Source organism: Hyperolius riggenbachi, chromosome 5, assembly GCF_040937935.1.
Source record: "Hyperolius riggenbachi isolate aHypRig1 chromosome 5, aHypRig1.pri, whole genome shotgun sequence".
NCBI lineage: Eukaryota > Metazoa > Chordata > Amphibia > Anura > Hyperoliidae > Hyperolius > Hyperolius riggenbachi.
This window is the reverse complement of record NC_090650.1, coordinates 443998178-444286535: the sequence shown is the minus strand read 5'-3', so window position 1 is coordinate 444286535 and position 288358 is coordinate 443998178. Positions and strand designations below refer to the sequence as shown.

The following is a 288358-nucleotide window of genomic DNA, read 5'->3' as shown; positions in this document are numbered from 1 at the left end:
TATACTGTTCCTCCTCAGGCCCCCCCCCCCTCTGCTGTCCCCCCCAAAAGAAACCGCCGTGCTAGCGACACGCAGCGTGTTACTAGCTGGTTGTTTACATGTAACCTGTCACTCTCTGCCACTCCCCCGCCTCCTCTATAGTGCTGCTCCCCGCCTGTGTCCCTTCCCTCCCCTCCTCTGTAAGGTGATTGAAGGGAAGGGACGCAGGCGGCGCTGGTGGTTATATGCAGAACCAGCCTCGGTGTGCTAATAGGATTCTTGAAACCCACCTCGGGTTCTCTTTAAAGGTTGTCACAAATATGCCTTCTAGATCTTGGCATGTTGGTATCGCTCCCCCTGCGGCTCTACAGAGGTTATACGCCAATACCTCGCCTGTGTGTTGGAGATGTGATGAAGATGTGGCTTTATTTTTTGGGGGGAGGGGAGGGGTTACCAAGGGGGCACAATGGCTGGCTGGTGGGGCTCATTTGGGTGATCTAAATCGATGTTTGTGTTTAAGCTTTAGATATTTTTTTCCTAACTCCGGTGATAAAATAAATGCTTACTAGTGCAGCGATGATAGGAGCCAAATGTGAACATCACAAACGGAACTCAGGCTTTTGAGCAGAGCAGATTGTCCAAATGATGGTGCGATTATTGAAGAAAAGTGATCTACAGATGTACTCGGCTAGTTGTCTGGCATGCTTTAAGGCTGGATCTACACTAGGCACGGTTTCAGGACGGTCCATGATCCTGGCAAAGATGTACACAAACGGATCTATGCTGCCCTTTTGCAGCATACGTTTTTGATCTGTTTGCGTTTTTTTGGGGCCAAAAAAAACGGATGGAGGGCGTAGCAGGACGGGAGTGGCAGCGGGGAGGGGGGTCGTTCCCCTCCCTCACCTGGGTCCCCCACCCCCGCTCCCCATCAAGCTAGTTTCAAAAATGTAAATCATTTAAAATGACTGTAATCAAATGTAGCGAGCGGCGGCGAGCGGGAAACTTACTTCCTTGCATCCCACCGCTGCTGCGTCACTTCCGGTAATGCCGTCCTCTGTTGTTTATTGGACGGCATTACAGGAAGTGATGCAGCAGTGGTTGGACGCCGCCGCTTACTACATTTGTTTACATTCATTTTAAATTACTTACATTTTTGAAACTAGCTGGAGGGGGAGCGGGGGACCCAGATGAGGGAGGAGAGGGGGACATCCCCGCTGCCCGCTGCCACCCCCGTCCTGGCTGCTATCACCCACCAGCATGATGGCAGCCCCCTCTCTCCCCTATAGGCTGGGACACAGAAAACTGATCCGTTTCTGTGTACAAATCTGCCTGTGTAGAGGGGGATCCGTTTTCCCATTGCTGGCTGGCACTACCCCTGCGTGTATCCGGATCCAGATGCGTTGCGGGAAAATGCAGCAGATCCGGACCCTCCGTTCAGGTTTTGAAAATGGGTCCCCGCAAACGCAGACGGATCCGTTTTTTGTTTGGGTGAAGACGGCTGCTATTTTAACATTGCTATCCGCGGCTCCGGTTCAGATCCGGTTTTAAAAATCGAGCCGCGGATACGGTTCCGGACCTAGTGTGAACTAGCCCTTATCCTTACTCACTAACAAGCTGCTCCTGTGTGGACAGATCACAGACAAATCATTTCAGCCCCCAGCTTGTGTCTGATGACTCTACAAGCAAGGGGAGGGGACGGAGGGAGAAAGGAGAGAAAGGATCAGGACGAGGGCTCCAGAGGCTCTGCACCTCACTGGTGGGGGGGCGTGGCTTGACATCAGTTGCAGGGGAAGGGGGCGGGGCCAGTGTCATCTCGCAACAACACATCTGGGAAGGTTTGGGTCCTCTGTATGCACAATAAGTTCTCCGCATAGGTAGTCTTTACCCTGTAAAATAGAACTAAGCAGAAAAGTCACACTGTGCATTACGAGTGCAATGCAGTGAAGCATACGGTATGTGAAAAGCATGCTTCACTGCAACTGTAAACGTTTTCAGCATGCCTCGCGTTATACCAGCAGATGCACAATAGCCTTAAAGGGCCCATGCACTGTTCGATTTCAGCCATTGATCGATCGATTCGAGAGAATCGTTTGATCAAACGGAAATCGATTCTATCTAAACAGCCCATTGATCGATTTGCGGCCAATTTCCATGGATTTCGATCTATTTTATCTATCTGATGGAAGATCTAGGTGGATCAGCTGCTGGTAGCAGATCCATGGCCCATAGAGTTGCATTGGATCTAATGGTGCAATAATGCATTTAGATAGATTTTCTAATAGATTTCTTTCTGAAGTCTATTGGAAATCTCTTCCTAGTGTGTGGCACACATCAGATTCCTGTCACATTCGACTTGACCGGCATCTGACAGAAATCTATCTGAGGGTCGAATCTGCTGCAAATCTATAAGTGTATGGCCACCTTTACTGTGAGAAAAGAGGAGCACAGACTAGTTGTAGGTGGGATTGGGACTGCATAGGCATTTATCTGTCACTTCAGGTAACCTTTAATATCAAAGTCAAACAGAACATGTGAAATCCACAAGGCTTTAATGCTGAGCATAGTAGATGTCAGAATTGACTCCGGGATGGGCGTGGCTGGAGGCGGAGCTCACCTGTGTTGGATCCCAGTACGACGGTCTTGCAGCCAGTGATGTCCGGGCTGCAGGTCTTCACCTCGTTGCAGTTTAGCACCTCGGTGGGCTCATAGCAGAAGAAACACTGCATGGGCAGGCTGGCGGTGGTATCTGCACAGGGAGACAGGGTGTGGTCATTAATGTGAGAAAAATAACAATATTCCATTCTTCTTCTGGCTGGTTCTGATCCCCACCACCAGGCGGCTACACGATGTCATCTTGTACTTACACTTTACCATGCTTAAAGGGACACTTAAGTCAAACAAAAAAAATGAGTTTTACTCACCTGGGGCTTCCAATAGCCCCCTGCAGCTGTCCAGTGCCCTCGCCGTCTCCCTCCGATCCTCCTGGCCCCGCCGGCAGCCACTTCCTGTTTCGGTGACAGGAGCTGACAGGCTAGGGACGCGAGTGATTCTTCGCGTTCCTGGCCACAATAGCGCCATCTATGCTGCTATAGCATATATCATATACCATATAGCAGCATAGAGGGTGCTAATGTGTCTGGGAACGCGAAGAATCACTCGCGTCCCCAGCCTGTCAGCTCCTGTCACCGAAACAGGAAGTGGTTGCCAGCGGGGCCAGGAGGATCGGAGGGAGACGGCGAGGGTACCGGACAGCTGCAGGGGGCTATTGGAAGCCCTAGGTGAGTAAAACTCATTTTTTTTGTTTGACTTAAGTGTCCCTTTAAAGGACAACTGAAGTGAAAAGAATATGGTGGCTGCCATATTTATTCCCTTTTAAACAATACCAGTTGCCTGGCAGTCCTGCTGATCTATTTGTCTGCAGCAGCATCTGAATCACACCAGAAACAAGCATGCAGCTAATCTCAGATCTGACAATAATGTCAGAAACACCTGATCTGCTGCATGCTTGTTCAGGGCTATGGCTAAAGGTATTAGAGGCAGAGGATCAACAGGACTGCCAGGCAACTAGTATTGCTTAAAAGGAAATAAATATGTCAGCCTCCATGTCCCTCTGACTTCAGGTGTGCTTTTAGGCCTCTCTTACACCTAGGCTGAAATGCAGTTGGGGTGGCTGCACCGGCTAGTGTGGGCATCCATTACCTGAGCAGTATCAGCCCATGTTTTGCATGACTTGACAGGGAGTTCTACAAGAGGAGGAGGGGCAGAAGTCTTGCAAAGCCCTTTCCCCCCAAATCAATGACTAGAGGCTCATCCCCACCTTGTGCTAGGTGAGCTAGTGGTGACTACCCCACACCGGGGGGAGATAGACCCAGAGGGGTTGTTTCTGGTGGAATCAGGAGTCTCCCTTTTATCAGGGGCCATCCAGATATCTGCTGCAACCCCTCCAAGCGTCTGAGGAGACTATAGGGGTACATCAGCACTTGCTACCCCACTATGCTACACCCACAAGGAGTTAAATGTAACAAAAAGATCTGACACCATTAACAAAACAATTTATTAACAAAAAGAAAAAAATTCCATCAGAGCTGCTAATTGGTCCAAAAATCTGACCAGTGAGAATTGTCTTTGGGAAGGATCCTTATTGGTCCAGTTGTCTCAATAGACCAATGATGAGTGTGTGGGGTGCAACTAGGCTTTTCCCAGAGCTCTTTGGTAGTATTGTGGAGGTAAGGTGGGGGTCTTCAAGTTTTTGTGGGGTCCTTATATACCTATATACTCATTTCAAGCCCCTGGAAAAGGCAGTGGATATCTGGAAATCCCTTATTACCATCACCTACCCCAGGTTAACTTATGGTACGTACACACCTGCGATAACGATCGTTCGTTAGGAACGATAGTTCCGCGATGAACGATAGTTGGACGAGCAGAGCAGTAAATGCAAATTAGGCATCTGAGAACGTAGCGCAGCGATTGTTATTGCAGAAACGAACGATCAGTGAAGAATGGTTGCGTGCGCACACGGATATGACGTGGTAGCGATGATCGCACGACAAACGTACACACAGTGACGATCTTTTACCGTTAAAGAACGATCGTTACCAAACACAATACACCGGAAATACGTAGGTTCCAGCTATATGCGCAGTTGCGCACTACATTCTGTAACGATCGTTCTCGCACGATTACTGTACACACCTTTCTTCAACAGCGATGATCGCGCGATAGGATCCAACTTGTTGGAAAATTCGCTTGTGCAATGATTGCACTTTCCTCGCTCTCCTTAAAGATCGCTTCTGATTGCGACGGAAAGAACTTGCAATTGTCGGACGAGCGATCGTTAATTGGTGTTTACGAACGATCGTTATCGCAAGTGTGTACGCAGCATAAGGAATGCTCATTTGGATTCCACCAAATTGAAATTTAGACATTTCCGATCGGAAATGTGGGAGTGACATAGAAAATCGGAATTTCCACGGGAATCTGATCACCGCAATTCAGAATTTTTCTGCAACAATTGGATCACGGCAGTAATTGTAGACCAATCACGACTGATTTGCCGTTTTCCGATTTTACAGGGGGAGGAGCGCAGCTGCTGAAGTCCAGTATGACAGCAAGGGATTGAAAGACTGCGTGGGCTGAAACAAGGCCAAGGTGAGCCAAATAAGTGGATGAAATAAAAGCACATTCACTAGTACAATAAGTTGCTTTAAGCACACTTATTACAGCTGGTATAGAAAACAACTCTCCTTTATAAAATCACTAGTAGACCCAAGCCCGTTTAAAAACGGGCTCTTGGTCTTTTTTTAACGCCGCCGCCAGTCACTCAGGATGCGCGCGCTCCCGCTGCGCACCCGCCGCTCGCACGCAACTGCCCGTCCACCAGCCTCCCTCCCTGGTCCCTCCAGCTGTACGTTACTGCGCACATGCATTACCAGGGACACAGGGACGCTGCTAAACTACTGGACGCAGTGACACAGGGCCTTTATTAGCTAGGATTACATTTTGCAGCCTGAAATCAAGACACAGACAAAAATATTTTTCCCTCTCTATTTACACAATGTACAAACTTGTAGCTGTCAAGCGAAAGCTATAATAGCAACAGTTCATAAAATAAATAGAAATCTGAATTTCTGATGTGGATAAAGGTTCCCTTCTCTGTACTTTGTGGAACCAGTGTTTGCTTTAATATTCTGTTGAGATTCGGTACTTCTCTACCAACTGTACATATGCAGCCTGTGTGTATTCACCCGATCAGCTACAATCTGCAAGCCATTCCACAGAGTTTTGGTAGGGTTTAGGTTTGGGCTCTGGCTAGGCTACGCAAGGACATACTGTACAAGGATATCTCCCTTCTTCTCCTTCCGGCAGTGGGGTCAGGATTGCAGAGTACTCCTGGCTGTTGTCATTATTAGAGGATGAACCTTCTTCTCATTGACAGCTTTCTGGCAGAGACAGCACATTTTCCTCCAGAATTTCATCGTATATTGCCCCATCCATCCTTCTCTTCTGATAGGTGCCCTAATCCCTCCTGCAGATAATCAACCCCACAACAGGATGCCACCACCATACTTCACTGTAGGTATGGTATTCTATATATGGTAGTTGTATTTCTCTCTCTTCTTTCTAGTTTGGAGGGATAACCAAATTGTGGAAGGGTCCTACTAGTAGCAAACATTTTCACTTCCTAATGATGGACTTTTTCTGCGCTCTCCTCCGCTCTGTTTCCTGAGTAGGGCCTGCCCACATCTGTATCCCTGAGATCCTTTATCAGTGTCTTGTCACCTATAATTAATTGTTTGTTGTTAGTCACACTACCAAGCTCTGGAATGCTCCAGGAACAGCTGCCATTTATGCTGAACTAATTAAAGTGATTATTGTTGATTACTGTTGATAAGGTGGAAGCCAAAAAAGCTTGGCATGCAATGGAGGAGGCAATTAGTTACACCTATCTGAGTTTACAAGTAGGGTATGTTAGAGGAGGAGTGATCCTGTTTTCTTCTGAAGATTGTCTGTGACATCACTTGCCTGTGATAACCTGCACTGCAGCTAAATCAATATTTATTGTGTGTGTATCACCATTTCAGACTGCAAAGGAACAAACTGTGAATATTCTGAAGGGTAAAATTTAAAGCTAAATTTGCGTAAAATTTAAAGCTATAGGCTTGCTATACACCAGCGGTTCTGGATGCTAACCTGCCTAAAGAGATAATTTGCATATTCAGTAGTGGTGCATTGTGGGTAACCACAAACACTGGCATAAGTAACAGGCCCTGCAGCCCCTGCCCTCGCTGAGGGGGGGGGGGGGGACCCTTTGAAGATATTACCTAAAACGTTTCACCGAGTGGGGCACTCAAGGTGAACTATTTGTACATTTAGGTAAGGCTAGGTTCAAACTTGTCTGTAGCAAATCGGATCCATTTCAAATGGATCCGTTTTTGTAAACAATTTTTTTTCTCCCCAATTTTCTTCAAAACTGCTTTTTTTGCAGCCTACGTTTTCAGTCTGTGGAAATATATCCCCAGCCCTGGCCGTGGGTGGGGGGGCGCCATGCTGGAGGTGGTAGCGGGCAGGAAGGGGGTCAGCGGTGGGGTGGGGGGCAGCGGGTACAGCGACGGGGAGGGGGGTCGCCCCCCCCCTCACCGGGGTCCCCCCTTCCCCACTCCCCCTCCAGCTAGTTTCATGAATTAAATAATTTAAAATCAATGTATACATGCATAAAGGCATTCCCGCGGCTGTAATCTAAATCCCCCCTAAACCCCGGGGGGCGATCTGGGCAGCGCTTCCGTGTGAGGCGGGGCTATGAGCTGCAGCTCTGCCTCTCAGTGCGTCTGTCAGCCCGGATCCCCGCCTCTCCCCCGCCCCTCTGTCTTCCTTCACTGGGAGGGGCGGGGGAGAGGCGGAGATCCGCCGCTGACAGACGCGTGTGAGGCAGGGCTGCGGCTCTTAGCTCTGCCTCACACGGAAGCGCACAGGGGCAGCGAAATCCACAACCAAGAAAGTTGTGGATTTTGCAGGGGAGAGGGAGGGCGAGTTAGGGGGGTTTTAGATAGCTTACAGGCGCGGGGATGCGGCGGTTTAGGTAGGATTAAGGTATTAAACAGGATGGTTTAATAAAAAAAAATAATTTTTAAGAGGCTTCAGAGTCTCTTTAAGGAAGCAAGTCCCCCGTTCACTGCTCGCCTTTATGCATGTATACATTGATTTTAAATTATTTAATTCATGAAACTAGCTGGAGGGGGAGTGGGGAACCCAGGTGAGGGGGGGGGGCACCCCCTCCCCACCGCTGCCCTCTTTTCTGCCTGCTACCCCCTCCAGCATGGCGGCCCCCTCCCCACACAGACACAGAAAATGGATCTGTTTCTGTGTCAAAAGCTGCTTGTGTAGAGGGGGATCCTTGAAAATCCTGCAACTCTCCGTTCAGGTTTTCAAAACGGATCCCACTGAACGCAGACGGATCTGTTTTTTTAGTGACGGCGGCCGCTATGTTTAACATTGGTATCCGTGGCTCCGGTTTTGATCCGGGCCAAAATCCGGAGCCACGGATACGTTTTTAGAACAAGTGTGAACCTGATCTAAGTGTGACATGTAAGACTGCCCCCCCCCCCCCTCTCTATTTGTTCCTTACCTAAAATAAATGACAGGTTGCACATTTCTTGCACTGAACCACTACTTACAAAGATATAAAAGAGAACACTTACTTTCTGTGGCGTCGGCGTCGGCACCTGTGGCGAGATAAAAGATGACTCATGAGTTAGAGCAAAAACTATGACAGAAAAAGCCAAAGAAAGTGTTTCGCCAAACATCAGAGCTCCAGTCATTGAAAAGACAGATTAAGTAAGGGCCCTTTCACACTGCGTCCAGTATGTTCCATCCCAACACACAGTATACTATCGCATTGCATCGCAATTATAACCCTATGGTGCTTTCACATTGGGTGCGGTGGGTTCTTATGGAGTGACGCACAGCAAGCGCTGCCATTCCTCCCAACATTTTTGAGATAGAGTGACAGAAAGATGGACACTTAAACCACGCCCCTGCCACACACCTAATCACGCCCCCACCACACCCCTTTGCAATGCCGCAATTTGCATTTCCGCAAACTCCCAGCGCATTGTAAAAGCCACGTTTTGCTGTAAAAACGGTATGGTGGCCATGTGCCCAAATTTCCGTTATTTATGGCTAATTGTGTCTTTTATAATAGGTGCTTATGGCGGAACCATTTTTTCCATAAGGGCTCGTGCGCCCTTTTTACCTGATTCGCTGGCTACACTGTGAGGTTATACAGTAACGTGTCTGCGCCACAAGTATTAAAGGGAACCTAAACTGAGAAGGATGTGGATTTTTTCTGTTAAAATAATACCAGTTGCCTGGCAGTCCTGCTGATCCTGTGTCTCTAATATGTTTAGCCACAGCCCCTCAACAAGCATGCAGCAGATCAGGTGTTCTGACTGAAGTCAGACTGGATTAGCTGCCTGCTTGTTTCAGATGTGTGATTCAGTGAGTACGAGAGGAATCGGCACGGTAGACTTGGACGCAGGAGAGGAATCGGTGCGGGAGACTTGGACGCAGGAGAGGAATCAGCGCCGGTAGACTTGGATGCAGGAGAGGAATCGGTGCGGGAGACTTGGACGCAGGAGAGGAATCAGCGCCGGTAGACTTGGATGCAGGAGAGGAATCGGTGCGGGAGACTTGGACGCAGGAGAGGAATCGGTGCGGGAGACTTGGACGCAGGAGAGGAATCGGTGCGGGAGACTTGGACGCAGGAGAGGAATCGGTGCGGGAGACTTGGACGCATGAGAGGAATCAGCGCCGGTAGACTTGGACGCAGGAGAGGAATCGGCGCCGGTAGACTTGGATGCAGGAGAGGAATCGGTGCGGGAGACTTGGACGCAGGAGAGGAATCGGCGCCGGTAGACTTGGACGCAGGAGAGGAATCGGCGCCGGTAGACTTGAATGCAGGAGAGGAATCGGTGCGGGAGACTTGGACGCAGGAGAGGAATCGGTGCGGGAGACTTGGACGCAGGAGAGGAATCAGCGCCGGTAGACTTGGACGCAGGAGAGGAATCGGCGCCGGTAGACTTGGATGCAGGAGAGGAATCGGTGCGGGAGACTTGGACGCAGGAGAGGAATCAGCGCCGGTAGACTTGGATGCAGGAGAGGAATCGGTGCGGGAGACTTGGACGCAGGAGAGGAATCTGTGCGGGAGACTTGGACGCAGGAGAGGAATCGGTGCGGGAGACTTGGACGCAGGAGAGGAATCGGTGCGGGAGACTTGGACGCAGGAGAGGAATCGGTGCGGGAGACTTGGACGCAGGAGAGGAATCAGCGCCGGTAGACTTGGATGCAGGAGAGGAATCGGCGCCGGTAGACTTGGGCGCGGGATAGAGCCGCTATATGGCTGATCCTGCTGCTGCACAAGTTCCCGGCCGCGTTAAATACTATTCCCCCTCAAGGGCCGCCATGGATGGTAGGGAATGAAATAATTTGCCTTACAGCGATTGCTGGAGGCTGAATTATTGTGTTTTATAAGTAACTTCAGCTCCACCTTCTGACAGCGCCGACTTTACTCACTGTGCGCTGCTATAGATGTAATTCCCATTACGGCCTATGGTGGCGCCAGCTGCTCCCAATTCTCCTGCGCTGGAATGGAAGTGTTCGTGATTCAGCCACTACTACAGCCAAAGAGATCAGCAGGACTGCCAAACAACTGGTACTGTTTAACCACTTCAGCCTAACTGGACGAAAAATTTCATCCAGTTAGGCTGCACGCACTCCCGCGGCCCCCCCCCCCCCGTGCACGCTCCCGCTGGGGGCCGTTAGCCCAGCGATCAATGAAAGGGATTATAAATCCCTTTCACTGATCGGACCCCCCCCCCGGAGAAAAGCTGACAGCGTCTCTTCAGACGCTGCGGCTTTTGTGAGATCAAAAAGTTCCCCTGCTTCTATCTTCTTCCTGGGAGCGAGATTGATCGCTCTCAGGACTTTTTGACTGTGGCCATCTTGTGGCCAAATAGCAAACTACACCAAAAAACACTTTACATTGAATAAATACATTTTTACACATGTAAAATCCCCTGTTTACCTCCCACACCAAAAAATACCCACATACAAGTTTTAATAAAAAATAAAATAAAAAATTACAATAATAAAAAAAAACCATAAATAGTTACCTAAGGGTCTAAACTTTTTAAATATTCATGTCAAAGAAGTATATCAATATGATTTATTAAATTATGGGCTTCTAAATAGTGATGGACGCAAATTGAAAAAATGCACCTTTATTTCCAAATTAAATATCGGCGCCATACATTGTGATAGGGACATAATTTAAATGGTGTAATAAGCGGGAGAAATTGGTAAATAAAGTACATAGGTTTTAACTATGGTAGCATTGATTAATTTCAAACTATAATGGCCAAAAGTTGAGCATTAATGCTTTTTTTCCCATTTCTCTCTTAATATTCCTGTTAAAATGAGTTTAGAATAAATTAATTCTCAGCAAAATGTATCACCCACAGAAAGCCTAATTGGTGGCGGAAAAAACAAGATATAGATCAATTATTTGTGATGAGTAGTGATAAAGTTATTGGCAAATGAATGGGAGGTGAAAATTGCTCAGATGTAAAAAAAAATCTCAACCCTGTGGGCTGAAGTGGTTAAAGAGACACTGAAACAAAAAAAAAATTATGATATGATGAATTGGTTGTGTAGTACAGATAATAACTAGAACATTAGTAGCAAAGAAAATATTCTCATAGGGCTGGTGCACACCAAAACCCGCTAGCAGATCCGCAAAACGCTAGCAGATTTTTAAACGCTTTTTTTTATTTTTATGAGGCGTTTTGCTAGCGTTTTGCGGATTGCTGCTGCGGTTTTCAGTATAGTAGATTTCATATATTGTTACAGTAAAGCTGTTACTGGACAGCTTCTGTAACAAAAACGCCTGCAAAACCGCTCTGAAGTGCCGTTTTTCAGAGCGGTTTGCGTTTTTCCTATACTTAACATTGAGGCAGAAACGCATCCGCAATCCAAAAAATGCCTCACCCAGGCATTTTTCGTTTCTGCAAAACGCCTGCCGCTCTGGTGTGCACCACCCCATTGAGATACATTGACCAAGCAGATCCGCAGCCGCAAGCGGATCTGAAAACGCCCAAAAAGCCGCTCGGTGTGCACCAGCCCATATTTTTATTTTCAGTTATATAGTGTTTTTTTATAACATTGTATCATTCTCAAATATTTGCAGTTTACACATTTCTCAGTGTTCTAAATGATTTTACAGAGCAGGCCAGTGAACTATTGACCTGTCTTGCAGAGAAAAAGAAGATACACAATGACTGACAGTTGAGATAAGTTTCAGAAGACGCATCTCTCTGTGACTTTTAAAGTCATGGAGCTCAATGGCTCTTTTGCATAGAGATAACAACTGAGTTTCTTAACTCTTCCTGTACTGGAAACAATATTAGACTTATGTCTCTGCTCCTAATGTTTTATTTCTTAGCTGTACTACACATACAAATTATTATATCATAATTTTTTTTTTGCTTCAGTGTCTCTTTAAAAGGAAACATCCAGATCCCTCTCAGTTAAGGTTCCCTTTAATCGTCACTATCCGAGCCGCTGGTGACAGATCTTTATTTGTGAACATACTCTGGGATTTCACATGAAAAGGTGTGTCTTGTTTTTCTGCATTTTAATACCTGGCCCGTATTTAATCAGCGTGTTACTTAAACAGATCCATAACATCGTAATAACCGGATGTAATCTGACCCTGAGCTCCTGATCTGATCACAGGACGTTCTGCAGGTGGGCGGGGCCATTTCACGCTGTCACAACTACTGCAAACATCTCCCCCGAGGGCTGAAGGATCACACCTCATTTCCCAACAATCAGAAAACATCTCTTACAAAACACAGCGCTTCTCAGAGACGAACCAACAAACTCGAAGGGCTCGTTACACTATGAGCGTTTGCAGATTTTTTTAAAGAGACTCTGAAGCCTCCTAAAAAACCTGTTTTTACTTTAGAGACCTCTGTAGCATTAATGCCCTAGCTGAAACGCCACATTCCTGTGGCTGAACACTCAATTAATCACCCCAAAACTCCTGGGGCAAAAATCCACAACTTTCCAGGTTATGTATTTTGCTGCCCCGGGGGAGGCAGAGCTTTGGGCTGTAGTTCTGCCTCCATTCGCGTCAATCTGCGCTGATAGCCGCCTCTCCCTGCCCCTCTCAGTGAAAGAAAACTGAGAGGGGCGGGATGAGGCGGAGACTGTCCAGACTGACGCAAGTAGAGGCAGAGCTACTGCACAAAGGTCTGCCTCCACATGGAAGGACCCCCAAAATCTGCCAAGGGGAGTTTGGGGTGATTAACTGAGTGTTCAGCCGCGGGGATGTGGCATTTCAGCTAGGGCATTCATGCTAAAGAGGTCTCTAAAGTAAAAACATGTTTTCCCTGGTATTTTCCATGTCAGCATACCACTTTGACCCAATTTTTACATTTTGTTTCTGCTATTAATCGATCATTTGACGTTTTGAAGCCACCCTTTCCCCCACAGTGACTACGCTTCACTTTCGGTGACAGCCAGTCGCCTGCCACTGCACCTGCGCAGGATGCGCATGTCCTCGATCACGCAGAGGTTTTCTCCAACTGAGCATGCGCAGGACGCTCCCGGTGTCAGGGCTGAAATAGAGGATGCGCGCGTCCGAGGCCACGCAGGCGCAGTGGCCGGTGACTGACTCTGTCACCAAAAGCGAAACTTAGTCACTGTGGGGGACCATAGGATAGTGGCATGACGGCGCGGGCACAGGGCGGCTGCAGGGGGCTGGTACATGCCCCAGGTAAGTGAATTTTTTTTTTTTTTACTTTGATTTTAGGTTCTCGTTAAAGGGCAACTGAAGTGAGAGGTATATGGAGGCTGCCATATTTATTTTCTTTTAAGCAATACCAGTTGCCTGGCTGTCCTGCTGATCCTCTGCCTCTAATATGTTTAGCCATAGCCCCTGAACAAGCATGCAGCAGATCAGGTGTTTCTGGAATTATCGTCAGATCTGACAAGATTAGCTGCATGCTTGTTTCTGGTGTGATTCAGACACTACTGCAGCCAAATGGACCAGCAGGGCTGCCAGGCAACTGGTATTGTTTAAAAGAAATAAATATGGCAACCATTTCCTTTTCACTTCAGTTGTCCTTTAAGCACATAGAATGCCTCAGGTAAACAGTTTATCCGTTTTGCCATAGCAGAAGGAGTGAAAAAGTCTATACATCTCATTCTATGATCCACAGGCTCAGATTATATCATAAGCACTCTCTATTTTGATTGGCCAATCTCTGACCAATTTTACTACCGCTGTGTAGTATGAGAGTTACCTACACAATCTGCTCATAGTATAAAAAATCTTCATACTACATGGAGGAGGTAACATTAATCAGTGATTGGCCAATCAAAATTGAAGGTGTGTACCAGGCTGAAAGCCATGCACACATTTTAAACTATAGTAATTTGAAACAGCTACAAAACGATCGTCCATTAGATAATTGTGGGCAAAAAATTCCCAAACTATTATTTAACCACTTGGCCTCTGAGGGGTTTTTCCCCTTTAGGACAAGAGCGATTTTCACCTGTCAGCGCTCCTCCCATTCTTTTGTCAATACCGTAACTTACTCACTACTGAGCACAACTAAATTATCTATATCTTGTTTTTTTCACCACCAATTAGACTTTCTTTAGGTGGTACATAATGCAAAGAATTATTTCATTCTAAATGCATTTTAATGGGGATAATAAAAAAAAATCATTATTTTTTTAGTTTTCGTCCATTATAGTTTTTTCTTTAAATAAAATGCTCTACTGTGGATAAAACCCACACATTTTATTTGCCCATTTGTCTCGGTTATTGCAACATTTAAAATATCTCCAAAGTACAATGTATGTGTAACGATTGTGAAATTCTCTCCGTGATCAGCGCACAAGCCGTGCGCTGACACCGCGGAAATCCTCCACAAGCGTGTAATTTGCAGGAACCCAGCAGTAGGTGCAATGCACCTGCAGAGGGAAATTCCTGTCGGCAGGTGGAGCTGTGGAGTGCAGAGGAACAACTCCTCTGCCCTCCCACACACGCCAGACAGGAATTGCACGAAGGGAAGAAACGCAATCGCAAGAGAAGCGATTGAGAGTGAGCACAGAGACAGATTGTGTGTGTGTGCATCAAACTAGTCGCCAACCCGCGACTGTGCACACACCACAGCAGATATGAAGCAGGAACGCGATCGCGAGAGGTGCGATCGCCAGACGTGACACAAGGCTACAGCAAGGCGGAGCACGAGAGTAGCAAAGGCACAGCAAATCATACAATGAGGAGATACGGAAAATAACAAATGCTAGCTAACCGCAAACACCGCACTCATTCGCAACAGTGCACGCGGTTATGCGCGGTCCCCGCGTGATAAGCACAATAGAGACAAGCACGCCTAACTAACCGACACAAGACAGACACCATACAAACGCGCTTGCTACACGGTTGACTTACCGCAGGCACCAGCAAGCGCACGCAAACAGACAGACAACGAGAATCGATCAAACAGGAACCACTGCTCTTACCGTCAGAGCCAGTGCGAACCAGGTATCAGAAAGATCCACTGCTCTTGCTGCCAGAGCAGTGTGATCCAAGCATACGACAAACAGAAGGAGTAACCGCGACCGCAGCCGAGGTTAGGTCCAAGATCCAGACCAGAGGAATCCACTGCCACTAACGCTAGGGCAAGTGCGATTCAGACAGACAGAACAGAAGGATTCACAGCACTAGCGAAAGTGGCTAGCGCGATCCAGAGAGACAGAACAGAAGGATCCACAGCGCTAGCGAAAAGTGGCTAGCGCGAGCCAATGAGACAGAACAGAAGAGATAGCTGGTAGCAACCGCTGCACCAGCTATACTCCAAGAACAGAGATCAGAACCATTTCCTGTCGACCACCGTTGGGACAGGACAATGGCAACAGAACAAACAAACAGATAAGCAATCCTAACTGCACTAAGGAAACCTGCCTAGTGCAGTTTTCCAGGAATTACTCTAAGATGATCTTCAAACAAAGAGCATGGCTGACACTCTCCAGAGTGTTTCACAGGAAGACTCCTTATGGCCAGCAAAGCATTGTGGGAAACACATAGTACTTATAGTACACGCCTCCAATGAATGTGGCCAGGCAATTTGCATGACAACGTATGCAAATTCCTCTGCAAGCACAGGCTGCAAAACTGACAGAAGCTCTTCTTTCCAGAGTCCTGCAGCATGCAAACCTAAACAATGGTCAAAAAGCTGCCTGCCTGCACAGGCAGCTGAGCAAATCATCACAGTATGGCGCCAATATTTTATTGGGAAATAAAAGTGCAATTTTTTCAGTTTTGCATCAATCACTATTTACAAGCCCATAATTAAAAAAAAAAATAATGGTAATATACCCTCTTGACATACATTTTAAAAAAAAAGTTCAGTCCCTAAGGTAACTATTTATGTATTTTTTTTAATTGTCATTTTTTTTTTTTTTTATACTGAAATTTTATTTGGGTACTATGGGAGAATGGGAGAGTGTGGGAGGTAAGGAGTTAATTTTAAATGTAAGAGTAGGTCTTTTATAAAAAAAAATGTATGTAGGTGTAATTTTACTATTTGGCCACAAGATACTAAGTACGCGAACAGGAAGTAATGCGTGGACATGTTACTTCCTTAGTTACAATGACGCCAGCGATCATTGGCATGGGGACTTAGATCACCCGCGCGGGCGTGCATGGCGGCCATCCATTGCAGTAGACGAGGATCTACATCCCTGGCACATCAGATGAAGTTTCACAGGGCATAGATGTACTACACAAGGTGCAGTAAGTGATTGAACTAACGACCAATAACTGACATCGGTGGCAAATGCCGATCTGTCTTGTCGGGTTTGATTGAGGATCATTTATTTCCAACAGTGTGTATGGGTATTGGTAGGTAACTATTGGTGCGCATGTGCGCAGAATCCAACGCCTGATAAACATTGACGTCACTTCTGTATGTGCGTGCGCAGTATTCAGAACTGTTCGCTTCACCATAAATCCAGTTGTTATTTGTTATATGAAGTTTAAGATCTCGGTATTCCATGGCGATCTCTCATTAATCTGTTATTCCTAATGATAATTATCGCAAGTGTATAACTTTAGTCCTGCGCCCTTCTCTGGCCCTGGAGAACATCAACTTATTTCCAGATACCATCCTATTAATCCTCTCCTGGCGGGGGCGCGGCTGTTCTACACTTGTGTGAACCTGGCCCGCCTGCGCAGTACACACAGCTGCTCATGCACACCCTTGTCAGTGAGTTTTGGGGGTCTGCGCTCAACAACAGGGGGACTGGAGGACGGCACGGGGAGCCTCCACAGGATCCAGAGGTGTGTGCGTTTTCCCACAAATAAACACACATGGGCCTCAATTCACTAAGGGCAGGTCGGTAAAATAATTCAGGTCAGTAAAATACCACATTGGGCCTGATTCACAAAGCGGTGCTAACAGTTAGCACGCTGGTGAAAAGCCCTTTATCACGCCTAAACTCAGTTTAGGCATGATAAGTTTATGCGTGATAAGTTTAGGCATGTTAAGTTTAGGTGTGATAAGTTTAGGCATGATAAGTTTAGGTGTGATAAGTTTAGGCATGATAAGTTTAGGCGTGATAAGTTTAAGCACCAACTGGGTTAGCACCGCAGTGCACAGATGATCAAAAGTTTTGCGCTAGCAAAGTCTGGTGCACTTCGCATAGAGTTTAATGGCGCTGCTTTGCGTGCGGGACTTTGCGTGCGATCTAAACTTATCTAAACTTAGCATGCCTAAACTTATCATGCCTAAACTTAGCATGCCTAAACTTATCACACCTAAACTTATCACGCCTAAACTGGCTTTTCACCAGCGTGGTGCAATGGTTATCACGCCTAAAGTCTCTAACTGGGTTAGCACCGCTTTGTGAATCGAGCCCATTCTGTATCTTATACTTTTTTTCCCCAAATTCACTAATATTTCTGCATGTGATAGAAGTTCGATAACATACCATGCTTCAATTCACTAAGCCCTGCTCGGTAATCTCAGCAGCTGGGGAGCAGGTCAGCAGGAAGCTATCAGTCTACTCATGGGCCCAGTGCACAGCAAAAACCACTAGCAGATCCGCAAAACGCTACAGGTTTTTGAAGCAGATTTCAGAGCGATTTTAGGCATGTTAGAGAGGTTTTCTAAACATGCCTAGCGTTTTTTAGGAGCGTTTTTGTGTAGCAGATTACATATATTGTTACAGTAAGGGCTGGTGCAAACCAGAGCGGTGGTTCTGAAGCATTTTTTAAAACGCTTGCAGGGCAAAAAAGGGTTGGCTAATGAAAGTGAATGGGCTGCTGCACACCAGAGCGGCTCGTTTTTCCACCAAACGCAAACTCCTGGGCTGCAACATTTTTTAGATTTTTGAGGCATTTCTGCCTCGATCTTAAAGGAATACTTAAGTCTCTAAAAAAAAATGACATTTAATCACCTGGGGCATCCCTCAGCCCCCCGAAGCTGGATGGTGCCCTCGCAGCCCCGCTCCGATCGTCCTGTCCCCGCCGGCGGCTACTTCCGGTTCGGCGACAGCCGCCGACAGGCTGGGAACGCGGCTGATTTTCCGCGTTCCCAGCCGCTGCTATCGCTCTCTATGCTGCTATAGCGTATGATTTTCCGCGTTCCCAGCCGCTGCTATCGCTCTCTATGCTGCTATAGCGTATACGCTATAGCAGCATAGAGAGCGATAGCAGCGGCTGGGAACGCAGAAAATCAGCCGCGTTCCCAGCCTGTCGGCGGCTGTCGCCGAACCGGAAGTAGCCGCCGGCGGGGACAGGACGATCGGAGCGGGGCTGCGAGGGCACCATCCAGCTTCGGGGGGCTGAGGGATGCCCCAGGTGAGTAAATGTCATTTTTTTTTAGAGACTTAAGTATTCCTTTAAAGTATAGGAAAGTGGAAAACCGCTCTGAAAAACGCTAGATCAGGGCGGTTTTCCAGGCGTTTTTGTGAGAGAATCTGTTCAGGGTTGCTAGTGTGTGTATATTAACCCTTTCGATTGTAAGCTCGCAAGGGCAGGGCTCTCACCCTTTTGTGTCATGGAATGTTATTAATGTAATTGCTTGCACTCTGTTAGACATTTATACATTTTAGTCATCATGTTACATCAGTCAGTGTAATCAGCAGTGCTGTATCTTGTATCAGTGTTCATATTTGATGTATATCATTGTCTGTATCATTCTGTATCCCTTGTTTGTTTTCTTACATTGTACAGAGCCACGGAATATGGTGTGTGTGTGTGTACAGTATGTGTGTGTGTACAGTGTGTGTGTGTGTGTGTGTGTGTGTGTGTACAGTGTGTGTGTGTGTTGTGTGTGCCGCGATGACGCGAAAACGCCTTGACCAATTTGAACGAAACTTGGTATACAGATCCCTTACTACCTGGGATGATATGTTCTGGGGGTCTCGCGGCCCCCTGCACACATGGGCGGAGCTACAAACAGCCAATCAGATTTCACCCATTCAAGTCAATGGGACTGAACTTTTTTAATAGGTATGTGAAGAGGGTATATAACTGATTTTTTAATTGGTGGGCTTATAATTAGGAATGGAAGCAAAACTGAAAAAATTCACCTTTATTTCCAAATAAAATATTGGCGCCATACATTGTACTAGGGAAATATTTTACATGTTGCAATAACTGGGACAAATGAGCAAATAATGTGTGGGTTTTAGCCAGAGTAGAACGTTTTATTTTAACACTATTAGTGGCTAAAAAATTGAGAAATAATGATCTTTTTCCATTTTTTTCTTATTATTTCAATTCAAATGTGTTTTAGAATAAAATAATTCTTAGCATAATGTACCTCCCAAAGAAAGCCTAATTGGTGGCGAATAAAAAAGATATAGATCAAGTCGTTTTGATTAGTTGTGATTAAGTTATTGGGGAAAGAATGGGAGGAGCGCTGAAAATCGCTCTGGTCCTTAAGGGGTAAAAAACCTCAGTGGTCAAGTGGTTAATATACACACCCTAGCAATTTTCTCAAAGTTTCCAATCATTTTTATCGTAATTGGGGAAAAATGTAACATAGGTGTGTGGTATTTGGTCATATTTTTGAAATGTTACAATCAGTCAGAAAAATTTATTGCAATTCTTGAATTGAACAGATATTTAAAAAATTGTATGGTGTGTGGCCACCTTTAACTAGAGGGAGCTCTTCTGTGTATCCAGGGCTGGTTCTAGACTATTTGCTGCCTGAGGCAAACTTGTGAGAATGTGCCCCCCAGATTTGGAATGATCGCACAGCACTTGGCAATTTACTCTGCTTCATTTAATGTTCTCACATGACATGCTGCAGCTCAACACAACAGCACACTGGCTGTGAGTCTGTGACAAACAAACTGCTCACCCTCAGCCACTCCATTCCTCCTCAGTCAGGACAGCAGTGCCACCTCCTCCCTTCTGCTGTGCAAGTCAAATGACACACTGCTGCTCTCCTGCCTCCCCCCTCCTCACTCACTGTCAGACTCCTCACACAGCACAACAAGCTGCTTTTCCCCAATGCTGCTCTCCTGCCACCCCTCTCCTCACTCACTGTCAGACTCCTCACACAGCACAACAAGCTGCTTTTCCCCAATGATGCCCTCCTGCCTCCCCCCTCCTCCCTCACTGTCAGACTCCCCACACAGCACAACAAGCTGCTTTTCCCCAATGATGCTCTCCTGCCTCCCCACTCCTCACTCACTGTCAGACTCCTCATACAGCACAACAAGCTGCTTTTCCCCAATGCTGCTCTCCTGCCTCCCCCCTCCTCACTCACTGTCAGACTCCTCACACAGCACAACAAGCTGCTTTCCCCCAATGCTGCTCCCCTGCCTCCCCCTCCTCACTCACTGTCAGACTCATCACACAGCACAACAAGCTGCTTTTCCCCAATGCTGCTCTCCTGCCTCCCCCTCCTCATTCACTGTCAGACTCCTCACACAGCACAACAAGCTGCTTTTCCCCAATGCTGCTCTCCTGCCTCCCCTCTCCTCACTCACTGTCAGACTCCTCACACAGCACAACAAGCTGCTTTTCCCCAATGATGCCCTCCTGCCTCCCCCTCCTCATTCACTGTCAGACTCCTCACACAGCACAACAAGCTGCTTTTCCCCAATGCTGCTCTCCTGCCTCCCCCCTCCTCACTCACTGTCAGGCTCCTCACACAGCACAACAAGCTGCTGTTCCCCAATGCTGCTCTCCTGCCTCCCCACTCCTCACTCACTGTCAGACTCCTCACACAGCACAACAAGCTGCTTTTCCCCAATGCTGCTCTCCTGCCTCCCCTCTCCTCAATCACTGTCAGACTCCTCACACAGCACAACAAGCTGCTTTTCCCCAATGATGCCCTCCTGCCTCCCCCCTCCTCCCTCACTGTCAGACTCCCCACACAGCACAACAAGCTGCTTTTCCCCAATGATGCTCTCCTGCCTCCCCACTCCTCACTCACTGTCAGACTCATCACACAGCACAACAAGCTGCTTTTCCCCAATGCTGCTCTCCTGCCTCCCCCTCCTCATTCACTGTCAGACTCCTCACACAGCACAACAAGCTGCTTTTCCCCAATGATGCTTTCCTGCCTCCCCCCTCCTCATTCACTGTCAGACTCCTCACACAGCACAACAAGCTGCTTTTCCCCAATGCTGCTCTCCTGCCTCCCCCCTCCTCACTCACTGTCAGGCTCCTCACACAGCACAACAAGCTGCTGTTCCCCAATGCTGCTCTCCTGCCTCCCCTCTCCTCACTCACTGTCAGACTCCTCACACAGCACAACAAGCTGCTTTTCCCCAATGATGCCCTCCTGCCTCCCCCCTCCTCCCTCACTGTCAGACTCCCCACACAGCACAACAAGCTGCTTTTCCCCAATGATGCTCTCCTGCCTCCCCCCTCCTCACTCACTGTCAGACTCATCACACAGCACAACAAGCTGCTTTTCCCCAATGATGCTTTCCTGCCTCCCCCCTCCTCATTCACTGTCAGACTCCTCACACAGCACAACAAGCTGCTTTTCCCCAATGCTGCTCTCCTGCCTCCCCCCTCCTCACTCACTGTCAGGCTCCTCACACAGCACAACAAGCTGCTGTTCCCCAATGCTGCTCTCCTGCCTCCCCTCTCCTCACTCACTGTCAGACTCCTCACACAGCACAACAAGCTGCTTTTCCCCAATGATGCCCTCCTGCCTCCCCCCTCCTCCCTCACTGTCAGACTCCCCACACAGCACAACAAGCTGCTTTTCCCCAATGATGCTCTCCTGCCTCCCCACTCCTCACTCACTGTCAGACTCATCACACAGCACAACAAGCTGCTTTTCCCCAATGATGGACCTCTTCCCCTCACTCTCCTCTCACTTCTCCTCCTACTCTGACTGCATGCTGTTAGTGTAAACAGAGTACAAACATGCTGCCCCTGTAATCTCTGCGCCTGATGTAAATGTTTCACCTTGCTCCATGAGAGAACCGGCCCTGTGTGTATCAGTATACAGATATCGCCTTCCTCTGGATCAGCAGGGATATGTGAGGGAGTAGGTTGGTGTTGTGCCTTCCTCTGGATCAGCAGGGATATGTGAGGGAGCAGGCTGGTGTTTTACCTTCCTCTGGATCAGCAGGGATATGTGAGGGTGCAGGCTGGTGTTGTGCCTTCCTCTGGATCAGCAGGGATATGTGATGTTGTGCCTTCCTCTGGTCCTTCCTCTGGATCAGCAGGGATATGTGAGGGTGCAGGCTGGTGTTGTGCCTTCCTCTGGATCAGCAGGGATATGTGAGGGAGCAGGCTGGTGTTGTGCCTTCCTCTGGATCAGCAGGGATATGTGAGGGAGCAGGCTGGTGTTGTGCCTTCCTCTGGATCAGCAGGGATATATGAGGGTGCAGGCTGGTGTTGTGCCTTCCTCTGGATCAGCAGGGATATGTGAGGGTGCAGGCTGGTGTTGTGCCTTCCTCTGGATCAGCAGGGATATGTGAGGGTGCAGGCTGGTGTTGTGCCTTCCTCTGGATCAGCAGGGATATGTGAGGGAGCAGGCTGGTGTTGTGCCTTCCTCTAGATCAGCAGGGATATGTGAGGGAGCAGGCTGGTGTTGTGCCTTCCTCTGGATCAGCAGGGATATGTGAGGGAGCAGGCTGGTGTTGTGCCTTCCTCTGGATCAGCAGGGATATCTGAGGGTGCAGGCTGGTGTTGTACCTTCCTCTGGATCAGCAGGGATATGTGAGGGAGGAGGCTGGTGTTGTGCCTTCCTCTGGATCAGCAGGGATATGTGAGGGAGCAGGCTGGTGTTGTGCCTTCCTCTGGATCAGCAGGGATATGTGAGGGAGCAGGCTGGTGTTGTGCCTTCCTCTGGATCAGCAGGGATATGTGAGGGAGCAGGCTGGTGTTGTGCCTTCCTCTGGATCAGCAGGGATATGTGAGGGAGCAGGCTGGTGTTGTGCCTTCCTCTGGATCAGCAGGGATGTGTGAGGGAGCAGGCTGGTGTTGTGCCTTCCTCTGGATCAGCAGGGATATATGAGGGTGCAGGCTGGAGTTGTACCTTCCTCTGGATCAGCAGGGATATGTGAGGGAGCAGGCTGGTGTTGTACCTTCCTCTGGATCAGCAGGGATATGTGAGGGAGCAGGCTGGTGTTGTGCCTTCCTCTGGATCAGCAGGGATATGTGAGGGAGCAGGCTGGTGTTGTGCCTTCCTCTGGATCAGCAGGGATATGTGAGGGTGCAGGCTGGTGCTGCGCCTTCCTCTGGATCAGCAGGGATATGTGAGGGTGCAGGCTGGTGCTGCGCCTTCCTCTGGATCAGCAGGGATATGTGAGGGTGCAGGCTGGTGTTGTGCCTTCCTCTGGATCAGCAGGGATATGTGATGTTGTGCCTTCCTCTGGTCCTTCCTCTGGATCAGCAGGGATATGTGAGGGTGCAGGCTGGTGTTGTGCCTTCCTCTGGATCAGCAGGGATATGTGAGGGAGCAGGCTGGTGTTGTGCCTTCCTCTGGATCAGCAGGGATATGTGAGGGAGCAGGCTGGTGTTGTGCCTTCCTCTGGATCAGCAGGGATATATGAGGGTGCAGGCTGGTGTTGTGCCTTCCTCTGGATCAGCAGGGATATGTGAGGGTGCAGGCTGGTGTTGTGCCTTCCTCTGGATCAGCAGGGATATGTGAGGGTGCAGGCTGGTGTTGTGCCTTCCTCTGGATCAGCAGGGATATGTGAGGGAGCAGGCTGGTGTTGTGCCTTCCTCTAGATCAGCAGGGATATGTGAGGGAGCAGGCTGGTGTTGTGCCTTCCTCTGGATCAGCAGGGATATGTGAGGGAGCAGGCTGGTGTTGTGCCTTCCTCTGGATCAGCAGGGATATCTGAGGGTGCAGGCTGGTGTTGTACCTTCCTCTGGATCAGCAGGGATATGTGAGGGAGGAGGCTGGTGTTGTGCCTTCCTCTGGATCAGCAGGGATATGTGAGGGAGCAGGCTGGTGTTGTGCCTTCCTCTGGATCAGCAGGGATATGTGAGGGAGCAGGCTGGTGTTGTGCCTTCCTCTGGATCAGCAGGGATATGTGAGGGAGCAGGCTGGTGTTGTGCCTTCCTCTGGATCAGCAGGGATATGTGAGGGAGCAGGCTGGTGTTGTGCCTTCCTCTGGATCAGCAGGGATGTGTGAGGGAGCAGGCTGGTGTTGTGCCTTCCTCTGGATCAGCAGGGATATATGAGGGTGCAGGCTGGAGTTGTACCTTCCTCTGGATCAGCAGGGATATGTGAGGGAGCAGGCTGGTGTTGTACCTTCCTCTGGATCAGCAGGGATATGTGAGGGAGCAGGCTGGTGTTGTGCCTTCCTCTGGATCAGCAGGGATATGTGAGGGAGCAGGCTGGTGTTGTGCCTTCCTCTGGATCAGCAGGGATATGTGAGGGTGCAGGCTGGTGCTGCGCCTTCCTCTGGATCAGCAGGGATATGTGAGGGTGCAGGCTGGTGCTGCGCCTTCCTCTGGATCAGCAGGGATATGTGAGGGAGCAGGCTGGTGTTGCGCCTTCCTCTAGATCAGCAGGGATATGTGAGGGAGCAGGCTGGTGTTGTGCCTGCCTCTGGATCAGCAGGGATATGTGAGGGAGCAGGCTGGTGTTGTGCCTTCCTCTGGATCAGCAGGGATATGTGAGGGAGTAGGCTGGTGTTGTGCCTTCCTCTGGATCAGCAGGGATATGTGAGGGTGCAGGCTGGTGTTGTACCTTCCTCTGGATCAGCAGGGATATGTGAGGGTACAGGCTGGTGTTGTGCCTTCCTCTGGATCAGCAGGGATATGTGAGGGAGCAGGCTGGTGTTGTGCCTTCCTCTGGATCAGCAGGGATATGTGAGGGAGCAGGCTGGTGTTGTGCCTTCCTCTGGATCAGCAGGGATATATGAGGGTGCAGGCTGGTGTTGTGCCTTCCTCTGGATCAGCAGGGATATGTGAGGGTGCAGGCTGGTGTTGTGCCTTCCTCTGGATCAGCAGGGATATGTGAGGGTGCAGGCTGGTGTTGTGCCTTCCTCTGGATCAGCAGGGATATGTGAGGGAGCAGGCTGGTGTTGTGCCTTCCTCTAGATCAGCAGGGATATGTGAGGGAGCAGGCTGGTGTTGTGCCTTCCTCTGGATCAGCAGGGATATGTGAGGGAGCAGGCTGGTGTTGTGCCTTCCTCTGGATCAGCAGGGATATCTGAGGGTGCAGGCTGGTGTTGTACCTTCCTCTGGATCAGCAGGGATATGTGAGGGAGGAGGCTGGTGTTGTGCCTTCCTCTGGATCAGCAGGGATATGTGAGGGAGCAGGCTGGTGTTGTGCCTTCCTCTGGATCAGCAGGGATATGTGAGGGAGCAGGCTGGTGTTGTGCCTTCCTCTGGATCAGCAGGGATATGTGAGGGAGCAGGCTGGTGTTGTACTTTGTTCTCTGGTTGAACTCGATGGACGTATGTCTTTTTTCAACCCAAATAACTATGTAACTATGTAAGATATGCACCTCTGAAGGGATACAGAAAAGACTTCTTCAATGTCTCCTTCTCCTGCTCTGCTATTCTGAAGAAGCAGGGCTCTGTGGCTCCCCCTATTGGCTGTCCCGCTACATCTGTCAACTTTTACCACATGGAGATTGTGTGAGTTACCGGCTGGCTGTTTCAGTGCGGTAATAAATTTAGCAAATTGGCTTTTGGCAAGGTGATTGGTAAAATCATCTGTTTTCTGCATTGCTGAATGCGGTAATGCTTAGTGAATTGAGGTCATGGTGTGCAGAAAAACTCACACAGCAAACTGACAGACAACAGTGCTCTCCGCCTTAAAGTAAACCAGAGACGTCAAATTGTAAAGCTTTGATACTTACCCCGGGCTTCCTCCAGCCCCATAAACACGTCTGAGTCCCACGTCGTCCTCACGCGGTCTGCTGTTCAGCAGCAATCAACCCCAGTAACCAGTTGCGTCAGTCGGGGTCTACTGCGGGAGGTCCGCACATGCGCAGAAGACCCAGACTGGACCCCCTGAGCTGTTACCGGGATTGATTGTGGCTGAACAGCAGACCGGGGGAGGACGACGAGGGAATCAGACGAGCTTATAAGGGTGGAGGAAGCCCCGGGTAAGTATCACAGCTTTACAATTTGATGTCTCTGGTACACTTTAAAGGGCAACTGAAGTGAGAAGACTACGAAGGCTGCCATGTTTATTTCCTTTTAAACAATACCAGTTGCCTGGCAGCCCTGCTGATCTATTTGGCTGCAGAAGTGTCTGAATAACACCAGAAACAAGTATTATGCAGCTAATCTGTCAGATCTGACAATAATGTCAGAAACACCTGATCTGCTGCATGCTTGTTCAGGGGCTATGGCTAAAAATATTAGAGGCAAAGGATCAGCAGGATAGCCAGGCAACTGGTATTGCTTAAAAGGAAATAAACATGTTGCCCTGCTGATCTATTTGACTGCAGTAGTGGCTGAATCACACACCTGAAACAAGCATGCAGCTAACCCAGTCCCACTTCAGTCAGAGCACCTGATCTGCTGCATGCTTGTTCAGGGGCTGTGGCTATAAGGTATTAGAGGCAGAGGATCAGCAGGAGAGTCAGGCAATCTGCATTGTTTATAAGGAAATAAATATGGCAGCCTCCTTATCCCTCTTACTTTAAGTTCCCACAAATTGCCCAAATTCTACACTTTGCGCAAGATAGCTATAAGCTGTTCTGCAGAAAGCTATGAATGATATAGTAAGAGGTGATTACCGAGCTGCAGCAGGAGAGCTGAGACCAGCAGGCAGGTGACGGTCGCCTCCATCTTTCTTCTGGTGTCAGGAATAACTTCTACTCACTTCCAGCAGACAGAAAGTTTTATAGGTCCCGCCCCCCCAAGGCCTCATTAGCATACGGCTTAAGACGGAGGGAAAAAAAAATGACAAAAATCTTGCAGTGGTGAGATAAGGAGAGGACTTTCGTCACGTGTAATTCTTGTATTACATATCCTAGGAGCGCCTGAACTATAATTATCCAATTTATCGTACCGTGAAATACCCGCCACCCTGCCTCGTAAATCTGGTTTCGGCAAGAAGATGAAGCTGATTTGTGTGAAAGAAATGCGGCTTATGTAATGCTTGTTTGTTGTACAGCAAAATCATGTGCTATTGGGACATCGATAGGGGCCGGGTGACAGCCTTATATAGAATGGGGTGTGTGGGGGTGGGGACAGGATGTGTGGACTCTGCAGCATAACCTCTGAACTCCGCCCCTAACACTAACCCATTACTGACCCCTAACCTCTCCCCCTAACTAGTGTTGGGCGAACACCTGGATGTTCGGGTTCGGGCCGAACAGGCCGAACATGGGCCAGATGTTCGGCATGTTCGGCCCGAACGCCGAACTCAATGGGAGTCAATGGGACCCCCGAACATGCCCATTTTGGGGGCCCTATGGGGTCGCAGGCATAAGGGGGGAGCATGCCCCGGTCGCGGGGGGGGTCGGAAATTCCCCCCACCCCCTCCGCTAGCGCTCCCCCCTCTGCCCGCTTCTCCATACAAAAAGTTTGAAACAAGTTCAATAGTACCTGGCTGGTGGCACTGGCTGGCAGTGGAGTGAGGAGGAGGAGGAGTCCGAGTAGCAGAGTGACGTTGAGGCCGGGCAGCGGGCGGTTCAGCGCTAGTACCCTTGTGGTACTTCCGCCCTTTCTCTGACCTCACGTCCTCTGCGTGATGACGCATACGAGGGTACGCGTGATGCGTACCCTCGTATGCAGAGGACGTGAGGTCAGAGAAAGGGCGGAAGTACCACAAGGGTACTAGCGCTGAACCGCCCGCTGCCCGGCCTCAACGTCACTCTGCTACTCGGACTCCTCCTCACTCCACTGCCAGCCAGTGCCACCAGCCAGGTACTATTGAACTTGTTTCAAACTTTTTGTATGGGGAAGCGGGCAGAGGGGGGAGCGCTAGCGGAGGGGGTGGGGGGAATTTCCGACCCCCCCCGCGATCGGGGCATGCTCCCCCCTTATGCCTGCGACCCCATAGGGGGCATAGGGGGGCAGTATTCGGCCGAACAGGGCCCTGTTCGGCCGAACAGGGGCCCTGTTCGGCCATGTTCGGCCATGCATTCTGCAGTTCGGGCGAACCCCGAACAGTTTGGCCGAACACCACCAGGTGTTCGGCCGAACTCGAACATCACCCGAACAGGGTGATGTTCTGCAGAACCCGAACAGTGGCGAACACTGTTCGCCCAACACTACCCCTAACATTAACCCATTCCTGACCCCTAACCTCTCCCCCTAACATTAACCCATTCCTGACCCCTAATCTCTCCCCCTAACACTATTCCATTCCTGACCCCTAACCCTAACAATAACCCATCCCTAACCTCTCCCCCTAACATTAACCCATTCCTAACCTCTCCCCTAACACTATTCCATTCCTAACCCCTATCCCTAACCTCTCCCCAGAGGCTGCTGGGAGGAAGGGCAGACCTGACACAGTGCTGGAGCAGGTAACTATTACTATAATCCTTGTGATTATTCTGCAAGGTGTGAAGGACAAGGAACAAGCCCCCGTAGCCCTTGGGCCCCCCAGCGATGGCAGGGGTCATGGGGTCAAGTTGTTACACTAATGCCCCTAACCCTAACCTTTCCTGCTAATGTCAACCCATTTCTGATACTTTCAGGAAATCTGATACCTGCGGCTTCCTCCAACCCCCTCCACATCGATCACTCCCACACCGTTCTCCTCCGCCTCCCTGTTGGCCCAATAGAAGCCCAGTTAGCTTGGCCAGTTGGGCTGTACAAGGCATGCACGGCCCCGCTGCGTGTATGCGCCCTGCTGTGCTCCTATGGCCAGGAGCGCTCTGCACCTGTATAGTGCAGAACGTTTCCAGTCGTGGGAGCGATACAGGGGTGCACACACGGGCGGACTGCGTTTGCGCCGACTGGCCAAGGAAACGGGGCTTCTACGGGCCAACGAGGTGGCGGAGGAGGATGACGTGGAAGTGATCAGTGTAGAGGGGGCTGGAGGAAGCCCCAGGTATGTATAAACCTTTTATATTACGTCTCAGGTACACTTTGAACCTAACCTCATAACACAACCCTAACCTGTTCCCCTAGTAAAAGCATTTGAATAGGGCATTAAAAGGAAATACTGTTTTGCAATTTATTTACCATTGTACTGCCAAATAACTATTATCCGAATGTATTAATTGTAATATTCTTTACACAAACTTTCCAGATAAAGACCTGCACCACCTGCAGTTAATGTAGAATGTCTGCAGTTAATATAGAACGTCTGCAGTGAGTTAATATACTGTAGAGTGCCTGCAGTTAATGTAGAGCGCTGCAGTTAATACAGAACGCCACTGCCAGGGTGTTAACAACATAATTTCTTTACAAACGTTTCCATCCAACCATAAAAAGTGAAAAATCTTTTTCAGGATTGGACAATAACATAAGGTGGCCACTAACAGACCAATTTCTAGCGAAAAATCGTCCGAGCAATCAGAAATTCTGATCGGATTGGTTGTAAATAATCTCCATTGATGGGCACAATCAATTACAAATGATTATAAAAATATTCGTCTGATTGGATTTTTGTCAAACCAAAATTTGTATTTTCTTGTTGGTTGTGATAGAAAGAAAGCAAAGATTGGATTGTTGATAGTGTAGTGAACGATTTTTCTTCCAGTGAGAATTATCCGATCAATCGAACAATTTTTGTTAGAAAATGGATCGTTAGCGGCCACCTTTACACAATTTAGGGCCTGGCCATCTGAAGGATTTGTTGCATCTACTCCACCCCTCCCTCAACCTCTGATCAAAAGGCTCTAATAATAACCTGGTCATCTCCAAAGCCAACCTCATAACCACTGGACCATGTATTTGTCATGCTGCCCCTAGCCTTTGGAACACTTTATCATACTCAGTCAGGACAGCTTCATCCCTGGAGGGGTTTCAAGGATGAAAGGCCATCTGAAAGGTTAGATAAACTGGGTTTATTTAGTCTAGAGAAAAGACGACTTAGAGGAGATCTAATTAACATGTATAAATACATCAGAGGGCAATATAATAGCTTGGCGGATGAGCTTTTTGTCCCTGGGCCTTCTCAAAGGACTAGAGGACATGATCTGCGCATGGAGGAAAAACGTTTTAGCCATTTATTTAGGAAAAGGTTCTTTACAGTAAGAGTGATTAAGATGTGGAATGCATTGCCACAGGAAGTCGTTATGGCAAACTCTATACCTGCATTTAAAGGGGACTTAGATGCTTTCCTTGCGTTGAAAGACATCCATGGCTACAATTACTAGGTAATGCCTAATGATGTTGATCCAGGGATTTTATCTGATTGCCATCTGGAGTCGGGAAGGAATTTTTCCCTTTTGGGGCTAATTGGACCATGCCTTGTAAGGGTTTTTTTCGCCTTCCTCTGGATCAACAGGGATATGTGGGGGATGGGCTGGAGTTGTACTTTGCACTGGTTGAACTCGATGGACGTATGTCTTTTTTCAACCAAAATAACTATGTAACTATGTAACTATGTCTCTTGCCGTTACAGACACCTGTTCCCTTCTGTGACATGTTCCCCCATCACTAATCACTAAGCTCAAATATGTCATACGTTTTGTGTCCTACAGGAGAAAAGCAGTTAAATGTTATTACACCAGAGACTGATAATCACACAGAAAACAATGTATGTATTTGGGGTTTTTGGGGGGTAGTTTATTAGGTAAGAATACAGGAGAGTGTGCATAGCATAAAAGTATAAAATAAATATGCAGGCCATGTAAATTAGATAAAATGTAAAGTATAATTTATTGGGTACAATTAGGAGTGGCTTTTTATGAATTTTCTGTTATTGCATGTGTTTTTTCTTTATTTGTAGGTTTTCATACTCTTTATTTTTGGCATATGTAGACAGTTCTTTACTTACTAATGACTCAAATGACAACATTATCGGAGATCCAAGCAAACGTTTCTCCATGTAAAAAATATACAATACTGTTTTTATTACATTTTTTGTGGTTAAATGTTACAGTGTAGTATAAACTGTTATATGTAGTTAAAAACATGTTAAAACAAGCACATGGAAAACAACTACAAAAAAAATGTACATTGTAAGTCCAAATTCAGAGTTGGGTGAAAGTAAATAATTTATCTATGTCACCATGCTTAACCACTTCAGCCCTCAGTCGTTTTCGCTTTATGCATCCGAGCAATGTTCACCTCCCATTCATTAGCCTATAACTTTATCACTACTTATCACAATGAACTGATCTATATCTTGTTTTTTCCCCCACCAATTGGGCTTTCTTTGGGGGGTACATTTTGCTAAGAGCCCCTTTACTGTAAATGCATTTTAACAGGAAGAATAAGAAAAAAAAACGTGAAAAAAAAATCATTATTTCTCAGTTTTCAGCCATTATAGTTTTAAAATAATACATGCCTCCATACTTAAAACTCACGTATTGTATTTGCCCATTTGTCCCGGTTATTCCACCATTTAAATTATGTCCCTATCACAATGTATGGTGACAATATTTTATTTGGAAATAAAGGTGCATTTTTTCCTTTTTGCATCCATCACTATTTACAAGTTTAAAATTTAAAAAAAAAATAGAAATATTTAATCTTTACATTGATATTTAAAAAGTTTAGACCATTAGGTAAATATTTACATTTTTTTTATTGTAATGTTTTTTTTTTTATATTAAACATTTTATTTGGGTATTTTTTGGGAGGGTGGGATGTAAACAGTAATTTTTTTTCAGTAAATATGTGTTGATTTTTATTTTTTTTTACATTTGGTTGTAGTTTTACTTTTTGGCCACAAGATGGCAGCCATGAGCTTGTTTACATGATGTCACTCTAAGCGTAACACGTATGCTTAGAGGGACGCATGGGGACACTAGAGTCAGAAAAAGCGAAGCTTCCGAGAGAAGCTGTCACTTTTTCTGCAGGAGAGAGAAATCAGTGATCGGCACCATAGCCCGATTCACTGATTGCCTGGCTAACGAACCACGGGTCGGGAGCACGCGTGCACATGCGCGATCGCACATGGCCTCCTGGACGTAGCTTGTACGTCCAGGAGGCGAAAATAGTTAACCACTATGCAACCACCTAACGCAGGCTGGCGGACGCAGAGTGGCTTCCTTAAGGTCCATACTCACGGGGGACGGCCGTCGCCGCAACCGCGTGGCACGCGCGTGTTGCGGCGACAGTTCGCCCGTGTGTATGACGCGCGCGCCCCGAACCGTCGCCCGTCGGAGCTGTCGCCAGGCGATTGACATGTTCAATTGGCCGGCTACAGCCGTCGCCGCAACCTCGCCGGAACTGTCGCTAGTCCCGCATGTGTATGCGGGCTAGCGACAGCTACCCACACACAGCACACGGAGCTTCCGGCGGGGGGGAGGAACCTCGGCGACAGCTTCCGCCGCATCGCTAATCTCTCTGCTGCCGTGTGGATGCAGAGGGACTTGGCGACGAGCTGTCGCCGAACTGTCGCGCACACGCTCCCGTGTGCTAGCGACAGCTACAATTGTCCCCCCGTGAGTACTTAGCTTTAGTCCTCGATCACGCACTGGTGCATGATCTCGCAATGAGCGAGATTTGACGGGAGCTCATGGTCACTTTAGCGCGAGCTTCCATAAATCAACAGAGCGGAGCTCCGTAATCAGCCTGCCAGCCGCGATCAGGCTGGCAGGCTGTTAGAAAAAAAACCCAAAACAGTATTTTTATTTGTACAGTGCTGTGCTGCAATCTAATGCAGAGCTGTACAGGGGGACAGCTCTGTCACTGAGCTGTCCCCAGGAGAGACCCACAATCAGGTGCCTCTCATAGGTTGATGCCTATGAGAGGTGATGATGCTAGTAGTGGTGGATCGGGGGCGGGGTTTGAATAAAAAATAGCAGCATTTATTAAAAAAAATGAAATTAATAAAGAGAAAAAAAAGACAGCAGCAATCAGCTCCCACCAACAGAAAGCTCTGTTGGTGGGAAAAAAAGGAGGCAAAATTCATTTTGGTGGTAACTTGTATGGCTGAGCAATAAACCGTCAAAGCTGCACAGTGCTGGATTGTAAAAAATGGCCTGGTCACTAGGGGGGTGTATACACCTATGACCCGGAGCATCTCATTTGTAACTCACTAGGGGGGTGTATACACCTATGACCCGGAACATCTCATTTGTAGCTCACTAGGGGGGTGTATACATCTATGACCAGGGGCATCTCATTTGTAACTCACTAGGGGGGTGTATACACCTATGACCTGGAGCATCTCATTTGTAACTCACTAGGGGGTGTATACACCTATGACCTGGAGCATCTCATTTGTAGCTCACTAGGGGTGTGTATACACCTATGACCCGGAGCATCTCATTTGTAGCTCACTAGGGGGGTGTATACACCTATGACCTGGAGCATCTCATTTGTAGCTCACTAGGGGGGTGTGTACATCTATGACCCGGAGCATCTCATTTTTAGCTCACTAGGGGTGTGTATACATCCATGACCCGGAGCCGGAGCATTTCATTTGTAACTCACTAGGGGAGTGTATACACCTATGACCCGGAGCATCTCATTTGTAGCTCACTAGGGGGGTGTATACACCTATGACCTGGAGCATCTCATTTGTAGCTCACTAGGGGGGTGTTTACATCTATGACCCGGAGCATCTCATTTTTAGCTCACTAGGGGTGTGTATACATCCATGACCCGGAGCCGGAGCATTTCATTTGTAACTCACTAGGGGAGTGTATACACCTATGACCCGGAGCATCTCATTTGTAGCTCACTAGGGGGGTGTATACACCTATGACCCGGAGCATCTCATTTGTAACTCACTAGGGGGGTGTATACATCTATGACCTGGAGCATCTCATTTCTAACTCACTAGGGGGGTGTATACACCTATGACCCGGAGCATTTCATTTGTAACTCACTAGGGGAGTGTATACACCTATGACCCGGAGCATCTCATTTGTAGCTCACTAGGGGGGTGTATACACCTATGACCCGGAGCATCTCATTTTTAGCTCCCTAGGGGGGGGGGGGGGGTGTATACACCTATGACCTGGAGCATCTCATTTCTAACTCACTAGGGGGGTGTATATACCTATGACCTGGAGCATCTCATTTCTAACTCACTAGGGGGGTGTATATACCTATGACCCGGAGCATCTCATTTGTAGCTCACTAGGGGGGTGTATACACCTATGACCTGGAGCATCTCATTTTTAGCTCACTAGGGGGGTGTATATACCTATGACCCGGAGCATCTCATTTGTAGCTCACTAGGGGGGGTGTATACACCTATGACCTGGAGCATCTCATTTGTAGCTCACTAGGGGGGTGTATACACCTATGACCCGGAGCATCTCATTTGTAGCTCACTAGGGGGGTGTATACACCTATGACCTGGAGCATCTCATTTCTAACTCACTAGGGGGGGTGTATACACCTATGACCTGGAGCATCTCATTTTTAGCTCACTAGGGGGGTGTATACACCTATGACCTGCAGCATCTCATTTGTAGCTCACTAGGGGGGTGTATACACCTATGACCCGGAGCATCTCATTTGTAGCTCACTAGGGGGGTGTATACACCTATGACCAGGAGCATCTCATTTTTAGCTCACTAGGGGGGTGTATACATCTATGACCCGGAGCATCTCATTTGTAGCTCACTAGGGGGGGTGTATACACCTATGACCCGGAGCATCTCATTTGTAGCTCACTAGGGGGGTGTATACACCTATGACCAGGAGCATCTCATTTGTAACTCACTAGGGGGGTGTATACACCTATGACCTGGAGCATCTCATTTGTAACTCACTAGGGGGGTGTATACACCTATGACCAGGAGCATCTCATTTGTAGCTCACTAGGGGGGTGTATACACCTATGACCCGGAGCATCTCATTTGTAGCTCACTAGGGGGGTGTATACACCTATGACCCGGAGCATCTCATTTGTAGCTCACTAGGGGGGGTGTATACACCTATGACCCGGAGCATCTCATTTGTAACTCACTAGGGGGGTGTATACACCTATGACCCGGAGCATCTCATTTGTAGCTCACTAGGGGGGTGTATACACCTATGACCCGGAGCATCTCATTTGTAGCTCACTAGGGGGGTGTATACACCTATGACCCGGAGCATCTCATTTGTAGCTCACTAGGGGGGTGTATACACCTATGACCCGGAGCATCTCATTTCTAACTCACTAGGGGGGTGTATACACCTATGACCCGGAGCATCTCATTTGTAGCTCACTAGGGGGGTGTATACACCTATGACCCGGAGCATCTCATTTGTAGCTCACTAGGGGGGTGTATACACCTATGACCCGGAGCATCTCATTTGTAACTCACTAGGGGGGTGTATACACCTATGACCCGGAGCATCTCATTTGTAGCTCACTAGGGGGGTGTATACACCTATGACCCGGAGCATCTCATTTTTAGCTCACTAGGGGGGTGTATACACCTATGACCCGGAGCATCTCATTTTTAGCTCACTAGGGGGGTGTATACACCTATGACCCGGAGCATCTCATTTCTAACTCACTAGGGGGGTGTATACACCTATGACCCGGAGCACCTCATTTGTAGCTCACTAGGGGGGTGTATACACCTATGACCCGGAGCATCTCATTTTTAGCTCACTAGGGGGGTGTATACACCTATGACCCGGAGCATCTCATTTTTAGCTCACTAGGGGGGGTGTATACACCTATGACCCGGAGCATCTCATTTTTAGCTCACTAGGGGGGTGTATACACCTATGACCCGGAGCATCTCATTTTTATCTCACTAGGGGGGTGTATACACCTATGACCCGGAGCATCTCATTTGTAGCTCACTAGGGGGGTGTATACACCTATGACCCGGAGCATCTCATTTTTAGCTCACTAGGGGGGTGTATACACCTATGAACCGGAGCATCTTATTTGTAGCTCACTAGGGGGGTGTATACACCTATGACCCGGAGCATCTCATTTGTAGCTCACTAGGGGGGTGTATATACCTATGACCAGGAGCATCTCATTTTTAGCTCACTAGGGGGGTGTATACACCTATGACCCGGAGCATCTCATTTGTAACTCACTAGGGGGGTGTATACACCTATGACCCGGAGCATCTCATTTGTAGCTCACTAGGGGGGTGTATACACCTATGACCCGGAACATCTCATTTGTAGCTCACTAGGGGGGTGTATACACCTATGACCCGGAGCATCTCATTTGTAACTCACTAGGGGGGGTGTATACACCTATGACCCGGAGCATCTCATTTTTAGCTCATTAGGGGGGTGTATACACCTATGACCCGGAGCATCTCATTTTTAGCTCACTAGGGGGGTGTATACACCTATGACCCGGAGCATCTCATTTTTAGCTCACTAGGGGGGTGTATACACCTATGACCTGGAGCATCTCATTTGTAGCTCACTAAGGGGGTGTATACACCTATGACCCGGAGCATCTCATTTTTAGCTCACTAGGGGGGGTGTATACACCTATGACCCGGAGCATCTCATTTTTAGCTCACTAGGGGGGGTGTAAGCCTGCGGTCCTCAAGAGGCTAACACAGGATTCAACGTATAAACAAATTCAACTTACATTCTCCCACAACAGAACCTGTTTGTAAATAGGGGCCTATATATATTTTTTTTGCTTTATTTATCTGATTGGTTTGCTTTTAAGGTTGGTGTTGTATACTTTATGCTTTTTGTTGTAAGTTTTTTTTTTTCTTTTGATTTATTTATTTGCTTTTTGTTTTGTCATTGCTTTTCATGACAAAACATTGAATGAAGCCCCACTATTAGGAAGCTGGAGAGGCCCCCTAGTGTTAGCCAGAGAGCCCAGGCAGATAGTGCCCTGCCCCTGGCTGGGATTGATAAGGATACCCCAATAGTGTGCCCCAGGTTTGTATTGCCCACACGGCATTTTACAATTTAGCAAAGCCACAGTAGTACGTGGCAGTCACCCCACAGGCCCTGAAGTGTGTACATTTTACATACACTTAGAAGGTTATTGTTATTTCTTTCTTATTTATATCTTTGGCATCCATAATCTGGATATAAGCCCTCAGAAATCCCTTGATGCATGTACTAAATGTTGTTTTGTTGTGAAAGCAATTAAATAAAAGTCATTGCATTGTTTTCCCTGCCCTGCAGGCACCTGACGCAGTGATCGGCTCTGACAACATGTAAAACATTCTTTATCACAAATCCTATTACATGTGATGTCTGAACTTTCTTCACTGGCTCATCCCTTTCATTGTTCTCGATAATTCTCCCAATTTTCTGCTTCGTGTTCAGACAGCTATGCAGAGGGGAGGAGTCTCCTGTGTGTGAGTGTAATCTTCATGTGCTGACCTAGATAACTGGATGGAGCTACTAGGAACCCTCTCCAATCTCCTGATCTCACCTCCTGTAACTTTCTCCTGATCTCACCCCTTGCTGACCTCGCCAATCTCACCTCCTGATCTCACCTCCTCCTATCTTCTCCTGATCTCACCCCTTGCTGACCTCGCCAATCTCACCTCCTGATCTCGCCTCCTCTTATCTTCTCCTGTTCTCACCTCCTGTAACTTTCTCCTGATCTCACCCCTTGCTGACCTCGCCAATCTCACCTCCTGATCTCGCCTTCTCTTACCCTCTCCTGATCTCACCTCCTGCTGATCTCACCAATCTCACTTCCTGATCTCACCTCCTCTTACCTTCCCCTGATCTCACCCCCTGCTGACTCGGCCAATCTCACCTCCTGATCTCACCTCCTATCTTCTCCTGATCTCACCCCCTGCTGACCCGGCCAATCTCACTTCCTGATCTCACCCCCTGCTGACCTCGCCAATCTCACCTCTCGTCTCCTCTTACCTTCTCCTGATCTCAACCTTGCTGACCTGGCCAATCTCACCTCCGGATCTCACCTCCTCTTATCTTCTCCTGATCTCACCCCCTGCTGACCTTGCCAATCTCACCTCCTGATCTCACCTCCTCTTATCTTCTGATTTCACCCCCTGCTGACCTTGCCAATCTCACCTCCTGATATCTTCTCCTGATCTCACCCCCTGCTGACCTCGCTAATCTCACCTCCAGATCTCACCTCCTCTTATCTTCTCCTGATCTCACTCCCTGCTGACCTCACTCCCCTGCTGACCTTGCCAATCTCACCTTCTGATCTCACCTCCTCTTATCTTCTCCTGATCTCACCCCCTGCTGACCTTGCAAATCTCACTTCCTGATCTCACCTCCTATCTTCTCCTGATCTCACCCCCTGCTGACCTGGCCAATCTCACCTCCTGATCTCACCCCCTGCTGACCTCGCCAATCTCACCTCCTGATCTCGTCTCCTCTTACCTTCTCCTGATCTCAGCCTTGCTGACCTGGCCAATCTCACCTCCTGATCTCACCTCCTCTTATCTTCTCCTGATCTCACCCCCTGCTGACCTTGCCAATCTCACCTCCCGATCTCACCTCCTCTTATCTTCTCCTGATCTCACCCCCTGCTGACCTTGCCAATCTCACCTCCTGATCTCACCTCCTCTTATCTTCTGATCTCACCCCCTGCTGACCTTGCCAATCTCATCTCCTGATATCTTCTCCTGATCTCACCCCCTGCTGACCTTGCCAATCTCACCTCCTGATATCTTCTCCTGATCTCACCCCCTGCTGACCTTGCCAATCTCACCTCCTGATCTCACCTCCTGATATCTTCTCCTGATCTCACCCCCTGCTGACCTTGCCAATCTCACCTCCTGATCTTACCTCCTCTTATCTTCTCCTGATCTCACCCCCTGCTGACCTTGCCAATCTCACCTCCTGATCTTACCTCCTCTTATCTTCTCCTGATCTCACCCTCTGCTGACCTTGCCAATCTCACCTCCTGATCTCACCTCCTCTTATCTTCTCCTGATCTCACCCCCTGCTGACCTCGCCAATCTCGCCTCCTGATTAGTGTTGGGCGAACATCCAGATGTTCGGGTTCGTGAACGTTTGGCCGAACGGTGTCCCGATGTTCGGAACGTTCGTGCCGAACCCCGAACATAATGGAAGTCAATGGGGACCTGAACTTTTCTGCTTTGCAAAGCCTCCTTACATGTAAAATACACCAAATTTTCAGGTTATGTGGACAGGGGGGGTGGGTATAAGAGGAAACTATTTTTTTCCGAAAGGACCTTATAGTTTTTGAGAAAAACGATTTTTAAGTTTCAAAGGAAAAATGTCTTTTAAATGCGGAAAATGTTTTTTGGGGCACAGGTAACAACAATCTTGTATTATTTTCAAAGCAAAGCAATGAGTTTTGTCGCCATGCAGTGATTAATAAATAGAAATGGGATATTATGGAAAGTGGCAACGCTAAACCATCACAGATGTTCATGGTCCTTGGTCGGGGTCGGACTCGGGGAGTGTTGCGTAGTCGTTTCCAATCCACGATTGATTCATTTTAATTTGTGTCAGACGGTCTGCATTTGCTGTGGAGAGGCGGATACGCCGATCTGTAACGATGCCTCCGGCAGCACTGAAACAGCGTTCGGACATAATGCTGGCTGCAGGACAAGCCAGCACCTCTATTGCGTACATTGCCAGTTCGTGCCAGATGTGTAGCTTAGAGACCCAATAATTGAAGGGTGCAGATGGATTGTTCAACACGGCTACGCCATCTGACATGTAGTCCTTGACCATCTTCTGCAGGCGAGCGGTGTTGGAGGTGGAACTGGGCGATTGCTGTTCTGTGGGCTGCTGCATGGGTGTCAGAAAATTTTCCCACTCCAAGGACACTGCCGATACCATTCCCTTGTGGGCACTAGCTGCAGCTTGCGTTCTTTGTTCCCCTCCTCGTCCTGGGTTTGCGGAAGTCAGTCTGTCGGCGTGGAACTGGCTAGAGGATGAGGATGTCAATCTCCTCTCTAATGTCTCCACAAGGGCCTGCTGGTATTCTTCCATTTTGACCTGTCTGACAGTTTCTCCAATGAGTTTGGGAACATTGTCTTTGTACCGTGGTTTCAGAAGGGTATAAACCCAGTAATCCACGTCGTCCAGAATTCGAACAACGCGCGGGTCGCGTTCGATGCAGTCTAGCATGAATTGAGCCATGTCTGCCACAGTCCTAACAGAATCCTCATCATGTTCTTCTGAGCTTGACAAACCCTCATCATCATCACCAGCATCACGCCGTCGCCCACCTTCTTCCTCGTCTTCTTCTGCTGTCCATTCCCGCTGAATCGTGGAAGTCCAACGTGCACCGCTCTGTCCCTCGGCAGTGGGGGCGTCCAAGTCCTGCTCCAACTCCAGCTGTTCCTCGTCCTGTTCTTTGTCATAGCTGGGACCAGCGTTTCCTGAGGCAGATTGCCTGATGTTGGTATCATCATCACGCTGATCGTTGTCCTCTTGAGATTCCCCCACTTATATCCTGACTGCGGCTTCCTTGATCTGCAACATTGATTTTTTTCAGCAAACACAGCAGTGGTATCGTAATGCTGACTGAAGAGTTGTCACCGCTCACAAGCAACGTGGATTGCTCAAAATTTTGGAGGACTTGGCAGAGGTCCAACATGGTGGCCCAATCAGATCCACAGAAGCTTGGTAGCTGTCCGGATGCGCCTCGGTACTGCGCCGTCATGTACTGGACCACTGCACTCTTCTGCTCGCAAAAGCGTGCTAGCATGTGCAGCGTCGAATTCCAGCACGTGGGTACGTCACAAACCAAGCGATGGTTCGGTAGATTGAACCGCTCCTGCATCTTGGTGAGTCCCTCCGAAGCGGTACTGGACTTTTGGAAATATTTGGTCACTCGTCGCACCTTCAGCAGAAGATCTGCCACGCCTCGGTATGTCCTCAGGAACCGCTGAACAACTAGGTTCATAACGTGTGCCAGGCAAGGGATGTGTCTCAGCTTAGCCAACTTTAAAGCGCGAATGAGATTGCTCCCATTGTCACACACAACCATGCCTGGTTTCAGGTCCAGCGGTGCCAGCCACAAATCGGTCTGTTCCTTGATTCCCTTCCAAATTTCTTCACCTGTGTGCTGCTTATCTCCAAGGCAGATCAGCTTCAGTAAGGCTTGCTGACGCATGGCAACAGCTGTGCTGCACTGCTTCCACGACCCTATTGCTGGGTTACCGATGCCGGATGAGGTACCGCTTTGAGAGGCGTTGGAGGAGAAGGAGTCAGAGTCGAGGTAGGTGCTGCTGTTATCTCTGAGGGATGCCAGTCCAGCAGTTTGCGGCGTGGGCAACACCCGCGCCGTAGCCGGTGAGGAGTCGCTGCCAGGCTCCACAAGGTTCACCCAGTGCGCCGTCAGGGAGATGTATCGACCCTGGCCAAAGGCACTCGTCCAGGTGTCTGTGGTGAGGTGAACCTTGCAGGCAACGGCATTTTTCAAGCTTCTGGTTATTTTGCTAACCACGTGCTCATGTAACGCTGGCACTGCAGACCGCGCAAAATAGTATCGCCTGGGAACCACGTACCGTGGGATGGCCAGCGCCATCATGCGCTTGAAGCTGTTTGTCTCCACCACGCGATATGGCAGCATTTCGCAGGCCACAAACTTGGCTATGCTGGCTGTTAGTGCCACGGCCCGGGGGTGATTTGCTGGCAATTTTCTCTTGCGCTCAAACATCTCCAGGACAGACAACTGAACCGTAGGATCGCACACTGAAGGACAGTTGGTTGTTGTTGTAGTGGTCGTTGAAGACTGGGAAACGTCAAGAGGACTGTTGCGTAAACTGACATTGTCGTCTACTACGGCTGCTGAGGAGGGTCTGGTGACAACGGAGGCAGTGTTGCTGGGGGCTGGAAGCGAGCCGCTACCCTGGCCTTGCGTGTTTGACCACAGAGTGCTATGTTTGGCTACCATGTGGCGGCGCATGCTGGTGGTGGAGAGGTTGTTGATATTTTTCCCCCTGCTCAGTCGGGTCCTGCACACCTTGCAAATCACCATGGTAACATCCTCCCTGCAGTCGTCGAAGAAAGCCCATACTTTTGAGCTCCTGCTTTGCTGGCGAGTTTGTTTCTTGCCTCTTTGGCATCTCACTTCTACGGCTATGCCTGTTGTGTCCGAAATACCCCGCCCCCGCCTACTTTGTGGCACACGGCGAACTCTTGCAGCAGTGGGTTCTGCAGCAGACTCATCTGTACTGCTGCTATCCCGACAGCGAGGTTGTACTCGATAATCCGGGTCTGTGTCCACATTGTCCAAAACCTCCTCTTCCATCTCCTCATCTGTGACTGTGTGTGTGTGCAGTGGACTAGAGCTCCCCAGAACACCCTCTGCGCACCTCACTCCCATGTCTTCAAGATGTTCTTGGTGGACCTCCTGCAATTCCAATTCCTGCGCACATTGCTCAGGGATTTGGGTGTCTTCGTCCTCGCCTTGTATTTCAGTGCGTGGTGCATTTACCTCACACAATGGTTGTGAATCCGGGCACAACATTTCTGGCTGTTCCATTGTTTGTGGGGGTAGGAGTGGGAATAGCTCCTCCGAAGAGTCCATTGTGTCCGGAAATAATTGTTCGGACTGGATATTCGGCCATTGTGTGCATGGTGTAGCTGCTGGTTGTGTCACCGTTGTGCCCACTGGCTCCTTGTAACTGGCAGAGGACCTCGTGCGTGACAATAGGATGTGCTGGTGCTGCTGCTGCTTAACCCGCTGCTGGACGCTTGAGAGGTCATCCAATTCATTATCCGGTCCTGCTCTTGTGGATCAGTGAGGGTTGTTTGTCTGGCACACATGGGTGGTATTGAGTGGGTTTTCTTAGGTGCTCCACTGCGGCCTCTACGTGAACCGTCAGGGGAAACACCTCTTCCCTTGCCCCTCCCTCTTTCACTGGATTTCTTCATTATGGTTGTACTGATCCCAGCAGTACACGCACACTGACTGGCAGTACAGTGGCAATAAGACAATGCTATATAGTATGTTATACACTGGTGATGGACGGAAGTACTACTGATCCCAGCAGTACAGTGGCAATAGAAGACAATGCTATATACTATGTTATACACTAGTGATGGACGGAAGTACTACTGATCCCAGCAGTACAGTGGCAATAGAAGACAATGCTATATACTATATTATACACTGGTGATGGACGGAAGTACTACTGATCCCAGCAGTACAAGCTGACTGGCAGTACAGTGGCAATAGAAGACAATGCTATATACTATGTTATACACTGGTGATGGACGGAAGTACTACTGATCCCAGCAGTACAGTGGCAATAGAAGACAGTGCTATATACTATGTTATACACTAGTGATGGACGGAAGTACTACTGATCCCAGCAGTACAGTGGCAATAGAAGACAATGCTATATACTATATTATACACTGGTGATGGACGGAAGTACTACTGATCCCAGCAGTACAAGCTGACTGGCAGTACAGTGGCAATAGAAGACAATGCTATATACTATGTTATACACTGGTGATGGACGGAAGTACTACTGATCCCAGCAGTACAGTGGCAATAGAAGACAGTGCTATATACTATGTTATACACTGGTGATGGACGGAAGTACTACTGATCCCAGCAGTACACGCTGACTGGCAGTACAGTGGCAATAGAAGACAATGCTATATACTATGTTATACACTGGTGATGGACGGAAGTACTACTGATTCCAGTAGTACAGTGGCAATAGAAGACAGTGCTATATACTATGTTATACACTGGTGATGGACGGAAGTACTACTGATCCCAGCAGTACACGCTGACTGGCAGTACAGTGGCAATAGAAGACAATGCTATATACTATGTTATACACTGGTGATGGACGGAAGTACTACTGATCCCAGCAGTAAACGCACGCTGACTGGCACTACAGTGCAGTGGCAAATATAGTATAGGAGGCTGGGGGGCCCTGGCTAGCCTAGCTGGTGAGAGAGAGTCTAACCTGTCTGCCTACCCAAAGCTAAACCCAAACGCAAGTGACCCGCTCGGCCAATCGCAGCGCAAGCCGCGTGTTCGTGCCCGAACCACGTGACCCGCTCGGCCAATCACAGCGCGAACCGAACGTTCGGGGAACGTTCGGCCATGCGCTGTCAGGCCGAACATACGTTCGACCGCATGGCCGAACACATGGCCGAACACCACGAGGTGTCCGGCGAAGCCCGAATCGAACTCGAACAGCCCGAAATCCGGGCGAACCCGAACAGTGGCGAACACTGTTCGCCCAACACTACTCCTGATCTCACCTCCTCTTACCTTCTCCTGATCTCACTCCCTGCTGATCTCACCAATCTCACTTCCTGATCTCACCTCCTCTTATCTTCTCCTGAAAAGCTAGTATAGTTGCCCCCAGTATAGCTAGTTTAGTTGCCCCCAGTATAGCTAGTTTAGTTGCCCCCAGTATAGCTAGTTTAGTTGCCCCCAGTATAGCTAGAATAGTTGCCCCCAGTATAGCTAGTATAGTTGCCCCCAGTATAGATGCCCCAGGAGGGGGGAAGCAGCGCTAGGAGGGGCAGTGGGGGCAGCGGTGGTGAGGGGGGACATATCCCCCCCTCCCTCACCTGGGACCCCTCCTTCTGCCTCTCTCTCCCTCCACAGATTACCGGCGGCAAGTGCAGGGGCGGCGAGGAGGCATGCAGAGAACTACTCACCACTTCCGCGTTCCAAGCGCTGGCAGCGTCATGTCGTCACAGATCTCCGCCTTCAATGCCGCCCACTGTGCTTCCGCTAATCAGGAAGCACAGTGGGTGGCATTGAAGGCGGAGATCTGTGACGACATGACGCTGCCAGCGCTTGGAACGCGGAAGTGGTGAGTAGTTCTCTGCATGCCTCCTCGCCGCCCCTGCACTTGCCGCCGGTAATCTGTGGAGGGAGAGAGAGGCAGAAGGAGGGGTCCCAGGTGAGGGAGGGGGGGATATATCCCCCCTCCCCACCGCTGCCCCCACTGCCCCTCCTTCTAGCGCTGCTTCCCCCTCCTGCTCTGCTGCTGTGGGGAGTCGTGGCGACCCCCCCTAGCTGTCCGTCCCCCGGTGCGCCACGCCCCCTGCACCCTACAGTAGCAACGCCACTGACCCCTCCCACAGTGTGATGTCATGACCATGGTGCTGACATCACACTATGGGAGCCTTGTTGCATTGTGGGAAATAACAACTGTTTCCAACTGCCAAAAAAGCAAACAACATCTCCTTCCACTGACATCACCTGCCAGCAGTAAAGATATCACCATGTGATAAATGTCAGAATGTAAATCGGGGAGAGGAAAGATTTTACAATGAGCAAACACTGACTAAATCATTTATACATAATTATTGTAAAAATTAAGCACTTTTGTTCATTACGTTATTTTCACTCGAGTTCCTATTTAACCAGCCTGGCGGTATGGACGAGCTCAGCTCGTCCATCACCGCCGGAGGCTGCCGCTCAGGCCCTGCTGGGCCGATTTGCATGAAATAAAGTGCAGCACACGCAGCCGGCACTTTGCCAGCCGCGTGTGCTGCCCGATCGCCGCCGCTCTGCGGCGATTCGCCGCGAGCAGCGGCGAAAGAGGGTCCCCCCAGCCGCCCGAGCCCTGCGCAGCCGGAACAAATAGTTCCGGCCAGCGCTAAGGGCTGGATCGGAGGCGGCAGACGTCAGGACGTCGGCTGACGTCGATGACGTCACTCCGCTCGTCGCTATGGCGACGATCTAAGCAAAACAAGGAAGGCCGCTCATTGCGGCCTTCCTTGTTTATTCTGGGCGCCGGAGGCGATCGGAAGAACGCCTCCGGAGCGCCATCTAGTGGGCATTCATGCAGCCAACTTTCAGTTGGCTGCATGAAATAGTTTTTTTTTTATTAAAAAAAAACCCTCCCGCAGCCTCCCTGGCGATCTTATCAGAACGCCAGGGTGGTTAAAGGGGAACTAAAGTGAGAGTGATATGGTAGCTGCCATATTTATCTCCTTTTAAACAATACCAGTTGCCTGGCAGCCCTGCTGATCTATTTGGCTGCAGTAGTGTCTGAATCACACCAGAAACCAGCATTCAGCTAATCTTGTGAGATCTGCCAATAATGTCAGAAACACCTGATCTGCTGCATGCTTGTTCAGGGGCTATAGCTAAAAGTATTAGAGGCAGAGGATCAGCAGCAGTGAATTTTTAGGTAATTTTATAGGTAATTACGATTTGCAAACTAAATTGATTTCGTAGTCATTCGTAATTTTGCATAAAAATGTGCGTAATTTTCACGAAATTTTGCATAATTTTGGAATTTAATAGCAAAGTCCCCCATGCTATTGACACCAAAATTGCTAGCTATGTTACAGGGAATAGTGGGTGCAAGGGAAAAAAAACAAAATTTCAAATAGACTATATCGTTTTTGAGAAAATCGATTTAAAAAATGCAAAGAAAAAATGTTTTTTAAACTTGGAAAAATGACAATCTAAAAACCATTTTTCTTTGCATTTTTAAAATCAATTTTCTCAAAAACTACAATGTCTTTTAGAAAAATGTTGACTTGTACCCAGTATTCTCCTTAACATATCTACCAATTTTGGTAGCAATAGCATGTATGGGGGCTATTTACTGCCAAAGTCGGCACAAAATTCCGCGTAATTGCGTGAAAAAATTGCGAAATTATGAAATACTACTATTACATATAAAACCAATTACGGTTTTCCCTGAAATTTCGCATTACGAGTACGATGCGAAAATGCGAATTTCGCTGCGAAATTTCACACGTGCGAAATATCGGCCCATCACTGATCAGCAGGACTGCCAGGCAACTGGTATTGCTTAAAAGAAAGTAAATATGGCAGCCTCCATATCCCTCTCACTTCAGTTGCCCTTTAAGTGGTCAGACCCCTTGCCAGTTATAATGGTGAACTGCACATGGAAGGCAGAAGACTTGTCGGCTGTATGACTATGTCTTACGTGTGTCATTTTTTTATAGCTATTGTGTAATAAAAGTTTGCAATAATATTATTTACGTTGTCACATTATAGGCGTACACTCATATTTGTCAAGGAGACCTGTATGAGAATTTAATTAACATTTTTGGCTGGGCTCTTTGCCTCAAGCTTCAGCTGCTGCTGTATGGCAGTATACAGTATTTATCTCATTCATAATATAAATCCAGTGACAAGCTGTAATCAGCATATTCCGGCGATGGGCACGTAGTGATAGGTGGATGCTATGAGGGTCATCCACAAAGTAACAGCTGTTTGCCTTTATCTGTCACTAGAGATGTCGCGAACGGTTCCCGAACTGTTCGCCGGCAAACATCTCAGCATCTCTGGGCCTTGTACTACTTCTGGGTCGCACTGACCTGGAGTAGTACGCCTGCGCTGGCCCGGCAGTGCACGTCCTAGATCGCGCTCCTGTTGCCGGGCACTCTCTGTGCATGTGCGTGACGTCATGAGTGATGGGCCAGCGCAGGCGTACTACTCCCGGTCATAGCGACCTGGAAGTAGTACAGGACACATAGAGATTCGCTGGCGGACGGTTCGGGCCATCTCTAGCTGCCACACGAGAGATTATTCCTCTGTAATATAAAGGTGGCCATACATCTGGTGATGATGGGCAGATTCGACCTAGAGAAAAATCAGTCTCTCATTAAATCTGATCACCACAGGCCGATTCCCGATCGATTTTAGCATGAAATCTTTTGGGAACCAGCCACATGATGCCACCTCGCAGGCGCCACCCAGGGTGCACACCTCTAAATGTTTTATGTGTCCCCCGGTGTATTTACACTTTACCTGTCATGCCGTCCCTGAGTATCTGCGCTGGATTTTCACATTGGCGGCCCAAGTGGCTGCCAGCATTATATCACATGGGGCACGTGTGTAACATCATATAACCTGGTAGTCAGGTGGGGTCTGAATGCAGGGGTACAGCACAGACACTCGGGGGATAGCGTGACAGGTAAAGTATATGCTTGGGCACCGGGGCACATAAAAAATTTGGGGGGACAACAGCAGGGAGTTTTCTTTGCGTTCATCGTTCCCAATTATCGCATGTTGTTATCGTAGCACACCCGACTGACAACAGTGACCTGAGATTTCCCAGCATGTCTGATAGATACCTTTGACCAATTTTGGCCAACTTTAGCACTTTCCTCTTTCACCCTCATCAAGAGTTGTGGTGGGACCGTGTGGGTGTCTGAGCACCATCTAGGAGAAAGACACAGGAGACAAAAGTGGGAGCCCAATATAGTGCAATATGTTGAGAACAATCGTAACAGTGAAAAGTAAAACACTACTCACAAAGGCGGGTTGCAGGGGGGCAACCGACCACAGGAAGTAGGTGGAGACAATGAACCCGACTCCACTTGGGGTGGTCACTGCGGACCTGGATGTGGTCGCTCTCCTTGAAAAAGAAAGGAGACAGACTGCCACTGAGGTAAAACCACGTGTGTCCTGTCTCCGCCCCTCAGACTGGAAAATATGGGGGTATGGGATGCACAATTAAGGTGAAAGAGGCACCCTGGTGGTTGCTAAAAGCGTTTAAAACCAGTTTAAAAATGAATAAAAAATGGAGGTAGCTTACCTCAGTGACGAAAGTCCTTGTAGTATTTACAAAAGATTGTATTAGTAGCACAGGCAACGCATTTCGCGGGTCTGAGCCCGCTTCCTCGGGCCAATAACAGAACAATTCAGCAAAGGGAAACTCTAGCCTGTGCTACTAATACAATCTTTTTGTAAATACTACAAGGACTTTCGTCACTGAGGTAAGCTACCTCAATTTCTTTTAGTTTTTAAACTGGTTTTAAATGCTTTTATTAACCACCAGGGCACCTCTTTCACCTTAATTGCTCATCAAGAGTTGTATCACCTGCCTATCTGAGATTATTGAAATTTCTTCCAGCAAAATCCAGCTTTTGCATTAACTAGTCCAGTATTTCACATGCATACTCTGCATATAAGGTAAATAAACAGGTTGAAAATATACAGCCTTGTTGTTTACCTTTTCCAATTTTGAACCAATCAGTTGTTCCATGTTCAGTTATCACAGTTGCCTCTTGACCTGCACTCAAGTTCCTCAGGAGACATGTTAGGTGGTCCAGTACTCACCGGCGTACCTACCGGGGATGCGACCCCATCAGCCGCAGGGGGGCCCGGGGCCGCTCTAGGACCCGCTCACTGTGCGCGGGGGAGCGCCGCCGCCGCCGCTCGCCAGATTCTGGACCCCACACAAGGTGATTAACTGGCCGCAGCGTCTAATAGACGCTGCGCCAGTTCATTCCACGCAGCCCCGCTCCAGCAGCCTGCATATTCCTCCGGCAGGCAGAGCAGGGCTACGGCAAGATGGTTGCCACCAAAGCCCTGTACTGGAGACTATTTGTGTCTCCAGTACAGGGCTTCGGCAGCCATCTTGCCGTAGCCCTGCACTCTGCCAGCGCGGGAGATGTGCTGCAGTGCACAGGAGGATCATCGGGGAGCTGCGAGCCAGAGGCCGGGAGAGACTCCTGACAGGTAAGTGAATTGTTTTTCTTTTTACAGGGGCATTTTTTTTTCTGGTAACTGCTGCCCACATTGCGATTTTCTGGTGTCTGCTGCCCACATTGCGATTTTCTGGTGACTGCTGCCCACATTGCGATTTTCTGGTGTCTGCTGCCCACATTGCGATTTTCTGGTGACTGCTGCCCACATTGCGATTTTCTGGTGTCTGCTGCCCACATTGCGATTTTCTGGTGTCTGCTGCCCACATTACGATTTTCTGGTGTCTGCTGCCCACATTACGATTTTCTGGTGACTGCTGCCCACATTACGATTTTCTGGTCACTGCTGCCCACATTGCGATTTTCAGGTGTCTGCTGCCCACATTACGATTTTCTGGTGACTGCTGCCCACATTACGATTTTCTGGTGACTGCTGCCCACATTACGATTTTCATGTGTCTGCTGCCCACATTACGATTTTCTGGTGACTGCTGCCCACATTACGATTTTCTGGTGACTGCTGCCCACATTACGATTTTCAGGTGTCTGCTGCCCACATTGCGATTTTCAGGTGTCTGCTGCCCACATTACGATTTTCTGGTGACTGCTGCCCACATTATGATTTTCAGGTGTCTGCTGCCCACATTGCGATTTTCAGGTGTCTGCTGCCCACATTGCGATTTTCTGGTGTCTGCTGCCCACATTGCGATTTTCTGGTGACTGCTGCCCACATTACGATTTTCTGGTGTCTGCTGCCCACATTGCGATTTTCTGGTGACTGCTGCCCACATTACGATTTTCTGGTGTCTGCTGCCCACATTGCGATTTTCTGGTGACTGCTGCCCACATTACGATTTTCTGGTGTCTGCTGCCCACATTGCGATTTTCTGGTGACTGCTGCCCACATTACGATTTTCTGGTGTCTGCTGCCCACATTGTGATTTTCTGGTGACTGCTGCCCACATTACGATTTTCTGGTGTCTGCTGCCCACAGTGCGATTTTCTGGTGTCTGCTGCCCACATTACGATTTTCTGGTGTCTGCTGCCCACATTACGATTTTCTGGTGACTGCTGCCCACATTGCGATTTTCTGGTGTCTGATGCCCACATTAGGATTTTCTGGTAACTGGCCACATTGCGATTTTCTGGTGTCTGCTGCCCACATTGCGATTTTCTGGTGACTGCTGCCCACATTGCGATTTTCTGGTGACTGCTGCCCACATTGCGATTTTCTGGTGACTGCTGCCCACATTAGGATTTTCTGGTAACTGCTGCCCACATTGCGATTTTCTGGTGACTGCTGCCCACATTAGGATTTTCTGATGACTGCTGCCCACATTGCGATTTTCTGGTGACTGCTGCCCACATTAGGATTTTCTGATGACTGCTGCCCACATTGCGATTTTCTGGTGTCTGTTGCCCACATTAAGATTTTCTGGTGACTGCTGCCCACATTGCGATTTTCTGGTGACTGCTGCCCACATTAGGATTTTCTGGTAACTGCTGCCCACATTGCGATTTTCTGGTGACTGCTGCCCACATTAGGATTTTCTGGTGACTGCTGCCCACATTGCGATTTTCTGGTGTCTGCTGCCCACATTAAGATTTTCTGGTGACAGCTGCCCACATTGCGATTTTCTGGTGACTGCTGCCCACATTGCGATTTTCTAGTGCCTGCTGCCCACATTACGATTTTCTGATGACTGCTTCCCATATTAGTATTTTCTGGTGTCTGCTGCCCACATTGCGATTTTCTGGTGACTGCTGCCCACATTGCGATTTTCTGGTGACTGCTGCCCACATTGCGATTTTCTGGTGTCTGCTGTCCACATTACGATTTTCTGGTGACTGCTGCCCACATTGCGATTTTCTGGTGAACTCTGCCCACATTACGATTTTCTGGCCCACATTACGATTGTCTGGTGAATGCTGCCCACGTTACAATTTTCTGGTGACTGCTGCCCACGTTACAATTTCTTTGGTGACTGCTGCCCACGTTACAATTTTCTGGTGACTGCTGCCCACATTACGATTTTCTGGGGAACTCTGCCCACATTATGATTGTCTGGTGAAATGCTGCCCACTTTACAATTAATTTACAGTGAAACGCTGCCCCATTACGATTATTTGGCACCTATTGGGGGGGGGGGCCCAATTCAAATATTCGCAGGGGGGCCCAGTGATTTCTAGTTACGCCCCTGCCGGTACTCTCATCTCTTTAAGAACTTGCTGTAATTCAGGGGTATTGCTAGCCCCAAAGATCAGTGGCACGTGCCCCAGATGTCCTCCAGGCAGAGTAGAGGCACCACAGTATCCAGCATGCCCCACAGAAGCACTACAGTACCCAGCATGGCACTAAACAGCAACTAATATGGCACCACAGCACCCAGCATGGCATTACAGCACCCAGCTTGCCCCATAGAGGCACCATAGCACACAACAATGGGGAGGGGGGGGGGGGGGTATGCTGGGTGCTATGGTGCCTCTATGTGGACACATTGGGTGCTGTGATGCATTTCTGGGGCATGCAGGGAGCTGTAGTTCTTTTATGGGGGCATGCTGGGAGTTGTGGTGAGCATGGGAGGGGATCCACTAGAAGGTCAGGGAATGCTATGGGAAAACTGTCAGATAACCTGGCGGCAGGCTAGCCCACCCAGCAGAAAGCCAGAGCAGCCAGCACAGAAGCCAGGTAACTCTGCCTAGTTACAGTGGAGGAAATAATTATTTGACCCCTCACTGATTTTGTAAGTTTGTCCAATGACAAAGAAATGAAAAGTCTCAGAACAGTATCATTTCAATGGTAGGTCTATTTTAACAGTGGCAGATAGCACATCAAAAGGAAAATCGAAAAAATAACCTTAAATAAAAGATAGCAACTGATTTGCATTTCATTGGGTGAAATAAGTTTTTGAACCCTCTAACAATAAAAGACTTAATACTTAGTGGAAAAACCCTTGTTTGCAAGCACAGAGGTCAAACGTTTCTTGTAATTGATGACCAAGTTTGCACACATTTTAGGAGGAATGTTGGTCCACTCCTCTTTGCAGATCATCTCTAAATCCCTAAGGTTTCGAGGCTGTCTCTGTGCAACTCTGAGCTTGAGCTCCCGCCATAGGTTTTCTATTGGATTAAGGTCCGGAGACTGACTAGGCCACTCCATGATCTTAATGTGCTTCTTCTTGAGACACTCCTTTGTTGCCTTTGCTGTATGTTTTGGGTCATTGTCGTGCTGGAACACCCATCCACGACCCATTTTCAGTTTCCTGGCAGAGGGAAGGAGGTTGTCGTTCAGGATTTCACGATACATGGCTCCGTCCATTTTCCCGTTATTGCGATTAAGTTGTCCTGTGCCCTTAGCAGAAAAACACTCCCAAAGCACAATGTTTCCACCCCCATGCTTGACGGTGGGGACGGTGTTTTGGGGGTCATAGGCAGCATTTTTCTTCCTCCAAACACAGCGAGTTGAGTTAATGCCAAAGAGCTCTATTTTGGTCTCATCAGACCACAGCACCTTCTCCCAGTCACTCACAGAATCATTCAGGTGTTCATTGGCAAACTTCAGACGGGCCTGCACATGTGCCTTCTTGAGCAGGGGGACCTTGCGAGCCCTGCAGGATTTTAATCCATTACGGTGTAATGTGTTTCCAATGGTTTTCTTGGTGACTGTGGTCCCTGCTAATTTGAGGTCATTCACTAACTCCTCCCGTGTAGTTCTAGGATGCTTTTTCACCTTTCTCAGAACCATTGACACCCCACGAGGTGAGATCTTGCGTGGAGCCCCAGAGCGAGGTCGATTGATGGTCATTTTGTGCTCCTTCCATTTTCGAACAATCGCACCAACAGTTGTCACCTTCTCTCCCAGCTTCTTGCTAATGGTTTTGTAGCCCATTCCAGCCTTGTGCAGGTCTACAATTTTGTCTCTGACATCCTTGGACAGCTCTTTGGTCTTTCCCATGTTGGAGAGTTTGGAGTCTGCTTGATTGATTCTGTGGACAGGTGTCTTTTATACATGTGACTAGTTAAGACAGGTGTCCTTAATGAGGGTGACTAATTGAGTAGAAGTGTCTAACCACTCTGTGGGAGCCAGAACTCTTAATGGTTGGTAGGGGTTCAAAAACTTATTTCACTCAATGAAATGCAAATCAGTTGCTATCTTTTATTTAAGGTTATTTTTTCGATTTTCCTTTTGATGTGCTATCTGCCACTGTTAAAATAAACCTACCATTGAAATGATACTGTTCTGAGACTTTTCATTTCTTTGTCATTGGACAAACTTACAAAATCAGTGAGGGGTCAAATAATTATTTCCTCCACTGTATGTTTAAGTGGCACTGCCTATTTGTTCATTCCTATATTTTTTGACGCCTATTTATGTGATATGCTGCATTTTGTTTTTAATTAATGTAGAGGGGAGCTTCATCTAACATTTTGCTTGGCAGGCCTACTTAGACCGCTGTTAAAGAGGAACTCCAGTGAAAATAATGTAGTAAAAAAAAGTGCTTCATTTTTACAATAATTATGTATAAATGATTTAGTCAGTGTTTGCCCATTGTACAATCTTTTAAATCCCTGATTTACATTCTGACATTTATTACATGGTGACATTTTTACTGATGGCAGGTGATGTAGCTGCTGCATGGTTTTACTGCTGGCAGGTGATGTTGCTGCTGCTTGCTGTTATGGAAGTTGGAAACAGCTGTAAACAGCTATTTCCCACAATGCAACAAGGTTCACAGACAGGAAACTGCCAGGAGTACCACAGTCCTCAGAGTTTCTTGTGGGAGGGGTTTTACCACAATATCAGTCATACAGCGCCCCCTGATGGTCTGTTTGTGAAAAGGAATAGATTTCCCATGTAAAAGGGGGTATCAGCTACTGATTGGGATAAAGTTCAATTCTTAAATTGGAGTTTCTCTTTAAAGAGAACCAGAGATGAAGCACCCTCTTGTATTTTACCTTATAAATCAGTGGGAACATGACAGTAAACACCTAATCTGCCCTTTGTTTCATTGTTCTCTGTGTAATCTGACTGTTATCACGTCTGATAAGAATCCCCGACTGAGAAGTCAGGCTGCTCCGTCTAGCTTTGCTACAGAAAGATTATAGCTAAGTCTGTATTCTGTGGTGTTATTTCAAGCCCAAGCCTGCCCCCTTGTGGCTTTGCTATAATGACTCAGCTATAATCATTCCCAGCAAAGCCAGATTTAATTGCTCAGTCTGGGATTCTTGTGACTGCTGTTAACAGACACTTTTAGCAGTGAGGAGGAAACAGAGAGCATGGTAAGTGTTTTCTCTAATGTTCTTACTGATATACATGGTAAAATACACAAGGGTGCTTCCTCTCTGGTTCCCTTTAAGTTCATGTAAATTTGGCTCTGCCCATAACCACACCCACATTATGCTGTGTGGCCACACCCATTTTCCATCTAGAGTGCCCAAAGTGCCCTGGATCTCTTAGGATCCTAGCCACGCCCTTGCCATAATTTATTGTGATCCGCACAGTCCAAGGCTTTGGTCTAGCCAATGAAGCAGAAGTAGATGTGTTTCTGAAACTCCCCTGCTGCCTCCATCTTCCAGCGAAGGGTAACAATTCGATCTCTATCATGCAATAAAAAATGTGAGGTACATACCATTGCAGGCGGTGGATGGTGGGCACAGGGAGATGAAAGCCTTCTAGCTCCCTTCTCCCACCATCCACCAGGTGGCGCCTCACATTTTTATCACATGATCTTGGATATGCCACTATGACTTCTTGTCTGTGTCTGACCTGTTTGATTAGAATAATATCATCTAATATTTAGACTCCTAATATGGAATTCCTCACCATATATAGGATTCTTAACGGTTTCGCGCGATCGCGAATTTTCGCGCGAAACCGTTATCGTTTCGCGCGAAAATTCGTGATCGCGCGCAATGCGAAAATTCACGCGAAAACAGCCATGCTAACAGTTAGCACTCTTTTGTGAATCAAGCCCAATGTGTCTGTCCTTTTCCAAATACCATCAGCCTTTTTGGCTTCATTAAACTATCTTCTATCCAAAAATGCAAAAAGTACATTTAATACAGAGGTAAATATATAACTTTAATTAAATACGATAAGTGCATATAATAAATGAAATCATATAAAATCCTTCTATTTATTTGTCTTTTATAGTTACATAGGGCTTGATTCACAAAAGAGTGCTAACTGTTAGCACAGCCGTTTTCGCGCGAATTTTCGCATTGCGCGCGATCGCGAATTTTCGCGCAAATCGATAAAGTTTTTGCACGAAAACGCGAATTTTTGCGCGAAAACGATAGTGATTTCGCGCGAAAATTCGCGTTTGCACGCTAAACCATTATCGTTTCACGCGAAGATTCGCGATCGCGTGCAATGCAAAAATTCACGCGAAAAATGGCCGTGCTAACAGTTAGCACTCTTCTGTGAATCAAGCCCATAGTAATTTGGGTTGAAAAAAGACATACGTCCATTAAAGAGGAACTGTAACGACAAAACGGCCCCTGGGGGGTACTCACCTCGGGTGGGGGAAGCCTCCGGATCCTAATGAGGCTTCCCACGCCGTCCTCCATCCGTCAGGGGTCTCGCTGTAGCCCTCCGTGCAGCAGTGACGTAATATTTACCTTCCTGGCTCCTGCGCAGGCGCTCTGACGGCTGTCGGCGCCGAAGTAGGCGGAAATACCCGATCTCCGTCGGGTCTGCTCTACTGCGCAGGCGCAAGTTTCCGGCGCCTGCGCAGTAGAGCGGACCCGACGGAGATCGGGTATTTCCGTCTATTTCCGTGCCGAAAGTCGCCACAGCGCCCCCGCTGGAGCCAGCAAAGGTAAATATTGAACTGACAGTCGGCACAGTCGCCGGCTGTTCGGAGGGCTGCGGCGAGACCCCCGTGGGACAGAGGACGGCGTGGGAAGCCTCATTAGGATCCGGAGGCTTCCCCTCCCGAGGTGAGTACCCCCCAGGGGATCTTTTTGATGTTACAGTGTCTCTTTAAGTTCAACCAGAAAACAAAGTACAACACCAGCCTGCTCCCTCACATATCCCTGTTGATCCAGAGGAAGGCGAAAAACCCTTACAAGGCATGGTCCAATTAGCCCCAAAGGGGAAAAAATTCCTTCCTGACTCCAGATGGCAATCAGATAAAATCCCTGGATCAACATCATTAGGCATTCCTAGTAATTGTAGCCATGGATGTCTTTCAACGCAAGGAAAATATCTAAGCCCCCTTTAAATGCAGGTATAGAGTTTGCCATAACGACTTCCTGTGGCAATGCATTCCACATCTTAATCACTCTTACTGTAAGGAACCCTTTCCTAAATAAATGGCTAAAACGTTTTTCCTCCATGCGCAGATCATGTCCTCTAGTCCTTTGAGAAGGCCTAGGGACAAAAAGCTCATCCGCCAAGCTATTATATTGCCCTCTGATGTATTTATACATGTTAATTAGATCCCCTCTAAGGCGTCTTTTCTCTAGACTAAATAAACCCAGTTTATCTAACCTTTCTTGATAAGTGAGACCTTCCACCCCACGTATCAATTTTGTAGCTCGTCTCTGCACCTGCTCTAAAACTGCAATATCTTTCCTGTAATGTGGTGCCCAGAACTGAATTCCATATTCCAGATGTGGCCTTACTAGAGAGTTAAGTCAAAAGAGGCGCCCAGGAATGATAAAATACATTAAAAACAATAATAAAATGGGAATAAAATGAGGTGTCTTACCTCAATGACGACAACTCAATATAAAATGAATTCTTTATTGGTGTAAAGCACAGGCTATGCCTCTGACAGGTGCCTGGCCCTTCTACTGACCACATATGCTATTGCTCCGTTGTTCTTCCTTGATGAAGCGGGATCACACCTGCGAAATGCGTTGCATTGTCCCCCGGATTATGTAAATAAACTTGTTGTATTTGACAAACACATTGGCAATTTTTGTGTCTGCTCGGAGGAGGTAAATCCACCACTGCCTCCTCGTGTTTTACACTTTTTAGATACTTTTATCCTTTTGGCGTCTCTGTATCCATACTACGCATTAAGTCCACCTTTTGTGGAGAAGTGTTACCCCCTTTTTTCTTCATCTCCGGAAAGCGACTTTTTATTCCAGAGTGGGGTCAGGTCTGATCTCCCCACCTGCCTACACAGTGGTTGCCTTGGAGGTGACCCTGCTTTGTGAGTATAGCTTATTACTCTATCATACTTCATTACAGCTACCAGTACATACTACACTATACTTGGCTCTTGGTGTCCCTACTCTGTGCTTTACCATACTAAGCTTCCTTTTTATTCTCTTAGCCTATCTTGTTTTGACCTTCTGGCTGGGAAGTTATAACTTCTTCTTCTGCTGTAACTATGAATGTTCTACTGTCTCAGATACACATTTTCATTAGTTAAAAAGTCACAGAGTAATATTTAACCACTTAAAGCTAATGTAACCCCAGGAAAAAAAGTCAGATACTCACCTAAGGAGAGGGAAGGCTCTGAGTCCTAATGATCCTTCCCTCTCCTCTCCCGGTGCCCAGTGGATCCTCCGTGAAAATTCGCCGCCGTGGGGACTTCGGAAGTCTTCGGGAACATTCGGGCTCCCGAAGGCCAGTGGCTCCATACTGCGCACGCGTGAGCACGTCATAGACACGCGTGAGCACGTCATAGAGGGCGATCGCGCATGCGCAGTCTTTGGGAGCACTTGGGAGACTTCCGAGACCTCCCTTCGGCGGTGGAAGTGACAGTATTTGACCGAAACGGTCGAATACTGCCACAGGGGACTGAGCGGGACCGGGCACCGGGAGAGGAGAGGGAAGGCTCATTAGGACCAAGCCTTCCCTCTCCTTAGGTGAGTATCTGACTTTTTATTTTTTTTACCCCGGTTCCCATTAGCTTTAAGCTCTCGGTCATTTTCACTTTATGCATCCGAGCAATGTTCACCTCCCATTCATTAGCCTATAACTTTATCACTAATTATCACAATGAACTGATCTATATCTTTTTTTTTTCCATCACCAATTAGGCTTTCTTTGGGTGGTACATTTTGCTAAGAGCTACCTTACTGTAAATACATTTTAACAGTAAGAATAAGAAAAAAACTGAAAAAATTCATTATTTCTCAGTTTTCGGCCATTATAGTTTTAAAATAATACATGCCTCCATAATTAAAACCCACCTATTATATTTGCCCATTTGTCACGGTTATTACACCATTTAAATTATGTCCCTATCACAATGTATGGCGACAATATTTTATTTGGAAATAAAAGAGCATTTTTTCCGTTTTGCATCCATCACTATGTACAAGCTTATAAAAAAAAAAAAATAGAAATATTTCATCTTTAGATAGATATTTAAAAAGTTTAGACTCTTAGGTAAATATTTGTGTGTTTTTTTTAATTGTAATTTTTTATTTATTTATTATTAAACATTTTATGTGGGTATTTTTGGGAGGGTGGGATGTAAATAGTATTTGTTTGGGGTAAATATATGTGTATTTTTATTTTTTTTTACATTTAATTGTAGTTTTACTTTTTGGCCACAAGATGGCAACCTTGAGTTTGTCTACATGACGTCACTCTACGCGTACAATGTACGCTTAGAGGGACATAGGAGTCAGAAAAAGCGAAGCTTCCAAGAGAAGCTGTCGCTTTTTCTGCGGGGGAGAGGAATCAGTGATCGGGCACCATGGCCCGATTCATTGATTCCTGGGCTAACGAACCGCAGGCCGGGAGCGCGCGTGCACACGCGCGATCGGCCGCGGGAGCGCACATAGCCTCCTTGATGTTTTTCTACGTCAAAGAGGACAAAGTGGTTAAAGAAGAACCCTAACATCACAATTTTATGCTGACGTTTGAAAATGTATGTTTTGTATAACACATTTAACGTGTAACTAACTAAAATGAATACATAGCCAGCATGTCCTGTATAAACAACCAGAATTCTGACAAGAGGGCATGTCTATGAGGCCTGCAGTGGGCGCGTCTATGAGGCCTGCAATGGGCGTGTCTATGAGGCCTGCTGCAGGCGTGTCTCTATGAGGCCTGCAGTGGGCATGTCTATGAGGCCTGCAGTGGGCATGTCTATGCGGTCTGCAATGGGCGTGTCTATGAGGCCTGCTGCGGGCGCGTCTCTATGAGGCCTGCAGTGGGTGAAGCAGCTGTTTTTGGTGTCGCAATTACAGGCTATTCCATAGAGACATATTGTAACATCCTTACCTTCCAGCAGCAGGTCCCGCGCATCTCCAGCATGGTCTGGGTGAGCGGCGGGATTTCGCAGCCGACGTCCTCTGGTGGCGTCCCCAGCATCCCTCTGGCGGAGAGTTTGCTGTGCGTGCGACCAAACGCGTGTGCGCAGCCGCCAATAAGCCTTATAGGCTTAGGAAGAGGATCTAGCTGAGGTCAGTGACATCACTAAGGGAGTGGTTTCTGGGGAATTGGGGATAGTACTTAAAGAGAACCCGAGGTGGGGTTCTAACGATACAATCCACATACAGAGGCTGGGTCTGCCTATAGAGACCAGCCTCTGTTGCTATTTCAATCCCACCTAACTTCCCCCTGCACTCTGTAATCAGCCATAAATAACAGCCGCGCTGTCGACACACAGCATGTCGCAGTGGGCTGTGTTTACATCTGTAATGTCAGTCTGCCGCTCCCCCCGCCTCCTGCAGAGCTCCGGTCCCCGCCCGCGTCCCTTCCCTCGCCGCTGATTGGAAGGAAGGGACGCGGGCGGGGACCGGAGCGATGCAGGAGGCGGGGGAGAGCGGAGACTGACATTACAAAGGTAAACACAGCCCGCACAGCGCGGCTGTGATTTATGTGGGATTACAGACCCAGGGGGGATTGAAATAGTAACAGAGGCTGGGCTCTATAGGCAGACCCAGCCTCTGTATGTGGATTGCATTGTTAGAACACCGCCTCTGGTTCTCTTTAAGGCCAGAGATTGCATTCACTCACTGGCCTTGATACTAATCAGTTCACTGGTTCTTGGCCTATTCTTGAGTTACATTCATATATTGTGTAGACACACAATATATATGTACTCCAGTTAGTCAGTCGTTTGTTATTTTCATATTTGATTATTATTATTATTGTAATTCATTCGTAATATCCTCCTGATATTATTGAAGTACCATCCTACTGTTTATTATTCTGTGTACCGACCTCTCGCTTGCATTTTGACCTTGCTCCTGTCTAGTCCTTCTGTACCACTGCCATCTGATTTACGTTACCGACTCGGCCTGTCCCTGACTCTGCTACCGCTTGATCCTTGCAATACGACTGACATCTGATGTGTATGACCCTGCTTGAATTTGACTACGATTTTGTTTAAACGACTCTGTACTTTGACATATACTTGTGCACAAGTTTTGACTGATCTAGACGGTACCTTGTACTATTGTTGTGTATTATCTGTATGTTACCTCGTCACGCACCAGCGAGATACATAGACTGTAAAGTTGGATTGTGGTTTTGAGGTGCAAATTAGGTAGTTTTTGGCACTGGATTGTTGGCAACTTTCACAGGTTTTTTTTTTTTGGGCGTCGGGTTAACGGTAAGGATTTCCAGTTGTTGGGTTAGTATTAAGCATTTTGGTTACAGGTTATTTTTATGAGGATCAGTATTCAGGATAGTGATGGGAGTATCAGTTAATTTTAGGATGATTGGCATGAAGGTTTTCCAGCCGATAGGTTAGAGTTAGGTGTTTCGGTTACAGGCTATTTTTAGGAGGATGGGTTTTCGGAATAGTGATGAGAATATCAGTAAGTGTTTGGTCTATCGTTTCAGAAGTCTAGGTTACAGGGTTAGTGTGAGGCATATTGAACAGAGGGTTAGTGTGAAAGCTGCTGTGGGCCCATTTTCACCGGACAGAGCTCCTAGATCCCTCTCATGCCCGGAATTGAGAAGAATTTATTCTGCGAAAGGATGTTATTGCTTCTGTTTGTTCCGTCGTCTACAAATCTCCATAAAATGTATGGAATCCTAAGCATTTTATTTTCAATGACAGCCAGCTGGAGGCAGGATTTTATTAATTTACTTTTAATTTAATTTATTTATTGTAACAAGCGATGCTGTTATTTGTTTTGCCAATTAAAACTGCACACAATATAACTGCATGAGATTACATTAACCTGCATGGCATAGTGCTGACATCTAGTGGCCAAGATAAGGTAAGGTACTAGTGAATACTCTGGGATTTTGGGATAATTTATAGGGTGTGAAGCTGACATCTAGTGGCCATCATAGTCTAAATACTCTCAAATGGTCCTGAAAAGCAGGGATGATCTCTGACCTTAAAGAGTAACTGTTAGGCATGAAAAACGAAATCAATTCTCTATTTCTATCTGTTGATCATATAAAGGGAATGCTAAAAAGGCAATGCATAACTTTAAAATCAATCTTACTTTTCTATTACAGAGATTACTCCTCATGTCCCCAGCTCCTTAGTACGCAGCCAGTAATCAGCCGCAATAGAGAAGTTGCAGTGCAGGCTGGGGCAGGGGGAGGAGTTTCTGCACAGACACAGCTAGTTCAGCCGGATTGGCTGCAGCCTGTGTCACTCTCACTCCTTTTCCTCTCATTGGCTGCCTCCCATGACTGTCCGTGTCTGCCCCTCCCTACACTGCAGCCCGACAGGCATCTCTGCTGATTCATGTTGGCAGTGGCTGCCACCACCGCATCACATCCATGGGGACCCCCGTCCCTGCTACCATTTCCTTAGGGATTCCCTGCATTTACAATCAACCCTGTACCATCCCCGAGGAGGGGGGAGTAAGGGAGGAAATGACCTCACCATTGGCTTCAGCTGGAGGGAGTAAAGATGGCCCCTGCCAGCAAACAGAATTCTCTCCATTTACCTTTTTTTATTTTAAAAAGTTCACTGAAATCAACACTTGGACCATGCAATACACATGTTATGTAAGTAGAGTTAGCATTTATCTACTTATATACGTCGTTTTTTTATCTGGCATAGTATGGATGACAGCTCCAGTAGGATTAGCCATACTATGCCAGGAAAACAAAACACATACAGGTCCTTTTAAAAAAAATTAGCATATTGTGATAAAGTTCATTATTTTCTGTAATGTACTGATAAACATTAGACTTTCATATTGTAAGGATTAGCGGAGACACGGCCGCCACGGCTAGCAGCATGGCGGCGGTCTCCGCATCTCAGCCAGCGGCTTTCGCCGCACATTCACTATCCGACACAATGCCGGTTACACAGGCTGGCGGGGACACTGCCGCCGCTGCAGGCGGCATGGCGGCGGTCTCCGCCACTCAGCCAGCGGCCTTCGCCGCACATTACAATTCTGACAGTTTGCCTGGTCCCTCAATGGCACACAGAATGAGGGGGCTACGCGTGCGCGCACTAGGCGACAGGACCTTTATGCAAGCAGAAGGGCAGTCAGCTGATCGGTCGGTCAGCTGACTCCAACTGTCCTTCTGATTGGCTGAGTGACTGGGGCGGAGCTAAAGAGCGCTCCCAGTATATATAGGACCTGCATGTCAGTTGATCTTTGTCTGCTGTTGCAAATGCTACGTGTTAGCACTCAGACCAGAGTCAGATCCCAAAGTGTGCTAGAACCAGCAGGAGCTGGGGATCCACACTTAGTCAGATCTGTTGATAGCTTAACCCTCCTGGCGGTTCATTTCTGTCTGGAATTATGAGTCAAAAGCGGTACATTTTTTTCAAAAATTTTAGGCATCCAATTATTAAGTCTTAACTCACCAAAATATATCAGAATAAAGGCCTGTAAGATATCCTGCATATAAATAAGACTGTAACACAAATTTGCTGAAAAAATTAAATTTATCAATAAACTGAAATAATAGCAAAACTGTACAAAGAAGCAGCAGATTATATATACAGTATGTACATGCAGTACAGTGTATAACTAATACACCTCCCGTGTGTCGTAGATTTTAAAACATGGAACAGCACACAGGGCGACATTACAGTCCGGGCAGTAGAAGCGGGTTTCTTTGCGGACTTTCTTACCCTTGCTATCCGTCTTGCTGCAGCAAACAACACACATCCTAGTTGGAGCAGCTTTTTTTGGAGTGGGTGGAATATAGTCTGAAAAGTGGCGGCCAGTGAGGCGCTCAGGGTTGACAACATATGATGCACGGCGCCCAATTCGCACATCTGCTGATGAAGTCTGGTACTTCAGACATATGCTTTTGCACATTTTCCATATAAAGTCAGAATGTGTTCCTGGCCTGTCACTGCGTTGCTTATACAAAATGAACGCATTCCACAGAGATTGTTCCAGCAGATGACGAAAAAAATGTTTGTAATATTTTTGTTGTTGTTTGCAGACTGCGGGGTAGTACGTCATCGCCTGGTCAGCTCGGTCCACCCCACCCATTGTATGGTTGTAGTCCAGGATGACTTGCGGCTTGTCCAGGACTTTCCCTCCTCGCGTTGTGGTGGTGGCAGATGAAGCATCATGGACAGTGCTGAGCGTAAACACGTCCCTCTTGTCACGCCAGCGGAGTGCCAACATTTTTCCCTTCTGCCAAGCCACAATGTCCCCAGATTTTAGCTTTTGCTTGGCGAAGGCAGTAGGCATTTCTCGCCGGTTAGGACGAACGGTGCCGTAGGCATCAGTTTTGTTCCTGATGAGTATTTCAAAAAGTTCAGGTGAACTGTAAAAATTATCTGTGATCACACAGTACCCCTTATTCAACAAGGGCTCCACCAAAGACAGCACGGATGAAGTCGCCAGCCCGTAGCTGCTGAAAGCAGGGTTAAATTGTGTCCCTTTCCCGGTGTACAGTATGCTGTTTTAGATGTAGCCCGTTGATGCCTCGCATAACATGTAGGACTTCACTCCAAACCGGGCCCTCTTAGACGCGATGTATTGTATCCAGGACAGTCGGCCTTTGTACGCCATCAAGCTTTCATCCACACTTATGTCCCTCTGGGGCTCATAAGTGTTGCGGAAGTTTTCCATGACCAGCTGAAAAACTTCCCAGATCTTTTTCAACTTTGGCGCTGGGTGGGTTGACTCATCGAAGGCGGAGTTGTCTGCGAAGTGTAGAAACTTCATGATGAGTCCAAAACGCTACTCCGACATTACCGTGCCAAAGAAGGGGGTAGCGATTATTTTGTTCGTCGACCAGTACCATTTCTGCAGGGGCTTCCCCACCACCCCCTGAAGAATAATTAGTCCAAGGAACAGCCACAAGTCCTCCTTGGTGATAGGCTCCCACATCCTGCTCCTGGAAAAGGGACCTCGTGGAGCAGCAATTTCTTGCGCGGCGTAGCTGTTCGTCTCCACCACGATTTTATCAATAACAGCGTCACTGAAGAACAGCTGCAGGTAGGCCAGGGGGCGTGTGATCACATTCAACCTTCAGGCCGGGCTCTCCAGTAAAAGGGAAACGGGGGGGCGGTGGTGGGGCCTGAGTGGTGTTGACTGGGCACCAAACACGTGCGTCACTAACCTCCTCAATGTCGCTGGTGATGGAGTCGCTGTCAGAATCAGACGACAGGTTGCCAGGCGCATCACTGTCACTGGAGTCCTCCAGTGACTGCAAATCCGGATCGCTGTCCTCGAACTGCATCAGCGCTTCCGCTGTGAGACGCTTCGAGGATGACGCCATAGCAGGTGACAGGAAAAGAGCGTAGTGAAAATCCAGGCAGAGGTCGGTACACAGAAATCCAATAACAGGCAGAATCAGCAGGCAAAAAAACGTAGCTCAAAATCCAGGCAGAGGTCGCTACACAAATCGGTAGGAAGATCAGTGTATACAGCACAGATCACAGCACAGATCACAGCACAGATCACAGCACAGCTCACAGCACAGCTCACAACCAAATGGCAACAGTGTATTGGATACACATGAATTTGATTCATGTGTATCCAATACAATGCACTTTGCAGCCAATGAATACAATTTTTCAAATTTCCCGCCCCACCCCCATGACGTCACGCCGCCCTGCGTAAGCCCGCACCTCCGCTCCTCTGATTGGCCGCCGGGTCCCCAAGAGAATAACGCGGATATGGGGTCCCGGCGGCTGGACAAACATCGCTGCTGCTGGGGGAGAGAGGCAGGAGTCCCTGGAGAGCGCCGATCGCACAGGGACTCCTGCTTCAAAGGTATATGTGCCGCCACCACCGCCGCTGCTGCTCCGATCACATGGCCGCCGGGTCCCCGCAAGATTACCGGGGATATGGGGATCCCGGCGGCCAGATAATTGTAGCAAACTTTGGGGGACAGGTGTAGGAGTCCCGCTGAGCAGCGCCGATCGGCGCGCGGGACTCCAGTACGCAGGCACAGCAGTTTTTCACTGCCCCGACCTGAGCTCGGGCTTACCTATAACAGCTGATTTTTCCTACCCCGAGCTCAGGTCGGGGTTACCGCCAGGAGGGTTAAACTACTAATTGAATTGTATTATTTGTTATGACCTTCTGCTAGCCTTGACTACTCTTCTGTCTTCTGATTCTGTGCCTTCGCCTATCTGATATCGTTGCCGACCTTAGCCTGAAAATCACTCTGATCTAGTCTCTTGTCTTTGTACTGCCTCTGTCTGTCTGTTCCCGAACTAGCTAGTCTGACTACTCTACAGTCAGCAGTGGGCTTAGCCTCTGGTGAGGGGTTCTCACATTTATACTCCCGCTCCTCTGGTGTGTATCTCCTGCAGTAGGGTCTGAATCACCCACGCACTGGGGTGATCAGTTACCGCTGAACTGCTGTGGTCACCCGCTCCATAGGTGACCACTGATTCAGCTTTAGCAGCTCCTTCTGCTCTATTGTTTATTGTAGTTGCATTAGTGTCTTAATCACCTGTCTCTTCCCGGTGTTTAAGTAGCTACCACTCAGCCGTGTGGCATACTCTGAAGTGATCTCCGGCTGCAGTACTGTCTTAATCACCTCCCACTCCCTGGTGATTAATTACCATTGTCTGCCGTGATCTCCTGCCCCTCAGATGATCATAGGCTGCAGTACTGTCTTAATCACCTCTCACCCTTCTGGTGATTAATTGTCGTTGTTTGCCGAGGCCTCCTGCCCTCAGGTGGTCCCCAGCTACAGCACTATCCTATACACTCTTAGAGTGATCTGTGCTATCTGTCTCATTGTATGTAACCCGCTCTTCGGGTTTACGGTCAGGTCTACACCCTCAGCTTGCTGGAGTGTAGAGACTTGTGTCCAGACTCGATAACCTATTCTACCAGCTCCTCTGGAGAAGTGGGTATCGCTGTCTTGTTACTGTTGCACCAAACACGCTACACACATCTGCTTCCTTGGTGTCGCTATATCAGTATTATTGGTGATTCTGCAGATCACCACATAATCGGATATAGCATCTGTATTGTTGGTGATACTTCAGATCACCAATAATCAGAATATCTGTTCTCGCTGACACTGATCGTTACAGAACAGCAGACCAAACATAATGGATGCACTGCACAATCAGATGGAAGTCCTGACCACCGCGGTAAATATCTCAGGGCATAGATCTGACTTTCAGAACTTTAAACACCGTGTGCTTTCCTATTTTGAAATGAGGCCCAATTTGTCAGGATCTGAACACCAGAGGGTAACCCTTATAAAAACCCTCTTGTCAGGTGATTCACAAACCTGGGCGTACAGTCTGCCCGCTGGGCACGAGGCATTAACCTTGGTCCAGGAGTTTTTTAAGGCTATGGCCGTTATATATGACGATCCGGATATTGCTAGTACTGCTGAGAGGAAACTTAAAAGCCTCAGTCAGGGACGTAACCCAGTGGAGGTATATGCCGCAGAATTTAGGAAGTGGGCTGTTTCAGCTAGATGGGGAACCTTTGCGTTGTTAGACCGTTTTCTGTCAGGTCTATCCGATCCAGTCTCTGATTTACTGTTAGGACATCCTGATCCTAAAACTCTAGATGAAGCAATTTCATTGGCTATAAGAGTGGATCGTCTCTTACGTTATCAGAGGCAGACACGTGGGAGGAAAACTGTAAAATTTGTCTCTTACGCATCCTCTCCATCTGGGTCACCTCCGGACGAACCGATGCAGGTCGGTCGTTTCAGATTGACACAGGTTGAAAAGAATCGCAGGAGGTCAGAAACACTATGTTTGTATTGCGCTGAGGAGGGTCATGTGGTCCAGAATTGCCCTAAAAAGTCGGGAAACGCTGCCGCCTAGGTGTAGTCAGAGGTAATACCCTAGGCGAGCCACAATTACCTCTAAATAAAAACCGAGTAACAGGGGCGTAACTAGAAATCACTGGGCCCCCCTGCGAATATTTGGATTGGGCCCCCCCCCCCATAGGTGCCAAATAATCGTAATGGGGCAGCGTTTCACTGTAAATTAATTGTAAAGGGGGCAGCATTTCACCAGACAATCATAATGTGGGCAGAGTTCCCCAGAAAATCATAATGTGGGCAGCAGTCACCAGAAAATTGTAACGTGGGCAGCAGTCACCAAAGACATTCTAACGTGGGCAGCAGTCACCAGAAAATTGTAACGTGGGGAGCAGTCACCAGAAAACTGTAACATGGGCAGCAGTCACCAGAAAATTGTAACGTGGACAGCATTCACCAGACAATCGTAACGTGGGCAGTGTTAACCAGAAAATCGTAATGTGGGCCAGAAAATCGTAATGTGGGCAGAGTTCACCAGAAAATCGCAATGTGGGCAGCAGTCACCAGAAAATCCTAATGTGGGCAGCAGTCACCAGAAAATCCTAATGTGGGCAGCAGTCACCAGAAAATCCTAATGTGGGCAGCAGTTACCAGAAAATCCTAATGTGGGCATCAGTCACCAGAAAATCGCAATGTGGGCAGCAGTCACCAGAAAATCCTAATGTGGGCAGCAGTTACCAGAAAATCCTAATGTGGGCAGCAGTCACCAGAAAATGTTAATGTGGGCAGCAGGCACTAGAAAATCGCAATGTGGGCAGCAGTCACCAGAAAATCGCAATGTGGGCAGCAGTCACCAGAAAATCGCAATGTGGGCAGCAGTCACCAGAAAATCCTAATGTGGGCAGCAGTTACCAGAAAATCCTAATGTGGGCAGCAGTCACCAGAAAATCGCAATGTGGGCAGCAGTCACCAGAAAATCGCAATGTGGGCAGCAGTCACCAGAAAATCGCAATGTGGCAGCAGACACCAGAAAATCGCAACGTGGGCAGCAGTTACCAGAAAATCCTAATGTGGGCAGCAGTCACCAGAAAATCCTAATGTGGGCAGCAGTCACCAGAAAATCGTAATGTGGGCAGCAGACACCAGAAAATCGTAATGTGGGCAGCAGACACCAGAAAATCGTAATGTGGGCAGCAGACACCAGAAAATCGCACTGTGGGCAGCAGACACCAGAAAATCGTAATGTGGGCAGCAGTCACCAGAAAATCGCAATGTGGGCAGCAGTCACCAGAAAATCGCAATGTGGGCAGCAGACACCAGAAAATCGTAATGTGGACAGCAGTCACCAGAAAATCGCAATGTGGGCAGCAGACACCAGAAAATCGCAATGTGGGCAGCAGTCACCAGAAAATCGTAATGTGGTCAGCAGACACATGAAAATCGTAATGTGGGCAGCAGTCACCAGAAAATCGTAATGTGGGCAGCAGTCACCAGAAAATCGTAATGTGGTCAGCAGACACCAGAATATCGTAATGTGGGCAGCAGACACCAGAAAATCGCAATGTGGGCAGCAGTCACCAGAAAATCACAATGTGGGCAGCAGACACCAGAAAATCGCAATGTGGGCAGCAGACACCAGAAAATCACAATGTGGGCAGCAGACACCAGAAAATCGTAATGTGGGCAGCAGTCACCAGAAAATCGCAATGTGGGCAGCAGTTACCAGAAAATCCTAATGTGGGCAGCAGTCACCAGAAAATCCTAATGTGGGCAGCAGACACCAGAAAATCGTAATGTGGGCAGCGTTCACCAGAAAATCGTAACGTGGACAGCATTCACCAGAGAATCGTAACGTGGGCAGTGTTAACCAGAAAATCGTAATGTGGGCCAGAAAATCATAATGTGGGCAGAGTTCACCAGAAAATCGCAATGTGGGCAGCAGTCACCAGAAAATCACAATGTGGGCAGCAGACACCAGAAAATCGCAATGTGGGCAGCAGACACCAGAAAATCACAATGTGGGCAGCAGACACCAGAAAATCGTAATGTGGGCAGCAGTCACCAGAAAATCGTAATGTGGGCAGCAGCCACCAGAAAATCGCAATGTGGGCAGCAGACACCAGAAAATCGTAATGTGGGCAGCAGTCACTATAAAATCGCAATGTGGGCAGCAGACACCAGAAAATCGTAATGTGGGCAGCAGTCACCAGAAAATCGCAATGTGGGCAGCAGACACCAGAAAATCGTAATGTGGGCAGCAGTCACCAGAAAATCGCAATGTGGCCAGCAGACACCAGAAAATCGCACTGTGGGCAGCAGACACCAGAAAATCGTAATGAGGGCAGCAGACACCTGAAAATCGTAATGTGGGCAGCAGTGACCAGAAAATCGCAATGTGGGCAGCAGACACCAGAAAATCGCAATGTGGGCAGCAGACACCAGAAAATCGTAATGTGGGCAGCAGACACCAGAAAATCGTAATGTGGGCAGCAGTCACCAGAAAATCACAATGTGGGCAGCAGTCACCAGAAAATCGCAATGTGGCCAGCAGACACCAGAAAATCGCACTGTGGGCAGCAGACACCAGAAAATCGTAATGAGGGCAGCAGACACCTGAAAATCGTAATGTGGGCAGCAGTCACCAGAAAATCGCAATGTGGCCAGCAGACACCAGAAAATCGCACTGTGGGCAGCAGACACCAGAAAATCGTAATGAGGGCAGCAGACACCTGAAAATCGTAATGTGGGCAGCAGTGACCAGAAAATCGCAATGTGGGCAGCAGACACCAGAAAATCGCAATGTGGGCAGCAGTCACCAGAAAATCGTAATGTGGGCAGCAGACACCAGAAAATCGTAATGTGGGCAGCAGTCACCAGAAAATCGCAATGTGGGCAGCAGACACCAGAAAATCGTAATGTGGGCAGCAGTCACCAGAAAATCGCAATGTGGGCAGCAGACACCAGAAAATCGTAATGTGGGCAGCAGTCACCAGAAAATCACAATGTGGGCAGCAGACACCAGAAAATCGTAATGTGGGCAGCAGTCACCAGAAAATCGCAATGTGGGCAGCAGACACCAGAAAATCGCAATGTGGGCAGCAGTCACCAGAAAATTGTAATGTGGGCAGCAGACACCTGAAAATCGTAATGTGGGCAGCAGTCACCAGAAAATCGTAATGTGGGCAGCAGACACCTGAAAATCGTAATGTGGGCAGCAGTCACCAGAAAATCGTAATGTGGGCAGCAGACACATGAAAATCGTAATGTGGGCAGCAGTCACCAGAAAATCGTAATGTGGGCAGCAGTCACCAGAAAATCGTAATGTGGGCAGCAGACACCAGAACAGACACCAGAAAATCGTAATGTGGGCAGCAGACACCAGAAAATCGCAATGTGGGCAGCAGTCACCAGAAAATCGCAATGTGGGCAGCAGACACCAGAAAATCGCAATGTGGGCAGCAGTCACCAGAAAATCGCAATGTGGGCAGCAGACACCAGAAAATCGCAATGTGGGCAGCAGACACCAGAAAATCGCAATGTGGGCAGCAGTTACCAGAAAAAAAAAATGCCCCTGTAAAAAGAAAAACAATTCACTTACCTGTCAGCAGGGGAGGACTGGCCCAGGGGGACGGGGGGCAATTGCCCCCCGGGCCGCCCGAATCTTAAGTAATTAGGGCCGGCCGCTGCTATACGCAGCGGCCGCAGACATACCACAGGTGACAGGTTCGCAGTGGGGATCGCAACCTCACGCGATATTTCCCGGCAAGTTGAAGTATCCAATCAAAGAAGGGGCTGAGGCGGCCGGGTGAGGTGTGCCATTGTGCGTGGCTGCGCCTGCGGTGGATGTGAGCGGCACAAGGACACAAATAGCTTAGGTCCTCTCCGGCCCGGTGGGTTGACCCTGCTTGACTCCGCCCCCCGCCTGGAGCCATTGCCACCAGCAACGTGCTGCTGTGCCTGCGGTGTCATCGGAGTGAGCTGTCTCACTCTTCAGCTTTCTGTGCTGGGGGGGGGGGGGGGCTGGAGCTGTGGCTACGAGTGGCTGGCTGGAGGAGTCGGACACAGTCCTCCCCTGTGATGCTGTGCCTGAGGTGTCGTTGGAGTGAGCTGTCTCACTCTTCAGCTTTCTGTGCTGGGGGGGCTGGGGGCCTGGAGCTGCGGCTACGAGTGGCTGGCTGGCTGTCCTGGCTGGAGGAGTCGGACACTCTGGGGGCTGGGAGTCGGAGATGCCACCTATAGCTGCTTGCTGCTGTGGAGGAGGAGGAGGAGGTGTAGGACTGAGGAGACAGGAGGATAGAGGAAGTCGGGTCCAGGTTGCCAGAGGAGAAGGTGGTTTTTATAAATTTTGTTTCTGTACTTCTTCTCCCTTCTTGTCACTGAGTTACTCACACTTTGCTGCCTGCCTGCTACTGCTGTCAAATTCAATTCTCTGCCCAGGCCAGTGGCACCAGTCCAACCTGGATGTCGGCCTGTACTGCGCCTGTGCGAGCAGCACTGTCAATCACCGCCACGTGGACCGGAGTGTACTGCGCAGGCGCAGTAGTTCTGCGTCTGCACAGTGCGCTCTGGTCCATGTGGCGGTGATTGACAGCGCTGCTCGCACAGGCGCAGTCGGCCTGACGTCATCGCCGGGGGCTGGGAGGCAGCGGCAGCGAACAGCTGACTGCAGAGCTGTGGCAAGGGACATGCTGGGAGCGTGGGGCTGGACGAGCCCTGGGTAAGTAGCACTTATTTTCATAAAAAAAAAAAAAGCCTGATAACTCCTTTAAGGTTAGGCATCAGACACAGACAGGTAGATTGTGCAGAGAAATGGGGTTAGGCATCAGGTACAGTGTGTGTGTGTGCGTGTGTGCGCGTGTGCGTGTGTGTCTGGGGCTGTTAGTGATCACAATTTGAAGATTTGCACACAAGAAAGATATGGCTTTGGGCTGGGGATGCCGTGAAACGGGCCTCTAGTTTGTGTTGTCCCCCCAGGCCAAAAGGTCCCAGTCCTCCCCTGCCTGTCAGGAGTCTCTCCCGGCCTCTGGCTCGCAGCTCCCCGATGATCCTCCTGTGCACTGCAGCACATCTCCCGCGCTGGCAGAGTGCAGGGCTACGGCAAGATGGCTGCCGAAGCCCTGTACTGGAGACACAAATAGTCTCCAGTACAGGGCTTTGGTGGCGGCCATCTTGCCGTAGCCCTGCTCTGCCTGCCGGAGGAATATGCAGGCTGCTGGAGCGGGGCTGCGTGGAATGAACTGGCGCAGCGTCTTTTAGACGCTGCGGCCAGTTAATCACCTTGTGTGGGGTCCAGAATCTGGCGGGCGTCGGCGGCGCTCCCCCGCGCACAGTGAGCGGGCCCTAGAGCGGCCCCGGGCCCCCCTGCGGCTGATGGGGTCGCATCCCCGGTAGGTACGCCGGTGCCGAGTAATACTCCCCTGTTCCATTACTTGGGAGGGTCAGGTATTTCCCACGGAGGCATTCGCAGACTCAGGCTCCGAAGCTAATTTTATAGATTATGATTTTGTAAAGGAATTGGGGATTCCCGTACTCCCCTTAAACCGACAGATATTGATTACTGCCGTAGATGATTCCCCTTTGCAATGCAAACAACCTCTTTCCCAGACTCCATCACTTGTGTGTAACATAGGGGTTTTGCATACGGAGAAAATTCAGTTTTTTGTGTTACAAATGAAAACCTCCACCATAATTCTCAGTATGCCTTGGTTGCAACAGCACTCTCCCCAGATTGACTGGACTTCAGGTCAACTTCAAAGCTGGTCAGCCCATTGTCACCGTCATTGTTTGGAGAAAGTTGCTGTCGGCGCCACCAAGGTTCGGGTGAAGGGGGTGCCAGAACAGTATCTGGAATACACTGATGTGTTTTGTCCCAAATCAGCCGATAAGCTTCCGCCTCATCGAAGCTTCGACTGCCCTATTGAATTAAGATCTGGTTGCATGCCCCCTAGAGGCCATTTGTATAATCTTTCAGGGCCTGAGAAGCTTGCTATGCAGGAGTATATTAAAGAAAACTTGGCTAAGGGGTTTATCTGTCCTTCTCGGTCTCCAGCTGGGGCCGGGTTCTTTTTTGTACAAAAGAAAGACGGTGGTCTCCGACCCTGTATTGACTATCGTGGGTTGAATAAGATCACAGTAAAAAATCGTTACCCCCTTCCTCTGATTGACGACTTGTTTGCTCAAATAACCAATGCTAGCATCTTCTCCAAGCTAGATTTGCGGGGTGCTTACAACCTGGTACGCATTAGAGATGGTGACGAATGGAAGACGGCATTCAACACGCCCGACGGCCATTACGAGTATTTGGTCATGCACTTTGGGTTGTGTAATGCTCCGGCCGTCTTCCAGGAATTCTTTAACGAGGTTTTCAGGGAGGTTCTGGGAAAGTTTGTATTGGTATATTTGGATGATATACAGATTTTTTCACCCAACCTGACAGAACACAGGAAACACGTGAAATATGTGTTAAGGAAGCTAAGGCAGAACTCGCTCTATGCTAAGTTGGAGACGTGCCTCTTCGAGGTCACCGAAGTCCCATTTTTGGGCTACATTATTTCCACTTCAGGTCTCTCTATGGACCCTCAGAAGGTTTCGGCCGTACTGGAATGGCCGCAACCTGTGGGTTTAAAGTCACTCCAAAGGTTTCTTGGCTTCGCAAATTACTACAGAAAATTCATCAAAGGGTTTTCCTCGGTAGTGTCACCCCTCACTCGCATGACAAAGAAGGGTGCTGACACTTACCATTGGTCCGCAGAGGCTCAAGCGGCCTTTGCTCAGTTAAAGAAGTTGTTCTGTTCAACACCTATTCTAAGACATGTGGACGTCACTTTCCCCTTCATTGTTGAGGTGGATGCCTCGGAAATTGGGGTAGGGGCTGTGCTGTCTCAGCGCTCTGGCCTTCAAGGCAAATTGCACCCATGTGCCTTCTTCTCTCACAGGTTTTCCCCAGCTGAGAGAAACTACGATATTGGCAATAGGGAACTTCTGGCCATCAAGTTAGCCATTGAGGAATGGCGTCATTGGCTTGAAGGGGCAGAACATACAATTACTGTATTTACTGACCATAAAAACTTGGAGTATATCGAGGGGGCCAAAAGACTTAGCCCTCGACAGGCTCGTTGGTCCTTATTCTTCTCTCGGTTCAGATTTGTTATCACTTACACTCCAGGTAGTAAGAATGTCAAGGCAGATGCTCTCTCCAGGTGCTTTGAGCCTGAAACAGCTCAGACGGTAACCCCCGAGAGTATTCTACCTCAAAGGGTAGTGATAGCAGCCACAGAAACCTGGGAGGATTGGACAGCCACTCTAGCATCATACCAGCAAGACATTCCGGAAGGGAAGCCTGAAGGTGTACTCTTTGTTCCACTTCCCTTCCGTTTACAAATCTTGCAATTATTCCACGCCCATAAGAATGCAGGACATCCCGGCGTGGCCCGTACCCAGGACCTACTTACCAGATGTGTTTGGTGGCCTTCGATGGCATCAGATTGTAAGGAATTTGTGAGAGAGTGCATTGTGTGTGCCAGAAGCAAGCCCTCTCGTCAGGATCCTGTGGGTACATTACAAACCTTGCCAGTACCAAACGAACCATGGACGCATCTGTCCATGGATTTTGTGGGAGAGCTCCCCAGGTCCGAAGGTATGTTGGTCATTTGGGTAGTAGTGGACAGGTTTAGTAAAATGGCCCACTTCATTCCTCTGAAGGGACTCCCCTCAGCCCAAGAGTTGTCTGATCTCTTCGTCCAACACATCTTTCGGTTACATGGCATTCCGGAGGATGTGGTGTCAGATAGGGGAGTCCAATTCGTATCGAAGTTTTGGTTCGTATCGAAGTTTTGGAGGGCTTTTTGCCGTTATCTTGGAATGAACCTGTCGTTTTCATCAGTTTACCACCCACAGACCAATGGGCAGACCAAAAGGGTTAACCAGTCTTTAGAGCAATTCCTCAGGTGCTATGTGGCAGATGTGCAAACAGAGTGGGTAAAATTTTTACCCTTCGCAGAGTTTGCACATAACAACTTGAAAAGCTCTTCGACGGGCTTGTCTCCTTTTCAGGTTGTCTCAGAGAGGTCTCCTAAATTCTCCCCAATACCAGTGGTTTCTTCCCCTTTTCCAGCTCTGGAAGATTGGCAAAGAGCATTGAAGGAGATCTGGGGGCTTGTTAAGAAGAATTTAGGAGTAGCCTTCCAAACTCAGAAAAAGCAGGCTGATAAAAGACGGTCTGTTGAATGGAAGTTTTCTCCAGGAGACATGGTTTGGGTATCTACTCGGCATTTGGCTCTGAGGCAACCATCGACCAAGTTGGGGCCCAAATTTGTAGGTCCGTATCCTGTCTCCAAAAAGATTAATGAGGTGACGTATGTGATTGATCTCCCAGCCAGCATGAGATGTGGGAGATCATTTCACGTGTCCTTGTTGAAACCGGCGGTGCATGTGGATTCCTCTCCTTCCCCCCTGTGGTAGTTGATGGGCAAACCGAGTATGAGGTCGAGAAGATTCTGAATTCTCGATTGGTACAGAATTCTGTACAGTATCTGGTCCATTGGAAGGGGTATGGTGTGGAAGAGAGATCTTGGGTACCGGAGAACTAGAGGTACTGCTTGTGACGAATCAACATTTATTCGTCCTAAAAAAGTAGTTAGAGCCTTATAAAATATTCCCTGTCGCCACTATTAAAAGTGACAGCAGAGGGAAAGGCTTGGTTTATAAGAAGATCAGGTGAGCCAGGGGTTAATACAGTTTTTGGTTTAAATACACTTTTTTTTTCTCTTCACCAAAGGGCTGGAGAAATCTTTTCATGGTCAGCTAATTAGCCTCCTGTTGAAAAGATTTTCTGCCAGCACAGGGACCCCCAACCAGGCAGAAAGAGGGAAATCTCACACCTCCACTGCCTAACCCCGACTTGGTGGCTCCTCAGCTCCGTACATGAAAAGAGCAGCCACAGGAGGTCCTGCTAACATCCTGCAGAAGCCACTTAGAGACTACAGCTGGCTTTCTCAATGACCTTAGGAAAACCTGCTGTGACCTCAGGAATCCCAATATTCATATGTTCTCCATATTTCCTTCATAATTCCTGACATAGCAGATCTCCCTGCCCATGAAATCTGCACAGGTTATGGGATTCCACAGGGCGCTGGTTCTGACAGGTTTACGGACCAATCGGACTGCCAGATCTAGCGTAAGATTGTTTTAAAATAACCCTCTAATACTCCAGGGGTCTGATTCCCCAAGTTTGGTATCAACGTTCTTGATAAATTCTGACAAACCTAAAAATGTTATTAGATTTAACCTAACTTGTACGGTTTGCAGATGAGCACCCTTATCATGATTCAGGTAAATTTTTGTCTCTATGAGAGGGGCAGAGATCTCCTATTCCCAAAGAGGTGTGTGATCCACGCCCCCTAACCCCTCCTTGCTGGAGTGGGGGCTATAACCAGACAGAGCCCAGAAAGCTCTGAGTCCTTTACCTTCAATCTGATGCCTAGTAACATCCTGGCAGCCCGCAAGGACGCGGGCAAACCCTCCCTTTTGGAACTTCCTAACAAAGGCCTGTTGGCCGCATGGCAACCGCCATTTTGGGACTTTCGCCAAAGACTTGCGATTGCCGCATGGACTACCAATAACGGTATTTGAACTGTATATTAAGACATTCTGTTCTCTTTTCCTCTCTTCTCTCTGTCAATCAATCTGTTCTAAAATAAGCTGTGTGTATGTAGTTTAGAAATAAACTAACGATTTTATCGTTCAGTCTTGTGCCTGTTCTGGTCATCTGATTGCTGCTATAACGAATCTGCCCTCTGAAGAGTCAGTCATACTACCGCATTGTTTTATGATTTGCTTATAAATTGTTGATTTGCTAGCTAGGTTGTAAATAACCGTTTCTTCCTTCTAGGATTAGCTAGTACCAGATTTCCTGTACGAAATCGATAACTTCATTTCTCGATTATAAATACAATTCGAGATTGCATCATATAGGGACCCAGTAACCTTTCTTTAACGTCACATTGCTCACAGTCTTTAAGCCGTCGGAAGTGACTATTCCCTGAACGGTGACTGGAGCGTGTTGAACACGATTGGGCTAGCTACCGTCTTATGATAGCGTTGGGGTCTCTTCGCCCTAGTTGGAGACTGTCTGCTCCATTCATCCAATCAGACAGTGGTGGCAGTGTATTTATCCGATTTCCAGCGCGAAATCGATATTTTTAGTTTACAGATTGTATATACAATCAAAATTGTACATGTATGGGCACCTCCAACCAATCTTAACCGTTTACTACGCACACAGTGAATTTGCCTCCAGCAGCCTCTAGTGCATGAGACCTGCATGGCAACAGTGGCCTAGTAATACGGGATTGGGGATGTTTGTCCCATTACATATTGTCGGCAGCTGCGCGACCAATCTTTATTGTCAGTCTGTTCACCGTACTTCCTGCGTATGCTAACGGGAGCAGATTAGACGGGATTGGCACGCTCTGTCGCCCTTTTCTTCTTACCTCTGACGATCCAGCAACCGGTCTCGTTGTCCGTCTGCGCCCGTACTTCCTGCGTACGCTAACGGGAGCAGATCTCGACGGGATCGCGGGGGCTGGATTGTCACACTGCTGAGAAATTAAAAAAGAGGTTCCATAAGTTGCATCCTGAGAAACCGTGTAAGAAGTGTCCGGAGTCCACTCCTCAGGAGGGGGGGTACTGTAAGGATTAGCGGAGACACAGCCGTCGCGGCTAGCAGCATGGCGGCGGTCTCCGCATCTCAGCCAGCGGCTTTCGCCACACATTCTAATTCTGACAGTTTGCCTGGTCTCTCAGTGGCACACAGAATGAGGGCTACGCGTGTGCGCTAGACGACAGGACCTTTATGCAAGCAGAAGGGCAGTCAGCTGATCGGCCGGTCAGCTGACTCCAACTGCAATTCTGATTGGCTGAGTGACTGGGGCAGAGCTAAAGAGCGCTCCCAGTATATATAGGACCTGCATGTCAGTTGATCGTTGTCTGCTGTTGCAAATGCTAAGTTTTAGCACTCAGACCAGAGTCATAGTTACATAGTTACATAGTCAGATCCCAAAGTGTGCTAGAACCAGCAGGAGCTGGGGATCCACGCTTAGTCAGATTCTGTTTATAGCTTAAAGTACTAATTGCATTGTATTATTTGTTATGACCTTCTGCTAGCCTTGACTACTCTTCTGTCTTCTGATTCTGTGCCTTCGCCTATCTGATATCGTTGCTGACCTTTGCCTGAAAATCACTCTGATCTAATCTCTTGTCTTTGTACTGCCTCTGTCTGTCTGTTGCCGAACTTGGTATTTTGACTACTCTACCCTCATCAGCGGGCTTAGCCTCTGGTGAGGGGTTCTCACATTTATACTCCCGCTCCTCTGGTGTGTATCTCCTGCAGTAGGGTCTGAATCACCCACGCACTGGGGTGATCAGTTACCGCTGAACTGCTGTGGTCACCCGCTCCATAGGTGACCACTGATTCAGCTTTAGCAGCTCCTTCTGCTCTATTGTTTATTGTAGTTGCAGTAGTGTCTTAATCACCTGTCTCTTCCCGGTGTTTAAGTAGCTACCACTCAGCCGTGATCGCATACTCTGAAGTGATCTCCGGCTGCAGTACTGTCTTAATCACCTCCCACTCCCTGGTGATTAATTACCATTGTCTGCCGTGATCTCCTGCCCCTCAGATGATCATAGGCTGCAGTACTGTCTTAATCACCTCTCACCTTCTGGTGATTAATTATTGTTGTTTGCCGAGGCCTCCTGCCCTCAGGTGGTCCTCGGCTACAGCACTATCCTATACACTCTTAGAGTGATCTGTGCTATCTGTCCCATTGTATGTAACCCGCTCTTCGGGTTACGGTCAGGTCTACACCCTCAGCTTGCTGGAGTGTAGAGACTTGTGTCCAGACTCGATAACCTATTCTACCAGCTCCTCTGGAGAAGTGGGTATCGCTGTCTTTTTACTGTTGCACCAAACACGCTACACACATCTGCTTCCTTGGTGTCGCTATATCAGTATTATTGGTGATTCTGCAGATTACCACATAATCGGATATAGCATCTGTATTGTTGGTGATACTGCAGATCACCAATAATTAGAATATCTGTTCTCGCTGACACTGATCGTTACACATATATTTTGGATTCATTACACACAACTGAAGTAGTTCAAGCCTTTTATAGTTTTAATATTGATGATTTTGGCATACAGCTCATGAAAACCCCAAATTCCTATCTCAAAAAATTAGCATATTTTATCCGACCAATTAAAAAAAAGTGTTTTTAAAACAAAAACAAAAATCAACCTTCAAATAATTATGTTCAGTTATGCACTCAATACTTGGTCGGGAATCCTTTTGCAGAAATGACTGCTTCAATGCGGTGTGGCATGGAGGCAATCAGCCTGTGGCACTGCTCAGGTGTTATGGAGGCCCAGGATGCTTCGATAGCTGCCTTAAGCTCATCCAGAGTGTTGGGTCTTGCGTCTCTCAACTTTCTCTTCACAATATCCCACAGATTCTCTATGGGGTTCAGGTAGTGTTGGGTGAACACCTAGATATTCGGGTTCGCGAACGTTCGCCGAACATCGCCGCGATGTTCGGGTGTTCGCGCCGAACTCCGAACATAATGGAAGTCAATGGGGACCCGAACTTTCGTGCTTTGTAAAGCTTCCTTACATGCTACATACCCCAAATTAGCAGGGTATGTGCACCTTGGGAGTGGGTACAAGGGGAAAAAAAATATTTGAAAAAGAGCTTATAGTTTTTGAGAAAATTGATTGTAAAGTTTCAAAGGAAAAACTGTCTTTTAAATGTGGAGAATGTCATGTTTCTTTGCACAGGTAACATGCTTTTTGTCGCCATGCAGTCATAAGTGTAATACAGAGAAGAGGTTCCAGGAAAAGGGACCGGTAACGCTAACCCAGCACCAGCAGCAGCACACGTGATGGAACAGGAGGAGGCGCAGGAGGAGAAGGCCACGCTTTGTGAGACACAACAACCCAGGCCTTGCATGAGGACAAGAAGCGTGCGGATAGCATGCTTTGTACCGCCATGCATGCAGTCATAAATGTAATAAAGATAAGAGGTTCAATAAACAGAGACAGGGCGGCAACGCTAACCCAGCAGCAGCAGCAGCAGCACACGTGATGGAACAGGAGGAGGCGCAGGAGGAGAAGGCCACGCTTTGTGAGACACAACAACCCAGGCCTTGCATGAGGACAAAAAGCATGCGGATAGCATGCTTTGTACCGCCATGCATGCAGTCATAAATGTAATAAAGATAAGAGGTTCAATAAACAGGGACAGGGCGGCAACGCTAACCCAGCAGCAGCAGCAGCAGCAGCACACGTGATGGAACAGGAGCAGGCGCAGGAGGAGAAGGCCATGCTTTGTGAGACACAACACAGGCTTTGCATGAGGACAAAAAGCGTGCGGATAGCATGCTTTGTACCGCCATGCAGTCATAAATGTAATAAAGATAAGAGGTTCCATAAACAGGGACCGGTAACGCTAACCCAGCACCAGCAGCAGCACACGTGATGGAACAGGAGCAGGCGCAGGAGGAGAAGAAGGCCATGCTTTTTGAGACACAACAACCCAGGCCTTGCATGAGGACAAAAAGCATGCGGATAGCATGCTTTGTACCGCCATGCATGCAGTCATAAATGTAATAAAGATAAGAGGTTCAATAAACAGGGACAGGGCGGCAACGCTAACCCAGCAGCAGCAGCAGCAGCAGCACACGTGATGGAACAGGAGCAGGCGCAGGAGGAGAAGGCCACGCTTTGTGAGACACAACAACCCAGGCTTTGCATGAGGACAAAAAGCGTGCGGATAGCATGCTTTGTACCGCCATGCAGTCATAAATGTAATAAAGATAAGAGGTTCCATAAACAGGGACCGGTAACGCTAACCCAGCACCAGCAGCAGCACACGTGATGGAACAGGAGCAGGCGCAGGAGGAGAAGAAGGCCATGCTTTTTGAGACACAACAACCCAGGCCTTGCATGAGGACAAAAAGCGTGCGGATATAGCAGCAATGCTTTTTGCCGCCATGCAGTCATAAATGTAATACAGATGAGAGGTTCAATAAACAGGGACCGGAAACGCTAAACCATCCCAGATGTTCATTGGTCATGTTACTTGGTTGGGGTCCTGGAGTGTTGCGTAGTCGTTTCCAATCCAGGATTGATTCATTTTAATTTGAGTAAGACGGTCTGCATTTTCTGTGGAGAGGCGGATACGCCGATCTGTGACGATGCTTCCGGCAGCACTGAAACAGCGTTCCGACATAACGCTGGCTGCCGGGCAAGCCAGCACCTCTATTGCGTACATTGCCAGTTCGTGCCAGGTGTCTAGCTTCATGCCCGGTTTCAGGTCCAGCGGTGCCAGCCACAAATCCGTCTGTTCCTTTATTCCCCTCCAAATTTCCTCCCCTGTGTGCTGCTTATCCCCAAGGCAGATCAGCTTCAGCAACGCTTGCTGACGCATGCCAACAGCTGTGCTGCACTGCTTCCACGATCCTACTGCTGCTGGGTTAGCGTTTCCGGATGAGGTACAGCTTTGCAGTGGCGTCCCTACCATGGGGCGGCCAGGAGCGCTCCGCTCCGGGTGTCAGCTCCAGGGGGGGTGTCATCAAGGCCTCCCCAGAAGCCTTGATGACACAGGAGGGGAAGCAGCGCTGAAGGAGGGGTGGCAGCGTCGGCGGGGAGGGGGGAAATACCCCCCCACATCTCCCTCACCTGGGTCCCCTCCTTCGGCGCTTCCCCTCCAAGGGCAGAACGGGCACTGACAGGGCGGCTGATAGCCGCCCTCAGTTTACCCGAGCAGGGCTACGGGAAGATGGCCGCCGAAGCCCGCACTGGAGACAAAAATAGACGGCAAGATGGCCGCCGACGCCATCTTGCCGTCTATTTTTGTCTCCAGTGCGGGCTTTGGCGGCCATCTTCCCGTAGCCCTGCACTGATGACGCAGCAGGAGACGGCGCGGGACATTCAAGAGGAGCTGCGGAGGCTGCCTGGGATTCGGAAGAGAGGTTTCATCTGCAGGTAAGTGAATGGGGTTTTTTTCTTTTACAGGTGCACCGGCCCGGCCACCCACCGCTGCTGCCCACCTACCCACCGCTGCTGCCCACCACCTACCCACCACTGCTGCCCACCACCTACCCACCAGGCTACCCACCGCTGCTGCCCACCTACCCACCGCTGCTGCCCACCTACCCACCACTGCTGCCCACCTACCCACCAGGCTACCCACCGCTGCTGCCCACCTACCCACCAGGCTACCCAGCAGGCTACCCACCGCTGCTGCCCACCTACCCACCACTGCTGCCCACCTACCCACCACTGCTGCCCACCTACCCACCAGGCTACCCAGCAGGCTACCCACCACTGCTGCCCACCTACCCACCACTGCTGCCCACCTACCCACCACTGCTGCCCACCTACCCACCAGGCTACCCAGCAGGCTGCCCATCTACCCACCACTGCTGCCTACCTACCCAGCAGGCTACCCAGCAGGCTACCCACCACTGCTGCCCACCTACCCACCACTGCTGCCCACCTACCCACCACTGCTGCCCACCTATCCACCACTGCTGCCCACCTACCCACCACTGCTGCCCACCTACCCACCAGGCTACCCACCACTGCTGCCCACCTACCCACCACTGCTGCCCACCTACCCACCAGGCTACCCAGCAGGCTGCCCACCTACCCACCAGGCTACCCACCACTGCTGCCCACCTACCCACCGCTGCTGCCCACCTACCCACCACTGCTGCCCACCTACCCACCAGGCTACCCACCACTGCTGCCCACCTACCCACCACTGCTGCCCACCTACCCACCAGGCTACCCAGCAGGCTGCCCACCTACCCACCAGGCTACCCACCACTGCTGCCCACCTACCCACCGCTGCTGCCCACCTACCCACCACTGCTGCCCACCTACCCACCAGGCTACCCACCACTGCTGCCCACCTACCCACCACTGCTGCCCACCTACCCACCAGGCTACCCAGCAGGCTGCCCACCTACCCACCAGGCTACCCACCGCTGCTGCCCACCTACCCACCGCTGCTGCCCACCTACCCACCGCTGCTGCCCACCTACCCACCGCTGCAGCCCACCTACCCACCACTGCTGCCCTCCTACCCACCAGGCTACCCAGCAGGCTGCCCATCTACCCACCAGGCTACCCACCACTGCTGCCCACCTACCCACCACTGCTACCCACCTACCCACCACTGCTGCCCACCTACCCACCAGGCTACCCAGCAGGCTGCCCACCTACCCACCACTGCTGCCCACCTACCCACCACTGCTACCCAGCAGGCTGCCCACCTACCCACCAGGCTACCCAGCAGGCTGCCCACCTACCCACCACTGCTGCCCACCTACCCACCACTGCTACCCAGCAGGCTGCCCACCTACCCACCACTGCTACCCAGCAGGCTGCCCACCTACCCACCACTGCTGCCCCCCTACCCACCAGGCTACCCACCATGCTACCCACCTACCCACCACTGCTGCCCACCTACCCACCAGGCTACTCAGCAGGCTGCCCACCTACCCACCACTGCTGCCCCCCTACCCACCACTGCTACCCAGCAGGCTGCCCACCTACCCACTAGGCAATCAGGCTGCTCACCCTTAACCACCTACCCACCAGGCTATCAGCTTGCCAACACTCAAATCTGCTACCGATATTGTGTATTTTGTGGTCAGATCTGCTACCGACATTGTGTATTTTGTGGTCAGATTAACTGCCGACATTGTGTATTTTGTGGTCAGTTTAACTACCGTCATTGTGTATTTTGTTGTCAGTTTAACTACCGTCATTGTGTATTTTGTGGTCAGTTTAACTACCGTCGTGTATTTTGTGGTCAGTTTAACTACCGTCATTGTGTATTTTGTGGTCAGTTTAACTACCGATATTGTGTATTTTGTGGTGAAATCTGGTGCTGACATTGTGTATGTTCTGGTCAAATCTACCGCAAGATTGAATGATTTTTTTCTGGTCAAATCTGCCGACATGATTGAATGTATTTTCTTGTGAAATCTGCTCACATAACGTGTAATGTCTGGTGAAATGTTCTCGCATTACGTGTATTTTATGTTGAAAGCTTCTGACATTTTGTGTATTTTCTGGAGAAAAGCTGCGCAATGATGTGAATTTTCTGGAGAAAGGTTGACTAAAACTTGGGTGCACTTTTAAATTAGCTCCGCCCCATCCGGTCATAGCCACGCCCATTTTTTCGCCGCGGCGCGCTTCGCGCGTCGCAGGTGGTGGACCGTGGGTGGGGGGGTGTCTTTCAATACCTAGCACCGGGTGTCAAATGCCCTAGGTACGCCACTGCAGCTTTGAGATGCGTTGGAGGAGAAGGAGTCAGAGAGGTAGGTGCTGCTGTTGTTATCCAGTGGGAGGGACGGCGGTGCAGCTGTTTGCGGCGTGGGCAACACCCGCGCCGTAGCAGGTGAGGAATCGCTGCCAGGCTCCACAAGGTTCACCCAGTGCGCGGTAAGGGAGATGTATCGACCCTGGCCGAACGCACTCGTCCAGGTGTCAGTGGTGAGGTGAACCTTGCAGGCAACGGCATTCTTCAAGCTTCGGGTTATTTAGCTGACCACGTGCTCATGCAACTCAGGCACTGCAGAGCGCGCAAAGTGGTAGCGGCTGGGAACCACGTAACGTGGGATGGCCACTGACATCATGCCCTTGAAGCTGTTTGTCTCCACCACTCGATATGGCAGCATTTCGCAGGCCAGAAGCTTGGCTATGCTGGCTGGCTGTTACTGCCACGGCCCGGGGGTCATTTGCTGGCAATTTCCTCTTGCGCTCAAACATCTCCGAGACAGACAACTCAACCGTAGGGCTGCACACCGAAGGGCTGTTGGTTGTTGTGTTTGATGAACACTGGGAGACCTCAAGAGCACTAGTCCGGAAAGTGACAGTGTCAGCGTCGTCTGATGTTTGTGAATGTTGTGAACCACGCAATGGCTGGGCTACTGCTGCTGCTGAGGCGGGTCTGGTGGTGAGTCTGGTGAACCCAAGGGAGGCAGTGTTGCTGGTGGTACCCTGTCCTGCCGCGTTTGCCCACAGAGTGGGATGTTCGGAAAGGATGTGGCGGCTCATGCTGGTGGTGGAGTTTGTTAATACTTTTCCCCCTGCTCAGGCGGGTCTTGCACACCTTGCAAATCGCCATGGTAACATCCTCAGTGCAGTCTTCAAATAAAGCCCAGACTTTGGAGCACCTGCCTTGCTGGCGATTTCTGTTTGCGCCTCTTTTGCCTCTCACTTGAACTTCCACGCTTGCGGTGCCTGAAATTGCGCGCCGCCTACCTTGTGGCACAAGGCGAACTCGTGCAGCAGTGGGTTCCTCAACAGACTCATCTGTGCTGCTGCTACGACGGCGATGTTCTCGTTCACAAACAAAATCTGGGTCTATGTCCACATTGTCCATACCCTCCTCTTCCATCTCCTCAAACTCGTCATATGTCATTGTGGGGGGCCGCCGCCGTGGAGTAGAGCTCCCCAGAACAACCTCTGCGCAGCTCACTCCAACGTCGTCTGGTTATCTGGCAGTTGTGTGCGTGGTGTCGCTGCCGGTTGTGTCAGCTTTGTGCCCACTGGCTCCTTGTAACTGGCTGAGGACTCGGACCTCGTGCGTGATGATGTGCTGGTGCTGCTTAACCCACTGCTGGACGCTTGAGAGGTCATCCAAGTAATTATCTGGTCCTGTTCTTTTGGATCTGTGAGAGTGGTTGTCCTGGACAACATGGGCGGTATTGAGTGGGTTTTCTTGGGTGCTCCCCTGTGGCCTGTACGTGAACCGTCAGGGGAAACACCTCTTCCCTTGCCCCTCCCTCTTTCACCGGATTTCTCCCTCATTTCACTTATCCTTAAAGTACACGCTGACTGGCAGCAGTACAGTGGCAGTACAGAAATGCTATACAGTGGTGGGTAAGCGGTGTACCACTATTGCCAGCAGCGACACAGAGCACAATGCTATACAGTGGCGGGTGAGCGGTGTACTACTGTTCCCAGCAGACACAGAGTGGCAGTAAACACAATGCTATATAGTGTGGCTGAGCCGTGTACACAGAGTGGCATTAAACACAATGCTATATAGTCTGCTATATAGTCACCCCGAACGGGGTGATGTTCTGCAGAACCCGAACAGTGGCAAACACTGTTCGCCCAACACTACTGGGAACGCAGATTTTAGTACCTAAACACACGATACAACATGTTTTCCGGGGTCGGACTCTGAGGCACATACAGATGGTCCCGATCATCATCCTCATCATACAACTCTTCTCCTGAGTCTGACCTAGTGTTGGGCGAACAGTGTTCGCCACTGTTCGGGTTCTGCAGAACATCACCCTGTTCGGGTGATGTTCGAGTTCGGCCGAACACCTGACGGTGCTCGGCCAAACCGTTCGGCCACATGGCCGAACTAAGAGCGCATGGCCGAACGTTCCCCGAACGTTCGGCTAGCGCTGTGATTGGCCGAACGGGTCACGTGGTTCGGGCCCGAACGCGCTCTGATTGGCCGAACGGTCACGTGGTTCGGGTAAATAAATACCCGAACCACGTCATATCTCCGCCATTTCTCTGTGGGTTTAGCTTTGGGTAGGCAGGCAGGGTAGTTCGCTCTCCAGCCACGCTAGCCAGGGTCCCCCCCAGTCATTGTGTGTCGCTGCTGGGAAAAGTAGTACACCGCTCGCTCAGCCACACTATATATAGCATTGTTTACTGCCACTGTGTACCTCGCTCAGCCACGCTATATATAGCATTGTGTTTTCTGACACTCTGTGTACACGGCTTAGCCTGACTAATATAGCATTGTGTGTACTGCCACTGTGCACCTCGCTCAGCCACGCTATATATAGCATTGTGTTTTCTGACTCTCTGTGTACACGGCTTAGCCTGACTAATATAGCATTGTGTGTACTGCCACTGTGCACCTCGCTCAGCCACGCTATATATAGCATTCAAGCATTGTGTTTACTGCCACTCTGTGTACACGGCTTAGCCTGACTAATATAGCATTGTGTGTACTGCCACTGTGCACCTCGCTCAGCCACGCTATATATAGCATTGTGTTTTCTGACACTCTGTGTACACGGCTTAGCCTGACTAATATAGCATTGTGTGTACTGCCACTGTGTACCTCACTCAGCCACGCTATATATAGCATTGTGTTTTCTGACACTCTGTGTACACGGCTTAGCCTGACTAATATAGCATTGTGTGTACTGCCACTGTGCACCTCGCTCAGCCACGCTATATATAGCATTGTGTTTTCTGACACTCTGTGTACACGGCTTAGCCTGGCTATATAGCATTGTGTGTACTGCCACTGTGCACCTCGCTCAGCCACGCTATATATAGCATTGTGTTTTCTGACACTCTGTGTACATGGCTTAGCCTGGCTATATAGCATTGTGTGTACTGCCACTGTGCACCTCGCTCAGCCACGCTATATATAGCATTGTGTTTTCTGACACTCTGTGTACACGGCTTAGCCTGACTAATATAGCATTGTGTGTACTGCCACTGTGCACCTCGCTCAGCCACGCTATATATAGCATTGTGTTTTCTGACACTCTGTGTACACGGCTTAGCCTGACTAATATAGCATTGTGTGTACTGCCACTGTGCACCTCGCTCAGCCACGCTATATATAGCATTGTGTTTTCTGACACTCTGTGTACACGGCTTAGCCTGACTAATATAGCATTGTGTGTACTGCCACTGTGCACCTCGCTCAGCCACGCTATATATAGCATTGTGTTTTCTGACACTCTGTGTACACGGCTTAGCCTGACTAATATAGCATTGTGTGTACTGCCACTGTGCACCTCTCTCAGCCACGCTATATATAGCATTGTGTTTTCTGACACTCTGTGTACACGGCTTAGCCTGGCTATATAGCATTGTGTGTACTGCCACTGTGCACCTCGCTCAGCCACGCTATATATAGCATTGTGTTTACTGCCACTCTGTGTACACCGCTCAGCCAGACTATATACCGTTGTTTACTGACACTCTGTGTACACCGCTCAGGCAGACTATATACCATTGTTTACTGACACTCTGTGTACACGGCTCAGCCTGACTATATAGCATTGTGTGTACTGCCACTGTGCACCTCGCTCAGCCACGCTATATATAGCATTGTGTTTTCTGACACTCTGTGTACACGGCTTAGCCTGACTATATAGCATTGTGTGTACTGCCACTGTGCACCTCGCTCAGCCACGCTATATATAGCATTGTGTTTACTGCCACTCTGTGTACACCGCTCAGCCAGACTATATACCGTTGTTTACTGACACTCTGTGTACACCGCTCAGCCAGACTATATACCATTGTTTACTGACACTCTGTGTACACGGCTCAGCCTGACTATATAGCATTGTGTGTACTGCCACTGTGCACCTCGCTCAGCCACGCTATATATAGCATTGTGTTTTCTGACACTCTGTGTACACGGCTTAGCCTGACTATATAGCATTGTGTGTACTGCCACTGTGCACCTCGCTCAGCCACGCTATATATAGCATTGTGTTTACTGCCACTCTGTGTTCACCGCTCAGCCAGACTATATACCATTGTTTACTGACACTCTGTGTACACGGCTCAGCCTGACTATATAGCATTGTGTGTACTGCCACTCTGTGTACACGGCTCAGCAGCCAGACTATATATCATTGTGTGTACTGCCACTCTGTGTACACCGCTCAGCCAGACTATATAGCATTGTGTGTACTGCCACTCTGTGTACACCGCTCAGCCAGACTATATAGCATTGTGTGTACTGCCACTCTGTGTACACCGCTCAGCCAGACTATATAGCATTGTGTGTACTGCCACTCTGTGTACACCGCTCAGCCAGACTATATAGCATTGTGTGTACTGCCACTCTGTGTACACCGCTCAGCCAGACTATATACCATTGTTTACTGACACTCTGTGTACACGGCTCAGCCTGACTATATAGCATTGTGTGTACTGCCACTGTGCACCTCGCTCAGCCACGCTATATATAGCATTGTGTTTTCTGACACTCTGTGTACATGGCTTAGCCAGACTATATAGCATTGTGTGTACTGCCACTGTGTACCTCGCTCAGCCACGCTATATATAGCATTGTTTACTGACACTCTGTGTACACGGCTCAGCCAGACTATATAGCATTGTGTGTACTGCCACTCTGTGTACACCGCTCAGCCAGACTTTATAGCATTGTGTGTACTGCCACTCTGTGTACACCGCTCAGCCAGACTATATAGCATTGTGTTTACTTCCACTCTGTGTCTGCTGGGCCTGGGAACAGTAGTACACCGCTCACCTGCCACTGTATAGCATTGTGCTCTGTGTCGCTGCTGGGAATAGTGGTACACCGCTCACCCGCCACTGTATAGCATTGTGCTCTGTGTCGCTGCTGGGAATAGTGGTACTGTATAGCATTTCTGTACTGCCACTGTACTGCTGCCAGTCAGCGTGTACTGTAAGGATAAGTGAAATGAGGAAGAAATCCGGTGAAAGAGGAAGGGGCAAGGGAAGAGGTGTTTCCCCTGACGGTTTACGTACAGGCCACAGGGGAGCACCCAAGAAAACCCACTCAATACCGCCCATGTTGTCCAGGACAACAACCCTCACAGATCCAAAAGAACAGGACCAGATAATTACTTGGATGACCTCTCAAGCGTCCAGCAGTGGGTTAAGCAGCACCAGCACATCACGCACGAGGTCCGAGTCCTCAGCCAGTTACAAGGAGCCAGTGGGCACAAAGCTGACACAACCGGCAGCGACACCACGCACACAACTGCCAGATAACCAGTCCGATGAATTACCTCAGGACACAATGGGGTATTCGCAGGAGCTATTCCCAGCCCAACAAACTTCCACCTTTCAAAGGTCAATGGAGGAACAGCCAGAAATGTTGTGCCCGGATTCACAACCATTAACTGTGGGAAATGCACCGCGCACTGAAATACAAGGCGAGTCCGAGGAGGACTCGGAAACCCAAATCCCAGAGCAAGTTGGGCAGGAGGGGTTGCAATTGCAGGAGGTCGGCCGAGATCTGGAAGACGACGTTGGAGTGAGCTGCGCAGAGGTTGTTCTGGGGAGCTCTACTCCACGGCGGCGGCCCACAATGACATATGACGAGTTTGAGGAGATGGAAGAGGAGGGTATGGACAATGTGGACAGAGACCCAGATTTTGTTTGTGAACGAGAACATCGCCGTCGTAGCAGCAGCACAGATGAGTCTGTTGAAGAACCCACTGCTGCACGAGTTCGCCTTGTGCCACAAGGTAGGCGGCGCGCAATTTCAGGCACCACAAGCGTGGAAGTTCAAGTGAGAGGCAAAAGAGGAGCAAACAGAAATCGCCAGCAAGGAGGCAGGTGCTCCAAAGTCTGGGCTTTCTTTGAAGACTGCACTGAGGATGTTACCATGGCGATTTGCAAGGTGTGCAAGACCCGCCTGAGCAGGGGGAAAAGTATTAACAACCTCTCCACCACCAGCATGAGCCGCCACATGCTATCCAAACATCCCACTCTGTGGGCAAACGCGGCAGGACAGGGTACCAGCAACACTGCCTCCCTTGGGTTCACCAGACTCACCACCAGACCCGCCTCAGCAGCAGCAGTAGCCCAGCCATTGCGTGGTTCACAACATTCACAAACATCAGACAACGCTGACACTGTCACTTTCCGGAGTAGTGCTCTTGAGGTCTCCCAGTGTTCATCAAACACAACAACCAACAGCCCTTCCGTGTGCAGCGCTACGGTTCAGTTGTCTGTGTCGGAGATGTTTGAGCGCAAGAGGAAATTGCCAGCAAATGACCCCCGGGCCGTGGCAGTAACAGCCAGCATAGCCAAGCTTCTGGCCTGCGAAATGCTGCCATATCGAGTGGTGGAGACAAACAGCTTCAAGGGCATGATGTCAGTGGCCATCCCACGTTACGTGGTTCCCAGCCGCTACCACTTTGCGCGCTCTGCAGTGCCTGAGTTGCATGAGCACGTGGTCAGCAAAATAACCCAAAGCTTGAAGAATGCCGTTGCCTGCAAGGTTCACCTCACCACTGACACTTGGACGAGTGCGTTCGGACAGGGTCGATACATCTCCCTTACCGCGCACTGGGTGAACCTTGTGGAACCTGGCAGCGATTCCTCACCTGCTACGGCGCGGGTGTTGCCCACGCCGCAAACAGCTGCACCGCCGTCCCTCCCACTGGATAACAACAGCAGCACCTACCTCTCTGACTCCTTCTCCTCCAACGCATCTCAAAGCTGTACCTCATCCGGAAACGCTAACCCAGCAGCAGTAGGATCGTGGAAGCAGTGCAGCACAGCTGTTGGCATGCGTCAGCAAGCGTTGCTGAAGCTGATCTGCCTTGGGGATAAGCAGCACACAGGGGAGGAAATTTGGAAGGGAATAAAGGAACAGACGGATTTGTGGCTGGCACCGCTGGACTTGAAACCGGGCATGGTTGTGTGTGATAATGGGAGTAATCTCATTCGCGCTTTAAGGTTCGCTAAGCTGACACACATCCCTTGCCTGGCGCACGTGATGAACCTAGTAGTTCAGCGGTTCCTGAGGACATACCCAGGCGTGGCCGATCTTCTGTTGAAGGTGCGTCGAGTGGCCAAACATTGTAGAAATTCCAGTACTGCTTCGGGGGCACTCGCCAAGATGCAGGAGCGCTTCAATCTCCCCCACCATCGCTTGCTGTGTGATGTCCCTACGCGCTGGAATTCTACGCTGCACATGCTAGCCCGCTTTTGTGAGCAGAAGAGTGCAGTGGTCCAGTACATGACGGCGCAGTACCGAGGCGCATCCGGCCAACTGCCAAGCTTCTGTGGATCCGATTGGGCCAACATGTTGGACCTCTGCCAAGTCCTCCAAAATTTTGAGCAATCCACGTTGCTTGTGAGCAGTGACAACTCTTCAGTCAGCATTACCATACCACTGCTGTGTTTACTGAAGAGGTCAATGTTGAAAATCAAGGAAACAGCTGTCATGATGCAACTGGGGGAATCTGAAGGAGAAAACGATCAGCGTGATGGTACCAACATCAGGCCATCCGCCTCAGGGAACGCTGGCCCCAGCAGCTATGACGAAGAAGAGGAGGAGGAACAGCTGGAGTTGGAGCAGGAATTTCATGCCACCACTGACGAGGGCCAGAGCGGTGCACGTTGGACTTCCACAATTCAGCGCGAATGGTCAGCAGAAGCAGACCAGGAGGAAGGTGACGACTATGATGCATCACAACAACTATCACAACGCTCACAAGAGGATGATGAGGATTCTGGTAGGACTCTTGCACACATGGCTCAATTCATGCTAGACTGCATTGAACGCGACCCACGCATTGTGCGCATTCTGGACAACACCAATTACTGGGTTTATACCCTTCTGGATCCACGGTACAAACACAATGTTCCAAAACTGCTTGAAGAAAGAGTCAGACAGGTCAAAATGAAAGAATACCAGCAGGCCCTTGTGGAGACTTTAGAGAGGAGATTGACATCCTCCCCCTCCTCTAGCCAGTTGTACGCCGACAGACTGACTTCCGCAAACCCAGGACGACCAGGAGGGCAGCAAACAACGCAAGCCGCAGCTAGTGCCCAAAAGGGAATGGTATCGGCAGTGTCCTTGGAGTGGGAAAATTTTCTGACACCCATGCAGCAGCAGCCCACTGAACAGGAAGCGTGCAGATCCACCTCCAACACCAATCGCTTGGAGAAGATGGTCAAGGACTACATGTCAGATGACGTAGCTGTGTCGAACAATCCATCTGCACCCTTCAACTATTGGGTATCGAAGCTAGACACCTGGCACGAACTGGCAATGTACGCAATAGAGGTGCTGGCTTGCCCGGCAGCCAGCGTTATGTCGGAACGCTGTTTCAGTGCTGCCGGAGGCATCGTCACAGATCGGCGTATCCGCCTCTCCACAGAAAATGCAGACCGTCTGACTCAAATTAAAATGAATCAATCCTGGATTGGAAACGACTACGCAACACTCCAGGACCCCAACCAAGTAACATGACCAATGAACATCTGGGATGGTGTAGCATTTCCGGTCCCTGTTTATTGAACCTCTTATCTTTATTACATTTATGACTGCATGGCGGTACAAAGCATGCTATCCGCACGCTTCTTGTCCTCATGCAAGGCCTGGGTTGTTGTGTCTCACAAAGCGTGGCCTTCTCCTCCTGCGCCTCCTCCTGTTCCATCACGTCTGCTGCTGCTGGGTTAGCGTTGCCGCGTGGTCCCTGTTTATTGAACCACTTATCTTTATTACATTTATGACTGCATGGCGGTACAAAGCATGCTATCCGCACGCTTCTTGTCCTCATGCAAGGCCTGGGTTGTTGTGTCTCACAAAGCGTGGCCTTCTCCTCCTGAGCCTCCTCCTGTTCCATCACGTCTGCTGCTGCTGGGTTAGCGTTGCCGCGTGGTCCCTGTTTATTGAACCACTTATCTTTATTACATTTATGACTGCATGGCGGTACAAAGCATGCTATCCGCACGCTTCTTGTCCTCATGCAAGGCCTGGGTTGTTGTGTCTCACAAAGCGTGGCCTTCTCCTCCTGCGCCTCCTCCTGTTCCATCACGTCTGCTGCTGCTGGGTTAGCGTTGCCGCGTAGTCCCTGTTTATTGAACCACTTATCTTTATTACATTTATGACTGCATGGCGGTACCTCATGCAAGGCCTGGGTTGTTGTGTCTCACAAAGCGTGGCCTTCTCCTCCTGCGCCTCCGTTCCATCACGTCTGCTGCTGCTGGGTTAGGGTTGCCGCGTGGTCCCTGTTTATTGAACCACTTATCTTTATTACATTTATGACTGCATGGCGGTACCTCATGCAAGGCCTGGGTTGTTGTGTCTCACAAAGCGTGGCCTTCTCCTCCTGCGCCTCCTCCTGTTCCATCACGTCTGCTGCTGCTGGGTTAGCGTTGCCGCGTGGTCCCTGTTTATTGAACCACTTATCTTTATTACATTTATGACTGCATGGCGGTACAAAGCATGCTATCCGCACGCTTCTTGTCCTCATGCAAGGCCTGGGTTGTTGTGTCTCACAAAGCGTGGCCTTCTCCTCCTGCGCCTCCTCCTGTTCCATCACGTCTGCTGCTGCTGGGTTAGCGTTGCCGCGTGGTCCCTGTTTATTGAACCACTTATCTTTATTACATTTATGACTGCATGGCGGTACAAAGCATGCTATCCGCACGCTTCTTGTCCTCATGCAAGGCCTGGGTTGTTGTGTCTCACAAAGCGTGGCCTTCTCCTCCTGCGCCTCCTCCTGTTCCATCACGTCTGCTGCTGCTGGGTTAGCGTTGCCGCGTGGTCCCTGTTTATTGAACCACTTATCTTTATTACATTTATGACTGCATGGCGGTACCTCATGCAAGGCCTGGGTTGTTGTGTCTCACAAAGCGTGGCCTTCTCCTCCTGCGCCTCCTCCTGTTCCATCACGTCTGCTGCTGCTGGGTTAGCGTTGCCGCGTGGTCCCTGTTTATTGAACCACTTATCTTTATTACATTTATGAGTGCATGGCGGTACAAAGCATGCTATCCACACGCTTCTTGTCCTCATGCAAGGCCTGGGTTGTTGTGTCTCACAAAGCGTGTCCTTCTCCTCCTGCGCCTCCTCCTGTTCCATCACGTCTGCTGCTGCTGGGTTAGCGTTGCCGCGTGGTCCCTGTTTATTGAACCACTTATCTTTATTACATTTATGACTGCATGGTGGTACAAAGCATGCTATCCGCACGCTTCTTGTCCTCATGCAAGGCCTGGGTTGTTGTGTCTCACAAAGCGTGGCCTTCTCCTCCTGCGCCTCCTCCTGTTCCATCACGTCTGCTGCTGCTGGGTTAGCGTTGCCGCGTGGTCCCTGTTTATTAAACCACTTATCTTTATTACATTTATGACTGCATGGCGGTACAAAGCATGCTATCCGCACGCTTCTTGTCCTCATGCAAGGCCTGGGTTGTTGTGTCTCACAAAGCGTGGCCTTCTCCTCCTGCGCCACCCTCCTCCTGTTCCATCACGTGTGCTGCTGCTGGGTTAGCGTTACCGGTCCCTTTTCCTGGAACCTCTTATATGTATTACATTTATGACTGCATGCCGACAAAAAGCATGTTACCTGTGCAAAGAAAACAGACATTTCCCGCATTTAAAAGACAGTTTTCCCTTTGAAACTTTAAAATCGATTTTCTCAAAAACTATAACCTCTTTTTGCTAAATTTTTTTTCCTCTTGTACCCACTCCCAAGGTGCACATACCCTGTAAATTTGGGGTATGTAGCATGTAAGGAGGCTTTACAAAGCACAAAAGTTCGGGTCCCCATTGACTTCCATTATGTTCGGAGTTCGGGCCGAACACCCGAACATCGCGGCCATGTTCGGCCTGTTCGGCCCGAACCCGAACATCTAGATGTTCGCCCAACACTAGTCTGACCCACCCACCACCTCTGCCACCCCAACATCCCCAGACACAGACCCCTCATCGTCCTCAACATTAACTTGGGATGCTGGCCTGAGCCAGACCTCCTCCTCCACATCAGGCCCCATCATCTCCTCAATGGCAGCCCTCATTAATCGCTCTGGCGACGGACCGATGGACACAACGTTCTCCTCCGGGGAGGGCTGCTGCTGACCACTGGCTGCTGGGGTGGATGTTATAGCTTGCGTGGGGCGTTGGCTGTTGCTGTTGTTGGGAGTGCTGCTCACAGCGGAGGTCTCTGGGGAACTCATGTTGAGCTCATATAGTGGTTGACGGTGAGTGGAGTATTACTGATCCCAGCAATATACACACTGACTGGCAGAGTACGCAATGCTATATAGTGTGGCTGAGCGGTGTACACAGAGTGGCAGTAAACACAATGCTATATAGTCTGGCTGAGCGAGCGGTGTACTACTGTTCCCAGCAGAATCAGAGTGGCAGTAAACAATGGTATATAGTCTGGCTGAGCAGTGTACACAGAGTGTCAGTAAACAATGCTATATAGTCTGGCTGAGCCGTGTACACAGAGTGTCAGTAAACAATGCAATATAGTCTGGCTGAGCGGTGTACACAGAGTGTCAGTAAACAATGCTATATAGTCTGGCTGAGCAGTGTACACAGAGTGTCAGTAAACAATGGTATATAGTCTGGCTGAGCGGTGTACACAGAGTGTCAGTAAACAATGGTATATAGTCTGGCTGAGCGGTGTACACAGAGTGTCAGTAAACAATGGTATATAGTCTGGCTGAGCGGTGTACACAGAGTGTCAGTAAACAATGGTATATAGTCTGGCTGAGCGGTGTACACAGAGTGTCAGTAAACAATGGTATATAGTCTGGCTGAGCGGTGTACACAGAGTGGCAGTAAACACAATGCTATATATAGCGTGGCTGAGCGAGGTGCACAGTGGCAGTACACACAATGCTATATAGCCAGGCTAAGCCGTGTACACAGAGTGTCAGAAAACACAATGCTATATATACCGTGGCTGAGCGAGGTGCACAGTGGCAGTACACACAATGCTATATATAGCGTGGCTGAGCGAGGTACACAGTGGCAGTAAACAATGCTATATATAGTGTGGCTGAGCGAGCGGTGTACTACTGTTCCCAGCAGCGACACACAATGTCTGGGGGGGACCCTGGCTAGCGTGGCTGGAGAGCGAACTACCCTGTCTGCCTACCCAAAGCTAAACCCACAGAAAAATGGCGGAGATATGACGTGGTTCGGGTATTTATTTACCCGAACCACGTGACCGTTCGGCCAATCAGAGCGCGTTCGGGCCCGAACCACGTGACCCGTTTGGCCAATCACAGCGCTAGCCGAACGTTCGGGGAACGTTCGGCCATGCGCTCTTAGTTCGGCCATGTGGCCGAATGGTTTGGCCGAGCACCGTCAGGTGTTCGGCCGAACTCGTACATCACCCGAACAGGGTGATGTTCTGCAGAACCCGAACAGTGGCGAACACTGTTCGCCCAACACTAGGTTCAGGTCAGGAGAGTTGGCAGGCCAATTGAGCACAGTAATACCATGGTCAGTAAACCATTTACCAGTGGTTTTGGTACTGTGAGCAGGTGCCAGGTAGTGATGGGCCGAACCTCTGATTTTAGGTTCGCGAACTTCCGCGGAAGGTTCGGTTCGCGGAAAAGTTCGCGAACCGCAATAGACTTCAATGGGGAGGCGAACTTTGAAAAATAGAAAAAATTATGCTGGCCCCAAAAGTGATGGAAAAGATGTTTCAAGGGGTCTAACACCTGGAGGGGGGGCATGGCGGAGTGGGATACATGCCAAAAGTCCCGGGGAAAAATCTGGATGTGAAGCAAAACAGCGTTTTAAGGGCAGAAATCACATTGAATGCTAAATTGCAGGCCTAACGTGCTTTAAAACATCTTGCATGTGTATGCATCAATCAGGTAGTGTAATTAGAGTACTGCTTCACACTGACGCACCAAACTAACTGTAACGCACCGCAAGTTACCAGCTGTTTGTGTAGTGACGGCCATGCTGGACTACTGCGCAACATGGCGAGGATTGCTCTTCCTCACTCAGTGATGTCAGGTAATGTGTGACTTCCTTCTCAACTTTCCATGGCATTGTTAAAAAGCTTACGTTTTGTTTTTAAATTACATTTTCTACTTGCTGTGTACTTGTTCAGTACCGGGGTCTACATGAAAAGGGCGCCGGTAAAAAAGGGCGCCTGGTGGAGCCCATATATACCAACTTCGGCTACAAAAAAGGCGCCTGGTATAGCCCATATAAACTTCGGCTACAAAAAAGACGCTTGGTATAGCCCATATAAAAACTTCGGCTAGAAAAAAAACTCCGGGATGTGTTAATTACTATTCCCCCTCCAGGCCGCCATGGATAGTGGGGGAATGAAATAATTCGGCTTCCAGCACTTGTAGCCCATATAAAAACTTAGGCTAGAAAAAAAGGCAATAATATGGGCTAAAAAGGGGCACCTTACTGTAGCCGAAAACCTTGTAGCCGGAAAAAATACGGGCTACAAAGGGGAGCCCGCTTGTAGCCGAAAACCTTGTAGCCGAAAAAATATGGGCTACAAAGGGGAGCCCGCTTGTAGCCTATATCAAAACTCAGGCGCCCTTTTCTACACCTTGTAGCCCATATTTCCAGAAATAACATTGATGTCTATGGCGGCGCCCTTTTCATACAGGCAGCTCGGGCGCCCTTTTCAACCGATCCCCAGTACGGCTACAATGAGAATCCTATGGAGGCAGGCAAGTCTGGCATTGTGACCCCAGGTAATGGCCGAGGAATGAGGGATGGAATCCGGTGTGGAGCCTGAGCAATGGCTACCACTACACATCCAAGGAGGGCAGCAGTCAGGCATGCACGCCCGCCCCGAGGTAGTGACCAAAAATAACAATACAGGAGGACTATCGAGGGCTTGCTGTATTTGAAATGAATGTACTTTAAATCCTTTAACGAGAACCAGTTATGGCGGGCAAAGATGACACCACATTCCTTTCACGAGAATCATATGGAGGTGGGCAAGTCTGCCATTTGTGACCCCAGGTAATGGCCGAGGAATGAGGGATGGAATCTGGTGTGGAGCCTGAGCAACGGCTACCACTACACAGGCAAGGAGGGCAGCAGGCAGGCATGCACGCCCGCCCCGAGGTAGTGACCAAAAATAACAATACAGGACTCAGGAGGACTTTTGAGGCCCTAATTGTAATGAATCAACTTTAAATCCTTTAACGGGAATCCATTATGGAGGGCAAGTCTGCCATTGTTTGTCACCACGGGTAATGGGCGGGAAATGAAGGTTGGATTCCGGCCCGAAGTGGGAGCCTGCTGAGACCCATGCTGTAGCTGCCCAGACCGTGCTTTGCAGACTAGGCATCTGTGATCAGATGGACCCTTGACCCAGCAGAAGACAAACCAAGTCGAAAGCATTTGCCAAGAATGTTTTACGGAGGGCAAGTTTTCTGCCTTTTTTTTCAATTGTTTGAAACTGTAGATGGTTGTATTTTTAATTTGTTTGAAAATGTAGATGGTTGTATTTTTAAATTGTTTGAAAATGTAGATGGTTGTATTTTTAAATTGTTTGAAAATGTAGATGGTTGTATTGCGTTCCGGAGTTGGAGCCTGAGAAACGGCTACCACCACACATCCAGGCAAGGAGGGCAGCAGGCAGGCATGCACGCCCGCCCCGAGGTAGTGACCAAAAATAACAATACAGGACTCAGGAGGACCTTTTGAGGCCCTAATTGTAATGAATCAACTTTAAATCCTTTAACGGGAATCCGTTATGGAGGGCAAGTCTGATGGTGCCTTCACTGCAATTCACCAGGTTGGTCTCCGGCAAGAATCTGTTATGGAGGTCAAGTCTGCCATCGTGACCACTGACCATGGCTAATGGCGGGGGAACCCTTCCTGGTGTGATTCCGGTCCGGAGTTGTAGCCTAACAACCACACATCCAGGCAAGGAGGGCAGCAGGCAGGCATGCACGCCCCGAGGTAGTGACCAAAAATAACAATACAGGAGGATTATCGAGGGCTTGCTGTATTTGAAATAAATGTACTTTAAATCCTTTAACGAGAACCAGTTATGGTGGGCAAAGATGACACCACATTCCTTTCACGAGAATCATATGGAGGCGGGCAAGTCTGACATTGTCACCACGGGTAATGGGCGGGGAATGAAGGTTGGATTCCGGCCCGAAGTGGGAGCCTGCTGAGACCCATGCTGTAGCTGCCCTGACCGTGCTTTGCAGACCAGGCATCTGTGATCAGATGGACCCTTGACCCAGCGGAAGACAAACCAAGTCGAAAGCATTTGCCAAGAATGTTTTACGGAGGGCAAGTTTTTTGCCTTTTTTTTCAATTGTTTGAAACTGTAGATGGTTGTATTTTTAAATTGTTTAAAAATGTAGATGGTTGTATTTTTAAATTGTTTGAAAATTTAGATGGTTGTATGTTTCAATTGTTTGAAAATGTAGATGGTTGTATTTTTAAATTGTTTGAAACTGTAGATGGTTGTATTTTTCAATTGTTTAAAACTGTATCCATTCAAGTGCAAGTTATGCACTGACTGCCAGGTATAATGTGCAGTCACAGATGCAGTGAAAGGTATGCAGTGACTGCAAACAGCCGTTTGTGTAGTGACGGGCGTGCTGGACTTGTGCGCACCATGACGAGAGTGCAGGTGATGGTGGCTTTTCAGCCCATATGGTCGCCCGGCTGATGTAGCTGAATGACAGAACAGTGACTATCCAGCTGATCAAATTTGGTCTGACCACAATGAAACAACGACCTTATTATCTTTGGTGTGCCACCTCCACCCGAGACACTCATATAGCCGGCGGTCATTGCTTCATTGTGATACGCAAGCCCCTTCACCGCGGCAAGGTAATAATCACGAAGGGGGATGGGCACATGTACATGCCTTTTGTTTTTTTGTTGCAGCCGCCTGCAGTTCAGCCAGAAAAATTAGGCAGGCATGTGCTGGAATCCGCCTAGAGTCCTGGACCCTGGTGGTGGTGGCGGAAAAGGCAGTCAAGCGGCCTACAGGCAGAGATGCTGTGTGTGGGGACTGACTTAGTCTTCGGTCGTGCAATAGCTCTCAGGGATCCATGCCTCGTTCATTTTGATAAAGGTCAGGTACTGAACACTGTTATGACTTAGGCGACTTCTCTTCTCAGTGACAATGCCTCCAGCTGCACTGAAGGTCCTTTCTGACAGGACGCTTGCGGCAGGGCAAGAGAGAAGTTGGATGGCAAATTGGGACAGCTCTGGCCACAGGTCAAGCATGCGCAACCAGTAGAGCAAGGGTTCATCGTCGCTAGTCGCAGTGTGTACATCCACACTTAAGGCCTGGTAGTCGGCTACCTGCCGGTCCAGGCGTTGGTGGAGGGTGGATCCCGAAGGGCTACTGCGAGGCGTTGGACTAAAGAATGTCCGCATGTCCGACATCACCCCGAGATCGCTGGAGCATCCTGTCCTTGCCTGCGTGGACTGGTGAGGAGGAGGAGGAATACTGCCAGTGGTACCTTTATTGCGTTGTACTGTCACATCACCCTTAAATGCATTGTAAAGCATCATTGACAGCTTGTTTTGCTAGTGCTGCATCCTTTCCGCCTTGTGTTGAGTTGGTAACAGGTCTGCCACTCTGTGCCTGTGCCGAGGGTCTAGTAGCGTGGCCACCCAGTACAGGTCATTCCCCTTGAGTTTTTTGATAAGGGGGTCCCTCAACAGGCTGGACAACATGAAAGAGGCCATCTGCACAAAGTCGGATCCAGACGTACTCTCCATCTCCTCTTGCTCTTCCACAGTGAGCACGGCACACAACTCCTCTTCCTCCCCCCAGCCACGAACAATACCACGGGAACGTGGAGCAGCAGAAGCCCCCTGTGACGGCTGCTGCGGTCGTTCTTCTGCCGCTGCCGCCTCTTCTTCCTCCACTGAAACACCTTTCTCATAGTCATCCGAGTCTGACTCCTCTCCTTCCCCACACGACTCCTCTTCTTCCTCCTCCTCCCCCCTCTGTGGTGCCGCAGGTGTGAGGAAACCTGTGGTTCGGCTGAAAATTGGTCCCACGACTCCTCCTGCCGTAGCTGTTCCTGTTCCTGCTCCTCCACAGCTTCATCCACCACTCTACGCACGGTACACTCCAGGAAGTAAGCGTAGGGGATCAAGTCGCTGATGGTGCCTTCAGCGCGACTCACCAGATTGGTCACCTCCTCAAACAGCCGCATGGTCCTGCCTGCATTTCGCATCAGTGTCCAGCTGTTGGGCCACAACATCCCCATCTTCCCAGATTGTGTCCTTCTACTGTAGTTGTACAGGTACTGGGTGACGGCTTTCTCCTGGTCTAGCAGGTGAGAGAACATGAGCAGGGTGGAATTCCAGCGAGTCGGGCTATCGCATATCAAGCGTCTCACCGGCAAGTTGTTTTTCCGCTGAATGTCCGCAAAGCGTGCCATGGCCGTATAAGACAGCCTGAAATGCCCACACAACTTCCTGGTCTGCTTCAGTACGTCCTCTAAGCCTGGGTACTTTGAGACAAATCTTTGCACGACCAGATTCAGCACATGTGCCATGCAGGGTACATGTGTCAGCTTTCCCAAATTCAAAGCGGAAAGGAGATTGCTGCCGTTGTCACACACCACGTTGCCGATCTCCAGCTGGTGCGGGGTCAGCCATTGCTCCACCTGTTTGTTAAGAGCAGCCAGGAGAGCTGCTCCAGTGTGACTCTCCACTTTGAGGCAAGACATGTCTAAAATTGCGTGACACCGTCGTACCTGGCATGCAGCGTAGGCTCTGGGGAGATGGGGCTGTGTAGCTGGAGAGGAAGAGGAGATGGCAGCACCGCTAGAGTTCAACTGACACTCAGCTGAGGAGGAGGAGGTTGACAGCGAAGAGGATGTAGCTGGAGGAGAAGGAGAGGAGGTGGCAGGAGGTGTGACAAGTCGGTCCGCTGAACAGCTACGTACTCCCTGCTTGCTGCCATCGGTCACCAGGTTGACCCAATGGGCTGTGTACGTAATGTAGCGGCCCTGCCCGTGCTTGGCAGACCAGGCATCCGTGGTCAGGTGGACCCTTGACCCAACACTCTTCGCAATAGATGACACCACTTGCCTCTGAACTGCACGGTACAGTTTGGGTATGGCCTTTCGTGAAAAATAAGTGCGGCCTGGTATCTTCCACTGCGGTTTCCCAATGGCCACAAATTTACGGAAAGCCTCTGACTCCACCAGCTTGTATGGTAATAGCTGGCGAGCTAATAGTTCCGCCACACCTGCTGTCAGACGCCGGGCAAGAGGGTGACTGGCCGAAATTGGCTTCTTCCGCTCAAAGACTTCCTTCACGGACACCTGGCTACTGCTGTGGGCAGAGGAGCAGGAACCGCTCAAGGGCAGAGGTGGTGTGAAGGAGGGTGGCTGTGAAGGTTCAAGGGAGAAAGCGGATGAAGACGATGCACCTGAAGGAGGAAGAGGAGAAGGAGAGTGGCTTGTCTTTTGAGAGGTGCTGCTTTTCCTCAGGTGTTCTTCCCATAGCTGTTTGTGCCTTCTCTCCAGGTACCTTCGTAGGGCACTTGTCCCTACGTGAGAGTTGGCCTTTCCACGGCTCAATTTTTGCTGGCAGAGACAACAGATGGCTTTGCTCCGATCTGAGACACACACGTTAAAAAAATTCCAAACCGCTGAGCCCCCCTGGGGTGATGGCGCTATGGTGGCATCAGCAGCTGACGTTGAAGGGCATGTTGGCTGGCTGGCCATAGCTGGCGATACATGGCGCCGGACACTGCCCCCAGCTGTTTCTGAGGACGAGCTCCCTCTGCTTCTATCATGGAGTTGTCTCCTCCTACTCCTCTCTGGCTCCCCCTCTGAACTGTCCCCCTAGTCATCTCCTCTACCGGGAACATATGTGGTATCCGTATAATCGTCATCATAATCCTCCTGCCCAGCTTCGCTTTCCTCAGACAACTCCACAACTGCACCAACTTCAGGTGGTTCATCATGCCCCTCCTCACACATTACGTCCATACTATCGCCACCTAACTCAGACGTTTGAGGTGGTGTACCTGCGCCCTCTTTTTGTTGTTGCAGTAGTGGCTGTGAATCAGTGATTTCACCACCACCAAATAACTCCTGTGAAGTGTCAAATGCAGCGGATGTGGTGCTTGTACTAGCGCTGGTAGCACTGGCTGCGGGAGATGAGGTCTTCTGTGTTAAATACTCAAGCACGTCCTCACAATTTTGGGAAGTGATGGCACGTGCCTTCTTCTGAGCACTGTACTTTGGTCCAGGTCCGCACGAAATCCCAGCAACACCACCTCGCACAGACCTGCCAGTGCCAGGTGGCCTTCCTCTGGGTCTTCCTCTACCTCTTCCTCTACCTGGTTTGTCCATTTTGTCCATCTCGGGGGGAAGCTAGGTATATGCAGTGAGGTGAGTTCACTCAACAGAAAAGGTAGATATGCAGTGAGGTGAGTTCACTCAACAGAAAAGGTAGATATGTGCAGTGAGGTGAGTTCACTCAACCCAAAGGTAGTTATATATGCAGTGAGGTGAGTTCACTCAACCCAAAGGTAGTTATATATGCAGTGAGGTGAGTTCACTCAACCCAAAGGTAGTTATATATGCAGTGAGGTGAGTTCACTGAACACAACAGGTAGTTAGATGCAGTCAGCTGAGTTCACTCAACACAAAGGTAGTTATATGCAGTGAGGTGAGTTCACTCAACAGAAAAGGTAGATATGCAGTGAGGTGAGTTCACTCAACCCAAAGGTAGTTATATATGCAGTGAGGTGAGTTCACTCAACCCAAAGGTAGTTATATATGCAGTGAGGTGAGTTCACTCAACCCAAAGGTAGTTATATATGCAGTGAGGTGAGTTCACTGAACACAACAGGTAGCTATGTGCAGTGAGGTGAGTTCACTCAACCCAAAGGTAGTTATATATGCAGTGAGGTGAGTTCACTGAACACAAAAGGTAGCTATGTGCAGTGAGGTGAGTTCACTCAACCCAAAGGTAGTTATATATGCAGTGAGGTGAGTTCACTGAACACAACAGGTAGTTAGATGCAGTCAGCTGAGTTCACTCAACACAAACGTAGTTATATGCAGTGAGGTGAGTTCACTCAACAGAAAAGGTAGATATGCAGTGCGGTGAGTTCTCAACCCAAAGGTAGTTATATATGCAGTGAGGTGAGTTCACTGAACACAACAGGTAGTTAGATGCAGTCAGCTGAGTTCACTCAACACAAACGTAGTTATATATGCAGTGAGGTGAGTTCACTGAACACAACAGGTACTAGTAGTAGGTAAATGCAGTACTGGGTAGGTAGTACAATGTGCAGCTCCCTGTCACACACACAGGTAGTCACTGAATGTGCTGCTGAATGCTGGTGGGCTGCTGGCAGTGGGACACACAGTATGAATTAGCAATGCTGTCTAAGCAACACAAGTGTATCACACACACAGGTAGTCACTGAATGTGCTGGGCTGCTAGCAGTGGGACACACAGTATGAATTAGCAATGCTATCTAAAAAACACAAGTGTCAGTTTCAAACACAGAAAAAAAAAAATTGATCACACTAGCAGGATGAGAGAAAGCAGAGCTTTTCTGGGGCGCTATTATAGCAATAAGATTCAGCTAAGCAAGCTAAGAAGGCAAGAGCCTGACTAATCTGTCCCTAGGAGAACAAGTCTGCAGCAGCTGTCCCTATTCTGTCTCTAGCAGGCACACGAGTGAGGCTAATGGCCGCCGGAGCCTGCCTTATATAAGGGGGGGTGGGGTTCCAGGGCTTAGCGTAGCCTGATTGGCTACAATGCGCCTGCTGACTGTGATGCAGAGGGTCAAAGTTGACCCTCATAGTGCATTATGGGGCAAATCGAACTTCCGGGAAAGTTTGCCTTCGCCGGCGAACCACCCGATGTTCGCCTGGAACCATTCGCCGACGAACCGTTCGGCCCATCTCTAGTCCCAGGTCGTGCTGAAAAATGAAATATTCATCTCCATAAAGCTTTTCAGCAGATGGAAGCATGAAGCGCTCCAAAATCTCCTGATAGCTAGCTGCATTGACCCTGCCCTTGATAAAACACAGTGGACCAACACCAGCAGCTGCCATGGCACACCAGACCATCACTGACTGTGGGTACTTGACACTGGTCTTCAGGCATTTTGGCATTTCCCTCTCCCAAGTCTTCCTCCAGACTCTGGCACCTTGATTTCCGAATGACAAGCAAAAGTTGAGCAACAGTCCAGTGCTGCTTCTCTGTAGCCCAGGTCAGGCGCTTCTGCGGCTGTTTCTGGTTCAAAAGTGGCTTGGCCTGGAGAATGCGTCACCTGTAGCCCATTTCCTGCACACGCCTGTACACGGTGGCTCTGGATGTTTCTACTCCAGACTCAGTCCACTGCTTCCGCAGGTCCCCCAAGGTCTGGAATCAGTCCTCCACAATCTTCCTCAGGGTCCGGTCACCTCTTCTCGTTGTGCAGCGTTTTCTGCCACACTTTTTCCTTCCCACAGACTACCCACTGAGGTGCCTTGATACAGCACTCTGGGAACAGCCTATTCGTTCAGAAATGTCTTTCTGTGTCTTACCCTCTTGCTTGAGGGTGTCAATGATGGCCTTCTGGACAGCAGTCAGGTCGGCAGTCTTACCCATGATTGCGGTTTTGAGTAATGAACCAGGCTGGGAGTTTTTAAAAGCCTCAGGAATCTTTTGCAGGTGTTTAGAGTTAATTAGTTGATTCAGATCATTAGGTTAATAGCTCGTTTAGAGAACCTTTTCATGATATGCTAATTTTTTGTGATAGGAATTTTAGGTTTTCATGAGCTGTATGCCAAAATCATCAATATTACAACAATAAAAGGCTTGGAAGTACTTAAGTTGTGTGTAATGAATCTAAAATATATGCAAGTCTAATGTTTATCAGAACATTACAGAAAATAATGTACTTTAGCACAATATGCTAATTTTTTTAAAAGGACCTGCATATAAGTAGAGAAATACTTGATCTACTTACATAACACATGTATTGTACTGTCCATGGTTTGATTTCAGTAAATGTTATATAGTAAATGAAGAGAATTATGTTCCTGGTGGGGGCCATGTCTTTTGCCCACAGTTTGAGGCTAAATCCTGATATCATTTCTGCCCTTTACTTTTTTCCTTTCTCTTCCAGTCGCTGAGTCACCTCAGCCTTGCTTGTAAACACAAGTGAGCAGAGGATTATGTTTCAGATAAGCAACTAGGCAGGGAAACAAATGGAAGAGGAGGAATATATCTATATATATATAATCGGATGTATGTGTGTGTGTGTGTGTGTGTGTATAGTGTGTGTGTGTGTATAGTATGTGTGTGTGTGTGTGTGTACTGTGTGTGTGTGTGTGTACAGTGTGTGTGTGTGCAGTGTGTGTGTGTGTGTATAGTGTGTGTGTGTGTGTGTATAGTGTGTGTGTGTGTGTGTGTGTGTGTGTGTGTGTGTGTGTGTGTGTGTATAGTGTGTGTGTGTATAGTGTGTGTGTGTGTGTGTACAGTGTGTGTGTGTGTGTGTGTGTGTGTGTACAGTGTGTGTGTGTACAGTGTGTGTGTACAGTGTGTGTGTGTGTGTGTACAGTGTGTGTGTGTGTATAGTGTGTGTGTGTGTATAGTGTGTGTGTACAGTGTGTGTGTGTGTGTACAGTGTGTGTGTGTGTGTGTACAGTGTGTGTGTGTGTGTGTGTGTGTACAGTGTGTGTGTGTGTGTGTGTGTGTGTGTACAGTGTGTGTACAGTGTGTGTGTGTGTGTACAGTGTGTGTGTGTGTGTGTGTGTGTGTGTGTGTACAGTGTGTGTGTGTGTTTACAGTGTGTGTGTGTGTGTGCGTGCGTGCGTGCGTGCGTGCTTGCGTGTGTGTGTGTGTATGCATGTATGTGCGGCGATCACTCGAAAACGGCTTGACCGATTTGAACGAAACTTGGTACACAGATCCCTTACTACCTGGGATGATATGTTCTGGGGGTCTCGCGGCCCCCCTGCACACCTGGGCGGAGCTACAAACAGCAAATCAGATTTTACCCATTCAAGTCAATGGAAAAAATGTAAAAGGCTGCCATTCTCACAGTAATCAAGCCAGAGTCCCCACACTTGGCATAGTTGGTCACTTGGTGACCGAGGTTACGAATCTGGGAAAAATGGGAGGAGCATAACACAGCCAATCAAATTTCAGCCATTCATTTTAAATGGGAAAATGTAAACTGCAGCCATTCTTAGACTGTTAATCGCAGGGTTCTCAAACTTGCCACAGTTGGTCACTGGGTGAATGCGATTAGGATTCAGGAAAATGGGTGGAGCCTACAACAGCCAATCAAAATTCACCTATTGATTTTCAAGGGGAATATTTAAACTGCTGCCATTCTTACACTGTTAATGGAAGAGGCTTCAAACTTGCTACAGTTGGTCATTGGGTGACTGGGGTCCAAATTCACTAAAGGGGCGGGGCCACCTACAGCCAATCAGATTTCCTTGGTGGATAAACTGCTTCCATTCACACATTTTTGATGCCAGGAACCTGAAAGCTCACAAACTTGGTCACTGAGTGACTGTGTGTCAATGTTAAAAAAAGTGGGCGGAGCTAAAAACAACTTTTACTGGAAAATATAAACTGCAGCCATTCTTACACCGTTAATGGCAGGGCTCTCAAACTTTGCACAGTTGGTCACTGGGTGAATGAGATTAAGATTTTGGAAGGTGGGTGGAGCCTACAACAGCCAATAAAAATTCACCTTTTGATTTTCAAAGGGAATACTATACTGTTAATAGCAAATGCCTCAAACCTGATACAGTCAGCCATTGGGTGATTAGGGTCCAAATTCAGAAAGGGGGCGGAGCCACAAACAGCCATATTTGTTTATTTTTCAATGGGAATATACAAATTATCGATACCAAGGACCCCAAAGCTGATAAACTTGATAACTGAGTGACTGTATGTCAAGGTTAGAAAAAGTGGCCGGTGCCAACAAGTACATTTTTAACATGGCAGGGTTCCCAAACTTTACACAATTAGCCACTGGGTGACTGGGATGAATATTCAGAAATGTGGGTGGAGCCTACAACAGCCAATCAAAATTGAACTATTGATTTTCAAGGGGAATATTTACATTGCTGCCATTCTTACACTGTTAATGGCAGAGGCCTCAAACCTGATACAGTCAGTCATTGGGTGACTGGGGTCCAAATTCACTAAAGGGGGTGGAGCCACAAACAGCCAATCAGATTTGTTAGATTGATTTCAGCTGTTCTCTTATTGGCAGGGTTCTCAATCGTGACACAGTTGGCCACTGGGTGACTGGGACTAATATTCAGGAAAGTGGGTGGAGCCTACAGCAGCCAATCAAAATTCACCTTTTGATTTTCAAGGGGAATATTTACATACACCCTTAATGGCAGAGGCCTCAAATCTGGTACAGTCAGTCACTGGGAGACTGGGGTTTAAATTCTGAAGGGAGCGGGCCAAAAACAGCCAATCAGATTTGTTTAATTTCAATGGTAAAATGCAACTTATTTATGCCAAGGACCCACTGGCGTAACAATAGGGGATGCCCCCCCTAGGGCCCACTCAGGGACTTTTGGGGTGCAGGAGGGGTCGCAGCATAAGAGGAGTGTGGCAGATCCTGTGTGGAGTCAAAAACAGATTTTTCTGGGAAATTGTAGACTACAGCCTTTCTTCACTGTTAATGGCAGGGTTCTCAAACTTTGCACAGCTGGTTACTGGGTGACTGGGATTAATATTCAGAAAAGTGGGTGGAGCCTAAAAAATGCCAATCAAAAATCACATATCGCTTTTCAAGGAGAATATTAAAATTGCTGCCATTCTTGCACTGTTAATGGCACAAGCCTCAAACCTGGTACAGTTGGTCATTGGGTCACTGGGGTTCAAATTCAGAAAAGGGGACAGAGCCACAAACAATCAATCAGATTTGTTTCATTTCACGGGAAAGTACAAATTATCGATGCCAAGGACCCCAAAGCTCACAAAATTGGTCATTGGGTGACTTTGTGTTTAGGTTACAAAAAGTGGGCGGAACCAAAACCAAATTTCACTGGGAAAATATAAACTGCAGCCATTCTTACACTGTTAATGGCAGGGTTCTCAAACTTTGCCCAGATGGTCACTGGGTGACTGAGATTAATATTTAGGGAAGTGGGTGGAGCCTATAATAGCCAATCAAAATTCACCTGTTGATTTTCAAGGGGAATATTTAAATTGCTGCCATTTTTACACTGCTAATATCAGATGCTTCAAACCTGCTACAGTTGATCATTTGGTGACTGGGGTTCAAATGCTGGAGAGGGGGTGAAGCCAAAAACAGCCAATCTGATTTGTTTAATTTCATGGGAATATACAAATTATTGATGCCAAGGACCCCAAAGCTCACATACTTGGTCATTGAGTGTTTGTGCGTTAGGGTTAGAAAGTGGGCGGAGCCAACACCAGTCAAATACATACACAGGCAATGCCGAGTCATCAGTGGGTAGAGACAAATACAAATTTCCCTGGGAAAATGTAAACTGCAGCCATTCTTACACTGTTAATGGCAGGGTTCTCAAACTTTGCACAGTTGGTCACTGGGTGACTGAGATTAATATTCAGAAAAGTGGGTGGAGCCAACAAAAGTTTCAAGTGGAATATTTAATTGCTGCCATTCTTGCACTGTTAATGGCACAGGCCTCAAACCTGGTACAGTTGGTCATTGGGTGATTGGGGTTCAAATTCAGAAAAGGGTGTGGAGCCACAAACAGCCAATCAGATTTTTTCATTTCAATGCAAATTATTGATACCAAAGACTGCAAAGCTCACAAATTTGGTCAGTGAGTAATTGTGTGTTAGGGCTAGAAAAAATGGGCGGAGCCAACATTCAGCCAAATACATACCCGGGCAACGCAGGGCAATCAGCTAGTAGATATATAAAATGCGTCTGTTTATAGATCAGTCTAAAGATGGCCACACACGATACAATAAAAGTATCCAATTTTATGGCAATTCAATAAAAACGATCGGATTGCCCCCAAAAAATCAAAACCTTTTTTTTAATTCAAGCAAGAAATCTGAATTTTATTCGATAAAAGTCTATCAGAAGTGGTGGATTTTAATGATCAATTTTTATGAAAATTGAATGGTGTAGGGTAGATTGTCAGTTTCCTAATATACACTTCCATGCAATTTTCTGAGAGTTTTCAACCATCTGTTTCATAATTGGGTAAAAATTGAACACAGGTGTGTGGTACATTGGTCAGATTTTTTAAATGTTTAAGTTGCAATTCTTAAATTGAAAAGATATTTTAAAAATTGTATGTTGTGTGGCCACCTTTAAAGGGCAACTGAAGTGAGAAGACTGTGGATTCTGCCATGTTTGTTTCCTTTTAAACAATACCAGTTGCCTGGCAGCCTTGCTGGTCTGTTTGGCTGCAGAAGTGTCTGAATCACACTCCTTATACAAGCATGCAGCTAATCTGTCAGATCTGACAACATTTGTTAGAAACGCCTGATCTGCCGCATGCTTGTTCAGGGGCTATGGCTGAAAGTATTAGAGTCAGAGGTTCAGCAGGACTGCCAAGCAACTGGTATTGCTTAAAAGGAAATAAACATGGCAACCTCCATATACCTCTCTCTTCAGTTCCCCTTTAAACTTCAACTATAGGAGGCTGGGTCCTGCACTGGGATGGTAAAGAGGTTGTGTCCTCCTGTGTAAGGCCCAGTGCACACCGGGCGGATCCGCCGGCCGAATTCGCCTGAAAATCCGCGTGGCTAATGTATCTCTATGGGCTGGTGCACACCGGCGGTTTGAGGTTTTTAGCAAGCCGTAAACGTGCCTCTTGCTGCATAGCCACGCGGATGCTGATGCAGATGCGGCCGGTGAACACCCGGCGGATTGCATCAAGTTCCGCCCGGTGTGCACTGGGACTAAACTCACTCATCCGCACCCAAAACCGCTAGCGTTTTGTGGATCTGCTAGCGGTTTTGGTGTGCACTGGGCCTAAGTCAGTCTGCAGTGCAGTGTGATCTCATCGCATTTCTACACATGATAAACAAGGCTGTACAAACCTAATGAAAGGGCTGAAGCTCCCCCTGCTGGACACAGTCAGTAAATATAACATAATGATGAGTAATGCTTGCTGTTTACCTAATTCATCATAATTTTTAATAAAATGAAGAAAGAACAAAAAAATAAAAAAAATGTTTTCAGTTCAGTTTTTTATTTTCCTCGCTGCTCATCAACAGAAGAAAGAAATAAAATTGGGATATTGATCAGTTATTCCCCTTTCCCACTGAGAATCACTATCAGCTGGGATCTCTTTATACTGAGTGTGCTCCAGAAGTGGTCATTGTGTGTTTTGCAGTTTAGGGGAAAGTTTTTGTATTTTAGTTACAGAGTTAGTTTGGTTGTAATAAAGACTCCGCCCACCAAGCTCAGCCAGGAATTGTTGGATGACAATCTCCATGCGACTTTCTTGTGTTCCCAGAGATTTCACCAAATCACAAATACAGTAATAATGCTGCATGCCGGGTGTGTCTGGCCAAATATCTAATGACACCGGAGGGAAAAGGGTGCGGCGGTTACCATGTGACTCCAGCCGCCATTGTGATCGGCAAATCTCCGGCAATCCGAAAATTGTACCAAAACACAGAGAGGGGAAAAGGGGCCTTATTATATACAAATACAATTATTATAATGTGACAGTAACTGAGGATTTCAGGATAGTAATCAGGGATTGTTCCCGGGGCATGAGTACAAATCAGGGGCCCCGCACCAGTACTAGGATGGGGCCCCAAAATGTCCACAAACCTTCCCCCACCTCCCCTGGGCAACCCACCTGCCAGGGGCCAAGAGTGCCCAACAACCCCTAATATGGAGGGGGGACCCCTGTATTATGCTGAGTGTCCATGTATCTGGGGTGATAATTCCCATTAGAGCAGTCAGTGACCGGCAATGGGCTGTCTCCAGGCAATGTGAGTTTCCTGCTGCATAAATTGGATAGTTTCCTGCATGTTTCACATTATACATGTCTTTGCATACATGTCACATAGGAAACAATGGAGGAGGAATTCCCCAATATACAAGCTGTATAGGAATATTAAGGCTGGTTTCACAGTGGGACGTTAAAGTCCCACGTTACAGCAGCCAGTAGCGCAGCCTAACTCACAGCACTGTAAAATCAATGTGCTGTTCACAGTGCCCACGTTGCCTTACATAGTAACGCAGCACGTTTATACAAAGTGCTGCATGCTGTACGTTATACTGGGCTAAGCAGCATTAGACTGTTTGCACATGCTCAGTAATGTTGGAGGAGGAGGTCTCCCCTCCTCCTCCTCAGCGGCCAGTCACATGGCTAATTAATATTCACTGCACTGTGGTGACTCGTGGTGGAACTCGTAGTGTTGTCCGGATCATGAACGAATCGTTCATTTGATCCGGATCTTTTTGTGATTCGAATCATCACAATGAAAGATTCGGTTCACAGTGGATGCCTGTCTGGAAGAAACAGCAACATACAGAATGTACAGCGCTGGGAAAGTGCTGTCCTGCTAGTCATTTCACCCAGTCTGCTTCCCTAGTAAAATGATTCAAATGATTTGGTTCAAAGATCTGGATCTCTTCAATGATCCGATTCAAATGATCCAAATCCTTAAAAAGATCCGGACTTCCTATCACTAACCTGAAGGCTGCTTTGAGAGCTGCATAACGCGGCTCAATCTGACGTCCAACTTCAACACCACCATGGCGTTGCGTTAGGGGCACGTTATGCGACCATAATGTCCCCTAAAACACAACGTCTTGGTGGGAAAGTAGCCCAAAATAAGATTTGCACATTTCTCTTTCCTTCTGTGTGAAAATTTACATACAAACATGTAACATGCACGTGTGTAGTGGAAACTCAGCCCTACAGGGAGGTTAAGTAGTTGCCCCTCCCCCCAGCTCTGGGCCCCCTGGGGTAGCAGGATCTGCTCCCTATTAGTTACACCCCTGATTGTCCCTGGGAATCACACACAGCTGGTAAGTAGTAAGTAGGGTTGAGGATACGGAATGCTTCAGAACAGAACATAAATGTAAGCAGATGTGAACCTCGTGGGGGTAACACATCCCTGATTGCCGCCACTGTGCGCTGTCCTCCACATTGTGTTTCCACTCTCCAGCTGCTTCCCCCTTCCGGTTGTGATGGAAGAAGTAGCTGGAGAGTAGTGTTGTCCGGATCATGAACGATTCGGATCTTTGATCCGAATCTCTTTTGTGAGTCGAATCATCTGGATCACCAAAATGAACGATTCGGACCACAAAGGGGGTGGAGCCAGGAGAGACACGCCCCCTCTCAGCGGGCAGCAGGGTCCTGGAAGCAGAGCAGAGATGGATCGCTCTGTTGAGGGGAGGCAGCCTTGCACAACCACAGGTAGATGAGAGAGGGGACATGGGTGCCACTGCCAGATATGTGTAGAGCACACATACTGGCTATAATGTGCTGCTCATTATAGGTTGTCTGTTCCGTAGTTGTGCAGTGAACACATGGGAAAGTTTTGGCTCAGAAGCACAGCTCAGTAACTTTGCAGACAGCGTGCTGGGCTAGAAGGGCAGGCACTGTGATTGCAGTGCAATATGATCCTCCTGCACTGCTCTAAACAGCTGCACTTCACTTCTCCCTACATTTATGATGAGTGTTGGAGGTGAGAAAAGGACACATTGGGGAATGCTTTCTTTCACTGTGAGACGTCTGCATTCAAAGTATACAGATGCACATATAGGTGAAATATATTTAAAGCATATGATTGCAACATGTGGGCAATGTGTGCAAAAAGACATTTCTGTTCTCTGCTCACCCCTCTTTGTCCACCTCCTCCCTGCTCTGACCATCTTCTCCCCTTCTCTGTCTGTCCACCCCCCTCCCCTTATCTGTCCACTGCAGGGAAAGTCCTGTCCTGCTAGTAATTTTACCCCCTAATGTTTCCCTAGTAAAATGATTCGAGATTCGGATCAAAGATCCGGATCTTTTCAATGATTCGATTCAAATCATTTGAATCATTGAAAAGATCCAAACTTCCCATCTCTACTTAAGAGTCAGAATGCAATGTGGAGGGCAGCACACAGAGGCGATGACAAGGGTGAGTTACCACTCCCCCTCCCCGCCCCCAACCCCATGGTGCACATCAGTTTAAACTGAGCTACTTACTATTCTCTCCCTGTGATGTTACCAGTGGGCAGATCTTTCACTTCCCCTGATTCCCTCCCCCCAGATATCTTTATACAACCACTATCCATTACGTATAACCCAGCATGGAGGGGCTCAGTGAAGGTGGCAGTGAAGGTGTGGAGGTGTCTGATGGGGTCACAAAGGGCATAAAAGGAGATCTGCCTGGCCTCATAATCCAGATATATCCTGACCCTGTCACTGGGGATCCCATTGGGTAACCGAATCACTTTCCTGTCATGTATCACTGAATACTGATTACCCCACCTGCACAAACCCCAGGACTTGTTATTACTTCCAATCAGTGACTGATCTCCTCCCCTGTCTATACTGGGGTAACACATTCCAACTCTCCACCACTCTGACCCCCCAACATCCACTTCCCAGTAATGTCGCCCTGAGGAGAAACTCCGGCTGCTCAACACCTGATTATACAGAAATCTCTCTGGTGGTTCTGGGCGGTTATAACATGTATATAACCTAGACACAGTTTTCCTGTCATCTGATATATGTAGCATATTATTAGCTGTGTTTACATCCAGTAATATGTCTGCAGGCTGTACAGAGATCCCCCCAGTTACCCCAAACATGATATCAGATAGAGCTGTGTGTAATGTGTGTGAGATGCCGGCCACATCCAGATCCCACCCATCATGGAGCTGCTTATCATGTCTATCCTCTGTGTCACACAAGTCACCTGTGTGTGATTCCTGTAAGACAGTCAGTGGATCAGTCATGTGACACAGCTCCTCAATGCGACGCATCTTCCTGGACAGCTCCTCCTTCTTTATCTCCAGCTGTCTGATGATGTCATCATAGGATTGTACCCGCCTCATGATGTCACTCAGGATTCTCTTCTCCAGCTTCTTCAGCCGTCTCCTGAGGTCTCTAAACAGGGCAGTGACTCTCTCTGCTTCACCAGCTGCTTTTTCTTGTGCTTTTCTCCTGCCTTCCTCCAGACTCTGGACTCTTTTCTCAGCCTCCTCTTTCTCTGTCATCACTTTCTGCAGATCATTCCTCAGCTTCTTCTTCTTCTCCACAGAGGCCTCACCCAGTGACATCATCTTATGTCCTACATGTCCCCCGATCACAGAGCAGGACGCACAGACACAGGCAGCATCCTCAGTGCAGTAATACTCCAGGATCCTCTTATGGACCGAGCATTTCCTCTTCCCCAGGTCAGTGGTGGGAGGCAGTAAAGTGTGTCCCCCTGACCTGTCATGTTTCCTCAGGTGATGATCACACAAGGGGGTCTCACACTGCAGACAGGATTTAGTAGCAGGAACAGAAAAGTCACAGTAATTACAGAAGACCCCGGTCTGCTCCTGCTCTGTCTCTGTATGAAAAGCCTCACAGATATTATGTAATGTTGTGTTCCTCACCAGCTTAGGCCTATTCAGGTATATCTTCTGACATTCAGAACATTTATATTCCTTTAGAAGTTTCTGATGGTCCCAGGCTTGTGTGATGCAGCCCCGGCAGAAGTTGTGGCCACACGACAAGGTCACAGGATCTCTATAGATCTCCATACAGATGGAGCAGCGGAGCTCAGCAGTCACATCAGCAGATGTCATTGTCACACCTGAAATGACAAGAGCAGGTTAGGTATATCTCTGTCACATGACAAGTAAGGTGCAGCCGGTTACACAGTTATCAATGGTTACCTCTGACACTGTTTGTAAAGCACTTAGAGATGTATAGATCATATAGCAGTGAAGCAAGTTCAGGGGTGCTGGGTCGGTAATGATAATATCATACCCCACAACCACCCCAATTTCAGTCCCGCTGTAGCAGGCTTAATCTTGCCTCCTACGACAGCCTGCCTGTGTCCCGGGTTGAGAAGTCTGGATGGAGAGCGGCAGAGCGATTACAGAGAACAGAGCAGTCACCACGGGACTTGCTTCCTATACAGAGTAATCATACCCCCAACCGTCCCATTTTCGTCGGGAGTCTCCCGATTTGGGGGGGCCCTCCTGCTATCCCGGGCCCCCCCTCTTGAATCCCGACGGCTGGGCAGAGAATGGAGGCGGAAAAACTGATCGAGGCTCCAGCCGCGGTACTGAGGGATGCAGGAGCCCGGCTTCATTACTTCCTCCTCCCTCCCTCTCTGAATGCCCCCTGATGTATGCCCGTGTGCCCACCCCCCCCCCCCCGTATGCCGAGTGAGCGCAGCGGAGCGGGCAGTCAAGTCCTCTTACCGCTGATGCACGCGTACTGTCTGTCTGGCATCGGACGTCCATGTGCTTCCTGTTTACTATGACGTCACAGGAAGCACATGGAAGTCCGATGCCAGAGACAGTGTACGCGTGCATCAGCGGTAAGAGGACTCGACTGCCCGCTCCGCTGCGCTCACTCTGCTTACAGGGAGGGGGGCACACGGCATACATCAGGGGGCATTCAGAGAGGGAGGGAGGAGGAAGTAATGAAGCCGGGCTACCGCATCCCTCAGTACCGCGGCTGGAGCCTCGATCAGTTTTTCCGCCTCCATTCTCTGCCCAGGGGCCCCCACACACACACCTTAAAGTGGCACCCTCCTCCCCACCACCCACGGACATTCTCCCCACCCCCTCCACTGACAACCCCCCTACCCACCAAGTGTCAGTGCACCCTGGCCCCTGCACCCTTCCCCAGGCACCCTGCCCCTCACCAGGCACCCTGCACCCTTCCCCAGGCACCCTGGCCCCTGCACCCTTCCCCAGGCACCCTGCTTCCCCAGGCACCCTGCACCCTCCTTCCCCAGGCACTCTGCACCCTCCTTCCCCAGGCACTCTGCACCCTCCTTCCCCAGGCACTCTGCACCCTCCTTCCCCAGGCACCCTGCACCCTTCCCCAGTGTCAGTGTACTATGGCCCCTGCACCCTTCCCCAGGCACCCTGCACCCTTTCCCAGGCACCCTGCTCTTGGCTCCTGTCCCAGGCACCCAGTGCCTGGCTCCTGTCCCAGGCACCCAGTGCCTGGCCCCTGTCCCAGGCACCCAGTGCCTGGCCCTGTCCCAGGCACCCAGTGCCTGCACCCTGCTCCAGGCACCCAGTCCCTGCACTCTGCTCCAGGCACCCAGTCCCTGCATCCTGCCCCAGACACCCTGGCCCCTGCCCCAGGCACCCTGTCCCTGCCCCAGGCACCCAGTCCCTACACCCTGCTCCAGGCACCCAGTCCCTGCATCCTGCCCCAGACACCCTGGCCCCTGCCCCAGGCACCCTGTCCCTGCCACAGGCACCCAGTCCCTGCACCAGGCAGCTTGTCCCTGCACCCTGCTCCAGGCACCCAGTCCCTGCACTCTGCTCCAGGCACCCAGTCCCTGCTCCAGGCACCCAGTCCCTGCACTCTGCTCCAGGCACCCAGTCCCTGCTCCCTGCTCCAGGCACCCAGTCCCTGCACCCTGTCCCTGCCCCAAGCACCCTGCTCCAGGCACCCTGTCCTTGCACCCTGCTCCAGGCACCCTGGCCCCTGTACCCTGGCCCTGCTCCAGGCACCCAGTCCCTGCACCCTGCCCCAAGCACCCTGCTCCAGACACCCTGTCCTTGCACCCTGCTCCAGGCACCCAGTCCCTGCCCCATGCACCCTGTCCCTGCACCCTGCTCCAGGCACCCAGTCCCTGCACCCTGTCCCTGCCCCAAGCACCCTGCTCCAGGCACCCAGTCCCTGCACCCAGTCCCTGCCCCAGGCACCCTGTCCCTGCACCCAGTCCCAGCACCCTGCCCCAGGCACCCTGTCGACACCCTCCTCCTTCCCACTGACACCCTCCTCCTACCCACTGGCACCTTCCTCCCCCACCCACTAGCACCCTCATTTCCACCCAGTGTCACCCTCTCCCACCCACTGGCACCCTCCCCCGCACACTCCCTCCCATTGTCACCCTCTTGCAAAAGCAGGGGTGTGGCTTAAGTGTCCCTCTTTAACATCTTCAAAAGTTGGGAGGTATGAGAGTAATGATGTCATTAATAAAGCCCGGTGTAATGTCTGATTGCGCTGCCTCAAAGCTGCCCTCCATGGCAGACATGCACAGACATAGCACTTCCATGCTGTGGAGTTCATTGTAATGCGCTGAAGGTGGCTGATTGTATGAGAAGATTACTGACAGGACGGGACATTAAGCTTCTTACACACGCTTGATTTACTGGAACAACGGGTCAGTCACACCCTCCCACTGGGCGGACGTTCCAGCGACAGTAGCGCGTGTGTACAGTCTGTCAGGCAGACTGATAAGGCTGTTTCTTAACGATCCGCGAGGCGGATCATTCAGAAACAGCCTTATCAGTCTGCCGACAGCGCGTACACACGCAGTACTGCCGCTGGAATGCCCGCTCGGTGGGAGGGTCTGACGGACCCGTCGTTCCAGTAAATCAAGCGTGTGTACGAAGCTTTAGGTTATTTTGCAGGGCAGGCAGCCGTCAGAAGTCCTTGATTAGAATACTGAGAGAGTATTCCAATCAGCCTTCTACCTGCTGTTCAGTTTCCACAGTAATACAGTCACTGCACTTTTTTTTTTTGTTACAGGACAGATCTATTTTATTTGACACAACTACCAGGATCAATAAGTTTTAGTTGGGTTTTAATATTATTTAGTATTTATATAGCGCTGACAGTGCTGTACATATTGTCTTGTCACCAACTGTCCTGATGACCTGTTACCATGGAGTGAAAGTATGTGTGCATTCACAGATATAGTAAATTATTGTTTTCTGTGCAGTCAGGGTGAATTCCAATAACAAATTACCTTAAAGGATACCAGAGCTGACTCGCTTATGAGAAACGGGGGGCAGGCATTTACAATGAGCTGTCCTGATAGCCACCGCTCCCCCCATTCTCCTCCATTTCCCACCATTGCCTGCTAAGTTCCCTGGCCATAGCGGGCAGCACTGCGCCTGCCCTGGCCCGCCTGCGCACATCCTACAGAATGGAATTGCAGCCAGGTGTGCTCTGCACATGACGTAGTCTTGATGTCATGCACAGAGCGCTTCCAGTTGGGTTCAAGTGCTGTGGGACGTACGCAGCCAGGCCGGCGCAGGCGTGGTGCTGCCCGACTCCGGCGACCTGGAAAGAAGTTGCCGGGGGGAACTTATCAGGCAAAGGAGGAGAACGGGGGAGTGGTGGGCATCTGGACAGATCATCATACATGCCAGCTCATCATCTTTTTGGCTCTGGTATCCTTTAAACAGATGCCAACCTCACCAGGTGTCGCCATCGCACTCACGTGGTCTACAGCATTCCAGATCACATGAGCACAATTGTGAGTGCCACGGCTGCATGCTCGCACAGACACAGAAGATGACGACCTGGCGAGAGATAGGCATCTGCAACGGAGGGGATCCCGGGACACTGAGGCTGCGGCGAGGGACAAATAGGCTGCCAAAGCTACAGGAAAGCCCCAGGTAAGTAGATCTTATTTTTCTTTTTCTCCTCTCACCTGTCCTTTTAGGGTGACACTAAGTGCATGCCTGATAGACGATGCGACCCATTTCAATCTGAAATTGTTGCATTAATTGGTCAGACATGCTGCTAGATGTCAGGCTGACTTGCATGATCAGGTGCACATTGCTTGTTCAAAACGATATATCGGTACCAGCGACAAAACCCCTGGCACTGTTTGCGCAATGTATAATGTGCTGTAATCTGCATTTATACATTCCATGTCCTGTATGGCGGTGGGGTTTTTACAGACCTGGATCTATGGTGAGTGACTTATATACTCAGACCACAGTGCCATGTTGCATGGGGGCTATTCCTAAGTATTCTTATGGAACTAATTCATTTTCTGGTACATATGTTACTCCAGCCTTTCAATCTCTGGTTCCATCACATATTATTGCTTCCACTGTTGCTGCCACAACACATACTTTTTCACAGTCTCCAGCTCCTAATCAGGATTCATTGACTTATGTGGGTATACAGCCCTCCTATGCGGATTTTCAGAGACTGAACTTTCCTTCTATTATACCTTCTAATGTGCCATCTTTTGTGAATAGGCCTACCCACATGCCATTTCCCCATCATTTATTGGGACATTCGACTGGCATATCACAGAGACCCATTTTTTCAGGCCAGCATCAAGGTTACCCGCCAGCATTCTTGCAAAGTGGCGTCTTACCTACGCAGTCGAACTTGAAAATTAGTTATCCTTCATATCCTACTGTCAGAATTCTAGCGGTTTTATTTATGCAGGAAAAAGCTGTCATAGGTATATGGTTTAAGCTTTAATGTTCTATGCAAAATTTCAATGTGAACTGTAAAGTTATAGTACTTCTTTAATATTGCTATCATGTGACTGAGCATATTCCAGGCTGTAAAGCTTAGAAGATTTTAACTTGCAAGCTGGAAGATTGTTGATGTACTGGTTACAAGAAGCCAAAACATTCTTTGTTAATGTCAAGGTTAGACTGCACAGTATGTGTAAGACAGAATGCTGGTTTAAAACTCACATTACTGCAGCAATTATAAATGCACATAATTATTACACACAGATATTATTAATCTAAATATTAATGATTAATACAGTCCTTCTAAAGAAAGGAATAGTTATTGTTAAACCCTATATAATAGAATCTATTACTCTGAAAAATATTTGTAAGCTGTATTCTACCCGTGAAAGATGAGACAGTAAGACATTCTCGTGAGATTGTTTTGGTTCTGGAAGAATTGTTGACGTGCTCTAGTCTCAGAAAGCTGATAACACATGATGTTTTGGGAACAAGTTATATAAATATTAAACAAAGAAGATGTTTTCCCAATTAGTTAAAGATGACAATGATGCCACCTGATGGTCTCATATTCTTATGAAATCAACATTATTAATAGATTGTTATTTGTTATAAAAGGCTGACCTCTGCCGGTTGAAATTAGATATTTATTTCTTCATCAGAAAGACAAATATATGGAAAAGGATTTTATATTATCAAGATTTAATATGCAATTATTTCTTATATGATTAATTGTTTTAAGAAGAATTATATAATAAGCTTTATATTTAAATAAGTATATTAGAAGCCCTGTATGTTTCAATAAGCCTTAAATTGCTGAAGGCTCTCACAGGTCTGGTTACAGGTTCAACCTGACCAATCTCATGTCTGGGGAAGTACCAAGACATTCCAACATAATTAACAGGGAACACTTTATCAGAAATGCGTCATGAATGACATTGTTTAGTCTCCATGTCTGGGTCAGCCAACAGACAAGATGGCTGTTGACGTCCATTTTTAATTACGTGCGTCAGAAATGACCTAAACAAAATGTCAAGCACTCCAAATGACGTTAATTCCCACAAGATAAGGTAATTAAGAATTTATAAACAATAATATTGTGATTTAGGTATTCAAAACATAGATAGCGTTTGTCGCACGAAAGCTTTAGCCAATTAGAACCTGGGATTCAGGGAAAGTCCAGATTAGGCAGCCATATTGCATCCAATCACTATAAAAGGAGGAGCTGAAAGCTCATAGTTTGCAGAAGCCCAACAATCTCCTGAGAAGACACATGAGGCAGAAGCTACCTTCCCACACGTGGTTCTAGATGCTGAAGAGATGACAGAGAAGGGGTAATATGCTTAATATTCTGGTGATTTACTTTATTAATTTTTCAGCATTAAGTTTTATTAAGATGTTAGCAAGAAGTTTTTTAGAAGCTATTTTTTATGCTATTTCTTTAAGAAGATTACTACAAGTTTTACACAGCTACTAGATACACAGCTATTGACACAGATGAGACTACTTTTGATCTTATTCTACATAACACAACTGTTATATTCTTTTTTGAATGTACTTAGAAGATTGATGATCGCTTGGCTATAAAGCCTTGATAAGATGGAATACTGATAGAAGGAAACACTACTTGGAACTGTTCATATTTTGTATATATGCTGTATGATAAGCAAATACAATTTTTTATATAAAATCATATACTGAGTGCTCTGATTCATTTCAAGGTATACCGTCAATCTATAATTACTGTTATAGAGGGTTCAGACCCCACTATGCCGGATTTATATGATAGCAACGCTTTAAGGGCTGGTCCTTTACTGAGCTAGCAATCATGAAAAAGGCAAGAACTGCCAAGGTTTTTGACACTACTGAGTCCTTGTCATCTACTCAGCCTGTTGACACTATACAGTTATCTGAACAACCTGTGAATGCAGATGTTGATTTGTCTTCTAATGATACTACATATAATGATATAGCCGTCAGTTTTTCTGATATGTTTTGTAAACAGACCGACAATGCTAACGCATCTAGTTACAACTTTGATCCTAATACTAACCTTAACACATATGGTAATTTGCTGCAGGACTCTGAGCGCAAAAATAAGTTCATGTCTGTGTTTTCGGGTGATTGTGGTGCAACTAGTTTGCAACCGGAACTTACTTTACATTCTTTATATACTGCATTGGAATGTTTAATGGACAAGGAGGTACGTCTTTGGTGGGATGTTACAAGTTTGAAACACTATATTAGTAAGGGTATTATACCCAGAGGTCTACGTATCAAGAAGGTTCCCACCACCATTTATTCTGACAAATTTGTCATCGAGTGGAATCAGATGCTGACTGACTGTTCTCTGCAGCTAATGAGACTCAGTCTCATATGAGGAGCAGAAGCTGATAGATCTCAAGCTGCAGATAGATAAAACCAATCAGGATCTAAAAAGGTTTGATTCGTTGAGTCTCTATGATGATTTAAACTCTAAACTAAAAAATAACATTAATAAACTTGAAACTATCATCATGGAAACAAAACGTGTCAAATTTCTTAGGGACACAAATGACTACAGTCGCAATGTAGTATACGCATGGGGGAGGTGGGAGTCCTATTATAGGTCCCCCTAATCTAAGTTTTAGTTCCTTAGACACTGCAGGTTCTATGTCAGATGTTTCTGAGGCCTCAGAGTCAAACCATAGAGATCTACAATCCACTATTTTTCCCAATATCCCTCACCAGACACAGGACCCTCCTTTACTCCAAACGTCAGGGGTTCCCATCTCCCAGCCATCCTATTACAAAACACAAAGAAAATCAAACAAAACCAAGAAACGGAAACAAAAAAGAAACGTGTTAGACGAGCCGGGTGTAAACATAGAAAACCGAAAAACCAGGTAGTTCCTGGTTCGGAGCCCACTTTTTGTAATGTGGTTAATCTTTCTAGTTACACCCTCTCCTCGGATCAGGTCAAACTACTGTCTAGAGGCTTATCCTTTGCTCCCTCCAATCATTTTGACCTGTTCAGGACTATCTTGGATTTAAATAGATTTGTGAGAAACCTGGTAGTCAAAAAACATTTTTTTGAGGATCCTTCTGAAATGGTTGAACCCCCTGTACCAGTATCCTTGCCACGGAATCAAACTGAGGACATTTCCTCTTTCCGTGACATTAGGAATCTTCTGGCGTTGCAAGCGTTGGATGACAGGGGCACAACAGGGGTGGATTCGAGACAGGTTATGCCTACCAGGGTCTCTAATCCTTCCTTTTATCCAGTTAATGCCAGGTCCCCGGAGGTAGATACCTTCCAGGACCTTATAGAGAGGGAGCTTACCGGTTTGTCGAAGTTGTCCAGGGCACCGTCTGACCTCTCTGTCTCCGAGCGGCAGGCTTTGAATTCTCTCCGAGATAATGCTGATATTGTCATCCGCTCGGCAGACAAGGGGGGTGCCGTCGTTGTCCTGGACACCGTTGACTATCGGTCAGAGGCATTAAGACAGTTGGGTGATGCTGATGTGTATCGGCCCTTACTCCGAGATCCTACTTTGGACTTTCTTGCTGATCTTCGGGGGCTGTTGGAGCTGGGACACAATATGGGTGTTATTACTAAGAGTATGTCTGAATTTTTATGCCCTTTACATCCCATTGTTCCGGTTTTCCACCACCTCCCGAAGATACACAAGCCCGGCGCCCCCCCGCGGGGCCGCCCCATTGTGGCTGGCATTGGCTCCATGGGTGAGTGCCTGGGTGAGTGGGTCGATTCACATCTGCAGCCCCTTGTTTTGAGGCTACCGGGTTATCTACAGGACACTCGACATGTCTTGTCCAGCTTTGCAGATTTTGTGTGGGAGGAGCAGTTTCATTGGGTGACCTTGGACGTCGCCCCTTTATACTCCTCCATCCCTCACAGTCTTGCTTTGGAAGCCCTAAATTTTCACCTTGAGAAATATTCCACCTTTGACACCTCTTTGCAATCTTTCCTCGGGGGGGCCGTGGAGTACCTCCTCACGCATAATTATTTTATGTTTGATTCGGGGTCCTACCTCCAGAGATGCGGAGCTTCTATGGGGGCAAAATTTTCCCCTTCCCTAGCCAACCTTTATATGGGCTGGTGGGAGGAGCTCCGCATCTTTGGAGATGAGAACCCCTTTGCTTCCCATATCATTTGGTATGGTAGGTTCATAGACGATTTGCTTTTGGTGTGGGGGGGGGGTCCTCCCGGCCTCCTTGAGGATTTTCTGGCATATGTCAACTGCAACGAACTGAATCTCAGTTTTACGATTAGCCACCATGATACACACATTGATTACTTAGATTTGACTCTTACTGGAGACACCATGCTCTATCGAGTCTCTACTAGGACTTTTCGTAAACCTACAGCGGGTAACTCTATACTCCTTGCCAGTGCTTGTCATCCAAGACACACCATCAATGCCATTCCTACAGGGGAATTTACTCGGGCAGCTCGCAACTGCTCCAGCCCTGTGGAATTGGAACAGGAGTGTAATTTGGTTGAGGACAGATTAAGACAAAGAGGGTATACTAAGAAACAGTTAGCCTGGGGACGTTCCAAAGGTACAGGGAAACCACGTAGTGAACTTTTCACAATAAGGAGCCTGGGTGGGCATCGTGATGACAGGGTGACTTTTGTCACGGAATACAGCCTTGAATTTAACAAAATCACAAATATTGTGAGGAAATATCTTCCAGTGCTGAATTCCGATTCCAAATTTAGAGCTATTTTAAAACAGGGCTGTCGTTTCTCTGCCAGACGGGCACGCACCTTGAGGTCCATTCTTTCCCCTAGTTGTTTTCAATCTACCCTCCCGTCCCGTATCCCCACCTGGCTTGCCACGGTAGGATCGTACCCGTGTGGGTTTTCGACGTGCAATTACTGCCATTGTCACAAGAAAGGTTCCTTTATACTTTCTTTTGCGACTGGTAATAGTCTCCCCATTAAACAATATGTTAATTGCGACACGAGGTGCGTCATTTATGTTATTTCTTGCACCTCTTGTCGTTTACAATACGTGGGGTGCACCACTCGCAATTTGAGAGCCTGCATTGCGGAACATTACTGTGGCACTAATTGGAAAACTTTTAAAAAGTCGGCAGTTTCTAAACACTTTGAGAACGTACACGGGCGAAATCTCTCTTCCATTACTTTTCAAGGGGTAGAACGTATAGTGAGTCCTAAAAGGGGTGGGGACATACATAAATTACTCCTAAGGCGAGAGGCTTATTGGATTCATACTTTGGACACTCGCACTCCTAAGGGTCTTAACACACGCTGGGATTTAAACCTAGTTGATGACTGCTGACTTAGTGTGTTTGCCCTTTCCTCTGTGCCCTCTCCCCTCCCCCCCCTCCCCCTTTCTTCATACAGGTCCATCCTCTCTTCCTTCCCTTCCCCCCCTCCTTTCCTTTCTCTCCTATGCAGAATTGACCATTATATATGATCTTAAGGTTCCAGTGTTCTTTCTAGTGGTAACTTTTTACATTACTTTTTAGTTTTTAGTCTTCTTCAGTGTTTGCTATTAACTACAGTCGACTACATTCATGTATTACATTTTGTATTGGCAATGTTATTGTTTTTAAATTGGCACATTTTTACTATGTATACATTTGTAATGTTCCCTTTAAGGCGAGGGCTGGTTGAGGTATAGGGTGGAGTCTTTTCTCCTCCCACCTACATAAAGCCCTCCCCTTGCAGGTTCACCTCTAACTATGACTAAGGGCAGATTGTAAGCCCGACACGCGTCAGTTGAACCCTGTGATTTTACTACATTTTTGCTATGTGGAATTTCTGAATAAAGAATACCAGCATTTTTTCTACCACTGCTTGGTTTGCGGATCCTTCTGTACACCTGTATGGCGGTGCCCGCCTGCCGTCCTCCGCTCTTCTATTAGCCACATGCCGGCGCATGACGTCACACGTGCCACTCCAGCAGCGTGTATGTGGCTAATTGAAGAGCAGGTGAAGACGCACGGGCAACGCGACACAAGATAGGTAATGTATTAACATCCATTTCATCACATTTATGCATTACATACACTAACAGCCGCGGACACGGTGGGCTCGGCGATTCCTGAGAGAACGTGTGCTGAAATTGATTGGCAATTGCAGCGCTCTCTCTAAACAGATGTGTCTCTTGGTCGAATCTGCCCATCATCGCCAAATGTATGGCTACCTTACCACAGCTCATTTCCACCAGCCATGTTATGCTAGCAAAGTGTTCTCCCCAGAATTTGTTTCCAGCCGGGTGGCATGAAAAAGTAGCCGGGTGGGGCGAGATGAAAATGCAGGGCAACTCTGCTTACAGCATAGGAGGTGGTGAGGAGGTGAGCCGATGACAGCCGGGTGGTCACCAAATCTAGCCGGGTGGAGCACCCGGCTAAAAGAGCCTGGGGAGAACACTGTAGCAGATATGTGACTGATGGAACTGCCATGAGACTTGGCACTTATTTCATAAAGCAATGCAGATTAACCTAACCCTTGTATAATGGAAAGACAGGAGCAAGAGGATGGAGCAGAAATTAACATTTCCTTTAAAATTTACAAACAAAATGTTTGTAAGACGCTTAATGTAAGACCCAAAACATAAGCTTTCCTCAGGTCAGTACATAGTTGTGCTTTGTGAATTGTGTCACACGGAAAAAAAAAAGTTGTAAGATCATCAAAAGGGGGCCTTTCAGTTTTTATTTAAATGCCTCCAGGGTTAGAGATTAGAGATGGCCTGAACGCTTTGCGGCGAGCACTATTCGGCAAAGATTGACAAGATCTTCGCCGCGAGCACATGGCGATATTCGACCCGCCCCCATACATCATCATTGGGCTAAACTTTGACCTCTTACATCACAGTCAGCAGGCACATGGCAGCCAATCAGCCTGCACTCCCTCATGGACCCCCCGCCCGCACTCGCGCACGCCATGTTCCAGTCTGTCTATGGCTGGAATAGTGAAAGGAAGGGACAGAGCTTGCTGAAGATAGAGAAAGCATTAGCTAGGCCTTTTTATTTTGATCCTTGTCGACTGACTTGCTTTTAAAGAGAGTCTGAAGCGAGAATGAATCTCGCTTCAGACCTCATAGATAGCAGGGGCATGCGTGCCCTTGCTAAACCGCCGCTATCGCGCCGCTAAACGGGGGTCCCTTCACCTCCAAATCCCCTCGGTGCAGCCCATCCCCTCTTCTGCATAGAGGCAGGGCTAACCGCCGCAGCCCTGCCTCACAGCGCGTCTGTCAGTGCGTATCTCCGCGCCTCCCCCCCGCCGCTCTCAGTCTTCCTTCACTGAGAGGGGCGGGGGAGAGGCGGCGATGCGCCGCTGATTGACGGCGCTGTGAGGCAGGGCTGCAGCCGTTAGCCCTGCCTGAAGAGCAGCAAAATCTACGACCAAATTGGTCGTTGATTTTGCAGGGGTGGGTTTGGGGTGAAGGGACCCCCGTTTAGCCGCGGGATAGCTGCGTTTTAGCAGGGGCACACATGCCCCTGCTATATATAAGCTCTGAAGCGAGATTTATTCTCTCTTCAGAGTCTCTTTAAAGCAACCCAAACAGTACTTTTGAAGGCTACTTCATCCTTCTGCTGTTTTTGTTGTGTGCGCGGTACTCCACAGTCCACAGGCACCCACCAAGAGCTGTGCCCACTACTATAATGGTCTGTCACATTAGACACAAGCACAATAGTACTCCAGGGCCTCTCCTATTATACCTATACTAGCTGATTGCCCGGCGTTGCCCGTGTAGCGTAGTGGAGCACGGTGGCGTAGTGGTTAGCTCTCTCGCCTTGCAGCGCTGGGTCCCCGGTTCGAATCCCAGCCAGGGCACTATCTGCAAAGAGTTTGTATGTTCTCTTCGTGTCTGCGTGGGTTTCCTCCGGGCACTCAGGTTTCCTCCCACATTCCAAAAACATACGGATAAGTTAATTGGCTCCCCCTAAAAATTGGCCCTAGACTACAGTACTTACACTACATAATATAGACATATGGCAATGGTAGGGATTAGATTGTGAGCTCCTTTGAGGGACAGTTAGTGACAAGAGATATATATATACACTGTACAGCGCTGCGTAATATGTCGGCGCTATATAAATACTAAATAATAATATTTGGCTGGTGTTGGCTCCGCCTACTTTTTCTAACCCTAACACACAATTACTCACTGACCAAGTTTGCGAGCTTTGCGGTCTTTGGTATCAATAATCTGCATTGAAATGAAACAAATCTGATTGAGTGTGTGTGGCTCCACCCCCTTTTCTGAATTTGAACCCCAGTCACCCAATAACCAACTGTATCAGGTTTGAGGCCTGTGCCATTAACAGTGCAAGAATGGTAGCAATTAAATATTCCCCTTGAAAAGCAACAGGTGAAGTTTGATTCACTTTTGTAGGCTCCACCCACTTTTCCTAATATTAATTTCAGTCACCCAGTGACCAACTGTGCAAAGTTTAAAAACCCTGCCATTAACAGAATGGCTGCAGTGTACATTTTCCCAGTGAAATTTGTATTTTTGGCTCCGCCCACTTTTTGTAACCTGGACACACAGTCACCTAATGCCCAAGTTTGTGAGTTTTAGGGTCCTTGGCATCAATAATTTGTATTTTCCCATGAAATGAAACAAATCTGATTCACTGTTTGTGGCTCTGTCCCCTTTTCTGAATTTGAACCCCAGTGACCCAATGACCAACTATACCAGGTTTGAGGCTTGTGCCATTAACAGTGTAAGAATGGCAGCAATTTTAATATTCTCCTTGAAAAGCGACATGTGATTTTTGATTGGCATTTTTAGGCTCCACCCACTTTTCTGATTATTAATCCCAGTCACCCAGTAACCAGCTATGCTAAGTTTGAGAACCCTGCCATTAACAGTGAAGAAGGGCTGCAGTTTACAATTTCCCAGAAAAATCTGTTTTTAACTCCACCCACTTTTTGTCACCTTGACACACAGTCACTACCCAATGTCCAAGTTTGTGAGCTTTTGGGTTCCTGGCATCAAACTTGTGCTAATGGAAGCAGTTTATCCAGCAAAGAAATCTGGCTGTTTTTGGCTCCGCCCCTTTACTGAATTTGAACCCCAAACACTTAACGACCGACTGTAGCAAGTTTGAGGCCTCTGCTATTAACAGTGTGAGAATGGCTGCAGTTTCAATATTCCCCTTGAAAATCAATAGGTGAATTTTGATTGGCTCTTGTAGGCTACACCCACTTTTCCGAATATTAATCCTAGTCTCCCAGTGGCCAACTGTGTGAAGTTTGAGAACCCTGCCATTAACAGTGTAAGAAAAGCTGCAGTTTACATTTCCCCATGTAAAAAGTTAGTTGTTTTTGGCTCCGCCCACTATTTCTAATTTTGACATACAGTCACTTAATGACCAAGTTTATGAGCTTTGGGGTCTTTGGCATCAATAAGTTGCATTTTACCATTGAAACTAAACAAATGTGATTGGCAGGCCCGGCCCTAGACTTTTTGCCGCCTGAGGCAATCTTTAAAGAAATCCCCCCCCCAGGCCGTGGGTGTGGGGGGCCGCCCGAGCTGGAGGGGATAGCGGGCAGGAAGGGGGTATTGGGCCTAGCGGCGGGGAGGGGGGTCGGACCCCCCCCCTCCCTCGCCTGGGTCCCCCGTCCTCCGCTCCCCTCCAGCTTTAAAAAGTTCTGTGCTGGCTGCAGCTATGTGTAAGAGGCGGGGATCACTCACCTCTTCCTCGTTCTAGCATGCGCTCCACTGACGTCACTTCCTGCGGCGTAGCAGGAAGTGACGTCAGTGGAGCGCAGGCTGGCCTGGAACGAGGAAGAGGTGAGTGATCCCCGCCCGTTGCCTCTTACACATAGCTGCAGCCAGCACGGAACTTTTTAAAGCTGGAGGGGAGCGGAGGACGGGGGACCCAGGCGAGGGAGGGGGGGGGGTCCGACCCCCCTCCCCGCCGCTAGGCCCAATACCTCCTTCCTGCCCGCTATCCCCTCCAGCTCGGGCGGCCCCCCACACCCACGGACGGGTGGGTGCGGCCCCCCCAGAAGTGCCGCCTGAGGCAAAAGTTTCACCCCGCCTCATGGGCGGGCCGCAGGGCCGGGCCGAGGCATAGGCTGGAGAGGCTCCAGCCTCAGGGCGCAGTGTAGGAGGGGGCGCACAATTCATTCATCTGTCATTCCTAATTGTGTATGAAGCAGAAAGAAATAAGAAAAGGGGATACATAGCAGTGACTGTAAGCCAGATAACTAGATATTAAGGTGTTGGGGGGGGCGGGGGGTTGTGGGCCCTGTGGCTCTCTTAGTCTAATAGCAATCAGTGTGTGACAGCTGGGGTGGGAGGGATGGAGGGGCGCACTTTGATGTCTCAGCCTTGGGTGCTGGAGGAGCTTGTCCCTGCTCTGGCGGGCCGGCCCTGCTGATTGGCTGTTTTTGGCCCGCTTCCTTCAGAATTTAAACCCCAGTCTCCCAGTGACTGACTGTACCAGATTTGAGGCCTCTGCCATTAAGAGTGTATGAATGGCAGCAATGTAAATATTCCCCTTGAAAATCAAAAGGTGAATTTTGATTGGCTGCTGTAGGCTCCACCCACTTTTCTGAATATTAGTCCCAGTTACCCAGTGGCCAACTGTGTCACGTTTGAGAACCCTGCCAATAACAGAATGGCTGAAATCAATCTAACAAATCTGATTGGCTGTTTGTGGCTCCACCCCGTTAGTGAATTTGGACCCCAGTCACCCAATGACTGACTGTATCAGGTTAAAGGCCTCTGCCACTAACAGTGTAAGAATGGTAGCAATGTGAATATTCCCCTTGAAAATTAATAGGTACATTTTGATTGGCTGTTGTAGGCTCCACCCACATTTCTGAATATTCATCCCACTCACCCAGTGGTCAATTGTGTAAAGTTTGGGAACCCTGCCATGTTAAAAATGTAGTTGTTGGCACCGGCCACTTTTTCTAACCTTGACATACAGTCACTCAATTATCAAGTTTATCAGCTTTGGGATCCTTGGTATCAATACTTTGTATATTCCCATTGAAAAATAAACAAATCTGGCTGTTTGTGGCTCTGCCCCCTTCCTGAATTTGGACCCTAGTCACCCAGTGACCAACTGTACCAGGTTTGAGGCATCTGCTATTAACAGTATAAGAGAATGGTAGCAGATGAAATATTCCCTTTGAAAATCAAAAGGGGAATTTTTATTGGCTGTTGTAGGCTCCACCCACCTTCCAAAATCTTAATCTGTGACCCAATGACCAACTGTGCAAAGTTTGAGAACTCTGCCATTAACGGTGTAAGAATGGCTGCAGTTTATATTTTCCCAGTAAAAGTTGTTTTGGCTCCGCCCACTTTTTGTAACCTGGACACACAGTCACTCAATGACCAAGTTTGTGAGCTGTCAGGTTCCTGGCATCAAAAATGTGTGAATGGAAGCAGTTTATCCACCAAGGAAATCTGATTGGCTGTATGTGGCCCCGCCCCTTTAGTGAATTTGGACCCCAGTCACCCAATGACCGACTGTAGCAAGTTTGAAGCCTCTGCCATTAAAAGTGTAAGAATAGCAGCAGTTTAAATATTCCCCTTGAAAATCAATAGGTGAATTTTGATTGGCTGTTGTAGGCTCCACCCACTTTCTTGAATCTTAATCTCATTCACCCAGTGACCAAGTGTGAGATCCCTGCCATTAACAGTCTAAGAATGGCTGCAGTTTACATTTTCCCATTTAAAATGAACGGCTGAAATTTGATTGGCTGTGTTATGCTCCTCCCACTTTTCCTGGATTTGTAACCTCGGTCACCAAGTGACCAACTGTGCTAAGTGTGGGGACTCTGGCTTGATTACTGTGAGAATGACACACACACACACACCCCCACACACCCACACACACACACGATTTTATATATATAGATTGTGTTTGAACTGTTGCATATCTCAGTGTCTGTGTGATACTCTACAGACAGAGCCCACCGGCACTGAGCCACACCTGTGGCCACTTCTAGTGATATCTAATTGTGTGCCACATAACACACAGTACTATCACTACTGCTCCAGGGCCTCTGTTATTATCACTGTATTGTGTTTGACGTCACCTGTTGCATATCTCTGTGTCTGTCAGATACTCCACTCACAGAGCTATTATATCTGCCACTTTTTTCTAGGGGAGCATGGGTACAGTCTGACTGGTGATGGGTGGAAGTGAGCAGGCATCTGTTGGTTGATAAGGAGTGGATACGGTATCCAGAAAGTATTTCTCTACAAAAATGTGGGGTTTTTTTTTACAAAATTTTACAAAATTCAGAAAAGTTTTTGCACATAACTACTTCAAATTAAGGACTTATTAAAAGCAACCTGAACCGAATAAATTATTAAAAACATATGGTGTAACAACAAATGAATATTACATACTTACCTCCCCATCAGTTTCTCTCAGAAGCTTACTATTTTCTTCTATTGTCCCTTCCAGTTCTGACAAAATTTTGTCAGAACTGAAACATAGTTGCTGCCAGTTATTTATCAGATGTTGTCAGTTATAACTAAAAGGACAATTGATAAGCAAGGTAATGTCCATGTTTCCCTATGCATTAAAGAAAAAATGTAAGCAAGAATTGAACTTCATCCCAATCAGTAGCTGATACCCCATTTTACATGAGAAATCTATTCCTTTTCACAAACAGACCATCGGGGGCGCTGTATGACTGATATTGTGGTGAAGCCCCTCCCACAGGAAACTGTGACGACTACAAAAACAAGTGACACATGGGAGTCTAGAGAGCGCCAGAAGTGTCACTGGTTCCTGCATCTCTGTGTTTCCCCAATTCCCAACCACCTTCAGGAATAATGTATTTTCAGCTTTGTAAAACTCTCTGGAATATAAGAAGCAACCAGGTTTAGAGGGCGAATAATATATATATTTATTTATTACAGACCAAAAGTTTGGACACACCCTCTCATTCAAAGAGTTTTCTTTATTTTCATGACTATGAACATTGTAGATTCACACTGAAGGCATCCAAACTATGAATTAGCACATGTGGAAGTATAGTACATAACCACAAAGTGTGAAACAACTGAAAATATGTCATATTCTAGGTTCTGCAAAGTAGCCACCTTTTGCATTGATTACTGCTTTGCACACTCTTGGCATTCTCTTGATGAGCTTCAAGAGGTGGTCACCTGAAATTGTTTTCACTTCACAGGTGTGCCCTGTCAGTAGGATTTCTTGCCTTATAAATAGGGTTTGGACCATCAGTTGCGTTGTGGAGAAGTAAGGTGGATACACAGCTGATAGTCCTACTCAGGGATGCTCATTCGGATCTCGGGTACCCGAATTAATCTGGATATCCGACCTTTTTCTATTATCCGGGTCGGATCCGGATTCCAGATAGTTCTGCAGATATTCGGATAGCTATCTGCAGATAGTTCCACCACCGATCCGGATACCCGCGGATATCCAAATTACCCGGACTACCCGAGTCACAAATTTAAAAAAATCTCCCTCCATCCATCCTCTTATATCATCCTGTGGGAAATTGCAGTTTTTCAAAACAGCTTACATACCATAGCTGGGATTTGAACCCAGGACACAGTGTGTAGTAGGTATCTGTCTTACCCTCTAGACCATGAACCACACTACATGCTAAAGCTGGCCTAGCATCATTGTACCATACTACCATTATGATCTGCTGGCCTAGCATTTATCAGATGGTAGGAGAGAGGTCACACCTATGTATTTTCTAAATGTATTTCCAATAAAAACTTCAATAAAAAGATTCTAATACAGTACTGTATTTCAGCCAGGTCACAAAAATCTTCAAAGTCTGTGACTGGAGGCAACGTTTGGTGAACCCTTTCCCTTTTGAGAGAAGTCTGTTTTGTTGTGTTCTCATTGTAGTGGCTAAAACACTGGTTAAAAAGTGACTGGCCTTCAAAAAATCATTAACCAGCTTTAGCATGTAGTGTGGCTGATGGTCTAGTGGGTAAAACAGATACCTACTACACACTGAGTCCTGGGTTCTAATCCCAGCTATGGTATGTAAGCTGTTTTGAAAAACTGCAATTTCCTACAGGATGATATAAGAGAATGGATGGAGGAGGAGGGAGATTGTTTTAGGCTTTGGATTTTTCAGTTCGGGTATCCGAATCCAGCCGTATAGTATAGATAATAGAGTCGGATATCCGAATTCTGTTCGGGTAGAAAAAAATTTCAAATTCGGATATCCGAATCGGATTCGGATAACTGGGTACCCGGATCCGGATGGGTAGTAAAAGTACTACCCGAGCATCCCTGGTCCTACTGAATAGACTGTTAGAATTTGTATTATGGCAAGAAAAAAAGCAGCTAAGTAAAAAAAAATTAGTGGCCATCAGAACTTTAAAAAATGAAGGTCAGTCAGTCCGAAAAATTGGGAAAACTTTGAAAGTGTCCCCAAGTGCAGTCTCAAAAACCATCAAACGCTACAAAGAAACTGGCTCACATGCGGACCACCCCAGGAAAGGAAGACCAAGAGTCACCTCTGCTGCGGAGGATAAGTTCATCCGAGTCACCAGCCTCAGAAATCGCAGGTTAACAGCAGCTCAGATTAGAGACCAGGTCAACGCCACACAGAGTTCTAGCGGCAGACACATCTCTAGAACAACTGTTCAGAGGAGACTGTGTGAATCAGGCCTTCATGGTAGAATATCTGCTAGGAAACCACTGCTAAGGACAGGCGACAAGCAGAAGAGACTTGTTTGGGCTAAAGAACACAAGGAATGGACATTAGACCAGTGGAAATCTGTGCTTTGGTCTGATGAGTCCAAATTTGAGATTTTTGTTTCCAACCATTATGTCTTTGTGGGACGCAGAAAAGGTGAACGGATGGTCTCTACCAGGGGTGCTCGGATACCAATTTTTAAAATCTGAATAGATTCGGATCCAGATACCCAGATGTCCGGATTTGGATACATACTAAACCTGGAGTGGCCATGTTCCAGGCGCATCTAGCACAAGTTCTCTCCCCTACTTTGTGCCCCATGTCTCCGCCTGTATCTCCTTCTATCTGTTCCCCTTTTACCCGCATGCCTCCTGAGCCCCCCTGTGTTGCGGTGTGCTGTGGCAGGCTGCTTACCTAACCCATGCGCCCGCGAGGACTGCAGACCTCCGTCTCCTCTGCACTTCTCCCTCTAGTGAGCAGCTTGTATTGATGACGCGGTCGTTACAAGTCATTCACTAAAGGAAGATGCAGTACCGAGATGGAGGTCTGCAATACTCACGGGGGCTAGGTAAGCTGCCGCTACACAGAGCAACACACGGGAAAAAAGGGGAATGGAAGACACGGGGAGGAGGGGAGTGGAGGCAGGCCTGAGGAGCCCACAGGTCTGCCATCGTCAGAGGCACATAGATGAGGCAAGCTGCTGCTACATCCCGGGGGCCAGGAGATACAGGGGGAGCAAACACAGACAGGGAATCCCGACATGCCTGCAGATCATAACGGCGGGTGTTTGTAACTCAGGGATTCCCTGCCTTTGGAGCATAAGATGCAGCGACTTTCTGGCCATTTTTTAGGGAGAAAAAGTGTGTCATACGGCGGACAATATGGTAATGACAGAACTTCAAATTTACTAAACTTAAATGGAAAGTGGAATTTCTCCATGGTGGCCCTGCTGCTGCCCACTGGCCCCTGTGGACAGGCCTCGCTCTCGATGCTGCATAGCACCAGCAGACTCTCAGATTTCTCCTTCGCGTGCAGGAAGACGATGCTGAAGATAGAGATGTCCCGAACGGTTCGCCGGCGTACGGTTCCAGGCGAACTTCGGGTGGTTCGCCTTCGCCGGCGAAGGTGAACTTTCCCGGAAGTTCGATTCGCCCCATAATGCTCTATGAGGGTCAACTTTGACCCTCTACATCACAGTCAGCAGGCACATTGTAGCCAATTCGGCTAAACTTAGCCCTGGAGCCCCACCCCCCTTATATAATGCAGGCTCCGGCGGCCATTACACTCACTCGTGTGCCTACTGCTAGTCAGAATCGGGCGAGCTGCTGCAGACTTGTTCTCGTAGGGACAGATTAGTCAGGCTCTTGGCTTGTGAACTTGCTCCTGGCTGAATCTTATTGCTTAAATAGCACCCCTCATTCAACAGCTCTTTTCAGAGCTAATCCTGTTTTGTTTTGTTTTTCTGTGTGTCAAACTGACACTTGTGTTGTTGCATAGACAGCATTGCTAATTCATACAGTGTGTGCCACTGACAACAGCCCATTCAGTGACTACCTGTGTGTGTGACAGGGAGCTGCACATTGTACTACACAGTACTGCATATACCTACTAGTACCTGTTGTGTTTAGTTAACCCACCTCATCACTGCATATACCTACCTTTGTGTTCAGTGAACCCACCTCACTGCATATAACTACTTTTGGGTTGGGTGAACTCACCTCACTGCATATAACTACCTTTGGGTGGAGTGAACTCACCACTGCATATAACTACCTTTTGTGTTCAGCGAACTCACCTCACTGCATATAACTACCTTTGTGTTGAGTGAACCCACCTCACTGCATATAACTAGCATCCCCCCGAGATGGACAAAATGGACAAACCAGGTAAAGGAAGAGGTAGAGGCAGACCCAGAGGAAGGCCACCTGGCACCGGCAGGTCTGTGCGAGGTGGTGTTGCTGTGATTTCGTGCGGACCTGGCCCAAAGTACAGTGCTCAGAAGAAGGCACGTGCCATCACTTCCCAAAATTGTTAGGACGTGCTTGAGTATTTAACACAGAACACCTCATCTCCCGCAGCCACCAGCGCAACAACAAGCACCACATCCGCTGCATTTGACACTTCGCAGGAGTTATTTGGTGTGGAAAGCACTGATTCACAGCCAATACTGCTATAACAAGATGAAGGCGCTAAGCAAGTTACCCCACCTCATACGTCTGAGTTAGGTGGCGATAGTATGGACGTAACGTGTGAGGAGGGGGATGATGAAGCACCTGATGTTCTTGCAGTTGTGGAGGTGTCTGAGGAAAGCGAAGCTGGGCAGGAGGATTATGATGACGATTATACGGATGCCACGTATGTTCCCAATAGAGGAGATGACCAGGGGGACAGTTCAGAGGGGGAGCCAGAGAGTAGTAGGAGGAAACAACTCCATGATAGAAGCAGAGGGAGCTCGTCCTCAGAAACAGCTGGGGGCAGTGTCCGGCGCCATATATCGCCAGCTATGGCCAGCCAGCCAACATGCCCTTCAAGGTCAGCTGTTGATGCCACCGTAGTGCCATCACCCCAGGGGGGGCTCAGTGGTTTGGAAATGTTTTAACGTGTGTACCTCAGATTGGAGCAAAGCCATCTGTTCTCTCTGCCTCCAAAAATTGAGCCGTGGAAAGGCCAACACTCACGTAGGGACAAGTGCCTTGCGAAGGCACCTGGAGAAAAGGCACAAACAGCTATGGGAAGAACACCTGAGGAAAAGCAGCACCCAAAAGACAAGCCACCCTCCTTCTCCTCTTCTTCCTTCAGGTGCAGCATCTTCAGCCGCTTTCTCCCTTGCACCTTCACAGCCACCCTCCTCCACACCGCCTCTGCCCTTGAGCGGTTCCTGCTCCTCTGCCCACAGCAGTAGCCAGGTGTCCGTGAAGGAAGTCTGAGCGGAAGAAGCCCATTTCTGCCAGTCACCCTCTTGCCCGGCGTCTGACAGCTGGCGTGGCGGAACTATTAGCTCGCCAGCTATTATCATACAAGCTGGTGGAGTCAGACAGAGGCGCTCACTTCTGCATCTAGACACATTCAGTTATACTCCTGTTTGCCTGATGAAGCAGGACCACACCTGCGACACGCGTTGCACTAAGTGGAGTTAAATAAAACGTTTTTTTGCATTGATATATTGTGACTCATTTGAGTTCTATATTTGAGGAAGGTAAGTCCACCTGAACATCCCCCTCTTTTAGACGGCTTTTAAACATTTTTATTCTACTCTGGCGCCTCTGTACACCAAGCCTTGCTGAAATGGTGGAGTCAGAGGCTTTCCGTAAATTTGTGGCCATTGGGACACCGCAGTGGAAGATACCAGGCCGCAATTATTTTTCACAAAAGGCCATACCCAAACCATACTGTGCAGTTGAGAGGCAAGTGGTGTCATCTCTGGCACACAGCGTTGGGTCAAGGCTCCATCTGACCATGGATGCCTGGTCAGCCAAGCACCGGCAGGGCCACTACATTACGTACACAGCCCATTGGGTCAACCTGGTGACCGATGGCAAGCAGGGAGTACGTGGCTGCGCAGCGGACCAACTTGTGACACCTCCACGGCTTGCAGGCAGGCCTCCTGCCACCTCCTCTTCTTCTCCTCCTGCTACATACTCTTCGCTGTCATCCTCCTTCTCCTCCTTGGCTGAGTGGCAGTTCAACTCTAGCGGTGCTGCCATCTCCTCTTCCTTACCAGCTACACAGCCCCATTTCCCCAGGGCCTATGCTGCATGCAAGGTACAACGGTGTCACGCCATTTTAGACATGTCTTGCCTCAAAGCGGAGAGTCACACTGGAGCAGCTCTCCTGGCTGCTCTTAACAAACAGGTGGAGCAATGGCTGACCCCGCACCAGCTGGAGATCGGCAATGTGGTGTGTGAAAACGGCAGCAATCTCCTTTCCGCGTTGAATTTGGGAAAGCTGACACATGTACCCTGCATGGCACATGTGCTGAATCTGGTCGTACAAAGATTTGTCTCAAAGTACCCAGGCTTAGAGGACATCCTGAAGCAGGCCAGGAAGTTGTGTGGGCATTTCAGGCGGTCTTACACGGCCATGGCACGCTTTGCAGACATTCAGCGGAGAAACAACTTACCGGTGAGACGCCTCATTTGCGATAGCCCGACTCGCTGGAATTCCACCCTGCTCATGTTCTCTCCCCTGCTACACCAGGAGAAAGCCGTCACCCAGTACGTGTATAATTACAGTACAAGGACACAATCTGGGAGGATGGGGATGTTGTGGCCCAACAACTGGACACTGATGTGAAATGCATGCATGGTCATGGAGCCCTTTGAGGAGGTGACCAAACTGGTGAGTCACGCTGAGGGCACCATCAGCCACTTGATCCCCTACGCTTACTTCCTGGAGCGTGCTGTGCGTAGAGTGGTGGATGAAGCTGTGGAGGAGCGTGAACAGGAACAGTTACGGAAGGAGGAGTCGCGGGAGCGATTTTCATCCGAACCAGATGTTTCCTCGACACCTGCGGCAGCAAAGAGGGGGAGGAGGAGGAAGAGGAGGAGTCGTGTGAGGAAGGAGAGGAGTCAGACTCAGATGAGGGAGGTGTTTCTGTGGAGGAGGAAGAGGCGACGGAAGAAGAACAACCGCAGCAGCCGTCACAGGGGGCTTGTGCTGCTCCACGTTCCTGTGATATTGTTCGTGGCTGGGGGGAGGAAGAGGACTTGCGTTACGTCACTCAGGAAGAGCAAGAGGAGATGGAGAGTACATCTGGATCCAACTTTGTGCAGATGGCCTCTTTCATGTTGTCCAGCCTGTTGAGGGACCACCGTATCAAAAAAATCAAGGGGAATAACCTGTACTGGGTGGCCACGCTACTAGACCCTCGGTACAGGCACAAAGTGGCGGACCTGTTACCAACTCAACACAAGGCGGAAAGGATGCAGCACTTGCAGAACAAGCTGGCAATGATGCTGTACAATGCTTTTAAGGGTGATGTGACAGTACAACACAATAAAAAAGGTACCACTGGCAGTAATCCTCCTCCTCCCAAGTCCACGCAGGCAAGGACAGGATGCTCCAGCGATCTCGGGGTGATGTCGAACATGCGGACATTCTTTAGTCCAACGCCTCGCCGTAGCCCTTCCGGATCCACCCTCCACCAACGCCTGGACCGGCAGGTAGCCAACTACCTAGCCCTAACTGTGGATGTAGACACTGCGAGCAGTGACGATGAACCCTTGGTCTACTGGGTGCGCAGGCTTGACCTGTGGCCAGAGCTGTCCCAATTTGCCATCCAACTTCTCTCTTGCCCTGCCGCAAGCATCCTGTCAGAAAGGACCTTCAGTGCAGCTGGAGGCATTGTCACTGAGAAGAGAAGTCGCTTAAGTCACAACAGTGTTCAGTCCCTCACCTTTATCAAAATGAATGAGGCATGGATCCCGGAGGGCTACTGCATGACCGAAGACTAAGTCAGTCCCAACACACAGCATCTCTGCCTGCAGGCCGCTTGACTGCTTTCTCCGCCACCACCAACAGGGTCCAGAACTCTAGGCGGATTCCTGAATTTTTAAGGCCGCTGCTAGCAGCGGCTGCTATACTAATTTTTCTGGTGCGTGTACATGCCTGCCTAATTTTTCTGGCTGCACTGCGGACGGCTGCAAAAAAAATAAAAAAAATAAAAAATACAAAAAAGGCAAGTACATGCGCCCATCCCCCTTCATGATCATTACCTTGCCGCAGTGAAGGGGCTTGCGTATCACAATGAAGCAATGACCGCCGGCTATATGAGTGTCTCGGGTGGGAGTGGCACACCAAAGATAATAAGGTTGTTGTTTCATTGTGGTCAGACCAAATTTGATCAGCTGGACAGTCACTGTTCTGTCATTCAGCTACATCAGCCGGGCGACCATATGGGCTGTAAAGCCACCATCACCTGCACTCTCGTCATGGTGCGCACCAGTCCAGCACGGCTGTCACTACACAAACGGCTGTTGGCAGTTACTGCATACCTTTCACTGCATCTGTGACTGCACATTGTATTATACCTGGCAGTCAGTGCATACCTTTCACTTGAATGGATGGCAGACTTGCCCTCCATAACTGATTCTCGTGAAAGGAAAGTGGTGTCATCTTTGTCCGCCATAACAGATTCTTGTTAAAGGAGTTAAAGTCAATTCATTTCAAAAACAGCAGGTCCTCCCGAGTCCCGTATAGTTATTTTTGGTCACTACCTCGGGGCGGGCATGCCATGCCTGCTGCCCTCCTTGCCTGGATGTGTGGTGGTAGCCGTTTCTTAGGCTCCAACTCCGGAACGGAATAGAAACCGGATTCCCCGGGCATTACCCATGGTCTGTCACCATGGTACTGAGACTATAATACCATCTACAGTTTCATACAATTGAAAAAATGGCATACTTGCCCTCCATAACACATTCTTGGCAAATGCTTTCGACTTGGTTTGTCTTCCGCTGGGTCAGGGGTCCATCTGACCACAGATGCCTGGTCTGCAAAGCGCGGTCAGGGCAGCTACAGCATGGGTCTCAGTCAGCAGGCTCCCACTTCGGGCCGGAATCCAACCTTCATTCCCCGCCCATTACCCATGGTGACAATGGCAGACTTTCCCTCCATAACTGATTCTCGTTAAAGGATTTAAAGTTAATTCATTTCAAAAACAGCAGGGCCTCCCGAGTCCCGTATTGTTATTTTTGGTCACTACCTCGGAGCGGGCATGCCTGCTGCCCTCCTTGCCTGAATGTGTGGTGGTAGCCGACCGTTTGTTAGGCTACAACTCCGGACTGGAATCACACCCCGCCATTACCCTTGGTCACAATGTCAGACTTGCCCTCCATAATAGATTCTCGTTGCAGGTACTGAACAGCGAGTAGAAAATGTAATGTAAAGAAAAAAATAGATGTAAGCTTTAACAATGGTAGAGAAAAAACCATCGAAAGTTGATAAGGCAGACAGACATTACCTAACCAGACATCACTGAGTGAGGAAGAGCAATCCTCGCCATGGTGCACAGTAGTCCAGCATGGCCGTCACTACACAAACAGCTGTTTGCGGTGTGTTACACAGTGAGTTTGGTGTGTCAGTGTGAAGCAGTACACTAATTACACTCCCTGATTGATGTATACACATGCAAGATGTTTTAAAGCACTTTAGGCCTGCAATTTAGCATTCAATGTGATTTCTGCCCTTAAAACGCTGCTTTGCGTCAAATCCAGATTTTTCCCCGGGACTTTTGGTGTCTATCCCACTCCGCCACCTGGGGGTCCAGGTGTTATACCCCTTGAAACATGTTTTCCATCACTTTTGTGGCCAGCATAAGTGTTTCTAGTTTTCCAAGTTCGCCTCCCCATTGAAGTCTATTGCGGTTCGCGAACTTTTTCAGAGGTTCGCGACATCTCTAGCTGAAGATGAAGAGGCCGAACGTCATGGAGAAGGCGCTGGCATAATATGGGAAGGCTGAGGGGGATTAAGCACTCGTATTGGGTGTGCTGGAGGGGACATCCTAACACTTACAAAGACAAACATACGCAACAGTGTCTCACACATGGGGGGTTAAAGGACTTACGGGGCGAAAAATGTAAAAATGGTTAAATGCCTATTGTGTTTTATCATCCTTAGGGGACGCCATCCGTTCCCCCATTTAATCCTCGCATGCTTTTACGTCCACGAGACAGCCGGGTATGAGGACAGGACTGGAGGAGGACTCAGAGCTGTGCGTCGCACTCGTGGCTATGAAAACTGTGCAGCCGCGGCAGGACCTGGCGGCCATCTTAAATGGGGGAAACTGAAGACGACCCAAGGGATCAGGTCCCCCTCGGAGCCTGGAAGTTTGAAAAAAAAAAAAAAGACAAAGCGATATTAAACGAGGGGTGAAAATGGCGTCCTGAAAGGATGATAAAACACAATAGACATTTAACTTTTTTATGTTTTTCGCCTCGTAAGTCCTTTAAAGAGGAACTGAACCAAAAAAGTCACTAAATTGAGCCTCCTTATCCCTTTGAAATTAATGATTAGACACAAAACCCTTATGAAGGGCAATATAAAAGTAGATATATTTGTGCAATACAACTATGAATAAAAGAGAATGGCAGGCTCCATCTTGCAGCTCTATCGCTCCATTTTGCAGCTCTCAGTCCATGGGAGGTGCAGAGCGATTCTGTGGGCGGTGTTACAGTTGGAGTTAGACATGCCCATTCACGCCCACAGAATCAGATTTACAGCCCAGTGTCATGAGGTCATCATCAGTCGCCCTGTTACAGGAAACTGACAGCTGTGGCTTCTGCTGCTGCCCTGCACTGGCACATGCCTTGATAAAGTATTATTATTTTTTCTCTAACTATGCCTCCTGCAGTGTGAGATCTTGTGCTTGTCATCCTGTAGCTCTCCCCATTCGTTTTGTGCCAGATCTCGTATAATGTCCTGTAGTCATGCAGCTCTCCCCATTCCTGCTATGCCAGATCCCATATCATGTCCTGTAGTCACGTAGCTCTCCCCATTCGTATTGTGCCAGATCTCGTATCATGTCCTGTAGTAGAGTGACTAAATTTTTGTGGGTCCAACCTGGGACGGGGAGGGTGTGTGTGTGTGGGGGGGGGGCACGCGCAGCTCGTCGCAGCGAAAAGTGGGGAAGACTGAGGAGCGCGCAGCAACGAAGACTGTGTGTGTGTGTGTGGGGGGGGGCTGGGCGTGGCCATGACATTGTATGGGCGGTGCTAACGTAATGATGTAACAGCGGGGCATAAGACAAACGAGATAATCCAAAACCTTGCGCTCCTATCCTGAAGGGTGACAGGCTATCACACTTTCTTGTTCTCCTCTGTCTTAATGCACGGTGCTGCTCCAATTAAAATTAGCAAGGGAAGGCAAATCTAAAAAAGATGAAGCGCTCCATTGTGCATTACCAAAGGTGATTTAATCGCAACTTAACCACTTAAGGACCAAGGTGATAGAGATCTACGCCCTGTTTTGATGGGCTCCTGGCTGGCAGGGCGTAGATCTCTATCACCGGCGCCGCCGCTCCCCGCCGCGATCGCGCGCACCGAACCGGCTGCACTTAGCTGTCTTATGACAGCTAAGGCTTCCGGGTATCGGCAGGAGCCGTCACTGATTGGCTCCCTGCCGTGTGATCGCTGTGAGCCAATCACAGCGATCACCCTCTGAAAGGCAACATAGTTGCCGTTCCGCCTCCCTCTCCGCCTCCCTCTCCCTGTCACTGTGGATCTTGTGTGACAGGGAGAGACGCACAGCCTGCAGCCGTGACAGGCTGTGCGATTTTAGTGTAAAAAAATCCAGATCTCCCCCCCATGTATCCCTTGATCCCCTCCCAACCAACTATATATAGATATATATATATCTATATATAGATCTATATATATATATATAGATCTATATATATATATAGATCTATATATATATATATAGATCTATATATATATATATAGATCTATATATATATATATATATATATATATATATATATATATATATATATATATATATATATATATATATATATATATATATATATATATATATATATATATATATATATATATATAGATAGATCTATATATATATATATATATATATATATATATATATATATATATATATATATATATAGATCTATATATAGATCTATATATATATATATATATATATAGATCTATATATATATATATATAGATCTATATATATTTTACTGGATTGTGATTTTAACCACTTGCCGACCGCCCCTACCTAGGGGCGGCGGCAAAGTGGAGCCCGCAATGACCGCAATACGCCGATCGGCGGCGGCTCGTTGCGGACTAGCTGGCCGGGGATTGCACGCTGGATGTGTCCACCCGCGACGTCAACCCTCCAGCCAAGCGGGATCTTAACCCCCGATCTGCCGCATGTAAAGCGGATAATACGCTTTGTAATGTATACAAAGCGTATTATACAGGCTGCCTCCTGCCCTGGTGGTCCCAGTGATTGAGGGACCACCAGGGCAGGTTGCAGCCCTCCTAGTAAGTACCCAAGCACACTGATCCTGCCCCCTGATCGCCCACTGCACCCATCAGACCCCCCCTGCCCACCCCTCAGACACCTGTTTGCACCCAATCACCCCCCTAATCACCCATTAATCACTCCCTGTCACTATCTCAACACTATTTTTTAGATTAGGTCCTAAACTGCCCCCTGGGGGCTCCTGAACACCCCCCCCCCACACCCTCAGATCCTCCCTAGACCCTCCCCCCTGTGTACTGTATACATCTATTCTTCCCTATAATCACCCACTGATCACCTGTCAATCACCCATCAATCACCCCCTGTCACCACCTGTCACTGCCACCCATCAGATCAGACCCTAACCTGCCTTTTGTGGGCACCTGATCACCCACCTACACCCTCAGATTGCGTGCAGACCCACCCTCAGATCACCTCCGAAAGTGCATTGTTTACATCTGTTCTCCCCTCTAATCATCCACTGATCACCCATCAAGCACCCCGTCACCAACTGTCACTGCTACCCATCAGATCAGACACTAATCTGCCCCTTTGCGGGCACCCAATCACCCGCCCACACCCTCAATTAGCCCCCCAGACCCCCTCTGATCAACTCGCCAGTGCATTGCTTGCATATATTCTCCTCTGTAATCACCTACTGATCACCTATCAACCACCCCGTCACCCCCTGTCACTGCTACCCATCAGATCAGGCCCTAATATGCCCCCTGCGGGCTTCTGATCACCCGGCCAAACCCTCACCCGCCCCACCACAGTGACAGAAATTTTTTTTCTGATCACTGCTGGTACGACTTAATTGCCATGTCCAGGTCACGATTTGAGAACATTCCTGCACTTCAGTGCCAATACAACCTGTCATCTAAGAAGCCACCCTGCTTATGACCGGTTCCACAAAATTCGGCCCCTCATAGACCACCTGTCATCAAAATTTGCAGATGCTTATACCCCTGAACAGTCATTTTGAGGCATTAGGTTTCCAGACTACTCCTCGTGGTTTTGGGCCCCTAAAATGCCAGGGCAGTATAGGAACCCCACAAGTGACCCCATTTTAGAAAGAAGACACCCCAAGGTATTCCGTTAGGTGTATGACGAGTTCATAGAAGATTTTATTTTTTGTCAAAAGTTAGCGGAAATTGATTTGTATTGTTTTTTTTCACAAAGTGTCATTTTCCACTAACTTGTGACAAAAAATAAAATCTTCTATGAACTCACCATACACCTAACGGAATACCTTGGGGTGTCTTCTTTCTAAAATGGGGTCACTTGTGGGGTTTCTATACTGCCCTGGCATTTTAGGGGCCCTAAACCGTAAGGAGTAGTCTAGAAACTAAATGCCTCAAAATGACCTGTGAATAGGACGTTGGGCCCCTTAGCGCACCTAGGCTGCAAAAAAGTGTCACACATGTGATATCGCCGTACTCAGGCGAAGTAGTATAATGTGTTTTGGGGTGTATTTTTACACATACCCATGCTGGGTGGGAGAAATATCTCTGTAAAGGGACAATTGTGTGTAAAAAAAATCAAAACATTTTAATTTACAGAGATATTTCTCCCACCCAGCATGTGTATGTGTAAAAATACACCCCAAAACACATTATACTACTTCTCCTGAGTACGGTGATACCACATGTGTGACACTTTTTTGCAACCTAGGTGCGCTAAGAGGCCCAACGTCCTATGAGTACCTTTAGAATTTCACAGGTCATTTTGAGGCATTTGGTTTCTAGACTACTCCTCACGGTTTAGGGCCCCTAAAATGCCAGGGCATTATAGGAACCCCACAAGTGACCCCATTTTAGAAAGAAGACACCCCAAGGTATTCAATTAGGTGTATGGGGAATTCATAGAAGATTTTATTTTTTGTCACAAGTTAGTGGAAAATGACACTTTGTGAAAAAAACAATAAAAATCAATTTCCGCTAACTTGTGAAAAAAAATGAAATCTTCTATGAACTCCCCATACTACTAACGGAATACCTTGGGGTGTCTTCTTTCTAAAATGGGGTCATTTGTAGGGTTCCTATACTGTCCTGGCATTTTAGGGGCCCTAAACCGTGAGGAGTAGTCTAGAAAATAAATGCCTTAAAATGGCCTGTGAAAATCCTAAAGGTACTCATAGGATTTTGAGCCCCTTAGCGCAGTTAGGGTGCAAAGAAGTGTCACACATGTGGTATCGCCGTACTCAGGAGAAGTAGTATAATGTGTTTTGGGGTGTATTTTTACACATACCCATGCTGGGTGGGAGAAATATCTCTGTAAATGGACAATTGTGTGTAAAAAAATCAAAAGAAATCTCATTTACAGAGATATTTCTCCCACCCATCATGGGTATGTGTAAAAATACACCCCAAAACACATTATACTATTTCTCCTGAGTAAGGCGATACCACATGTGTGACATTTCTTTTGCAGCCTAGGTGCGCTAAGGGGCCCAAAGTCCTATGAGCACCTTTAGGCTTTACAGGGGTGCTTACAATTTAGCACCCCCCAAAATGCCAGGACAGTAAACACACCCCACAAATGACCCCATTTTGGAAACTAGACACTTCAAGGTATTCAGAGAGGGGCATGGTGAGTCCGTGGCAGATTTCATTTTTTTTTGTCACCAGTTAGCAGAAATGGAAACTTTTTTTAATTTATTTTTTTTGTCACAAAGTGTCATTTTCCGCTAACTTGTGACAAAAGATAAAATCTTCTATGAACTCACCATGCCTCTTAGTGAATACTTTGGGGTGTCTTCTTTCCAAAATGGGGTCATTTGGGGGGTATTTATACTATCCTGGAATTCTAGCACCTCATGAAACCTGACAGGTGCTCAGAAATGAGAGAGATGCTTCAAAATGGGAAAATTCAATTTTTGCACCATAGTTTGTAAACGCTATAACTTTTACCCAAACCAATAAATATACACTGAATGGGTTTTTTTTAATCAAAAACATGTTTGTCCACATTTTTCGCGCTGCATGTATACAGAAATTTTACTTTATTTGAAAAATGTCAGCACAGAAAGTTTAAAAAATCTTTTTTTTGCCAAAATTCATGTCTTTTTTGATGAATATAATAAAAAGTAAAAATCGCTGCAGCAATCAAATAGCACCAAAAGAAAGCTGTATTAGTGACAAGAAAAGGAGGTAAAATTCATTTAGATGGTAGCTTGTATGACTGAGCAATAAACCATTAAAGCTGCAGTGGTCTGAATGGAAAAAAGGCTCTGGTCCTTAAGGGGTGAAAAGACTGCGGTCCTTAAGTGGTTAAAAAGATCTACTTACAAGATCCAATGAGACAATTCGTCAGATCTGACGAAGGCGCAGAGCGCCGAAACGCGTAATGACGCCATACGCACGCTAACCTACAGCCACGCCCACACCCATTGCGAGACGGCTTTCCCGGACATCGGAGAACGCGCTGCCGGCCACAGCACGTTGTTTCCATTCTGCATGCGGAGGTAGCGGTGGACTGTACCGCTGATAAGCGAATTGTCTCATTGGATCTTGTAAGTAGATCTTTTTAAGTTGCAATTAAATCACCTTTGGTAATGCACAATGGAGCGCTTCATCTTTTTTAGATAAGACAAACGAGACTTTGCATCAATGGTGTGCAGAAACTGTGTGATGCTAATAGTATACCGTAACCACAAAGCAGCAAACATAGCCATCTATGACCATTAAATAATAAATGCAGTAACAGCTACCCCGGACACCAGAAAATAAACGCAATGGGCAACATGTCAGCACAAAATAAACACAATGCGGGCAACATGTCAGTATAAAATAAATGCAATGCGGGCAACATGTCAGTACAAAATAAATGCAATGCGGGCAAACATTTCACCAGAAAATAAACGCAATGCGGGCAAACATTTCACCAGAAAATAAATGCAATGCGGCCAACATGTCAGTACAAAATAAACGCAATGCGGCCAACATGTCAGTACAAAATAAACGCAATGCGGGCAAACATTTCACCAGAAAATTAACGCAATGCAAGCAAACATCTCACCAGAAAATTAACGCAATGCGGGCAAACATTTCACCTGAAAAAAAAAACGCAATGCGGGCAAACATTTCACCTGGAAAAGAAACGCAATGCGGGCAAACATTTCACCAGAAAAGAAACGCAATGCGGGCAAACATTTCACCTGGAAAAAAAACGCAATGCGGGCAAACATTTCACCTGGAAAAGAAAGCATTTACTTACCTGGCAGAAGTCTCCGGCCTCTGGCGCGCTGCTCCCGGGACCATCTTGCTGCTGATCTTCTCTCCCGTGCTGACAGGGCTACGGCAAGATGGCGCCCGAAGCCCTGTACTGGAGACACAAATAGTCTCCAGTACAGGGCTCCGGCAGCCATCTTGCCGTAGCCCTGCTCGCCTGCCGGTGTCGGAACACCGGAAGACAGCTAGGCTGGAGCGGGGTTGCGGGCAATGAACTGGCACGGCGTCGATAGATGCCGCTGCCAGTTTATGAGTATAGAGTGGCCAGAGTCCCGAGGCAGGACGTCCCGCTGCTGAAAGCGGGACGTTTCCCGGGACTTCATGCTGCCTGGGACAGCGGACCCCGAATTCGGGACGCGTCCCGGATCTGGTCACTCTACCTGTAGGCATGTAGCTCTCTTCATTTTGTGCCAGATCTCGTATCATGTCCTGTAGTCATGCAGCTCTCCCCTTTCGTATCCTGTCCGGCAGAGGTGGGGGTAACACTGCAGAGGGAATCTGCTCTTATGTTAAACACCCCCACCCACCCTTCTCCTCCTCTAGTTGTCACGCAGGGGGAATCCCCTCTTACATCATCCAGCCGCCCTTGTCTTCCCCTGTAGGTAGCTTGACAGAGGGAATCCCCTCTTATGTCACCACCCCCTGCAAGCCCCTTCTCCTCCCAGTACATAGTGCATGGGCTAATTAAGCCTCATTTGAATCACTCATAATTACTCGTGATTCAGGTCGGTGATCATTCCAGCTCTCATACACACTAAGGCCTGGTGCACACCAGAGGAGTTTTTCTGAGCGTTTTGAGTTTTTAAATCTGCTGCTAATGTTATCCTATGTGTCTGTGCACACTGGAGCAATGAGGTTTTGTAAAAAAACCCATAGCATTACATTGGGAAGAGCTTTTGAAATCTCTAAAAGCTCTTCCCAATATAATGCTATGGTTTTTTTTTACAAAACTTCATTGCTCCAGTGTGCACAGACACATAGGATAACATTAGCAGCAGATTTAAAAACTCAAAACGCTCAGAAAAACTCCTCTGGTGTGCATCAGGCGCTTCACAGTGTAAAAAAGACTGAACAGGGTTTTCCCAAAAAATCATAAATATATATATGCTTCACTGTTAATGCTTCACTCTTTATAAAACTGACCAAATGTCCATTAAAAAAAAATGACAGGCACGCATATGCTTCACTGATATTACTTCACTCTTGCTAATTTCAGGAAAACAATTTTTTTGCCAAAAAACAACCCTTTTAGATACACAACGAGATAAAAACAAGGAACACCAAGAGCCCCAATAGTGTAATATGTACTGGTAAATAGTTACTAGACAGAGTAAATATTAATACTCACAAACCAGGGTTACCATTAGGCAACCACTGTAAAGGCAGGTGGGGAGATTTCCCACTCAGGAATAAGAAGTCGCTCTCTGTAGATGAGAAAAAGGGGGTTCAACCCTCCACCCAGGGTGGGATCCATATTATGCAGGAGAACAGAGGCGCCAAGAGGATAAAAGGAAGCTAAATGAGCTTGGCTCTTCTACTGACCACATATGCTATTGCTCCGTTGTTATTGCCTGATGAAGCGGGATCAAACCTGCGTAACGTGTTGCATATTTGGAGTTCATAAATAAAATATATTGACTGTGTTTACTACAGTCGTTGTGTGTCTACTTGGAGGAGGTAAGTCCACCACTACCTCCTCTATTTACCAAGAATTCGGTTTTTAAGCCCTTTTAGATACACGATCGCCCCCTCTCGTTATCAATTCACATACACACTAAGATAGGTTTGGCGCTTCACAGTGCAAAAAAGACTGAACAGATTCCCCCCCCCCCCCCCCCTCCAAAAAAAAAAAAAAAATCAAAAATATATATGCTTCACTTTATAAAACTGTCAAAATGTCCACTAAACAAAAAAAAAGACAGGCACGCATATGCTTCACTGATATTACTTCACTCACACAGTGTAAAAAGGACTGTTATGTTTTTAGTGGACATTTGTTTAGTTTTATATAGAGTGAAGCATTAACAGTGAAGCATATATATGTATTCATGTTTTTTTCTGGGAAAAACTTGTTCAGTCCTTTTTACACTGTGAAGCGCCAAACCTCTCAGTGTGTATGTGAACTGATTGTGTATCTAAAAGGGTTGCTTTTGGCAAAACGTTTTCCCTGAAATTAGCAAGAGTGAAGTAATATCAGTGAAGCATATATACGAGCCTGACATATTTTTTTTTGTGGACATTTGGTCAGTTTTATAAAGAGTGAATCATTAACAGTGAAGCATATATGATTTTTTTGGAGAAAAAAAAACCTGTTCAGTCTTTTTTACACTGTGAAGCGCCAAACCTATCTTAGTGTGTATGAGGATCCTTCCAGCTCTGCACCCATTACCAGAGGCTCCTCCCCCTGATGGATTCTTATATCTCTCAGGGGATCTGGTGGTGAGATCTATGTGTACCTGAGTTCCCAGCTCTGCACACCTGCTGCACCCATTACCCGAGGCTCCCCCCCCTGCTGGATTCTTCCATCTCTCAGGGGCTCTGGGGGTGAGATCTCTGTGCACCTGGGTTCCCAGCTCTGCTGACCTGCTGCACCCATTACCAGAGGCTCCTCCCCCTGCTGGATTCTTCCATCTCTCAGGGGCTGTGGTGGCAAGATCTCTGTGCACCTGAGTTCCCAGCTCTGCACACCTGCTGCACCCATTACCAGAGGCTCCTTCCCCTGCTGGATTCTTCTATCTCTCAGGGATCTGGTGGTGAGATCTCTGTGCACCTGAGTTCCCAGCTCTGCCCACCTGCTGCACCCATTACCCGAGGCTCCCCCCCCCCTGCTGGATTCTTCCATCTCTCAGGGGCTGTGGTGGCGAGATCTCTGTGCACCTGAGTTCCCAGCTCTGCACCCCTGCTGCACCCATTACCAGAGGCTCCCCTCCCCCTGCTGGATTCTTCTATCTCTCAGGGGCTCTGGTGGTGAGATCTCTGTGCACCTGTGTTCCCAGCTCTGCACACCTGCTGCACCCATTACCAGAGGCTCCTCCCCCTGCTGGATTCTTCTATCTCTCAGGGGCTCTGGTGGTGAGATCTTTGTGCACCTGAGTTCCCAGCTCTGCACACCTGCTGCACCCATCACCAGAGGCTCCTCCTCCTGCTGGATTCTCCTATCTCTCAGGGATCTGGTGGTGAGATCTCTGTGCACCTGAGTTCCCAGCTCTGCCCACCTGCTACACCCATTACCAGAGGCTCCTCCCCTGCTGGATTCTCCTATCTCTCAGGGGCTCTGGTGGTGAGATCTCTGTGCACCTGAGTTCCCAGCTCTGCACAGCTGCTGCACCCATTACCAGTGGCTCCTCCCCCTGCTGGATTCTTCTATCTCTCAGGGACTTTTAGTTACATAGTTACATAGTTATTTTAGTTGAAAAAAGACATACGCCCATCGAGTTCAACCAGTTTAAAGTACAACACCAGCCTGCTCCCTCACATATCCCTGCTGATCCAGAGGAAGGCGAAAAAACCCTTACAAGGCATGGTCCAATTAGCCCCAAAAGGGAAAAATTCCTTCCCGACTCCAGATGGCAATCAGATAAAATCCCTGGATCAACATCATTAGGCATTACCTAGTAATTGTAGCCATGGATGTCTTTCAACGCAAGGAAAGCATCTAAGCCCCCTTTAAATGCAGGTATAGAGTTTGCCATAACGACTTCCTGTGGCAATGCATTCCACATCTTAATCACTCTTACTGTAAAGAACCCTTTCCTAAATAAATGGCTAAAACGTTTTTCCTCCATGCGCAGATCATGTCCTCTAGTCCTTAGAGAAGGCCTAGGGACAAAAAGCTCATCCGCCAAGCTATTATATTGCCCTCTGATGTATTTATACATGTTAATTAGATCCCCTCTAAGGCGTCTTTTCTCTAGACTAAATAAACCCAGTTTATCTAACCTTTCTTGATAAGTGAGACCCTCCATCCCACGTATCAATTTTGTTGCTCGTCTCTGCACCTGCTCTAAAACTGCAATATCTTTTTTGTAATGTGGTGCCCAGAACTGAATTCCATATTCCAGATGTGGCCTTACTAGAGAGTTAAACAGGGGCAATATTATGCTAGCATCTCGAGTTTTTATTTCCCTTTTAATGCATCCCAAAATTTTGTTAGCTTTAGCTGCAGCTGCTTGGCATTGAGTACGATTATTTAACTTGTTGTCAATGAGTACTCCTAAGTCCTTCTCCAAGTTTGATGTCCCCAACTGTATCCCATTTATTTTGTATGGTGCTAGACCATTGGTACATCCAAAATGCATGACTTTACATTTGTCAACATTGAATTTCATCTGCCATGTATGTGCCCATATAGCCATCCTATCCAGATCCTGTTGCAATATGACACTATCTTCCTGAGAGTTGATGATTCTGCACAATTTTGTATCATCTGCAAAAACAGCAACATTGCTCACTACTGCATCTACTAGGTCATTAATAAATATATTGAAGAGCACTGGACCCAGAACAGACCCCTGTGGGACCCCACTGCTAACAGTCTTCCATTTTGAGTACGATCCATTGACCACAACTCTTTGTTTTCTGTCCATTAGCCAGTTCCCTATCCATGCACACAGACTCTTCCCCAGTCCTTGCATCCTCAACTTTTGCACCAGACTTTTGTGGGGAACAGTGTCGAAGGCCTTTGCAAAGTTCAAGTATATCACATCTACAGCATTCCTAATATCCATATTAGCATTCACTACCTCATAAAAGCTGAGCATGTTAGTCAAACAGGACCTGTCTTTAGTAAACCCATGTTGATGCTGAGAAATAAGATTATTTTCTACTATGAAGTCATGCAGGGCCGGGCCGAGGCATAGGCTGGAGAGGCTCTAGCCTCAGGGCGCAGTGTAAGAGGGGGCGCAGAATTCATTCAGCTGTCATTCCTAATTGTGTTTGAAGCAGAAAGAAATAAGAAAAGGGGATACATGGCAGTGACTGCAAGCCAGATAACTAGAGATTAAGGTGTTGGGGAGGTTGTGGGCCCTTTGGCGCCTCTTAGTCTAATAGCAATCAGTGTGTGACGGATGGGGTGGCAGGGATGGAGGGGCGCACTTTGGTGTCTCAGCCTTGGGTGCTGGAGGACCTTGTCCCGGCTCTGAAGTCATGTATAGTATCTCTGGTGGTGAGATCTCTGTGCACCTGAGTTCCCAGCTCTGCACACCTGCTGCATTCATTACCAGAGGCTCCCCTCCCCTGCTGGATTGGTGGAGGGGGGTCCATACTTATATACTAGCAGCCACCCAAAAGGTAGCCATACATCGAGTGATGACTGGCAGATTGAACCAACAGACAAATCTCTCTCTAATGAAATCGGATTACAGAAATTTCAGTATGCGGTCCATACACTGCAGGGCGATTCCCGATTGAGTTCAGCCTAAAATCTTCTCGGGTATTGGCCGAGGCTGCCGCATCCGATGCCTTGTGTGTATGTTTGTAATGTGTACATGTGCTGTTATGTGTGTTTATACATAACCTGTCCAGTGCTGCGGTGCCTGTCCATCTTCCATCTCTCTTCTATTACCTGCATACACGCTGCCAACGCATACCTCACTGGTGGCTGATGTCACACACGCCCCAGGCTGGCAGCATGTCTGTGGCTCATAGAAGACAGACAAACCAATGCTGCACAGCCAGGACAGGTAATGCTCATTACATACATACACATTGTGTCTAACACACGACACCTAGCAACTGACAGTGGATTAGATATTCTTCAAATCCTGGCTACCACATATCTCTGCTGGTCTATGTACAGTGCAGGGAAAGCAGAGGCGTAGCTAAGGCTTTCAGCGCCCGGGGACAAAGACAGTTTATGCGCCCCCCCATGGTGGCAAAAAGCAAAAAGGGGCGTGGCCCGCATCAGAATGTGAGCGTGGTCATCAGTGCAGCTATGCAAATACAAAATAATATGGTAGAAAATTAGACTATGACTATGGTAGTATTAGAGTTTGAGCTCCTCTGAGGACAGTCAGTGACATGACTATGTACTCTGTAATGTGCTGCAGAAGATGCCAGTGCTATATAAATACATAATAATAATATGGTAGGACATTAGACTATGACTATGGTAGGATTAGAGTATGAGCTCCTCTGAGGACAGTCAGTGACATGACTATGTACTCTGTAATGTGCAGCAGAAGATGTCAGTGCTATATAAATACATAATAATAATATGGTAGGACATTATACTATGACGATGGTAGTATTAGAGTTTGAGCTCCTCTGAGGACAGTCAGTGACATGACTATGTACTCTGTAAAGTGCAGCAGGAGATGTCAGTGCTATATAATACATAATAATAATATGGTAGGACATTAGACTATGACTATGGTAGGATTAGATTGTGAGCTACTATGAGGACAGTCAGTGACATGACTATGTACTGTGTAATGTGCTGCAGAAGATGTCACTGCTATATAAATACATAATAATAATATGGGAGGACATTAGACTATGACTATGGTAGGATTAGAGTGTCAGCTCCCCTGAGGACAGTCAGTGACATAACTATGTACTCTGTAATGTGCTGCAGAAGATGTCAGTGCTATATAATTACATAATAATAATATGGTAGGGCATTAGACTATGACTATGGTAGGATTAGAGTGTGAGCTCCTCTGAGGACAGTCAGTGACATGACTATGTACTCTGTAATGTGCTGCAGAAGATGTCAGTGCTATATAATTACATAATAATAATATGGTAGGGCATTAGACTATGACTATGGTAGGATTAGAGTGTGAGCTCCTCTGAGGACAGTCAGTGACATGACTATGTACTCTAATGTGCTGCAGAAGATGTCAGTGCTATATAAATACATAATAATAATAATATGGTAGGACATTACACTATGACTATGGTAGTATTAGAGTTTGAGCTCCTCTGAGGACAGTCAGTGACATGACTATGTACTCTGTAATGTGCTGCAGTGGATGTCAGTGCTATATAAATACATAATAATAATATGGTAGGACATTAGGCTATGACTATGGTAGGATTAGATTGTGAGCTCCTCTGGGACAGTCAGTGACATGACTATGTACTCTGTAATGTGCTGCAGGAGATGTCAGTGCTATATAAATACATAAAAATATCACAGGAGCCTATAGGCACAGATGTCCAAGCACTCTAGACTTCGCCCTCTGTGAACCTACAAACCCCCGTCGAACCGCACCACAATGTGCTGGCTGGCCCAGCTGTCACTTTTACCGTACTACCCTTGCCCATCATAGGTAGCTACAGTTGCCCTTTAGTATTAGGTAGCCAGAGGAACCTCAATCAGGACTCTGAATAGGGAAGGAGAGAGGAAGCTGCCTCTCCAACATCAGGTGCCTGTAGTGCCTTATGGTAAATCCAGCCCTGGGTGCAGGCTTACTGAACAGGTCGAGCAAAGATTTATTTAAACCCAGGTCTCATATGTTAGAAGCTGAGTCCTTTAACCAGTAATCAAGCCACTGGATAGAGCTTCCTCCCTTCCCCCTCCCCAGATACTGGGATAATGACTTGCTGAATGTGTGATAAAATGCTAAAAGCTTTAAGCCTGAAGGATCAGAGACAGGGTCAGTAAGCGAAAGGGAATGTATGTACAGTATGTGTATATGACATACATACATTCTGTGATTCCATCCCTGACTGTCTGACCCCTGTCCCCGCAGGCTTCTTCCAGCATTTAGCATTTTATCACACAAGTACAGGTACAGTATGTTATGGACCATGAGACCCTCTCAGCTACAGTCCCCCCCCCCCCCCCCCCCCAGTAATCTCCTCCACCCCCTCCCCCAATAACAGTAACCCTCCCAGTAGCAGTAATCCCCTAACTTCCCCCTCCCCAGTACCACTCCTGCCCCCACCATAAACACAAAGTAAGTCAGTGCAAATACCTTAACTCCTTACCAGCAGTGAAGGAGTTAATGAAGAAAGCTGAGCTAAGGGGTGAATGAATCTCCTGAGTCATAAGAGGAGGAAACAACACAACAGAGAGGCTCACACAAAGGAATGTCTGGCATGTGAGCAGAGTAGAGATGGGAAGTTCGGATCTTTTCAATGATCTGGATGATTCGAATCGGATCATTGAAGAGATCCGGAACTTTGATCCGAATCTCAGATCATTTTACTACCGGCACATTGGGGGGTGAAATGAATAGCGGGACAGGTCTTTCCCTGCTGTGGACAGGAGAAGGGGAGGGGGGTGGACACACAGAGAAGGGGAGAAGATGGACAGAGGGCAGGGAGTGGACAGAGAAAGGAGGAGGGACGAGCAGAGAGCAGAAATGTTTGCACACAATACCCACATGCTGCAATCATATGCTTTACATATATTTCACCTCTATGCTCATCTGTATACTCTGAATGCAAACGTCGCACAGTGAAAGAAAGCATTCCCAGAAGTAAAGTGCAGCTGTTTAGAGCAGTGCAGGAGGATCATATTGCGCTGCAATCACAGTGCCTGCAAAGTTACTGAGCTGTGCTGAGCTGAGCCAAAAGCTTCCAATGTGTTCACTGTGCACAACTAGCAACAGACAGCCTATAATGGGCAGCACGTTATAGCCAGTATGTGTGCTCTACACATATCTGGCAGAGGCACCCATGTCCCCTCTCTCTCATCTACCTGTGGCTGCAAGGCTGGTTCCCTTCCAACAGCGATCCATCTCAGCTCTGCTTCCAGGACCCCGCTGCCCGCTGAGAGGGGGCGTGTTGCTCCTGGCCCTGCCCCTTTTTTGATCCAAATCACTCATTTTGATGATTCGGATGATTCGGCTCACAAAATAGATTCGGATCAAAGATCCGAATCGTTCATGATCCGGACAACACTAGAGCAGAGAGTCCCGTTCTGGCTGGCTGCTTCATATGCTGTGTTCAAGCCACTTGCGCTAGGCAGCATGTGACAGCTACTCCATGCTGCTGCAAAGAGAGGAGTGGCAGCATCTGTATAGGGGGCGGAAGAGGAAAGAGAGAGACACTCGGGGAGACATGGGAGTCGGCTCTCCACCAATCAGGCACCCAGGGCCGGCCCGCTCATGAGGCGGGGTGAAACATTTGCCTCAGGCGGCAAACTTCAAAGGGCGGCACCCGCACGGGGGGGCCGGCCGCCGGGCCGGAGGGGTAGCGGGCAGGTCGGGGGTATTGTGCCTAGCGGTGGGGAGGGGGGTCGGACCCCCCCTCCCTCGCCTGGGTCCCCCGATCTGCGGTCCCCTCCAGCCTGTAATTAGTAAGCTGCTTCCAGATGGTAAGAGGCACGGGCGGGGAGGACTCACCTTTTCCGCGTTCCAGCGAGCGCTCCACTGACGTAACTTCCTGCATCGCCGCCCACTGTATTGTAAGTGGACGGCGATGCAGGAAGTGACGTTAGTGGATCGCACGATGGAACGCGGAAAAGGTGAGTCCTCCCCCGCCCACTGCCTCTTATGATCTGACAGCAGCTTACTAATTACAGGCTGGAGGGGAGCGCAGATCGGGGGGACCCAGGCGAGGGAGGGGGGGGGTCCGACCCCCCTCCCCACCGCTAGGCACAATACCCCCGACCTGCCCGCTACCCCTCCGGCTCGGCGGCCCCCCCCCCCGGACAGGGGGGGGTGGCGGCAGCAGCTCTGCCACATTTGCCTCAGGCGGCAAAAAGTGACGGGCCGGCCCTGCAGGCACCTGTATGCTTGTGCCAGTCCGATCATCAGCACTCCAAGCCCCAGCGTGATCTATTCCAGCCAGGCCTGACTCAAACTTCCCGGGGCTCCTGTGACCTCATCCCTGCACATGTAAGCTGCGTGCAGCACGTAATGACGTGAGCTGGCACCGCACTCTCGGCAGACTCTCAGGCAGAGAGAGGAGATTTAAAAGAACAAAACAATGCGGCAGGGCGCCCTTAGGGAGTCAGCGCCCGGGGGCACATGTCCTACCCCGCCCCCACCAAGCTACGCCCCTGAGGGAAAGACAAATTTCTACTCTGTGCTCCCAGACCTGCAAGTCTGTCACCAGCACGTTTAGCACTGTCCCTTCTCCACACTCTTCTCACCTGTCTCTGCAAACATCTGCTCTGCTCTGTCCTGTCTGCATGCCTCTCCCCTCCTGTTCCCACCAGGACAACTCCTCTCTCTCAGTCCTATCCACTCCTGGCTTATCCATCATCACCAGCTGTCAGTTCCCCTTTCAATCTCCACTGTGCCTCTCTCCTTTGCTCTTGATGTCCCTTCCCTCCTCTCCACTACACTCCTGGCTTATCTGTCCGTTTGCCTTTCAATATACTCTCTCACTTCCCACTTGCTGTTCCCGCTGTAGCTGTCCTGTCAGAATTTGTCTCTTCCCTGTGCGCCTCTTGATGACACACAGTGTAAACAACTAGGGTTGCCACCAGTGTTGCCAACTCATCCCTTTAATTACTGACACATCTAAGTTATACAGGTTCTGGGGCTATTTGCACTTAATCACTGCCTTAACTGCATCTACCTAGCCACAAAACCTGTATAATTCATATGTGTCAGTAATTAAAGGGATGAGTTGGCAACACTGGTTGCCACTAGTATTGTCCGGATCATGAACGATTCGGATCTTTGATCCGAATCTATTTTGTGAGTCGAATCATCCGAATCATCAAAATGAGTGATTCGGATCGCAAAGGGGGCTGGGCCAGAAGCGGTACGCCCCCCCCCCTCTCAGCGGGCGGCGGGGTCTTGGAAGCAGAGCAGAGATGGATCGCTCTGTTGGAGGGGAGCCAGCCTTGCAGGGGGACAGGTAGATGAGAGAGAGGGGACATGGCTGCCACTGCCAGATATGTGTAGAGCACACATACTGGCTGCAATGTGCTGCTCATTACAGGCTGTCTGTTCCGTAGTTGTGCACAGTGAACACATTGGAAACTTTTGGCACAGCTCAGTAACGTTACAGGCAGCATGCTGGGCTAGGACAGGGCAGGCAATGTGATTGCTGTGCAATATGATCCTCATGCACTGCTCTAAACAGCTGCACTTCACTTCTGGGAATGCTTTGGGGAATGGGAGTTGCGAGTATACAGATGAACATATAGGTGAAATATATGTAAAGCATATGATTGCAGCATGTGGGTATTGTGTGCAAACATTTCTGCTCTCTGCTCGTCCCTCCTTCCTTCTCTGTCCACTCCTTGCCCTCTGTCCATCTTCTCCCCTTCTCGGTCTGTCCACCCCCCTCCCCTTCTCCTGTCCTGCTAGTCATTTCACCCCCCAAATGCTTCCCCTGTAAAATGATCTGAGATTCGGATCAAAGATCCGGATCTTTTCAATGATCCGATTCGAATCATCCGGATCATTAAAAAGATCCGAACTTCGCATCTCTAGTTGCCACCTTTTGCCTGAAAAAATACCGGCTTTAGGGTGTGGCCTGGAGGTGTGGCCTAAAAGTGGGAGGGGTTTGTTACGACCTTTTTTCAAACATAGCACAAGAAAGTTGAATATTTACAGAAATAGAAACAACTGTTAAAGGGATCCTAAAGGCAAGGATCCCTGGGGCTTCCACCAGCCCCCTGCAGCTGTCCTGTGCCTGCCCAGCCACTCACTGATGCTCCGGTTTCCCACCGTGGGTCAGTTTCGTGTTTGCCAATTCAGAGTCGGTGGGCCACTGTGCCTGCACAGCTCTGTCCAAGCATGTCCTTTGCATTCCTGTCTGCTATAGCATCCTGCGCAGGACGCCATTGTGAATGGGAATGTGAAGAAGGATACGCGTGGACAGAGCTGTGCAGGTAGGGTTGCCAGGTCGGCTGATGGAGAAAACCGGACAGGGGGTGGAGTTAGGGGCGGAGTCAAAAGCGCACTTTTATGTAGAGTGGGGGTAAGCAATGGGCTTTTTTTAAAAAAAATTTATAGTATTTATATCGCACTGACATCTTCTGCAGCACATTACAGAGTACATAGCCATGTCACTAACTGTCCTCACCAGTAGTACTGGTCCAGTGCACATAAGAAACAGCTTTTCACCAGTAAATGCACATTATAAGAGACACCTTTTCGCCAGTAAATGCACATAATAAGAGACAGCTTTTCCCCAGTAAATGCACAAGAGACAGCTTTTCACCAGTAAATGCACATAATAAGACACAGCTTTTCACCAGTAAATGCACATAATAAGAGACAGCTTTTCACCAGTAAATGCACAAAAGAGACAGCTTTTCACCACTAAATGCACATAATGACAAACAGCCAGTGTTCCCAGTATATGTAGCCAGGGATATATGTGCCCAGTATATGTAGCCAGGGGGTATATATGTCCCAGTATATGTAGGCAGGGGTGTAAATGTCCCAGTATACGTAGGCAGGGGTATATATGTCCCAGTATATGTAGCCAGGGGGTATATGTGCCCAGAATAGGTAGCCAGGGGGTATATGTGCCCAGAATAGGTAGCCAGGGGCTATATGTGCCCGGAATAGGTAGCCAGGGGCTATATGTGCCCGGAATAGGTAGCCAGGGGGTATATGTGCCCAGAATAGGTAGCCAGGGGCTATATGTGCCCAGAATAGGTAGCCATGGGGTATATGTGCCCGGAATAGGTAGCCAGGGGCTATATGTGCCCAGAATAGGTTAGGTAGCCAGGTGCCCCCCGCCCCCCCCCCCCCCCCCGCAGGAGGAGAACAGTGCAGCAGAGAGAGAGCTGAGAGCAGCGGTGGAGAAGGGGGGCAATCTCCCCCCCCCCTTCCCTCACCTTAGGGTGCTCTCTCTCCCCCGCTGTCTCCTCCAATATGATGTGCTGGCTGGCGGGTGGCTGCGGGCGGAACTTACCTCTGTGTCGCAGGCGCCGGAAGTTCGGGTCCCGCAGCCGCTGAGATTCGACTCAAAAAAGATCCGGATCAAAGATTCGAATCATTCATGAGCCGGACAACACTATTCAGACTGATTAGTGTTGTCCGGCTCATGAATGATTCGAATCTTTGATCCGGATCTTTTTTGAGTCGAATCTCAGTGGCTGCGGGACCCGAACTTCCGGCGCTGGAGCGACACAGAGGTAAGTTCCGCCTGCAGCCACTCGCCAGCCTGCACATCATCCTGGAGGAGACAGCGGGGGAGAGAGAGCACCCTAAGGTGAGGGAAGGGGGGGGAGATTGCCCCCCTTCTCCACCGCTGCTCCCAGCTCTCTCTCTGCTGCACTGTTCTCCTCCTGCGCTGCGGGGGGGGGGGGGGGCTCTAAACCGGACAACTTAATTGTCCGGTTTAGCATGCCTTTTTGCACCGGACACAGCGCACAAAAACCGGACTGTCCGGTGTAAAACCGGACACCTGGCAACCCTATGTGCAGGCGCAGTGGCCCGCTGACCCCGAGCAGGCAAAAACGAAACTAACCCCTGGGGTGGAATGGAGGATAGTTGAGGACCGGCAAAGGCACAGGATGGCTGCAGGGGGTAGGTAGAAATCCCAGATAAATGAAACTTAATTTTTTTTTCTTGCCTTTATGATCCCTTTAAATAGTTTAAAGAACACCTGTAAAAAAAAGTGGCCATGGGTGGTACTTGCCTTTGGAAGGGAAGGCCTCTGAATCCTAAGGCTTCCTCCAGCCTCCTCGGGCAGCCTGATCCTGCGCTGGGACCCCCGGACAAAAGAAAACAAAAACAATCCACGTTGCCATTGTGCACAGGAGCAGTAGCAGCTTCCCACTTGGGCTCTGGCGAAAATAGCTAAGCCTGATCAGGTCTGCTCTACTGCGTGAGCCGAGCGGGAAACTGCTAGTGCGCATGCACACGTGCCAACAAGCGATTAACCAGGAGATCTTGGGGGGAGGTCCTAGCGCTGGATCGCACCTGCTAAGGACAGGGGAACCCTCATTAGGATCCAGAGGTTTCCCTTTACGAAGTAGATACCCCCAGGGGCACTTTTTTCCCTACAGGCACACTTTAAAAGTGCCCATTAATTATACTATTCCATAGCTGATCAATCATTTCCAATGATAATCAATCGGAAACAATCGGTTGTATCCTTTTAACAGCCGAATTACCGGTAGCCAAGTCGATCAGATTAATAGCATCGACCCATTTTTCGGATTGATCCCAATGTAATTGGCTAGCAGGAATTTGGCCATTAATGGGCATGACCAATTGTTTCTGACTGATTACTGTGGAAATGATCGATCAGCCACAGAATTGTATCATTAATTGGTACATGTACCTGAGATCTCGGAAGAAGAAGATTTTATACTCACCCGGGGCTTCCTCCAGCCCCATGAGCACCGAATCGTCCCTCAACCTCCTCCCAAGTGCCTCTGTTTGGCCACAATCAGCCCCGGTAATCTGGCTCAGTCGCATCAGTCGGCTCTTCTGCGCACACACAAGGAGGGGCTGCACATGCGCAGAAGACCCCGACTGACGTGACTGAGCCAGTTACCAGGGCTGATTGCAGCTGAACGGAGGTACCCAGAAGGACAGCGAGTGTTATGGGGCTGGAGGAAGCCCCGGTAATCTGGCTCAGTCGCATCAGTCGGCAGTTCTGCGCACACACACGGAGGGGCTGCACATGCGCAGAAGACCCCGACTGACGTGACTGAGCCAGTTACCAGGGCTGATTGCAGCTAAACGGAGGCACCCAGGAGGACAGCGAGTGTTATGAGGCTGGAGGAAGCCCCGGTAATCTGGCTCAGTCGCATCAGTCGGCTCTTCTGCGCACACACACGGAGGGGCTGCACATGCTCAGAAGACCCCGACTGACGTGACTGAGCCAGTTACCGGGGCTGATTGCAGCTGAACGGAGGTACCCAGAAGGACAGCGAGGGACGCATCAGTGCTTATGGGGCTGGAGGAAGCCCCGGGTGAGTATAAAATCTTCCTATTCTGAGATCTCAGGTACACTTTAAAAAGTACCTAAACCGTTGGAACTAAAATGAGACTCTCTCACCTTCTCCCACCAGCCGCCTGCAGACTCAATGATCCTCTATTACCCCGTTGTGGGTTAGTTTAGTTTTTACCGACTTGGAGTCAGTGGGCCAATGCGCCTGCGCAGCCCTGGCCTGCGTATCCTTCGCGTTCTCCTCCACAATTTAAGAGGAACGCGAAGAAGGATAAGCGTGGCCAGGGCTGCGGAGGCGCAGTGGCCTGCTGACTCTCAGTCAGGAAATACTAAAATAACCCGCGGTGGGGGAACAGAGGATGGTTGAGGACCAGCGTGGGACAGGACGGATGCAGGGGGCTGAGAGAGGCCCCAGGTAAGTGAATATAATTTTAATTCAAACGGATTAGTTTCCCTTTAAATAGAGTGACCATATTTTTGTGGGTCCAACCTGGGACGGGGAGGGGGGCGTGGGGGGGGGGGGCGGCGCGCGCAGCGCGCCGCGGCGAAAAGTGGGAAGGAGTGAGAAGCGTGCAGCGGCGAAGACTGGGGGAGGGGGGCTGCGCGCCGAGCCGAAAAAATGGGCGTGGTCATGACATTGTATGGGCGGAGCTAACGTAATGATGTAACAGCGAGGCATAAGAAAGCAGTGTTTACGCCATGATGTGGACAAATGAGACTTTGTATCATGGGTGTGCAGAAACTGTGTGATGCTAATAGTATACCGTAACCACAAAGCAGCAAACATAGCCATCTATGACCATTAAATAATAAATGCAGTAACAGTTACCCCGGACACCAGAAAATAAACGCAATAGGCAACATGTCAGTATAAAATAAATGCAATGCGGGCAAACATGTCAGTACAAAATAAACGCAATGCGGGCAAACATTTCACCAGAAAAGAAACGCAATGCGGGCAAACATTTCACCAGAAAAGAAACGCAATGCGGGCAAACATTTCACCAGAAAAGAAACGCACTGCAGGCAAACATTTCACCAGAAAAGAAACGCACTGCGGCCAAACATTTCACCAGAAAAGAAACGCACTGCGGCCAAACATTTCACCAGAAAAGAAACGCAATGCGGGCAAACATTTCACCAGAAAAGAAACGCACTGCGGGCAAACATTTCACCAGAAAAGAAACGCACTGCGGGCAAACATTTCACCAGAAAAGAAACGCACTGCGGGCAAACATTTCGCCAGAAAAGAAACGCACTGCGGGCAAACATTTCGCCAGAAAAGAAACGCAATGCGGGTAAACATTTCGCCAGAAAAGAAACGCACTGCGGGCAAACATTTCACCAGAAAAGAAACGCACTGCGGCCAAACATTTCACCAGAAAAGAAACGCAATGCGGGCAAACATTTCGCCAGAAAAGAAACGCACTGCGGGCAAACATTTCGCCAGAAAAGAAACGCACTGCAGGCAAACATTTCGCCAGAAAAGAAACAATGCGGGCAAACAATAACATTTCACTAGAAAAGAAACAATGCAGGCAAACATTTCACCAGAAAAGAAACAATGCGGGTAAACATTTCACCAGAAAAGAAACAATGCGGGCAAACATTTCACCGGAAAAGAAACAATGCGGGCAAACATTTCACCTGGAAAAGAAACAATGCGGGCAAACATTTCACCTGGAAAAGAAACAATGCGGGCAAACATTTCACCTGGAAAAGAAACAATGCGGGCAAACATTTCACCTGGAAAAGAAACAATGCGGGCAAACATTTCACCTGGAAAAGAAACAATGCGGGCAAACATTTCACCAGAAAAGAAACAATGCGGGCAAACATTTCACCTGGAAAAGAAAGCATTTACTCACCTGGCAGAAGTGTCCGGCCTCTGGCGCGCTGCTCCGTCCCGGGACCGTCTTGTTCCTCCTGCTCTGGTCTCCCGCGCTGACAGGGCTACGGCAAGATGGCGCTCGAAGCCCTGTACTAGTGACACAAATAGGTCTCCAGTACAGGGCTCCGGCAGCCATCTTGCCGTAGCCCTGCTCGCCTGCTGGTGTCGGAAACAGACACCGGAAGAGGAGGCTGGAGCGGGGCTGCGGGCAATGAACTGGCACGGCGTCTATAGACGCCGCTGCCAGTTCATTGAGGAGAGAGTGGCCAGAGTCCCGAGGCCGGGACGTCCCGCTGCTCAAAGCGGGACGTTTCCCGGGACCTCATTAAGCCTGGGACAGCGGACCCCGAATCCGGGACGTGTCCCGGGCAATCCGGGACGTCTGGTCACTCTACTTTAAAAGTCTGAAAGGGAGGATAGGGGCTGATGGAGGCTTGGGGGGGGGGGGGGGGGGGGAGAGAGACTGTGTGTGTCCACTCTACCTGCTGGACAGAGTCAGGTCATTTGGATGCTCCTCTCTCCTTGCTGTCACACAGCATAAGCTGTGACAAGTCTTCTGGACCCCTCTCCTCTCCACACTTCTAACTGCTGCCTGGGGGGCTGGGACAGTGTCTCTTGCAGTTTGGCTGGCTGTGTCTCCTATCTCTCTTCTCCTGGTGTCCTGGCTCTCCACGAGTTGTCTGGGGGTTGAGCTCTGCAGAAATTTCCAGCCTCTCTCTCCTCTATCTGTCTGTTGTCCTCTGCTGCTCTGACTCTCTCTCTCTCCTAAGTCTGTGACTCAGGCTCAGCTGGCAAGTGACTCCTCCATACACTCCCCAGTGACTGTGACTCAGCTGAACAATCTGGCTGCTTGTGTGAGGCAAGGCAAGCTGAGACCAGCGGCAATTATTCAAGCCATGTGCTGCTCTGCTGGCTGCCGAGGCAGCTCTCTCTCACTCTCAGTGTTGCCAACTCCTCAGTAAGGAAAGTAGCTATTGGCTGTCCTAGAAGTCGCTGGATGACGTCATCACGTAATTTGCATAACAGCTTCGCCCCTGACCCCGCCCTAGATGACGTCATCACATAATTTACATAAAGGCTCCACCCCCGTCTCTCTCTGACTCAAGCAGCAGAGCCGATCAGCACCTTATACGGCTCCACCCCCACACATCACTCACCGCCCCGCTCACACCAGCAACTTGCAAGAGCGCCTGCAAAGGAAGCAGGAAGGGGCTACTGTGAGTGATGTCCCTGGCAACAGAGTCTCCCAAGTCTCCAATAACAGGAGACAAAAAGTCGGCAGATTTGTAGCTAGTAGCTTTTTTAAAAAACTGTCGCTAGAGAGGTGTCAAAAGTCGCTAAATATAGCGACAAAGTAGCTAAGTTGGCAACACTGCTCACTCTCACCCAGTCCTGGCTCCTCCTTCTCCTCCCACAGTCCTCAGCAGCGTGGGGAAAATACAGCCACTCCTGTGATTGGCTGGCAGTACCTGACCAGCCAATCCGAGAGAAGAGAGGAGGGAATTGTGTGAGGGTGATTAGCCTGGGGCTATTTTTTTCCGGCAAATGACGTGCCGGAAATAATTAAAGGGGCACTATGGCGGAAAATTGTAAAATTTACAATGTGTGCAAACATTGACAAATAAGAAGTACATTTTTCCAGAGTAAAATGAGCCATAAATTACTTTTCTCCTATGTTGCTGTCACTTACAGTAGGTAGTAGAAATCTCACAGAAGCGACAGGTTTTGGACTAGTCCATCTCTTCATAGGGGATTCTCAGCAAGGCTTTTATTCTTTATAAAGATATTCCCTTAAAAGGATTTAAACAATGATGCTGGCCAGTTTCCCCTGCTCGCTGCACAGTTTTTTGGCAGTTGGACAGAGCAACTGTAATTCACTAAGTGCTTTTGAAAATAAATAAATCCCTGAAAATCCCCTATAAAGAGATGGACTAGTCCAAAACCTGTCGCTTCTGTCAGATTTCTACTACCGACTGTAAGTGACAGCAACATAGGAGAAAAGAAACGTATGGCTCATTTTACTCTGGAAAAAAACGTACTTCTTATTTGTGTGTTTGCACATATTTGAAATTTTACAATGTTTCGCCATAGTGCCCCTTTAAATTCCGGTCCCAGCTTTTTAGCTGTTTTTCCGGCTGGGCCGGCCAGATTCTGGCCGGGTGGCAACCCTATAAACAACAAAAGCAGCAGGAACTCTCGTGAGGTAATGACTTCGTAGGGGGAATTTGCATGAAGCAGGAGAAGGTCTCCCAATGCTCTTTGGGAGTTTGCCGGGCATTGCCGACAGGCTAAGTCACAGGGGGGTGGGGCTTATCCATTAATTCTATATTATTGAGTGTATTTACATATTTTTGTACATTTATTGTGCTTTTTTTGCCTACATTTTTTAATAAGGATTGCAATGTTCTATTTTGATATTCTGAGGTCAGTTCCTCCTTAAAGAGATGAGGTCTAATAATGGACGAGGGGTATGACAAAAAAGTGCAGTGGATAGGTGGCCTGATAAGATTTTAGGAAAAGATTGGTTTGCTCAATTTCTGTCCAAAATTGCAAATTATGATTCAACTCACAATTTTTGATACACAATGATCGATCAGCACACTGATTGTGAGTAGGAGTGCCCCCAGTATAGGTAGCCAAGCATAGGTGCCAACAGTATAGTTTACTCTGTTTTAGGTGACCCAGTAAAGGTAAGCCAGCTATAGGTGCCGCAGTACAGGTTAGCCAGTATAGTTGCCGCAGTACAGGTTAGCCAGTATAGTTGCCACAGTACAGGTTAGCCAGTATAGTTGCCACAGTACAGGTGCCGCAGTACAGGTTAGCCAGTATAGTTGCCGCAGTACAGGTTAGCCAGTATAGTTGCCGCAGTACAGGTTAGCCAGTATAGTTGCCGCAGTACAGGTGTCGCAGTACAGGTTAGCCAGTATAGTTGCCGCAGTACAGGTTAGCCAGTATAGGTGCCGCAGTACAGGTTAGCCAGTATAGTTGCCGCAGTACAGGTGTCGCAGTACAGGTTAGCCAGTATAGGTGCCGCAGTACAGGTTAGCCAGTATAGTTGCCGCAGTACAGGTTAGCCAGTATAGTTGCCGCAGTACAGGTGTCGCAGTACAGGTTAGCCAGTATAGTTGCCGCAGTACAGGTGTCGCAGTACAGGTTAGCCAGTATAGTTGCCGCAGTACAGGTGTCGCAGTACAGGTTAGCCAGTATAGTTGCCGCAGTACAGGTGTCGCAGTACAGGTTAGCCAGTAAAGTTGCCGTAGTACAGGTGCCGCAGTACAGGTTAGCCAGTATAGTTGCCGCAGTACAGGTTAACCAGTATAGTTGCCACAGTACAGGTTAGCCAGTATAGGTGTCGCAGAACAGGTTAGCCAGATAGAGAGAGACATAGAGGTATTCTCCTCCTTGCGGCCGCTGGTATCTGCTCTGTTCCGGCTCCCGTCCCCTCCTCTAGAAAGTCCGGATCTGCCTTGAGGCATTGCCATGCAGTGAGCTGCTTCGAAGAAGTGTTCACAAACTGTGGGGCCTGTAACAGGAAGTGACATCATGTCACATCCTGGCGGCCATCATTACTATACAATGCTAGCTGCCACTTCACTGCGGCTTACCACACAGCAATACAGCGAGGTGGAGGGGGACTTACTGGAGGAGGGGTGCGGGAGCACAGCAGGTACCCGCGGCAGCCCGGAAAACCACAGCTTAGAGGATCTCGAGATCATCTTTCCCCAAATAACCATTTTAGGTTTAAAAAACGAAAATCGCTCAGCCGTAGTGGATAGCGCGAGAGAGAGAGAGAGAGAGAGAGAGAGAGAGAGAGAGAGAGAGGGGAGAGAGAGAGAGAGAGAGGGGGAGAGAGAGAGAGAGAGAGAGGGGGAGAGAGAGAGAGAGAGAGAGAGAGAGAGGGGGAGAGAGAGAGAGAGAGAGAGAGAGAGACATTATTAAAGTAAAAGAGGACCTAAGTTAAAGATGACGGGGCCTAGCACGACAGATTCTGACTTAATGATGTTGGATTGGGGAGGGTATCGCAGGTTTACATACTTACCTGTTCTAGCATCATCCCCCAGGCAGGTGATCGCTCCACCCCCCCCCTTGCCGGGGCTCTGACCACACCCACTCACCTTGCCATGGTTTGCCACCAGTAGGGCGAAGGACACTTCTAGGGGCTGGAAGAAACCCCAAGTAAATAAACCTGAATAGAGGTTTGTTACCTTGCAACTCCTTTAAAGGGAACCCGAGGTGAGAGTGATATGGAGGCTGCCATCATTATTTCCTTGTAAACAATGCCAGTTGCCTGCCTATTCTGTTGATCTTCTGGCCTACGTAGTGTTTGAGTCAAAACCCAGGAACAATCATATGGCTAATCCAGTAAAAACGGAGTCAGAGTACCTGATCTGATGCATTCTTGGTCAGGGTCTATGCTTTAAAGTATTGGAGACACATGATCAGGAGGACAGCCAGGTAACTGGGATTGTTTAAAAGGAAATTAACATGGCAGCCCCCATAGGTCTCACACCTCGGGTTTCCTTCAAAAATCATATCCAAGGTGCAGGCATATGTTATTGCATAAGATTTACAAAAAACATACAAACAACACGTTACATACAAAACATAGGACTATTTTTTAACTACATTTCACTTCAGCACTAGAGTGGAAGACCCAAATAGTGAGGCAAGAGGGGGAAAATGGATGCTGACAGAAAGAGAGGGAGAGAGTAAATAGGAATAAGGTAAAGAGTGTATAATATATATATTGTGTCATGCTAGAAATATCCTGCAGCATGACCATTGCATACACACATTTTCTCACATAAAATTATGCATAGTACTTCCAGAGAATATGCACAGTGCAATCAGGCTGTCAGCCTCAAAAACACTCTGACAACCCCATACCGCCCAACTTTTTGAGATAAGAAAGAGGGACACTTAAGCCACGTCCCCTGCCACGCCCCTGATCATGCCCCCGTCACACCCCTAGTCATGCATACCATAAAGATTTCATAAGAAAAATATGTTGTTTGTTTTATAATTCAAACCGCACTGGTCCTTTCTATCCTGGTTCATTTTCCTTCATATTAACATTTTAAAATTAGTAATATATCAATTTAAAGGATGGGAATAAAGTTTAGAGTCAAACACATTTTTTTAGTAGAGAAATATATATATTTACATAGGAAGGAGGGACAGAGGGACAAAGTCCTGAAATAGGGACAAATGAGGAGGAAACAGGGACAGGAACAGAGGGACAGGGCTCCCAAAGAGGTACAGTTGGGAGCTAGGCAACCTGAGCCCCTGTATACACTATCACCTGAGGAATGCCTTGTCAGTCAGCTCCAATGGTGCAGCCTGCACACAGCAGGTCAGGGAAGGTGATGGCAGAATCACTGTCCAGCTGTTTTTGAATCCAATCAGAGATAGCCGAAATTCCAGCAAAGCAGGCAGCAGACTTTTACATCTGCAGACATTACAGGCAGCACTATAACCTCAGCATTCCCTGGCTGACTCCCTTCTCTGTACAGCCCATGTGTGAGGGAAGAAGAGGGGAATGTTTTCTCATAAATCAGCTGACTGCTGCGGAAAGCATCCTCTATTCCTGGCAGAGAGCGACAGGGGCATTTCTCCTGCTTCCTGGCCTTCCCGGAGGCCGCCCACCATTCCAAAAGCAGCGGCACTACAAAAACTTTATCCTTCCGCGGTGCCGAACTCTAGCAGGCTGAAAGTAATGCACGGCAATAGTCCCTTGTCTCCAGGCTTGCTAAATGGGACTATTTTATATGGTGGAAGTATACCGTATATACTTTAATATAAGCCGACCCACATATAAGCGAGGTACCCACTTCTCCCTCAGAAATCAGGAAAAAGTGGTTGACCATCAGATAAGCCCCCTCCCCAGTATCACCCCCTCCCCAGTATCACTCCCCTCCCCAGTGCCCCCCCCTCCCCAGTGTCCCCCCCTCTCCCCAGTATCCCCCCCTCCCCAGTATCCCCCCCCCCCTCCCCAGTATCACCCACTCCCCAGTATCACTCCCCTCCCCAGTATAAATAGCCAGGTGGGCCCCCAGTGTGAGACAGCCCCACTTCCCATAGCCAGGTGGGCCCCTCACGTCTGCTTAGCTCCCAGTGGCCAGCCTCTTCTTGATACAAATCTTACTGGAAACCAGGGACATTGCCAAAGACAGATCTTCCACACCCTGGAATTTGGACTGTCAACTGACTGTAGCTGACTGTCTACAGTGAATTCTGCTATAAGGGAATATACTCCAAAGTAAGATAGTGAAGCTGGACTCACCAGGGCACTGCGTACTTCCCCAGGAACTGCAAAGCTGCAGGCAGGAAATATAACTGCCTAGCCTGGAGACTCACAGCCCACTTCACATGCTGCTTTCATGACGGTCATCTTCCATTGTACTGAACATGTGCATGGACAGCAAAGCATGCAGGGAAAAGTAGTCTCTAGATCGTCATAGTGTTTCACCCAAATAAGGTACAGACTAACCAGCAAACTCATGGTGACCCAGAACTCATTGGAGTGTGTAAGGGGCTACAATGGTCCTAAAAGCCCCCTTACTAAGATGTTAAGAAAAACAAATGTTTGCTTTCCGAAAACAGAAAGAATTTGCGATAATTCAGGTTGGAGTGAGCTTGAGATCTCTCCCAGTGCATCACTGCTGAATATATGCAAATGAACCATTGTTACCCTTAGAAGCTAAACACACCTCCAGAACCGCTGGAATGCAATGATGTGTCAGCTTGTTAATTTGTACAGAGCCATAATAATCCAACATGCATGCAGACTGTTTCGGATTGTTTGATCCTCATCAGTGCATGGCATGGATTAATTTGGCTCTATGCAGTAGGGCTTGTGACACCCAAATAAGGTAGTGATGGAAAGCCCGGCTCTTTTCAGTGAATCGATTTATTCAATTCAATTCATTAAAAAAAAAAAAACGGATCATGAACCAATTCATTTGATTCATTTCACTGGGGAGGGTGTAACTAGCAATAACTGGTTGCTGGTCACTCCCCTCCCCTGATAATTGCCCCTGACATGTATTATTCCTCCTCCTGGCTCCTCCTCCTTCAGCTGTGTGTCCAACACACACAGCTGAAGGAGGAGGAGCCCTTTTCCACTAGATGCGTTTTTCTCAAGAACGCAAAACGCATGCGTTTGCTCATTCCTAAGGGGTCTTTCACTCTACAGCCCTTTTTCTGCGTTTCTCAATGCAAAGTTGATACCTTGCATTAACCAAGGTAAAATGAAAGTCTATAGACTTTTTACTTATTTATTTATATAACACTGACACATTACACAGCGCTGTACAGAGTATATTGTCCTGTCACTAACTGTCCCTCAGAGGGGCTCACTATCTAATCCCTGCCATAGTCCTATGTCTATGTATGTATTGTGTAGTATTGAAGTCTAGGGCCAATTTAGGAGGAAGCCAATAAACTTATCTGCATGTTTTTGGGATGTGGGAGGAAACCGAAGAGCATGGAGGAAACCCACGCAGACACGGGGAGAACATACAAACTCCGTGCAGATGTTGACCTTTCACACTCGACGCTGCGTTTCGATGCATTGCGGTACAACGCACCCAGGAGCTTTTTATCGTCTTTTAGCGTTTTCCCGTCGGGTTAATTAATTACTACCGCCACTGATTGCATTGCACCGCTGATTCACGACGACACGCCGCAGGCTATTCAGCGCGTGCAGGAGAACGGCTCCTAATCCCATTGTTAGATGTGAGTGCAGCGTGGTTAAAATAATAATCCTGAGTGGCCTTTTCCACCGCTGCACTCTGATTTAAAAAAAAACACAAACGCATGTCTGTCTGTGCGATTATGATGCATTTTGCGTTTCAATGTAAAGTATAGGAACGCATGAAATCCGCTTTGCGTTTTGCATGGATTTAACTACTAGTATCTATTTTCAAATATCAAGACAACACTTGCCAATCAGGAAAACGCACAAAAAACGCACATCAAAATTGGTCAAGTTTTGCATTTTGCAGTGGAAAAGGACCCTGAGCAGCTGCAGTTCCTGAATCATCCACTGAACTGATTCGGTTCAGTGTGATGAGTCGGATCACTCGACTCACAGGAAAGAACCGGCTCAAATGAACCAATCACTCATGAACTACACCTAACTCCCTCCCCCCCTGCTGGGAAATGTTCATGCAGCCCCTGCTTGCCATAAATGCCTTTGAAGTTCCCTAAATTTCACTCCCTCTACTTCCAAAAATCCAAAAAAGCTTTATTGGCAGGACCAAATACATTTAGCATTGCCAAAGCAAAACAAAACATTAACATGGGGGGGGGGGGGGGGGGGTTGTGGGAATAAGGGAAGGGTATAGGGGGTTTTGGTATATAGTCCATAGGTGTGTGGATGATGTAAGGGACAGCATGGGGGACTGGGATATACAGTCCATAGGGGGGTATTGGGGGGGAATACAGTCCATGTGGTATCATGTTCCTCTCAGTTGGTGGCAGGCTGTGACATATCGGGCAGCTATTTGCACGGTTGTTTCCTCCTCCCCCAGTAGGATGTAGAGTTTCCTCTCCTCATCTGTGGAGGTAAAATCCTGGATGTGGGCGGAGAGTCTCTGGAAGTGGGCGGTCCTCACAGGTGCGTATTTGCTGCAGTGTAGCAGGAAGTGGGCCTCATCCTCCAGCACCCCCTGGTCACATTGTCTGCACAGTCTCTCCTCCCGGGGCTTCCATGTCTGTCTGTGTCTCTATCTCCAGGCTGTGGGCACTCAGACGGTACAGGCTCAAGACCTGTCTGTCTTTGTGGTGATGTAGCCTCCCCAGATATGGAGCCATTGTATACTCCCTCTGTAGTGATTGATAGACAGCGAGTTTCTTGGAATTCTTTATGTCACTTCTCCATTCCTCTATGTATCGTTCCTTGCAGCTTTCTATGGTCCGTTTTATTTGGGCTTTTGTCAGCCTGTGTTGGTGGTCTTGGCTGGGCTGGCTGCTGATGCTTTGCTTGAGAGCGCGTGGTATGGCCTCGCCCCCCTGGCTCAGTGAGGCTTTATGGTGGTAAGTGCTGGGGCTGCTGCTCTGTATATGCGCCCAGTATGAGAGCGCCCTCTGCTGGATAGTCAGCCATAGTGGTATGACCTCACCCCCTGGCTCAGTGAGGCTTTATGGTGGTAAGTGCTGGGGTTGCTGCTCTGTATATGCGCCCAGTATGAGAGTGCCCTCTGCTGGATAGTCAGCCATAGTGGTATGACCTCACCCCCTGGCTCAGTGAGGCTCTATGGTGGTAAGTGCTGGGGCTTCTGCTCTGTATATGCGCCCAGTATGAGAGCGCCCTCTGCTGGATAGTCAGCCATAGTGGTATGGCCTCGGCTCCCCCTGGCTCAATGAGGCTTTATGGTGGTAAGTGCTGCGGTTGCTGCTCTGTATATGCGCCCAGTATGAGAGTGCCCTCTGCTGGATAGTAAGCCATAGTGGGAACCTGCCTAGCTCTGCCCGGCAAGCTGAGTTTGAAGTGCTTCGATGGACTTGGAGGAGATACTTGCAGAACTCTAGATGGAAGATTTTTTGTTGGGCTGGAGTCCCATTTTGATTGGTCAGGGTAGGTGACCGGGCCCGATACCTCACTGCTATAGAGCAGGATTGGGGTGATGATGCTGTCGAATATCTTTGCCCAGAAAAATATATAGTCAGACCCTGCTTCACATTCAATAGAAAAACTTTATTCAAAAAAGTAAACAACACTGTATTGACACTGGGTGCCACTTTAAAACCATAAAATCACTCACTGCAGATGTTAAACACGCAGCCGGCTGGGCTCACACGTTCAGCAAACTTGACACACCAATCACACCCGGGATCCCATCACACTCCTGTTGAGCTATAGATACTGACTGTTTAATGAAGCAAATTGAGCACAAGCATAGTCCCAATATTGGTTCTCCGCAAAAGCACAGGAACAAAACAGAGGGCAGAGAGCTGTTCCCCAGGAACGCAGCTCTAAACGCATATACACATGCAGTTAATGTAATCCAGCTGCCTCACTGAGGCTCTCACCACTCAGTCGACCAGTTCATAATCATCACTTTTCCAGTTATTGTAGGATAAAGAGTTGCTTGGTAGATAGCTTCCCCTGCTACAGACAGTTCATATGTCCAGGATGATGGACTGGATCCCTCAGATGTCTAATGGAGGACGTGTGCACACGTGTGTAGCCTGCCAATGATGTTACCAGCCACTGAGCCCTTCATGGATAATGCCTCCCGCATAGGTCAGCCGGCACCAGGCTCCTTCGTAGGCTTAGAGCAGGGTCAGTGGCCGTGCTGCGCTTGGTAGACAGTGAGGACGCCTTCACCACGCGTATCGGCCGCTTCCGGCCTTAGTCATGTGATCTGGAGGCTGGGTTCTGATCCTGACGTTTTTATAGCGTCATCGTCCATGCGGCCAAAAATCCGCATCTCTATTGCCATCTTGCGGATGTTTCCACTTTGATTATACGTGTGGACGCGGACATTTTCCCGCATTGACTTTAGGCGCCATCTTGTGGAGGTTTCACTAATTTCATCTCCAGAGGTTAATACAACATCACTTATCAAGGGCAGGCAGCTAGACATGTGCCATCTAGTGGATCTTTTTATCAGTGCAGCCGTGTACATTTATTCCATACACTTAGTACAGATTATCATACAATACAATAATAATACAATACAATAACATTTCTATAGCGCTTTTCTCCCATAGGACTCAAAGCGCTTAGGCTCTCTCAGATTCAGTAATTAGTAGGATGAAGTATTCACACAACAAAAGTTATATTTCTGCAAATGCCAGACTGAACAGGTGGGTTTTCAGTCTGGATTTAAACACGTCCAGGGATGGGGCTGTCCTGATCTGTTGAGGTAAGGAGTTCCAAAACGTAGGGGCAGCATGACAGAAGGCTCTGGGACCAAAAGTTTCTAAGTGGACTCTGGGTATGACTAGATTATTAGAACCTGTGGATCTGAGAATGCGGGGATTGCTTCGCAGCTGTAACATATCTTTCATGTATCCAGGGCCCAGATTATTCAGGGATTTAAATGTCAGTAGGCCGATCTTGAATAGGACCCTCCATTCTATAGGTAGCCAGTGAAGGGAATGCAGGACTGGCGTTATGTGGCAGTGACGGGGTTGGTTGGTTAGCAGTCTGGCAGCAGTATTCTGTATCAGCTGTAGGCGGTACAAGGCCTTTTTTGGAAGGCCAGTGTAGAGAGCATTGCAGTAGTCCAGTCGGGATGTGATGAAGGCGTGGACTAAGGTTGGCAGATCTTCTGGGGGTATGAGGTGCTTGATTTTTGCAATGTTCTTCAGGTGAAAATAGGATGATTTCACCACAGCAGAGATTTGAGTTCTGAAGTTTAAATCCCCATCAATTAGAACTCCCAGGGTACGCACATGATCAGAGCTGCGCAGATCCGTGCCTCCTATTCCCAGTGGTGAAGACTGCAAGTTAAGTTGTTTTGTTATCATGCTCTGCCCTCCAATCAGAAGGACTTCAGTTTTGTCTGCATTTAGTTTCAGCCAGTTGTCATTCATCCATTTCTGTAGTTCACGTAAGCAGGCGTTTATAGTTAGAGTTGGGTCTGTCACACCAGGCTTGAAGGAAAGATATAGTTGGGTGTCGTCTGCATAGCAGTGGTATGTCAGGCCATGTTTTTGGATTAGTTTTCCCAACGGTAGCATGTAAATCGTGAAAAGCAGGGGAGAGAGGATTGAGCCCTGGGGCACCCCATACTTAAGTGTTACAGGGGTGGACAGGAAGGGCCCCATAGACACTTTGTGGGTTCTGTCACTGTCCATGTCTTCTCTCTAACTAACATGGAACCGTGTTGTTTCATCCATAGTTGCATTATTCCAACAATCCCCTATTATTGGCACATAAAGCCAACTACTTAGCGTAAGGTAGATCTTTCATTTCTTATTCTCAAATTATGGAGTGTTAAATTACTATCAGTAATTTCTGCTCAACACCTCAACATTCATCCAAGGTTTTGGACACGGCTGATCGTTATACAGTATGTTATAGTGACAACAAAGAGGGGGGTTCATATTTATGAAGCTCTCAATTTTTGGATTGTCTCCCAGAGATAATAGTACGCATAGATATTGGGTGTCCCTATAGGAACGATGCAAAGCTGAACTCTGTGTTGAGGCCATTTGGTGTCAATGTACCTAGCTGATAAATCCAGCATGTTTCAATCTGCCTCAACCTTCGATCAAGATCACCGCCTCTAGTTGGCGGCTCCATTTTGTAAATACCCTTGAATTTTAGCAACTCAGGATTTGCATCATGGAATAGATGGAAATGTACCCCCACAGGTGATTTATCGAACTCATCCTTACTCCTAATGACCGACATATGTTTCTGAATACGCTTTTTTAATTCGTTATCAGTTTTTCCCACATACAATAGACGACATGGGCATGCAAGTACATATATTACATATTTTGTATCACAATTCATGAACTTTTTGATTTCATAATTACGGCTATTCTGGGCATTTCTAAACGTAGTTGTGGGGTCAACCAAGCTGCATACACTACATCTACCACATGTGTGCATGCCTCTGGGCTGGATGTGCGAACCCAACCACGTAGTCTTTGCTTTTATCTTGGTCGGGTTATATTCAGATTTTACCAGCATATCCTTCAAGTTCGGGGCTCTTTTAGCCGTTAGTAACGGGCGTTCCCCAACCACCTCCCACAACTTGGGGTCTTGTTGTAAAATATGCCAATTTTTGGCTAGGGTCCGTCTTAATTGTGCCCAATGTGAGCCATAGCGTGTCACCATTCTAACCGGTCCCTGCTTGTCATTGTCACGTCGATTACTGGTCAAGAGCTCCATGCGTTCCATCCCTTCTACTCTGGCTACCGCTGTTTTAATAGTTTCTGTGTCATATTTCCTTTCTAGGAACCGTTTTTCCGTCATTTTCAACTCCACTCTGAAATCCGAGTCGCGGGTGCAATTTCGACGTGCCCTCAGCACCTGCCCCACCGGTATACCCTTGATCAATGACGGTGGGTGAAAGCTACCCGCATGCAATAGTGTATTGCCAGCGGTAGGCTTTCGATAAGTCCTTGTAATAAGAGCATTCTTACATTTCTCAATTGTCAAGTCCAAGAAAGTGATTCTATTCTCATCAATATCAAAAGTTAATTTAATGTTTCTATCGTTTTGATTCAGTTGATCCAGAAAAGAGGCAAGTGACCCTCTGGGGCCCCTCCAGACCAGGAGCACGTCATCAATATAGCGAATACATAGGGCGGCGTGCGCCATTAAAGTCAGCACGCCCATAGACCTTACTGCGCTCCCATAGACCAAGGTGCAGGCAGGCATAGGCCGGGGCGCAAGCCGCCCTCATCGACGTGCCCCTGATCTGTCGGTAGTAGCCTCTGGCAAAGCGAAAGCAATTGTAACTCAAAATAAATTCAAGCAATTCTGCAATAAATTGCGTTCTCAGTAGGGGAACCCCCCCACTTCCCGCAAAAAGAACTGTGTAGCCGCTATTCCAACATCATGTGGTATAGAGGTATATAACCCCTCAACATCTATTCCGACCAAGAGGTCAGTTTCCTGTATCTCAAACCCATCAATGAGCTTCATGACGTCCCCTGTGTCCTTTGCATATGATGGAAGTTCGGCCACCAATCTTTGCCCACACTCTCACTGGTGGTTTTAGGTGGTAAAGCTGTCTTCTGATGGCATAAAATGTTCTGCAGGCTTTGTCTTTCAGGGCCTGTACTGCTGGTTTAAAGCTTCCTGATTGGTTGATCTCCAGCCCCAGGTAGGTGTAGCTGTTAGTGCACACCAGTGGGGAGCCATTTAATATAAATGAGGAGGTGGGGGTTTTATTTCCATTCTTCCTCTGGAACACCATCACTTTTGTCTTCTTTGCATTGATGGGCAGTGCCCATGTGGTACAGAAAGTCTCCAATACTGACAGGCTGTCCTGTAGTCCTTTCTCTGTTGGGGAGAGCAGCACAAGGTCATCTGCATACAGCAGGAACTTCACCTCACGGTCATGCAGGAGGAGGCCTGGAGCTGGGGAGGATTCCAGGGCTACAGCCAGTTGGTTAATGTATATGTTAAAGAGTGTTGGGCTCAAACTGCAGCCCTGCCTGACTCCTCGACCCTGCTTGAAGAACGCGCTTCTCCTCCCGTCCACTTTCACACTGCATTGGTTCCCAGTATATGAACTCTTGATGACATCATAGATTCTACCTCCTATTCCGCTCTCTAGGAGTTTTAGGAAAAGGCCTGGGTGCCACACCGAGTCAACGCCTTCTTAAAATCAACAAAGCAGGCGTGTATTTTGCCACGTGAGCTGTGGACATGGGTCTTGATGAGGCTGTGCAGTGTGTAGATGTGGTCGGTTGTGCGGTGGTTTGGTATGAACCCGGCTTGGCTTTTGCTGAGTACGTCCTGCTGTGTGAGGAAAGAGAGGATCCTCTTATTGATGTTGCTGTTAAACAGTTTCCCCAGTGTGCTGCTGACACAGATTCCTCTGTAGTTTGCTGGATCGTATCTGTCCCCATTCTTGTAGATGGGTGTTATGAGGCCTTCACTCCAGGCCTGAGGAAAGGAGCCCGCCCTCAGGATAAGGTTGAATAGTCTTGCAAGTGCCTCATATATTTCCTGGGGGCTGTATTTGATCATCTCTGGCAGGATGCCATCGGTACCGCTAGCCTTCTTACATTTTATCAGCTTTGTTCTTTCTCTTATTTCCTGCACCGTGATTGGTGTATCCAGAGGGTTTTGAAAGTCCTTGATTGTCTCCTCCATGTCCTTCAGTTTTGCAGCTATTTATTTCTGCTCCAGGGTTTGGGCATTTTCTGGGATGTCTTTGTAGAGGTTCCTGAAGTAGTGGAGCCAGATGTGGCCATTTTGGATATGAAGAGGGCTTTTTTTAGGCTTTGCACCGATATGGTTCCAGGTCTCCCAGAATGAGTTGTCTTGGAGGGAGTCCTCCAGCTGTTGGAGTTTGTGGGAGATGTGGCTCTGTTTTTTCCGCCTGAGGGTGTCTTTGTATTGTCTCTGTAGGTGGTCATGGGCTTCCCTTAGGTCCCGGTTGTTGGGGTTTCTGTGTTTTTGGTTAGAGGCTGCTCTTAGTGAATTACGTAGAGCCTTGCATTCACTGTCAAACCATTTTTGGGACTGTTTATTTGTGGATCTCTTGAAGTTGGTCTGCTTGAGGCCTGCTAGTACTGCCATGGTATGTAGGATGTTACTGAAGTCCTTCACTGCATGGCTGACACCTTGTTGGTTTGGTTGATATGGGTTGTTATAAAAGTTTGTCAGCAGTTCTTGGATTTTGGCCGTTTTGGTCATGTTGGTGTATTCGGTGGCATACTGTTTGGGCCATTTGAAGGGCGGTGTCAGCTTGTAGAGACCGGTCTGGTGAGGCTGCTGTGTGGTTGGTTTGTCGGTGGATTTCAGGTACAGCAGGATTTGGCTGTGGTCTGACAGGTGTGTTTCAGGGGTGACTATGAGGGCATTGATGTTTATGGGGTCTGTGTCTGTGACAGCATAATCTACCACACTGCTGCCTACGTGTGAGTGTAACCGACCAATCGATTACTATCACAAGGAGAGAGTTCCCTTATTACTCTTAAAGCGGAAGGACAGCGACTGACCAGGAGGATAAATTGGTGAAAAATAACAATTGATTTTATTTGGCAAACAAAGAAATTATGTCCACTAACATGCAGAACAAGAATACAAACCCCCAATTGAAATCCTCAATATCAAGACCACCCTTGAAATACACTAAATTAATGAGGTAAAATAAGCAACAAATTCAGAGTTAACACTTCTTGCTTGAAGATCTAGCACCTGAAAAGAAAAAGGTTACTTCCTGAAATATCATTAGAGGCTACTGCACTTGGACCTTGCTTGAAGTTCCTGCACCTGTAGGAAAAACAAAGAACAAAACACAGCAAATACACATTTCACAAATCTTCATCAGACCTTTTTCTTCATCTCACTCTCAATACGTCTATAGCGATACAGTTTTCTCTTTCCTATCTAAAAATATGTATGCATACATGTATGTGAACAAATACACCTGAGAGAAACCAAATAGGAAATGGACTAATGCTTCTGGTTGGGTAGATAAGTAGTGACTGACTCGAAGTAGTCCTTACTGTATGGTAATGACCATAACAGTCTTCAGTTCCTTGCAAAAGTCTTATCTAACCATACAGTGGCTATGAATTCATATTCACACTTAAACCTGTATATGATCATGGAGTAGGGGTACCCCTTTAAAAGAACTGATGATAAGTTGCTGATGAAAGATCTTTTCCTGAAGCAGATGATAGCTTATGATAACCTTACTTTACTTTACATGCAGCACACTCCAAGATGCCAGTTCAATAATTCTGAAGTAAGTTTCTTCCCTTTATTGTTATCAAAGTTTTTCTTTTTCCTGTATGTCACATATGTAAGTATCAATTCTCTCCTTTTATTACTTCTCACTGCAGGTTGGTTTAAGCTCTAAATGCAATCACTTCACTTGCAGAACACACAGAACACAGCAACAGATCTGTTCACGGGTAAGTTCCTATTTTTCTCCCATGAATTGATAAATTTCTTTACTAATGTGTTATTCTCTTTTCTCCACACAGAGAGATTAACACTCCAAAAATATCGTCAGGTAAGTGTCTTTTCCACTCATATCAGGCAGAGCCACACTGGGGATTATTCTTGAGGCATATGCACAGTCAATGTACAGAGCAAATGCATTCAAACACAGGCTGACTGGCTTTACTGTGGAGAGACAGATGAATAATCAGTACCAGTGAGTGCACACACAGATTCTCTCACTGATCAGCTCTGTGGTGACAGGTAGGGAAGCACAGTCATTGATTCACATCATACAGTACTCTGGTGTTGCTATGACAACATTTCTTCTCCTCACACACACTGTATATATATTATCTAACTGTAGAGAATCAGACGAAGAAGATTTAGCTGATTTGATTTGACAGTCTGATTTTTGTGTCATTACTATTAGGAAAACTCCTGTCATTTTCTTTCTGTGTTTCTGTGTGGTGAAATTTCACTTATCTGTCAATTTTTCCTGAAGTGGTCTCCTTGGCCTTGCTGAGCTATCTCTCACTCCTCTGTGGATGAGGTGTCTCCCTGAAGTGGTCTCCTTGGCCTTGCTGAGCTATCTCTCACTCCTCTGTGGATGAGGTGTCTCCCTGAAGTGGTCTCCTTGGCCTTGCTGAGCTATCTCTCACTCCTCTGTGGATGAGGTGTCTCCCTGAAGCGGTCTCCTTGGCCTTGCTGAGCTATCTCTCACTCCTCTGTGGATGAGGTGTCTCCCTGAAGTGGTCTCCTTGGCCTTGCTGAGCTATCTCTCACTCCTCTGTGGATGAGGTGTCTCCCTGAAGTGGTCTCCTTGGCCTTGCTGAGCTATCTCTCACTCCTCTGTGGATGAGGTGTCTCCCTGAAGTGGTCTCCTTGGCCTTGCTGAGCTATCTCTCACTCCTCTGTGTATGAGGTGTCTCCCTGTTGTGACTCAGGGAGCTGTCTCTCATGGTCCCCTTTCTGTGTGTCATCAGTGAGCTAAATTCCTCTGCTACTGAATGCCATTTCTCTCTCTGTCAGCTCAGTTTCTCCCCCTCTGGTCTCTGTCATCTCTCCTCACGCTGCCTGTGTCACCTTCTGAGGTAAAAATCAGAGAGGGCTTGCCTCTTCAGCTGGAGGGGCGTTCCCAACCTGTGTAACTGACACCCGCCCCCTGACTGAGAGCAGAACAGCCATCTTGAGTGCTGGCTGCTTGCTCTGTGTAAATACAGCCTGTGCCAGCACTAATTCTCATAGCTGATGCTGGCCAGAAATAAAAATATATGTTTTTTTTTTTTGTTTTTTGTTTTTTTTTTTAATTAAAGAAGCTGCACTATTTGTAGCAGGGCTACATTTGTTCATAGTGAATCTCCCAAGAGAGTCACCCCTGGTTCGCCAATTCATTATGTATAGGCAGAGGCTCCGACACAGGTTCAACAGGGCTTTCCCGCTTTTGTTTACTGTCTTGTCATAGCTGTTTCTTGCTGTCTGCATTGGTTCCTGGTAATAGCTCTCTTCTCCAAGTATGTATGTGTTTCCCTCAGAGGTCAGATAGTCCTTCTCTGTGCCTGTTCTAGCGTTGAGGTCTCCATAGATGAGTACTCTGCCCTGAGACTGGAAGTGGCTGGCTTCTCTTTGTAGGACCTCATAAATATCAGGTTTGTAGTAAGGGGACTCTGTTGGGGGGATATATGCTGCACACAGGTACATGTCAGACTGAGAGGTGAGGATGGAGCTGTTTATTTTGATCCAGATGTGGCTGTCTCCTCGTTTGATAGCTTTAATATGCTCTGTAAGCTCCTCCTTGTACCAGATTAGTATGCCTCCTGAACGACGACCCTGTTTAACGTTCTTGTTTTTCTGTGAAGATACAGAGAATTCCCTGTATCCCATGGGTGCAAGAGATTCATCCTCTGCCCGGGTCCATGTCTCCAGGAGGATTTGAATATCAATGTTTTCAAGTCTCTTTTTAAAGTCTGGATCATTTGTTTTGGATCCAAAAGCTGAGGCGTTCAGCCCTTGAATGTTCCAGCTACTGATAATGAGTGATGTCATTTTGGGTCTGTATACCTTGTAATGAGCAGGGATTGTCATAGGACTCAATATTTTCAGGGTGTCGCATCAGTATACTATATAAAGTGCTACACAAAGTCCTGATTTCCGCCGTGTTTCTGTCCTCCCTTGTTCCGTGTTGCCATTGTGGGTCAGGCGGTTTCCTCCGCATTTGTTGTATTTGTGGGGGCTCTCTTTGGTAACGCTTTATTGGAGTTTGCCATCTGTGTGTTAGATTATGTCTTTCTTGGGGTGTCTAAGGTCTATTAAGTACCATGTTCTTAAACTCCTTTGCAAGGAGGCTGACTCCTTGTTTGCTAAGGTTAGGGATGGGACGAATCCACAATTTCTTCGAATCCGAATCCGGATCCGAATCTAAAAAGGTTCTCGAATATCTCGAACCTTTCGAATCCCGAATCTAACGAATCCTGCACATAAAAATTGTGCGATCCGTGGTATAGTTGCCTGCAGTATAGGTACCCAGGCATAGGTAGCGAGGTAAAGGTGCCTTCAGTATAGCTAGCTAGGTATGGGTGCATTCAATATTGGTAGCTTTCAGTATAGGTAGCAAGGTATAGGGGCCTTCAGTATAGGTAGCAGGGTTTATGGGCCTTCAGTATAGGTAGCAGGGTATATGGGCCTTCAGTATAGGTAGCAGGGTATATGGGCCTTCAGTATAGGTAGCAGGGTATATGGGCCTTCAGTATAGGTAGCAGGGTATATGGGCCTTCAGTATAGGTAGCAGGGTATATAGGCCTTCAGTATAGGTAGCAGGGTATATGGGCCTTCAGTATAGGTAGCAGGGTATATGGGCCTTCAGTATAGATAGCAAGGTATAGGGGCCTTCAGTATAGATAGCACAGTACATGTGCTTTCAGTATTGGTAGGTAACTAGGTATAGGGGCCTTCAGTATAGGTAGCAGGGTATATGTGCCTTCAGTATAGGTAGCAGGGTATATGTGCCTTCAGTATAGGTAGCAGGGTATATGTGCCTTCAGTATAGGTAGGTAGCTAGGTATAGGGGCCTTCAGTATAGGTAGTAAGGTACATGTGCCTTCAGTGTAGGTAGGTAGGTAAAGGGACCTTCAGTATAGGTAGCAGGGTATAGGGCCTTAAGTATAGGTAGGTAGGTATGTAGGTAGGTAGGTATAGGGGCCTTTAGGTAGGTAGGTAAAGGGACCTTCAGTATAGGTAGCAGGGTATAGGGCCTTAAGTATAGGTAAGTATGTAGGTAGGCAGGTATAGGTGCCTTTAGGTAGGTAGGTACGTATAGGGGGCCTGTAGGTAGGTAGGTAGGTAGGTATTGAGGCCTGTAGGTAGGTATAGTGGCCTGTAGGTAGGTAGGTAGGTATTGAGGCCTGTAGGTAGGTATAGTGGCCTGTAGGTAGGTATAGGGGCCTTTAGGTAGGTAGGTAGGTAGGTATAGGGGCCTTTAGGTAGGTAGGTAGGTACGTATAGGGGGCCTTTAGGTAGGTATAGGGGGCCTTTAGGTAGGTGAGTATAGCGGCCTGTAGGTAGGTAGGTAGGTAGGTATAGCAGCCTGTAGGTAGGTAAGGATAGTGGCCGGTAGGTAGGTAGGTAGGTATAGTGGCCTGTAGGTAGGTAGGTAGGTATAGCAGCCTGTAGGTAGGTAGGTAGGTAGGTAGGTATAGCAGCCTGTAGGTAGGTAAGGATAGTGGCCAGTAGGTAGGTAGGTATAGTGGCCTGTAGGTAGGTATAGTTGCCTGTAGGTAGGTATAGTGTCCGGTAGGTAGGTAGGTATAGGTGCCTTTAGGTAGGTAGGTATGTATAGGGGGCCTGTAGGTAGGTGGGTAGGTAGGTAGGTAGGTATTGAGGCCTGTAGGTAGGTATAGTGGCCTGTAGGTAGGTAGGTATAGGGGCCATTAGGTAGGTAGGTAGGTATAGGGGCCTTTAGGTAGGTAGGTATAGGGGCCTTTAGGTAGGTATAGGGGCCTTTAGGTAGGCAGGTAGGTGCGTATAGGGGGCCTTTAGGTAGGTATAGGGGCCTGTAGGTAGGTAGGTATAGCGGCCTGTAGGTAGGTAGGGATAGTGGTAGGTAGGTAGGTAGGTAGATAGAACCCCCCTCCCCCGCCAACCCCCCCACGGCCCCCTCCGTCCCCCATGCCTCCTCCGCTCACCCCTGCATAATCTACTCACCTTTCCCGTGGAGCGCAGAGCGGCAGACCTCTTCGTTACTTCCCTGTTCCCTCTAGTGGCCGGACCGGCTCTTACTAATGACGTCATTGTAAGAGCCGGTCACTAGGGGGAACCAGGAAGTCGGCGAGAGGTCTGCCGCTCTGCGCTCCGCTATGGATAGGTGAGTGGATGTGGGCAGGGGGGGCGAGCAGAGGAGGCGCGGGGGGGGGGTCGGAGGAGGTCAGAGGAGGACGAGTGCGAGCGGCGGATGCGCGGCGATGCAGCGTCGGGATACGGCGGATTCGTATAGTGGAAAATGGCGTCGGGATTCGAATCCACGAATCTCGAATATTTCCTAATATTCGAGGGATTCGTGGATTCGCCGGATTCGTCGTCCCACCCCTAGCTAAGGTGCTTGTTGTTGTACAGGTGGTGAGCTGAGATTGTAGGGTGCTGTGCCAGTTGTATGCCTGGTGAGGATCTGAGATTGGAGGTCAGCTTTGCATTGATTTGTTGGATTGTCTGGTGAGAGATATCTTTTCTTGGGAGCAGGGAAGAGAGGATAATCTTTGTATTGGGGAATTTTAGCTGTGCCCTTTTTGCAATTTGTGACAGTTTGTCTGTGATGGTTTCTTGGTCTATGGTGTTTTGTGTAATGTCATTGGTCCCGGTGTGCAGGATGAGATGTTTTGGGTCAGTGAAATGAGGCTCATTAATGACCCCTGCTACTTGTTCAATAGTTGAGCAGGTGATTTTAATGACATTCTTCCCTGGAAAGAGTCTCTTTGTGTCCAGGTATGTCCCATTAGAGTCTATAATCAGCACAATGTCAGGACTGCGAGGTCTATAGGAGCCATTTGTTTGGTGTTTAGGCTTGGGCTCTGGAGTGTTGGGTGGGGCAGTCTTGGCAGCATTTGGGGAGGGGCCTGGCTGGCAGTGGCTGGGCTCTGGGGAGTTGAGTGAGGCTGTGTTGGTAGCATTTGGGGAGGGGTCTGGCTGGCAGTGGCTGGGCTCTGGGGTGTTGGGTGGGGCAGTCTTGGCAGCATTTGGGGAGGGGCCTGGCTGGCTGTGGCTGGGCTCTGGGGGTGTTGAGTGAGGCTGTGTTGGTAGCATTTGGGGAGGGGCCTGGCTGGCAGTGGCTGGGCTCTGAAGTGTTGGGTGGGGCAGTCTTGGCAGCATTTGGGGAGGGGTCTGGCTGGCAGTGGCTGGGCTCTGGGGAGTTGAGTGAGGCTGTGTTGTGAGCATTTGGGGGAGGGGTCCAGCTGGCTGTGGTGGTCTTTGGTGTTTACTGTATCTTGTGTGTGGTGTACAGTGCAGTCCTCAATCAGTGCAAGAGTTGTGGGAACCTTTGTACATTTTGTTGTCACCTCTTCTTTTGGCTGATTTAATATTTGTATTTTCTGGATCTCCTCCTTAAGCTGTGAATTCTCCTCCTGCAGTTGTTGAACAGAGTAACCAAGCAGCTCAGGGTGACCCAAACTACTAGGAATGTGTAGGGGGATAAAAGGGACCAAAAAGCCCTCTTACTAAAAAAGCAAAGCTTGGTGTAATTGCCTTCTTAAAACAGAAGGAAATTTGCAATAATTCAGTTATAAATGAACATTTGTGGTTACCCACAATGCAGTTGTTGAAGAGATGCTTTGATATCACACAGGGTTTCAGTGTGCTCAGACTTCAGCCTGGCTAGTTCTTCTCTCAGTTGGTCATTTGCATTTTTCACGCGTACGTCAAATAAGGGCGTTGGGAAAAAAGGGCGCGTGGTGTAAACCTTATGAGGAAATAACGTTTATCCAAAAATAAAACCTATTTTGACGATTACTATTAAGTTTATTCAAATAAAATGGTGAATTAATTTTTATCTGTTCTCATATTGTTGAAACGCTATTTATCGATTGTTGTACTGTTAAAAAGCTATTTTATAATTAAAGTATATTAAAAAGGGCGACGGGAAAAAAGGGCGCGTGGATTAAACTTTATAATGAATTTTTTTTTGAAAAAATTAAATGTTAAAATCATATTTACTTCAATTTAATCATAAAATTAAAAGTAGAAATGATGGATAGTTAAATTACTATTTACTGTTCTTATGCACTGGTGAACACTTACATTAACGTTTAATCGTTCATATTAATAAATCAAATTATAACGATTAGTGAAAACTCACATAAACGCTGTTTAATGCTTTTTGAGAAAACATACATTAAGGCCTAACAGTTCAAAACTAAAATTAACTTTTAGATGATCTTGTTAATAAATCACATTATAAGAATTCAGGATAACTCACATAAACGTTGTTTGATATGTAACGTTTGTAGTAAATCTGAGATAAAGATTTACAGAATAGATATCTTAAAATGTTTATTACTTTTAAACTCAATCTAATATTACCGATCGAACAAGTGTATTAATATTCATTGTAAATGTACTGATAAAAATATATTTTAATTTTTGTACTACTGTAAAGTTGCAAAGTAAGGAAAGTTATCTTAACGCAATCACTTGTGAGTGTATTGTCCATACGCTGGTTGTCATAACATCTCTATTCGAACGGTTAATAATATAAATAATTAATACCGAATTCGAATAGAAATGTAGTCCTTAGAGTGGCCACTAATTATCCAATCTTTTTCATCCAATCTTACCAAATCTATGTAGTGTAAGGGGAAATTCAGTGAATTAACTGAATAGATACTTCAGGCAGTTACCTTATATTACATAGAAATGGCAAGATTGGATGAAAAAGATTGGATCATTAGTGGCCAGCTTTAGTTGTACTATTTCATACCTGGCACGGTTTATATTATCTCCCATGACTGCTGTTGTGCCTTTTTCACTAGTGGATTCCTTCTTCTGGTTCTTCATCTTGACGCCTCATTGCAGCTGACTTGGTCTTAAAAGGGGGTAGGGTGGTCAGGGGAAAATGAGTTGAACTTACCCGGGGCTTTTCTTGGTACCATGCAGACGTCCTGTACTCGCGCACCCACTCCAGCCCCGCCTCCGGTTCACTTCTGTAATTTCAGACTTTAAAGTCTGTAAAGCACTGCGCCTGCGTAGCCGGGTCCTCACTCCCGTTGATATCACCAGGAGTGGACTGCGCATACACAGACCAAGCTGGACTTGTGCCGTACGCTCCTGGTGACATTAGCAGGAGCGAGGACACGGCAACGCAAGCGTATTGGTTTTACCACTTTAAATTCTGAAATTCCATAAGTGGTCAAGAGGCGTGGCCGGAGCATCTGTGAGTGGCTCCGTGGGCACAGGACGTCTGAGGGGGACCATGGCAACACCCGGGTAAGTTCAACTCATTTTCCCCTGACCCCCGACAGTGTCCCTTTAACGTACGCATAGTTTGTTACCTTCATGGACTGTTTTTCAGCCAACGGACGAAGAATTTGCTCATCTTGTATAACAGTTGTTTATGTCATGAGGTGCTAATGGTGTGGTCTACTTTTCTGTTGTTTTCTTAATGCTACTTGCTTATGTATTACTTCTGAGTTAATAGTAACAGTGGTCTGTGTTCTGTAAGGAAAACAGCAACAAGGATTGGAAAACATGCCACTGACTACATTAGCTGATGACCCTTTTCATCTGAGTAAGGTATTCATTTTCTGTAATGGAGCATCAGTGGGCTTTTGAATGCTGTTACAATTATTGTGGAATTCTTAGCATACACAAGGTACTCGGTGTAGAAGCGCACTTTAATATAAATGCATGTACATAGTATACTTAGTACATTTTTAGGTAGTTGTGCTGGTCCTCTACCACCAGCCCCTGCCATAAGTTTGTTGAACTATACCGGGCTATCCTTCTCCATGGTCTAGTTTGTTTTTGAAGTAGTTTACAAGCATTGTCATGGTATTTTGTGGCCTACCTGTGCTTATGCAACCACGGCCATGTGTGCACTTCTTTGCGTACTCAACTGCATTAGCATACTGCAGTACCACAGTATGCTAATGAACATGTTATAGAGAAGAAGGAAACACGTGTACCTGTCATTAAAGTAAAATGTTAAAATATTAGTTACTGGAGAGTCAGAGCCGCTACAAAATTATTTCAGTGTACAAAAGTGATGCAGGTGCTGGTACAAGCTTAAAGAGAACCAGAGATGAAGCACCCTCTTGTATTTTACCTTATAAATCAGTGGGAACATGACAGTAAACACCTAATCTGCCCTTTGTTTCATTGTTCTCTGTGTAATCTGACTGTTATCACGTCTGATAAGAATCCCCGACTGAGAAGTCAGGCTGCTCCGTCTAGCTTTGCTACAGAAAGATTATAGCTAAGTCTGTATTCTGTGGTGTTATTTCAAGCCCAAGCCTGCCCCCTTGTGGCTTTGCTATAATGACTCAGCTATAATCATTCCCAGCAAAGCCAGATTTAATTGCTCAGTCTGGGATTCTTGTGACTGCTGATAACAGACACTTTTAGCAGTGAGGAGGAAACAGAGAGCATGGTAAGTGTTTTCTCTAATGTTCTTACTGATATACATGGTAAAATACACAAGGGTGCTTCCTCTCTGGTTCCCTTTAAGATATTTTTAATGTAGGCCCTGTGGGTATCTATAATGTTAAAGGGGAACTGAAGTAAGAGGTATACTTGGCCTGCCATAATAACTTCCTTTTCATCAAGACCATTTTCTTGGCTGGCCTTCTGATCCTCTGGCTCTAATACTATTAGCCATAGCCCCTGAACAAGCATGCATCAGATCAGGTGTTTCCGACCTTATTGTAAGATCTGACAAGACTAGCTGCATGCTTTTTTCAGGTGTTATTCATCTAATACTGCAGAGATGTAGAGCAGCAGGGCTGCCAGGCAACTGGCATTGATTATAATGAAATAAATATGGCAGCCTCCGTATAATTCTTACTTCAGTTACCCTTTAACATGTATTGTTAAAGGAGTACACGTCTCAATTTGAAGATGTACTTTTTTAACAATAGTTATTTATTAACGATTACTTATGTTTTCTGTAACTCCAACAAGAAAATGTCCACAAATTTTTCTTTTCAAATAAAACTTTTATTGAACTGTAATATGAAGCATTTTTTTATTCAAAGATACATCATACATAAACATTAAAACAGATGTAATAAAACCTTTTTTTTGCTTATTACATACTTACAACATTAGCATTTGCAAGGAGTGATCAGAAGTTAAACAAAGTACTAAAATTCTGCTTTCTCCATTCCCTTGTTGCCAAAGATATACATGTATATCTTAGTTTGCTGTCCGCAAGCATGTTGTGCTCCATGCAAGTTGAGCTGCATTACTCATTAAAGTGAACCTTAAAGAGTACCGCAACATAAATGTGACATTATGAGATAAACATGTGTATGTACAGTGCCTAGCACACATATAACTTTGCTGTGTTCCTCTTATTTCTTTCCCTCCCTGCCTGAAAGAGTAAAATATCAGGTATGTAGGTGGCTGACTCAGTCTTGACTCAGACAGAACGTGACTACAGTGTGAGCCTCATTCATACTAAGTTTCAACTATAAAACACTTTACTAGAATAAAATGGCTTCTGAGAGCAAGACTGATGTGAAAAAAGGGGAATTTCTTATCAGTGAGGGTCACACTGTAGTCATTTCCTGTCTGAGTCAGGACTGAGTCAGCCACTTACATACCTGATATTTTACTCTTTCAGGCAGGGAGGGAAAGAGATAAGAGGAACACAGCATAGTTATATGTGTGCTAGGCACTGTACATACAGATGTTTATTTCATTATGTCACATTTCTGTTGAGGTATCCTTGAAGGCTGAAAAGAAATGAGTTAAACTCACTTGGGGCCTTTAAGAGCCCCGAGCATCTGAAGGGTGCTCTTGAAGTCACTCCGTGTCCCCCCCTTTGTCCTGCGGCAGACACTTCTGGTCCTGTGTGTGAGATTTTGGCACCAAGGTTCTGCAGGCAGCGCTTTGTGAATTTTACATTATTGTTTGTGATTGATAATTCCTTTACAGCATCAGTATCTTTAACAATAATTAAAATAACACTTTGTGCAAACAAACAGAGAGAAACAACAACAATGTAAAATTAGGCGTACATTACTTTTCTCCTATGTTGATGTCACTTTCAGTCATAAACAGGCATGGTCGGAATTGCTGATTTCCGTTTCCACGGTAATTCCGCGTACCGTCGATCCGGAATTCCGTTACCGGGTCATTCCGGCGGTATACGGAGCTGTTCCGCGGAATTCCGACGGTATAGGGACTTTAGAAATGTATATTATGCGGACTTCCGTAATTTACATAAGCGTAAACTCAATCTGTTTTTTTTCTCATGTACTGATTGTTTTTGGTTTCTTCTGCCTTTTATGATGATATGGAGATTGTGTTTAAGAGTGTATAGTCAATAAAATTGTTGTATATAGTCTCAAATGTGTTAACAGCGTACTTCCATAAAAAAATTCCGGAATTCCGCCCACGTGCGCGGGGGGGCGGAGGTACCGTTGCGGAAGTTCGTCATTCTTTACTTCCAGCCCATGCTGTGTTTGGAGTGGCCCAGTGAGAGTGACCTGGCTGAGAGTGAGAGACTGTCTGCACTGCAAACTGTTATTGTGGTAAGTGAGTAGTATACTTTTACATATATGTTTATGATGTGATGAATGCAATTAGTCCATTTTGTTTTAGTTAGAGAAATGTTACCATTTTTGTTTTTGACCCTCCCTGACCTGTACATCATTTGTATATGGCCCTGTTTCCACCATAGCGAATTTGCATGCGACGTCGACATGCAGATTTGCTTAGTGTATTGAAGTGGCTGGGGCTGTTTGCACGCGTGCGTTGTGCGTGCGCGATTTGGCGGCGGGCCAAATCTGCACGACGGTATTGCAGATTTTGCGTGCGTCGGGAATCCGTGCGAATCGCCGCTAATGTATTTAATAGGAAAAACGCATGCGTTTTTTGCATGAGTTTTCCCCCGCGATTTTGCGTGCGATTTCGCACCTTTTCTAATCTTAAACTACCCTGGCAGTGTCATGGTTAATTTGGCAGTGTCATGGTTAAAATCGCACGCGAAATTGCGGATAAAACGCATGCAAAATCGCATCCGCATGCGCTTTTATCTGCGGGGGAATGCCGGCAAAATTGTGACGCAACAGTGGAAACTTAGCCGATAGGATATTATCATGTTGCATTTGATGGCGATTTGTGGCATGCACTTTCACGGCATGAAGTTCCCTTCGCGGGCAAGCTGGGCATGTTGGGCCTTTTTTATTTTTCCAGAGCCCATGGTGGAGGAGGGCTGGCAGACCGACACAACAACCCCCACAGAGTACAACCAGATTGGCAGCAGATTTGCCCACAAGTGCACTCAGATTGGTCGCAGATGTGTCCCAAAAAATGCAGTCAGATTGATTGAAACCTGTGCCCACAAGTGCATTCAGATTGGTTGAAAAACATGTGCCCAAAGAGCAGTAAGATTGATCCTTGATGTTCCCACAAAGTGCAGTCAGATTGGTGGTAACGTGCGCACAAGTGCAGTCCGATTGGTTGAAACATGTGCCCACAAAATGCAGTAAGATTGTTCGCTGATCTTCCCACAAAGTGCAGTGCTATTTTTGTATGTGCAGATAGGCCGGTTTCCTCCCGGGTTCAGTGGTGCACTAGGATCTGAGTAGATCATAAAATAACAAACAATACTAGCTAAGCTATGTGCAGATAGGCCGTTTTTTCTCCCGTTTTTACTCCACTGCACTATGATCTGACTACTAGGTCTGAGTGCTATGTGTGCATTCGCAACAGTAGACAATTGGCAACTGTGAGCGGCGGCCTTATATGTCAGAGGATATTTACAATCCCCAACCATGATCTCCCAGCCAATCTCCTTTATCAGACAGGCATGTCCCGAAGTCAGCTGACCGTCTTGTCAGCTGATATTCCTTCTCAACGCATAAAGAAGACAGCTGCGTTGATCGCACGCGTGTGCATGCCGAGTCCTCCTATGCAGTGTGGACAAGGCAGAACACCGCACGTCGCCAGCTCCAGATGACACCAACTCTCCCTCCGCGTTCCCAGAAGAGAAAGCAGCGGCAGTGCTGTATTCCGCCACAACGGTAATTTTCTTATTCATTACAGATCCCTAGCCACGTCCGTAATTTCTAGCACTGTAGAAGCATATGAAAGTAGTAGATAATAGATATCCACTTCCGTAGTAGTGATTTGTAACTATATAAGTAGAGATGTCGCGAACCGCCGATTTTCGGTCCGCGAACTTCCGCGTAAGGTTCGATTAGCGCAAACCTCCACAAACCACAATACACTTCAATGGGGAGGCGAATTGCAAAATGTAAAAAACATTACTATGGCCATAAAAGTGATGCTAAACATCTTTTAAAGGGTCTAACACCTACAACCCCAGGTGGAGGAGCGGGATACATGCCAAAAGTCCCCGGGAAAAATCTGGAATTGACGCAAAGCAGCTTTGTAAGGGCAGAAATCACCTTGAGTGCTAAATGACAGGCCTAAAGTGTTTTAAAACATATTGCATGTGTATACATCAATCAGGTAGTATAATTAATTAGTGTACTGCTTCACACTGACACACCAAACTCACTGTATAACACACTGCAAACAGCTGTTTGTGTATGCAGTATGAATTGCAACGGCTGTCGCATCAACACAAGTGCAGTAATAATGGGTATTACACTACTGATACAGTTAGTAACTGGATGTGGTTGGCCTGGCAGTGGCAGCCAGTATGATTTGCAGCGGCTGTCAGCGGTAGACAAGTGCACTGATAAGGTTGTTACACTGCTAATAGTCACTGGGATGTGTGTGGTGGGCCTAACAGTGGTGGCAGCAGGCAGTATAAATTGCAACAGCTTTGGCAGCCAGCAGTAACACAAGTGCAGTAATATATACAGTTGAATTCAAATCAACATAAAAAAAAAAGAGGATTAGTTTGCAAAAGAACTGTTGTGGGGGGCTGTTATAGCGACATCAATTAGCCAGGAGCAACTTAACAAGCAAGGAGCATAACTAATATTTTCCTATGAGAGACAGTCTGCAGCAGCTCGCCCTACACTCACTAAAGCAGGCACACGAGTCAGCGTAATGGCCGCCGCTGCCTGCTTTTTATTAGGGGGGCATTGTCTCCAGGGGATAGCGTAGCCTGATTGGCTAGTTTGGGCCTGCTGACTGTGATGTAGAGGGTCAAAGTTGACCGTAATGGAGCATTATAGGGTGAATCGAACTTCCTGGATAGTTCGCGTTTCGCCGCAATGCCGAACACCCGGAAGTTCGGCTTGAACCGTTCGCCGGCGAACCGTTCGGGACATCTCTATAGATAAGCATTTATACAATAGTCATTGTACAGACTATATTATATAATGCTATGTTGCTGTCTTTGTCTCTAAACAGAAAACTCATAGCAATTAAACATGTTTTGATCAGAAAAATGTTTTCGTATGTGCAAAAACATATTATATTTTTCAATGTTATTTTTCATTGACTTCTAGATGGCTGCTGCTGCTGAAGCCGTTGATGGAGGGAGGAGCAGGGCGTCTGCTGCTGCTGCTGAAGACGCCGCTGATGATGGGAGGAGCAGGGCGTCTGCAGCTGAAGCCGCTGACGGTGGGAGGAGCAGGTCGTCCAACACTCGGCGACTAAGAAAGAAGGAGAAAACCTTCATCATTAAAGTAATTTTTTTTATATTTTTCCTTACTGTATTAATCCATGAACCCAAAAACTCATTAATATCAAAGCTGAATATTTTTGGAAGTAGTTTTTATTCTGTTTTTAATTTTTGCGATTTTAGGGGGATATCAATCTGTGTGTGCAGATGACTTTTACTGTGCACAATTATTAGGCAACTTAACAAAAACAAATATATACCCATTTCAATTATTTAATTTTACCTGTGAAACCAATATAACATCTCTCTCCAGTGATAAATACCAGCCCAAACCAGTACTCCACCTCCACTCTGCTGGCATCTGAGTCGGACTGGAGCTCTCTGGCCTTTACCAATCCAGCCACGGGCCCATCCATCTGTCCCTGTGGCCCATGAAGAAGACTCACTCTGATTTCATCAGTCTATAAAACCTTAGGACAATGAGTCTTGATATATTTCTTGGCCCAGCCTTTATTTTTCCAGGCGCTTCTTGCGACCCTGTTGACTATTTTGAATGAAACGCTTGATTGTTCGATGATCACGCTTCAGAAGCTTTGTAATTGTACGAGTGCTGCATCCCTCAGCAAAATATCTCATCGATTTTGGACATTTCTGAGCCTGTCAAGTACTTCTTTTGACCGATTTTGACAAAGGAAAGGCAGTTACCTAATAATTATGCACACCTGATACAGGGTTTTGATATCATTACACCACACCCCTTCTAATTACAGACAGAGATGCACATCACCTAATATGCTTAATTGGTAGTAGGCTTTCGAACCTATACAGTTTGGAGTAAGACAACATGCATGAGGCCTCTTTTCCACGAACTGTTGATAGGCAGTGAAATGCCTTTCAAACTCTCACAACCGCTCGCTGACGCTTGGTAAGTGCTCCCTGCTGGCTGCTGCCTGGCAACTGCTCACTGCTGCCTGGTAACTGCTTGCTGAGCACACAGCTCAACAGTTCGTGGTAAAGAGGTCTAAGGATGATGTGGTCAGAATACTCATTTGCCTAATAATTCTGCACTCCCTGTAGTACCCCGAAGATTTGCAATGGAAGGGCTTAATGTTCAGACTACACAACTACGCCCCACACACACTCAAGTCAACTCAACATCGTTCTTTTAGGCTCTCATAACTTTGATTTAAAATTCACTTACAGATAATCTCCTTGTATTGTTCACACAGTTGATAATACTGATAATAAGTCAATTCAACATTTAATTTACTTTCAGCAGTGTTGTTAGTACCATAGCAAGAGATGTATGTATTGTAAAGGTTATTTTTTTGTTGATCATTAATTTTTTATTTTTTTTTATGTTGCAGACTATGTTACGGGGGGGGGGGGGGGGGGGGGGGGTATGACACTGCGAAGAGGGCGGCGAAGAGGGAGGTGATGGACCGGCTGCTGCAAGTCCTTCAGACTACTTACCACCGCACGTGGTCGGTTAAAAAAATTCAGACAATGTGGTCTGACTTTAAGTCCAAGACCCCACGTGCGGTGGAGAAAATAAAGTCTGACCTTGAGTGTAAGTAACAAATGTTTTTTTCATATATGTAGCGGGATGTGTAATTTTTTTTCAACCTTGTTAATCCTCACGATTTTCCAATGTATCAGTGGCTTTATACTCTTATTGTTATGCAATGCACTGTTTAACCTTAGGTAATATCTTCTTCTATCTGTATTTTTAAAACAATCTCACATTTTTTTTTAGTGGATGGGTCTCAGCGACGCAGGCGGTCCCGTCGTGCCTCTGCTCCTCCCTCTTCCAGACAGGGATTGGATCCTGCTGCTGTCCCCTCCCCTGAAGATAATGATGAGGAGGCTGGACCCAGCACCAGCCACAGATCGAGAAGTCTTCAGCGCCGTGGGCAAAGGCGTGCCCGTGGCCGGAGCCTGTCTGTGGCATGTAAGTATTTTATAACAAAGTTTTAACATTAATCAAATGAAAGTGGTACGTCTGTAAGGAAGGAGATTAGTACATAATTTAATTTTGCACAGAACTATGTTTTTTTTTTCTCTCCAAGAAAAAAAAAAAAAAGTTGCATGATACCATGTTTTCTTTTTATCGTAGCATCTATCTCTGCGCGACTTCGCAGCCGCAGGCGCGGAAGACGACAGAAGTCTTCCGGCAGGCCAGAATCTGGTCAAAGTGGCACAACTGTGTGTAAGTAAAATGTACTGTTGTACAAAGAAGTACACACAAGACGGAATGTATCCACATATTTATAACAGTACTAACTTAACTCTTTTTTTGTGTGTGGGGGGGGAAATAAAAGTTGTACCGAGTGTTTAATGTGAAAAAAATTCCACTTTCAAATCATCTGCTGGCCAGTGACCACTGACCAGTTTGTTTTCTGTACACGGTTTTTGTTAAAAGTCAATATTTATTACAAATATTGATTGCCACTACAAGGCCCAGGGAACTAACATGCGATGTAGTAAATTTGATAGTTACAATGATATAGTAGAGTTTCTTTGAGAAGTGTTTTTATCGTTATTGCTAATTTTCATTATGTATATAGCGCCAACATCTTCCTCTTCGATGCACAGAGTATATTGTGTTGTCAGTTATCTGACAAAGACTGTACGTGCACACAATGTACATCATACCAAAGTCCTATGTCTGTATTGCCCTCTATTCAACTACCTTTATCAAACAGTGTACAAAGTTTCTCATAATTTACCACATCAAATTTTGCTGTTGAGAAAGTCTTATCGATGTGTATAACGTTGCATCTAGAAAACATTCAATAAATATGTAACACCTTACTTAATGCAAAATTAGATTTTGCTTGTGCGTTACATTATTAAACCTTTTACATGGTATTTGATGCAGTGTATTGATTTGCGGACGTTGTAGTGCATGTATCGTATGGTAGTCTAGAAGAATGAGTTATAGGAGGAAAACAATACAGACAGAAGGAAGAAATTAAAGGAACACTATCTAGAAAAAACTCGGCAGTTAACATGTTACAGATGACAGGTTTTGGGCCAGTCTACCTGTTTTTAGGGGTGATTCCCAAGGCTTTATTTGTTTTCAACAGCATTTACTGAACAACAGTTTACAAATATAACTGACAACATAGTGTGCAAGTGAGTAGGGAGACCGGCTGTTATCTTGCCATTTTGGCAGTTCAACTGCTGTTCATGAAATGCTTTTGAAAACAAAGAAATCCATGAGAATCACCCCATGACGGTGATGGATTGTGCCAAAAGCCGTCGGTTCTGTCAGATGTTTACTGCCTACTTATTTCAAGATAGTTGTCCTTGAAGAACTCCAGCCCGAAGTTGAATGAATTGGAATCGTAGAAAAGTAAGAGCACTGACCCACCACCACATCACCCTGCTTCCAGATTACAATACCTCATCCAGCCAGTGATTATGTCCATCCATAGTGAAACTAGTGTATCATCCCTAAATATTATGTAAGCCGGGAAGCCCATGGTTTAATTTCACAACTTGAAATGAAACTTTATCCCTAAGTGGCCATAAATAAATCGTACATACTGGGCCAACATATCAATTTAAGAAATGTTGACAAGCTTCAGTACTATGGCAGTATGCACGTGTGTAATGGTAGTTTAAAGGTATTCCTTATCCACTAGCCACAACAATTTCTTCCACATTTATGTGTCTTTTTTGGATTGTGATTTTGCGATACACTAATTTTGGCAGTCATATTTCATTAGTCATACTTTTTGAAAAACAATGAGTATGTATTTTGATTCTGGATGAGATCATTCATTGGCAAACTTAGACATGAGTAAACAGTGACTTTTCGGCTTATAAAAAGCATTCATCGGAGTGGTTCCTGACTAACAATGAAAAACACACTTTCTGTACACTGACATAAAGTTTAACAATTTTTCTGCAAACATAAATGTAATTATACATGACTTAAATGTTACTCAGTCAGAGAACACTTTTCCTGCTATCCAAGCTGAGTTGATAAGATCAACATTGCCCTGAATGAAACGTAACGTACACTCTGGTGACTGGCTAGCCATTGTAAATTCCAAGTTCAAATTGAAACTGGGCTAGTCACATCACATCACATGCACCATTAATTCTAAGCTAAAGAGAATTGTGGCATTTCAAACCAACGTATGCATGGGGGAAAAAAAGAATAGTGCCAGTAAACAGTAAACACCATCTTACAAAGCATATGACACAAACAATAAATGAAATAATTTAAATAAATCAATCATTTTGCGCATTGATAAACCCATTGTACAAGCATGAGAGGTTCTTAACAAGAGTCCTAGTTTAAACCAGGTTGTACAGATTTCATGAAATGTGTACATTTTGAATCTTGTGTACATCTCATTTTTTCCTTTAGAAGCCACCCATGAATACAGTGAATGTCAATGTATAAGTTGTGTTTTCAATGTGTTTGTCATGAAAAAGTACAACGAAAGTATTATAATGTGAAAAATCACTGTTTACTTTTCTCGAATCTAGCCTAACCAATCAATGCTATCACTGGGTTTCATAATGCCTTGCTTTTACTGATGGCTGATACGGTACCACACTCTACTGTTTATTCTTTTATTATCAGTTTTTGTTCATGCGTAGTGTAATATTTTATTTTTCTCCATCTTTTTCTTTACAGCTTCTTCTCATTTCGAGATTCTGGCCGGCCAAGTCTCAACCCTGCAGCAGGAAGTGGTGGTTCTGACTTCCACTGTTCAACAATTAGAACAGTGGAAGTCAGAACAACAAACGACTCTTCAGCAGCAGCAGGCGGACTTTGAGGAGCGACTTCGGCAGCAAGAGGCAGCTTTCCGCCACCAACTGCTGCAACAAAGGCAGGAGATGGAGGGCCAAATTGAGGAGCAAAGGCAACGCATCCTCGCTTTCAGGGAGGAGGCAGGACAGCTCCATGACTATTTTGGACAACTGGCAGGTACAAGGAGGATGTAATGTTGGTCCTGACTCCTCCTGGGTTCCGAATTATATCCAGTGGCTTGCAAAAGTATTCTGCCCCCTTGAAGTCTTCCACATTATATCATATTACTGCCACAAACATGAATCCATTGTATTAGAATTCCACGTGAAAGACCAATACAAAGTGGTAGACATAAATAGTATTTCTTGAAATGGGCTACAAGGTGTAGAAAAGGCCGCCCGAGTTTTGATATAGCCTACAAGCGCTGGAAGCCGAAATATTTCATTCGCCACTATCCATGGCGGCCTGGAGGGGGAATAGTAATTAACACGGCCCTGGGCTTTTTTTGTAGCCAAAGTTTTTGTATGGGTACACGTGAGAAAAAGTGGACTGAAAATCATACATGATTACAAACATTTTTAAAAAATAAATAACTAAGTGGGGTGTACTTAATTATTCGGTCACCTGAGTCAATACTTTGTAGAACCACCATTTTTTTGCAATTACAGCTGCCAGTCTTTTAGGGTATGTCTCTACCAGCTTTGCACATCTAGAGACTGAAATCCTTGCCCATTCTTCTTTGCAAAACAGCTCCAGCTCAGTCTGATTAAATGGACAGCGTTTGTGAACACCAGTTTTCAGATCTTGCCACAGATTGTCGATTGGATTTAGATCTGGACTTTGACTGGCCCTTTCTAACACATATATATGTTTTGTTTTAAACCATTCCATTGTTGCCCTGGCTTTATGTTTAGGGTCATTGTCCTGCTGGAAGGTGAACCTCCACCCCATTCTCAAGTCTTTTGCAGTCTCCAAGAGGTTTTCTTACAAATTTGCCCTGTATTTGGCTCCATACATCTTCCCATCAACTCTGACCAGCTTCCCTGTCCCTGCTGAAGAGATGCACACCCCCAGCATGATGCTGCCACCACCATATTTGACAGCGGGGATGGTGTGTTCAGAGTGACGTGCAGTGTTAGTTTTCCGCCACAGAGAGCGTTTTTCATTTTGTCCAAAAAATACCATTTTGGTCTCATCTGACCAGAGCAACTTCTTCCACATGGTTGCTGTGTCCCCCACATGGCTTGTGGCAAAATGCAAATGGGACTTCTTATGCTTTCTGTTAACAATGCCTTTCTTCTTGCCACTCTTCCATAAAGGCCAACTTTGTACAGTGCATGACTAATAGTTGTCCTATGGACAGATTCCCCCACCTGAGCTGTAGATCTCTGCAGCTCGTCCAGAGTCACCATGGGCCTCTTGACTGCATTTCTGATCAGCGCTCTCCTTGTTCGGCCTGTGAGTTTAGGTGGATGGCCTTGTCTTGGGAGGTTCACAGTTGTGCCATACTCCTTCCATTTCTGAATGGTCGCTTGAACAGTGCTCCGTGGGATGTTCAAGGCATAGGAAATCTTTTTGTAGCCTAAGCCTCCTTTAAATTTGTCAATTACTTGATCCCTGACCAGTCTGGTGTGTTCTTTGGACTTTACGGTCTCGTTGCTCCCAATATTCTCTTAGACAACCTCTGAGGCCCTCAAAGAGCAGCTGTATTTGTACTGACATTAAATTACACACAGGTGCACTCTATTTAGTCAATAGCACTCATCAGGCACTGTCTATAGGCAACTGAATGCACTCTGATCAAAGGGTGCCGAATAATTATGCACACACCACTTAGCAGTTATTTATTAGTAAAAAAAATGTGGACTCATGTATGATTTTTGTTGCACTTCTCATGTGTACACCACTTTGTGTTGGTCTTTCATGTTGAATTCCAATACAATTGATTCATGTTTGTGGCAGTAATATGACAAAATGTGGAAAACTTCAAGGGGGCCGAATACTTTTGCAAACCACTGTATATATGTTTTGTTTTAAACCATTCCATTGTTGCCCTGGCTTTATGTTTAGGGTTGTTGTCCTGCTGGAAGGTAAACCTCCACCCCAGTCTCAAGTCTTTCGCAGATTCCAAGAGGTTTTCTTCCAAGTTTGCTCTGTATTTGGCTCCATCCATCTTCCCATCAACTCTGACCAGCTTCCCTGTCCCTGCTGAAGAGATGCATCCCCCGAGCATGATGCTGCCACCACCATATTTGACAGTGGGGATGGTGTGTTCAGAGTGATGTGCAGTGTTCATTTTCCGCCACACAGAGCGTAGAGTGTTGCATTTTGTCCAAAAAGTTCAATTTTGGTCTCATCTGACCAGAGCACCTTCTTCAACATAGTTGCTGTGTCCCCCACATGGCTTGTGGCAAACTGCAAATGGAACTTCTTATGCTTTCTGTTAAAGAGAGACACTGAAGCGAAAAAAATATATATGATATAATGAATTGGTTGTGTACTATGAATAATTACTAGAAGATTAGCAGCAAAGAAAATATTCTCATATTTTTATTTTCAGGTATATAGTGTTTTTTCGCAGATTGCATTATCCTATAATAATGTGCAGATTACACAACACTCAGCATTCAAAATGAGTCTTTCAGAGCAGTCTGTGAAGTAATGAACTCTCATCTAGCAGAGGAAAAGTAAACAGTTCAATTACAGTTCAGATAATAAAAGTCAGATAACAGCCGTTTCCACAACTAAGTTAGTGGGAGAGCTTAATAGCTTTTTGGCATAGAGATAACAACTGGAGTTTCTAAATTCTTCCTGTACTGGAAACAATTAGACTGATGTATCTGATCTTAATGTTTTTTTTCTTAGCTGTACTACACATACAAATCAGAATATCATCTTTTTTTTAAGCTTCAGTGTCTCTTTAACAATGTCTTTCTTCTTGCCACTCTTCCATAAATGCAAACTTTGTACAGTGCATGACTAATAGTTGTCCTATGGACAGAGTCTCCCACCTGAGCTGTAGATCTCTGCAGCTCGTCCAGAGTCACCATGGGCCTGTTGACTGCATTTCTGATCAGCGCTCTCCTTGTTCGGCCTGTGAGTTTAGGTGGATGGCCTTGTCTTGGTAGGTTTACAGTTGTGCCATACTCCTTCCATTTCTGAATGATCGCTTGAACAGTGCTCCGTGGTATGTTCCAGGCATAGGAATTGTTTTTGTAGCCTAAGCCTGCTTTAAATTTCTCAATAACTTTATCCCTGAACTGTCTGGTGTGTTCTTTGGACTTCATGGTGTTGTTGCTCCCAATATTCTCTTAGACAATCTCTGAGGCCCTCACAGAGCAGCTGTATTTGTACTGACATTAGATTACACACAGGTGCACTCTATTTAGTCATTAGCACTCAGACATCAAGTAATGTCTATGGGCAAATAACTTCCCTCAGATTATTTTTTTTTCTGTTTTAAGAAACAAAAGTTTAAATTTTGTTTTATGTGTTTTATATTTGTTCACTTTTTAAAAAAAAGTTTAACAAAGTTGTTGCAAATTGCAATAAAATATTTATTATAACATGTTCCCTGTTGGATTCTATGTATTGAACAATGTATGTATAACTACTAGCTGGTGATGATTGATAACCATCAGGCTCTTGCTTGCCTGGCATATTTTTATGTCGGTTGTATGCACCACAAAATATATTTACTGTAACACACAAATGTTCATTTGTCAAGGTTTAGAGATTTGCAATATTTTTCAAGCATAATTTGTTTCTTGCCTTACATCAAATTTGATGATATGGGGGTCAAACACCTCTCCTAGTTATTAACAAAGAATTCACTGTATCGGTTGAAAAGGGCACCTGGCCTACATCTATGAAAAGTGCGCCGCCATAGAGATCAAAGTTATTTCTGGAAATATGGGCTACTACAAGGTGTATAAAAGGGCGTCTGAGTTTTGATATAGGCTACAAGCCCAAATTATTTCAATCCCCGCTATCCATGGCCAGACCCGAAGTTGTTATATGGGCTACACCTGGTGCATTATTTGTCGCCGAAGTTGGTATATATGTGCTCTACCAGGCGTCCTATCCTTTTTAAGGATATCCAAATTCACCCTTGGATACAATATTAAGTAGCCAAGATGTAAAGTCTTTGTTCAGATTTTTAAACAAAATCTTTCATGCCATATTATATGATTTTGTTTAAAGCGGATCCGATATGAAACCGTAAATAGAATAACAAGTCACTTGTCTATGTATCTTGTCTAAAGTTTAGATGGTTTACTCAGCAAATCTAGCTGCAAACACCTTCAACAGTGTATTTTTCAACAGTACTATTTTTTCCTGTGATACAATGGGATCAACCATGTATTCTGCTTGTCAGTCAATATTACACAATTACACTCAAGGCAAGCTTATCTGTATCTAGGCATGCTATTCTGCATATCTGCATATTCTTTGAATATTCCACTCCTATCTCCTCTATTACACAGAACACTGATCTGTATTCTGTATCTGCACTGCAACTCTCAGATTGTGATTACTCTGCCCCTGAAATCTATAGCTAGCAACACCCTTTTTAAACAACCCAGACTGAAATCACACAATCCCTTGCAAACGCCAAGGCGTTTTCGAGAAGCTGTGGGCATGGCTTGCTTAGTTTATAGGAAATTAGGGTATTAAAAAACACAATTATTTTCCTTAAGGAATGCCCTATAAACTATATGTAATGAAAACAATTATGCAATGAGTAAAAGTTCATCTCGGATCCACTTTAATAAATCTCTGACATCACTCGTTGTTCGAGGCACAGGGTATAACTTCCATAAGATGGCTTGGCAGTAGCGTAAGTCAATATTGGTTTTGAGGCAGCAGGTAACGGCTGCAGGGTAGACATGCCCTTCCAGAAGTCCAGAAGTTGAAGTTGATAAAAGCAGAAGTAGGTATCATAAGGTTTGACGCAGCAGGTAATAATGTCAGCAGCGGTACAGGCCCTCGGCCCCTAGAGAGACCAGGATTGAAGGTTATAAAGTCCAGCAGTTGAAGTTGTCACAGCAGCAGAGGTAGGTATCGCAAGGTTTGACACAGCAGCAGGTAATAATGTCAGCAGCGGTACAGGCCCTCGGCCCCTAGAGAGACCTGGATTGAAGGTTATAAAGTCCAGCAGTTGAAGTTGTCACAGCAGCAGAGGTAGGTATCGCAAGGTTTGACACAGCAGCAGGTAATAATGTCAGCAGCGGTACAGGTCCTCGGACCCAAGAGAGACCAGGATTGAAGGATATAATGTCCAGCAGTTGAAGTTGTCACAGCAGCAGAGGTAGGTATCGCAAGGTTTGACACAGCAGCAGGTAATAATGTCAGCAGCGGTACAGGTCCTCGGCCCCTAGAGAGACCAGGATTGAAGGATATAATGTCCAGCAGTTGAAGTTGTCCCAGCAGCAGAGGTAGGTATCATAAGGTTTGACACAGCAGCAGGTAATAATGTCAGCAGCGGTACAGGCCCTCGGCCCCTAGAGAGACCTGGATTGAAGGTTATAAAGTCCAGCAGTTGAAGTTGTCACAGCAGCAGAGGTAGGTATCGCAAGGTTTGACACAGCAGCAGGTAATAATGTCAGCAGCGGTACAGGTCCTCGGACCCAAGAGAGACCAGGATTGAAGGATATAATGTCCAGCAGTTGAAGTTGTCCCAGCAGCAGAAGTAGGTATCATAAGGTTTGACACAGCAGCAGGTAATAATGTCAGCAGCGGTACAGGTCCTCGGCCCCTAGAGAGACCTGGATTGAAGGTTATAAAGTCCAGCAGTTGAAGTTGTCACAGCAGCAGAGGTAGGTATCATAAGGTTTGACACAGCAGCAGGTAATAATGTCAGCAGCGGTACAGGCCCTCGGCCCCTAGAGAGACCTGGATTGAAGGTTATAAAGTCCAGCAGTTGAAGTTGTCACAGCAGCAGAGGTAGGTATCATAAGGTTTGACACAGCAGCAGGTAATAATGTCAGCAGCGGTACAGGCCCTCGGCCCCTAGAGAGACCTGGATTGAAGGTTATAAAGTCCAGCAGTTGAAGTTGTCACAGCAGCAGAGGTAGGTATCGCAAGGTTTGACACAGCAGCAGGTAATAATGTCAGCAGCGGTACAGGTCCTCGGACCCAAGAGAGACCAGGATTGAAGGATATAATGTCCAGCAGTTGAAGTTGTCCCAGCAGCAGAGGTAGGTATCATAAGGTTTGACACAGCAGCAGGTAATAATGTCAGCAGCGGTACAGGCCCTCGGCCCCTAGAGAGACCTGGATTGAAGGTTATAAAGTCCAGCAGTTGATGTTGTCACAGCAGCAGAGGTAGGTATCGCAAGGTTTGACACAGCAGCAGGTAATAATGTCAGCAGCGGTACAGGTCCTCGGACCCAAGAGAGACCAGGATTGAAGGATATAATGTCCAGCAGTTGAAGTTGTCCCAGCAGCAGAGGTAGGTATCATAAGGTTTGACACAGCAGCAGGTAATAATGTCAGCAGCGGTACAGGCCCTCGGCCCCTAGAGAGACCTGGATTGAAGGTTATAAAGTCCAGCAGTTGAAGTTGTCACAGCAGCAGAGGTAGGTATCATAAGGTTTGACACAGCAGCAGGTAATAATGTCAGCAGCGGTACAGGCCCTCGGCCCCTAGAGAGACCTGGATTGAAGGTTATAAAGTCCAGCAGTTGAAGTTGTCACAGCAGCAGAGGTAGGTATCATAAGGTTTGACACAGCAGCAGGTAATAATGTCAGCAGCGGTACAGGCCCTCGGCCCCTAGAGAGACCTGGATTGAAGGTTATAAAGTCCAGCAGTTGAAGTTGTCACAGCAGCAGAGGTAGGTATCGTAAGGTTTGACACAGCAGCAGGTAATAATGTCAGCAGCGGTACAGGCCCTCGGCCCCTAGAGAGACCTGGATTGAAGGTTATAAAGTCCAGCAGTTGAAGTTGTCACAGCAGCAGAGGTAGGTATCGCAAGGTTTGACACAGCAGCAGGTAATAATGTCAGCAGCGGTACAGGTCCTCGGACCCAAGAGAGACCAGGATTGAAGGATATAATGTCCAGCAGTTGAAGTTGTCCCAGCAGCAGAGGTAGGTATCATAAGGTTTGACACAGCAGCAGGTAATAATGTCAGCAGCGGTACAGGTCCTCGGACCCAAGAGAGACCAGGATTGAAGGATATAATGTCCAGCAGTTGAAGTTGTCCCAGCAGCAGAGGTAGGTATCATAAGGTTTGACACAGCAGCAGGTAATAATGTCAGCAGCGGTACAGGCCCTCGGCCCCTAGAGAGACCTGGATTGAAGGTTATAAAGTCCAGCAGTTGAAGTTGTCCCAGCAGCAGAGGTAGGTATCGTAAGGTTTGACACAGCAGCAGGTAATAATGTCAGCAGCGGTACAGGCCCTCGGCCCCTAGAGAGACCTGGATTGAAGGTTATAAAGTCCAGCAGTTGAAGTTGTCACAGCAGCAGAGGTAGGTATCGCAAGGTTTGACACAGCAGCAGGTAATAATGTCAGCAGCGGTACAGGTCCTCGGACCCAAGAGAGACCAGGATTGAAGGATATAATGTCCAGCAGTTGAAGTTGTCACAGCAGCAGAGGTAGGTATCATAAGGTTTGACACAGCAGCAGGTAATAATGTCAGCAGCGGTACAGGCCCTCGGCCCCTAGAGAGACCTGGATTGAAGGTTATAAAGTCCAGCAGTTGAAGTTGTCCCAGCAGCAGAGGTAGGTATCATAAGGTTTGACACAGCAGCAGGTAATAATGTCAGCAGCGGTACAGGCCCTCGGCCCCTAGAGAGACCTGGATTGAAGGTTATAAAGTCCAGCAGTTGAAGTTGTCACAGCAGCAGAGGTAGGTATCGCAAGGTTTGACACAGCAGCAGGTAATAATGTCAGCAGCGGTACAGGCCCTCGGCCCCTAGAGAGACCTGGATTGAAGGTTATAAAGTCCAGCAGTTGAAGTTGTCACAGCAGCAGAGGTAGGTATCGCAAGGTTTGACACAGCAGCAGGTAATAATGTCAGCAGCGGTACAGGTCCTCGGACCCAAGAGAGACCAGGATTGAAGGATATAATGTCCAGCAGTTGAAGTTGTCCCAGCAGCAGAGGTAGGTATCGCAAGGTTTGACACAGCAGCAGGTAATAATGTCAGCAGCGGTACAGGTCCTCGGCCCCTAGAGAGACCAGGATTGAAGGATATAATGTCCAGCAGTTGAAGTTGTCCCAGCAGCAGAGGTAGGTATCATAAGGTTTGACACAGCAGCAGGTAATAATGTCAGCAGCGGTACAGGCCCTCGGCCCCTAGAGAGACCTGGATTGAAGGTTATAAAGTCCAGCAGTTGAAGTTGTCACAGCAGCAGAGGTAGGTATCGCAAGGTTTGACACAGCAGCAGGTAATAATGTCAGCAGCGGTACAGGTCCTCGGACCCAAGAGAGACCAGGATTGAAGGATATAATGTCCAGCAGTTGAAGTTGTCCCAGCAGCAGAGGTAGGTATCATAAGGTTTGACACAGCAGCAGGTAATAATGTCAGCAGCGGTACAGGCCCTCGGCCCCTAGAGAGACCTGGATTGAAGGTTATAAAGTCCAGCAGTTGAAGTTGTCACAGCAGCAGAGGTAGGTATCGTAAGGTTTGACACAGCAGCAGGTAATAATGTCAGCAGCGGTACAGGCCCTCGGCCCCTAGAGAGACCTGGATTGAAGGTTATAAAGTCCAGCAGTTGAAGTTGTCCCAGCAGCAGAGGTAGGTATCATAAGGTTTGACACAGCAGCAGGTAATAATGTCAGCAGCGGTACAGGCCCTCGGCCCCAAGAGAGACCAGGATTGAAGGATATAATGTCCAGCAGTTGAAGTTGTCCCAGCAGCAGAAGTAGGTATCATAAGGTTTGACACAGCAGCAGGTACTAATGTCAGCAGCGGTACAGGTCCTCGGCCCCTAGAGAGACCTGGAATGAAGGTTATAAAGTCCAGCAGTTGAAGTTGTCACAGCAGCAGAGGTAGGTATCATAAGGTTTGACACAGCAGCAGGTAATAATGTCAGCAGCGGTGCAGGCCCTCGGCCCCTAGAGAGACCTGGATTGAAGGTTATAAAGTCCAGCAGTTGAAGTTGTCACAGCAGCAGAGGTAGGTATCGCAAGGTTTGACACAGCAGCAGGTAATAATGTCAGCAGCGGTACAGGTCCTCGGACCCAAGAGAGACCAGGATTGAAGGATATAATGTCCAGCAGTTGAAGTTATCCCAGCAGCAGAGGTAGGTATCATAAGGTTTGACACAGCAGCAGGTAATAATGTCAGCAGCGGTACAGGCCCTCGGCCCCTAGAGAGACCTGGATTGAAGGTTATAAAGTCCAGCAGTTGAAGTTGTCACAGCAGCAGAGGTAGGTATCGCAAGGTTTGACACAGCAGCAGGTAATAATGTCAGCAGCGGTACAGGTCCTCGGACCCAAGAGAGACCAGGATTGAAGGATATAATGTCCAGCAGTTGGAGTTGTCCCAGCAGCAGAGGTAGGTATCATAAGGTTTGACACAGCAGCAGGTAATAATGTCAGCAGCGGTACAGGCCCTCGGCCCCTAGAGAGACCTGGATTGAAGGTTATAAAGTCCAGCAGTTGAAGTTGTCACAGCAGCAGAGGTAGGTATCGCAAGGTTTGACACAGCAGCAGGTAATAATGTCAGCAGCGGTACAGGTCCTCGGACCCAAGAGAGACCAGGATTGAAGGATATAATGTCCAGCAGTTGAAGTTGTCCCAGCAGCAGAGGTAGGTATCATAAGGTTTGACACAGCAGCAGGTAATAATGTCAGCAGCGGTACAGGCCCTCGGCCCCTAGAGAGACCTGGATTGAAGGTTATAAAGTCCAGCAGTTGAAGTTGTCCCAGCAGCAGAGGTAGGTATCATAAGGTTTGACACAGCAGCAGGTAATAATGTCAGCAGCGGTACAGGCCCTCGGCCCCTAGAGAGACCTGGATTGAAGGTTATAAAGTCCAGCAGTTGAAGTTGTCACAGCAGCAGAGGTAGGTATCGCAAGGTTTGACACAGCAGCAGGTAATAATGTCAGCAGCGGTACAGGTCCTCGGACCCAAGAGAGACCAGGATTGAAGGATATAATGTCCAGCAGTTGAAGTTGTCCCAGCAGCAGAGGTAGGTATCATAAGGTTTGACACAGCAGCAGGTAATAATGTCAGCAGCGGTACAGGCCCTCGGCCCCTAGAGAGACCTGGATTGAAGGTTATAAAGTCCAGCAGTTGAAGTTGTCACAGCAGCAGAGGTAGGTATCATAAGGTTTGACACAGCAGCAGGTAATAATGTCAGCAGCGGTACAGGCCCTCGGCCCCTAGAGAGACCTGGATTGAAGGTTATAAAGTCCAGCAGTTGAAGTTGTCACAGCAGCAGAGGTAGGTATCGCAAGGTTTGACACAGCAGCAGGTAATAATGTCAGCAGCGGTACAGGTCCTCGGACCCAAGAGAGACCAGGATTAAAGGATATAATGTCCAGCAGTTGAAGTTGTCCCAGCAGCAGAGGTAGGTATCATAAGGTTTGACACAGCAGCAGGTAATAATGTCAGGAGCGGTACAGGCCCTCGGCCCCTAGAGAGACCTGGATTGAAGGTTATAAAGTCCAGCAGTTGAAGTTGTCACAGCAGCAGAGGTAGGTATCGCAAGGTTTGACACAGCAGCAGGTAATAATGTCAGCAGCGGTACAGGCCCTCGGCCCCTAGAGAGACCTGGATTGAAGGTTATAAAGTCCAGCAGTTGAAGTTGTCACAGCAGCAGAGGTAGGTATCGCAAGGTTTGACACAGCAGCAGGTAATAATGTCAGCAGCGGTACAGGTCCTCGGACCCAAGAGAGACCAGGATTGAAGGTTATAATGTCCAGCAGTTGAAGTTGTCACAGCAGCAGAGGTAGGTATCGCAAGGTTTGACACAGCAGCAGGTAATAATGTCAGCAGCGGTACAGGTCCTCGGACCCAAGAGAGACCAGGATTGAAGGCTATAATGTCCAGAAGTTGAAGTTGTCACAGCAGCAGTTGTAGGTATCATGAGGTTTGACACAGCAGGTAATGGCAGCAGTACAGGCCCTCAAACACTAGAGACCTGGGCAGAAAAGTATAACGTCAGGTAGCTGAGTTGGCGGCCGCAGAAGTAATTTTGTTTTGGTTAGAGGCAGCAGAAATTATTTTTAAATAAAATACATTAGTTCCAGCCAGGCAGGCAGCGGTTGCGAAGCCGCAGTTCGACCCTCGCCACAGCTCGGACATCACTATTTTTCAACCCGGACAACACACAGAGTTTTTTTTTTTAAAAATGCAGCAGCAGTCAGCAGACAGTGTTGGAGTAGTATCAGCAGGCCGTGAACCCTCACTGTGGTACCACGGCACTTATTTTTATAACAAAATAATTGGGTTCAGCAGGAGTAATTTTTTTGGACAGCCGAGTATGTATTGTAGCACCCAAGCCTTTTTTTTTTCTTTTTTTTTTTTTTTACTTTTAATTTGTTACACCAGTTGTGCCCTTGCCACAGGTGGGACATCACTATTTTTCTACCTGGACACCGCATAGAGTTATGAATTTTTTTTAAATAAATGCTGCAATAGATGTTTTTTGGATAAAAGTGGATCCGAGATGAACTTTTTCTCATTGCATAATTGTGTTTGTTACATATAGTTTAAAGGGCATTCCTTAAAGAGAACCAGAGATGAAGTACCCTCATGTATTTTACCTTATAAATCAGTGGGAACATGACAGTAAACACCTAATCTGCTCTTTGTTTCATTGTTCTCTGTTTAATCTGACTGTTATCACCTCTGATAAGAATCCCCGACTGAGCTCAGTCTAGCTTTGCTACGGAAAGATTATAGCCGAGTCTGTCTTCTCTGGTGTCTTTTCAAGCCCAAGCCTGCCCCCTTGTGGCTCTGCTATAATGACTGAGCTATAATTATTCCCTGCAAAGACAGAGTGAATGCTCAGTCCGGGATTCTTATCACATCAGATAACAGACACTTTTAGCAGTGATGATGAAACAGAGAGCATGGTAAGTGTTTTCTCTCATGTTCTTACTGATATATATGGTAAAATACACAAGGGTGCTTCGTCTCTGGTTCCCTTTAAGGCAAATATACTTGTTTTGTTTAAATACCCTAATTTCCTATAAACTAAACAAGGCACACACACAACTTCTTAATAGAACCTTGGCGCTTGCAAGGGATTGTGGAATTTCAGTCTGGGCAGGTGAAAAAGGTGTTAATATCTATAGCTTTCAGAGGCATAGTTTCACAATCTGAGAGATGAAGTGCAGATACAGATCAATTGCCTTTGTAATGGAGGAAATAGGAGTGCAGTTTTCTCACAAAATTCAGATATGCAGATTTGCATGCCTAGACACAGATAAGCGTGCCTGCCTGTGTGTGTAATTGTGTAATAGTGACAAGCAGAAAACATTTCTGCTCACATTGTATCACAGGAAAAAATAATATTGATGAAAAATATACCGTTGAAGCTGTTTACAGCTAGATTTGCTGTGTAAACCATCTAAACTTTAGACAAGATAGAGTATATAGACAAGTGACTTATTATATTTAGTTTTTCATCTCGGATCCGCTTTACATTAAAAAAAATTTGGGAGATTGTATCCAATTAATATATAATTTTGCGGGAGAGCGTGCGAGGGATTATGACCGGACCCTTTTACTCACTCTCTGGAATCAGTGACAGGGCCTTTGAACTGGTCATTGATCCAGGACTCATTCATTTTAATAAATGTGAGTCTGTCCACATTTTCTGCGGACAGACGGGTCCGGTAGTCGGTGACCACCCCACCTGCGGCACTGAATACCCGCTCAGAAAGCACACTGGAGGCGGGGCATGACAGAACCTGCAGTGCGTACTGAGCAAGCTCAGGCCAGGTGTCCAGCTTCTTCACCCAATACTCCATGGGGTCATCTGTATCCATATTGTCTGTTGCACTGGATGACCCCAAGTAGTCATTCACCATGCGAACCAGCCGTTGGTGGTGATGACTACTGCTGCCGATAGTGCTGCTGCTGGTGGGAGTATTGGGTGATTGGGGCGTATAAAATCCCCTCATCACAGCCAGCAGATTAACAGGTCGGGTGGGGTTGGTGCTCGTATTACCGCCACCACACCTCTGCTGGCTGTGACTAGCTGGCTGTCGCTGAGTAGTATGGGAAAGCGGAGGTTCAGGTGGTGGTGGAAAGGCCTGCTCCACTCGCCTGATTAAATCCTGCCGGATCGCTGACATTCGGGAGCTAAATTGTTGGGTACATCCCATTAACTCCCCCACTTTCCCCTTGCAGCGTGGGTCCAATATGGTGGCCACCCACAGATCATCCCTCGCTTTCAGTCGGATTATCCGGGGGTCCTTCCTGAGGCAGAGGAGCATGTGAGCAGCCATGTGGGAGAGATGACCGCTTTCCACCTCTTCCTGGCTGTCAGAAAGGGCATTTTCTGCTTCATGCTCCTGCTGCTCATTAAGGTCGTCCCACCCCCGGACGATTAGCTCTCCCGCATGTTCAGGCCCTGACTCTGTCACCACCACCTCCTCCTCCTCCTCCTCCTCCTGGGCCTGAGCATCCTGGGGCTCTCCACCACTTGCCCCAGCATGGACTTCCTCCGCCAATTCTATCAGGTGGCCCAGTGTCCTGTCCAGCATTAGCACAAGGGGGGGCACTTCTGAAATGTTGCAGTGCTCCATGCTGACCACCTTAGTAGCCTCATCAAAAGGCGCCAAAACATTGCAGACCTCCCTGATCTGCCGCCACTGGTCCCCAGTCAGATTCTCCGGAGGTGGTCTTGACGAATGGGAGGAGGAGGCTGAAGACAGGTAATGGATGACCGCCATTTTTTGCTCCAACAACCTTCTCAACATGTACAGTGTGGAGTTCCACCGCGTCTGGCAGTCAACCATCAGCTTGTGCTGCGGCAAGCTGTGGATGCGCTGCAGTTTGGCCAAGGACGCGGTGGCGGTTGCGGAGCGTCTAATGTGGCCACACACTTTACGTGCCAAAAGCACAACATCACTCAAACCCTCATAGGTTCGCAGAAACCGTTGCACGATGAGGTTGAGGACATGTGCGAGGCAAGGCAGGTGTGTGTAGCCACCAGTACGAATGGCGGCCAGAATGTTGGTGCCATTGTCTGACACCACATTACCTGTCAACAGATCTCGGGGGGTCAGCCAATGCTGGATCTGCTCCTGTAGGACAGACAGGATCACATCTCCCGTCAGACTCCTGTGTTGCACTGGCTCCATCCTCAGCACAGCTTGACAGCGCTTGTGCTGTAGATTAGCGTAACAGCGTGGCCGCTTGCTGGGAGGCTCAGCAGCGGCCTGACCTGCTACAGAAGAAGTGGCAGAAGGGAGGGAGACGGGCCTCCCCTTGACCCCCCGGGGCGGCACCACCAGAGCCCCACAGCTCATACCCTCCCCAGCGCCATGAAGGGTGACCCAGTGAGCTGTCACAGTCAAATAGCGTCCCTGCCCATGCCTGCTGGTCCAGGCATCGGTAGTGAGGTGCACCCTTCCACAAACCGCGTAGTCCAACGAAAGGGATACACGCCCAGCTACATCCAGGTGTAGGGCAGGGATAGCAACTCGGGAAAAGTAATGGCGGCTGGGGACCCGCCATTGTGGAGCCAAACAGCTCATCAGTTGGCGGAAGGGGGCACTTTCCACAAACTGATAGGGCAAGAGCTGTTGGGCCAACAGCTTTGCCACGAGCCCATTGTTGCGTAGCGCTATGGGATCATTAGGGGGGAGAGGCCTCTTCCGTGCAACCATCTCAGTGAGAGAGGCCTGGCGCTGGGCGGCAACATTTTGTGGGGAGGATACAGCTGGTGATGAGCACACCGTCAAGGTCTGGTTGCCGCCACCAGCCTGGCGTGCAGAGGGAACAGCCATGCAGTGGGACTGCGCAGGTTGCACAGGACGCACAGAGGAACGGCTGAGAGGAACTGCTGCATCTCCTCCTGCCGCACTCTGTGCACTGCTGCCTTTACCTTGGCTGGTATTTTTTTTTATTAAGTCCCACTGCACAATATGACTTGTTTTAAGGTGGGAACACAAACCTGATGTCCCAAACCCAGATGCTGCTTTCCCTCTGCTCACCGTCACACTGCACAGGTTACACACTGCACGGGAAGGATCCTGTGAGTGATCAGTGAAATAGTCCCATGCTTGGGAGGTCCGGCCCTTTCTCTTGGTGTTGACCGGTCGCTGACCAGCATGGGACTGGGTGCTCACAGATGGTGCTGCAGGCTGCTGGACAAGCTGCTGCTGCTGCTGTGTTTGGCCCTGCTGATTAAGCATGCTGCTGCTGCCTATCACACCACCAGCGGAGTCCATGCCCCCCCTAGACTCCACCTGATGCACCCTCCTGACCGATGGACGCCTAACAGGTTCACTTTCACTGCTGCTGTTCGGTGAATTAGTTGGCGTCCAATTTTTGTCGGCCACCTCATCATCACCCACACAAGACAAATCGTCCTCCAAATGGGGACTTGACAATTCCCGACGACGAGTGACTGGGGCATTTCTTGGTGGAGTGGATGGAGAAAAAACTGGACCCACTTCATTCACCACATCCTCCACCAAACTTTGTGAATTGGGTCCCATAGTCTCATGCAGGGCTTCTCCCCACAATTGTCCAATATTACCCTCGTCAGCATTACCTTCAAAAAGATTGGGGGAGAAGCCAGACTCTGCAACATGACCAGCTGCCACAGAGTCTTCCCTGCTATTTGCACTGCTGCCACTGCACATCAGCTCTTCAGATTGGGTGGAGGGCTCCGCACCGATCCAGTCAACCAATGAGGCCGCATCCTGCTTGCCAATGATGCGGCGCCTAGTGGTTGGGAACATAGAAGTGATCCGGGGAGTTCCCCTGCTGCGCCCAGGAAGAACCTCAACCTGATCTGTTTCTGCTACATTGCTGGGCCCTGCCTGCTGCTGGCGTCCTGATGAGGAGGAGCCACCTCGTCCACCAACACTCTTGATGTGCCTCATTTTTAAAAAAAAATTTTTGGGGTCGGGGACAGTAATGAAATTAAAGAAGAAGGGAGGGGACTTACAGGCAATCAATGAAGAAAATCAATGAAATAAATGAAGAAAAAAAGTATAAATGAAAAACTGACACTATGAAAAAGAAATAAAATACACTACACTATCTAGCTTTATCTAACCACTCTCACTGACTTACTAATTTCAAACTAGTCTCAGTCACTTGTCACTCAATACTATATCTATCACACTAAATCTGTCTCTCACTCACACTACTAATACAGGCCTGATCTAACTTCAAACTGCTCTCACACTGTCTACAATCACACTACAATCTAATCTATCTCTCACTACTACTAGTATCTATCTAATATATATAGCAATAATAGCAATCACAGTGAAAAAAAATGTCTTAACAGCACACAATATAATAATGCAGCTCTGAGCTCTCTCTTTCACAATTCTCCTCTAACTAAAACCCACACATGACATCAGCATAAGCCTGTCTTATATACTAGAGGGGTGGGATAGACTCTGATAGGTTGCTAGGATGTGGTTGCTAGGGCCTGTGATTGGTGTAAATTTATGAGGACAGTTATTGGACAGTACTTTTCCGTTTAAATCAAATTTCCGTATATTTATACGGATTTCCGCATTACATACACGGAATTACGCTTTTTTTTCCGCGCTAAATTTCCTCTGATCATGATTGGTCAACTCATTCCGCATCTCCTCATTGGTCAATTCATTCCGGTTCCGTTTGGTCGGATTTCCGCGGAATACCGCATTCCGGATTGTAAATTCCGGATTCCGCAGAACGATCCGGAAACCCAAATTCCGACGGAATTCGGAATTTTAGATTCCGCGGAATTCCGGAAGCCCATGCCTGACCTCCATGTGTCCTGTAAGCTTCCCCAATTGTATCCTGATAGCAGAATAAGGCTGGCCATGATGTTAAAAGCCTGAGACCAATTCCCAAAAGTCCTAGGTATAAGCCTGTAACGCCGATGGTCCTCATCTTCCTCCTTCCGGTGCTCCTTGCCTTTGACCCATCTGTCAATGTTGAAGCATTCCAAAGGCAACAGCGTAAATATGTCCACGTATTCGCGTTTCCATATTTTTTCCCGTACCTCCTTTTTGACGTGCGCTCCCAGTGGCCCTTCAAAGCATGTGTAGGCATGCCCTTTGGCCAGATCCGAGATAGGGTGCGGTTTATCCGCTTTGTCCCCTTTTTCTGCCCTGTCACCTTCCGCCCCACGATCCTCCATAACCACTTCTAAAGCCGCGTTCCCGTGCACCCCTTCCTCCCCAGCTACTTCTACGGCCGCTCCTCCTAAAGCCGTGCCACTAACCGAGACCACTTCCCCCTGTGGCTGCCAAACTGCCTCCAGGCCCCCACTGCCCCTTGCCGCAGTGTCACCACTACCCCCTAAACGTTCGAGTAAGGACTTAACCCCCAGCAACAAGCCCTGAATCGATTCCCCACCTGCATGTACCCTATCGCCTCTGTGACCCTGTGTAATGTGCGACAACGAAAGTGGCAATAACTCACCAGCAGAGCGTGCAGGGGTATCAATCCTGCCGCTCGAAGAAGATTCATCGCCAGCTCCCCTCGAAGTCCCCTCATTCCTGGTCGGGATCTGGGCCGGTGCCGGGGAAGGCGTGCTGCTCCTCCCACTGACCGAGCCCGCCGCACCATCCTGTGAAGAAGCAGAAGAGAAAAGACCAGGCCGTAGGGAAGCACTGTCCGAAGCAACCGTCCCTCCTGCCGAACGACCCCCCATGTCCCCTTGAAGCGGGCCGACTGGCCAGGCCACGCTTCCACCTGCACCCACTAATAAGCTGCCGTTGCCTGCACTAACCTGGCCTGGCCCTGCCCCCACTGGCTGTAGCACTATCCCCCCTGGGCCCTGCACCAGCATAAATGGGCCCCCCAACGGCATCCACGCAGGCCCACCTACCCCCTGCGGCCCCATCTGCCCTGCTGCCTGACCCCTCATTGCAATCCCCTGTATCACTCCACCTCCCACTCCCGCTCCTCCGCTCACCATACCAGTCAGCAATGGCTGACCACGCTGATCTCCCGCCCCCCCCCCCTCCCACAGCGCTGTCCTGTCTGGCTTGGTCAGCGGAACGTGCTGTTCCAGCTCGACCCCCCACTGACTCTGCCTGCGCCCCCCTTTTTCCTCCAGTACCCCCAGTGCGCAGCCCACTACCAGAAGGCCCAGCACCGCTGCCTCCCGCCGAGCGGCCGCCATCTTGCGACCCCCGGCCGCCCTTACGTGCGCCGCCATTGCCGCGCGTACCTCCCTTGCTCTTCCCTTTCTTTTTCCTCCCCACCCCCTAATCACTTACTGCTGCTGCTGCCGGCCCCGCTGATCCTCCGCCGCTGCCACCTGCTCCTTCTTGTCCCGGCCTGCCGCGGGATTCCGGCGGGGACGGGGAGAGCCGATCCACAAGCCTCTTGGCTCGCTTGGGGCGTGCGCCCGCGTCCGCCGGAGCTGCCTCCCGGGCCGCCGTCACCATAAGTCCCTGCAGCCAATCTACTCCCCGGGTAGCAGCCTCCTCCTGGAGGCGCCGAGCCATAGCTGCCATCTCTTCCTCTGCCATCCTAACTAGGCCTAAACCTGATTCCCTAGCAGCAGAGAAAGCACGATTTCTCTGGCTGCCAGCTAAGGAGGTAAGTGGGCTTTACAAAGGGAAGGCAGGCTTCAGACGGAACCAGACGTATGCTGGATATAGTCAAATTCATAGAACTCTGTCGAATGCCTTCGGCGATGCTCACTCTAGATGCGGAGAAGGCATTCGACAGAGTTCACTGGAGGTTTCTTAATGCCACACTACATAAGTTTGGTCTTACAGTGGAGCGCAACTGCAATTATGGCACTATACTCATCCCCCTCAGCCAGAGTTAATGCCGCAGGCTTTATGTCAAAACCCTTCTCCATATCAAACGGCACCCGACAGGGATGTCCTCTATCCCCGATAATCTTTGTCCTCTTAATGGAGACAGTTGCCCAAAAAATCCGCACAAACTCGAACATCTCTGGCATTAAAATAGGTGACTCCCACCATACGATTAGTATGTTTGCAGATGACGTAATGAGCATAGCATTAGGGGCCCCTATACCCCTCTCCCCATACCCTTCCATTCAAGCAACACTAAAGGCGTGGGAATATTTTCTCAAACATCCGCCGGACCCAAAGACCTCACATACACCCTTAATACAAATCGATACCTTGAAACAATTTACTCCTAATCTAGACCTATCCATGTGGCAATCAGCTAACATTAAGTTCATAAACTATATATACGAAAATCGGAATATTAAATCCTTCAAATTACTGCACACCAATTACAAACTCCCTCAATCACAATTATACACGTACCATAGAATCTATAACCTACTGAAAACCCGCCAAATTATCATTCCGCAAATCCCCAGTAAGATTTTAACAATGCTTAATTACAAAGGGAATTTCTCAGGTGGTATCTCACTCTGGTATGAAGAGCTGATGAACAATCTGACCTCTCCACTCCAGAAATATGCTCTAATTTGGGCATATGATCTCAACACTAGAGTTGGGCCGAACAGTTCGCCTGGCGAACCTCTCTGGGCCTCTTACTACTTCCGGGTCGCAATGACCCGGAGTAGTACGCCTGCGCTGCCCGGCGGAGCGCGTCCTAGATCGCGCTCCTGTTGCCGGGCGCTCTCTGCGCATGAGCGTGACGTCACGTCACGCACATGCGCAGAGAGTGCCCGGCAACGGGAGCGCGATCTAGGACGCGCTCCGCCGGGCAGCGCAGGCGTACTACTCCGGGTCATTGCGACCCGGAAGTAGTAAGAGGCCCATGAATTTAGAGATGTTCGCCGGCGAACGGTTCGGGAACCGTTCGCCACATCTCTACTCAACACCTGTATCACTCCTGAGCTCTTAGTCAAAACCACTTTGCTTATAAATAAATATTCAAAATGCAACTCACATTGGGAGATGTCCCGCAAGCTTTTATTTAAATGGCACTATACACCACGGAGAATAGCGTCATTTTCACCTGAGATCTCCCCTTTATGCTGGCATTGCTCTGCCAATGTGGGCACTCTAATACATATGTTGTGGGAATGTCCAATAATTGGGGAATTCTGGCTTAAGGTGGAGAATTTGATTAAAAAATTATTCCTTGGGAATTTCCAAATTCCCCCCCCCTTTCACTAGCACTACTTTTGATAGGACTAGAGAAACTCCCTAAGCAAACCCAACCTCAAATCTGTCATACCATATTAACAGCCCTATCACTCATTTTTTCCAACTGGAAATCGGCAGATCAATTATGTATATCAGCGCTTATGACACTAATCAACAGAAACCTGTCTATGGAGGAAAGAATTAGGAGTAGGGGCCCAGGCTCTCAACTTAAATTCTCCTTGCCAGAAAACTGGGTGCACATGACCACATAAGTTACCAGAAACAGACACGGATGGTTACTATCTACTATACAAGCAGAAAAGTGGATTGTAATGTTATGTTGTTCTTTCCTTCTTGTTTTCTTTTTTTTTCTCTTTTCGCTTATTGTGTTCATTGTCCTTTCTCGCTTATCTCCTGTGTTATTGATTTTATAATATGTTTCCGGTCACCTGAACATATAGGATAGACTGATTATCTGGATATAGGCTTGAACAGTCGGTCACTGGAGATATCTGTTATTATTTTCATGTTATCATAAGCAACAGTTTCTTGGTACAGCTTTCTCACATAGTGGAACTCACTCATGCTATTGGTAGGCCTACGGTCCTCTGTTACTGATAGCCTCATTGAACAACCGGGTATGCATGGTGTCAGCCTAGTCGGTTTAGCTAATGATACTATGTTCGGTCACGAATAATTTAGTACCAATAACAGTGATGTATACTATAAACGAAATAATACTATATATGATGATTAGTAAGGATAAAACCTAAGTAATGCATAAGCTTCAGAATGCTGTTTAAAATGTTTGACAAAGCACAATCTTTATATTTGTATGTTTTAATCCTCAATAAAAATGATTTTGATGGGGAAAAAAAAAAAGAATCCCCGACTGAGCACTCAGTCTAGCTTTTCTACGGAAAGATTATAGCCGAGTCTGTCTTCTCTGGTGTCTTTTCAAGCCCAAGCCTGCCCCCTTGTGGCTCTGCTCAGGAATCATTACAGCTGAGTCATTATAGCAAAGCCAGACTGAATGCTCAGTCCATGATTCTTATCACAGCTGATAACAGACACTTCTAGCAGTGAGGATGAAACAGAGAGCAGGGTAAGTGTTTTCTCTCATGTTCTTACTGATATATATGGTAAAATACACAAGGGTGCTTTGTCTCTGGTTCCCTTTAAGCCCCCTACACACGCTCAACAGCGGTCATTTATGCAGCACAATTGTCAAACAGCTTTCGTTGTGAAACAAGTTGAAACAAAAACAAAAAAAAGTATTTTGCTATTGTTCAAAAGCTGATTAGACTGATAAGAAGTCAATGCAACTGTTGCATTGACTTCTTATCAGTCTTATCAGCTGTTTGAACAATAGCAAAATACTTTTTTTTAGTTGTTTCAACTTGTTTTACAGCAAAAGTTGTATGTGGCTTAACAGACAAGTTTGGCAGATAGTTGGTAGGAGTGTATGAACCTTATGTCAGTCTGCAGTGCAGTGTGATCTCATTGCATTTCTATACGTGATAAACAAGGCTGTACAAACCTAATGAAAGGGCTGAAGCTCCCCCTGCTGGACACAGTCAGTAAATATAACATAATGATGAGTAATGCTAGTCACTTACCTAATTCGTCATTGTTTTTAATAAAATGAAGACAGAACAAAAAGAAATAAAAATGTTTTCAGTTCAGTTTTTCATTTTCCATGCTGCTCATCAATAAAAGAAAGAAACAAAATCTGGATATTGATCAGTTATTCCCCTTTCCCTCTGAGAATCACTATCAGCTGGGATCTCTTTATACTGAGTGTGCTCCAGAAGTGGTCAGTGTGTGTTTTGCAGTTTAGGGGAAAGTTTTTGTATTTTAGTTACAGAGTTAGTTTGGTTGTAATAAAGACTCCGCCCAGCAAGCTCAGCCAGGAATTGTTGGATGACAATCTCCATGCGATTTTCTTGTGTTCCCAGAGACGTCACCAAATCACAGATACAGAAATAATGCTGCATGCCGGGTGTGTCTGGCCAAATATCTAATGACACCGGAGGGAAAAGGGCGCGGCGGTTACCATGTGACTCCAGCCGCCATTGTGATCGGCAAATCTCCTGCAAGATGGAAATTGAACCAAATCACAGAGAGGGGAAAAGGGGCCTTATTATATACAAATACAACTATTATAATGTAACAGTGACTGAGGATTTAAGGATAGAAATCAGGGATTGTTCCCGGGGCATGACAACAAATCAGGGGCCCCATGCCAGCACTAGGATGGGCCCCAAAATGTCCACAACCCTTCCCCCGCCTCCCCTGGGCAACCCACCTGCCAGGGACCAAGAGTGCCCAACACCCCCTAATATGGAGGAGGGACCCTGTATTTGGCTGAGTTTATCCGGGATGATAATCCCCATTAGAGCAGTCAGTGAGCGGCAATGGGCTGTCTTCCAGGCAATGGAAATTTTCCTGCTGCATAAATTGGATAGTTTGCTGCATGTTTCACACTATACTGTACATGTGTTTGCATCCAAATCCCGCCTGTCTGCATACATTTTACATAGGAAACAATGGAGAATGGATTGCCCAATATGCAATCCGTATAGGAAAATAGAAAAAAATTTACTCAACTTTCTTTCTTTCCATGTTAAAATCTGCATGCAAATTCTAACTTGTAAAATGTAAAGGTGTAGTGAAGACTCAGCCTTACAGTGAGGTTACGTAGTTGCCCCCCCCCCCCCCCCCATAGCTCTGGGCCCTCCGGGGTAGCAGGGTCTGCTGCATAATAGTTACACCCCTGATTGGCCCTGGAAATCACACACAGCTGGTAAGTAGGAATGAGCATCCGGATTCTGTACAGAACTTAAATCTTACCTGATGCGCACTGCAGTGGGGGAAGGAGATACTCACCCTAGTTGCCACCTCTGTGCACTGTCCTCCACGTTGTGTTTCTGCTCTTCAGGCACTTCCTCCTTCCGGCTGTGAAGGAAGAAGTAGTTGAAGAGCTGGAATACAATGTGGAGGGCAGCGCACAGAGGCGGCAACAAGGTGTGCATCAGTTTAAATTGAGCCAATCACAATCCTCTCCCTGTGATGTCACCAGTGGGTGGTGCTTTCACAATCTCTGATTCCCCCAGATATCTTAATACAACCATCCACTACACATAACCCAGCATGGAGGGGCTCGGTGAAGGGGGCAGTGAAGGTGTGGAGGTGTCTGATGGGGTCACACAGGGCATAAAGGGAGATCTGCCCGGCCTCATAATCCAGATATATCCTGACTCTATCACTGCGGATCCCATCAGGTAACTGGATCTCTTTATTGTCATGTCTCACTAAGTACTTGTTATCCCTCCTGCACAAACCCCAGGACTTGTTATTATATCCAATCACTGACTGACCTCTCCTGGTTATACTGGAGTAACACATCCCGACTATCCACCAAACTGATCCCCCAACATCCACTTCCCAGTAATGTCGCCCTGAGGAGAAACTCTGTCTGCTCAACACCTGAGGAGAACAACCCTTAAATCTCTCTGGTGTTTCTGGGTGGGTCTGGTGTGGTGAGTTGGTTGCAGTTTTCCTGTCATCTGATATACGTAGCCCATTACCAGCTGTGGTTATATCCAGTAATATGTCTGCAGGCTGTATAGAGATATAGATCCTCCCGGTTACCACAAACATGATATTAGCTAGTGCTGTGTGTAATGTGTGTGAGATGCCGGCCACATCCAGATACCCTCCATCACGGAGCTGCTTATCATGTCTGTCCTCCGTGTCACACAAGTCACCTGTGTCTGGTTCCTGTAAGACAGTCAGTGGATCAGTCATGTTACACAGCTCCTCAATGTGGCGCATCTTCCTGGACAGCTCCTCCTCCTTTATCTCCAGCCGTCTGATGATGTCATCATAGCATTGTACCTGGCTCATGATGTCACTCAGGACTCTCTTCTCCAGCTCCTCCAGCCGTCTCCTGAGGTCTCTAAACAGGGCAGTGACTCTCTCTGCTTCACCATCTGCTTTTTCTTGTGCTTCTCTCCTGTGTTCCTCCAGACGCTGGGCTCTTTTCTCAGCCTCCTCTGTCTCTGCCATCAGTTTCTGCAGATCAATACTCAGTTTTTTCTTCTTCTCCTCAGAGGCCTCACCCAGTGACATCATCTTATGTCCCACATGTTCCCCGATCACATAGCAGGACACACAGACACAGGCAGCATCCTCAGTGCAGTAATACTTCAGTATTTCCTTATGGACGGAGCATTTCCTCTTCCCCAGGTCAGTGGTGGGAGGCAGTAAAGTATGTCCCCCTGACCTGTCATGTTTCCTCAGGTGATGATCACACAAGGGGGTCTCACACTGCAGACAGGATTTAGTAGCAGGAACAGGAAAGTCACAGTAATTACAGAAGACCCCGGTCTGCTCCTGATCTGTCTCTGTAGCATGAAAAGCCTCACAGATATTATGTAATGTTGTGTTCCTCACCAGCTGAGGCCTCCTCAGATATATCTTCTGACATTCAGGACATTTATATTCCTGTAGATCCTCCTGATGGTCCCAGGCTTGTGTAATGCAGCCCCGGCAGAAGTTGTGGCCACATGGCAAAGTCACAGGATCTCTATAGATCTCCATACAGATGGAGCAGCGGAGCTCAGCAGTCACACCAGCAGACGCCATTGTCACACCTGGACCCAGATGAGCAGGTTAGGTTAGTTATTTCTCTGTCACATGACAAGTAAGGTGCAGCCAGCTTTCAAAGTTTACCTTGACACTGAATGTAAAGCACGTAGAGGTGTATAGATTACTAGCCGACCCGTGTCGTAGCATACGCCGCATAATTATGAATGCGTGAAGACTTCCTGAAAGACACAGTTGTGCAGATGGAGTGGGTTTGAGCAGGGCCGGCCCGCTCATGAGGCGGGGTGAAACTTTTGCCTCAGGCAGCACATTTCTAGGGGCGGCATCCACCCGTCGGTGGGTGCGGGGGGCCGCCCGCCGAGCTGGAGGGGTAGCGGGCAGGACGGGGGTATTGGGCCTAGCGGCGGGGAGGGGGGTCGGACCCCCCCCCTCCCTCGCCTGGGTCCCCTGTCCTCTGCTCCCCTCCAGCCTTAAATAGATCAGAAGCGCTACTCGTAAGAGGCAGTGGGCGGGGAGGACTCACCTCTTCCTCGATCCGGCGTGCGCTCCACTGACGTCACTTCCTGCAACGCCACCCACTGTATTGTAAGTGGACGGCGTTGCAGGAAGTGACGTCAGTGGAGCGCACGCTGGATCGAGCGAGGAAGAGGTGAGTCCTCCCCGCCCACTGCCTCTTACGAGTAGCGCTTCTGATCTATTTAAGGCTGGAGGGGAGCGGAGGACGGGGGACCCAGGCGAGAGAGGGGGGGTCCGACCCCCTCCCCGCCGCTAGGCCCAATACCTGGTCCTGCCCGCTACCCCTCCAGCTCGGCAGCGGCGCCCCCCCCCCCCCCCCACCACGGGGGCGGGGGGGGCGGGGGCGGCAGCAATCATTTTTTCAAAATTTGCCTCAGGCGGCAAAAAGTCTAGGGCCGGCCCTGGGTTTGAGGTTATCACTGTTAGGGATAGTTAGATGGAACTGTGGACAGAGCAACATACGGTTGTCCGTGACTGAATACTGGTTTTGGTAGGTACAGGCATATCTTGTTGTAAGTTATTAATTGTGCCTTATTAATTGTCATAGCAAAAGATAATCTAACAGGAAATTGTCTGCGTGTAAAAGTAAAAGGCAAATTAGAATCTGATGGGGTGAGGGAAATGCGGGGAATAAGGGCAGTTTGTGGGGTAGCAGCTGCGATAGTTTTACACTCCAGTACATTGCGGTGAATGTTCGTGACAGTCAGTCTAGTGCCATTGCACAGACCTCTTGCTGGCATGAGGTTTCTGAGAAGCATAATGACTGCACCAATTTTAATTTTCAGTTTATGCGGAGGCATGCCAGAGGCTGTTAAGAAATTCTTCTGGGAATGAAAGTTGATCTGCGGGATCATCTGTGACAATGGAGTCAACACTGGTGAAAGTTACTTCGTGGGTAGGGATACGTTTCAGTACTTGTTCATTAAGGTGTAGTGAGTCGTCGTTGGTGACGCTTCATAGAGCTCGGGTACTCAGTATTTCGGGAGTGATAGTTGAGAAGTCGATGTCACCATATAGTTCTTGAACGGCATCAGAAGTCAGAGGAAAACAATGTGTAGGCAATGTTACAGCTGTTCCGGTTTTTCCGTCTCCCAACATCGAGGAGCCATTTTGCAAAATCTTTTTCGTGAGGGAGCGCTCTCATTTTTGTCGTCAGTGTAAGTACATGTATGTGATGCCACAAAGGTTGTTTGTTAATGCAACTGGCAACAGTAAGTGCTCGGGAGCCACGCATAATGACGGGGAGTATTTGTCTGAAATCTCCCCCGAGTAGTATCGTTTTCCCTCCAAATGGTTGCATCTCACCCGTGAGGTCACGTAATAACCTGTCAACAGCCTGGAATGCGTATGCATGTGTCATTGGCGCCTCGTCCCATATTATCAATTTGGATTGCAGCAGATGTTGAGCGTGTGGTGAGGTAGGTTTGATGTTGCATGTGGAAGCATTAGTCAGCTTCAAAGGTATTTTAAAAACAGAATGTGCAGTACGTCCACCCGGTAACAATGTTGCAGCAATTCCGGTAGATGCTACGGGTGTAGGAACGTCTCCCCTCCCTCTGATGGTATGAATCAGGGTTTTGTAGACAAAGGTTTTCCCTGTTCCTTCAGGACCGTCTAAGAAAAAGCATGTTTGTCGCGGATAGGCATCGCTGTATGCAGCGTGTAAAACAGAGTCAACAGCGATTTTTTTTTTGTTCTGTATTGAGTTTAGCGTAGTGTTCCATAGCGTTCCATAGCGTTTGAGTGTTCAACCTGAGCGTCGATGGTGACAGATGAATGACACAGGGGAAGAATATCAGTGGTTGGTAGGTGTAATTTGTGCAGGTTGAGGCCATGTGGTTGGAGCATGTCGTTAATTTCCGCGAGAGCATACATGGAAGCAGTGGCTGGAGAGTATTTTGTGCGAAGGTCCTCATAACGGGAGAGTTTATGCGTGTCCCAAAGGTGTGGAACATTGTGCGGTTCACCGAAGACACAGACAAAAACGAAAAGTTGTCGCAAGAAGAATGGCATTCGTATCTGGGATGCTTCTGTAAGAGTGTCATCCCATATCTTGTCGTCTTTAAGAAGACCAAATTGTTGGCACGCTTCTTTGAAAGTGTTACATTGGACGCCGTTGACAGTTTGTAGATGCTGAAAACTTTTGACGCCTACGGAACGGGTAAGGAGAAGTCTGAGATAATAGCGTTCTGTGTCGTTAATAGCAACAACAGGCATTCTACCGATTACTTTGGTGCCTCCTCTGATTCTCTTTTTCCATTTTCCAGACGACTGTTGGAATGTGTAATGTTGTGGAACATCCGTGTAATGTAAGTCCACAGCTTCGGGATCTGTCTTGTTCAGTTCAAACCATGCTAAGAGCATAGTGTTTTTGTTAGCTTGTCTTTGTAGCGCTTGTTCCTCGTGACCTTCATGAAAGAAGATGACTTGTTGTTCTGGCAAATGAACTGGTAATCGTGTAATAACGTGAGATTTTTCAGAAAGACTGTATTCGTTCAAACGCCACATAGCCTCCGGAGCACTAACATACCTACCGTCAAGAAAAGTCTGTATTTCGTCATGTTGGAAAACACCATTGGCTGGCTCCTTGTGAAGTGCAATGGATGCAGCGTCATGTCCTTTGTACACATACTTATACAGGTACTTGATACATTGAATGGAGGCGCAAACTTCAACATTAATATGTGCATTGAATTTCTGAGAAAGCCAGGGATTGTAAGGAACTATCCAACGGTTGCCGATATCGTATTTGCCTACAATGGCAGTTCTCCCCTGTCTTCGGCGGTATATGGGGTATCCTTGTGTGTTTTCTTGCGTCTCAACGTTGAAGTCCTTTGGGAAACTTTTGGTACACGTGCCGTCTTTCATGCAAGGTGAGTTGGCGTTGAGCGTTCCACACGGACCATGGACCATGCATTTAGTGACAATTTGGAAAAGTCGACGGTGTATTTGGGGATTTGGAAGCTCAGCGCAGATATACTTGTCTATGTCATCTTTGGTCCTTATTTTGGATTGTGAGTCAAGTGTAAGTAACATATTGCAATGAGGGAATCCTCGTTTTTGGAACTCAATGACGTATATGTAAGCGATAACATTGCCAAAAATATTCTTGTCGAGAAAATCTGTTAGGAATTCTCGCAGTTTGATATGAAAGACGCGGGCAACGATGTCGGGTCTGTGTCAAAAGGTACATGCAACAGAACTACCAAGATGCAATGGCAATTGTCCGCAAATGTGGAAAGCCTGACTTATTTCTAACCTTCACCTGCAATCCTACTTGGCCGGAAATCTCCAACGCCATTTCTCCTCATGACTGACCAGTCACACGCAAATCTTGTTGATGGGAGCATAGGTAATGTAAACGTGCTCCTTCTGTTCGGACATACGCGTCAACGACGTATTGCTGGAAGAGTTTGCCACTGGAATGCAACGTGGAAAATGCAGATCGCATGGCAAGCCTGTAAGCATATTATTGTAGTTGTTTGACTCGTGTTCATTTAGCAGTTTGCTTATGCTCAACATGGGTCAATTGTATGTGCCAGCCTGGATCTCTGTAAGGGAATAGAAGCGGATAAACCATAGGATCGCAGTTCATATTGAGTACAGAGATACGCTTGCAAGCGTCTCCCGTTGGGTATATGCAAATGTCACATTGAGCAGGAGATTCCCCGTCTTCCCCTACAAAGATAGCAGCAACATCAGTATGACAGGAAGGGGCGTTATACCTTCTGATATCCAGACTTGGTTTTTCCATGAATACCATTCGTACAGCAGCAACAGAGTTACTGTGACTGATAATGTCATGCATTTGCATGTAAGACTTAGCAAAGGGATTAACCTGTCGTATCATTTTGTCTAGTTTCATCAACAAAATGTCTTTGCAAGCGCTGTTACATTCGTTTTGCAAACGTTGAGTGGTAGCCTCAGCGGAATCGAAGATGTATAACTGGCCGTATTGTGGTGACGTGTTAGGATTGGTATATAAAGGAGAGACTTGGTGATAAATTTGACCATGGATTCTGAAAGCATACGGTCCGTGGCCAGGTGGTTGAGCGATGTGGGCGCCCATTGAAGCAAAAGCTAAAGCAGAGTTGTATTCCCTGATACGATCACAGTAATTTCGGGACAACGGGTTCTTGCCAGTCAAGAGGTCTTGTAATAAAACAGGAGGTTACGATAGGGATGGCAAACACACCTTGCCGTTATGACAACAATCAGTGTAATGTCCCGATTTGTTGACCTCTGATGGCCAATGAAGATTGCAAGAAGTACATAGTGCGGTAGGTAGGCCAATGTTCTGTTCCTGGACGGGAATGGCGGTATCTTCTTGGAAAGCAGCGGAAAGTTGAATGCGGTGACTGCGCATGTGGTTTGCGAGAAGATGTGAGCTTTTGTAAGAGGTTTTGCAATGTACACATTGAAAGATTGTGTTTTGGGAATGTGTTTTCGTATGTTTGTTGAGAAGAAATGATGTTTGGAAGCATTGACTGCAGTGTTCACACTGAAAGGACTTAGTCACAGAATGTGTTTTGACATGCTTGGTAAGAGATGTGCGTGCGTTAAAGTTTTTGTTGCAAATGTTGCATACAAATATATTTGTTGTATGTATTTTGACATGGTTGAGGAGATCCACGTGAGCCGTGAAGTGTTTGTTACAGAATGTGCAGTAGAAGGTGTGACTGGAATGAGTTTGTAATAAGTGGTTCTTGAGAGCGCAAGTAGTTTTGAAGCATTGGAGGCAATGTTCACATTGTATCATTCGTTCAGTGGATTGGAGGGAGGTGGAGAGACGTTGGCCGGGATTGTAAACTTGAGGAGAGGCCTGAGGACATTCTCTGAAGTGAATGGTGATAGTTGCGGGAAGTATTTGGGACCGGATCAGATAAAAATGGCGCACAGCGCCGATGTATAATAATGGCGCCGCATTGAATTGTGCTGTAAAACGTTATTTACAGTTATCACTGTAAAAAAATGGCGCATGGGCCAATTAAACAGTTGTAAGGTGAAATAATGGCGCCCAACACTGCTACCGCTAAATAAGCTTTTCTAACCTTTCTAATCGCTATTGTATGCCAACACATTTCAGGAACTAATCCCCATTGTTTTCCTAAGTTTAATACGTGTGCTAAATTCATTATAGCGATAATTAAACACAGTAATAGTTAACTCCTTAGTAATGGTAATTATGGCTGAATGGGTAAATACCATTTATTTACTTGCCGTTCGCGATCTTTTGTTCCTTAGAGAAAGGTGATTATGTTAATTCCTGTAACGTCACATTCTTGACTGTACTCCAGTTTCCTCCCCCTGACCTTGCCGTAATTCATGGTCTGCATTAATCTTCCCTTTTGCCCTTAACGATAAATTATGTTTTAGGAATTTACGGGGAGTTTAGTATCTCTCTTCCCCGTTTCCTTCACGTTATTTATGCCCCGGTCTTCCCTGGTTTTTTTTTACTTCGGGACAGCACAGAAGCATATAAAACTGCAGTGTATACTTCCCCCTGCTTCCATCCTCTGCCCGACCCTCGTGTGTCCAGCTGCCCCTGGCCTGGATGAAAATACTACAAGCAGCTGGTTGAAGTATTCGCAACTCTATCTGAGCCCATCCACCAATCAGGCGGGGGGCGCTGCCCCATATCCGCCAATCACCGCTACTCTCATCTCTGCTCAGTCTTTTAATTGGTCCCAATGCTCCCGCCTCCGAGACCATCGGGTCCCAATTAAAAGACTGAGCAGAGATGAGAGTAGCGGTGATTGGCGGATATGGGGCAGCGCCCCCCGCCTGATTGGTGGATGGGCTCAGATAGAGTTGCGAATACTTCAACCAGCTGCTTGTAGTATTTTCATCCAGGCCAGGGGCAGCTGGACACGCGAGGGTCGGGCAGAGGATGGAAGCAGGGGGAAGTATACACTGCAGTTTTATATGCTTCTGTGCTGTCCCGAAGTAAAAAAAACCAGGGAAGACCGGGGCATAAATAACGTGAAGGAAACGGGGAAGAGAGATACTAAACTCCCCGTAAATTCCTAAAACATAATTTATCGTTAAGGGCAAAAGGGAAGATTAATGCAGACCATGAATTACGGCAAGGTCAGATGCTATAACGCTAAATTAGGATAAGAGGCAAAAAACATCGGCATCACTGTGCGCAATTTTTCGCAGGCGCCATTTTTATATGGAACCATTAGGGACATAGCGACAATTTCTGCCTCCCCACCATAAACACCAGGAGTGCTCATGTAGTCAGCATAGTGTTGTGCAGACTGTATGACTATGTTTCCACGGCTAAGAACAACGGACAGCACATCGCCAAAGTAATCCCAATGTTGGTAAACCTAGTTCACAGCCATGTTGCGAAGTTCGAGAGCAACAGTTTCCTCAATGACATTTTTCCAAAAGTATGCGACCGATAGAAACAAACAGTTACCTGACGCAGGAATTTGTATAACATTGAAGGAAACATTGTTTCCATGAAAGACATGTAACGCAGCAGCCATCTTCTATCTATCTATGTATCTAATCGAGTACGTGCCTCAACCTTGAAGCAAGAAAGAGAAGTAGGCTTTCCATGAGAAAATGTAGGCGTGCTCAAACACCAAGTTTAACCCTAGCAAGTCTGGCTTTGAAAATCTGGCCTAATTGGCTATTCATGAGGCAATGCTCATGCAAATATGCATTTGCTTTCGCATGCCAAACTATGCAGGGTCAAAAAACCAATACCACAAAGCTGTCGCCCTGCGGGAATTAGTTCATGCTACATTAGCACTATCCAGGAGCGCCATGGGGAGGCTTCCCAATGCCCCCATACAACCGGGGGGACCGCGGGGGCCCAGGCTTTCTCACTGCCTGGGAACCACAGCGGCACCTCGGAGGGGGAGGCTGGGTGGCGCAGCCGACCCCCCCCCCCAAGCGTGGCCAGCACCAGGGAGATCCATCCGCACCCACTACATACCAATATTAAAAACAGGCACTTACCTTAACATCCATTGCGTTCTGCTACATGCGCATTAACTTGGGGGCACCACATGAGAAAGGAGTGAAGCATGGGTCACCCCAAGCTTTAGAGCTCAGGGCTGGCTCACATACAACACTCCAGAGGGGGGGGGGGGGGGAGGACAGGCGCAGACAACTCACTCCAGGGCTCCCACCACCGGAGCGAGCCATCCACCACCTGCCTCCAAAGGATACAAATTGCAAAAATTGCTTTCCATGAGAAAATTAATGCGCATGTAGCAGAACGCAATGGACGTTAATGTAAGTGCCTGTTTTTCATATTGGGAGGTGGGTGCGGACGGATCTCTCCGGCGCTGGCCACGCTTGGGGGGGGGGGGTCGGCTGCGCCACCCAGCCTCCCCCTCCGGGGTGCCGCTGTGGTTCCCAGGCAGTGAGAGAGCCTGGGACCCCACGGTCCCCCCAGTTGTATGGGGTCATTGGGAAGCCTTCCCGTGGCGCTCCTAGATAGTGCTAATGTAGCATGAACTAATTCCTGCAGGGCGACCGCTTGAGTACATATGAAATCGGCGCCGATAGACTTGGGCGCAGGATACAGCCGGTATATGGCTGGTCCTGCTTCTGCACAAGTCGTCTGTGATAATTACTATTCCCCCTCCAGGCCGCCATGGATAGTGGGGGAATGATATAATTCGGCTTCCAGCGATTGCTGGAGGTCGAATTATTGTGTTTTTTAAGCAACTTCGGCTCCGTCTTCTGACGGCGCTGACGTTACTCACTGAGCGCAGCTATAGACTGATTCCCATTACAGTCTATGGCGGCACTTGCTGCGCCTAAATCTAGCAGTGCTGTAAAGCACTGCTCCACGACCGCTTTGCAGTATTGTTTTTTTGACCCTGCATAGTTTGGCATGCGAAAGCAAATGCATATTTGCATGAGCATTGCCTCATGAATAGTCAATTAGGCCAGATTTGCAAAGCCAGACTTGCTAGGGTTAGGCCTCCTTTCCACGGACTGTTTATAGGCAGTGAAATGCCTCTCAAACTCTCTCAACTGCTCACTGCTGCCTAGTAACTGCTTGTTGCTGCCTGATAACTGCTTGTTGCTGCCTGATAACTGCTTGTTGCTGCCTGATAACTTCTTACTTGTGCCTGGTAACTGCTTGCTGAGCACACAGCTCAACAGTCCGTGGAAAGGAGGCCTCAAACTTGGTCTTTGCGCACGCATAAATTCTCTCATGCAAAGTTCTTCTTCTTCTTGCTGGAAGGTTGAGGCACTTAATTATATATATAGATACATACAGATATATATAGAGATACATATTTCCATATGTCTCCATGTCAGCACGATCGGGTTAAACCCCGCCCTCTTTAACCCCCATAGGACCTGTATCTATAAATTTCTCCCATAAGCTCCTCCCCTAGTCTTTCTTTTTTCCTCGCTCACCTCATCTAACCTCCATGGACCAGTGCACCTGCTGGAATGTGAATAGGATACGAGCGATACTGCAATCAAGTTTCAAGTAAATTCCTCTTACCTCACACATGGGTTGGCCTCTCCTATGTATATCCCTACCGCCATAACTAATTGGCATGGCGCAGGGATCCCTGATTCCGGTCTCGGGGTATGTAGCAACTGTGCCTCCTGTTGCTGCTCTGGTGTGTGTGCGGCTAATGGCCGCCGCCCCTGGTATTGATCCTGGTTGTGGAGGATCGGGCGGCATGGAGTAGAGCGTGCGCTTCACATGCGCACCACTGCCGCTGAATTTCGCTTCCTGCTTCCGGTGGTATCCCCATTGGGCCTCGCTGGAGTCGGCATACGCCCCCTCTAGCGTGGATTGGTCTGTTGGTGTGAGTCTGGTGACTCATCAGAGCCCGCCTCCTTCAGCCGCCGCGATTGGCTGGGTTCTGGAGGAGGGATATTTAGGTCTCCACGCTGTCACTCTCTGCGTGCAGGGCTACTGCAGGGACGTACCCGGACTACACGCTGTGGAGAGAGCTTCACTATGTCGCAGGAGGGACAGGAAGCAGGTACAGCTGGCTATGTTGGTTACTCTTATGTTTTTTGTATGCTGCATAGTTCTGCAGACTGGAGCTGCAGGTTAGGTAGGATTAGTTAGTTTAGAGGTATAGCTGTAGCTGTGGTAGAACAGGTGTATATATATATATATATATATATATATATATATATATATATATATATATATACTGACTGCTGTTATATGTTTACAGCGGATGCTGTAGGTGTTGATCAGGATCCTCCATCACCCCAGGATCATAGATTACCAGACAATGACCGGCCACAGAGTAAGAGGTAAGAGGGCAGTAAGTATAGACTCTGTGTTCTAGTTTTTTTAGGAAAAGAGTGCATACTAATTGGCTGTCTACTGTCGTTTCAGTAACGACGGACGCAGCCACAGACCTCAATCTAAATCAAGATCAAGGTCGAGATCAAGATCTCGTTCAAGACGATCCTACAGGAATTACTCTTCTTATAGAGCACGATCAAAGTCAAGGAAAAGATCACGCTCTAAAAGACGTTCGAGGTCTAGGAGGCGAGATCACAGCAAGTTGCCTAATAGGCGACGTTATGATCATAGACATTCATCGAGAAAACGATGCTGGGCATGCGGAGACGATGTCATGACAGGGAAACTAGTATGTCAGGCATGCTTCTATACTATGGCTAGGGAGACGGAGCAGCCCAGAGATATCGCTCTAATGATAAAGGACGCTGTCCAAGAATCAATGGGCAACTATATAGCATCGTTACTGACTCCGCAAACCAGCAGTACCATTCTACAGCTTTACCGGAACCATCTCACAATGTGGATGAGGAGGAAGATCAATCTATGATTGGTTTTAACTTTAACTTAGTACAGCCATTCATAAAGTCAATTAGAGAGGCCATTGAATGCTATCAGGAAAATGAGGAGGAACAGCCAGGGATGAGTCAAAGGGAATACTATTCCCATTTAAAAAAATCGACCAAAGGATTTCCTTTGTTTGAGACCATAAGAGGTATAATGCAAGAGGAGTGGAAGAAGGTCGACAAAAAGCCCAGCTTAGTCAATAGATTTAATAAGATGTATCCTATGGAAGATACGGAGATGACAAGGATGGAAGATCCCCCAAAAGTTGATGCGTTAGTAATTGGATTAGCCAAGCATGTAACATTACCTAGAGACGACGCAGTCTCATTTAAGGACACAATGGATAAGAAAATAGACGCCGAACTGAAGAAGTCATATGCCGCTTCAGGGGCGGCCTGTAAACCAGCAGTCGCATTGACGTCAGTGGCAGAGGCATTAAGATCCTGGATCCAAAATATAGCAGATGCCATTAAATCGGACGCGGATAGGGAGGCAATTATAACAGCCTTAGATGATGTGAAGATAACCACAGATTTCATGGGAGAGGCTGCCATAGATATACTGAAGTGTTCAACGAGAGCCATGCTACATTCGGTAATATCTAAAAGAGCCTTATGGTTGAAGGGGTGGTCCGCCGACCCAAGCTCCCGACAGGACTGGTGCAAAATCCCATATGATGGGAAGAATTTGTTTGGGGAAGAATTGGATGCTGCCACAAAGAAAGTGACGGGAGGCAAATCTGGCATGATTCCTCAGGACCGCAAGCCAAAGAAACAGGGGTTTCCACAGAGGAACTCTTTTCAACAGGCCAAGTACAGAACCAATACACCCTACAGACCAGGAAGGGAATATCGTAGGAACTGGCAGAGTTCTCAGTCCACTCTAGCCAGATTCAACAAACAAAAGAAAACCACACAACCACTGACTCAAACGAAGTCCTTTTGATGGTCAGCCCATCCAGACACTACCAGTGGGAGGAAGACTACAAGCATTCAAGGAGGTCTGGATGGAAAATATAAAAGATTCATGGGTGACGCAGACAATTTCAGAAGGCCATCGCTGGACCTTTTCAAAGAAACCACCAAACATTGTACAAGTTACAAAAATTCCAAGGAATCAGGAGAGAAGAAGAATACTACTGGAATATGTCCAGGAACTATTAACAAAGAGAGCAATAGTGGAGGTTCCGGAACAGCAAAGGGGACAGGGAGTGTACTCTCCCTTGTTCTTCGTAAAGAAAAAGACCGGGGATCTCCGACCTGTGATGGATCTCAGAACTTTAAATTCATTCATCACGAAGGAAAAATTCAAGATGGAAACTCTCCACACCATAACCAAAGTAATACTAGTGAACGACTGGGCTATATCGGTGGATTTACAAGACGCCTATTTGCATGTCATGATCCATCCGCAGTTCCAAAAATATCTGAGGTTCAAAGTGGGAGAAATACATCTACAATTTCGATGTCTTTCCTTTGGGATCTGCACGGCCCCAAGGACGTTCACCAAACTCCTTGTTGCGCTAGTGCAACTACTGAGAATAAAGGGACTCAGACTTCATCACTATCTGGACGACCTACTACTTCTAGACCAGAGCAGACAGTCCATACTGCAACACAAACGGATACTTTTGCACCATCTGGAGATATTTGGTTGGAAGATAAACATGTTAAGAGCCAGCTGCAGCCTACAAGAGACTTTTTGTTTCTAAGAGCACGTCTCCAGAGTTCTCAAGAACTCTATAGGACTACCTCTGGAAAAAGCTCACAAGTTAAAAACAAAGATTCAGAACAGGGTGTTTGCTACAACCTTGACGGCGAGACAGTGTCTCAGTCTGTTGGGATCAATGACAGCAAGCATACCTATGGTAAGATGGTCCCAATGGCACTGCAGGCAATGGCAAAATGGGTTTCTAGCCCAGTGGAAGTCCAAGTACATCAATCAAACAATCTTGATCACAAGACACATGAGGGACAGTCTGTTGTGGTGGTTGAATCTAGAGAACCTCAAGAGAGATCGTTCAATTCAGACATTTTCACAGATCACTGTTACCAAGGATGCAAGCAGCAGGGGTTGGGGAGCCCAACTACAATCAAGATCCATCCAGGGACTGTGGAGTACACCACAGAGGAAAACCCCTGCCAATGTTCTGGAAATCAGAGCTGCATACTTAGCTCTCAAGAAATTCAAAAAGGAGCTAATACACAAGGATGTCCAACTGCAGATGGACAACCAAACGGCAGTAGCATATGTCAACAGACAAGGGGGAACCAGGTCAAGAAGACTGCTGACAGAAGTGACACCGATATTCAGTCTTGCGGAGAATCTCTTCCACAGCCTGACGGCAGTTTATATTCCAGGTGTTCTGAACAAGAAAGCGGACTACCTCAGCAGATCAAGACTAGATCACAACGAGTGGTCATTACATCAAGAAATCTTCCAGTACATATGCAAACACTTGGGCAATCCACAGCTGGACTTGATGGCAACGAACAAGAATACAAAATGCAAAAGATTTATATCCAGACAGTGGACACTACTGGCGGAATCAATAGATGCTTTGTCGACCAGATGGAACTTCAGAGTAGCATATGTGTTCCCCCCAGTAGCACTAGTTCAACGTCTACTGATGAGAAGTGGTGCTCAGCAGAGCTCGAATATTCGAGTAGCTCGAATATTCGAGCTCTTTTTCAGCTATTCGAGCTCGGTATTCGAGCTCCGAATAGCTGTAGCTATTCGAATGGGCTATTCGAGTAAACTCGAATAGCCCATTCACTATTCGAGCTATTCGAGCAAACGGCGCTATTCGAGCTCGAATACCGAACTCGAATAGCGTCATAGCCCAGATTGATGTCCTTAGAGCCAATCAGAGGGCTCCCAGGCCCTCTGACGGCAGCCAATCACAGAGGGGGACCCTGGCCAGCCCCTACCCTATAAATAGCGGCCGCCATGTTCCGTTTCTCCGTCCTTGCCTGAGACTTGCATAGAGAGAGAGTTGCTCCTTTGTGCTTTGGCTTAGCAAGAGCTCTATTGTGGTCATTTACCTAGCGTTTTTGCTCACATACACCTCCTATACACACCTATATTGTTGTTAGTTAGATAGACATTGTATTTTAGTTAGTAGCTTTTGTGTTACATAGAGAGACAGCTGCTGCTGCAGGCTTACAGCTTTAGGCCTCAGGGCCTGCCTGTGTGGGCACTGGGCAGCTGTTCTCTCCTGTCCTCTGTTTATTTCTCATCTATACCAGTATTTCTGCTGTCCTTTACTACTGATTGATTGTATTTTGTATTGTAGTTATATACTGTAACTGTACTAGGACACTCACTCAGTCACTGTTCATAGGCTACTAGCTCCTGCGTGTGCTTGCACTCACTGTCTGTGTACACACACTCTATTTCCTTCTCAATAGTTATATACTGTAACTGTACTAGGACACTCACTGACTGTCACTGTTCATAGGCTAGCTCCTGCGTGTGCGTGCACTCACTGTCTGTGTACTGTATACACACTCTATTTCCTTCTGAATAGTTATATAGTGTAACTGTACTAGGACACTCACTGACTGTCACTGTTCATAGGCTAGCTCCTGCGTGTGCTTGCACTCACTGTCTGTGTACACACACTCTATTTCCTTCTGAATAGTTATATACTGTAACTGTATTAGGACACTCACTGACTGTCACTGTTCATAGGCTAGCTCCTGCGTGTGCGTGCACTCACTGTCTGTGTACTGTACACACACTCTATTTCCTTCTGAATAGTTATATACTGTAACTGTACTAGGACACTCACTCAGTCACTGTTCATAGGCTAGCTCCTGCGTGTGCGTGCACTCACTGTCTGTGTACTGTACACACAGTCTATTTCCTTCTGAATAGTTATATACTGTAACTGTACTAGGACACTCACTGTCACTGTTCATAGGCTACTAGCTCCTGCGTGTGCTTGCACTCACTGTCTGTGTACACACACTCTATTTCCTTCTGAATAGTTATATACTGTAACTGTACTAGGACACTCACTGACTGTCACTGTTCATAGGCTAGCTCCTGCGTGTGCGTGCACTCACTGTCTGTAGTGTACACACACTCTATTTCCTTCTGAATAGTTATATACTGTAACTGTACTAGGACACTCACTGACTGTCACTGTTCATAGGCTAGCTCCTGCGTGTGCGTGCACTCACTGTCTGTGTACTGTACACACACTCTATTTCCTTCTGAATAGTTATATACTGTAACTGTACTAGGACACTCACTGACTGTCACTGTTCATAGGCTAGCTCCTGCGTGTGCGTGCACTCACTGTCTGTGTACTGTACACACACTCTATTTCCTTCTGAATAGTTATATACTGTAACTGTACTAGGACACTCACTGTCACTGTTCATAGGCTACTAGCTCCTGCGTGTGCGTGCAGTAGTGTACACACACTCTATTTCCTTCTGAATAGTTATATACTGTAACTGTACTAGGACACTCACTGTCACTGTTCATAGGCTACTAGCTCCTGCGTGTGCGTGCACTCACTGTCTGTGTACACACACTCTATTTCCTTCTGATTACTGATTGATTATTGTAATTTCTAGTTGTACTTCCTGACAGTTACTACTTACTTACTGTAGTAGGGACACTCACTCAGTCACTGTTCATAGGCTAGCTCCTGCGCGTGTTTGCGCGTGCGTGCATTCACTGTCTGTAGTGTACACACACTAAATTTACTTGTGATTACTACTGATTATTGTAACTGCTAGTTGTACTTCCTGACTGTTACTACTTACTTACTGTACTAGGGACACTCACTCAGTCACTGTTCATAGGCTAGCTTCTGCGCGTGTTTGCGCGTGCGTGCACTCACTGTCTGTAGTGTACACACACTAAATTTACTTGTGATTACTACTGATTATTGTAACTGCTAGTTGTACTTCCTGACTGTTACTACTTACTTACTGTACTAGGGACACTCACTCAGTCACTGTTCATAGGCTAGCTTCTGCGCGTGTTTGCGCGTGCGTGCACTCACTGTCTGTAGTGTACACACACTAAATTTCCTTGTGATTACTACTGATTATTGTAACTGCTAGTTGTACTTCCTGACTGTTACTACTCACTTACTGTACTAGACACTCACTCAGTCACCTCACCCACCAACCCACTCCATTAAAGTACCCCACTTTTCACCCGCCCTTTTAAAAAACTTTTGTGTTTACGCCCAAAACATCGAAGATGTCTGGAAGTGGCAGCCAGCGCGGTTTGGGCAAGGGGAAAGGCAGCAAGGGAATCAGGAGGAGAGGGAGCAGCATTGTGGCAAGCCGCGGGCGCGGCCGCGCCACCATGCACAGTTCCGCAGCAGCAGCGTCAGTGGCTAACATTCCTCCCATAGCCACTGGCCGTGGACGCCTTGGGCGCCGCCCAGCAGGAGCATCTGCAACTCACGCTGCAGAGACACAGCAGCAGCAGCAGCGTGTAGCACCTGCTCCGATTTTCCTCCAGCCGGGTCGGAAACGTCCCATTGAGGAAAAGGATGCAGACACTGTGGTGCAACTGATGACGGAGGATGAGCAGCCCGCCATCAGCTCTGCATCCGAGGCCTCCACCCTCACCACCACCACCACCCCTGTTCGCAGCAGCCGCCCAGCAGGGCCTGGGGAGGAGGCCAGTTCACCGTCACAAGTTGGCGACCTGTCACTCAGCAGTATTTTTACCCCAGGCACCATCAGGGTATTGTCTGCTGTTGTTGGCGATTTGGAGGGAGATGCTGATGGGCACTTTGGGGGATGAGGGATTGGACAGCAAGATTGTGGCGACAGTCAAGCAGCCCATCCATGCATCAGGAGAGGAGTTTGGGGGGTCATCATCCCAGCAGGACATGTTTCAGGAGGGGGAGGATGATGATGACACGGTGACAGACAGAGACTGGGTGCCACCACCTCCAGGGGATGTCGTCCTCAGCAGCTCTGAGGAGGAGGAGGAGGATGCGCTTGTGGGCCTTGCAAGGAGGAGCGTATTGCAAGCATTGGCAGCAGTAGGCAGGTCCCACAGCCTGCTGGTGTCTCAGGCTCAGCAGCAGCAGCAGCAGCATCTGCCAGTACCACCACCAGCCGCACCCAAGCCCCCCCCCAACCACCACAGGGAGACAGGCAGCAGCGGTTCCATGTCGTAGGGGGTTGTTTTTGTCACCAATCTGGCATTTTTTCACCATGCCCACAGTGTACAGCAAGTACGCCACTTGCAACCACTGTCAGCGGAAGTTGAGCAGAGGTGCAGACCCCTTAAAGTTCAGCACCAGCTCGCTCATCAACCACCTTGCTGCGAAACATTTCCACCAGCATGAGGAGTTCCAGAGGCTGAAGGCATCTGGTGCTGGCAGTGGCACCACACCCATCACTGCACAGCCTTCAGCAGCAGCAGCAGCAGCAACAGCAGCCACCCGCCCTCCTGCTCCTCCAGCAGCACCAGCAGGAGTGCGGAAACGCACTGCTCCTCCCCCCTCTGCAACTCCTGCCGCCGACACTGAGGCCTGTTCTGGCAGCCAGTCCTCAGTGGCCTCCTCTGCTGTGTCTGCTGATTCCCGTGCCAGCAAAAGGCCACGCCAGAGCCTTTTGAGCGAGTCCTTCCAGGGGGTGGTTAGGGCTCTGCCTCCCAGCAGCCGTCGCGTGTGGCAGCTGAACGGCTTGCTGGCACGGGCCATGTGCTGCCGTACACGCTCGTGCAGGAGGGGAGCGACATGCGGGCGCTGCTTGCTTGTGCAGCCCCAGACTGGCAGCTCCCCAGCAGACACTTCTTCGCCCGCAAGGCCATTCCTGCACTGCACCGCTTTGTGATGGCCAATGTGGAGCGAGGGCTGGAGCACGCGGTTGGTGAAAGGGTCCACGTCACCATGGACTCCTGGAGCAGCCGCTTTGGGACAGGCCGCTACCTGTCCTTCACTGTCCACTGGGTCAGCTTGGTGGAAGGGGGTGAGGATGGGAGAGCAGCAGCGGGCACAGCAGCAGCAGCAACACAGTGGGTGGTGCCACCCCGCAGGGTCGGGGGAACTGCAGCAGGTTCCTCTGATCCTCTGCCATCCTCCGGCACACCTGGCCAAACCCCCCGCCTCAGCAGCAGCGTGAAGGCCCGCCACTGCCAAGCGCTGCTGCACTTGGTCAGCCTTGGGAAGACCAAGCTGACGGCAACCCATGTGTTGGCCAAACTCCAGGAGCAGGAGAGGATTTGGCTGACCCCCAGAGGCCTCAGAGTCGGAGAGGTGGTGGCCGACAATGGGGCCAATCTGGTTGCCGCAATAGACAGGGGAAACCTGACCCACATCCCCTGTCTTGCCCACGTGCTGAACCTGGTGGTGCAGAATTTCTTGCGCACCTACCAGGGGATGGGCGAACTGCTGGAAACGGCAAGGAACGTTGTGCGTCACTTCCGGCACTCGGCTGCAGCCTGTGCGAGCCTGGAAGATGTGCAAAAGGAGCTGGAGCTGCCACGCCATCGGCTGATCCTTGACGTTCCGACTCGCTGGAACTCCACCCTGTCAACCAGTACCTTGCCCTGGCCACTGTTTCCGCCGCTCAGAGAAGGGACAAGACCAGCAACATCCCGTCCATCGTCCCCGATGATGACTGGAGGCACATGCAGCAGGTGTGCTTAGTGCTGGCTCCCTTTCTGCAGGCCACTAACATGGTGAGCAGGGACCATGCTATGGTCTGCGAGTGGGTGCCCCTGGTTTGTCTGCTGAACAGGGCCCTCGATGCTTTGCTGGAACAGGGAGCGGCAGCCTTGGACCAGCAGGAGTGGCAAGCAGCTGCACAGTCCACCTCTGAGGGGGAGGAGGAGGAGGACTTGGTGGAGGTCCCTGACCTTGCTGCTGATGAGGGGGATCAGCACAGCGCAGCTGAGTTGGTGCGGGGGTGGAGAGAGGATGAGGCGGCAGAGGAGGAGGATGAGGAGGACAGCACTGCCGTCGATGTGCCAGCAGACGTGGCCCGCCTCTTCCCAATGGCAGCGCACATGCTGACGTGCCTGCGCAGGGACCCCAGGGTGATCCAGATGAAGCAGAGGGAGGACATCTGGATCAGCATGATGTTGGACCCGCGCCTCAAGGGGAAGTTGAGCCAGTTCCTGCCGCCTGCAGGAGGAGACCCAGCGCAACAAATAAGGAGCTTGCAGCAGGCCCTTGTTGAGCGCTTGGAGGAAGCCTTCCCCCAGCCTTCCACCCCCACTGTCCAGCCAGCACAGAGGCAGCAGCAGGTGCCTGCATCCAGCAGCAAGCGCCCCACAGACTCGCTGTCTCTCAGCCACGAGCTCTACAGGACTGTAGAGGCTCCGGCAGCAGTGACTAGAGAGGAGGTGCATGCAGCAGCATCCTCCTCCGGTCACAGCCAGCGCCTGACCCGCATGGTGGCTGACTACATGGGGTCCTACAGCGGGCTTGACAGCGATGCCCCTGTTGATCCCATGGAGTATTGGGTCAAGCGCCTGGAGATCTGGAGCGAGCTGGCACAGTACGCCCTGGAAGTGCTGTCCTGCCCCCCTTCCAGCGTGCTGTCCGAGTGCTGCTTCAGTGCAGCTGGTGGCGTGGTCACCGAGAAACGCTCACGTCTGTCTCACAAGTTTGTGGACAGACTGACGTTTCTCAAGATGAACCAGGCGTGGGTGGAAGGCGAGTTCCTGGCCCCTGTTGTCGGCGAGAGGGGGACATGAACTGGCTGCCGGAACTTAGAACCATCGTTAATGTGCCTTACCACCCTTTACCACCTCCTGGCTCCTGCTCACTAAGCCAGCCTGGTTCACTTTGACTATTACGTCGCCTGCAGCCACACATTTTACAACTACAGTGGGCTGCTGTGTACTGCCCTTCTGCTGTCTGTCTGTGTTTCCCACTGCCAGGGTACACAGATTTACCTTCTGCTGCCACTCTGCCACCAGCTATTACGTCAAAAAATAGCTATATCTGTGTAATTGGTTGTAAAACCAAAACTACAAAACCATAAAAAAAAAAGGTTTAATTTTTCTGAGGTGCCCGGGTTGAAAACTGTGTTGTCCCAGTTGTGTATTGGACACGATGTGGGCTGCACGACCGCTGTCTGGGACCTCCTGTTGTGTTTATTTATGCCCTGGTATCACCGCTAGGTACCAGGGCTATTATGTCACGCTGCCTGCCTGCTGCCACACTCACACTACTCCTCCATTCCTCCTGCTGCTGCAGTCTGTCTGTGTTTCCCACTGCCAGGGTACACAGATTTACCTTCTGCTGCCACTCTGCCACCAGCTATTACGTCAAAAAATAGCTATATCTGTGTAATTGGTTGTAAAACCAAAACTACAAAACCATAAAAAAAAAAAAAGGTTTAATTTTTCTGAGGTGCCCGGGTTGAAGACTGTGTTGTCCCAGTTGTGTATTGGACACGATGTGGGCTGCACGACCGCTGTCTGGGACCTCCTGTTGTGTTTATTTACAGCCCTGGTATCACCGCTAGGTACCAGGGCTATTATGTCACGCTGCCTACCTGCTGCCACACTCACACTACTCCTCCATTCCTCCTGCTGCTGCTGCTGTCTGTCTGTGTTTCCCACTGCCAGGGTACACAGAATTACCTTCTGCTGCCACTCTGCCACCAGCTATTACGTCAAACAATAGCTATATCTGTAATTGGTTGTAAAACCAAAACTACAAAACCATTAAAAAAAAAAAAGGTTTAATTTTTCTGAGGTGCCCGGGTTGAAAACTGTGTTGTCCCAGTTGTGTATTGGACACGATGTGGGCTGCACGACCGCTGTCTGGGACCTCCTGTTGTGATTATTTACAGCCCTGGTATCACCGCTAGGTACCAGGGCTATCATGTCACGCTGCCTGTCTCATTGACTGCCTGCTGCCACACACTCATCCTCCTCCTCCTGCTGCTGAATTTACCTCCTGCTGTCTGTGTGTTTCCACTGCCAGGGAGCACATACAATGGCGCTTCCAACATGCGTGCGCCACCAGCTATTTGTTACGCTCAAAAATAGCTGCATTTCTTTAAAAAAAAATTGAAAAGAGAAATAAGTGAAGAAGAAGAAGACGATATAGAAAAAGAAGGAGAAGAAGGAGAAGAAGGAGAAGAAGAAGAAGATGAAGAAGAAGAAGAAGATGATGAAGAAGAAGAAGATGAAGAAGATGAAGAAGATGATGAAGAAGAAGATGAAGAAGATGACGAAGAAGAAGATGAAGAAGATGAAGAAAAAAAAGATGAAGAAGAAGAAGATGAAGAAGATGAAGAAGATGAAGAAGAAGAAGAAGAAGAAGATGATGAAGAAGAAGAAGATGATGAAGAAGAAGAAGAAGAAGATGAAGAAGAAGAAGAAGATGAAGAAGATGAAGAAGAAGAAGAAGAAGAAGAAGAAGAAGAAGAAGATGAAGAAGAAGAAGATGAAGAAGATGAAGAAGAAGATGAAGAAGAAGAAGAAGAAGACAATATAGAAGAAGAAGAAGAAAATATAGAAGAAGATATAGAAGAAGAAGATATAGAAGAAGAAGATATAGAAGAAGAAGAAGCTATAGAAGATAAAGAAGAAGAAGAAGAAGAAGAAGAAGAAGAAGAAGAAGTATATACAGTACTGAACAAAATTCTGGACACAAATTCTCTTTCCACCTTTTTTTTTTTAAAGGAACATCCCCACATAATCACTTGCTGTTGTTACTTGGAAAAAAAGATGTTTCTTGCATCATTCACCCTCAAAACAAGTGTTGGAAGCTATTTAAGGCCAATTCGAATAGTCAGCTCGAATAATGAGCTTGAATACCAACTCGAATAGTGAGCTCGAAGTCCGAGGTCGAATCGAATAGTAAAAATTATTCGACTCGAATATTCGACTGACCTCGAATAATTTACTATTCGAATTCGACCAAACTCAAATTTTAAAAAGGGGTATTTGAGCACCACTACTGATGAGGTTGCTCAGGGAGGATGTAGTACTACTGGCTGTAATACCATTCTGGCCAAAGAGGCCATGGTTCCCTCTGTTATGGAGACTCAAGCTACAGGAACCAATAATAATACCGATAATACCCGACTTATTAACACAGGGTCCGATATCTCATCCAGATCCAACAAGACTAAATCTTGCAATATGGAAGTTGAGAGGGGGAAGCTGCAATCTTTAGGTTGCTCTAATGAAGTAATAGAAACGATGTTGAAAGCAAGAAAATACTCTACCAACGTCACGTACCACAGAATCTGGGACAAATTTAGAGACTTTGCCAGTAGATCAGAGTTTGATGCTCTACATCCACAGGTATCACAGATTTTACAATTCCTCCAGACAGGTCTAGACAAAGGGCTAGGATATCGTACCTTGAAAGTACAAATAACGGCTTTATCAGCCCTAACAGATGTAAGATGGGCAAATCATCCTCTAGTTATACAATTTTTAAGAGGAGTCATGAAGCAGAGACCACCTAGAAAAACTTTTTTCCCAAAGTGGAATCTCCCTTTAGTGTTAGACACACTCTCAAAACCACCGTTTTCACCATCTTCAAGTTGTTCCTTGATACAATTAACGCAGAAGGCAGTGTTCTTAGTGGCGATTGCTTCAGCAAGGAGAGTGTCAGAAGTACAAGCTCTTGGATGGGAGGACCCTTCATTGACTTTCTTCTGCGATCGGGTTGTTCTACGCCCGATTCAACACTTTGTGCCCAAAGTAGTCACGGAATATCATTTCAACCAGGAATGGACGTTGCCAACATTAAGGGAAGAGGGTGACTCAAATCCTCATCCACTTGATGTCGGAGAGACACTACGAATTTATGTGCAAAAAACAAGAGAATTTAGGAAGACGGAAAGATTGTTCGTGGTTCCTTCAGGGTATAGAAAGGGGCAAGCGGCTTCCTCAAGAACATTAGCTAATTGGTTAGTTAGAGTAATTCAGGAAGCATATAAAGTCAATGACTTACCCCCACCTGAGCAAGTTAGTGCACACTCGACGAGAGGGATGGCGGCCTCATGGGCTGCATTTACCAAAGTTTCACCAGAAAAGATATGTCAGGCAGCCAATTGGGCGTCTATGAACACTTTTATGAAACACTACAGAGTTGACCCTGCAGCAAATTCTACGCTGCAGTTTGGTACAAATGTATTGAGATCAAATACGTTGTAATGTAAATAAATTGTTTGCCAGCATTGCACCTCATCCCTCCCTGAGTGGTTATTACTAGTTAACTCCCGATCGTGCTGACATGGAGACATATGGAATAAGGAAAATTGGATACCTACCTGACGGTAATTTTCCTTTCCAGATGTATCCATGGCAGCACGAGGCTCCCTCCCTAGATTCGGTGGCTAGGAGGAGAAAGACTAGGGGAGGAGCTTATGGGAGAAATTTACAGATACAGGTCCTATGGGGGTTAAAGAGGGCGGGGTTTAACCCGATCGTGCTGCCATGGATACATCTGGAAAGGAAAATTACCGTCAGGTAGGTATCCAATTTTCCTTAATATACACACACACACACACACACACACACACACACACACACTCACCTGACTGCCAAGGCAGAGATGGCGATAAGCTAATTTGAAAGCACAGGATGACAGAATATCCAATTACAGTTACCGATTTTTGTCTGGATTTTGACTACTCTCAGCCTGACTTATTTGTACAGTTTCACAATTTTTAAAGTTGATTCATAAATTTAATAAAATCAACAAATTTGTGTTCCATTCTTTAATTTATATGCAGAATGTCTACCAGGCTTTTAATCAGACATATTTTGGTTAGTTATGACTGAAAAATTTAGGGCCTAAAATTCTTGAAATAAATGTACCGCTTTTGACTCATAATTCAGAAATGCACCGCCAGGGAGGTTAAACAATACCAGTTGCCTGGCAGCCCTGCTGCTTTATTTGGCTGCAGTAGTTTCTGAATTACACACCTGTAACAAGAATGCAGCTTCAGTTAGAGCACTTTATCTGCATGCTTGTTCAGGGGCTATAGCTAAATGTAATAGAAACAGAGGATCAGCAGGACAGCCAGGCAATCTGCATTATTTAAAAGGAAATAAATATGACAGCCTCCATATTCTTCTCTCTTCAGGTGTTTTTTTTTAAAATTATCTGATTCAAGGAATGTGAGAGGAACTCGGGGTGATGTTGTTGACTATAAAAAATAAAGAACAGAAAAAAAAACAGTGTGGGGCCCTCCCCTCTAGGCAAAGAATGTGTTGTTCTCCTAGGTCCCCCCTGCAGGATGGTATGGTCCAGGGAATTCAGAGCCTGTGAGTGAACTACGGTGGAATCTGGGATCCCTGCTTAATAAGGGGGTCGCCAGGTACCCCCACCCCTTGCTCACACACTTACACATTTCCAGGTGAAGTAGGAATAGGGTTACAATAGTGTGGCTTACCCATCAGTGGAAGGTGCTAAAAGGGGAAAATAATTACAGAAATACAAATCATTTTTATTAAGCACACACACTGTTAGCACTGACGGACCACCTCTCTGCACTGCCAGGTCTCCAGCACAAACTGATCATTTCCTCTGCAGGAAGTTTTTTCTATACAATATGCCAACAGTTCCAAATATGCCAGTTCACTTTACCATTATTCAGCAACCATGTTGGTCACACACTTCAAATGATTGTGCTTTGGAAATTCTCCGAAAAAACAGTATCTGAGATCTTCCTGAGTTGTGTAGAGTTTATCTGATTGCCAGGACAATGGCCCACGGCAGACCAGCTTGCCGTCATCTTCTAGGTGCCGCTTGCCGTGTTGTTGTTAGTAGCACCGGGTGGTCCGTGACATCCGCCAGAAGCTGGGATTGCTGTCCTGTGTTGTGTAGAGTTCATCTGATTACTAGGATAATGGCCCATGGCAGGCTGAGGAATGACCAGTTGCTGGCCGTCATCTCCCCGGTGCCGCTTGCCGTGTTGCATCGATGTTCCTGGCTGCACAGGATGGACTGTGACATCCACCAGAAGCTGGGATTGCTGTCCTGAGTTGTGTAGAGTTCATCTGATTGCCAGGACAATGGCCCATGGCAGGCTGAGGTATGACCAGCTGCTGGCCGTCATCTCCCCGGTGCCGCTTGCCGTGTTGCATCGATGTTCCTGGCTGCACAGGATGGACTGTGACATCCACCAGAAGCTGGGATTGCTGTCCTGAGTTGTGTAGAGTTCATCTGATTGCCAGGACAATGGCCCATGGCAGGCTGAGGTATGACCAGCTGCTGGCCGTCATCTCCCCGGTGCCGCTTGCCGTGTTGCACCGATGTTCCTGGCAGCACAGGGTGGTCCGGGACATCCACCAGAAGCTGGGATTGCTGTCTTGACATTTCTCGGCACAGTTTCTCACCACAGTCCTCGGCCCACTGAAGGGGAAGTCTTGCACAAATAAAAAAAGAAACTCTAATTAAATTGGAAGAAGTTTTGAATTAGGATGATACAATTTATTGACTAACTTAGGAGAAAAGCAGTAAGATTTTGCTATGAAGCCATCATCAGACTAACTACTGTATATTGACATTGTGTCATGGAATTTCAATCGCGTGGAAATTATTATTTAGCCTATGATTTTTCTATTGAACCTCAGTCACAAAAGTTGTGAGCCCTAGACCGTAGCTATAGGACTTTTTTTTTTATACTGAATAGGATAGCAAGTGGAAAGGTTGGCACTGATGGCTTCCATATCTCCAAGGCTGGTGTTCACTAACTCCTGCATCCAACCTTCATACTCCGGGAAGGTTCCAGACTTTGTGCTTCCTGAGGCAAACTTGTGAGGAAGTCACAACACCCCCCCCCCCCTCGATTTGGAATGATCACGCAATACCCAAAATTTTTCACCCTCAGTATAGGTAGCTAGGTACAGGTGCCCCCTGTATAGGGTAGCCAGCATTGTTACCCTCTGTATAGGTAGCCTGAATAGTTATCCCAGAATAGGTAGTCACTATAGTTCCCCCCTGTATAGGTAGCCTGGAATAGTTGCCGCAGTATAGGCAACTAGTATAGTTTCCCCCTAGTATGGGTAGTATAGTTGCCCCAGTATAGGTAGCTTGTATAGTTGTCCCCCAGTATAGGTTAGCAAGGTAGAACTTCTGGTATACGTGCTGCTATGGGAGCCGCGGCGAGGCCTGCGGATCTGAAGTCTACAAGCAAAACAGGAGAGGGGGACCCGGTGAGCCTGTCCGGCTGCAGGAGGCAGCCGCTGCTTGCTTCAAGATGGTAAGCAGTGGCTGGTGAGAGGGAACCGGGAGCGAGGGGTGTGGGGTATGATCGGGATCCCGCCTGATGCATGACCTCGCCTAAGGATGCGGCATCATGGGTGGGATAGCCATACTTCATACTCACAGACAGAAATATCAAGCTTATCGGGCAAAGTAAAAGAACATTCCAGGCACTGCGCTGGGCACTATAACCCCCAGAGACCATCTTTTTATCTTTGTAATCAGAGGCTTCTGTCATACTGTACCCTCCCTACGGAACTCCTTACCACAATCAATCAGGACAGCTCCATCCTTGGGAGTGTGTAAATTGTGATTACTCCGTGACATAATAATAATAATAATAAATGTTTTTATAGCGCTTTTCTCCCTGGGGACTTATACCGCTGTGACCCTGCATTATGCAGTCTCAAAGGCTTTAGAAGAGGTGGGTTTTTTGCCTTTTCTAAAAGCTGCCCAGAGAAGAAGCCTCTCGTATTGACTGTGGAAGTGAGTTCCATAGAGTAGGGGCTGCATAGGAAAAGGCCCGAGCACCAAATGTTTTTACGTGAATCCTGGGAATAACCAGCTTCATCTTGTTGGCAGAGCGGAGGGTGCGTGGAGGGACATACAGTTCCAATAGATCTGCTATGTACATAATCCAACCCGCTGCTAATTGCTGATCGGAGACCTGTCCCATGCGTTAAGTCCTATGGAAGAAATGCACTTCACAAATGAAGCAGTCGTCCCTCTCTTTACTGACCCACTACCCGAATGTCACATTAGGTCACATCTGCAGTGCCTGGAATGATCTTTTTCTTCATAATTATGTCATGCGCTCTAAAAACTTCTCGTAATATTGTGAATAATTTTACCAGACGTGGTTGGGCCATAGATGGTTGAGAAGCACCAGTTTTGGTCTTGGGAACAGTTCTTGGCGGTCAGGCACTTGTCTCCCGCTGTCGGAGTCAGACACACGTAGCACTCCAGACAACAAGCTGTGAACAGTGAAAACCTTCATGTCACATCGAGGAGGAAGTTCTTACATTTCTTATACAGCTCTATAAAATGAGAACCGGAAATTGCCAACAAATTTCTGATTCAGAATACCAGTTTGTTTGTTTTTTTTTAACTTTTACTTGTATTTAATTTTAAATTGAACATCTTACACACAAGGGGCAATATGCAATTAACATTTAAGAAAATTCTCAAAATAATCTTGATAGTACTTTTTTCACCTAATTTTTGGTACTTTTTCTATTATGAATAGAATGCTGAAAAATCTATTTTAAAAAGATGTTGAAAAAATATCTACTAGGAGAAATCTCAGGTGAAAAAGTGAATTGCATCGGCGCCGATGAGTTCAAAAATAGCAAAATTAAACATTTTAAGTACAAAAATTGCAAACTAATTTCAAGCATATTGAAACCAGATTTACAAACGTTACTAGGCAACAAATCTTTTGGCAAGGCCAACATTAAAGGGAACCTTAACCGGCGGGAAAAAAAAATTCACTTACCTGGGGGCTTTCCCAAGCCTCCTGCAGCCGTCCTGTGCCCGCGCCGGTCCTTCGGTGCCCTCCGGTCTCCCTCCGCCACTAAGTTTCGTTTTCGGACGACTGCCAGTCGTCCTCGGGCAAAGCGTCCTCTTCTTCCGCATTCCCCGTCGTAAAGAGCCGTAAAGCGCGTCCGCATGACGCCAAACGCGTCATGCGGACGCGCTTTACGGCTCTTTACGACGGGAAATCCGGAAGAAGATGACGCTTTGCCCGAGGACGACTGGCAGTCGTCCGAAAACGAAACTTAGCGGCGGAGGAAGACCGGAGGGAACCGAAGGACCGGCGCGGGCACAGGACGGCTGCAGGAGGCTTGGGAAAGCCCCCAGGTAAGTGAATTTTTTTTCCCCGCCGGTTAAGGTTCCCTTTAAGGTACCTACACAAGTCATATCTGCTTATAGGGATTGGCTTAATTCCTAACAAAATTACATTTACATGGCTAGTAATTACTAGAAATAGACAGTATGTGGCATTTACAACTTTAGTTAACTTTGATAGTTGTACTTTGAGCCTAACCATGAGATCTATGAGGGTTATATCTACATATAATAAAATATAATCTATATCTCTATATATAAAATCGTGTGTGCGTGTGTGTCACGATCACGCAAGAACGGCTTGACCGATTTGAACAAAACTTGGTATACAGATCCCTTACTAACTGGGATGATATGTTCTGGGGGTCTCGCGCCCCCCCCCCCCTGCACACATGGGCGGAGCTACAAACAGCAAATCAGATTTCACCCATCCATGTCAATGGAAAAAATGTAAAAGGCTGCCATTCTCACAGTAATCAAGCCAGAGTCCCCACACTTGGCACAGTTGGTCACTTGGTGACCGAGGTTACGCATCCAGGAAAAGTGGGCGGAGCATAAAACAGCCTATCAAATTTCAGCCTTTCATTTTAAATGGGAAAATGTAAACTGCAGCCATTTTTAGACTGTTAATCGCAGGGTTCTCAAACTTGGCACACTTGGTCACTGGGTGAATGTGATTAAGATTCATCCCCCCTGCACACCTGGGCAGAGCTACAGACAGCAAATCAGATTTCACCCATTCATGTCAATGGAAGAAATGTAAAAGGCCCCACACTTGGCACAGTTGGTCACTTGGGAACAGAGTTTACAAATCCAGGAAAAGTGGGCGGAGCATAAAACAGCCAATCAAATTTCAGCCATTCATTTTAAATGGGAAAATGTAAACTGCAGCCATTCTTAGACTGTAAACCGCAGGGTACTCAAACTTGGCACACTTGGTCACTGAATGACTGGGATTAATATTCAGAAAAGTGGGTGGAGCCTACAACAGCCAATTAAAATTCACCTATTGATTTTCAAGGGGAATATTTAAACTGCTGCCATTCTTACACTGTTAATGGCAGAGGCTTCAAACTTTCTACAGTCGGTCATTGGGTGACTGGGGTTCAAATTCATTAAAGAGGCAGAGCTACAAACAGCCAATCAGACTTCTTTGCTGGATAAACTGCTTACATTCACATATTTTAGATGCCAGCAACCCTAAAACTCACAAACTTGGTCATTGAGTGACTGTGTGTACAGGTGACAAAAAGTGGGTGGAGCCAAAAACAAATTTCACTGGGAGAATATAAACTGCAGCCATTCTTACACTGTTAATAGCAGGGTTCCAAAACTTTGCACAGTTAGTCACTGGGTGACTGGAATTAATATTCATTGAAGTGGGTGGAGCCTACCATAGCCAATAAAAAAATCATCTGTTGATTTTCAAGGGGAATATTTAAATTGCTGGCATTTTTACACGGTTAATAGCATATGCCTCAAACCTGCTACGGTCAATCACTGGGTGACTGGGGTTCAAATACTGGAAAGAGGGTGGAGCCTCAAACAGCAAATCAGGTTTGTTTAATTTCTATGGGAATGTACAAATGATTGATACCCCTAAGCTCATAAATTTGGCCATTGAGTGACAAGGTTCGAAAAAGTGGGCGGAGCCAACAACATTTTTTACATGCAAAAATGTAAACTGCTGCCATTCTTACACTGTTAATGCCAGGTTCTCAAACTTGACACATTTGGCCGCTGGGTGACTGGGATTAATATTCAGAAAATAGGTGGAGCCTACAACAGCCAATCAAAATTCACCTATTGATTTTCAAGGTGAATATTTACATTGCTGCCATACTAATGCTCTTAATGGCAAAGGTCTCAAACCTGGCACAGTCGGTCATTGGGTGACTGGGGCTCACATTCTGAAAGGGGGTGGAGCCAGAAACAGCCAGATTTGTTTCCTTTCAGTGCGAAAATGTTAATTATTGATACCAAGGCCCCAAAGCTCACAAACTTGGTCATTGAGTGACTGTATGTCAAGGTTAGAAAAAGTGGGCGGAGCCAACAACTAAATTTTTTCACATGGGAAAATGTAAACTGCAGCCATTCTTACTCTGTTAATGGCAGGGTTCTCAAACTTCACACAGTTGGTCACTGGGGACTGATATTAATATTCAGGAAAGTGGGTTGAGCTTACAACAGCCAATCAAAATTCACCTCTGCTCTGTTAATGACAGAGGCATGAAATCTGGTACAGTCGGTCATTGGGTGACTGGGGCTCAAATTTTTAAAAGGGGCGGGGGTCACAAACATCCATATTTGTTTAATTTCAGTGGTAAGATGCAAATGATTGTTGCCAAGGACCCCAAAACTCATAAACAAGTCAAGGTTAGAAACAGTGGACGAAGCCAAAAACAACTAACTATTTACATGGGAAAATATAAACTGCAACCACTCTTACACTGTTAATGGCAGGGTTCTCAAACTTGACACAGTTGGTCACTGGGAGACTGAGATTAATGTTTAGAAATGTGAGTGGAGCCTACAACAGCCAATTAAAATTCACCTATTAATTTTTAAGGGGAATATTTATCCACTTAAGGCCACAGGGTTAAGATTTTTTTGCATCTGAGCAACTTTCACCTCCCATTCATTTGCCAATAACTTTATCACTACTCATCACAATGAATTGATCTACATCTTGTTTTTTCCGTCACCAATTTGGCTTTCTGTGGTTGATACATTTTGCTGAGAATTAATGTATTCTAAATCCATTCTAAATCCATTTTAACAGGAATATTATTATTATTTCTCAGCTTTTGGCCATTATAGTTTGAAATTAATTCAAGCTACCATAATTATTTGCCAATTTGTCCCACTTATTACACCATTTAAATTATGTCCCTATCACAATGTATGGCGACGATATTTTATTTGGAAATAAAGGTGCATTTTTTCAATTTGCGTCCATCACTATTCAAAAGCTCATAATTTAATTATATTGATATACTCCTTTGAAATGCATAATTAAAAAGTTCAGACCCTAAGGTAACTATTTATGTTTTTTTTTTTTTTTTAATTATTGCAATTTTTTATGTATTTATTTTTTTAATTAAACATTTTATTTGGGTATTTTTTGATGTGGGAGGTAAACAGCTGATTTTAAATGTTAAAAAATGTATTTGTTTAATATAAAGTGGAAATGTTAAAAAATGTATTTGTTTAAAGAGAACCCGAGGTGGGTTTGAAGAATATTATCTGCATACAGAGGCTGGATCTGCCTATACAGCCCAGCCTCTGTTGCTATCCCAAACCCCCCTAAGGTCCCCCTGCACTCTGCAATCCCTCATAAATCACAGCCATGCTGCTGACAAACAGCTTGTCAGAGCTGGCTGTTTATCTCTATAGTGTCAGTCTGCTGCTCTCCCCGCCTCCTGCAGAACTCCAGTCCCCGCCTGCATCCCTTCCCTTCCTGCTGATTGGAGGGAAGGGACGGGGGCAGGGACCGGAGCTATGCAGGAGGCGGGGGAGCAGCTGAGACTGACACTACAGATGTAAACAGAGCCTCATAGCACGGCTGTGATTTATGAGGGATTGCAGAGTGCAGGGGGACCTTAGTGGGGTTTGGGATAGCAACAGAGGCTGGGCTGTATAGGCAGATCCAGCCTCTGTATGCAGATAACATTCTTTAAACACACCTCGGGTTCTCTTTAATATAAAGTGGTTTTGCGTGTAGTTTTACTATTTGGCCACAAGATGGCCACAGTCACAAAGTCCTGGGAGCGATAGATCTCGCTCCCAGGAAGAAGAAGAATGAAGACGGGGAACTTTTTAAACTCAGAAAAGTCGCAGCGTCTGAAGAGACGCTGTCGGCTTTTCTGTAAGGGGTTCGATCAATGAAAGGGATCTATAATCCCTTTCATTGATCGTTGGGCTAACGGCCGGCGGGAGCGTGCGCGGCCCGCGGGAGTGCGTACAGTCTAACTGGATGAGAATTTTCTTCCAGTTAGGCTTAAGTGGTTAAACTGCTGCCATACTTACACTGTTAATGGCAGAGGCTTCAAACTTGCTACAGTCGGTCATTGGGTGACTGGGGTTCAAATTCACTAAATGGGTGGATCCACAAACAGCCAGATTTCTTTAATAAACTGCTTCCATTCACACAATTTTGATGCCAGGAACCTGAAAGCTCACAAACTTGGTCATTGAGTGATGGTGTGTCAAGGTTACAAAAGTCCAAGCCGAAGGAAGTAGAAGGTTGGCACTACAGCGGCAAACATACAACTCAACACCAGAGACTTGCAATAGATGTAGAAGGACTTCAAATGCACCTCTTCTTAGAAACCTCTTTAGCGTGCTCAAGCTTAAAGTTTTGATAACAGAGTAAAAGAAATGGAAAAGCTGGCACTGCTGCAGGTGTTCAATTTATTGCTACAACATCATAGAGTGCAGATGTGCAGATATACAATATCAAATAAAGTTGCAATTGGTGGAGCACATACCCTGTGAGAAGAGGCGTGGGTGGTAGTGGGTGCTGGGCACTGGATGCCTGACGGCCGTTTCACGCTATACAGCGCTTCTACAGAGGCTACCAGGCCTCATACACATGGGGCAACTGTCGCTGCAACGTGCGTGCGCCATGTGTTTCCAGCGACAGTTGTAGCCTGTGTGTATGGGCCTTTAGAGCAGACGCTGGTTTCCTGCTGTTGCCTAGCCTCATACACACGGGACAACTGTCGCTGCAACATGCGCGTGCCATGTGTTTCCAGCGACAGTTGTAGCCAGTGTGTTTGGGCCTTTAGAGCAGACGCTGGTTTCCTGCTGTTGCCTAGCCTCATACACACGGGACAACTGTCGCTGCAACATGCGCGTGCCATGTGTTTCCAGCGACAGTTGTAGCCAGTGTGTTTGGGCCTTTAGAGCAGACGCTGGCTTCCTGCTGTTGCCTAGCAACATGATGCCACAGCTGTGCCTGTCATCACTGTGATGAAAGTGCGGCTATTACAGCCAGGGCATATGGGTGCGCTTCATAGGAGGCTGACGCAGACAGAAGGGAACAGGGAGAGGTTAGCTCAGTGTAGCAGGTGGGCAGCAGAGATCCCAGAAAAAGTTGGCTGAGGGCCGGGCAGCCAGGAAGAGCATAAATCAATATGGGACAGGCCTGCATGCGGCTTTCAAATTTACAACATGCCCAGCGGTGGCTGGAGAGAGCAGGGGCGCTGCTGGCATTATTGTTGCCATGGCAACTAATTACTCAGAGAGTAAGTACCGAATGATCCTCACTGCTGCAGCAAAGGAAGAATCCGATCCTGCGGCTGCACCCATCAATTACATCACTGACCAGCGCCCTGAGGCTGTAGCCTTGGCAGGCTATGTCAGCCCGGCTCTACTCTGCAGCTTTGCAGCTGTGGCCCAGCTGCACACATTCTAAAGTATGCAACCGTGGCAGGGAGCGCTCTGCACGTGGCGTCATCATGACGTCGTGCTTATGCGCAGATCTTTCCCGGTCACAGTTGCGTGCTGTAGTACGGAGTCCCAACCAAGCCGACTGGAAGAACGGGACAAAGGCAAATACAGGTACCGGAGGGGGCAGAATGGAGAACAGGAGGGGAACGGTGAGCATCAGGACAGCTCACCATTCATGTCTGCTCCCCTGATTCTCATATTCATTTAGGCTCTGGTATCCTTTAAAGTGAATGGGAACCGCATTTAAAAAAAATGAGACAGATACTTACCCAAGGAGAAGGAAGGCTCTGGGTCCTACAGAGCCTTTCGGCTCCTCTCCTGGTCCCTCGTTCCAGTGCTGCCTCGCCTGGTAGCAGTATTTGACTAAATTAGTGAAATACCGCTTTACCCGGCCGAAGGAGGCTTCAGAAGTCTTCAGGGAGCCCGAGTGCTCCTGAAGAAGGGCGGCCCTGTACTGCACCTGCACAAGCACGCTCTCTTGCACGCTCACGTCTGTGCAGTATGGAGCTGCACGTCTTCGGGAGGACACGGCTCCCGGAGACTTCCAAATACCCTTTCGGTGGTAGATTGAAACGGGGGGGGAGGGGGGCAGCACAGGATAGAGGGCACCGAGAGAGGAGACGGAAGGCTCTATACGACCCACAGCCTTCCCTCTCCTTAGGTAAGTATTTGCTTCATTTTTTTTAAAATGCGTTTCCCATTCACTTTAAGGACTTAGGGAAACCCACTAACAAAATACCTCTAAAACTCCCACCAACCAAGAAATTACTCAAAATAATTTCAATATTACTTTTTACCTACTTTTTTTTTAGTTGTTTTTCAATTGCCAGGTGCTGAAAACTTATTTTTAGATAAGAAAAAAAATTACTGGAAGAAAGAGTTAGGTGGATCAAAAGGTTAACATAAGTGTGAAAGGGCCCCAAATGATCTGTGCTAAAAGGAATTGTGAGGCAGCCGTACACAATAGATTCTCAACCAAAATGGCCCAAAATGATCTCACCCAGAGGTTATCCAGCATGCCATGTGTAGGAGGCTTAACTCTACCCCCATCCCTATTATTACCCAGACAAGGCTTAGCTCTCTACCCCCATATCCATGTCTGCCCAGCAGGGCCGGATTTACCATAAGGCACTGTAGGCACGTGCCTACAAGCGCCTGATGATGGAGGGACGGCTCCCTCATTCCCTATGCAGAGTCCTCAGCAGAGCATAAATGAGAGGTTAGGTCCAGTGCACACCAAAAACCACTAGCAGATCCGCAAAACGCTAGAGGTTTTTGAAGCAGATTTCAGAGCGATTCTAGGCATGTAGAGAGGTTTTCTAAACATGCCTAGCGTTTTTGTAGCGTTTTTGTGAAGCAGATTTCATATATTGTTACAGTAAAGCTGTTACTGAGCAGCTTCTGTAACAAAAACGCCTGGAAAACCTCTCTGATCTAGCGTTTTCCAGAGCGGTTTTCCACTTTCCTATACTTTACATTGAGGCAGAAATGCTTCTGCAAACCGCAAAAATGCTGCAGCCCCCAAGTTTGCGTTTGTGGGAAAAACGAGCCGCTCTGGTGTGCACCAGCCCATTCACTTTCATTAGCCAAGCGGTTTTCCCCTGCAAGTGTTTTAAAAACCGCTCCAGAACCGCTCTGGTGTGCACCAGGCCTAACTCACACTGCCCTCAGCACTCCACTGACCAGATCTCCCTTTAGTCAGGGGCACCTCTAGCTACCTAATACTAAGGGGCACCTGTAGCTACCTATGACAAGCAAGGGGAGGTAAAGTGACAGCATTTGTAGGGTCATGGAGGGCAAAGTCTATTATGCCAGGACATCTGTGCCTATAGGCTCCAGTGATGTAAATCCCGGCCTGCTGCCCCAGCTTACCTCTATCCCCCATCCCTGCCCCACCCCCACATACCAATGTGTGCCCAGGCAAGGCTTACTTATATCCCCCAATCCCCAGCCCCCCACATACCAATGTGTGCCCAGGCAAGGCAGGCCAGGAGGCAGAGGAGGTATCTTGTCATCTTCTCCTGTGGAGTCTCGGAGGAAGTTCTGCACCTCCTCTGGGCCCTCACAGAGACGTATTTATAGCTGCAGCCTATACTGAGGTGTGATCTGCTGAACTATCCTGGCAGGAGGAACGCTTTGAGGTCAGCCCTCACATGTTCGCATTAATCTCCCATACCAGCCTTTTATAGAACTCGTGTTCCCAAAATAAGATGTAGGCATTGAGTGAGGCCGCGTGGCAAGGTTGGGATCTGCCTCTGTAGATTGTAGGGCTTACAGCTGACAATTAGGCAGATGAGTGCTGGGGAGCCGTAAGCAGGGCTGGGATCTGGGCCTGGCATGCTGGAGAGTTCAGAGTGATTACTGGTTATTAATGCAGAAACTCAATTACCTAATACTTCTCCTGCAGGTTTATTACAACACAGCCTGACGGCCTGCGGGGCGCGGAGAGCCATTCAGGACAACGTGACTCAACAATTATTGCCTTTTATGTGTATATTTAGATCTATAATGAGAGTGTTGAGGATTCCTGAACTTCTTGTAAAGAATGTTATTAATGGGCGGTGCTGAAGTTATATCTTCTCACCAAACTGATATTGAAGCCAAAAGATGGGAGATAATTGAGGAAATTCAATCAACACACAATCAATTTTAATCTATTTATTAAAGGTTCCGTTTTATAATCGGATAGTCGGTATCCTGTGAACTTCTCTCATGCTAGCCGAAGATTGATTGTCTTCATATTCACTCAGAATTGCATCAGTTTAGGAATTCTATCAACTCTCAGGCTGGGAACAGTCGGCGGTGAGTGAAAGGTTGCGTTTTGCTGCCTATGCGTTGCTGTGTTTGTATTTCACACATGCATTTTGCTTGCATTTTTAATGCATTTGCACATATGAATCGCAAGTGCATTTTTGTGCGTTTTGTATACTTTTTATATGTGTTTTATTCTCATCACAAGGAAGGGGTACAGTTAAAAATGGCGCCGGCCGAATAATGGCGACATTTTTTAAACAATATTTTTTTTTACCGATAGTGTCCGGCAATGAGGGTCCCCTTGAAAGACTTGGTAAATTCCTTGTTGGAAAATTAAAACACATGGTTGAGGGTCTACCCTCATATGTCAGAGACACAGGTGACGTATTGGTGGTCCTTGACAGCTTCCCTGTACTTGAGAAAGATATTTTGGTTAGTATTGATGTGGAGGGGCTATACACCTCGATTCCACACGAGGTAGGGCTGGCGGCAACCGCGTCCTTCCTTCGTGAGCAATTCCCGGACTCCCCATTGCATAACCAGTTCATAGTTGAGGCACTACAAATGGTGCTAGAGTTAAATTGTTTCATGTTTGATGGACGTTACTACCGCCAGGCCAGGGGCACGTCGATGGGGGCATCCTGCGCTCCTGCCTATGCCTGTTTACATCTGGGCTGGTGGGAGCGCAGAGATGTGTACCCCCATGATCTCTTCCAGAGGTATTTTGGCCTCTGGCTGAGATTTATTGATGACGTGCTCCTGGTCTGGCGGGGGAGTGTAGAGGAATTGGAGGTATTCATGACTAAATTGACAGATAATGGGAGGAACTTACGCTTTACATATGAGTTTAGTAGGGATGAGCTGTCCTTTTTGGATTTGAAAATCCGTAAAGAGGGTGACAGGTTTATCACCTCTACGTATAGAAAGCCCACCGCAGGTAATACATTACTCCATTATCAAAGTCACCACCTGATATCGCAAAAGAGAGCAGTGCCAGGGGGACAGTTTCATAGGTTACGAAAGAATTGTGCTCTGGAAGATGACTTTGCATGAGAAGGTGAAGATTTGAGTCAAAGATTAAAAGAAAGGGGATACCCTATAGATCTAGTTGAAAAGGAATTTCAAAAAGCAAGAGATAAGAACAGGAAAGAGGTGTTGTGGGGTAAAAGAAAGCAAAAAAATGTTGGTCCTATCAGGTTTGTAACCACTTATGGCAGCCACTGGTATGAGTTACAGACAACTCTACAAAAACATTGGAATGTTCTTTTATTAGATCCAAGAATAGAGAGAATAGTGGGGAACCGACCCTATATGACGGCAAGACGGGCCCCTAATTTAAAGAATCTATTGGTACGATCTGAATTTAATTCCAAACCAAAACAAACGTGGCTTAGTAATGCCCCTGTTAAATTTGGAATGTTCCAGTGTGGCGGATGTACTGTATGCAAATATGTGGAAAGAACGAAATATTTCAGAAATGCGAATGGCAATAAGCGCTATGAGATACGTGACAATATAAATTGCAATTCTGAACGAGTGGTTTATTGCATTACCTGTCCCTGTGACTTGATGTATGTGGGGAAAACTAAGAGAAGATTAGGGGCCAGAATCGGCGAACACATAAGCAATATTGAGAATGCTACTAAGGATAGCCCCCTTGGCTTACATTTTGAAAAGTTCCACAATAAAGATCCTAAGGGTTTAAAGTTCAAGGGGATAATGAAACAAAGAATTTCGAAAAGAGGTGGCAATATAGAAAATGAACTATATAAAATAGAGGCAGGATGGATTTATCGTTTGGGAACAAGAATTCCATATGGACTGAATTCCGATCTTAACATGGCCTATTTTCTGCAATAATTTCTCAGTTTAATATAAGTCCTTCTCACGAGATCTGAGGGCTAAGCACTGATAAACTTTACTAATATTTAGACCATTTGTTAATATAAAGCCTGCGAGGTCATGCACTTGTAAAGAAAACCTCCCACACTTTTGTAAATATTAGGGGTGGGACGACGAATCCTGCGAATCCACGAATCCCTCGAATATTAGGAAATATTCGAGATTCGTGGATTCGAATCCCGACGCCATTTTCCACAATACGAATCCGCCGAATCCCGACGCCGCATCGCCGCGCATCCGCCGCTCGCATTCGTCTTCCTCCGACCCCCCCCCCCCCCCCGCGCCTCCTCCGCTCGCCCCCCCTGCCCGCATAGTTTCCATCCACTCACCTATCGCAGAGCGGCAGACCTCTCGCCGACTTCCTGGTTCCCCCTAGTGACCGGCTCTTACAATGACGTCATCAGTAAGAGCCGGTCCGGCCAGTAGAGGGAACAAAGAAGTAACGAAGAGGTCTGCCGCTCTGCGCTCCACGGGAAAGGTGAGTAGATTCTTGCAGGGGTGAGCGGAGGAGGCACGGGGACGGAGGGGGCCGTGGGGGGGGGGGGGGGGGGGTTGGCGGGAGGGCGAGGGATTTCTACCTACCTACCTACCACTATCCCTACCTACCTACAGGCCTCTATACCTACCTACCTACCTACCTACAGCCGCTATACCTACCTACCTACAGGCCGCTATACCTACCTACCTACAGGCCCCTATACCTACCTACAGGCCCCTATACCTACCTACAGGCCCCTATACCTACCTACCTAAAGGCCCCTATACCTACCTACCTACCTAAAGGCCCCTATGCCTACCTACCTACCTAAAGGCTCCTATACCTACCTACCTACCTACAGGCCACTATACCTACCTACAGGCCTCAATACCTACCTACCCACCTACCTACAGGCCCCCTATACATACCTACCTACCTAAAGGCACCTATACCTACCTACCTAAAGGCACCTATACCTACCTACAGGCAACTATACCTACCTACAGGCCACTATACCTACCTACCTACCGGCCACTATCCTTACCTACCTACCTACAGGCCGCTATACCTACCTACAGGCCGCTATACCCACCTACCTAAAGGCCCCTATACCTACCTAAAGGCCCCCTATACGTACCTACCTACCTACCTAAAGGCCCCTATACCTACCTACCTACCTAAAGGCCCCTATACCTACCTACCTACCTAAAGGCCCCTATACCTACCTACCTACCTACAGGCCACTATACCTACCTACAGGCCTCAATACCTACCTACCTACAGGCCCCCTATACGTACCTACCTACCTAAAGGCACCTATACCTGCCTATACCTGCCTACCTACATACCTACCTATACTTAAGGCCCTATACTTAAGGCCCTATACCCTGCTACCTATACTGAAGGTCCCTTTACCTACCTACCTACCTAAAGGCCCCTATACCTACCTACCTACCTACCTATACTTAAGGCCCTATACCCTGCTACCTATACTGAAGGTCCCTTTACCTACCTACCTACCTACCTACCTACACTGAAGGCACATGTACCTTACTACCTATACTGAAGGCCCCTATACCTAGCTACCTACCTATACTGAAGGCACATATACCCTGCTACCTATACTGAAGGCACATATACCCTGCTACCTATACTGAAGGCCCATATTCCCTGACACCTATACTGAAGGCCCATATACCCTGCTACCTATACTGAAGGCCCATATACCCTGCTACCTATACTGAAGGCCCATATACCCTGCTACCTATACTGAAGGCCCATATACCCTGCTACCTATACTGAAGGCCCATATACCTTGCTACCTATACTGAAGGCCCATAAACCCTGCTATCTATACTGAAGGCCCCTATACCCTGCTACCTATACTGAAGGCCCATATACCCTGCTACCTATACTGAAGGCCCATATACCCTGCTACCTATACTGAAGGCCCATATACCCTGCTACCTATACTGAAGGCCCATATACCCTGCTACCTATACTTAGGGCCCCTATACCTTGCTACCTATACTGAAGGCCCATATACCCTGCTACCTATACTGAAGGCCCATATACCCTGCTACCTATACTGAAGGCCCATATACCCTGCTACCTATACTGAAGGCCCATATACCCTGCTACCTATACTTAGGGCCCCTATACCTTGCTACCTATACTGCAGGCCCCTATACCTTGCTACCTATATTGAAGGCACCCATACCTAGCTAGCTATACTGAAGGCACCTTTACCTCGCTACCTATGCCTGGGTACCTATACTGCGGGCAACTATACCATGGATCGCACAATTTTTATGTGCAGGATTCGTTAGATTCGGGATTCGAAAGGTTCGAGATATTCGAGAACCTTTTTAGATTCGGATCCGGATTCGGATTCGAAGAAATTGTGGATTCGTCCCATCCCTAGTAAATATAAAGAGAGGATCGCGAGGAAGCCAGCTACGTCACTGCTTTGAGAAAGCCCCGTGGGCGGGGCAAAATGCGTCAGCAGGAGGCGGCGAATCAGCATGGTGAGCGCTCACGCGGATGTCCTGACGCATGGCCGCATAGCCGCTTGCACGGCGTCATACAGGAAGTTAACCACACGGTCCAGTTCGGGATGAACGACGGGAAGGGGAGCGATGCGGATAGTAGGAAGTCGGGACGCCTCTCCGCAAGCCCCCTGAAGACTAAAGAGCCTTGGCCAAAAAAAAGGTCTGACTGGACACCCATGCGGCCAGATGCGTGTGTGGACGCGTTGAAGTTTCTTCTTCACAGCCAAAACGCCATAAAACTGTGAGTTAACCACCAGCAGCCACAGCGAAATGGTAAGAACATTGTCACCTTGCTTTCATGTCCTCATAAAGACCCTGCACACTGAGCTTTATCTAGGGAGCAGTCACAAAGCGGTCATTGAGTCTAATTGAGACGTTTACCGGCAGCAAGTGATTTAAAGGGAATAATTCCACAGAGATTGAAGAATACTCTGATTCTGATAAAGGTCATATGAATTCAAGTGTGCACTGAAGTTTTAACAAGGACTGTGAGCTCGCCTTGAGGCCTCGGTGTGCGTCGGTGGTGGGGCCACACACGACCAATTAGGATTGGCAGTCTGTCCATTTTTTGCATAGGCTGATGCTGGGCGATTTTGGACACGACATATACCATCCTTCGGTTGGTGGCAAATCATAGATATAGAAATTGGTTTGACCGATGAAGAATTGTAGTGTTGCCCATGCTTGAGCATAGGTTGCGGCCAGGCCACCTGGGCTTAATTGCACACAATTCAAAGGTCTTTGATAATCATCTACATATGTGCTCACCGTGCTGATTCATGTTTTTAGGCAAAGTTTTAAAGTGTTTGGCCTTGTCTTGGCCATCAGTTTTTGTGGTAAATGTCACATAATAAAATTTGTGGTAACAGTAAAAAAGGGCGCAGGAGGCTAGTGGACAAATCGGGCGCCGCCATTCACTCCCATAATAAATATCGTTTAATGGGCGCCCGATAGGAAAAAAGGGCGCCGGAGAAAAATAACGTTTTAAAAGCGGCGCCCGGAGACTTAATGTTTTATTACTGCTTCTCATGATTACATATTATTTAATGATTTATACATTTTTTAATATTATTTTTAAACGAAAAACAGTACAATATTTTTTTCAAACATTATTTTTAAACGAAAAACAGTACAATTTTATTTTTTTTACATTATTTTTAAACGAAAAAACCGCACAATATGTTTTTGAAACGTTATTAATGCTTATCACAGGGGGGTCTTAGGTTTAGGCACCAACAGGGGGGTCTTAGGTTTAGGCACCAACAGGGGGGTCTTAGGTTTAGGCACCAACAGGGGGGTCTTAGGTTTAGGCACCAACAGGGGGGTCTTAGGTTTAGGCACCAACAGGGGGGTCTTAGGTTTAGGCACCACCAGGGGGGTCTTAGGTTTAGGCACCAACAGGGGGTCTTAGGTTTAGGCACCAACAGGGGGGTCTTAGGTTTAGGCACCAACAGGGGGTCTTAGGTTTAGGCACCAACAGGGGGGTCTTATGTTTAGGCACCAACAGGGGGGTCTTAGGTTTAGGCACCAACAGGGGGGTCTTAGGTTTAGGCACCAACAGGGGGGTCTAGGGGTTAGGGGTAGGTACAGGGAGGGTTACTTAGGCACCAACAGGGGGGGTCTTAGGTTTAGACATCAACAGGGGGGTCTAGAGGTTAGGGGTAGGTACAGGGAGGGTTACTTAGTAATTTTTTTTTTAAACGTTATTATACGTTTCACTATTTAAACGAAAGATTAACGTTTTTACAATTGCCGATTTAATGCACATTATTTAATGATTTATAACTTTATAAAACATTAATTTTAAACGAAATACAGTACAATACATTTTTAAACGTTATCCATGCTTATCGTTTAAAACCCCGCGCCCCTTTTTTCCCAGCGCCCCTTTTTAACGTACGCAAAATTTGTACCTTTTTCAGCACATGCAGCAGTAATGGTTTGCTACAATATTTTTTTTAAACGATATTTATCGTATTTACAATTGGCAATGTTCATCTTCGTTTCCCAGTGAGGCAGGGCTAGGAGCTGCAGCCCCGCCTCACGCGTGTCTCAGCCGCGGATCTCCGCCTCTCCCCGCCCCTCTCAGCGAAGGAAGACTGACACGCGTGAGGCAGAGCTGTGGCTCCTAGCCCTACCTCACTGGGAAACGAGGCCCGGATTGCCCCGGGGAGTTTGGGGGCAATTAGTTAGATTAGAACATCAGGAATGTGGCGGTTTAGTTAGGGCTATTAGGTATAACAATGTTATTGAATAAAAAAAAAATTTTTACAATGGCAAACAAAGATGACAATCTGCGCCATTATTTCACCCTAAAAACGATAAATATCGTTTTTTAATAAAAGTGTATGAGGCTCCGTTATTATACCACTGGCGCTAGGCGCCGTTTTTCACTGATCCGCAAGGAAGTCACGAGGAAATTGAAATACATAATCAAATTTGTTTGTAGAAAAAAAAACACATTAAAAAAAAGCATTAAAAACGCTAAACCTCTGCGTCACCATTGACATACTTTAGATGCCTTTAGATGCTTTTTGGAAAAATATGCAGCAAGTTTTGCTATTTCTAAAATGCACACTGCAGAACGCGAACATATACGTTTTTTTTCATCAGCCCATTGACTTACATTATACGCGTCAATGCTAAGCGTTTCTGCCTAGTGTGTTTCTAAACTCAACCCCTTCTTCTGTGAAGACAGTTCTCAAAAGTCTGAAGGAAAAAGTCTTTTTTATGCACGTAGAAAATAAACGTTAGTGCATCTAACCAGGATGCACCTGACTGCATGAGGCTAAGAAGCCTCTTCAAGGCACAACTTTGCTTATTGCAGCTGAAACCGGTGCTATTAGAACTAATGCTACTCACATAAATACAACTTATTATTGGGGAACCTCAGCCTTCACTTTTTGGAAGAGATATCAGTTCCATGCTGCATGTTAGCAGGGATGTCACGTCACATGCAGGCTTCTCTCAGGTCCCCATCAGGGGTGCCATGTCACCATGTGCAGGCTTCTCTCAGGTCCCCAGCAGGAGAGCCACGTGCAGGCTTCTCTCAGGTCCCCATCAGGGGTGCCACATGCAGGCTTCTCTCAGGTCCCCATCAGGGGTGCCATGTCACCATGTGCAGGCTTCTCTCATGTCCCCAGCAGGAGAGCCACGTGCAGGCTTCTCTCAGGTCCCCAGCAGGGGTGCCACGTGCAGGCTTTTCAGGTCCCCAGCAGGGGTGCCACGTACAGGCTTCTCAGGTACCCAGCAGGGGTGCTATGTGCAGGCTTCTCTCAGGTGCCCAGCAGGGATGCCACATGCAGGCTTCTCTCAGGTCCCCAGCAGGGATGCCACGTGCAGGCTTCTCTCAGGTCCCCAGCAGGGATGCCACATGCAGACTTCTCTCAGGTCCCCAGCAGGGATGCCACATACAGGCTTCTCTCAGGTCCCCAGCAGGGGTACCATGTGCAAGCTTCTCTCAGCTCCCCAGCAGGGATGCCATGTGCAGGCGTCTCTCAGGTCCCCAGCAGGGGTGCCACGTGAAGGCTTCTCTCAGGTCCCCAGTAGGGGTGCCACGTGCAGGCTTCTCTCAGCTCCCCAGCAGGGGTGCCACGTGGAGGCTTCTCAGGTCCCCGGCAAGGATGCCACGTGCAGGCTTCTCAGGTCCCCGGCAGGGATGCCACGTGCAGGCTTCTTTCAGGTCCCCAGCAGGGGTGCCACGTGGAGGCTTCTCTCAGGTCCCCAGCAGGGATGCCACATGCAGGCTTCTCTCAGGTCCCCAGCAGGGGTGCCACATGCAGGCTTCTCAGGTCCCCGGCAGGGATGCCATGTGCAGGCTTCTCAGGTCTCCGGCAGGGATGCCACGTGCAGGCTTCTCTCAGGTCCCCAGCAGGGGTACCATGTGCAGACTTCTCTCAGGTCCCCAGCAGGGATGCCACGTGCAGGCTTCTCTCAGGTCCCCAGCAGGGATGCCATGTGCAGGCTTCTCTCAGGTCCCCAGCAGGGATGCCATGTGCAGGCTTCTCTCAGGTCCCCAGCAGGGGTGCCACGTGAAGGCTTCTCAGGTCCCCGGCAGGGCTGCCACGTGCAGGCTTCTCTCAGGTCCCCAGCAGGGGTGCCACGTGGAGGCCTCTCAGGTCCCCGGCAGGGATGCCACGTGCAGACTTCTCTCAGGTCCCCAGCAGGGGTGCCACGTGCAGGCTTCTCTCAGGTCTCCAGCAGGCTTCTCGTGTCCCTGGCAGGGGTGCCACGTGCAGGCTTTTCAGGTCCCCAGCAGGGGTGCCACGTACAGGCTTCTCAGGTACCCAGCAGGGGTGCTATGTGCAGGCTTCTCTCAGGTGCCCAGCAGGGATGCCACATGCAGGCTTCTCTCAGGTCCCCAGCAGGGATGCCACGTGCAGGCTTCTCTCAGGTCCCCAGCAGGGATGCCACATGCAGGCTTCTCTCAGGTCCCCAGCAGGGATGCCACATGCAGGCTTCTCTCAGGTCCCCAGCAGGGGTACCATGTGCAAGCTTCTCTCAGCTCCCCAGCAGGGATGCCATGTGCAGGCGTCTCTCAGGTCCCCAGCAGGGGTGCCACGTGAAGGCTTCTCTCAGGTCCCCAGTAGGGGTGCCACGTGCAGGCTTCTCTCAGCTCCCCAGCAGGGGTGCCATGTGCAGGCGTCTCTCAGGTCCCCAGCAGGGGTGCCACGTGCAGGCTTCTCTCAGGTCCCCAGCAGGGGTGCCACGTGGAGGCTTCTCAGGTCCCCGGCAAGGATGCCACGTGCAGGCTTCTCAGGTCCCCGGCAGGGATGCCACGTGCAGGCTTCTTTCAGGTCCCCAGCAGGGGTGCCACGTGGAGGCTTCTCTCAGGTCCCCAGCAGGGATGCCACATGCAGGCTTCTCTCAGGTCCCCAGCAGGGGTGCCACATGCAGGCTTCTCAGGTCCCCGGCAGGGATGCCATGTGCAGGCTTCTCAGGTCTCCGGCAGGGATGCCACGTGCAGGCTTCTCTCAGGTCCCCAGCAGGGGTACCATGTGCAGACTTCTCTCAGGTCCCCAGCAGGGATGCCACGTGCAGGCTTCTCTCAGGTCCCCAGCAGGGATGCCATGTGCAGGCTTCTCTCAGGTCCCCAGCAGGGATGCCATGTGCAGGCTTCTCTCAGGTCCCCAGCAGGGGTGCCACGTGAAGGCTTCTCAGGTCCCCGGCAGGGCTGCCACGTGCAGGCTTCTCTCAGGTCCCCAGCAGGGGTGCCACGTGGAGGCCTCTCAGGTCCCCGGCAGGGATGCCACGTGCAGACTTCTCTCAGGTCCCCAGCAGGGGTGCCACGTGCAGGCTTCTCTCAGGTCTCCAGCAGGCTTCTCAGGTCCCTGGCAGGGATGCTGCGTGCAGGCTTCTCAGGTCCCCGGCAGGGGTGCTATGTGCAGGCTTCTCTCAGGTCCTCAGCAGGGATGCCATGTGCAGACCCTTCTCTCTCTTTTTATGGCCCAGCTGCTCCCATGTCATAGCTGTAAACATGTTCCCCAATCATTGGGTGATTTTAAACATAGGTTAGGGTGGGGATCTTTAACGATCGGTGTAACACAGAGAGGATCTGATTATCGGTGATCTGCACTATCACCGAGAATACAGATATATACCTGATTATTGATGATCTGCAGTATCACCGATAATCAGATATATCTACTAACCTCTGGACACCTGAGTAATATGAGTGTTTGGTGCAACAGTAATACTTTGAGGAGAGCACCCGTGTAGAGGGTGCAAGGCAGTAAGAGATACTGCCTAAAGAACAGGCTCCCTTCAATGGCCTGAGGTTCCCCAAGAGGAGGAGTCAGGCTGAGAGAGGGAAGGACCAGAGTGTGAGTGACACCAATGGGGGAGTGTCACTGACAGATCTGTGAAGTATCTCTAAACAGAGGAGATAGTTCTCGAGGTCGGGAAAGCCAGGTCGGCAACAGACAGACAGGTCAGATACTGAGACAAGAGACTGATTCGGAGTCCTAAGGCAAGCAAGGTTTGGCAACAGAGAATCAGATATAGTAAAGTACCGAATCAGAGATCAGAAGAGTGGTCAGGAAAGCAGAAGGTCATAACAAATAATCAAACAATGCCTAGACTTAGGTGTGAGCTCCTTGATCATCAACACCCCGGAACTAGTCTGAATATGACAAGATGGTAACGCTAATTCCTAGTCTTTGGGTGTGAGTTCCGTAGTCATCAACACCCTGGAACTAGTCTGAAGGATAACACAGATTATATACAGTATTCCTAGTCTGAGGTGTGAGGTCCGTGATCATCAACACCCTGGAACTGGTCTAGAGCATAACCCAGATAAAATACAGTATTCCTAATCTGGGGTGTGAGGTCCGTGATCATCAACACCCTGGAACTGATCTAGAGAATAACACAGATTCTGACAAAAGGTCTGAGTGCTTCCACGTAGTGATCGCAACGACAGATACCAGAGAAATGACCAGCACTCAGTATATATACTATAGCGCTCTCCAGCGCCTCCCCTAAGTGCTGGTCCAATGAGAACTGATACAATTGTCAGCTGACCGGCTCGGTCAGCTGACTCCCTTCTGGCTGTCATAAAAGCTCTGCCTCTCAGCGCGCGCGCATCCTTCTGAACCTGTGTGGACTATCAGTCCCAGCCACACCAGACATGTGTTGTAACCCATCCGCCGTGCTGGACGCGGGACCAGCCGCACCGCTATCAGAGCATGTGGCGGTTTCTCCGCGTTCAGCCATACCGACAGATGTAAAAAAGAGAGAAATCGAGAGCCCAATAAGGTGTAGTATGTCAGAGATACGAAGGGAAATGAATAGGTGAGATGGTTATACTCACAAACATGGGTTACCGCTCAAGCAACCACTGTATAGGCAGGTGAGGAGATTAGACCTGTCCTCACTCAGGATTAAGAAGTCGCTCTCTGTAGATCAGAAAAAATGGGGTAGGGTCACCCCTCCACCTGGAGTGGACTCAAGTATACTGGTAGGTGATCAGAGGCGCCAGCAGAATAAAATTAATATAAAATTGTTAAGAATTTCCGGCAGGGAAAGTGGTGGACTTCCCCTCAATAATTAGACACCAAGGTCTGTCATCAAATCAAACGAATACATTTATTCAATAGTACCCCAAAATCTGCAACGCGTTTCCATTTTATTCTGCTGGCGCCTCTGATCACCTACCAGTATACCGACAGATGTAGGCCTATGAGTGCAAACCGCCGCGTCGGACGCGGAATCCGCCGCCTTTGTTCTCAGGCCATGCGGCGGTTTCTCCGTATTCAGTCATGTTAGTAGATGCAGGCCCACGCGCGCAACCTGCCGCGTTGGACGCGGAATCAGCCGCCTTGCTCTGAGCACCTGGGCGGCTTTTCCGCGTTTTCTCACAGTACCCCCCCCCCCTGAGGAGTGGACTCCGGACAGCTCCTACCCGGCTTCTCAGGATGTAGGGCGTGGAACTCCTTCTTTAATTTATCCGCATGCATGCAACAATCAGGTACCCATGTTCTTTCCTCAATGCCATAACCCTTCCAGTGAACTAAATACTGTACTGAGTTCTGTACAATACGTGAGTCTAAAATCTTTTCCACTTCATACTCAGGTTGGTCATCCACCATCACAGGGGGAGGAGGAGTGGAATCTACATGCACTGCTGGCTTAAGCAAGGATACATGGAACGATCTTACACCACGCATGCTGGCAGGAAAATCAATGGCATAAGTAACATTGTTGATTTTCCTGGTTACTGGGAAAGGAACCACAAATCTGGGTCCTAACTTGGGCGAAGGCTGTTTTAAAGTCAAATGACGAGTGGACACCCAGACCAAGTCTCCTGGCTGGAACTTCCACTCTATGGAACGTTTTTTGTCAGCTTGACCTTTCTGACTCTGAAAGGCCTTCTCTAGATTCTTTCTCACGATACCCCAAATGTTCTTAAATGACTTTTGCCAAGCCTCCAAAGCTGGAAACGGAGTGGAAGCTACTGGCAGTGGGGAGAATTTAGGCAACTTTCCAGTTATCACCTGAAATGGAGAGAATCCAGAGGAAGAGCTTCTCAAATTATTGTGTGCAAATTCTGCGAACAGCAAGAACTTGACCCAATCATTTTGCGCATCCGCAACATAACATCTCAGAAACTGTTCTAGCGACTAATTAAGTCTCTCGGTCTGACCATTGGTCTGTGGGTGGTAGCCCGACGAAAATGACAGTTCCATGCCCAATTGATGACAAAATGCCCTCCAAAATTTAGAAACAAATTGGACTCCCCGATGTGACACTATATTTTCCGGAATGCCATGTAGCCGGAAAATGTGCATGATGAAAAGATCGGCCAACTCCTGGGCCGAGGGGAGTCCTTTCAGGGGCACGAAATTGGCCATTTTACGGAATCTGTCGACTACCACCCAAATGACCGACATGCCTTCAGACCTTGGGAGCTCACCCACAAAATCCATGGACAAGTGGGTCCATGGTTCACTCAGGGTGGGCAAAGGCTGCAATGTTCCCACAGGTGCCAGACGGGAGGGTTTGCTTTTTGCACACACTGCACATTCTCTCACATACTCCTTGCAGTCAGTTGCCAATGAAGGCCACCAAGCACACCTAGCAACAAGGTCCTGTGTTCTGGAGGCCCCAGGATGTCCAGAATTCTTGTGAGAGTGGAACATCTGCAATATCTGGAGACGAAACGGCAATGGTACAAACATGACCCCTTCAGGCTTTCCCTCAGGGACATCCTGCTGGAAGGGACTTAAAGTCTCCATCCAGTTCTTCCAAGTCTCCGTGGCTCCCAATACCACTCTCTGTGGGTTAATAGTCTCTGGGTCTGAGGGCTGTGCTGTCTCTGGCTCAAAGCATCTGGATAAAGCATCTGCTTTAATGTTTTTACTACCCGGGGTATACGTAATTACAAATCTGAATCTCGAGAAAAACAGTGACCACCGAGCCTGACGGGGACTCAATCTCTTAGCCCCCTCAATGTATTCCAGATTTTTGTGGTCAGTGTAAACTGTAATCGTATGTTCTGCTCCTTCTAGCCAATGACGCCATTCTTCAAAGGCCAATTTAATGGCTAGGAGCTCCCTGTTGCCTATATCGTAGTTTTTCTCTGCTGGTGAAAACCTACGAGAAAAATAGGCACACGGGTGTAATCTTCCCTGCAACCCAGAACGCTGAGACAGTACAGCCCCTACCCCAACCTCTGAGGCATCTACCTTCCCGCAGATCCTACCACTACTTATAGGGATGAGTTACAACAATTGGTGAATAAGGCCTATATGAATAACATTGTCAATGAACATGAGAAAAGGTTTCTAATCCCCAATCATCCATCTGTCCCATATTTCTACCACATTCCAAAGATTCACAAAAGTATGACCCAACCTCCAGGAAGACCTATTGTGGCTGGAATGGAGGGGTTGGTATCAAACATATCCTCCTATGTGGACCATTTCTTGCAACCTCTGGTCTTGGAGTCGCAATCCTACACCCGTGATTCCCTGCATGTGATGGACATGTTACAACACTATAGGTGGGACAAAAATTACCTCTGGGCCTCACTAGATGTTACATCACTTTATACTAGTATCCCTCATGAAAAAGGGTTAGAGGCGGTACAGTATTTCCTCACACAGGACTGCTCACTCCCAATTTCACAAGGCCAATTCATCTTAGATTTACTGCAATTCGCTCTCTCACATAACTATTTTAGTTTCATGAATAAGCTGTATTTGCAGATCTGCGGAACATCGATGGGGGCAGGATTCGCCCCTAGTTTCGCCAACCTGTACATGGCCTATTGGGAAAGCCTACAGATTTGGTCTTGTAATCCATTCAGCAAACATTTGGTGTTCTACACAAGATACATCGATGACATCTTGCTTATCTGGGATGGCAGTGCTCAAAAGTTTGATGAATTTCTGGCCTACTGTAATAATAATAACTTCGGGCTGAGCTTCACACATGTCTTGTCCAGTGACAGTCTGGTTTTCTTGGATCTAGAATTATGTGCTAATGATGAGGGCTTGATATGTTCAAAAACACACTTTAAACCCACGGCAGGCAATTCATACCTACATGCGTCTAGCTGCCACAATAGAAAATGGATTCAGAATATCCCAAAAAGTCAATTCTGCAGGCTTAGACGCAACTGTACTTCAGACAAGGATTATATCGAACAGGGCAAGATACTCTCCAAAAAGTTTATCGAAAAAGGCCACAAGTCTGAACATATTAAGAACATATTTGATGAATATAAAGTTAGGCCAGAACCTAAGGAAAATCTTGGAACTGATAATAATAAACATTCTGACTTATCCTTCATCACTAGGTATACAGAAGCCTCAAACCAAATAAAAAATATAGTAGTTCAAAATTGGCCCATTCTGAAACAAGATCCTATACTAAGAGATATAATCCCAGAACATCCAGCAGTCATTTTTAAAAAAGCTATGTCCTTAAAGAATACCATAGCTCCGAGTAACGTCAAGAGGAGAGTTATGAAACCAGTTAGTATGTTCCCTTCTTTGAAAGGCACGTACAGATGCAATGTCAAAAGATGTGGGTGTTGTCCATTCATCAGCCATAGGGCCACTGAGATAACAGATGGAAATAAACATGTGCATAAACTACAAGACTTTATAAATTGTGGGAGCGACTATGTTGTGTATCTTCTGACCTGTGGGTGTCCAAAATTTTATGTGGGTAGAACGACCAGACCCCTCAGACAAAGATTGGGTGAACACAAAAGGAACATACTGGATGAGGTAGAGAAACATAGTGTCCCACGCCACTTTAAGGAACATCACAACAGTACGGTTGACACACTCAAGATTTTAGGTCTAGAGATGATCCCCAGATCCCTACTACAAGGACAGAGATTCAGAAGGCTCTGTGAGAGGGAAACCTTTTGGATTTTCAAACTGGATACCCTTAGCCCCAAGGGTCTCAATGAAGGCCTTGAGATATCAACGTACCTATGATATACCAATGTTTGTAATATATTGACTAATTGTTCAATCTGATTGACTGCAGCTGTTTATTTCTATGTATACTAATTTGATTCCCTCCCCCTCTCCCTTTCTCTCTTTCTCTTCTTCAGCACTCCCCAAACTAGCAGAACTATACACTAGATGAGGGTGGTAAGTATATTGTACAATAGGCAATGTCCATAGCAGGTTGAAATTTCATTTTCATTTTTTCCCCCCCTATAGGGGGTACAAGGGAATCTCTTTATTGGGAGACCGTTGGTTCCATCCCCCATGGGCATCTTTTGTCAAACATTGCCCAAGAGTTAATCTATAACTCTCCCACAGGCCCTAATCTCCTGGCCATGGGCCACCAAGCGCCCATACAGGACGTACCAATTGCCACAGACCCCTTTCCCCCCCCCCCCCCCCACGTTTTCCTCTTGATCCCCCCCAGGTCATTTTCCCTCCCCCCCCCCCCCTTCCTCCCCTTCCTCCCCCTTCCTCGTTCCCAGGGCCCACCCATCCCCACCCTATCCCTCCAAAATCCCCCTGTTACCGCAGAGACTCTATGTGCACAATGACCTTGAAAAGTCATGTACACATATATAAGTGTACATATTTGTACAACCCCTGAATGTGGGGTGTAATAACCCATGAGCATAAATCACCCATCCAGCCCCAGAGAATTTCAGTGCATTGGGGGCGTTCTTTATACTATCATGGTTTATAAGTATTTTTTATGTATGTTTTATGTAATTTTTATGTAACTTTTAAGCAATTTTATGTATCGATCAGCGATCATCTAATCTCTATGATGTTTTGCATATGTACTGTCACTGACTAGAGTACAAGTACCCAATGGTGCCTATTGTTGAAGGTTAGTGGTGGATTGTAAACAACTAATTGCCAGCTGCACAGTTATTAGCTGTAATGAATATTCGCTCCTTATGTGCAGCGCATAAGAAAATACTGATTGGAGATATAAATATTAGCCATTTATGTTGGCACAGGTTTTTAAACATTAATGTATATATTCAATATTGCTGTTTCATTTAATTTTTTATAATAAGGTCTCTTTTGTAATCTATTTATGTCCATTCAAGCGAGAATCTACTTACAGCTATGGAGGATGACGTGCTGACTAATGCACCTATACACACGCCTCCCCTCCAAGCTTTGATGCCCCACAATGTGTGCTCAATAAAGTTGTTTTGAGTTTCCCACAGTTGCCATGGCGACTACACAAGGAAACACTACAAGTAAGCCTAGCACAGCGTGTAGACGTCATCTGACGAAGGCGCCGTGCGCCGAAACGCGTCATGACGTCACACGCTTACTGACCCAGCCACGCCCACTCCCCAGCGAAACGGAGCGAAACGGAGCCCAGGACATCGGTATCCGCGCTGCTGGCCACAGCGCGTCATCCTCCACCACTGAGGGAAGCGGCTGGCATCCCGCTGACATGCGATTTTAACTCCTATGTTTGTGAGTAGAACTTTTATGTGTCAATAAAATACCCTGAAAATGTTTAATGCACTATGGCGCGCTCTATTCTTTCTTAGTTGTTTTGCCAATCCCCCTATCTGGAGCGCTGCAGTGTGGAAACCTTAAAGGGGAACCATCTGTGACAGTGTGACCTCTTGGCTGGAGCGCAGGATAACTTCGTGTGTTTGTGACAGTCTACTTCTGCTGATTTGGGACAGCATTCTGCAGCACCAACCAGGAGCTACAACACCATCAAGATGGACATCGCCCAGACGGGTAATATGACATCTTCCAAATGGGATAAACTTAAAACTGAAATCCATGTCAACATGAAACAAATAGTAAATAGAATTACCAGTGATCCACAGTGTGAAACTGTGCCCATTTTGTTTTCACTGGAAAATAACGACCATCAGACCAATCTAACATATATGGTTTCATTGTTTAGAGAACTAGAAAATGCTCGGAGATATGAGAGCACACAATGGATAGATTCCTCCTTTCTCTCGGAATACATCACAGAGCAAATTGCTCCCAGAGGATTGAGGAACAAAAAAGATTGTGACTTTTTAGATCCCGATTTACATTTAATATGGAAAGAAGCTTCCACTGAATGTTCCGAAAAATGGATGAAGATAGTGGTAGTACAACGCGAACGGAATCTAGCTAGAGTTCGCAAAGTCATCCCAGATATAGAGTCTGATCTTAATAAGTACAATTCTATGGATGAGTTTAGAGAATGGAAATCCAGAATTGAAACAGCTACCACCACACTAGAGACTGAACTCATTAATAGAAAATTAAAGAAATTTGAAAGAGATAGAACGGATTATAAAAATGGGAACATTTTTAATTGGGACCAGAGGAATAATAAATCTCTGAAACCTGGGGTACCACCACCATCTAATTATCAATCCCAAGTAGGGAAATACCATTCAAGGCACCCCTACAGAGAACCCGTAAACACCGGCCCCAGTCGAAGACTTCCACAGTTAGAGCAGCCCCTAAGGGAGGTCACCTATCCACCTATACCCCCCAAAGGGCCAAAACATGTCCCATATGATTTAAGAGAACGACCCAATAAACATGACCTTCCCCCCGGCCACTATAGGAAAAACAACTATTATGAAAACAGAGGGAGGAACCCACAATATAGAGATAGGGAGAACATAGAGGCTAAGGATAGGATCAAAGACTTGCATCCAGGAAAAAAGAAAAATAATGGAGGCCCCGTCAGACCATGCACCCCCCAAAGACCTCCCAGGACTAAAGGAGGCTCAGGTAGAGCATTCACCCCCCAGAAGTTCCCCAAAATCAAGGGAGACCGTGGCAGACCACCTGCCCCCCAGAGGTTCCCTAAAAACAATGAACCCCTCAGGAACACTAACCATACGGTATCTGGGTACCTAGAACGGTTTAGAGAGAGAATGAGGGGAGAGAGAGAGGGTGCTATCCCGAAGAGACGTGAACAAAGTCCGCCCCCACTACCCAGAGTTGAAGCTGACATTAGCGACCCGATAGAAAACATAGAACCAGGTGCTCATGAACAAGGAGCCCAGCTCTCAACCATTAAAGGGTCCTTCCTGAGAGCCATAAGCCCAGAGGGAGGGGTAAGGGACCCTGGCCAGGACCATCATCATTTTTTAGTATCGGGACCCCCTCTAACCCAAGGGAGTTTGAGAAAAAGAGGATTAGAAGAGGTAGAAGGGGGTGTAGAGGAGGGAGAGCCATGCAGAAAAGAAAGGAAAAACGTAGAATCCTTAACAGCTGTCAGTCCACTATAAAGATATTTAATCTGTCTTCCCATGTCTTGACCTCTGATGAAGAATCACTCTTAAGAAAAGGGCTGAATTTTGCCCCTTCAGCCAGGCCCGATGAATTCCAACTTTACAAAGACCTACATAGGTTCATTAGGTCAGTAACCCTCAAACGCTTTTTTGCGTCTAAAAAAGAAGGAGCACAATCCGCCATCACACCATTCAGAAACACAGGGGAGACTCTAATAAGTGAGCATTCGGACACCATCAGCGAACAGAGGGCACCTATGGACAGCAGTGATACCCTGTTTGGAATAGAAGATGATTGGTTACAATATGTGCCTACTGCCAATGTGAAACACACCAGTTTTAGACCACAGTCAGTATTCTATCCCTCCCACTCCAAGGGCCAGTACGTCAATACTTACTACCAAGTAGTTCTAGACCAATTTTAAAAATTTATGTAAAGAAGGGTCACAAAACAAACACAATTTGAGTATTGTAGAGAAGAAAGCCCTAAAGCAACTCACGGAAAATAAGGACATTGTGATTAGACAGGCCGACAAAGGGGGAGGGACTGTTGTGTTGAACTTTGAGGATTATGTGAATGAAGGATTAAGACTTTTGACAGATGTTTCAACATACAGACTGCTTCCCGCAGATCCTACCACTACTTATAGGGATGAGTTACAACAATTGGTGAATAAGGCCTATATGAATAACATTGTCAATGAACATGAGAAAAGGTTTCTAATCCCCAATCATCCATCTGTCCCATATTTCTACCACATTCCAAAGATTCACAAAAGTATGACCCAACCTCCAGGAAGACCTATTGTGGCTGGAATGGAGGGGTTGGTATCAAACATATCCTCCTATGTGGACCATTTCTTGCAACCTCTGGTCTTGGAGTCGCAATCCTACACCCGTGATTCCCTGCATGTGATGGACATGTTACAACACTATAGGTGGGACAAAAATTACCTCTGGGCCTCACTAGATGTTACATCACTTTATACTAGTATCCCTCATGAAAAAGGGTTAGAGGCGGTACAGTATTTCCTCACACAGGACTGCTCACTCCCAATTTCACAAGGCCAATTCATCTTAGATTTACTGCAATTCGCTCTCTCACATAACTATTTTAGTTTCATGAATAAGCTGTATTTGCAGATCTGCGGAACATCGATGGGGGCAGGATTCGCCCCTAGTTTCGCCAACCTGTACATGGCCTATTGGGAAAGCCTACAGATTTGGTCTTGTAATCCATTCAGCAAACATTTGGTGTTCTACACAAGATACATCGATGACATCTTGCTTATCTGGGATGGCAGTGCTCAAAAGTTTGATGAATTTCTGGCCTACTGTAATAATAATAACTTCGGGCTGAGCTTCACACATGTCTTGTCCAGTGACAGTCTGGTTTTCTTGGATCTAGAATTATGTGCTAATGATGAGGGCTTGATATGTTCAAAAACACACTTTAAACCCACGGCAGGCAATTCATACCTACATGCGTCTAGCTGCCACAATAGAAAATGGATTCAGAATATCCCAAAAAGTCAATTCTGCAGGCTTAGACGCAACTGTACTTCAGACAAGGATTATATCGAACAGGGCAAGATACTCTCCAAAAAGTTTATCGAAAAAGGCCACAAGTCTGAACATATTAAGAACATATTTGATGAATATAAAGTTAGGCCAGAACCTAAGGAAAATCTTGGAACTGATAATAATAAACATTCTGACTTATCCTTCATCACTAGGTATACAGAAGCCTCAAACCAAATAAAAAATATAGTAGTTCAAAATTGGCCCATTCTGAAACAAGATCCTATACTAAGAGATATAATCCCAGAACATCCAGCAGTCATTTTTAAAAAAGCTATGTCCTTAAAGAATACCATAGCTCCGAGTAACGTCAAGAGGAGAGTTATGAAACCAGTTAGTATGTTCCCTTCTTTGAAAGGCACGTACAGATGCAATGTCAAAAGATGTGGGTGTTGTCCATTCATCAGCCATAGGGCCACTGAGATAACAGATGGAAATAAACATGTGCATAAACTACAAGACTTTATAAATTGTGGGAGCGACTATGTTGTGTATCTTCTGACCTGTGGGTGTCCAAAATTTTATGTGGGTAGAACGACCAGACCCCTCAGACAAAGATTGGGTGAACACAAAAGGAACATACTGGATGAGGTAGAGAAACATAGTGTCCCACGCCACTTTAAGGAACATCACAACAGTACGGTTGACACACTCAAGATTTTAGGTCTAGAGATGATCCCCAGATCCCTACTACAAGGACAGAGATTCAGAAGGCTCTGTGAGAGGGAAACCTTTTGGATTTTCAAACTGGATACCCTTAGCCCCAAGGGTCTCAATGAAGGCCTTGAGATATCAACGTACCTATGATATACCAATGTTTGTAATATATTGACTAATTGTTCAATCTGATTGACTGCAGCTGTTTATTTCTATGTATACTAATTTGATTCCCTCCCCCTCTCCCTTTCTCTCTTTCTCTTCTTCAGCACTCCCCAAATTAGCAGAACTATACACTAGATGAGGGTGGTAAGTATATTGTACAATAGGCAATGTCCATAGCAGGTTGAAATTTCATTTTCATTTTTTCCCCCCCTATAGGGGGTACAAGGGAATCTCTTTATTGGGAGACCGTTGGTTCCATCCCCCATGGGCATCTTTTGTCAAACATTGCCCAAGAGTTAATCTATAACTCTCCCACAGGCCCTAATCTCCTGGCCATGGGCCACCAAGCGCCCATACAGGACGTACCAATTGCCACAGACCCCTTTCCCCCCCCCCCCCCCCCACGTTTTCCTCTTGATCCCCCCCAGGTCATTTTCCCTCCCCCCCCCCCCCTTCCTCCCCTTCCTCCCCCTTCCTCGTTCCCAGGGCCCACCCATCCCCACCCTATCCCTCCAAAATCCCCCTGTTACCGCAGAGACTCTATGTGCACAATGACCTTGAAAAGTCATGTACACATATATAAGTGTACATATTTGTACAACCCCTGAATGTGGGGTGTAATAACCCATGAGCATAAATCACCCATCCAGCCCCAGAGAATTTCAGTGCATTGGGGGCGTTCTTTATACTATCATGGTTTATAAGTATTTTTTATGTATGTTTTATGTAATTTTTATGTAACTTTTAAGCAATTTTATGTATCGATCAGCGATCATCTAATCTCTATGATGTTTTGCATATGTACTGTCACTGACTAGAGTACAAGTACCCAATGGTGCCTATTGTTGAAGGTTAGTGGTGGATTGTAAACAACTAATTGCCAGCTGCACAGTTATTAGCTGTAATGAATATTCGCTCCTTATGTGCAGCGCATAAGAAAATACTGATTGGAGATATAAATATTAGCCATTTATGTTGGCACAGGTTTTTAAACATTAATGTATATATTCAATATTGCTGTTTCATTTAATTTTTTATAATAAGGTCTCTTTTGTAATCTATTTATGTCCATTCAAGCGAGAATCTACTTACAGCTATGGAGGATGACGTGCTGACTAATGCACCTATACACACGCCTCCCCTCCAAGCTTTGATGCCCCACAATGTGTGCTCAATAAAGTTGTTTTGAGTTTCCCACAGTTGCCATGGCGACTACACAAGGAAACACTACAAGTAAGCCTAGCACAGCGTGTAGACGTCATCTGAAACGCGTCATGACGTCACACGCTTACTGACCCAGCCACGCCCACTCCCCAGCGAAACGGAGCGAAACGGAGCCCAGGACATCGGTATCCGCGCTGCTGGCCACAGCGCGTCATCCTCCACCACTGAGGGAAGCGGCTGGCATCCCGCTGACATGCGATTTTAACTCCTATGTTTGTGAGTAGAACTTTTATGTGTCAATAAAATACCCTGAAAATGTTTAATGCACTATGGCGCGCTCTATTCTTTCTTAGTTGTTTTGCCAATCCCCCTATCTGGAGCGCTGCAGTGTGGAAACCTTAAAGGGGAACCATCTGTGACAGTGTGACCTCTTGGCTGGAGCGCAGGATAACTTCGTGTGTTTGTGATCGTATGTTCTGCTCCTTCTAGCCAATGACGCCATTCTTCAAAGGCCAATTTAATGGCTAGGAGCTCCCTGTTGCCTATATCGTAGTTTTTCTCTGCTGGTGAAAACCTACGAGAAAAATAGGCACACGGGTGTAATCTTCCCTGCAACCCAGAACGCTGAGACAGTACAGCCCCTACCCCAACCTCTGAGGCATCTACCTCCACAATAAAGGGATAGAAGATGTCAACGTGTCTCAAAATGGGTGCAGTGCAAAACAATTCCTTCAGGGTGGAGAAAGCAGCCAGAGCTTCGGGTGACCAGTGGTTGGTATCTGCCCCTTTCTTTGTGAGACTGGTGAGGGGTGCAATGACTGTGGAGTACCCCTTTATGAACCTTCTATAGTAATTTGCGAACCCCAAGAATCTCTGGAGAGCCTTCAGTCCTACTGGCTGAGGCCACTCCAGGACAGCCGAGACTTTGGCAGGGTCCATAGAAAGGCCCGAAGTAGAAATTATGTACCCCAGAAAGGCGACAGATGTTACCTCAAAAATGCATTTCTCCAACTTAGCATAAAGCATGTTCTGTCTTAGCTTGTGCAGCACAAGTCTGACATGAGCCCTGTGCTCTGAGAGGTTAGCTGAGAAGATTAGTATATCATCTAGATATACCAGGACAAATTTACCCAAAACCTCCCTGAACACCTCATTAATGAGTTCCTGAAATACGGCCGGAGCGTTACACAACCCGAAGGGCATCACCAGGTACTCGTAATGCCCATCGGGTGTGTTAAAGGCCGTCTTCCACTCGTCACCCTTTCTGATCCGCACCAGGTTGTATGCACCCCGCAAATCCAATTTTGAGAAAATCTTAGCGTTGGTGACCTGAGTAAATAAATCGTCTATCAAAGGTAATGGATAGCGATTCTTTACTGTGATTTTATTCAGGCCCCGATAATCATCAATGCATGGCCGAAGGCCTCTGTCTTTTTTCTTGACAAAAAAGAAACCTGCTCCAACCGGTGACCGGGAAGGGCGAATGAACCCCTTAGCTAAGTTCTCGCGGATGTATTCCTGCATGGCCAACTTTTCCGGCCCAGACAAATTGTAGAGGTGACCTCTAGGGGGCATACAACCAGATCGGAGATCGATGGGACAATCGAAAGGGCGATGTGGAGGAAGTTTATCGGCTAATTTAGGAGAAAACACGTCTGAAAATTCAGTATACTGATCTGGTACTCCCTCCATGTGAATCTTGGTCTGGCCCAAGGTTACCTTCCCTAAACAATGACGAAAGCAATGGGACGACCAGCTCGTTAGCTGACCAGAGGCCCAATTAATCAGAGGGGAGTGACGTTGTAACCAGGGCATGCCAAGAATGATCGTGGAGGTAGTCATGTGTAACACAAAAAAATGCAAATTCTCCTTATGCAGCACCCCTATAGTGACTCCCACCTCTGGAGTCTGCGACAGAGGGCTGTTACCCTGCAGAGGGGAATCATCCACTGCCGTAACCCAGGGCCGGATTACCGACCAGGCAACAAAAGCAGTCGCTTGGGGCCCCATTCAGAGTCAAAGGGGCCCCATTAGCACATAAACCAGCCCTTGCCATCCTGTCAGCGGTGGCTGGATGGTATAATGGTTAAAGAGACTCTGAGCAGTGCAGTAACTATGGAAAGATGCATATCATTTTAAAGCTCTCTTTCTCCTCTTTCCAATGATATATAAACAGCTGCTCTATGCCTTTTAGTTTTCGATATTTTCGCGATTGAAATCGCGGCCACAGGACGACTTTTCTCCAAAGTCAGCGGTGGCTGGATGGTATAATGGTTAAAGGGACTCTGAGCAGTGCAGTAACTATGGAAAGATTCATATCATTTTAAAGCTCTCTTTCTCCTCTTTCCAATGATATATAAACAGCTGCTCTATGCCTTTTAGTTTTCGATATTTTCGCGATTGAAATCGCGGCCACAAGACGACTTTTCTCCAAAGTCAGCGGTGGCTGGATGGTATAATGGTTAAAGGGACTCTGAGCAGTGCAGTAACTATGGAAAAATTCATATCATTTTAAAGCTCTCTTTATCCTCTTTCCAATGATATATAAACAGCTGCTCTATGCCTTTTAGTTTTCGATATTTTCGCGATTAAAATCGCGGCCACAGGACGACTTTTCTCCAAAGTCAGCGGTGGCTGGACGGTATAATGGTTAAAGGGACTCTGAGCAGTGCAGTAACTATGGAAAGATGCATATCATTTTAAAGCTCTTTTTCTCCTCTTTCCAATGATATATAAACGGCCTTTTAGTTTTTGATATTTTCACGATCGAAATCACGGCCACAGGACGACTTTTCTCCAAAGTTGGCAGCTCGATTCAGCACAATGCAATGAAATATAAGGAACCCAGGGGGATATAATTACAAACATCATGCTGGTAGGTGTGAGGATGTAATGAATTAGTTGTGGGTATGCTTAAAGGCATACCCACAGGCACTGCTCAAAGTCCCTTTAAGGGCTCTGCCTCTGACACAGGAGACCAGGGTTCAAATCTCGGCTCTGCCTGTTCAGTAAGCCAGCACCTATTCAGTAGGAGACCGTAGGCAAGTCTCTCTAACACTGCTACTGCCTATAGGGCGCGTCGTAGTGGCTGCAGCTCTGGCGCTTTGAGTCCACCAGGAGAAAAGCGCGATATAAATGTTATTTGTCTTGTCTTGTCAAATGATGCCGTGCGCTGCTGATTGTCTTCAGAGCCAGGCTCTCCTCCTAGGTCCCCCTCCTGCTACTGTGCGCTCTGCCGCTGCCCACTCCACCCTCCCTTCCCACAGAGAACCACAGCTGCAGCAAGAATGATAGCAGCAGATGGCAAACGCTCACTCACCTATCCATGATCCAAGCGATAGAGATCCCGTCATCTGAAACCCATCTGTCTCTTCTACAGTGCAGCAGCTCGCTCTGAACTTCCTGATTCTCAGATCAGACAGGAAGTAGGAAGAAGTAATAGTAGTAGTAACAGAGCGGCAGCACTCTAGAGGAGACAGATGGGCTCCGGATGACGGGACCTCTATTGCTTGGATCGCAATAGGTGAATGTGATTCATCTGGTGCTGTCATTCTCCCCCACTGCGGCTGCCTTCTCTGCTGGACTATCGTATTCACTGGGATGGAGGCTGCATGGTGGCTGTCTATTTTTGGAGGAAATTGGTTGTTTGTTGGTGGGAGTGGTTATGTAATTCTGTCTGGGGAACGGCTTCCGGTTTGGCGGTGTCCAGAGCTTTCTGCTATTGCCAGGCTGGAGATGCAGGGGGAAAGTGCTGCTGCTGTGATATCTGGCGCCCTCTTCACAGGGGTGCCCCAGCCCCTGAGTG

At 47.6% G+C, this 288358-nt stretch overlaps 4 protein-coding genes across 7 annotated transcripts in view; all 4 read right to left on the bottom strand.

The window, feature by feature from the left end:
- Positions 1-27044, bottom strand: part of LOC137517936 (secreted Ly-6/uPAR-related protein 1-like) — a 29976-nt gene extending 2932 nt beyond the window's left edge. The window contains exons 1-3 of the mRNA XM_068235010.1: positions 26749-27044; positions 8178-8201; positions 2594-2725 (exon numbers count right to left, since the gene is read on the bottom strand). Of these exons, the coding sequence (XP_068091111.1) occupies positions 2594-2725; positions 8178-8201; positions 26749-26800 (208 nt within the window). The 5' untranslated portion in view covers positions 26801-27044. The remainder of the gene's footprint in view (positions 1-2593; positions 2726-8177; positions 8202-26748) is intronic.
- An 85070-nt stretch (positions 27045-112114) lies between these two features.
- Positions 112115-226153, bottom strand: LOC137519256 (E3 ubiquitin-protein ligase TRIM39-like). 4 transcript variants are annotated; one of them, XM_068238135.1, is made up of 2 exons: positions 226057-226153; positions 112115-116697 (listed from the first exon to the last, which is right to left on the bottom strand). In XM_068238135.1, the coding sequence occupies exon 2, from the start codon at positions 116687-116689 to the stop codon at positions 115097-115099; it is 1593 nt and encodes a 530-aa protein (XP_068094236.1). In that variant the 5' UTR covers positions 116690-116697; positions 226057-226153; the 3' UTR covers positions 112115-115096. The 4 variants fall into 4 exon arrangements, with proteins under 4 accessions (XP_068094236.1, XP_068094234.1, XP_068094235.1 ...); XM_068238133.1 differs by lacking the exon at positions 226057-226153 and adding an exon at positions 173122-173223; XM_068238134.1 differs by lacking the exon at positions 226057-226153 and adding an exon at positions 172141-172431.
- Positions 225232-226806, bottom strand: LOC137519493 (E3 ubiquitin-protein ligase TRIM39-like). The gene has a single exon (XM_068238448.1). It carries the CDS (start codon positions 226804-226806, stop codon positions 225232-225234), a length of 1575 nt encoding a protein of 524 aa, XP_068094549.1.
- Positions 226807-228990: 2184 nt separating this feature from the next.
- LOC137519492 (uncharacterized) lies at positions 228991-231133 on the bottom strand. The gene is made up of 2 exons (XM_068238447.1): positions 231009-231133; positions 228991-230458 (listed from the first exon to the last, which is right to left on the bottom strand). Exons 1-2 carry the CDS (start codon positions 231131-231133, stop codon positions 228991-228993), a joined length of 1593 nt encoding a protein of 530 aa, XP_068094548.1.
- Positions 231134-288358: the final 57225 nt, after the last annotated feature.

Bases quoted from the DNA above. Each gene is read 5' to 3' on its own strand.
- LOC137519493 (XM_068238448.1), bottom strand. From the start codon at position 226,806: ATGGCGTCTGCTGGTGTGACTGCTGAGCTCCGCTGCTCCATCTGTATG.
- LOC137519492 (XM_068238447.1), bottom strand. From the start codon at position 231,133: ATGATACGACAGGTTAATCCCTTTGCTAAGTCTTACATGCAAATGCAT. The intron at 230,459-231,008 runs GTATAACGCCCC...CTTTTGACACAG, and splicing joins CCAAGTCTGGATATCAGAAG to ACCCGACATCGTTGCCCGCG.
- LOC137519256 (XM_068238132.1), bottom strand. From the start codon at position 158,171: ATGACTCAGGAGATTCATTCACCCCTTAGCTCAGCTTTCTTCATTAAC. The intron at 116,698-158,110 runs GTAAGGAGTTAA...TTGTCATTTCAG, and splicing joins CATTAACTCCTTCACTGCTG to GTGTGACAATGACATCTGCT.